General features: G+C 41.7%; 4 protein-coding genes and 2 pseudogenes across 7 annotated transcripts; 3 read left to right on the top strand and 3 right to left on the bottom strand.

Moving 5' to 3' along the window:
• Window positions 1-68371: 68371 nt before the first annotated feature.
• IGFBP7 (insulin like growth factor binding protein 7) lies at window positions 68372-146671 on the top strand (the record flags this gene model as incomplete). Of its 2 annotated transcripts, none has more annotated exons than XM_079699732.1 (5): window positions 68372-68846; window positions 135761-135870; window positions 144537-144653; window positions 145321-145447; window positions 146545-146671. In XM_079699732.1, the coding sequence occupies 5 exons, from the start codon at window positions 68372-68374 to the stop codon at window positions 146562-146564; spliced, it is 849 nt and encodes a 282-aa protein (XP_079555858.1). In that variant the 3' UTR covers window positions 146565-146671. The 2 variants fall into 2 exon arrangements, with proteins under 2 accessions (XP_079555858.1, XP_079555857.1); XM_079699731.1 differs by having other exon boundaries at window positions 68372-68906.
• Window positions 111716-112399, bottom strand: LOC307060133 (protein FAM3C-like; annotated as a pseudogene). Its single transcript has one exon. The product of its transcript is annotated as a protein FAM3C-like (transcript).
• Window positions 146672-146723: 52 nt separating the features above from the next.
• POLR2B (RNA polymerase II subunit B) lies at window positions 146724-201388 on the bottom strand. Its single transcript, XM_079699721.1, has 25 exons — window positions 201369-201388; window positions 198852-198924; window positions 195227-195377; window positions 190628-190740; window positions 190283-190502; window positions 189741-189899; window positions 185963-186127; window positions 183440-183636; window positions 183157-183276; window positions 181956-182142; window positions 178409-178552; window positions 178004-178143; window positions 177795-177906; window positions 173960-174114; window positions 172877-173075; window positions 172395-172563; window positions 162127-162223; window positions 160697-160791; window positions 159424-159674; window positions 159254-159343; window positions 158558-158665; window positions 157704-157817; window positions 157144-157304; window positions 147478-147673; window positions 146724-146972 (listed from the first exon to the last, which is right to left on the bottom strand). Exons 1-25 carry the CDS (start codon window positions 201385-201387, stop codon window positions 146883-146885), a joined length of 3525 nt encoding a protein of 1174 aa, XP_079555847.1. The 5' UTR covers window position 201388; the 3' UTR covers window positions 146724-146882.
• LOC307060266 (coatomer subunit zeta-1-like) lies at window positions 191231-191764 on the top strand (annotated as a pseudogene). The gene has a single exon. The product of its transcript is annotated as a coatomer subunit zeta-1-like (transcript).
• Window positions 201389-202350: 962 nt separating the features above from the next.
• On the top strand, window positions 202351-213988 carry LOC307048110 (nitric oxide-associated protein 1). Its single transcript, XM_079697021.1, has 7 exons — window positions 202351-203515; window positions 204654-204818; window positions 205452-205657; window positions 208842-208973; window positions 210003-210119; window positions 213128-213248; window positions 213695-213988. The coding sequence occupies exons 1-7, from the start codon at window positions 202366-202368 to the stop codon at window positions 213895-213897; spliced, it is 2094 nt and encodes a 697-aa protein (XP_079553147.1). The 5' UTR covers window positions 202351-202365; the 3' UTR covers window positions 213898-213988.
• Window positions 213989-227558: 13570 nt separating this feature from the next.
• Window positions 227559-243131, bottom strand: LOC307060908 (RE1-silencing transcription factor-like; the record flags this gene model as incomplete). Its single annotated transcript, XM_079715776.1, has 3 exons — window positions 242228-243131; window positions 237089-237172; window positions 227559-229513 (listed from the first exon to the last, which is right to left on the bottom strand). Exons 1-3 carry the CDS (start codon window positions 243120-243122, stop codon window positions 227559-227561), a joined length of 2934 nt encoding a protein of 977 aa, XP_079571902.1. The 5' UTR covers window positions 243123-243131.
• Window positions 243132-288358: the final 45227 nt, after the last annotated feature.

Genomic DNA, 288358 nt, shown 5'->3' with positions numbered 1-288358 from the left:
CTTGGATTTTAATCTCCTTCACCCTTATACCAAGGAGGTCACTGTTTAAATGTTTTTACTTAATAATGTAAACACCTGTCACATGCCGGGGGCAAAGCTATTAAGGAGAAGGATTATTTAAAGCAATGCTCCTGAATACAACATTGCTATTACTGTCTTACCCTTAACTGCCAGGGTCTGAGCAGGGCTTCTCTCTTAGGCTGAGAGGCAATAGCCAAGTAACCTAGTGCTCTGTTCCCCAGAGAGGTCTGCAGAGGTTCTTCTAACCTACACACACAATTGGCATCCGCTCACATGCTGTCATCTAAAGGACCCCAAGTATTCGACCTACCAAGACTCTTGCAGGCAAAGCATGTGTCTACCAAAGTTCCTTGTTAAAATGGAAAGCTGTTTCCATAAAGGAGTACCAGGCCATTATCCCGTAGCTACAAGGCACAGGAACTAAACTTTTTACAAGTATCATCTCTTTTATACCAGCAACAACCCTAAGATTTAGTGCTGTCATTATCCCCATAATCTGATGTACAGAATGGTTAAGTAACTTTCTCAAGCACACACAGTATTTAGCAGGAGTAAGACTAGAATCTAGGGCTGACTTCAAAGTGTGGTCTTTTAAGCACTATGTCATATTGTCTTTCTCAAGGACCCATTAGTTTACTACATAACCTAGATGAATGGTACAGAAGACGAAAGCCTAGAGGAATGGTACAGAAGAGAGTAGATGAGAAAGAGCTAGAACTTGGAGGGCTGCTGGGGAGAAAGGCCTGACGGTGTGCTGTGAGGCCTGAACTGAGGGCTTTGGAACAAAATATTGGCAGCAGGAGGCCAAGAGTTAAGACCAGAAGGCAAAGAATGCTAAGACATTTATTTGAGAAGATGCCAAAAGATGTAAGAGCAATACCTATAGCCTGCTCCTGACTCTGTTTCTTTACGCAAGCTGCCTCATCAAGGAAGCACACCTGAGGCCAAAGCACAAGCCCCTCCTCCCCATACCTGCCCATGTCTTCTGCAAGCTCATTGTAGCTGCTGGTTTTAGTAAAACCTAGGTCAGCCTGTGCCCTGCGATATGGTCAGGCCACTCAAGATGGCTGTTCTCTTGCTCTCTGTACATCCCCTGCTTGACCAGTGCCTGCTTCCCCTACATCCTACTCACATGCCTGACCTTCCTGCGTACTTGCTTCAGATCCCAGCTAGTGATTGTTCTTATCAAAGGGGCAGTGAGGGGCTGTCCCCTCCGCTCGTTTCCCTGGTAACCAGTGAGCCAACCCGACATCAGTTGAGCCACAAGTGGCAACCTCCCCCTCCGCCTGGAAGTGAAGGCTGCTGCCAGGTCCTGCCTGCTGTCTGCCGCAGACTGTGGGGTGTCGCTCCAGGACCTTGCTTCAGAAACGTAAGCTCCCCCGTCCATTAAACCATTGATGTCTCTGTCACTGACTCAGAACCCTTGGGACTCTTTCTTTGGTCTTGAAGCTGGGCAAGTACAAGCCTTGCAGGCCTGCGAGGTGCAGCCCAGCACCTGCCAACGGAACCCAAAGCCCTGAGGACATCTAACTGTAGGCTAGACACACTGGCCCCAAGGAGGAGGGCACACTCATGGGACAGCACAGGCCCCAACAATCACAGGTCTTTATCCAAGTTATTGAACAGATATTGGTGTGGTTTATCAAGACCTCTCCTTCCCAAACTCATTTTAGTGATGAAAGCCAATCTCTCTGGCTTAGTCTTAGCACCAGAATTCAACAGTGCTTTGGTGAACAAACCCTTTATACCAATGCAGAACAAGAAGAGAGAAAATGGTTCATTCATTCATTCAATAAATATTTATTGAACATCTTTTATAAACCAGGCACTGCCCTTGCTACTGTGGAGCTACAAAGCAGAGAATAGAGGCATCGTTCTCCACGTAGAATTTTCAGTTGTATAGGGGACAGAAAGCAAATCAGTAAAGGGGGAAAAAAGATAATGTTAAGTTTTGAGAGAAAATAATCAGAGTATTTTTTCTCCACGAGTGGTGCCCAAACCAGCAGCACCAGCAGCATCCAAGAACTTGTTAAAACACAAATCCTCACACCCCTCCCGAGACCTACTGAATCAAAAACTTTGGCATGAGCCCCAGCAATCCATGTTTTAACAAGCTTGCCAGGGGATTCTGATCTGTGCTTAATGGTTTAAGAACCACTGAGATTGAAAGTAAAGTGGGAAGGGGAGCATCTTTAGATAAGACGATCTGGAGAGGCCTTTCTGCCATTCAAACTGAGACCTGAGAGATTAAAAAAAAAGAAAGAAAAACCATGCAAAAGCCAAGAGACAAAAATGTTCCAGGCACAGGGAATAGCAAAGTCCCTGAAGCAAGGGAGAACTTGTTATGGTCGAAGAACAGAAAGAAGAAAAGTATCACCAAAGCATAATTATTGAAGGGAAGCTGGTGAGAACAGGGGCTTGCCTGGGCAAGGAATTAGAGACCTCAGTAAGGGCAGGAATTATAAACTGACATAAATGCTCTAGTGAAAGAAATATGCTCCTATGAGAGCATGTAACACGTGAATCTAACAGATTAAGGGTCAGAGAGGGATCCCCAGGGGTAATGATATTTGAGAGAAGATATTGACAGTAAGTACAAAATAACTGAGGAGGTGGGGGAACCATCATGTGCAAAGGCCCTGAGATGGGAGCAAGCATGACACTCCCAGGAGAAATGATAAAAAACTTGAAAATAGGCAAAAATGATTACTGGACGTTCTGTCTATCACACCCTTCCTGGTTATCTGTGCCTTTCATTATTGTTGGTCTCTTTTACAACTATTGCAAGTTGTAGAAAACTGATAGTGATGTCCATAGAAATGTAAACTAATTTTGCCCAAGGGAATGCAATTAATTATTGCTCTATGAATATGGCTAGTTTTGCATCTATTAAACATTTCATTTTAGCATTTCCTGATTGTGTGTGTGTGTGTGTGTGTGTGTATGTGTACTGAATTCTCTTTTGAGCCACTTGTGACATCTTACTGGTTTTCTCAGTAATCGATGAGTAAAAAAAATGTTTGACGTATGTTCATTTTATGCTTGTATAAGAGTTATGACTTTACCTTTTTTTTTTTTTTTTTTTGCGGTACGCGGGCCTCCCACCGCCGCGGCCCCTCCCGCCGTGGAGCACAGGCTCCGGACGCGCAGGCTCAGCGGCCATGGCTCACGGGCCCAGCCGCTCCGCAGCACGTGGGATCCCCCCAGACCAGGGCACGAACCCGCATCCCCTTCATCAGCAGGCGGACCCTCAGCCACTGCGCCACCAGGGAAGCCCCTGACTTTACCTTTTTAAAAATTATTTTTTAACAACAAATACAAGGAATCACAAAAAGCTAGTGTGGTAGTGGGTTGCGAGATAACATACATGACACACAGTTAAATTTGAATTCAGATAAACAAGAATTTTTTTGTTTGTTTAAATATGTCCCAAATATCACGTGGGACATATTCCTAGTAAAAGAAAAAAAATTCAATGTGTCGACTTTAAAAAAATGCACAACGTGAGAGTTGCGAGTTAAGTTTTATTTGGGGCAAAATGAGGACTGCAGCCCAAGAGGCAGCATTTCAGATAGCTCTGAGAAACTGCCCCAAAGGGGTAGGGGGGAAGGTTAGTATATGTGATTTTGGTGAAGGGGGAATACATGCCATCGAGCACGTTTTTTGTTTTTGTTTTTGTTTTTTTTTGTGGTACACGGATCTCTTACTGTTGTGGCCTCTCCCATTGCGGGGCTCCGGACGCGCAGGCTCAGCGGCCATGGCTCACGGGCCCAGCCGCTCCGTGGCATGCGGGATCTTCCCGGACCGGGGCACGAACCTATGTCCCCTGCATCGGCAGGCGGACTCCCAACCACTGCGCCACCAGGGAAGCCCTCGAGCACATATTTTTTTGCAGCAGGTTTCTGCTAGTCACAAGGAGCAGTTGTCACCATGAAGGGTTTTAGTGCTTTTCTAGATATGAGGAGATACAAGAATTGGGCTCATAAAATCGGCTCCTGAAAATATCTAACTATCTGAAGGCCTGTTCTGCCAGTTTTTTCCCAGAGCACAGAGCGCCTTGTTTCTGCTCTCCACCCTGAACTCCTTTCAGGGGGTGTTGAAAATCAGCAGCTGCAGCAGTGCATGATTTAATCCTTGTACAGGTAGACAGCGAGTGCCAATGGCAAGTGCCAATTTGTAGTTGACAAATGTTTATTGGAAATTCAAACTTAACTGGGCATCTGTATTTTTATTTGCTAAATCCTGCAGTCCACGGGTGGGAGGTTGGGGAGGGTGCTAACTGTGATCCCACCTCAGCCCCTATCTGCTCCCAGGGTCAGGAACAGAAAGAAGCACCTTTCACTCAGTCTTTGACTTCTGTTCAGTCACATCAGTGCATCTCCTCCTCAAATTCCAGAGCAAAATTTTACTTAGTAGTTTAAAAAAATATAGCTTAAATTGCCCCCTTATATAGGAGCAGGTGCCAGGGGCTTTTCCCAATGATACTGCTTCCACCCTGGGACTTACTGAGTTCCAGTACTCTTGGAAATGTTGCTGCCTTATTTCCCACCTGCTTGTAAAAGGCTTCCTTTCTGCCCCTCAAGAATGTGTGAGGTGCTGTATACTCTGAGGTTTGGAGATAAAAGAAGAAAAGAAGAAGGGCTAGTTCCTTCTTATCAATCCTGTAGGATTTGATAATGTCTCAGATCTCACACACCCTTGTCCCCATCCAAAATTGCCTGTCTCTTCCCTCATGAGGCTTCACAGCTTAAGGCTGAAGCTTTTCCATATTCAAAGCACCTATTAAAATGCAAATATCCCCCTTTGAGAATATCCTAACATCTTAACATCCGCTAACATTTTAGCAGGAATCAGCTGACAGGACGTGTTACACAAACGAAGCACTTGACAGGAGGTAGAATAGCAGCTTGGTAAGGGGTGCAGGGGACAGGCAGGAAGGAGACCCCAGGACAGGACATATTCCTAGTATGCTGGAGACCGACTGGGAGTCACATTTTAGCCCTCAGGCTTGCAGGGCTAATCTTGCAGGCAAAGTCGATAATACAAAATCTAGGAAAAGTCATTTTAAAGTTGGGGCCAAATGCTCTTGTTATTTTATCTGCCTTTCCCTGCAATGTGACATAAGATACCCTCAAAAGGAATATCTTCATGGTAATATATTTTTGACTCAGTGGGCATGCCCGCAGGCTTGCAATAAAAAGACAGCTGCAGGGCTCCCCTGGTGGCGCAGTTGTTGAGAATCCGCCTGCCAATGCAGGGGACACAGGTTCGAGCCCTGGTCTGGGAAGATCCCACATGCCGTGGAGCAGCTAAGCCCATGTACCACAACTACTGAAGTCCGCGTGCCTAGAGCCCGTGCTCCGCAACAAGAGAAGCCACCGCAGTGAGAAGCCCGCGCACTGCAACTAAGATTAGCCCCAGCTCGCCACAACTAGAGAAAGCCCGCGCGCAGCAATGAAGACCCAACGCAGCCAAAAATTTTTTTTAAAAAAGACACCTGCAAAATGTATAAATCGCCCGCCAAAGGCAGTTCCCATCACCAGCAGGACTTTGATCACATATTCCCAAGCCCTATGACATCTCAGAGGAATTATTATCACTTTCCAAACACAGAGGACAATGAATGGGCCTGGCTCTTCCTGGACTGTAGGAGTGGGAGCCTGGCAGACAGATTCTCTCCAGATTGAATAAATGCTGGGGTGTCCGGTGGGAGGATCATTGTCCCCAGGAAGCATCCATCCCTTTTTAAGCAATGGCTGTGCACACCAGCTTTGGCTCCCAACCTCTGTAATATTTCTCCCTTATAAGTTGGACAGCACAGCATGTGGTCAAGGAGCCATTACAAGCCCTCTCGAACGAGATTTTTTTTTCCTAGGGACTTAATTTCTTAAAATGTTGGAACGATCATTCTCTTGGAAAGTAGGACAGTTTCTCTTTGAGCCTGCCAGAAGAAAACAAAACTAAGCAAAACAAAAAAGCAAAGTCTCCGAAAAAATAACTGGCAAGCAGGCTTCCTTCTGAGCACCTGGAGGCCCCTCCCTCCCAAGCTAAGGCTGCTAGATCACTTTAATGAGAACAGATGGCGCCCGTTGGGAGATGGGCTCCATGTATATGCCTCCTGTGTCCTCCTTCTGAAACCAGATTTTAGAAGATCTTTTTTTACTGAGAATAGGAGCCAGTTGTTTAAGTGGTAGCCTAGATGTGTGCCAGGGAAGTGGGATGTTAAATCGCACTAATACATTTGCTGCTGACTTTTTTTTTTTTTTTTGCGGTACGCGGGCCTCTCACTGTCGTGGCCTCTCCCGTTGTGGAGCACAGGCTCCAGACGCGCAGACTCAGAGGTCATGGCTCACGGGCCTAGCCGCTCCGCGGCATGTGGGATCTTCCCGGACCGGGGCACGAACCCGTGTCCCCTGCATCGGCAGGAGGACTCTCAACCACTGCGCCACCAGGGAAGCCCTGCTGCTGACTTTTGGAGAGTTCAAACCACTTCCTAATGGAGGGGGTGAAGTCTTCAGAAGGCCCTGCTCCCAGGATGGAGAAAAAGGTTGCCATGAGCCTCCTCTAGGCATTAGCAGAGAAGAAATCGCACCCTCCCGAGCCCCGACTCTGGGATTTCAGCTACCTAATGCCACCCCAGGGCTGGAGCATGGGACAGTCCCAGGGCAGGGTGCAGGGTAGGAGGGCAGAGATTCCACGTGGGGGTTAGGAAGGTCATTCTAGGTAGAAGAGGCCGGGCTGAACTCGATCATTTTGACTGACTCCGCCCCCACCTCACCCCTCCAGGTGATAGAAGTCACCTGTGTGTGGTCACTGTTTCTCATCCTGTAGGGCTGGGCAGCCAGGCCTGGAGTGAACTCAGAGGCACCCCCCGCCAGTGTCATCCACAGAAGGAAGGCAAACAGAGAGTTAGGTTTCAACAGCAGGAAACTCCTGAATTTTCAACTCTGCTTTTCACAAAATGTTTCACTGTCGTCATAATTGCCAAATTTAAATTACCTCTATTTTCAGGTTTCAGGAACCCATAAAGAGAGAAAGGAGAGATTTTCACGGTGAGGAGAAACGATGAGGGGAACAGGGCAGGCTGTGGAGCAGACTTAAAGAGGAAAAATGTTTCTGGAGTCAGCTGCGGCTGAGGTGTCTGAAAAAGGAAGCAGAAACAGCACTAGGTGAGTGGACTGGGAAATGGGAAGGGCAGCGAGTTTGGATGGTGAGCTTTGAATCAGGTCAGAGGTAAGGCCCGAATGAAGTTCTAAGAAGGAATTTTTCAGTGGTGGTCTTTAAATACTAAAACGAATGTAGACACTGAAATCATGTTGCTTTGTATGCCTGTAAGCAGTGTTTGCAAGGGATGGGGATTCAACACTCAAAATTCTAGATTTTTTTCCCATCTTTAAAAAAAATCATAATAAATCATAATCATAACAAAAGCAAAAAACAGGAGTCCCGGAGAAACGACAGTGATAATCAACCAGTGAGCCCTCGCCACCTCCCCAGGGTACATTCATCAACAAAGGCTGAAATCCTTGTGCCCTTTATTGTTCCTGTATCAGCTAAGAGTGTGTGAGTGTGCATTTCTCAATAATTTTTAAAGGCTTTGTTTGTGTAGGGGTGGACATATACCTACTATAAATGTGATCAAACATAAACACACTGTTAACAATGGCTGTCTCTAGATGAAAGTTATGGGTGATCTTTAATTTCCTTTAGATTTTTCTTAATGTCTATACAACTGTATCTTTTCTAATCAAAGAGAAAGAAAATAGGATGTAATTTTTTTAATTTTTTTTTTTTTTTTTTTTTTTTTTTGCGGTACGCAGGCCTCTCACTGTTGTGGCCTCCCCCGTTGCAGAGCACAGGCTCCGGACGCGCAGGCTCAGCGGCCGTGGCTCACGGGCCCAGCCGCTCTGCGGCATGTGGGATCTTCCCAGACCGGGGCACGAACCCATGTCCCCTGCATCGGCAGGCGGACTCTCAACCACTGCGCCACCAGGGAAGCCCTAGAATGTAATTTTTAATTTACAATATTTGTACAGGAAAGCCTCCCCACTAATCATTTCTATGCAAAGGGACCCCAAAACACCCATTCACACCCATCCCCAAGCCTCAGATCTGTGTTAGAACTCTGGCCCTCATATGAATTATTATCATCATCACTCCCATCGTCCCTGAAAATTTAAGTCTTTTCAAGGACTCTTAAAATGTCTGTGGTGTCTTCAAAGGGTGGAATTATGTCTTAGTCATTTCCGTACCCCCAGCAAATCACAAGCATAGTGCCCAACACAAAGTATCTGCTCAATCAGTGTTCATTAACTAGATAAACAAATCACCAACCTTTTATTCCCCAAGTCAGATTATCACATTTATTCCTTAGCCCATGTTGTATTAATTAGACCAAGGGAAATACCATGGCAGCAATGCATAGCACTGCCTTGTTTCTCTTCCCATTTTTCTGGAGGTGCCCTTGGTCCCTGTGTCCTGTGAATCATCACATCCATACCTGCCACATTCATTCCCCCCATGTCACTCAGCAAAGACATGATGGCAAAAAAAAAGTCCCATGTCATCAAGCCCTTAGTGAAGCTGGACAGATTCAGGAGTGAAACCACACGTCCATTGTCTTGGCCACCTGGGCCATCTCAGCCTCAGTCTAACAATGGGCATGTGGGATCTGATCAAGGTTCTTGGCCAGGGTCATCTGTCCCCCGTGCACACTTAACATAAATTGACAATTCAGAATCCCCACCAGGATCACCAGGAAGCCATCCAGTCTAATGTGTGTTCACAAAGGGCCAGGCTCTGGGAAGACAAAGGGGACTGCTTGCTGCCATGTAACTCTGCCAACCATTGGCCTTGTGGAGGCCAAGATGATGGCACAAAGCCCAATAGCTGCTACTGGGTGAGCCGATGCGAGGGAACCAAGAGAAGCATGGTCAGGTGAAGCGCACCAGCTTATATCACTATTGGAAATGCCCATAACCTTTGACTCACTAATGCTATTCCAAGAAATTTATTCTAATTTATTCTACAGAAATACTTCCTCATGTGCACAAAAGTATTTGTAAAAGCATATTGATCACAACAGCATTTGCTTTAGCAAAAAAAAAAAAAAAAAAAAAAGAAATCACAATTTAAATGTCAAGTAATAGGAAACTGGACAAAATATGAAATGCTATCCAAGTATAAAGAGACCAGCTAGAGGGTGTGGAGGAAAGGGAACCCTCTTGCACTGTTGGTGGAAATGTAAATTGATACAGCCACTATGGAGAACAGTATGGAGCTTCCTTAAAAAGCTAAAAATAGAACTACCATACGACCCAGCAATCCCACTACTGGGCATATACCCTGAGAAAACCATAATTCAAAAAGGATCATGTACCACAATGTTCACTGCAGCTCTATTTACAATAGCCAGGACAGGGAAGCAACCTAAGTGTCCATTGACAGATGAATGGATAAAGAAGATGTGGCACATATATACAATGGAATATTACTCAGCCATAAAAAGAAACAAAATTGAGTTATTTGTAGTGAGGTGGATGGACCTAGAGTCTGTCATACAGAGTGAAGTAAGTCAGAAAGAGAAAAACAAATACCGTATGCTAACACATATATATGGAATCTAAAAAACAAAAAATGATTCTGAAGAACCTAGGGGCAGGACAGGAATAAAGACGCAGATGTAGAGAATGGACTTGAGGACATGGGGAAGGGGAACGGGAAGCTGGGACGAAGTGAGAGAGTGGCATGGACATATATACACTACCAAATATAAAATAGATAGCTAGTGGGAAGCAGCTGCATAGCACAGGGAGATCAGCTCGGTGCTTTGTGACCACGTAGAGGGGTGGGATAGGGAGGGTGGGAGGGAGATGCAAGAGGGAGGAGATATGATTATATATGTACATGTATAGCTGATTCACTTTGTTATAAAGTGGAAACTAACACACCATTGTAAAGCAATTGTACTCCAATAAAGATGATAAAAATAAGATAAAATAGAAAAAAATAAAAATAAACCAGCTAATCCTCACATGGCACTCATATGACATATATGCCAGGATCTAGGTATGTTACATGTGTTAATTCATTTAGTCTTCCAAGTATGCTATGAGAAAGGTTACTCTTATTAACCCCACTTTACAGGCAAAGAAACTGAGGCACAGAGCAGTTAAGTCTCCCAGGATTGCTCAGCTAATATGTGATGGATCCAGGATTCAGAAGGGAAATGGTATGGATCTAAAGTCCACACTATTAACAACATATCTGATAATACCAAAATGTGAGCAGGATCCAAAGTCGGCTACATGGCCAGTCCAACAGATGACCATCAGCAAGAAAGAGTGCAATTTTAATGTCTCAGGATAGAAAGATAAGTGCAATGTATTGTTAAGTGAAAAAAGCAAATTGCAGAACAATCTACACATTCCTATTTTTACTTTTTAAAAATCTAGACAAAAAATAAATGCATAGACAAAAACATCTGAATATGCTTACCAGATTGCCAGCAGTGGTTGCCTCTGGGAAAAGGAACTAGAAGGGAAGGTGGGGAGGCTGGGGAAACTGTCACAATCTATCTTAGACCCTTCCATGTTATTTGAATTTTGTGAGCATGTATTCCTTTGGTAATTTGGAAAAGGGAAGAAAATTAATAGAGGGAAAAGGGTTGCCCAGGGAGAGCCCATCAAGCAGACTGTCTGTGTGAGGAAGGCTGGTTTAGGGGATCTGCCCTCCAGTATAGGGGCTTCTTTCACAAAAAGTCAGAGTCACAAGGGCACGACCTAACTCCATGGGCCCCAAGATGTGCTATGGGTTGTGCACGCAATAGGTCACAGATTTGACTTCAGATCCAGTTCGCCCAGCAGTTGCCTGGCATATAGGACTGTGTGCTTTAGCAGGAAGAACTCTGGGCTTGGGGTCAGAGAGCCTGGGTTGGAATCCCAGCTCAGCTCTTTGGGCCTCAGTGCTGTCTTCTGTAAAATGTAGATAATAATATCCACTTCACAATGTTGTTCTGAGGTTACATGAGAAGACATGCTGGTGTCAGGCTCAGTGACAATGATTTCCTAGGCAGGCCGTTGATTGCCAGTTAAAGATGACTACATGGGTCACAGAACAAGAACCAGAACCCAGCCTCCTGACCTCTAATTCAATGTTCTTTCCATTAATCCCCATTGTCCTATTTGCCCGGATCTTTGCTTGGATTAGAAGAGTCACGATAAGACATGGTCAGCCCAGACACGGGGCCATGTTCAAAATGCCCTTGGGAGAAATACAGCTACACGTGGAACAACTCCTACAGAACACCTACTGAACGCTGGCAGAAGACCCCAGACCTCCCAAAAGGCAAGAAACTCCCCACATACCTGGGTAGGGCAAAGCGGAGAGATTCCCGCACAGAGGATCGGTGCCGAGCGGCACTCACCAGCCCGAGAGGCTTGTCTGCTCGCCCGCCGGGGCAGGCGGCGCTGGAAGCTGAGGCTCGGGCTTCGGTCAGAGCGCAGGGAGAGGACTGGGGCTGGCGGCGAGAACTCAGCCTGAAGGGGGCTAATGTGCCACAGCTAGCCGGGAGGGAGTCCGGGAAAACTCTGGAGCTGCCGAAGAGGCAAGAGACTTGTTCTTCCCTCTTGGTTTCCTGCTGCGCGAGGAGAGGGGATTAAGAGCGCTGCTTAAAGGGGCTCCACAGACGGGCGCGAGTCGCGACTGAAAGCGCGGAGCCCAGTGACGGGCGTGGGACGCTGGGGCTGCTGCTGCCGCCGCCAAGAAGCCCGTGTGCGAGCGCAGGTCACTGTCCACACCGCCCTTCCGGGAGCCTGAGCAGCCCGCCACTGCCGGGGTCCCGGGATCCAGGGGCGGCTTCCCTGGGAGAACGCACGGCGCGCCTCGGGCTGGTGCAACGTCACGCCGACCTCTGCCGCTGCAGGCTCGCCCCGCACTCCGTGCCCCTCCCTCCCGCCCCGCCTGAGTGAGCCAGAGTTCCCGAAGAGGCTGCTCCTTTAACCCTTTCCTGTCTGAGCGAAGAACAGACGCCCTCCGGCGACCTACACGCAGAGGCGGGGCCAAATCCAAAGCTGAGACCCGGGAGCTGTGAGAACAAAGAAGAGAAAGGGAAACCTCTCCCAGCAGCCTCAGAAGCAGCGGATTAAAGCTCCACAATCAACTTGATGTACCCTGCATCTGTGGAATACATGAATAGACAACAAATCATCCCAAATTGAGGAGCCAGGAGTCAGTACTGTGCCTCTGAGGTGGGAGAGCCAACTTCAGGACACTGGTCCACAAGAGACCTCCCAGCTCCACATAATATCAAACGGCGAAAATCTTCCAGAGATCTCCATCTCAACACCAGCACCCAGCTTCACTCAACGACCAGCAAGCTACAGTGCTGGACACCCTATGCCAAACAACTAGCAAGACAGGAACACAACGCCACCCATTAGCAGAGAGGTGGCCTAAAATCATAAAAAGTCTGCAGACACCCCAAAACACACCACCAGACGTGGACCTGCCCACCAGAAAGACAAGATCCAGCCTCATCCACCAGAACACAGGCACTAGTCCCCTCGACCAGGAAACCTACACAACCCACTAAACCAACCTTAGCCACTGGGGACAGACACCAAAAACAACAGGAACTACGAACCTGCAGCCGGCAAAAAGGAGACCCCAAACACAGTAACATAAGCAAAATGAGAAGACAGAAAAACACACAGCAGGAGAAGGAGCAAGATAAAAACCCACCAGACCTAACAAATGAAGAGGTAATAGGCAGTCTATCTGAAAAAGAATTCAGAATAATGATAGTAAAGATGATCCAAAATCTTGGAAATAGAATAGACAAAATGCAAGAAACAGTTAACAAGGACCTAGTAGAACTAAAGATGAATCAAGCATCGATTAAAAACACAATAAATGAAATGAAAAATACTCTAGATGGGATCAATAGCAGAATAACTGAGGCAGAAGAACGGATAAGTGAGGTGGAAGATAAAATAGTGGAAATAACTAATGCAGAGCAAAATAAAGAGAAAAGAATGAAAAGAACAGAGGACAATATCAGAGACCTCTGGGACAACATTAAACGCACCAACATTCGAATTATAGGGGTTCCAGAAGAAGAAGAGAAAAAGAAAGGGACTGAGAAAATATTTGAAGAGATTATAGTTGAAAACTTCCCTAATATGGGAAAGGAAATAGTTAATCAAGTCCAAGAAGCACAGAGAGTCCCATACAGAATAAATCCAAGGAGAAATACGCCAAGACACATATTAATCAAACTGTCAAAAATTAAACACAAAGAAATCATATTAAAAGCAGCAAGGCAAAAACAACAAATAACACACAAGGGAATCCCCATCAGGATAACAGCTGATCTCTCAGCAGAAACTCTACAAGCCAGAAGGGAGTGGCAGGACATAATTAAAGTGATGAAGGAGAGAAACCTGCAACCAAGATTACTCTACCCAGCAAGGATCTCATTCAGATTTGATGGAGAAATTAAAACGTTTACAGACAAGCAAAAGCTGAGAGAGTTCAGCACCACCAAACCAGCTTTACAACAAATGCTAAAGGAACTTCTCTAGGCAAGAAACACAACAGAAGGAAAAGACCTACAATAACGAACCCAAAACAATTAAGAAAATGGGAATAGGAACATACATATCGATAATTACCTTAAATGTAAATGGACTAAACGCTCCCACCAAAAGACACAGATTGGCTGAATGGATACAAAAACAAGACCCATATATATGCTGTCTACAAGAGACCCACTTCAGACCTAGAGACACATACAGACTGAAAGTAAGGGGATGGAAAAAGATATTCCATGCAAATGGAAACCAAAAGAAAGCTGGAGTAGCAATTCTCATATCAGACAAAATAGACTTTAAAATAAAGACTACTAGAAGAGACAAAGAAGGACACTACATAATGATCAAGGGATCGATCCAAGAAGAAGATATAACAATTGTAAATATTTATGCACCCAACATAGGAGCACCTCAATACATAAGGCAAACACTAACAGCCATAAAAGGAGAAATCGACAGTAACACAATCATAGTAGGGGACTTTAACACCCCACTTTCACCAATGGACAGATCATCCAAAATGAAAATAAATAAGGAAACACAAGCTTTAAATGATACATTAAACAAGATGGACTTAATTGATATTTATAGGACATTCCATCCAAAAACAACAGAATACACATTTTTCTCAAGTGCTCATGGAACATTCTCCAGGATAGATCATATCTTGGGTCACAAATCAAGCCTTGGTAAATTTAAGAAAATTGAAATTATATCAAGTATCTTTTCCGACCACAATGCTATGAGACTAGATATCAATTACAGGAAAAGAGCTATAAAAAATACAAACACATGGAGGCTAAACAATACATTACTTAATAACGAAGTGATCACTGAAGAAATCAAAGAGGAAATAAAAAAATACCTAGAAACAAATGACAATGGAGACACGACGACCCAAAACCTATGGGATGCAGCAAAAGCAGTTCTAAGAGGGAAGTTTATAGCAATACAATCCCACCTTAAGAAACAGGAAATATCTCGACTAAACAACCTAACCTTGTACCTAAAGCAATTAGAGAAAGAAGAACAAAAACATCCCAAAGTTAGCAGAAGGAAAGAAATCATAAAAATCAGATCAGAAATAAATGAAAAAGAAATGAAGGAAACAATAGCAAAGATCAATAAAACTAAAAGCTGGTTCTTTGAGAAGATAAACAAAATTGATAAACCATTAGCCAGACTCATCAAGAAAAAAAGGGAGAAGACTCAAATCAATAGAATTAGAAATGAAAAAGGAGAAGTAACAACTGACACTGCAGAAATACAAAAGATCGTGAGAGATTACTATAAGCAACTCTATGCCAATAAAATGGACAACCTGGAAGAAATGGACAAATTCTTAGAAATGCACAACCTGCCAAGACTGAATCAGGAAGAAATAGAACATATGAACAGACCAATCACAAGCACTGAAATTGAAACTGTGATAAAAAATCTTCCAACAAACAAAAGCCCAGGACCAGATGGCTTCACAGGCGAATTCTATCAGGCATTTAGAGAAGAGCTAACGCCTATCCTTCTCAAACTCTTCCAAAATATAGCAGAGGGAGGAACACTCCCAAACTCATTCTACGAGGCCACCATCACCTTGATACCAAAACCAGACAAGGATGTCACAAAGAAAGAAAACTACAGGCCAATATCACTGATGAACATAGATGCAAAAATCCTCAACAAAATACTAGCAAACAGAATCCAACAGCACATTAAAAGGATCATACACCATGATCAAGTGGGGTTTATCCCAGGAATGCAAGGATTCTTCAATATACGCAAATCAATCAACGTGATACACCATATTAACAAATTGAAGGAGAAAAACCATATGATCATCTCAATAGATGCAGAGAAAGCTTTCGACAAAATTCAACACCCATTCATGATAAAAACCCTGCAGAAAGTAGGCATAGAGGGAACTTTCCTCAACATAATAAAGGCCATATATGACAAACCCACAGCCAGCATCGTCCTCAATGGTGAAAAACTGAAACCATTTCCACTAAGATCAGGAACAAGACAAGGTTGCCCACTCTCACCACTCTTATTCAACATAGTTTTGGAAGTTTTAGCCACAGCAATCAGAGAAGAAAAGCAAATAAAAGGAATCCAAATTGGAAAAGAAGAAGTAAAGCTGTCACTGTTTGCAGATGACATGATACTATACATAGAGAATCCTAAAGATGCTACCAGAAAACTACTAGAGCTAATCAATGAATTTGGTAAAGTTGCAGGATACAAAATTAATGCACAGAAATCTCTGGCATTCCTATATACTAATGATGAAAAATCTGAAAGTGAAATCAAGGAAACACTCCCATTTACCATTGCAACAAAAAGAATAAAATATCTAGGAATAAACCTACCTAAGGAGACAAAAGACCTGTATGCAGAAAATTATAAGACACTGATGAAAGAAATTAAAGATGATACAAATAGATGGAGAGATGTACCATGTTCTTGGATTGGAAGAATCAACATTGTGAAAATGACTCTACTACCCAAAGCAATCTACAGATTCAATGCAATCCCTATCAAACTACCACTGGCATTTTTCACAGAACTAGAACAAAAAATTTCACAATTTGTATGGAAACACAAAAGACCCTGAATAGCCAAAGCAATCTTGAGAACGAAAAATGGAGCTGGAGGAATCAGGCTCCCTGACTTCAGACTATACTACAAAGCTGCAGTAATCAAGACAGTATGGTACTGGCACAGAAACAGAAAGATAGATCAATGGAACAGGATAGAAAGCCCAGAGATAAACCCACGGACATATGGTCACCTTATCTTTGATAAAGGAGGCAGGAATGTACAGTGGAGAAAGGACAGTCTCTTCAATAAGTGGTGTTGGGAAAACTGGACAGGGACATGTAAAAGTATGAGATTCGATCACTCCCTAACACCATACACAAAAATAAGCTCAAAATGGATTAAAGACCTAAATGTAAGGCCAGACACTATCAAACTCTTAGAGGACAACATAGGCAGAACACTCTATGACATAAATCACAGCAAGATCCTTTTTGACCCACCTCCTAGAGAAATGGAAATAAAGACAAAAATAAACACATGGGACCTAATGAAACTTAAAAGCTTTTGCACAGCAAAGGAAACCATAAACAAGACCAAAAGACAACCCTCAGAATGGGAGAAAATATTTGCAAATGAAGCAACTGACAAAGGATTAATCTCCAAAATTTATAAGCAGCTCATGCAGCTCAATAACAAAAAAACAAACAACCCAATCCAAAAATGGGCAGAAGACCTAAATAGACATTTCTCCACAGAAGATATACAGACTGCCAACAAACACATGAAAGGATGCTCAACATCTTTACTAATTAGAGAAATGCAAATCAAAACTACAATGAGATATCATCTCACACCAGTCAGAATGGCCATCATCAAAAAATCTAGAAACAATAAATGCTGGAGAGGGTGTGGAAAAAAGGGAACACTCTTGCACTGCTGGTGGGAATGTGAATTGGTACAGCCACTATGGAGAACGGTATGGAGGTTCCTTAAAAAACTACAAATAGAACTACCATATGACCCTGCAATCCCACTACTGGGCATATACCCTGAGAAAACCATAATTCAAAAAGAGACATGTACCAAAATGTTCATAGCAGCCCTATTTACAATAGCCCGGAGATGGAAACAACCTAAGTGTCCATCATCGGATGAATGGGTAAAGAAGATGTGGCACATACATACAATGGAATATTACTCAGCCATAAAAAGAAATGAAATTGAACTATTTGTAATGAGGTGGATGGACCTAGAGTCTGTCATACAGAGTGAAGTAAGTCAGAAAGAGAAAGACAAATACTGTATGCTGACACATATATATGGAATTTAAGAAAAAAAAATGTCATGAAGAACATAGGGGTAAGACAGGAATAAAGACACAGACCGGGGCTTCCCTGGTGGCGCAGTGGTTGAGAGTCCGCCTGCTGATGCAGGGGACGCGGGTTCGTGCCCCGGTCCGGGAAGATCCCGCATGCCGCGGAGCGGCTGGGCTCGTGAGCCATGGCCGCTGAGCCTGTGCGTCCGGAGCCTGTGCTCCACAACGGGAGAGGCCACAACAGTGAGAGGCCCACGTACCGCAAAAAAAACAAAAAAAAAAAAAAAAAAAAAAAAAAAAAGACACAGACCTACTAGAGAATGGACTTGAGGATATGGGGAGGGGGAAGGGTAAGCTGTGACAAAGTGAAAGAGCGGCATGGACATATATACACTACCAAACGTAAGGTAGATAGCTAGTGGGAAGAAGCCGCATAGCACAGGGAGATCAGCTCGGTGCTTTGTGACCGCCTGGAGGGGTGGGATAGGGAGGGTGGGAGGGAGACGCAAAAGGGAGGGGATATGGGAACATATGTATACATATAACTGATTAAATTTGTGATAAAGCAAAAAATAAAAAAAATAAAAAAAAAAATAATAATAAAAAAAAAAAAAAAAAAAAAAATGCCCTTGGACTTGTGTTCCTCGGGCTTCTAACTCAGGTTTACCTTGAAGATTTTTCTTGAAAGGCACTACATCACTGGGAACACTATTCCCAGGCTGAGGAATACGTTTTAGAAAACATAGTGATTAATAGTGTGCCCTACCAGGGCACCTCATGACCAAGGTTTTTGTGGCTGTCCTGCTATGCCATGAGGCATATATTGACCAAGTCTCTTAGTCTTTCTGTCTCATTTTCCTCATCTACGAACAGGAAGATAAATAATCTCTGCCTCCTTTCTAACAAGGTTGTTGAGAGATCCAAACGACATGATGGAGATTAACATCTGTGGCAGAGGCTGCCAATTACCCACCACTATCAATTCCTGCCTCTTTCCTCAGCAATAACACCTCAAATTCCAGCTAAACACATGCTGCCCAGCCAGAGACTACAGTTCCCAGGCTTCATTGCAGCTAGATGTGACCAAGCAACCAACTGCTTGCCAAGGCAATACAAAGAGAAAGGATACCATATCTGCAATTCTCAGGCCATGCCTTTAAAAAGGAGCTGTTTGCCCTACTTTCCTCTTTCTTTCTTCCTGCACATTGAAAGTTGGACGTGGTGTTGGTGGGTCATCTTTGACCTTAGAGGATAGTGGATGAGCAAAATAGAAGATGTCTGGGTCCTGCACAACCTCATGAAGCAGAGCTGCCTGCCACCCCTGGGCCACATACCAGCTCAGATTTCTATGGGAGAAAGAAATGGTCCTTTTATTTTATTAAATCCACTGTTATTTTGTTCTCTGATATAGCAACTGAACCAATATGTTAATTATTGCAATATCCTTTGAATATATAAACTGTTATGCCAAGACTTGATATTTTTCTTATTGTTAATTACACCTGCTGTCTTGATTTGACAACTCAAGTTGTCACAAAACAGTCACCATCGGGCTTCCCTGGTGGCACAGTGGTTGGGAGTCCACCTGCCGATGCAGGGAACACGGGTTCGTGCCCCGGTCTGGGAAGATCCCACATGCCCGGAGCGGCTAGGCCCGTGAGCCATGGCCTCTGAGCCTGCGCGTCCAGAGCCTGTGCTCCGCAACGGGAGAGGCCACAACAGTGAGAGGCCCATGTACAGCAAAAAAAAACAAAAAAAAAACCCCAAAAAAACAGTCACCATCTTATTCACAGGACTACAGTTTCTACTCCTGCAGGTCTCAAAGGCTGCACAACTAGACATTCAGATGTCTTGCATTCACATGTGAAAGTTACTCCTAACATCCCTCTGGCACAGTTCCTTCTGTTACTATACGAAGCATAACTTTTTTTCTTAAAAACTGAACATTCAGTTGAACATTTGCAAGGTTAGCAAATAGCCAGGTCACAGCCCTTGTGATAACTAGCCTCACATGTGGTCATTTTCCCCAACCTGACTTGGAGCAAGCAGAGCCCATCACTTTACTTCTAAGTAGCCTTCAACCAAGCAATTGAAAATGTTACTCAAGGGTTGGGTTTTGTTTTGGTTTTTTTTTTCTTTTTTGATTTTGGTTTGTTTTGCTTAATTCACACTCACAGAGGTATACCTGCCATGTCTGCTTTGGGGAAGGAGTGCAGGGAAAAACAACCAGAAGGCAATTTAATCCAGGACATCTACTTCTCCCATCTCATTTCTCATCATACCATCTTGCATTCTATGACCAGCTGTCCTGAAATATATGTAGTTTCCAAACTGACATGCTGTCCTACGCCTTGGGACTTATACACTTCACCATTCCCTCAAACTGACTTGCTATATCCTATACACCCTCTGGTCTCAGTTCGAACTTCCAACAAGCCTTTTCCGGTCCTCTAAGACTGGGTCAAAGCAGTCAGCATCACTCTGACTGCTCTGTTATTAGAATTGCCTCTTTACTTGTCGGTATCTCCACTTGGACTATAAGCATCTGTAAGGTAGGGACTGTGTCTTACCCACCTTTGTATCTCTGCATCTAGTGTGGTCTCTGGAACAAAGTAGACACTCAATAAATGTTGGCAGAATGGAGGTGTGCTTGCCCTGCTGGATGTGATGCTCAGGATCAGAAAAACTTGCCCAATTAGACTGAGGGACCCTGGATCCACATTTGCCTGTTAGCATAGTTTAAAAGGAGTTTCTCCCTTTAACACGAAGTGCATCTCACCTACTACTATGGTAGTAGTGGAATAGCAGGGTAGTGGCCCCCTTAGAGATTGACTCTGACATGTTTAAGTATCATTCTGTAGTTCTTGCTGACTGCACTGCAACTAGATGCTGGATGGTTAGGCATTTTTAACAAGAGCTATTTCAGTGAGTGGTGGGTTTGCAAATGTGCTACTTTAATGGCTATTCATATTAGCTCTGTGTTAAAGGTCCCAGATTATGTCTCCATCTAGTCTGGTGTTTATTTAGTGCTCAGTATTAGAATGAGTCATATGCCCCTTAGCTTTGTGACAGATCGTTCTTTAAACACCAGACCCACTGGCACGCTGCCCTTGAGTTTCCACTAAGCAGAGAATATTCCCAGGGAGTAACTCCTCAGCCCCACAGGAGTTTGTGAAATGTGAAATTGGAGGTCGATGACAGCATAAACAAATCTGAAAATAGCTCTTGTGAAAAATCTTCTGCTCTGCAGTGTAGAACCCATTTCTGCTAAAGCTGGTTGAGACTTTCCATGGGTCCTGGATCCCTCTCCCTGAGACTAGCAGAAGGTAGGAAGAGATGTGGATTTAGCACCTGCAGCCGACTTAGAAACACCAAATTTGGATACTAGTAATTTGTCATGGGCTTTTTTTTTTTTTTTGAAATCTCAGGGTATGTTTTTCTACACCTCTGAGATGACAGAAGTAGATAAGACACTCTCACCTTTGTTTTATTAATGGGGAAAGCAAAGCATAGAAAAGTTGACAACCTGATCCATGTGGGAGGTGCTCCCTGGTAAGTCAGTAACATCACTTAGGATTGTGGAGCCAAGAACATGTCTGACCACTTGCTCATGGGCCTGACACAGTGCCCAATACATGACGTGTAGACATACAATAAATGTTTATAGAGTGAATGAATGAATGAATGAATGAAATCAACTAAACCAACATATCCCAAATTTGAGCAATATGAGGGACCTCTTCTGGAGAAATAATAATCTCTTGACCCCAGAGATTGTCTATAAAACCCTAATTTAAATAACATATTTCACTCTTATTGTTTGAAAATGCCTCTCGGTAGCAAATTATCATTGCAAAAAATATAATTTCAATCCTTATAACTGATAGAAATATTTTTTATTATTGAAAGAAAGACAATTTTTTAAGGTTCTCATAGAATTCATGTACCTGAGATAATCCCAGCAAACCTCATTTGGAGAAAGACTGGACTAGACTGTGAGCCCTTGACAGAAGGCAGGCCTGAGTACTGTCCTTTATGAGTCCTTGACCTGGTAGGCTTTCTCCCACCATTTGAAAGTGATGATGGTGATATGACTGTGGCCAGCCTCCCACCCTAAACAGGAAGGACAGCTCAAGAGGCCAGCCAGTGAGGGTAAGCACCACAGGAGAGTTCTGGAGAATGATGGTTGAACGCACTGCAGCTAAGCAGAGCTCAAGTTCAGCTGGGGTTCAGAGAAGGTGCCACAGGGAAGGTGGAATGCAAGCTGGGCCTGGGAACATGAAGACGACTTGGTGTCACAGAGAGGAAGGAGGAGGGCTCTAGCCACGTAGAAAGGGGAGTCTTTTCCTTTCCTGCTGATTTGCTGCCTCCTCTTAAATTGGAATTGCTACCAAAGACAGGCCCTGAGGACATGCATCAGAGGTCTGCCCAAACCTCAAAGAACTGGATGGGTTTTAGTGATACTCAACCAAGCAGGACATACTAGAAAGATCATTAAAATCGAAAGAAATTCTATTCTTCAATGAAAATAGCATCCCAGAGAGCTGGAAGAAAATTATTCTTTTCTACCACTTTCTGTCTCCTTTCTCCCCACTTCTGAGTATGAAAACTACTTTAGGCTACTCAGATCTTGTTCTTCTCAGAATATGAAGTTTGTCTTCTAGGCTCTGAAACTTCCCTGTCTGTGTTTTCTTACATGTCTTAACCCACAGCCCTACACTCCTGCATGCCAGGTCCTTGAGGTCAACTATTGTGTCTTTTTCATGTTTGTTTCCATATCCTACTACCAAATCATAACCAGGTATTCCAATACATGTTGGCTTAAAGAATATTGTTTGCTCAAATAAATGACCAGAGTTCTCCTATTGCCCCAGCTCTTCTCCCGCATCAAAATTTACTCCTAGCAAAGAAGCTGATAAATTCAGGTACATTCAGATCTAATACCACTTAGTATGTTGCCCTGCCAGTGGCATTTGAAATCCCATATAAGTAGGATTTTTTTGTATATTCACAACAGGTCTGGGAGACAGTTCAAGGCTAAAGAGGAGGTATTTTTTGTTTCTAAGCAAACAGGTATATCTTCATAAGACTGGCTTTGAAGCCAGCTCTTATAGAAAAGGTGAAGTGAGATTTTGGCATATTTAGAGGAGTGTAAAGTTGGTCCTGTGATAACAGATATGAGCTACAAAGATCAGCCTTTAAAAAAGAAGAAGAAGAAGAAGAAACTACAGTCTACAGCCTAGCTATACTTATTAAGATGAGATTTAACCAAAGACTATAAAAATCTTAAATGGTAGATAATAAGGTCAAACCAAGTTACTATTTTCAGCTCAGAACAGATGACAAGACAGGAGGACATAAATGGAAATTAAAAGAAAAGGGATTCAGAACAGATCAGAAGGTTACCAAAAATAATCAATGGCTGAAATGACTTTCCGGACTCATTCACTTGTGCTGAAAATATTGGGTCATTGAAAAAGTAATGAGATGATATTCTTGGGAAATGGAATAGTTAAAATGAATGAGTCCAGATGGGCCTAAAGACTTTAATCATTCTGAAGAGAAACACTTGCTGGGACACTCTCTCCTAAACCAAGTTGAAATTTCATTCTAGGGAGACAACTAGGTAGAGGAGAGGAGGACTTCACTTTTCACATTCCATGGGTGTTTGCAGCTCCTTCACAGTTATAATGGTATTTGGTACCAAGGCATCTTTATGAGTAGTGTCTCCTATGGAATCTTAACAAGAGAAACAGGCAAGACAGCCACTAAAGACATGGAGACTTGGATTGATTTTCAGCCAGGCTCCCATCCTAAATTGAAATCTCCGTGTTCCCACCTGTCACATATCTTCCAATGCATGATTCCAGGACCAGGACAATTCAGGGGCAGTCTAATCTGCTATTGGGCAGCTCAAATTGTTAGACAGCTGGAATTGTTTTTGAGAGGGTCTGGCCTCCCTATAGTTTCCCCATTGGGTCTAGTTTGTCCTTTGGAGCTACACCACCATGTGTCTACATGGTAACCCAGCAAATATTTAAAGACAGAGCAAACTAAGCTTTCTCTTTTCTGAGCTAAATATCCCCATTTCCTTCATATGACATATTTTCCAGATTCTCTGCCTTCCTGACCACTATTCTTGGAAAAACTCCAAATATCTAGTCAGGTATGTGTATATACACACACTCACACACCCAAATTGAATGTGTCCCCAGATGAAGCTAAGAGTGTGTTAACTACCTCTTATGATCTAGAAACACCTACTCTGTTAATACAGCCAAATAATAGTAGTAGTAACTACTATTCATTGCAGCCCACCACGTCATACATTTTTTCTAATCAGAACTACAGCCAATGTTAGGATTCGCATTTTAAAAAATATTTATTTATTTTTGGCTGCATTGGGTCTTAGGTGCAGTGCACAGGCTTCTCTCTAGTTGTAGCGCATGGGTCCCAGAGCACGTAGGCCCTGTAGTTGCAGCATGCAGGTTTTCTAGTTGTGGTGGGCGGGCTTAGTTGCCCTGCAGCATGTAAGATCTTAGTTCCCCGACCAGCGATCAATCCCACGTCCCTGCATTGGAAGGCAGATGCCTAACCACTGGACCACCAGGGAAGTCCCAGCATTCCCTTTTTTTTTTTTTTTTTTTTTTTTGCGGTAGGCGGGCCTCTCACTGTTGTGGCCTCTCCCCTTGCGGAGCACAGGCTCCGGAGCACAGGCTCAGTGGCCATGGCTCACGGGCCTAGCCGCTCCGCGGCATGTGGGATCTTCCCAGACCGGGGCACGAACCCGTGTCCCCTGCATCGGCAGGCGGACTCTCAACCACTGCGCCACCAGGGAAGCCCCCCATTTTTTTTTAATTTTATTTTTTGGCTGCCTTGGGTCTTCGTTGCTGTGCGTGGGCTTTCTCTAGTTGCAGCAAGTGGGGGCTACTCTTCGTTGCGTTGCACGGGCTTCTTATTGTGGTGCCTTCTCTTGTTGCAGAGCACGGGCTCTAGGCAAGTGGACTTCAGTAGTTGTAGCACACAGTCTCAGTAGTTGTGGCTCGTTGGCTCAGTAGTTATGGTGCACGGGCTTAGTTGCTCCAAGGCATGTGGTATCTACCTGGACCAGGGCTCGAACCTGTGTCCCCTGCATTGGCAGGCGGATTCTTAACTACAACACCACCTGGGAAGTCCCAGGATTCCCATTTTAAAGATGAAAAAAATTGAAACTCAGAGAACAAATAACTCTCTCAAGTTCACAGAACTAGAAAATAGCTAAGCAACGACTCAAATTCAGCTCTGTTTGACTCCAATGCTGTTTGCTGTCCACTCTTTCTGTCACTGCCTAATATTTTCTTAATGACCACCTCCCTGTTCTTTCATTAGAATTTATAGTCAACTACAATCTCCAGACCTCTTTCACCTTCACCTATTCTAAGGATTTGCACCCAGCAGGAAGTAAGTTACTTTGCAAGGTAGTGGCATTCATTCCAAGGCATGCTGGGAGAAAGAGGCTGGGCCCAGCCTGGGAGGTGTACAGGGCAGTGTGGGCAGAGCTGTGGCCTCAGCCTAGGCCATCAATTGTCCAAACCCTAATCCAAGCAGATACATAGCCAATGCAGCCCATTTCCAGGGGTCTCAGAAAGAACTGTGGGGAGACCAGAGCAGGGACACAGCTTCAGGGCTGTAAAATACTATGAGAATGTCAAGCCAACCCAAGGTCCTACGCAGAATTCTGCCTCCAGCAGGGCCTCGGAAAACAATGTATAAAGCCACAAGGAGAATAAAGCAGGGCTTTGCCTGCCTGGCTCAGACCCCATGATCTAGAAAGGGGTCTAGAAAAACAGGAAAACCCCAAGATCCAAACAGAAGGGAGCTAGGCCCAAGCTTGTAGAGCCTGAATTTCTGCACAGGAAAGGCTTAATTCAGCAGGCATGGGGGCCCAAACTCTGCATATTCCAAAGGAAGAACTGGCCCTTGACCAGCTCCTGGGAGATAACCTACAAGCTATTGGAATATCCTGCCTGAGAAGAATATCGTATACCTGGGGCCTGGAGCCAGGGCAAATAGTTTATAAAAATAATGTGATATATGGCAAATGCCTATGTTTGTTTGCCTGGGGCACTGGGCCAGACTCTATCGTTTTGACCTCTGGGGAGTCTGGAGACTGAGTAGCTAAGACCAGTCACACAAACACTGCATGCCTACATGACTGACTGCTCATACAAACCCTGCACACCAAGGCTCAAGTTAGCAATCCTGCATGTGTGTTGTCAGGCATTATTGCTTGGGGAATTACATATTGTCGATGCAGCTCCACTGGGTGAAGCCACCTGAAAGCTCGTGCCTGGTTTCTCCTGGACTCCACTCCTTTTTCTTTTGCTAATTTTAATCTGCATCCTTTCACTGTAACAAACCATAACTGTGTAAACAGAAAACAGCTTCTCTGAGGTCTGTGAGTCCATCTAGCAAATCGGCAAGCCCGAGGGTAATCTTGGGGACCCGACACAGATACCCCGATGGCAGAATTTGTGAGGAGGTGGCTATGACCAGTAGCCTTGTTGGAAGGCTTAGAACTCACACGTAGAACCCAATACAAAGACAAATTCCAGACCTCCCTCTTTGTGATGATATGGGACTCATATAAGAGTCCCACTGGCTTCTCACTGGTAGTGGGGGAATATGCGAGATATGCCTGCAGAAAACAGGGTTGTCATTTGGAATAACTGGGGTGAATCTAGGACGGGGCAAAAATTCATACAGATATCACCATCTGGTATTCATCTATGTGACTGGGTTTTTTAATAAGTTTATTAGCAGAATCTATGGTTCGAATTGTGAAAGTAATACATATTCATTGTTGAAAATCTGGAAAACATAACAAAAAAAAAATAGTCCATTGGAATCCCACCACCCAGAGATTAGCATGGCTAATACTATGGTATAGCTCTTTCCAGTCAATTTCTTTTTCATGAATATGCAGCAGCATCCCTGATGAGACAGAATCTTTAAAATTTTTTGTTAGCAAGAAAACCTGCAAGTTAAAAGTTACCAGCCACTTCCATGTCTAACAAGTCATCTTGGGACACATTTGTATCTGGAAACAATCACATGGGCAGTTTCAGTTTTGCAGACATAAGGCAGAGGCTCCTACCATCCAGAGGCAAGAATGTCAGTCACAGGACAATGTTTTCCTTGACAAAGGCTGTCCATCTCGTCCTCCGTTACTAAGGCCAAATGTCACTGGGAAGTAGGTGAGCCAGTTTGAGAGAGCCCAGAAGCTTCCTAGGAGGGAAGGAATCAAGACCCCAACTACTTCCCCTGAGGTTCACTTGTTTTCAAACATCTCTGATGAGTTCAGTTGGTCTTATGCAGGAGCCTGGACTACTGAATTGTTGGTGTTGAAGGGAAGTGGTTTCCACAGAGCATGAGGCCAACACAGGAGCCTTCTACTGCAGCAACCCCTGAGGCACCAAGGGAAAGTTTGAGGAAAATGTGTTCAAGGGCCAGCTAAGAAGCTGAAACTTTGGGAGCCCAGGCCATTGTTCATATAGAACAATAAGACATATCCTATTCTCAGAACCACGAGAACAGTGCCCTGACCAGCGGTGATGGCACAGCCAGGCATGGCCCAAGGTGGTGGTCAACTGCTTCCACCAGACACCAGTGCTGGAAGCAGCAAATGCAGCCTGCAGTGGGCCAGATTCTCCAAGACTCTCTCCACAAGGCACATGGGAGTATCACTGATCCTTAATAAACTGGGACAGAGGAGCCTTAAATGTATCACAAGATGGGGACCACTGGGAAAGAGAAGGGAATTTTCATGCTAGGTGAGATGGGGCCTCTCCTCAGTTCACTGGAGACATGTGACCACATCTTCATTCATCTTATACCCCAAGCTGACAAAGCAGAAGATCTAAACTACAGACAAACACAAACTCACATAATGTGTAACAAAATGAGATTAAGCTGCATAAAGTAGACTTTTTTCCTCACTTAACATCATATACTGAGCATTTTCTAATGACTAAACATATTTGGAAATGTAATATTAATAGGTAATAATATAATGTAGTGCTTATGTAGCATTTACCATGTGAGATAGTATTAGTAACCCTGTACTCTAAATAAGGAAACGGAGGTACAAAGAGGCTTTGTAACTTGTTAATAATGGCTAGTAAATGGAGAAGCTAGCATCTGAACCCAATTTTGAATACACAGGATATCTGATCATTTTCCAGTAGTTGGATATTTCATTTTTCCTATTTTTTCACTATTACAAATGTGCAGTGATAAACATCCTTGTACATAAACCTTTGAAAGTCTATTTAAAATGTTAACCTAAATGTAGAACTTCACATTTACTGAATTCCATCACTTTAAATTTAGACCTGTGAGATTTTCTTGGATCTTGATTCTGCAATTCAAATTTTCCACTTTCCCCGACCTTTGTGTCATTCAGATGTAACTGACCTGTTCTCCTCAAACGAATACTTTATCTAAAGCTTGACCTGGACAAGACAAAGTCACATGGCTTGGTTCCTGCCTCTCTCACCGGCTCATCTCACACTCAGCCTTCCAGGTGGTCGGTCATACCCTGCTCTCTCGGCCAAAGGACCTCACCACCACATTCTGCTCCCTCAGCTGAAACCCCCTCCCTTCCCCTGGTGAACCCCCCGTAGTCCCTCAACATCTCAATTCTAGCTGAGCCAGGGTGAGTTCTTTGCTATATACTTTTCCTTCCATGTGGGAAATTCACACACTCACAAAATTAGCTGATTCATAGCAGTCTCCCCCACTCAACAAAGGATTCTGTGACAGCACTGGCCATGCCTGCTTTCTCATCATGGTATCTAATGCTGTACTTGGCCTAACGTGATATTCCATAAACATACGCTGAATGAAGGAAGGGAGGAAGGAATGAAAACAGCAACGGTGGCACAGCCATAGAACCCCTGCCCCTTGCGTGGATGGCAGCATGCATGGATTCATCAGCCTTCCTTGAGTATAGTGCTTCAATCAGTTACAATGTATGACCTGCCCACGTTCTATCTTAGCCCCAGGATATTGTTAGAGAGTTTGTCAGATACAGCTGAGGTCCGGCTGTGCTGTGACTGACCTCCTCTACCCTCTTCTCCCTCAAGGCATCCTCTATTCAGCCTCCAACTGTCCTTCCAAAGGCAGCTCTGATTACACGACTCCCTGATTAATAACCTCTGTGGCTGCACAGTGTCCTCAGGCTGAAGTCCAAGCTCCTAATAGTGACATTCAAGGTCCATCATGTTCTGGTCCTTGTCTGCTTTTCCTTGTCATCTGCTGCTCCTGGCACCCTCCCCCAACATACTGCAATACTACAAGTCTTCCCACAGAACATGTGCTCATGTGTCTTTGAGCCTTTGCTCTGTCTGCCTAGAATGCAAACTCCCACTCTGCCTGGCAAACTCCTACTCATCCTTCAAGGTCCAGGTCAAAAGTCATCTCCCCTTGGAAGGTCTCCTTGTCTCCTTCCTACTTCCATCAAAGGCAAAACTAGTGATTCCTTCACTTATATTCCTGTAGCATTTTGTACATACTTCTACTTTAGAATTTTCGCCCTGTATTATATGTAGGTATTTGTGTTCTCTGAAGGAATCTGAACTCCTTGAGGGCAGGGACCATATCTTACCTCTGTTTCCCCAGAAAGCAACTCAGTTCCTGACACAGAATAGGTAATTAACAAATGCTTCATGTCACTTTGTCTTTGGGTATTGTCCTGTTCCACAGGTCTCGTGACACTTTCAAAAAGCAGTAGAGGGCTTCCCTGGTGGTGCAGTGGTTGAGAGTCCACCTGCCGATGCAGGGGACACGGGTTCGTGCCCCAGTATGGGAAGATCCCACATGCCGCGGAGCGGCTGGGCCCATGAGCCATGGCCTCTGAGCCTGCGCGTCCGGAGCCTGTGCTCCGCAACGGGAGAGGCCACAACAGTGAGAGGCCCGCGTACCGCAAAAAAGAAAAAAAAAAGCAGTAGACTTTTGGAGCCATGGCTGACAAACTCCAAACTAAGGTCCAGTGATAGGTGAGGTGTGGAGATTCTCAGTAACAGAGGTGGCAAATCCCATGTGAGGGCCCTTGAGTCTCTGCTTGTCCTCCTCCTTCATCACCAGCCACTAACCTCCCCAGCTTCTGTCAGTCCAGCGGGGTGCCTGCTCAATGCTGCCAGTCCTCTCTGCTGCCTGTCTTTTCTTTCTTTGCTTTTACTGTCCTCCCCTTCTTCATGAAATAGCTATAATTCTGGACTGGCTCAAAATGAAAAGGCTACTGAAAGGATAGAAAAAACCGTCAGCAACCAAGGACACAGAGGACTGTTGGGTCTCTTGAGAAACTCGCAATGAAGACCTTCTGGGCTACCTAACCCTCCCCTCTTTTTTCTTCCTTCGACTCAGCTAGCTGCCTCACTTTACTCATCTTTCACATGCCCACCCCCAATTTATGTGACTTTTCAGCTCAGCTCTCCCTAGTTTGACTAGACCATTCTTGTCCCAGTCCCAAAATCTCAAAAGGAGACTCTGATCATCCCATTGCCACCCCAGTTTTGTAGCTTTGGGTCAGGCATCCTGCCCAGGTCCAATCATGCAGGGCTGGGATGGAGGCTCGGATCATGTGGCCTGATGTGCTTCCCTCAACAGGGGGTGGAGGAAGAAGGGATGGTTAGGTTCAGTGACTGCATCTCTAGTTAAGCTCGAGGTAAGGACATTTTTCAATCTTGGACAAGCCTTGAAAGAGAAGCACCAGCTGTTTGGAGGTAAAACATTGTTAATTTAAAGCATTGCTATACAGGAGACAAACGTTGCCCACCACGCTCAGTGTAATAGCCCAGAGACTACTTTCTAAACATTATTTCCATGCAGGCCCTGTTAGCCTGGCAAAAGTGAACAAATGGGTCTATAGCTCAAAAGAGAAACTTGGACTGGAGATAAAAAATGGTTGTCATCTGGGCTTCTCTGGTGGCGCAGTGGTTGAGAGTCCACCTGCCAATGCAGGGGATGCGGGTTCGTGCCCCGGTCCGGGAGGATCCCACATGCCACGGAGCGGCTGGGCCCGTGAGCCATGGCCGCTGAGCCTGCGCGTCCGGAGCCTGTGCTCCGCAACGGGAGAGACCACAACAGTGAGAGGCCCGCGTACTGCAAAAAAAAAATAATAATAAATAAAAAGGTTGTCATCAGGATTAGTGATCAACAAATGCTGGTGGTTGTTGAGAAGGTGGTGGTAGGTTGGCTCCAGGCACGTATACAGGTTCTCAGGGAAGGTGAGGAGAGTGAGAAGGGGGCCAAAGACAGAACGCCGGGACCATGGGTATTTAAAGGGTTGGCGAGGGAGCACATTTCTGAAGAATAGAGAAAGGAACAGCCAAAGCAGTGGAAATCTCAAAACCAAAATCTAGCCGAGGTGACATAGATCTTGGAGGAAAGGACAAGGTGCCAATTCTAGAGAGGTGGAAAAAGTAAGGATGTGCTTCTGAGAAGTGGAGGGGAGGGGGTGGAAGAGTGGTGAAGGGGATTGAGGAAGCTGGCCAGCTTGGTGGTGGGGGAGGGCGCCTTGAGAGACGCGGGTAGACAGCAGAGAGGAACTCAGTGTCACGGAGATCCACCGCTCTCACCCCCATGAGGTTTACCTGAAGATGTTTAAAAGCTGATGGGAAAGAGCCCATCTATTCAGAGAGATTGAGAAACAAGCAAGAAGGGGGAGGATGGGTGGAATGAGGTTCTGAGAATAAGGGACCCAACACCCCTGAAGGAGCCCACGGGAAGAGGGAATGCCCCCGCCACAGGCAGTTGCAGGTCCCAAGGTCAGGTCTAGGACGCTGACCGTGGGACCAGGCCGCCGCCTTCCCAGCCGGGCTCCTGGGCAGCATGTGACGTCGGTGCCCTCTAGTGGCGATAGTCGGAATCGTATGGCACGCGGAGTCTCCGTTGGCGGGAGAACCCGAGCAAGAGGCAGTGACTCGGGACCCTGAGCGGCTGGGGACACAGGGGTCGCTAAGGATAAAGCTCATGCCACAAAAGGAGTGGGAAAAGAAACCATTTGGATGGGGTACGTTTTTCAAACTTTCCTGCACTTCTCCTTTGCGGGGGGGCGGGGAGGGAGGGTACCGATCTGGGCCAATTAACCAAAGCAAAGGTTATGGCCGGAGCCACAAAAACACCCGAGCCTGAGTCAGATCCATGCTGTGGATTCCGACCTGTTGTGACCCGCCAGGCACAGATCGTCTGTAGATGGTGCAGCACGGCGGAAGTCGGGGAGTCAGGAGATGCTAATACCTTTGCCTCGTGGTCAAGCACAGGGAAGACGGAGAGGGGAGAAGTGGGGCTGGCGCAGGGAGAGGAGGCATCGGCTGTGCAATGCTGCCATCTACCGGCCTGCCCGGCGCTCGCCCCGGGGTGGGGGTGGGGCGGCACTTCAATGCAGAGGGAGCTACGTCCAGCTCAACTGTGGCACCGGATCTGGTCTTAGCGAGCGGTTTTCAGGCTTAGCGACACAAACTCACCGGCTCACATAGCAACTCGGGAAAATATACAGGTGTTTTGTGTTTGGGGGTCCTTGGTTTTGGATTTTCCGTCTTAAAACATCCACAAAAAAGCTTCTAGGCACAGAATCGCTCCCATGGCCAAATGGGATAAAATCTCCAATAAGTGTATAAAACAAAGAGCAGATCAGTCTCTGGGGTCTGGAATTGTGTGGGTGGCAGTCTTAGGGTCCAAGGTCATTCTCAGCCTTACAAATCTGTGAAGCGCATGGAAAGAGGGTTTGGGTCTTAAGTCTGTTTGTTTCTCTGGGCTCAGTTTCTTCATCTGTAACATGGCAATAAAGTTGCCCTCACAGGAATGCTTGGGGGATCAGATATACTGATCCTTGGGAACAGTGTGGAAAGTATAAAACTACATGTCATCACTAGCTGTGATCAAATGCAAACGTTTCTTCCAAATCAGAGGTGACTGAAGATGTCGCACATACAGCAGTTGCTGGTAGGGAGGAAAGGATTTGAGGATCTCTGTTCCATTTTCCCAGATATTGTTTTCTATAAAACCTGACTTTCCTGAATGGTTCTCCCATACCACCCCTAGGGATTTTGTAAGGAAGAATTAAATCACTTTAACAGAAAGCTTGTCTCTGTTCCTGGAGAGATAATGATGAGGTCATTAGGTTTTTGGAGTTGTATTTGTTAAGTCAAAATGTATGTCGGTCTTATTTTTCGTAGCTAAACAGAACAAATGCGAGACGTTTTTGCAGTGAGAATGATTTTCTCCATATTGCATAAGACAAACTGAGGTTCATAGAAGTTAATTTACCCAAGGACATAAAGCAAGTAAGTGATGGGTATAAAACTCACAGTTGGGGGAGAATTAATCAATAAACTTTGAACAAAGCCTTGGGCATAGGTAGGATATGGGGCCATCCATAACATCTTTCCAAATGCAATATGAGGACTTCCCTGCCTAAAAAAAAGCACTTTCCATACCTGCTTATAGAGAAAATGTTCCCATTAGACAATAATTCCTCAGGTTTAAGACATTTTTGTTCCCTTTTTTGAAAAGCAAATTCTCCCGAGAATGGTAATAACTTTAAGTTTTTTTAGTTATCTATACCTACGTAAGAAAAAGTTTATTATATTCTTCCCTAGCAAGCAGCTTTTGATAAAGAGATGGATGGAAAGCATGTAGAGAGTCTGAATGCTCACAGGGAATAAAAAGAAAAGGGATACAGAAAGGGAGGCAGGTTGCCCAAAGTTGTCTATTTCACTGTTTTACCTAGAGTTTTGGCTTTGTTGATGGGATGTGGTTTTGGTGCCAAAACATCACATACTGGAAAAGAACAAAGTTGGAGGGCTCACATTTCCTGATTTCAAACTGATTGCAAAGCTACAGTAATCATGGTATAAATTTCGTATGGGCAAAAGGATTGACATATAGATAAATGGAATAAAATTGAAGTCAGAAATAAACCTTAACATTATGGTCAACTGATTTTTGACCAAGATGCCAGGAAAATTAAATGGTGGGGTGGGGGGGAATAGTCTTTTCCATAAATGGTACTGGGAAAACTGGATATATACATGTAAAAGACTGAAGTTGGACCCTTTATTCCACTATATACAAAAATGAACCCAATATGGATTATAGACCTAAGTCAGAGCAAAAACATAAAACTCTTAGAAGAAAATATAGGAGTAAATCTTCATGAACTCAGATTAGGCAAAGACTGCTTCGGTACGACATCAAAAGCACAAGCAACGAAAGTAAAAATAGATAAATTGGACTTAAAATTTAAAACTTGTACTTCAAAGGACACTTCAAGAAAGTGAAAACATGCCCTACAGAATGGGAGAAACTATTTGCAAATCGAATATCTGATAAGGAAATTGTATCCAGAATATATAAAGAATTCATATACATCAATAATTTTAAAAGATAACCCATGTTAAAATGGGCAAAGAATTTGACTAGACATTTCTCCAAAGAAGGTATACAAATGTCAATAAGCATATGAAAAGATCATCAGCGTCATTAGCCATCAGAGAACCCACCTCACACCTAGCCAGATGTGTGTAAAGAAGACTGTAGATGATTCCAACCCCCAACCATTCAAATCTTCCCACTCAGACATGGTGGAGCAGACAAGTTATTCCTTCATGTGCCATCCAAATCCCTAACCCACAGGATCCATGCACATAACAAAACAACTGTTGTTTTATACCCTAAGTTAGGGGTAGTGTGTAATGCTGTCATAGATAACCAGAACATCGTTCCAACATTAAGTGTTCAGACTCTCCCTCTGTCAACCTGACCAACTAGGACAAAGGAACAAGAGAGGAACATGGAAGCCTCCCTATGAAAATTATCCACCATGGCAATAGAAACCATTAATTGGGCATCTATTGTATGCTAGAGTGGTGCTAGGTGCTTTCTGTACTATATCACTAATCCTTCTGGAAACCCAACTAGTATGCAGTGTGAGCCCCATCATACAGACAAGGAAGCTGAGGTCTGGCAACTCTGAATGACTTGCTCAGGGTCACATAGACAGTAGACAGCCGGGATTGACATCCATGCTAATCTGACCACACCACATCCAAAACCCACATGCTTCCACCCACAGAGTAGTACCCACCCCCTGCCCACCCCCAGGCTCTGCACCAGGAATGCAAAACTATTTCTAAAGCTGCAATCATGGTATTGAGGTATATAAAGAAGGATGACATTTTTTATTTCACTGTCAAAACATCATAAAACATGCAGAACGCCAGGTGGCAGAAGTGTTCAAGGTGTTCATTTTCATTAATTCATCTTATCAAAAGAACTTTAAATAATAAAAAGGAAATGAGGGGAACAGAAAAACAGAGCAGAGTTCCCCTGCCTGGAGTAGAGACTGGTAAAGTCACAGGAAGAGCCTTTCCACTCTGGACCAGACTTAAGGTAGAGACCTGGCTGGTCATGTCCTGCCCTGTGGGTGCAAGGAGGTGGTCAAATTGTGGGAGGTGAGCCAGTGGACCAGGGTGCTTTGGAAAAAGGCCAGAGACTAGGATAACCCTGAAGATGGTAGAATACATTCAGCCCCTAGATATTTCCATATCAGCTCACCACATACCACATCCCCAAGCAGTTATATAATTATTTAGTATGTAAATTGTTTGTTTAATGTCTGTATTAGTCAGGATTCTCCAGAGAGAGAGAGAGAGAGAGAGAGACAAAGAAATTTATTATAAGGAGTTGGCTCATGTGACTATGGAAGCTGAAAAATCTCAATATCCGCAGTCAGCAAGCTGAAGACCCAGGAGAGCTGCTGGTGTAAATTCCAGTACAAGCCCAAAGGAAGAACAGACTGCTTTCCATCTCAAGGAGCTGCCTCTGAAGTTCCTTCTTACTCAGCCTTTTTGTTCTATTCATATCTTCCACTGAATGGATGAGGCCCACCCACATTGGGGAGGGCAATCTGCTTTACTCAGCCGACTGATTAGAATGTTAACCTCATCCTAAAATACACAGAATAAAGTTAGACTAAATATCTGGGCATCCCATGGACCAGTCAAGGTGACACAGAAAGTTAACCATCATAATGTCCATTGCCCCTACCAGACTGTAAGCTCCCTGAGCCCAGTGACTATTTTTTCTTGTTCTCAGACATAATCCCAGAACCTGGCATAGTAGTTCATCATCACGAAGATGTTACATAAATATTTGTTGAGTGAATGACCCCAGGAGCCTTCTTCATTGATATTAAACTACCAAGACCCTGATGAACACCCGATTATAACTCATACCTGAGTATAAAATAACACCATGCTGTGAACTACCTCTTAAGTTTCAAGGTCCAAAGCAGAAGACCTACTTGGTCTCCACTAGTAACAGTGATGTCAAATGAAGAAGCAGAAGCTAAAAATAGAGTAAAGGCATTCAGGGATGTGGGTGAATATAGAGTAATCCAATAGAAATGTAATGTGAACCACTTGGGTATTTTAAATTTTCTAGTAGCAACAATTTTAAAAAGTAAGAAGAAGCAAGTGAAATTAATTGTAATAATATATTTTATATTCTTATAAATACAAAGTATAATTTTTAAATGTAATTATTGCACCCAATATATCCAAAATATCATTTCAGCATGTAATCCATCTAGTAATTGTGAATGAGGTAGTTTACCTTCTTCTTTGATACTAAGCTTTTAAAATTCACACAGCACGTCTCAGTATGGATGAGCCACATTTCAAGGGCTCAGCCGCCTCATGTGCTGGTGGCCAGCACAGTCCAGGGGCTGGCAGAAGATGTCTGACTACTTATAAATGAGGGTGAGAGCATCCTCTGAAGCCCTGGTTAGTCAGCCTGATTTGAGTGTCCACGGGATTAAATGTCTATGTCCCCATGTCTTCTCTGATTTGATCAAAATCAGAAGCAGGGTCACCATGGACCTGAAGTCCATGGAGCCAGATGGGGCCAGAACTCGGGACCTGCCCTACTGTTCACAGTCAGTGAGGCCTGGGGCAAGTCACTCAGCCTCTCCGGGTGCCAGTGTCCTCACAAATGAAATGGAGCATTGCTGTGACAGTCAAGTTTCAACACCACCAAACCTGATACTTCTCTTTTCCTGCACAAGGCACTCCAGGATTCCAGGCTTACCTCCCCAAACATGGAACTAAACTGGGGTCCTGCTATTGGCCTCTCCCATGGAATATCTGAGGCTTGACTCAAACCAGAAGAAAATTCTGCAATAAGCGACAGTATGCATAGATCTTGAGGACATTATGCTAAGTGACATAAGCCCAGACACAGAAAGGCAAGCACAGCATGTTTCCACTTATATGAGGTATCCAAAATAGTCACGTTCATAAATTCCAAGACTGGAACAATGGTTGCCAGGGGCAGGGGGGCAGGGATGGATGGAGAGTTATTAATCAACTGACATAAAGTTTCAGTTAAATATTGGCTTAGCCAAAAAGTTCATTCAGGTTTCTCCATAATACCTTGCGGTGGAACCCGAACGAACTTTTTGGCCAACCCAGTAAGATGCATAAGCTCTAAAGACCTGCTGAACACATTGTACCTGTAGTCAGCAGTAATATGTGCACTTCAAATTTGTTAAGGAGAGAGGTCTCATGTTAAGTATTTTTAGCAAAGTAAAATTAAAAAAAAAAAAAAGAGGGCTTCCTGGTGGTGCAGTGGTTGAGAGTCTGCTTGCCAATACAGGGGACACAGGTTCGTGCCCCGGTCCAGGAAGATCCCACATGCCCCGGAGCGGCTGGGCCCGTGAGCCACGGCCGCTGAGCCTGCACGTCCGGAGCCTGTGCTCCGCAACGGGAGAGACCACAACAGTGAGAGGCCCGCGTTCCGCAAAAAAAAAAAAAAAAAAAGAATGGCTGAGGCCTGAAATAGTGCCTGAAAGGGAGTTTCCACTTCCTTAGGACTCCCCTCTGTGGGACTCCTGAAGGAAGCTAGCGCATGAGGGGCCCCCGTAGGGTGGACTTCATGGTTGCCGTCCGTGGAGGGAGCTGGTGGTCTCTTCCAGCCCCTGACGTGGGCTTCTAGACCAGATGTAGGAGATTTCACATAGAGCAAATCAACGGCCAGAACACAGAATCAGTGGCCCTCTCTACAATGCAGCCAAATGATGCACATGCTCTCACTCTCTCTGCCATTTTTGGAACTATCCCAGGAGCTCAGAGAGATGTGGACCACAGGACTGCAGCTGCATAAAGTGACCCCAGGCAAAACCAACACGGGAACCACCCACCTGAGCCCAGCCTAATTTGCTGACACATAGAATCACAAGTAATTAAAACGGTGGTTGTTGTAAAAAAACAAACAAACAAACAAAAACACGCCAGCATCTCCAGGGAGTGATGCCAGGATCAGTCATATTAGGAAGACAATCACAAACCCATTGGGGGCCCTCACAGCTGTTTCCAACCCTCTGCCCATGATCTGGTTTCCCATGGCCCATGCACCTTCAAATTTCCCACAAGAGCAGCTTCTGAATGTCAAAGGCATTAGAAATGTATCATCTTCTCCTATTTTCTATTTTGTACATTGGCTTCCCAGCACCCTTGACATTAACCTCCTCCCAAATGTTATCAAATCCATGTTCCCATTCAGGATCTGTCAGCCTCTTTATCTTTTAGAAAGGTAACAGAGGGAAAAGAAACCAGCCCAAATGGCTTTTTTGGCTGCCCATGGTGTTCTTGGAAATCTGTAAGCAAGGCATCCAAGCCTTCTCCCCTATTGTTAGTACCAGCTGGCAGGCTGTGGACTGACAGTGCATTCACCAGCATCTGTGTTGTTCTATCCAGCAGAATAAAGCCTGGCTGTTTTTTCTCTCTACCAAAGTAAAAGAGGAGTCATGAGTAACTGACAAATTATCTGAATGAGACAACAAATTTTTAAGAAACTTCCTGCTTTCATAGAACTATACAGAAGACAGCTGAAGTGTGCACACTTCTAGGCCCCCTGCAGGGGAGCCGCAAGCTCTCAGGACTATGGGAAGGATGGGAGCTCCTGAAGGAGCAGGTGCTAGAGAAGCAGACAGATGGAGAATGGAAAGAAGATGGAGAAAAGCTAAAAAAGAGGATGGCTCTGGTGGCCGGGAGGAGGCATGTTTGTTGCATTCCTACCTGGTAGACGTGAAGATAAACCCACTGACCCAGTCTCCAGGGAAGCCTTGCTGCTTTGCTGCAGGACTGTGGCCAGCAGGCAGCCTCCCGATGTCAGCTCAGGGTTTGCCTCTGATGCAGGAGCTGCCTAACCAAAGAGTACGCCTTTCTCCAAGGCAGCCACATCTGGTGGTTGAGTGAGGCAGGGATGGAGAGGGCCGGCCATCTCGGCCCCTCGTGGGACCATGCAGATGGGCAGTACTCACTCCAGGGCTCTGGGGGCCTGCACTGCAGCCCAGCTCTCCCTCTGCCCAGGCATGCCTCTCCGCCTTGCTACTCACAGAGACAGGTCCCTAGAAAGGATTTGCACCCCAAACTCCATCTCAGCATCTGCTTCTGAAAAACCCAGCCTGCAGTGGCCTAGATTTCATAACATGTTGCCCCTCTTCATCTGCACTATTATGACTTGGATATAGATAGACATAGATATAGATATAGATGATATAGATGTAGATGTAGATGATACAGATATAAAGACAGATATAGATATAGATGGTATATAGATATAGATATAGATGATATAGATATAGATATAGATGATATAGATACAGATGATATAGACGTAGACATAGATGATATAGATAGATAGATATAGATATAGAATTTCCCTTTTACAACTGAGGACACCAAGGCTCTAGGAGGTTTAGTAACTTGCCCTTGGGTCACAGGGTGGCAGAACTGGGGTTGAACTCAGCCAATCCAGCACCAGTGTATGCTACCACCAGGAGCTTGCTGATTAGAAGACCCCCCAAATGAATTGCTGATGACCTAAAGTGCACCAGAAATTCTGGAATGAGTGAACCCCTTTAAGGGAAGAGCAGAGGCAGGAGAAAAACTGCAGACTCACCATTTGATGAGATTTCAAGGTTTCTCGGAAGGTCCCCTGCACCCAAAATACTCCTCCCACCTGACCAATTTTGGGGTTGACTACAGTCCCAAAACTGGAAGAAAAATTAATACATAATCCTGAGAGGAGTATCGAATTCACTTAATGTATTTGTAGGGTTAGGTCCGCAGGCCCCCAGGCACCACTTTCTGTGCTCCTTTCTATCATCCTCTGCTTTGCCTCCTGTTCCTATCCTATCATCAAGAAAGTGATCTGATAAACTAACTCCTTCAGAATGACATGCAGACAACACATGTACATTTTGCAAGATAACTCAGGAAGCGGTAAATGTTTAATGTAAGCACAGGGATTCCGGGTTGGGAAGATATTTTAAAGCAGGAGGATCATGATGTCACTTAATGGATTTGCATTTGCAAGTCCAACACTCCCACAGCTGTTTATTTCTTTCTAGTTATGTTGCCCGTAATTGAGATAAGGTAGATAATGGTCCTTTAGTAATTGTCTGGTGGTAAAAATCGCTATAATTTACACGGGCATTGTTAACTTAGATATTTTCTAAAAGTCAAAATAGAATTCTTCATTAAGCAACATCATTAAATACTAGTCTCTAAAATATAACACACAATTAAGGGTAGCTTTTTTAGTAAAAATAAATAAAATCATTTGAAATCTTAATCTAAGCATAGCTTCCCTCAGGCTGGATGACTATCACCCTGTCTCACCCTATAACACTGTGACACTGCTCTTGCAGAAGTCTGAGTTTCACCAGCCCTGATGTTGGCAAGTCTCTGAATCCAGTGAAGCCATCCAGAATATGCTAACCCCCAAATAAGCCACTTTGGTATAAAGATTATTTCTAGCTAAAGGTAATTGAGAGTCAACATATGCAGGAAATTCTCTGCCCTTCCTCTTATCTGCCTACAAGCAGGGCATATATCTCCCTTTGTGAAGGTATTTGCCTTCCCATTCCATACCAGGAAGAGAGGAGCATTCTTATCACACAGAGAAGGGTTTGCATAAACATACCTTACTAAGTAACCTGTATATTCCATATTAGTGCCCCCATATGTTTCCTAGTCACTTCCCCATGATTTATACCCCTTGAAGCCAAAATCCATTTTCCTTTGTTAAAATGGTATATAAGCCCCCTACTCTCATCACTTCTTTGAGTTTCACCTCTTTTCTGTGAACTTCTGTGTAAATAAAATATTGATAAAATTGTACTTTTTTCTCTTGCCAGTCTGTCTTTTGTTAGTTTAATTCGCATGCCCCCAGATACTGAACTTAACAGGGTAGAAGAAAGTTTTTCCTCCCCAACACCATATACAGTCTTTTATTCCAAGCCAGGGAGGCTTTCGACTGCTATTGAATTTCCCTGTTATGGGGCTCCGGCTTCTTTCTACCAAACAAGGCAGGTGCTCCTTGTTCTCTACTTTGAAGGGAAACACTTTCTGAATAATCTGGCTATTGAAAGAGCAAACCCATAATCCCCTGGTGCATTACTTCTCTAGGAGTAGAAATCTTTGAGACACAAGGAGAAAGGGCAAACTAAAAGTCACGAGGTTTGCGTTCTTTCCTAACTCTGCTCTATGACCTTGGCAATAATCAATCTGGGGCTCAGTTTCCTTACAGAGGGGAAGCAGGGGGAGAGAGAAGAGGGAGTTGATTCTAACCCCAAATTTTCTGCTTATTCTCAGAGTCACCTTGAGCCAGCCCCTCACCTCTCCAAGTTTTAATTTCCCCATCTATAAACTGAGAGAAAGGGAAGTTACCTTGATCAGTGCTTCTCAAGGCGTGGTCCTCCCATCCAACAGAGTCAGCACCTGCCTCACTGGGGAATTTACTAGAAATGCAAATATATGGGCCTTACCCAGAACTACTAAATCAGAATCTCAGGGATTCAGCCAATAAATCTGTTTTAACAAAATTTCCAGGTGATTCTCCCCCAAATTTAAGAACCACTGGCCCAAATAACCTCATAGGTCTCTTCCAGATTAAAAACCTCAAACTCAAGTCAGAAAGAGAAAGACAAATATTGTAGGATATCACTTATATGTGGAATCTAAAACATACAACAGGGCTTCCCTGGTGGCGCAGTGGTTGAGAATCTGCCTGCCAGTGCAGGGGACACGGGTTTGAGCCCTGGTCTCGGAAGATCCCATATGACGCGGAGCAACTAGGCCTGTGAGCCACAACTACTGAGCCTGTGCATCCGGAGCCTGTGCTCTGCAACGGGAGAAGCCACAACAGTGAGAGGTCCGCGTACCGCAAAAAAAAAAAAAAGAAAACCAACTCACAGGATGGAACACAATCTAAGCTCCTAAATCCAGATGAAAGTGTCTGTCTCCACAGTAGGACTCCATACACCTTTATTGATTTCACACTCTATCCATTGACCCTACTTCCAGAAAGAGCTGCCTACTCTAACTGTTGAGACACCCTGTCCCACTCTCAGACCAGGAAGTTCTAGTGCAGCTGAGTCCACACCCAGCTCTGGGTACTCTAACTGATTCAGAGATGGGCACATGACCCATCAAGGCCAAAGACACATTGATTAAAGCTTCTGGGATATAAACATGTGAAATTTCTCACTAGAGTGGAATTTGAAGTGATGAAGCCTAGAACTCCATAGCTGTTTTAATTGCATGAAGGGAAACTTGTCTGAGATGGAGCCACCAAAGAGGAAGAGGAGCTGAGAGGCCAGGAGAGAGAAACTGGAGCCAGATGACATCATTTCCGAGCCTGTATTGAACCATGCCTCAGAGTGGTTTGGTAGAAGGTCCATTAAGTGTTCCTTCTCCACTTTGGGTTGACTTTTCTATCACCTGACACCAAAACCATTTTAATGGGTACGGAGTATAAATCATTTCAGCTTTTGTTAGGCAACTTGTCAATATCTATAAAAAAATTTTTTCATGTGCAATAACTCTTGTCCTAGCAATTCTACTTCCAGAAAAATAATCTTCAGAAATGATCTCACAAGTATGGAAATATATATATGTACAGTCATGAAGTTCATTGAAGCATTGTTTGTCACAGCAAAGAGTTGGAAACAACCTACTTTCATTCACTAGAAACCTGCCTCGTTTTAGGCATTTATGATGTTAATGAAGAGTAAAACATAACCCCAATTATAGGGTCAAGGACTCTCAGAGCTAGAAAGCATCTTAAGTCAAGCATTCCACATCTGTCTCCTGATAGATGCAAAATCTGAAGCCCACAGAGGTAAAGTGACTTGGCTAGTGTCATTCAAGCTAATTCTTCAAAGAGCCAGGACAAGACCCTTTGTCTTCAGGCAGCCATTCATCCTCTATGTCATGCTGGGTCTGAAGTTCTAGTCGTGATGCTCATTGTTAGACAATGGCAGGTGTCTGGCTTTTCACCATAAAATCAATACCCCCAAATGCAAAAGTTAAATCAACATTACACTCAGTGTCAATGATAACAAATTAAGCTGCTTCAAGCTAACAAAAATAGCTTTTTCCCTAAGGACAACTTTTTCTTTCCCTTTCTTCCCCTTCTTTTCCCCCAAAACTCACACTTATCCTGGACAACCTAATACAAATGGCAGTTCAGAAAACTGCGGCAACTAAATGCCAGTCAGAGCAAAGCTCTATTCTCAGTCACAGTAATAAAAGCGGTTGAAAATGCTGTGCATTCAAGTCACAAAAGATATGATTTCTGCCTGAGATTGTCCGATAACAGAAATGAATGATGGTTCTTTGCCTGAAAATACATAATGATTGTTGGCTGTGTATTTCACCATGGATAATGCGGAAGTCACCATCCTTCAAATGTGTGTGGATTGAAGTTGCTGTTGCCTATTCCTTGCAGAATGATTTGCAGCAAGAGACAAGACAAGGCAGGAGAAATGTCTACATCCAGGTCAGGCTGGATGCTCTCCAGCCAATTTTCCACCATGAATTGTTTGATCTTCCCTTCTAAGGTCCTGGTTTATTGCATGCAAAGGGCAGATTGATTGCCTGCATTTGACTAAGATGAAGGCACCCTCATATTCTTTAAACTTTTGCAGAACTGAATTCCTCAGAAGTCACTCCATATTCCCAGGCCCGGCCACCATTTAACAACTTAAATCTCTGATGGCCTGACCTACCTAGTTTGTAAACACTTTCTGCTTGACTGAGAATGGGACCAAATGGAAACCAGCACATATACTGGGTGTCATCACCTCCCCCCAGGCCAGACCAAACTTCATTCTTGCTGCTCAAATGCACCAGTCGTTGTTTTTATCACTTTCTGATGAGTTAAGAATTACTGGCAGGCTTCGCTGGTGGCGCAGTGGTTGAGAGTCCGCCTGCTGATGCAGGGGACACGGGTTCGTGCCCCGGTCTGGGAAGATCCCACATGCCACAGAGTGGCTGGGCCCGTGAGCTATGGCCGCTGAGCCTGTGTGTCCGGAGCCTGTGCTCCGCAACGGGAGAGGCCACAACAGTGAGAGGCCCGTGTACCACAAAAAAAAAAATTACTGGCTAATTTGGCTACCAGAATACTATTAAAACCTGCGGAAGGTAGTTGGTTGGTCATTGTTGGCCGACAGAGGAAGAGAACAGTCTCTCTGAGCATCAGCCTCATGCTATTCACAACCCCAGGACATCAGAGTCCAGTGAGCTCAGGAATTTTAAGTATGAAGTTTTTCACAGGATAGAATTCAAGGGCTCCTAAGGTTTTCCTTAACCCCAAGCCCTTCCCCGGGAGCCTATTATACCTAAAATTTCACCATTAAAAATGTGTTTCATTAGAGTTCAGTCAAACTGAGGGTCTCTCAGTGGTCCCTGTGAAATTCTAGTACCACTGAGAGGGCTAAATATTATCTCCACCTTAGCAGAGATGTCCTCTAAATTGGCAGGCACTGAGCACAAGGTTTTATGACAATTTGAAGCATCCTGATGGGGGAGAGACAGGAGGAACAGGAAGAGAGTCACAGAAAGGAAATGCAAAAAGACACCACAGATACCTACTTTCCAATTTAGCCGAGGATCATCTCAAGTAAAATACCAATCCAGTTTATAAGAGAAATCAGTCCCAGTGAGATGCTCTATGGACAGAAGTAAAATTCCACAGGACGTTCCTGGAAACTCAGTTAAGTCCCGGAAGAGGTTTTTCATGCCTTTCCAGCTCTGTACCTCATTTCATTGGTTGTTTCCAGGTGCCTAATGAGGGAAACAGGACCAGGGGGGCAGACAGACTTGAGGCATGGAGGATGTGAAGAGGAGAAACATACTATTCAATATCATCGAGTGTCAGTAAAAAAGTTTTTAATGCTTTATACAGCAAGACAAATTAGTTGGCTTCACCTTCTTATTTTTTTATTTATTTGTTTGTTTGTTTATTTTTGGCTGCTTTGGGTCTTCATCGCTGCGCGCGGGCTTTTCTCTGGTTGTGGCGAGCAGGGGCCACTCTTCACTACGGTGTGCAGGCCTTTCATTGCGGTGGCCTCTTCCGTTGCAGAGCACGGGCTCCAGGCGTGTGGGCTTCAGTAGTTGTGGCACACAGGCTCAGCAGTCGTCGCCCACAGGCTCCAGAGCTCAGGCCCAGCAGTTGTGGCACACAGGCTTAGTTGCTCCGTGCACGTGGGATCCTCCCAGACCAGGGCTCGAACCGTGTCCCCTGCATAGGCAGGCTGATTCTTAACCACTGCGCCACCAGGGAAGTCCCCACCTGCTTTTTTAAAAGTGTAAAATATTTGTTAGAGCTTCACAAAAAAATCTCTTTAGCTATATCAATGCTTTATTATCGTTGTCAGCTCTTGATTTGTCTAATGACTTAATCATGTTTCTCCCTCTGGCTTAATCATCTTTCTCTTTCCCCCAAGTAAGAACGGAGTCAGTTCCCCCCACTCATTTGAGACTTAGACCATGTGCGTATTCAAGGCCTCTTTACCATCTCTTTTCAGCAAGGTCTCTACTGACTGAAACTCTTCTACTCTAAATGGATCCAAAAAAATTTAAAAACAAAACAAAACAAAAATGGATCCTATAATTGCCCCGAGCTCCAAAATTCACTAAGTTTCTTTTCTGGCTTGTTTTATGTGACCATTATAAATAGATAGAGGTGGTTCCTACACAGGCACTCCCATCCCACTTACTTCATGTGTATCTATTTTACTTCTCCAGTTTCTAATACTAATTGAAGCAGTTTACCTCTTGTGTTTTAGGACAACTAGACCCATCTGAGATTATCCAATGCAACCTTCATCATAGGACCCACTGGCCTCTGAGAAAACCTGCCTGGGGATAAATCCTCCAAACTCTCTCCTCTCAACCTTTGAATGTACTTATAATTCATCGTCCCTCCTTCAAACTCATCCCGGGATAAATGCACTTCCCTTCCCAAAAAAACACCTCAACTTTCTCTTAGTTTTGCCCATTTTTGCCTCCTGCTGTATCTTGAAATATTCATTTCTACCCCATCCAGCACCTCATCACAAATGCTCCCATCTCTCCACCTTCTCACTCCCAGCCTCTAAATATGCACCTATCTCCTCCAATTCAAAGACATCTCAATCCTCTCTCCATGGAGAAAGTGCAAAGACTAGACTTTATGTTCAATGACTAAACTTTATATCCTTTAAACTATATTTCTAGAGTGCCAGTCACATCGTGGATGCTCAAATGTGGTTCTCTTTCCCCCAATGTGCCAGTCACATCGTGGATGCTCAAATGTGGTTCTTTTTCCCCCAAATGGGGATTTGCTCCTCAGCCTTCCAGGCAAGCCCAGGGTGGTGCAGCATAATGGAAAGAGCGCAGACAGATCTTTATTTTTGTTGAAGTATAGTTGATGATTTACAATGCTGTGTTAATTTCTGCTGTACAGCAAAGCGATTCAGATATATACAATATATATATTCTTTTCCATTATAGTTTCTTACAGGATATTGAATATAGTTCCCTGTGCTATACAGTAGGACCTTGTTTTTTATCTATATTATTTATATTATGTTGTATCTGCTAATCCCAAACTGAAAATCCCTTTCCCCACCCCTTCCCCTTTGGTAATCATAAGTTTGTTTTCTATCAGACAGATCTTTAGGGTCAGGCAGATATAGGTGTCCTTCCCAGCTCTCCCACTTACCATCACATCTATGTAATGGTGGGGATTGTGCATAGAGATCAATGTGGAGGTTTTCCCTCTCCCACAATCAGGAGCAAGGACCACGACCTCAGTGATCTTTGTCTCTGTCTCCAGTCCCAAGAGGCACACCTGGCAGATAGAAGCTGTTTACTGGATGTTTGTTGAACTAACATGCAACAGAGATAATTGAAGATGGTATTAAAGGTATTAAATATCAGACACCATAGAGAAATGGTGGGGGAGAGGGGAGAGGAAACCCAAGGTTTTCAGAAGTGCCAAGAAATCCCTGGATTGCCCCTAAAGCATCGGTCACAAGTTCCAGCAGCCAAAAGCCCTTTATCAGAAAGAAACATTATAGCAGAGACCAAGTTAATGATGACACTAGCGTCCCATTATCAAAAGAAGACAGTGGCTAGTACGTTTCTGCCTACTTGAAAACAGCATGACTTATTTTCTGATGTGCTTGCTCTCCTCAGAGGAATGAAAGATAATAAATGTGAAATGCTATCTTTACCATGTTTTCAAAAAATCTAATAGATGCTAAAAGTGGAATTATACATTTTTAAAACGTTCTTACTTGTTTTTCCCTTTGTAAGCCAAATAAAACTGGGTATTCCATGGTTAGCTTCAACACAGTGTTGCATGCAAAAGAATCCAAAATCCAAAAAAAAAAAAAAACACACATTGAAAAGCAATTAAAATTTTTATGAAATTCTTTTGAAGAGCGTGGGAAAGGGGTATTAGATGGCATGACACTTGGGAAAATGTCTTTGTCTTTTTTTTTAATGTTTCTCCTTGGCAGCTCCACGCAAAACTCCATCTCTCTTCCTCCCACCCCAGCCACTTGCTCTGAGACCCTTTCTGCTCTCCCAGTAGCTCTGGGCTCTTCCCACTAAAAACCAGTCTAGGGCCTCCCTGGTGGCGCAGTGGTTGAGAGTCCGCCTGCCGATGCAGGGGATACGGGTTCGTGCCCCGGTCCGGGAGGATCCCATATGCTGCGGAGCGGCTGGGCCCGTGAGCCATGGCCACTGAGCCTGCGCATCCGGAGCCTGTGCTCCACAACGGGAGAGGCCACAACAGTGAGAGGCCCGCGTACTGCAAAAAAAAAAAAAAAAAAAAAAAAAAACAGTCTAGTCTCTCTCTTCTTTCCAGTTCTGCAGCCTCACATTTCCTCAATTAGCACAGCAAGATGTTAGAGCTGAGCCTTCTCAGAAAAGGAGGGAGTGGGGAAAGCTGTGATTACTTACCCGTTAATACTTTTTGTGTCACCAGTTCTATCATATCTTTATTTTCTAAATTTTCTAATAAACGTGTAACACTGTAATCAGAAAGAAAGACCTATTTCCTTTTTTTCCAATAAAACATAGAGCATCTTTAAAATGCACCTTAAGACAGTGGTGCCCAGATTTTAGAATTTTACAGACAAGTACAATTTTAATAAAAATTCTGAGAACTAACACAGGGCTAATAATTTTATATTTAGCCTCCCAAATGATTATTTATTTAATCTGCTATCCTCATTATTTCATAAAAGAAAGAACTTTTTAACAGACATACAGGTATGGTAGACATTATCCCATGATGAAAGAAAATGTTTTATATTGATTAACTTGGCTTTGCAAAAACTCCCTACAGGGTGCTTATGTTTTCTTTCACCACTCGCCGTGTATAGTATGAACTTTGTCAGGGGCCAGGGCTGCTCTGAGCACTGGCATCTGGGGACTACCAGCTGAGAGGTGGCGGAAAATACAAGAATGGAGTCAGTATGGACTGGTGAATGTAGAGAAAGAGATGAAGATTAGGAACCATCAGACAATGATTGAACAGAGTAGCTGCAGGGAAGGAGGAGAAGGTCAGCTGTGGGTCTCCTGGCTCCCACTTCAACCAGAGAGGCCTTACCCTCATTCAACATATATTACAATTCCGCCTAATCAGGCTAGTCGGGTGCATATGGGTTCTCTGGCCTGGCTAATGGTTACTGCCAATTCTTTAAACATCGAGTGAGCCTATATGGTGAGAGGAGAAAGAAATGAACTGACTTCTGTTGATAAAAATTATATACGTTTTTATCAGAACAACAGGCGATTCCATATACTTATCATTAACATAATACTTTAACTTATTTGCAGTTGTCTTTCGTTTCACTGATTTTTCCATTATTCTTAACTGCTAAGCACTGTGCACTCGTACCCCGCTCTTCAGACTCACTGGGATAGAAGGAGCCTACATGGCTTTTTCAATGTGCTTTTATCCTGTTTTGTTTTGTTGTTCTTGTTAACAGAACATTCTGTTTTCTGAAATCTTTGATCTTATTTAGTCTGTAAATCTGGGTGTAGCCAAACCAGATATATTTTAGGAGACATTAAAGGTCTTAAAATTTATGTGATAAAATAAATCATTTGTTCTCAGTAAGTGGGACGAAGTGAGTGCTGTTGGGTTTCAGAATTTTGGCTGGTTGCTGGCTGGCTGGCTAGGCTTGATTGGGGCCGACTGAACTTCACAGAGTCACAAAAACATTCAGACAAAATTGGCCGCCACCTTCAAAGAGTGTTTAGTGTTTTTGCTTTTCTTTCCACACGAAGGCTTCTGCTTCACTAGGATTAGGAACAGTGTACATTTTGACGCTTTTGAAGATAATAGCAGGTGGAAACCAGAGTTTAAAAGTACAATATTTCTGATTTATTCCAGAATCCCTTATAGTTGCCTCCCTAGGAAGTAGCTCAGCTGACCTGTTTCCTAATCCAGCTTTATAAAATTCACATGAATAAAGGGCTTGACTTTTAAGTAAAGTTTAAAAACCACAAAAGCATAGGCGTGCACATCAGGGTACACCAGAGGGTGACAATACATAGTGGTAAAATGAAGAGTATTTTTGAAGTCTCACATAGTTATTGACTACCAACCTATGTTTCCCTAATGAGAACCTCATCCAGCCCAAACTCATAACAATTGCTTTCCCTCTGAGGTCAGCTTTGATAGCTGCCAGATATGGAAAGGAAAGAGGAAATGAAGGGAAGACGACACCAGGTGATGGCTGACAGTGTATCCTCTTTCTTTTTTTTTTTTTTTTTTTTTTTTTTTTTTGCGGTACGCGGGCCTCTCACTGTTGTGGCCTCTCCCGTTGTGGAGCACAGGCTCCGGATGCGCAGGCTCAGCGGCCATGGCTCATGGGCCCAGCCGCTCCGCGGCATATGGGATCCTCCCAGACCGGGGCACGAACCCGTATCCCCTGCATCGGCAGGCGGACTCTCAACCACTGCGCCACCAGGGAGGCCCCGTATCCTCTTTCTTTTCTGAGGAAGTGAAGAGAAACGAGACTTCCGCCTACCTCCACCTTTCCCCACTTGTAATTGGCCAAAGTAGCCCCTGTGGAAAAGATGTGCAAAAACAACAGTCACTTCCCCTTCCCTCACAAATCTGCACCCATTTTTTGTGCTGATGCAGACAGTTCATTTGATGTGCAGAGAGGACCCCACACAGGAGGAAAGAATCCAGCCCAAATTCTTCTCCAACATCCTGAGGAGCAGCCTGGTTCCATCACGCCCACCTCCCCGCTGGCAGCATATCCACGTGGATGGGAGATATAGGCGGGTAGGACTTGGCAGTCATTGGAGCTGCCCTCTGAAGCTCATCCAATAATCCACCCACTGGAATCAGGAGGTGTGGAGATAATGACTATTTCCTGAATATTGTGCTGTTTAAGCAGCCCCGCTGTGGTGTTTGGAGAAATTCAGGATGTTTTTGCACCCCAGGTGCTGTTGGAGCTGCCTAGCTAAGCTAAACACGACACACAGACATTGAGAACATGTGTTGGCTGGGCAGACTGCTGGCAGTCAGGACGGTGGTGGTGGTTTTTCTTGTTCCAGCAGTTGGCAGAGGAATGCATGCTTCAGTATAATCAGAAGCTTTCCACTCTTGAAAAAGGAATGTTTTCCCTGACACCAGAGCATGAAGACAACGCTCTTCACTGCTCAAAAACCCTTTCAGAGACAAAGTCCAAAACTGCAGACGGCCATTCAGAATCTTCCTCCATTTATCCCTGTTCTTCGTTGAAGCGCTTTGGCTTGCAAGATGGGAGACCCATTCAAGCTAGCTCAAAAGAGGGTGTGTGTGTGTGTGTGTGTGTGTGTGTGTGTGTGTGTGTGTGTGTGTGTGTGTGTGTGTGTGTGTGTGTGTGTGTGTGTGTAGATATTATTGAAGGAATGCAAAGAGGCTCAAAACAACCAGGGGTCCACCAGGAATCACCTGTGGCCTCCCTAAACCCCTCAGGGACCTCATAGCCCCTCCCATCTCTGGTTCCCTCATGGACTCCTCCACCTGTCAACTATTTTCCTGTTTGTGGCCATGGTCTCCCGGCCCAACAGTGTTGTCACCTTCTTGGAAAGGCCTTCCTTGACCCCCCTATATGGTGCTATCTGTCTCACCCAGTTATACTCTATCAGATGACCCTGTTTTATCATACCATTGCCTTTATCACTGCAATGTATCAAATGTTTGTGTTGCCCTCACAATTCGTATGTTGAAACTGAACCCCCCATGTGATGTTATTTAGAAGTGGGGCCTTTGATATGTAATTAGGCCATGAGGGTGGAGCCATCATGAGTGGGATTAGTGCCCTTATAAGAAGAAGCCAAAGAGCTACCTAGCCCTCTTTCCACCATGTGAGGATACAACTAAAAGACAGCTGTCTGCAAACCAAGAAGCAGGTCCTCACCAGAGCGTGACCACTCTGGCACTCTAATCTCAGACTCCAAGCCTCTAGAACTGAGAAAAATAAATTTCTGTTGTTTATAAGCCACTCAATCTATGGTACTTTTTTATAGCAGCCCAAACTGACTAGGCCGTTTCCCTACTTTGACATCAGCTCGATGAGAATAGCACTTTCTCCTGTGCATCACTGTTGTCTTAGGCCCTAAAACAGCATGAGGCGGGTAACACTCTGTAAGTGCATGATCATTCACACCAGTGCCCTCTGCTGTGAAAATCTCTGTGATCATTGGTTCAAATTCCCAAGAGAGATCATCTGGTTGGTGCTCTGGACTTGTGTCTTTAGTTATGGCATCTGTCCTTGGTCCGATCAGCCAGGTCACAGGGGAGGAGTCATAGACAACCCTTTCCAAGAGAATGGGAGGTGCTGGGTCTCTGAAGGGCTCTATGGATGAAGAAGATACTGAAACCTGTCTCAGAGAGAGCTGGCCACTTTGCAGAGTTACCTCTCATTACCCACATGTGTGAACAACTGTGTGTGCAACCCATTCTCTATCCCATTCACGTGAGCCACTCACCATGCAGACACCTGGCTCAAATTAGGCACTCCAAAATTTTTGTTAGGTCACCCTGTATCCCCTGCTTCCAGATCTTGCCTCAAGCTGTTCCCTCTCTGCCAGAAAAGCCTGCCCCAACTAGCCCAGCCCCACTACCAGTCTATAGATGTTATAGCCTCACTTCAGAATTCAACTCAGATTTTACTCCTTTTCCAGATTCTGCAATTCTAAATTAGTCACTCCTTTCTCCCAAGGGGCCACCTTGTTTTAACTTCTATTAGGAACTTACTCCAGGCTTCTTTCTAAGAGAAAGGCAAGAATCAGGTAATAAAATGCCACACAAAGAACCCAAGCAGTGGTAACCCAAAGACTTATTCACAGTAAGATGGGGATAAAGCATGACATCCATGCCAGGTGGCCTCCTTCCTGAAGGAGGCCACTGGAGAATGCTGTGGCAGCACAAACTGACATGGAAAGAAGCAGCCAGGGATAACACTGTGCCCATTTAACAACCAGGATAAGCCCAGCCTTTACCCAAATACAGGTGTCTCTAGATTGCACCCCTGGACCAATGATTAACATCACCTGGAGTACTTTTGAAAACTACCAAAGTCCAGACCCCAATCTAGTGATTGTGACTTAACTGCTCTGAGGTAGGGTGTGGTCATGGAAAACTACTGGCCTGAAGCTGTATCAAAACACCTAGCATAAGAGAAAGACAAGGGCTTTGGTTCCAAAGCAGGCTGAGCATGAATTCCAACTCCACCATTTACCAGCTTTGCCATCTTCCACGAGTCACTTAAAATCTCTGAGCCTCCATGCAGGTGAGTTGGTGCTAATAATTCCTACCTCGTATGATGAACCTCATAAGGATTAGAGAAAACATGTTTACAATTCCTAGAGCATAGTGGACCCTCAAGGAAATGGTGGGTATAAGTATTATTAATGCCTTCCCCCAACCTGTTGCAGATTGATATTTAACACTGTATGGTTTAAAAATGTAAGGCAATGTTACCTGCATGAAAAAATATTAGTGCTTTACAGGTTGCTTTGTTTCTGTGTAGGCCACCTCAGTCCAGTCATACAGGAAAGTTATTTGTCAGGCCAGATGCATGCTTCTCTGAAAATTAACATGGTCCAGAATCTGACTTTTCATTAAGGCAATATGCCCTTATTAAATAACATTTGTGTCAGCAACTACAGACCAGGAGGCAGCTATTCTGCCACAAAGCAATTGACATAGAAGTCAGTAGCTGCTCGTGAATAAGAATGCTGTGCCCACAGAAAGCAACGGGCAGCAAAAGCACTATGGGAGCATCACATGAGCATGGGCCAGGCACCTATCACGTTTTACAGGCACATTTGTATGTGAGGGGAAATCCATCATCACGAACAAGAGGCAAGGAGAAATATCTTTCCTGTTTGTTATTAGCAAAATAACAGTATCCAGGGCCTCCCTGGTGGCGCAGTGGTTGAGAGTCCGCCTGCCGATGCAGGGGATACGGGTTCGTGCCCCGGTCTGGGAGGATCCCATATGCCGCGGAGCGGCTGGGCCCGTGAGCCATGGCTGCTGAGCCTGCGCATCCGGAGCCTGTGCTCCGCAACGGGAGAGGCCACAACAGTGAGAGGCCCGCGTACCACAAAAAAAAAAAAAAAAAAAAAAAAAAAAATAACAGTATCCAGTTCCCAAATTCCATTCAAGAAATGCTTCCTGGCTTCTTCTCTCTGCTTGACCCTCTTCCCACCCAAAACTGGCACTAAATCTAAAATACAGTCATATGAACTGAGACTTGCAAAGTCTGGCCTGACTTAAGCCAAGTTTGTGTGTAAGATAAATATGCTATCATTATAGTCTGAACCAACAGAGAAGAGAAATTTTTTTATTTATTTATTTTTTTTTGCTGGATGCGGGCCTCTCACTGTTGTGGCCTCTCCCGTTGCGGAGCACAGGCTCAGCGGCCATGGCTCATGGGCCCAGCTGCTCCACGGCATGTGGGATCCTCCCGGACCGGGGCATGAACCCGTGTCCCCTGCATCGGCAGGCGGGCTCTCAACCACTGAGCCACCAGGGAAGCCCGAGAAGAGAAATTTTTAATCAGGATAATTATTCATTGACTTAATTTAGATTTGTGGAAATGTCGATGAGCCTAGGTTCCCACTTTAAATACAAGATGGGGGGGGAATTCCAATGAGGGAATCAACAGATTAAATTAAGACAAACTATTGCAAGACAAGCAAAAAAAATCTATGATAAAAATTTGGACCCTAATCAAGACCCTAATCCATGAATTGACCTATTGATCATTCTCAGCTGTTTACATTAGCCAGTGCTTGGTCATTATCCTCGATAGTCAGGGTCAGCAAACTATAGCCCATGGGTCAAACCCGGGGCCCACCACCTGTTTTTTTCAATAAAGTTTTATTGGAACACAGCCACATTCATTTGTTTACCTATCATCTCTGGCTGCTTTCATGCTACAACAGCAGAGTTATATAGTTTCGAGATCATATTGTCCATAAAGTTGAAAATATTTCCTATGTGGCCCTTAACCAAAAAAAATCTTGCCAAGGCTGCTCTTCAGAAACATGGCGTAATGTCATTTCCCCACCAAAAATACTTAGGCTAGACATGATATCTTAAGTAAAAATATATTAAAATATGTGCTTGAAGATTTATGTTTTATGTGGAGTACATGAAAGAGCAATAATGTGTTTGTTGTTTGTTACATATCATCTGGGAAAAATTACTAAGTAAAATTACCTTATACCACTAAATATTTTTACATAGATAAGAGTATGCTAACAGTAAAGATTTCATTTCAGTCTTTATTAGTAACTACTAGGCGGTTAGTTATTTTCACCTATCAGTGCAACTTGGAAAAGAAATACAGTTCATATTATTTCTGTCTTGGCTTTTTCACAGAGTAAATGTAAAAGGAAATGGAACTGATGTGTTTAATTCAACTCAGCACTTTCTAACAAGGATGAAATAGTGTCAATTATAGGCACTGCAGTTGTTTCAAAGCAAACTGAAACATAAAATATACTCAATTTAATTAAAGCATAAAAATAAAATGAGGTACCAATAGGAAAAGAGTGAGAACAGCAGTATTGGTATGGTAATCTTATTTATGCATCTAGATTTACTGCATCCAAAATTGCGTGGGTTTTAAACAGTCATTAATAGGAATCCGGATAAAATAGAGCAACAAAGGGCGGGGGAGGGAACAATTTAATAAGTGACATTTTTCTTTTTTGCATTTAGCCATCTTCTAAAGAAGGGGCTATTAAAATTTTAAATCAGTTTTTAATCAAAGTTTAGTGGTACAATATTTAATTGAAAACAACACCAGATGTTCTTTACCAAAACATCTTTCATAATGGCTAAATCAAGGTCTGAGAAGTTATTTAATGAGATAATTGTTGGTCTGTGAATACAGCAGCAATTTCTTATTTCCTTGTAAAACTAAAAACGCTCAGGTTTGGAGGCTGGCCCTGGTTCTGTTGACTGCTATTTGCTTCTCATAGCTCTCCTTGGGTGGTCCAAGCAAAGATGGGTGCTTGGAACACCAAACCTCAAAGTCCAAAACCAATAGAGAACCCCAGGAATCAGTGCCCTGGGAGGTTGGCACCCTCTTTGAACCACATCGATAAGACAGGGAACAGGCAACAAACTGCAAGGTTCACAGACACATAAAAGAAAGAAAAGAAAGTCACAGAAGCTTGGCTTCAGTGAAGAGCTAATTTCAGAAAACAATACTTGACAACTGTGATAGACAGAATTCCAAACTGACCATCCAAGATTTCCCACCCTAATCTCCAGGACTGTAAATATGATGAGATATCATGCCCCTGATTACGTTATATTACCTGGCAAAAGAGATTTTGAAAATATAATTAAATTATTACTGATTAATTGACTTTGAATTAATCAAAAGGGAGATTGTCCAGATGAGCCTAGTCCAATCAAATGAACCCTTTAAAGGCAGAGAGTGTTCTGTGGCAGAAGAGGACGTCTGAGAGACTTGAATCACTAGAAGGATCTGACTATGCTATTACTGGCTTTGAAGATGGAGGGGGCCACAGGCAAGGACCAGAGAGCTGACCAGCCAACAACCAGCAAGAAAGTGGGGACTTCAGTCCTACAACCACAGGAACTGGGTTTTGCCAACAACCTGAATGATCTTGGAAGTGGATTCTTCCCCCAGCCCCTCTTATGGATTCCATACGAACCCAAACCAACGCACACTTTCATTTCAGTCTAGACAGAAGACCCAGTCAGTCCTACAAGCTGCTAAACTTGTGTTAATTTGTTAAGCAGCAATAGAAAACTAATACAACCACCACCCCCTCCATTATTCAGGCCAGAATGACAGGACATTTCCAAAGCATCTACTGGCTTTTCTTATGGAGGCTCTGCTTCATCAAATAGGTAAGACACCACCCCCTAACACTCACCATGAAATTAATATTTCCTCTCTCTGGAAAAGAGGATGGAATTGAGAATCCATGAATATTAAACAAGTTACACTGAGATCTGCAGGCACCTTTTCCAAAAAGACAAATACTGCAACAGGTAGAACATGTAATGCTTGTGTAATTCCTGGGAGACACCTGTCCCTAAAAGTTGTGCCAGTTCACTGTTCAATGCTGCTACTACAGAGCAGAGGTGGACTTAACTATGAACCTGCTTCAAATGGGGTGATTAAATTCAGATTGGATATTGACACTGATCATCATTTCTGCTACATGGGAGATAATAAAAAGAGGTAAAAACAGCCCTACCCCAACCCCTCTGAATCAACCCCTGTTTGTGAGCAGAACCCTCTGTGTTCACTTTGCCCTTAAAAGTGAAGGACTAGAGGGGCTTCCCTGGTGGTGCAGTGGTTGAGAGTCCGCCTGCCAATGCAGGGGACATAGGTTCGTGCCCTGGTCCGGGAAGATCCCACATGCTGCGGAGCGGCTGGGCCCGTGAGCCATGGCCGCTGAGCCTGCGCGTCCGGAGCCTGTGCTCCACGACGGGAGAGGCCACAACAGTGAGAGGCCCGCGTACCGCAAAAAAAAAAGTGAAGGACTAGAAATATTTAGCCTTCTGAAAAAAGTGTATCTAACCGGCAGGGGGTTGAAACCAGTGTGGGGGATATTTAAATGTCATTTCCAATTCTTTGAGATAGAGAATTAAAGAGCAATAGGAAAACCCTTTGATGCCTTGGAACCTCTGCCTTATTGCTTATTTGAAAAGAATGAGGAAGGAGAATCCACACACTTCTGTAGGTCCTAAGGCAACACCATAGACTGAAGAACTCCACGGGTGCAGAGGAGGCGGTGCTTTTCAAGAAGTATGGACTATTTTCCTAGAGATCTTCCCATCAGCACATGGTTCAGAGATCCAGCTTGTAAGTCTTGCAAGTTAGGCTAGAAACACTAGCCCTACACAAACAAGTTTTCATTTTGTCCCAGACACCATTTTAACTTTATCAGTGTTCACATAGGGCTTTTTTTTTAAAAAAAATACGGATGTCCTTGTAAAACTCTTGAAACATCTTCAAACTTAAGTCTCAAACCTTAGGTATCACTAATATCCTAAGTGTGGCCTGCAAAGTCATTTGGTCCCAAGGGCCACCAACAGAGCTACCCAGCCATCCCCGTCAGTACCCTGAGTCCTTCCAAAAAAGACAGGAGGAGTCAAATGCAGAAGCAAAGTGAAGGGAAAATAAAGCTATGTTACATAATTCCCGCCAACCTAGGGAGAGGAAAATGTCCACCAATATTTTATTCTATCAATTTTGACAAAATTGTTGCTTTAGTAATCCTGTGAAAACACCAGGAAATGATAGAAAAATAACATATATTGAGGGTTAATTAGGTCCCAGGTACTGTTCTAAGTGCTTAATATGCATTAGCTCATTTGATGCTCCTACAACATTGTGAGGTATGTACCACTCTTTTCCTCATGTTATAGATGAGAAAACTGAGGCACAGAGAGGTTAAGTTACTTACTCAAGGTCATACAGCTAGAAACTGCTGGAAACTGGAATAAGAAAAGAAAGGGACCTCCCCACAAAAAAAGAGTCTGAAGAATTTATGGTAACTGAGATGTCTTAGACAACAGAGAGCTAACTCGTGGAAGATATAGAGAGAAGACATTCATTCATGCATTCATTCATTCATGCATGCTCCTACTGGGCTGAGTGCTAGAGATACAACATTAGTAGTCAATCAGTTTTTAAAGCCTTCATCATCCTTGAGATTGCACAGTCTGTTGGTTGGATAGAGTGCAATGAAGCTAAGAGGGAGAACGTGCCCAGGAGGGGCCCCTCCGCCAGACCTGAGGGTTAGAGAATGTTCTTCCCATGGAGATCGATGTCTGAGCCGAGACTTGAAGGAGGAGCCAGGATGCTCTGGTGGTCAGAGCAGAATGCCTTAGTCTTGGGGAAAAGTTTTCATTCCTCCTGAGCCCTGAATGTTTTAAAAATAGACCCCCAAAGAAGAGAAGATGCTGACAGCCAAATCCCAAATGACTTCAGTCAGAGTTTACTTTTCCTCCTACCCTACAAGCCCCCAGGGAAAGAGACAGGGCTTGGTAAAGGCAGGATGGATGTGTTGGGAAAGGTTGGAAGCTGGGACGTGATGTGCTTACTGAAAGGAAGGAACCCCTGGCGGGCAAACCCAGCTACAGATGCTGTGGGAGAACACAGCCTGGAGTGTGGATGTGTACGTGGACGATACGACATATGCAGAGCAAAGGTAGTCCAGGTAAGAGCCCGCCCAGGACAGCCCAGCAAGAAGGAACTGAACTTCTGGAGCAGACGACACAGAGGTCTACATGGGCAGATGGGCATCAGACAGACCTGGCAACAAACTGCAGGAGTCCAGACATGGCTGGGGTTCAGAAGCACAGCTCCCAGAAGGGAAACAGGCAAAGGAGGCAGGGTTCCATCAAAGACAAAACTGGGTCTTGGGAAGAAGATGAATGCTCAGTTTCTCCAGGGAATTCCAGAAAGCAGAAACAGCACATGAGAAGTCTAGAGAAGATGGCACATCCAGAAAACTGGAAGCCTATCAGTTTGGTGGATCAGAGAGGTCAAAGGAAAAGGGTGGAGCGATGCAGCTGGAGGACAGGTTTTAAAGTGCCTTATAAAGAAAACTATAAGGGACTTCCCTGGCGGTCCAGTGGTTAGGACTCCATGCTTCCACTGCAAAGAGTGCAGGTTCAATCCCTGGCTGGGAAAAGAAAAAAGAAAGAAAAAGAAAATTGTAAGAAGTATGACATTCTTCTTATTAACTGGGGGTGATAAATCCATAGTATTTATTTGAATATAAACCCTCGACTGACCAGACCTGCCTCGAGAGGCCCAGATGAAGAATTTTATGTGTTCTGAATGGTTTGATGCAGTTATACATGAGAAAATCTCCAATTCGGTCCCCAGTGAGCTCTTCTTGTGAATGCTAGTGGTAGACAATTACACTAAGAATGTGACCCAAAAAGATTTAGCAAGATGGTTTCTGAGAGGCACATGAAGCTGTAATGTGTCACTTTCCCACAGTAAGCGAATTTCCCGGACTCTGGAATGTACATCACCTGACTGCCATGGTTAAAGAGGTGGAAGGTTTTTCCACACCTGCGTCATTGCCACCACAAAGCCCCTCCTGCCACTCACTGTGCACCTACCAGGACAATTCAGTGGGTCTGCTTCCCACTCTGAAGGCTGTTCAAGCCTCCACTAGAGTCCCCTGCTGTGTGTTAACCTGCCCCGTGGATTCCTGAGACCTGGGACTGCACAGGACCAAGGAGGCATTAGTTCCTTTCTCTTAAAGTTGTATCCTCTCTCCCCTTTCTTGACTACCTCATCCCCAAATCACTTTTTCTGCAGTAAGAAAGTCACTAGGGAACCTCCCCTGCCCCTGAAGGCCTTGACTTTCAAGCCAACAACGAGTGCATCTCATGGGCTTTCAGGACACTTTTGAGGACAAAATTTTCACCTTTGAACCTTGGGGAAAACCTAAAAATGTTACTTCTCAAGAAGGCATAGGAATATATTCAAATGACCTGAGAGAATTCCACTCAGCAAGAATTAAAAAGAAGAGTGACTTACACTTTTCCGGTATTCCCTCAGTTCTGGCACATCACCATTTCTCTTAAAAAGCAAGCATTTTGGGCTTCCCTGGTGGCGCAGTGGTTGAGAGTCCGCCTGCCAATGCAGGGAACACGGGTTCGTGCCCCGGTCCGGGAAGATCCCACATACCGCGGAGCGGCTGGGCCCGTGAGCCATGGCCGCTGAGCCTGAGCGTCCGGAGCCTGTGCTCCGCAATGGGAGAGGCCACAACAGTGAGAGGCCCGCGTACCGCAAAAAAAAAAAAAAAAAAAAAAAAAGCAAGCATTTTTTATTAAACATGAATGACATGAGGAGGCACTAATGAGGGAGGTGGCTTGGCATGAAGGGATTTTAATTTGAAGCCTGATAAGATATGGATTTTGACAATACTGGAATTAGCTTGTTATTCCCCTAAGAGGCTGACATCCCAGCTAGGTAGCTCCATTGCAGGAATAAAGGAACAATCATGTCCTTCGGGTATCAGCTTTTTAAAAAGTGAATTTTAAGCAGCATTGAAAGGAATGTTATTCTAATAACATTATTATTAGTGTTATTCTAATCCCTTAACAAGCTTTAAATAAATAAATAAATAAATAAATAAAACAGCATCAGTGAAAGAAAATTTGTTCCTCAACTTCTTAACATTGTAGCTGATCATCTGTTCAGAAGGGAAGGAATCGAGGCTCTCAGGATAAACACCCTCACAAACTATCAAAGACAGCCGTCCCCAACCCCCTTAGTGGTCCGTGGTCTGTTAGGAACCGGGCTGCCCATTAGGAGGTGAGTGGCGGATGAGTGAGTGAAGCGTCATCTGCCGCTCCCCATCGCTCCCCATCGCTCTCATTAACGCCCGGACTATCTCCCAACCCGCACTCCCACCACCCCCATCAGAGGAAAAATTTTCTTCCATGAAACCGGTCCCTGGTGCCAAAAAGGTTGGGTACTGTTGATCAAAGACACCCATGTAATCCCCTCATGAGCACAAAGTTTCACTCACAGTTAAGTTTGTGACTCAACCGCTTATTCCCTGAAAATATTTTTTTTCCTCCGGGTTTGATGTTCTCCCAGGCTTCTTACGATGAGGAGCCATTTTAAATTTTTTTATTTTTCTACTTTGCCAAGGTGAATTATGGAATCAGGCAACTGGAAGATTAATATAGGGGCACTGCATCATTTACCACCAAATGATCATATCATTTCCCCCATAACAAAAAAGGATGAAGCCTAATTATGGAATAACCCAAAGAGATTTCTTCCTACTTTTTGTCATAAGAAGCAATGCTCTCTAATTTATTTTATAGAGGAATGTAAATGTAAAAATCTATGTTAATTCAAAGTTAAGTTATAAAATAATGAATTTTAAGCCAGGAAATAAAGCTCCTAGAGGTTTAAAAGCCTCACATGACATATCTGCTATAGTAAGGATTAGAGCTTAAACCTACATTTTCTTTGCAACTGTATATATTTGGAAGTTGGCTAATTATTCAGTGACTTTCTGAAATCTTGAAAGACTGTCAAATAATAGAGCAGGATACAAACAAGACCATCTTCCTCGATGATCTCTAAGAGTTCTCAGTTATCTCTGTGCCCCTGAGTTCTCAGTTATCTCTTACAATCAGGGCTAATGGCACACTCCATTGTCAGCTAGCTTTAAATGACCTCTAGAGGGTTCTTCAAGTTCTGTCTCTAATATTGAATTTTATAGGCTATTAATGCCTTTTCAATTATATCATTAGCTATTTCCCTGCATAGCCATAGCTCTTTTAAGAGATCAGATACAGAATGCTGATAAGAAATCAGTTTCTGTCCTTTATTAAACAATAAGATTTAATCACTGAGGGACTTCACATATAGAGAGAACAAACATCAAGGGCTTACTCTAAGTCAGAGCCCTGCAGTGTCTCTACAGCAATGTCATTTGATTACTAGATAGTTTCCCCTGTTTCCCTTTCTAGAACTGTCCAAAAAGGATAGACCTGGTTTTGTAAAGAATCAGCATGTCCAAAATCAAGCTGGTTTCCTTCCCCCAACACAAACCTGCAGCAGCTTTCACCCCGTCTCCCATGCAAGAAATGTCAAGGTCTTTCTTGACTTCCTCTCACAAGTCAGTTGCTTCCTGAGGCCTGATATATTCTACCTCTTAAAGATCTCTCAACCATCCCTTCCCCTCTATTTAGGGTGACCATATGTCCCTGTTGTCCAAGGCAATCTTGATTTATGCCTATGGTCCAGTGTAATTATGAACACTGCCCCCTTTTGCTCACAAACTTATCCAGGAAGGGCCAGAAATGATACAGTCCATTCCCTCCAGCCCCATGGCCACGACTTACTCCAAGCTCTCATTGATTCCTGCCTGGATGTAGTGGGTGGTAGTAGCTGCCCAACTGATCTTCCCTTTCATCCATCTACCTTTCAAACTTTTTAATTGAGTGCTAATTCTGAACCACACAGTGTTGGCACCGGATTGGGTTTCCCTGTAAGGCTGTGCGGTTTGCACACTGTGCAGGGGTGCCCAGCCCAGGGCGCAAGTGAGGCCAAAGTTCAGCCCTCCCTCCACCTGCCAAGCCATGCACCTTGGTGGGGTGCAGGTCCTCTTCTCAGGAGAAAGAGGGTCCTTTTTCTTGGCACAAAGGCGCCAGCTGCTTGCCAAGTCTTGTACCCTCAGCGCCACATCTGCCTACAGTGCTTTTTTCTTTTTTTTTTTCAACTCTGTCATATTTAATTCTGCATGCTCTTGTAAGTCAGCAAAATATTCCATATATCATTTAAGTTGTCACTTACTTTTTTTAAACATCTTTATTGGAGTATAATTGCTTTACAATGGTGTGTTAGTTTCTGCTTTATAACAAAGTGAATCAGTTATACATATACATATGTTCCCATATCTCTTCCCTCTTGCGTCTCCCTCCCTCTCACCCTCCCTGTCCCACCCCTCTAGGTGGTCACAAAGGACCAAGCTGATCTCCCTGTGCTATGTGGCTGTTTCCCCCTAGTTATCTATTTTACGTTTGGTAGTGTATATATGTCCATGCCACTCTCTCACTTTGTCACAGCTTACCCTTCCCCCTTTCCATATCCTCAAGTCCATTCTCTAGTAGGTCTGTGTCTTTATTCCCGTCTTACCCCTAGGTTCTTCATGACCTTTTTTTTTTTTTCTTAGATTCCATATATATGTGTTAGCATACGGTATTTGTTTTTCTCTTTCTGACTGACTTCACTCTGTATGACAGACTCTAGGTCCATCCATCTCACTACAAACAACTCAACTTTGTTTCTTTTTATGGCTGAGTAATATTCCATTGTATATATGTGCCACATCTTCTTTATCCATTCATCCAATGATGGACACTTAGGTTGTTTCCATCTCCTGGCTATTGTAAATAGAGCTGCAATGAACATTTTGGTACATGACTCTTTTTGAATTATGGTTTTCTCAGGGTATATGCCCAGTAGTGGGATTGCTGGATCATATGTTAGTTCTATTTGTAGTTTTTTAAGGAACCTCCATACTGTTCTCCATAGTGGCTGTACCAATTCACATTCCCACCAGCAGTACAAGAGTGTTCCCTTTTCTCCACACCCTCTCCAGCATTTATTGTTTCTAGATTTTTTGATGATGGCCATTCTGACTGGTGTGAGATGATATCTCATTGTAGTTTTGATTTGCATTTCTCTAATGATTAATGATGTTGAGCATTCTTTCACGTGTTTGTTGGCAATCTGTATATAGTCTTTGGAGAAATGTCTATTTAGGTCTTCTGCCCATTTTTGGATTGGGTTGTTTGTTTTTTTTGTTATTGAGCTGCATGAGCTGCTTGTAAATTTTGGAGATTAATCCTTTGTCAGTTGCTTCATTTGCAAATATTTTCTCCCATTCTGAGGGTTGTCTTTTGGTCTTGTTTATGGTTTCCTTTGCTGTGCAAAAGCTTTGAAGTTTCATTAGGTCCCATTTGTTTATCTTTGTTTTTATTTCCATTTCTTTAGGAGGTGGGTCAAAAAGGATCTTGCTGTGATTTATGTCATAGAGTGTTCTGCCTATGTTTTCCTCTAAGAGTTTGATAGTTTCTCATATGAAGGCACTGCATAGGCTTCAGGTCGCTTCTGCACTGTGAAAATTACATTACTTCTCAAGTCCATTTCCATCTGAATGCATTTCTCTCCTCTGTATTGACCTGCCTACATTGAAAACCTGATCTTGCCTCTCCCCTGCATCCTTCAACAGCTCGCTGTCACCTATAAGTTCCAGTCCAAAGTCCTGGGCATGATCTGCAAAGCCCTTGGTCATCTGACATCTGCCCTCTCTCCAGACTCATTTCCCCCCATTTCCCCCCATCCACACCTTGCTTCAGCTGTACTGGACTTTTTCCGGTTGCTGGAATGTACCAAAATGGTTTCCACTGGCTTCATTCCTTTTTACATGCTGTTTATCTAGGCTTGGAGGGTCATCCACATCCCATCCCACCACCTGACCATCTACCTACTGGTGATGATGAAGGAGGAGGGAGAGGGGAAAAAACGAGACGATGATAAAGATGACAGATAATTACTGTAACAGACTATTGAATAGAACAACTTTTCCCTTGCCTGAAAATGGCACTAGCATCCATAACCCTAAACTACAAGTGCGATGTGTCCCCACATTCTGAAAAAGAGCCACCAAGAACTGGAGCAGAATGTTCCTCAAATTTTCCTAAGTGGCCCTACCTCAATCAACCCCTCCAGGCACACTAACCCCCTCTCTATATAAGGAGGTTGGGGATAAGAGCCTAGTGGAGGATGCATGGGGTTTCTCCTCCCCTTCCATGCCTGTCCCTCCAACCCAAAGAAGCCAAGTAAAGGGGGAGAAGCCAATATATTTGTGACGATTGCAATAAAGGGAGACAAACATTCCATTTTCCAGTTAGCCATCTGACTGCTGGGAAAGATGGGCACAGAGGGACACAGCAGTGTAGGCTGCATGGCACTATGGGTTTCCTACAAATGTCACTGAAGTTTGCTGGCCAGAGAATTCTTGAAGATGCCCCACCAAGAAGGATGCTTGCCAGGCACAAGGACCCATCAGTGAAGGTTATTGGAGTGTATATGGGTTCAGGCAGGAGAATTTTGAGCTGAAGTAGGATAGAAGAGAAGGAGCTGAAAGGAAATCTCTCATGTGTCATTGTCCTTCATCTAAAGACCTCCAGGAACATACCTGTAGTCAAATACGCTGGGTTTATTACCCATCTTAGCAAGAGAGAATGGACTCCATATGGAACTGTTGGGGGTCTCAGTAAGAGGAAGTTGTGAAATTATTATGGGATTTGGGCTTTGGTTGAGTAATTTTGGCAAAGGTCTAAGGAAGCAGGAGCTTGCTCTAGATGGGGAGAATTCTGTGATTGAGTATCTCAATAAATCTTATCTATAAGAAAGGCAGACTTGAGCAATGTAAAGCTATAACTGGTAAAGCAGCAGTCTTATCTAGTGAAGGGAGGAGGGTTCTTGGTATTTTGTGGGTGGCACCTTGTGGGGAGGATCTTGCCCTTATGACTCTCAGAGGAAAACAACCCTGCTGGCACCTTGATCTTGGACTTCCAGCCTCCAGAACTGTGAGAAAATAAATTTCTATTATTTAAGCCACACAGTCTGTGGTATTTTGTTATGGTAGCCCTAGCAAACTAATACAGACCTATAATAAGTAAAGAGATTGAGTTAATAGCCAGACACTTCCCATGAAGAAAAACCCAGGTCCAGATGGCTTCACTGAATTTTACTAAACATTTAAAGAAGAATTATACCAATTCTTCACAAACACTTCCAAAAAAGCAGAAGATACTTCTAACTCATCCTATGAACCCACTATTACCCTGATACCAAAATCAAAGACATCACAAGAAAATTACAATCCAATATCTCTTATGAATATAGATGCAAAAATCCTCAGCAAAATATTGGCAAATCACATCCAGAAACATATTTAAAAGGGTTATACATCACTATATAACAAGTGGGATTTAATCCAGGAATGCTAGCTTGGTTTAACATTCAAAAATCTATAAAATAAAATACAACTTTATTGATCATCTCAGTAGATGCAAAAAAGACATTTGACAAAATGCAATACTTCTTCATGATAAAAGCACTCAACAAACTGGAAATAGAAAGCAATTTCCTCAGTGTAATAAGACCATCTATGAAAAACCCACAGCTAAACATCTTAATGGTGAAAGACTGAAAGCTTTCCCTCTAAGGTCAGTAATAAGGCAATGAAGCTCACTCACTCTCACCACTCTATTCCATGCTATACTAGAGGTTCTAACCAGGGCAATTAGGCAAGAAAAAGAAATATAGGTCATCCAGCTTAAACAGGAAGAAGTAAAATGCTCTCTATTTGCAGATAACATATCCTGTCTCCATATCTAGGCTCTTCGTCTCACCAGAACTGAAGCTGAATGGGTGACAATATCTTCTTTCTTGGAAGGCAGGGGTTGTCAAGTTTCTTTGTAAAGGCCCCATTTTCCTGCCTTTTCTTCTTCTGAATAACCACATCTCTTCCTATTTTCAAGTCCTCCAGATTGGTGTCATCACACAAAGCCCAGGCACCGTCTTCAGTGATTAAAAACCCTACTTGTTCTTCTGCTTGCTGGGCAGTAAGGGTCTCCCCATGCCGCCAAAGGGATTCTACTGTGCCTCGTATTTGCCTTCTTACTGCTGGCTCCAACGCAGGGTTTGAAAAACACTGTGGTATACAGCCCTTAGTGGTGCAGTGTCTGCCCCCTACTCCCCCAACCCCCCCATACACAAAACTTTGCAGAGCCTGAGGAGGCTTCATCTGGCTACAGAGCCCACCCTGCCCAGAGCTGACTTGATAAGCATCTTTATTGGCTGTCTTCCCCTCTGGCTCACTCCCTACCGCCTCTGCCCCCACCCCCCAGGTTGGTATGTCCTGACATGGCCTCTCAGGTAAACTACTTGTACTGGAATCCTTGTCTCAGGTTCTGGAGATCCTAAAACTATAACAGTTATAACAGGTCATGAAACCAACTTAGTGGACCTTGACCAGCGAATTAATAAAATTGAGATAGAACAGGAAATATCAGAGTGCACTCTCTGCATTTGTTTTAGTTTGGGACTGTAGACTGGGTCATGTAAACTCTATTACTGAGAGACAAAGGCAAGAATACTTAGAAAAAGTCGCTCCAAAGACTTTTCATTGTTTTATAAACAATTGTCATGTCAACACATGACCTTTAAAAAAAAAGTGCCACTTTTCTAGAATATGCTAAGGAGAGGCCAAAGAATAGGTGCTAGGTTTTCTGGTTAAGAGGGTGCTTCGTTTTTTATTCTGAGTTTTGTGACTATTTAATTTTCAGAAAAGTTTACGATTATCCCAGGAAGACTGGTGAGAGTGACATCTATACATTGCTGGTGGCATAGTGAACCGCACACTTTGAGTTAGCAATCCTATACATCCTTGGATTTGTGCTAAGAAAAAAGAACTCAGATGTGACGTGCAGAATGACGCACACTGCAGTGTTGTATATTTAATAAACATGGAAACAAAAGTCTGGGTAAGAGGGATTTGAAGAGTCCTTTTTCTTGGAAAAAAAAGCTTTGAAGTTGAGTTTGCAGAGCACTTTTGAGAAAGCCTGAGGAGGAATTGTCAGTCGTTTATATCAAAAACCTCACGGAATGACTGGTGAAAACTGGGGTGCTTTAGGGGCCTCAGTGGCACCCCCAGCTGTGCTCAGTTCTCCGGAGAGGTTTGATGGAGGTCCAGCACCACATATTATAAGCTGAAGACATGAACTGTTCTCGCATGGGTTCCAGTACTCACACTTAAAACTTCGCATAAGGAAGCAGTTATGAGGTGCTGAGAACAGGAGTGGTTGGCAATGGTTTGTCCTTTTAGCTTGACACCCAAGACCACACCGGGCCTGTGGCCAACGGGGACACAGAATCCCCAAGCGGGGTTTGAAAAACTAATTATTCTTAAAAGAGCTTCCCAAACCTCAGAGCAATCAACACTCAGGTCTCCCAGACTCACGGAGAATATAATGGATTACACATGGGGTCATCTCAAAGCTGTTGTTAATAAGTGTGAATACCCGGGCTGCGAGAGTCGAGGGACCAGAGGGGAGGGAACTGTCTTCACTGCGGGAGAGCCCGAAAGGACGGGGTGCAGTCCTCGGGAGCAGGGGGCTGAGCAGCAGCCGGTGGGGTGCGCTCAGAGCCAAAACCAAAAGCGAAGAGGCGTGAGACGGAGCGTCCCCGGGCCCAGCGGATGCCCCGCCAGCAGGGGCGCGCTTGAGCCCCGCGGTCCCGGGAGGGGCGGTGCGGGCGAGGCGGCCAAGCTCTAGCCGCCCGGGGGGTGTGGTTCCCGCGGCCCGGCCGGGCGGGGCGCCGGATTTAAAGCGCTGGCCGGCGGGACGCGGCTCACTCGCGCTCCCACCGCCGCCAACGCTCCCCGCCATGGAGCGGCCGCCGCTGTCCGCCCTGCTCCTCGGCACAGCCGGGCTGCTGCTCCTGCTTCTGCCCCTCTCCTCTTCCTCCTCTTCGGACGCCTGCGGCCCCTGCGAGCCGGCCGCCTGCCCGCCCCTGCCCCCGCGGGGCTGCCAGCTGGGCGAGACCCGCGACGCGTGCGGCTGCTGCCCGGTGTGCGCCCGCGGCGAGGGCGAGCCGTGCGGGGGCAGCGGCGCCGGCAGGGGGCACTGCGCGCCGGGCATGGAGTGCGTGAAGAGCCGCAAGAGGCGGAAGGGTAAAGCCGGGGCAGCAGCCGGCGGCCCGGAGGTGAGCGGCGTGTGCGTGTGCAAGAGCCGCTACCCGGTGTGCGGCAGCAACGGCATCACCTACCCCAGCGGCTGCCAGCTGCGCACCGCCAGCCTGAAGGCCGAGAGCCGCGGGGAGAAGGCCATCACCCAGGTCAGCAAGGGCACCTGCGAGCAAGGTGGGCATGTGCGCTTTCCCCTCCGACTCCGACCCCGCCCCGCCGTGCGGGGAGAACCAGGTGCCCCCTTGCGGGGAAGAGCCGACCGGGCGTCCGCGGCCGGCGCACCTGGCTGGTTCCCGCGGCTCCTCCCGTGGGCATTCGGGCCCACTCGGGGAGGGGGGAGTTGGCAGCGGCGTGATGCTGGGAGGGATGGGCGACGCCTCCCCTTCTCTTTTTTTTGGTGGTTTTGAGAGTTTGGTGCGTGCGCCAAGAAAGTGAGGACTTGCAGGGCAAGTGTTATGTATAGAAAAGATTTCCAGATACCATAGATTCTCCCGTTCCCAAAGCTCACCCAGCTCATGCTAACAGCTGGCAAGTCGATTCGCAAAAGCTGCCCCCACTCTTCTAGGACCCCAAAAATGTCATTTTCTCTCCATTCTTTCTTGGCTTGAGTGTCTAGAGGTGAAGTCAAGAGATAGGAGAAAGGCGTTTGACGATGAAATACAGTATAAGGACTTTCAGAGAGAAGTTGTTTGTCCCATGTTTGATTGGCTAGATTGTAAGAATTTTAAAAATTGGATTTCATGGTTTCTTAAGGAAAATAATTCACTTACTGGAAGTTACAGATTCTCAAACAGTAATCTAACTAGCTAATTATTTGTGGGCGAAAAAATACAAACTCTTTGAAGGATGTTTTTATGATGTCGTTTGTGTTGTGAACCTTATGACCATTTTGTTTTTCTTTTTCCTTTCTTGTGTAATTTGTCCCCAGGATGCACTGTTCAGCAGGAATGCCTTTGAGGTTATGTTTGGTCGTTTATTTTATTCCAAACAAGTCCAAGCTTGCCATAAATGAAAGGGGAAAATAGAGTCTAGACTTACAAAAAAGAAAAAAAAAAAAGAGCTTTTAATTCTAATGTCTGTTTAGGCAGTAGTTTCAAGGGAAGGTTAGAAATCCAACCTTGGCGGTCTCTCTCCTGGTCCCAGCCAAGGTAGGAAAAAGGGAGAGAAGAGGCAGTTCTCCTGAAATGACAGAAGCAGTTGCTTCTTTAACACACCTCAGACTTTCTCCAAGCTTTCCAAGTAATTTTTTTTTTTTTTTAGTTTTTCCCAGAAGTCCACATGGCTAATAGGTCATCTGCCACTGATTTCGGAGTTCACTAATTGAAAGCCTTAAATAGTGAAACCAACTTACTGTTAACTATTTATATTATCATCACCTTAAACTTAAATCACAATCTAAAATAATCACACACTTTCGCAACAGAAACAGTCCTTTGGGTCTGATTTATCAGTCATACCATGAAAAGAGAAATGGGCATAGCTTAAGAATTCATTCCAAATATTGACATTTTTCTTACACATTCCAAGGGGACTTTTTCCCCACAGTCTTTCCAAATCACTGGAACTTGCCTTATCAGAGCAGAAGGATAGCTTGGTGATTATTTAAGTATTATCGTCACTTCTAGCCTGTATCTAGTTTTATCCATCTTCTCTCATGCTATTTACATCTCTAAACCCTCACACAGTGCAATTATAAAATATTGAGACTGATAGTCGTATAGAACTAGTCATATAACCTCATTATTATGAAAACCAGATCCTCAGCACCTCTCCAGACTGCAAACCTCAGGAGGGTACAGACCTAATTTTTCTTTATGTTTGGGGAAAATGTTAAGAGAAATAGCATCTAAAACTGGAAACCTTGTCATAAATTAACCTTTCTTCCCAACCTAAATTTAGAGATAAGGGGTCTAGTGCCTGGGGCCATTTATAGAAGAATGCCAGGGAGAGCAGAAAAGAATGTGAGGTCCACCAGAGTACTTTCCCACAGCAGAGATAAATGGGGCTAAAGCCAGATCTCCTAATATATTTCTCCTGGAAGTGTTTTAACAATTATAGAAGCAAACCCATCAGAGTGCCATTAACTTCTGTGCCATTTAGTACTGGGGCTTTTAGAATAGGAAGTGCATTTTCTAGGTTCTTCCAGCCTAGAAAGGGGTTCTTCTTCTACCCTCAGAAGAAACTTGTTATGCTTCCTCAAGTATTGAGAGGGAGGGGGCATCATTCCTTCTGGTGATTGGTCTCATTTAACCTGCATTTATTGAGTATCTGTCAGGTGTCAGCACTGTGCTAAGATGCTGTACAGCTGAGGATGCACAAAACAGGTCTGGTCTTGTTGATTTAACAAAGTATCCATGCAAGTTACAAACCTACCTCCCAGAGTGCTTGCCCTGGAGCCCTGGAGACACTCTGAATCTTTTCCCAGTCCCTTCTTTTCTGAGGTCAACACTTACCCACCTTCTGTGGAGAGACCTTGGTCTGCTTGTTTTCTATGCCTCTGTGATAAGAGGCAAAACCATCTTTCTAAAAAAAAAAAAATCTATCTGAAAGGTAGTGACGTAATAATCTCAAATCTAAAACTGTTATCATTAATTTAGTACCATTAGATCTTTGAGGTCCCTGAAGTCATGCGAAACTGGAAGAGGAGATTTGAAAATTCAGTTTAATAAAAAGTTAATAGAGACACCAAGATGTGTAATAAAATCTCACAGAAGAGAACATGGTGCTCCTTTATTCCGGTTCTTGGTTACTCCTTTTGTTCATGGTCCGTTATATCTGAGCTCCTTGGCAATCCCTTGTTTCCTTTGGGTCCCATCCCCTCTTCTTCCTTAGAATTAATTTTTATTTGTGGAATCAGAATTCACTCTTAAGGGTCTTCCTTGCTAGTACCTTTAGTAGCAAGTTAAAACTACCTAGCACTTCACAATAACTCTTATTTTGGCCTCTTCTGTCCAACCCCCTTTGTCGTCCGGCCACCGTAATTGTTTGCTCTTTGCTGTTGTTTATAATCACACCCTCACTTACCTTTCCACCCTTTGAACTCTTAGCCTTCAAGGAACAGCTGGTGTCACTTTCTTTGTGAAACCCCTTGTCTTTCCCCTCCCCACCCCCCATGATGATGTCTTTGTCCTTTTGCAGCTCTGTGTAGGCTTCCAGACTTTTTTTTTTATGTTCTGATTCTGTTTATACATTTTGTGGGGGGGGGGGGTGGAGGGTGTTACTTTTTAAAAATTTTTATTGGGGTAACGTTGGTTTATAACATTAGATAAGTTTCACGTGTACAATATTATGTTTCTACTTCTGTATACCCAACAGGGTGCTCAGCACCAAAAATTTCGTTTCCATCTGTCACCATACAGTTGACCCCCTTTACCCATTTTGCCATCTCCCCCACCCTACCCCTTCTGGTAACCACTTCTGTGTTCTCTATATCTACATGTTTATTTTTGTTTGGTTTGTTTATTTATTTTACGGTTTTATTTTTTTTAGATTTCACATATGAGTGAAGTCATACAATATTTATCCTTCTCCGTCTGACTTACTTCACTTAGCACAATACCCTCAAGGTCCATCCATGTTGTTGCCAATGACAAGATTTCACCTTTTTTATGGCTGAGTGGTATTCCATTGTGTATATGTACCACATCTTTATCCATTCATGCATGGATGGGCACTTAACATTGTTTCCATATCTTGGCTGTCGTAAATAATGCTGTGATGAACGTAAGGTGTGTATTTCTTTTCAAATTAGTGTTTTCTTATTCTTTAGGTAGCCAGGAGTGGGGTAGTAGGATCATATGGTAGTTCTATTCTTAATTTTTTGAAGAATATCCATACTGTTTTCCGTAGTGGTTGCACCAATATACATTCCCACCAACAGTGTACAAAGATTCCCTTTTCTCCACATCATCACCAACACTTGTTATTTCTTGCCTTTCTGATAATAGCCATTCTGACACAGGTGTGTGAGGTGATAGCTCATTGTGGTTTTGATTTGTGTTTCTCTAATAATTAGTGATGTTGAGCATCTTTTCATGTGCCTCTTGGCCATCTGTATGTCTTTGGAGAAATGTCTATTTAGGTTTTCTGCCCATTTTTCGACTGAGTTGTTTGTTTTTTTTGTTTGAGTTGTGTGAGCTGTTTGTATATTTTGGAAAATAAGCCCTTGTTGGTTGCATCATTTGCAAATATTTTCTCCTATTCCGTAGGTTGCCTTAAGATTCCTTTAAAGGTCTAGAGAATGGACTTGGGGATACGGGGAGGGGGAAGGGTAAACTGGGACAAAGTGAGAGTGGCATGGACATATATACACTACCAAACGTAAAATAGATAGCTAGTGGGAAGCAGCCACATAGCACAGGGAGATCAGCTTGGGTGCTTTGTGACCACCTAGAGGGGTGGGATAGGGAGGGTGGGAGGGAGACGCAAGAGGGAGGAGATATGGGGATATATGTATACATATAGCTGATTCACTTTGTTATAGAGCATAAACTAACACACCATTGTAAAGCAATTATACTCCAATAAAGATGTAAAAAAATAAAATAAAATACAAGAGTTTCAAACACACACACACACACACAAAAGATTCTTTTAAAGGAATGTAATCGAAAGAACAGGTTAATGTTTCTTCATGGTTTGGGAATTAAATGGAAGGTGCCTGACCTACTGTTCTACAGCTCTTCAGGAGAGGAATTAACAGGCTGGAATTAAATAGCCACAAGGCACATTTAAATTGCACACCAGGAAGAACTTGCAATAAAAGCTGTTGGATACTGTAAGTGCTATGTGAGAGTCCGGAGAATTCTGTTTCCAAGATTCCCTTTTAGGTTATCTCTCAGCTCCATAAGGGAGGAGGGGAAGTGTCTGGGAGAGGATGTTATAACTTTTAAGATCTTTTACACTCTAGACCTACGTTATGGAGTGATTGAGCTGAGAAGGCATTTATTTGATGCCCTTAGATACGATTTCCATCTTTCTCTAGAGCCTGCCCTCAGGGTTTATTACAGACTTGCCTTCTAGAAGAAACTGCCTTATAAGGCTCTCTTTTGGGTAGTTTAGTGACAGAACTCCCTTGGATAGGGTCCAAGGCCAGCCAGCCTTCCCTCATTCTAAATTCCTCCCCACAGTGGATAAGATTATGGTTCTTCCTTTACCTCAAGCTACCCCACAAATTATCTCACCTCATCTGTGTTTTTAATTGTAAGATAAATAACATCTTGTTTTTAGCAACTGTTTGAAAACAAAAAACAAAAAAACCCTGAATTATTGTCAAAAGAATTTTTAAGCCAGGGAACATATGTGTGTAACCTTTTTTGTAGTTTAGATCCAGGAGTGGCACTGTTAAAAAGCTTTGAGATGGAAGCAGATTTAGGAATATGTAAATGAATGAGTCTAGTTACTTTAGAAAATTTTAAAGATTTCCCGGTGAGTCCTTTACTCTTTACGAGGGGGGTAGGAGAGTGGGACGGACTATAGAAATATCTAAGGAAAGCTTTGCCAAGCCTGATTGGTGTGGATTTTTCAGGTTGATCATAGACCATCACCCCACCAGTATCCCACTCACTACCCCTATGAAGTCTCCAAGAGAAAGTGAGGAGGTCAGGAGAAAAAAAAAAAAACAAAAACAGGTTGATAATGGAGGGAGGGGTGTTTTATTCTTGACTTAAAATTAATGTGTAAAATGGTTGAATTCTGTTTGACCCCAAGCTGGTTTAATGGCAAATGATCTGGTGCCTTTGAAAATGCTAATCTGTTGAATTGACTTAACCATCCTAGGAGGAAAGCAGGGTGAGGTTAATTAGAAACAGCTGGAGCTAGCAAGAACCCCACCCCCTCAGGGCCTCCACCAAGCAGTGGGTTCCCAGGGAGAGGAGGCATCCATGAAATTGCCTGGGCCCAAAAGCAGGTCCAGGTTGCAAAGTTTGGTGTCTGAAAAATAAGAAAGGTTCAGACCAGGTTAGACAGACCTAGTAACCCACTGTTGACAAAGCCCCATTCACATGGTCTGAAGTTACTTACAGTAAGAGTGTTGGCAAGGCCAAGGACAAGCCAACATGCTCAAAGTAGAGTTTACCACTATGAAAAAGGAACCCCCAGGCTTCCCTGGTGTCGCAGTGGTTGAGAGTCCGCCTGCCGATGCAGGGGACATGGGTTCGTGCCCCGGTCTGGGAAGATCCCACATGCCGCAGAGCAGCTGGGCCCATGAGCCATGGCCGCTGAGCCTGCGCGTCCGGAGCCTGTGCTCCGCAACGGGAGAGGCCACGAGAGTGAGAGGCCCGCGTACCGTAAAAATAAAAACAAACAAACAAAAAAAGGAACCCCCTCCAAACCTCAGGATAACATATATAATAAATGAAGTCACAGTGTAGTCTACCTACTTCACAGGATCATTGAGAAGGTCAGATTATAGAATGGATATGAAGTCACTGTGTAAAACTGCAGCACCAAGTAAATGTAAAGAACCATTTTTGACTAGACTGTAAACTCCTTTGGGGTCAAAACTCTACATAGTGCCTTGTAGGGTGTGTTAATGATAACTGATGTTTGTGCAGTACTTAGGGTTTCTGTGGATGTTTCCTCCAAAATCTCACAACAGCCTTGGAAGATAAGGGGAATTATTATCCCAGTTTCCAAATAAGGAACTGAAGGTCAGCCATCACACAGCCAGTAACTAGCAGTTCTGGTACATAAATCTAGGAATTCTGCTACAGCCTTGCTGTCCACAGTGTGGCATGTAGACCAGTGGCATCGGCTCTGTGTACATACTGTCTTTCTCTTCTGTAAACCTAAAATTATTTCAAAATTAACAGCTTAAAACAAAAGGGATTCACAAAGTCAAACTCTTGGGTGTGAAAAAGCATTAGGAAGAGCTTAATGAATTTATCTTGCTTCTGTTTGCCTTTTGATGGATTGACAAGGGGGATATGTGATACATTCCCGTCTAAACTGCTCTAAAAGAGCTCTTTCAATAGCATAAAAGAGAAATTCTATATGATAACAGCGTTGATATCATAGTTTAATTGGCTTTTTGTGGTTATGTGGTACACCTTGTAAAAAATGTCATAATATATTTAGCAAAAGATGGTATGTCTTCAATGAATGAGTGTCTCTGAGGTGCCTTTGTACAGATCGCTGAGCCCAGAGTCTAGAGTCAGCCCTTCCAGGGCCAGATTGGAAATCGGAGAGCCATTGTCTTTAATTGCAACCAAGAGGCTCTTATAGATCCAGTATGCTGGGGGCAGCTGGCCTGGATATTTTCCCAAGCAGGACCTCTTGGGGTATAATGTTTGTGTGTGGTGTTTGATCACTGGCCAGGCCTTTCTGGTAACTCCAAGCAGGATATAGGAGAAAATCACTAAGATAACTGTGAACACACTCAAGTGTGTGCTTTCACCTGAGGTGTTAGCCCTGAGTGCTGACTGAGGCCTGCCCCCAGCATGGAGCCATCAATATTCCTAGTTGGGAAAATAACATTTACTCCACATCTGAGCTGTAGTTCACTGTAGGTCAGTACTCTCTTCAGGGAATTTGCATTTTTAGGGACTGAAGCATATTTTTTGTCAGTCAAGTGACAACTTGCAGAAGAAGAAAAAATGCATGTAGGAGTTTGAGAACTCAAGATAATCCATTGTGACTTTCTGAGAAAGAGGGAAAAAAGCACACTTTAATATTCTAACAGGCAGAAATGCAGCTGACTCCAATCACCCTCTTCTTTTATGTTATTTTTCTTGAAGAAGGGATGTCTCCAGCTTTTTTGGAATCTTGTCTTTTTCTGAGTGAGAAAAGCTCAAAGACATTTCATTTACATTAGGGCAGATTAGCAGGCCGGCGGTCAAGTGGTTGAATTGGGAGAGCTTCAGATCTAACATCTGTTCAGCTCTCTTCTGGCCCAGACCTCAAGCAAGGGAGAAAAAGTTATCAAGAAATAGATCTCCTGGAACCTTCAGAAGGTTTTGAAAGAGACCACACAGAAATGAGGCTTTAGGAATTTGTCAGGATAGCCCGAGCCTGCAGGATGCAAAGCCTGCTCCCTTCTCCCTGGGAGCTTTCAGAACTTTCTGCTCAGGGAATGGAAATCCAAAAGTGAATTTCAATAGCAGCTGCAGCAATTACACTGCAGCCCTGGCTTCCTGGGGACACCCCTCAGGAAGCCGTAGAGCGCGTGATCCAGAATGAAGTGCTCAGGAGGCAGCGCAGCTCTGAGTTAGAGGAGGTGAGGCCAGGGATCCGTGCAGCGAGACTGCTTATTAGAGATGCTCAGCCCAGCTGGAGAGGGCAGGCTGGGGCAGAAATGAAGATGCTGCCTGAGTTTTGACAGGTCAGGACTGTGGAGCCAGAGGCCGCTCTCTGCTCAGGTGTGTCTCAGATCAGAGCTGCAGAGCAGAAGACAGAAGCTGATCCAGCTTGGCTCTTTCTACACCACAGAGCCTTTGATTCACTAGAAGATAACTGTCAGGGCCAGGGCAGGCCTGTTCAGGACCCAGTCGTGATGTGGGCGGGTTGTCAGCCCCACCTCATCTGAAGCCTCTTTCTTTTCACCTGCTCTGCCTGGCCTGTCATTACACGCTGCCCCTTTTTCCTGTCTGACTGAGTGCAAAGAAATGTGGTGTTCTTTCTCCACCTCCCACCCCTTTCTTAGCTACAGAGCCTGGCCAGCAACTTTATAAATGGTGAACTCTGCTCAATCTGCTCCCTCAGCTCCATCCCCAGACTCATGAGCCATCTCCTGGCTTCTCCCACAAGACAGTGAAGACGCAGACACTTGGTGTGCCGCCCCTATAAGGCAGCCAGCTCGGTCCACATCAGCCAGGAGTTGGCTGTCCCTTCTCTTCTTGATACTCCTTTGGGATGCAGTTTTTCAGATGTCTTAGGAGCCTAATCCGTTCGGTGTTATCAGCCCCAAACCCTGTGACCCCTCTCAGGTCCAGTCCAGAGGGTTGGGGAGATGGCCACATCCCATGGTGACCATGGGCTTAACAGGTCCCCAAGGCTGACCCCAGGCCTGACCCTTGTCTTCAACTCTTGTGACTATGCTGGTCACCAGAAACCAAAACGTGGCTGGTATGCGAGGGGAAATACAGCAGAGGGGTGAGTATGTGAACTTTGGACTCAGACCACCTGAGTCAAATTCCTCTCCGCCACTTAACTGTTTGTGTAACTCTAACCTCCTTGATTCATAGTTTTCTTACTTGCAAATCAAGTATAATAATAATGGCCACTTAGGGTTGTTGGGAGCTTAAATGAGATACATGAAAAGCACTGGTACCTGGCATATAGTAAAGTCTCATTAAATGCTGTTTTCATTTCAGTTTTGTTATTAGCGTCATAAACCCTGGTATGAGTTAGTTTATAAGTGCCTTGACTGTGATGTGTTGATGTCTTAACTTTGACCAATCCAAACTATCTCTAGGTTAGATCTGAAACCTGTGTTTAGATCTATGCAAACAAAATAGCAGTATAATGTTCTTATAAACAAATCCCTGGAAACTTCCATCTAGCTCTTGTTCTTGCTCTTCAAGGATTCCAGGACAGGGAGTCTTACTCCATCTGGGAGAGATACCAGAGTCCAAATGCACACAGTCACATGGGAACCCCCCAGGATACCTGCCAGAGGGTTCACTTTGCTTTTACAGCATGGAATATTTCCATCTTCGAGCACAGGTCACACACAGTATTTTCTAATAACACCTTTTATGTATAGAGGACATTTTGGATTTTCAGGACACTCAAATTCAGTAATTACTGGTCTATTTCTTCCCTACATGTATAGGAAATGTTGTGGGGTTTTGCTGGTTGGTTCATTGAAAAAAAAAAAAAATGGAGTTATTGTTTCCAAAGAGGAATGTGAATCAAAACCACAGAGACTGGCAGAGGAAAAGTATGATTAGTATCCATTAAGTACATATTGGGTATTATCCTTGACTTTTAGAGACTTATTGATGGAAATAATAGTCTTTTGTTTGCAATTCATGTGTCTCTTCTTTGGCTTTCATATGTAGCCTTAGCTTAGCAGGAACTTATTTTAAAAAATCAAATGTTTAACTATGAACGGGCATATTTAGACTCAGGAAGGTACCCACTTAGGTTGGTTCTTTGCATCCATCTGAAAAGTGATAGCATCCACTTCCCAGTATAAGGGGGGAAAGCAGAAGAAATGAGGTTGTGGAGAAGAGATTTAAGAAGCTGGATAACTTTTCAGATTCCCCAGCGTCAGTAATTTTGAGTGAAGTTGACAGAACATTGGGACTACTGCCTCTCCATGCACTGTATACCCTACCACCTTCTAAAGCAGTAGTTCTTGACCTTGGCTGGACACCAAATCACCTAGGGGGTTTTATAAAATGCTGATGCCTGAGTGCCACTCCAAGATTCTGGTTTAATGGTTTGCTTGTGATCTGGGCAGCAGGACTTTTAAAAGCTCCCCAGATGATTTAATGTCCAGGCGAAGTTCAGACCATTGTTCTTAAAAGACTTCATGTGACCTAGGGGGTGCATCATTTCCTCAGGATAATTATAATAATGATGGGCCAATTTTTGCTCAGTTTATCCAGCTTCTAGTGTTTTACAGCAGGATGACTTTTCAGGCTATCTAGTACACCATAGGAAGCGGAAGCCCTAGAAAACATGATCACTCGATACGACACAAGCAGCGTGGTGGCTTGGCTGCTTCCTGTCCTCTTGACTATTCCAATGCTGTAATTTGAATCAGACGGAATGAAAATATTTCTACATCCATCGGTCTTGTTGGTATTAATAAAAGTTTGAGTACCACAGTACTTTAAGTATTCACCTAAATGCACACAATCCAACCTTTCAATCGCGTCACTAGAACATAAGTTCCATGAGCCCAGTGCTTTTTATCCTTTTTGTTCACTGTTGAATTCTCAGTGGCACTAAATAGACTGCAAGGTTACAGTGTGAGACTAGGAACAAGAAGGGGAGTGTCGCCTTGTTCGACCTCAGCTGGGCCTCACATTTTTTGCCACTCTGTGCATGTCCAAGGATGATTTGATTTGGGGGTTACAAATAAATTTTAGCAAGTAGGTGGATTCGCAAATACAGAACCCACAAATAATGATGATCAACACTGTTAGAAAAGGGTCAGATCAGTGACAAGCAATAGGTAACTAGCAGGGTTTCTGAAAGCAGAGCACACGTATGGGTTATGCCTCCTTTGCATAGTTCTGGTGCTTGGAGGTACTTGCTAAGCAGGTGCTTAGAAGATTATTCTTGGACTCTTGACCCAGTTTAACAAGCACATGTGCTATATCCCTGTGTTGACTGTCCCCATGATCAGTCTTTTTTTTTGCCCTGCACCCACCTGCAAGCAGGACTCCCATCCCAAAGGCATTCATGAGAAGTGTAGATTTTACTAAGTCTTTGTAGGGTGGCAGGAAGGTCCTCCCGTTTCTCTCTCCAGCCTTACCACAAGCTGGTCTCCTGGGTGCCCTTCCTTCCCTCACGCAGAGCCAGGCTCATGGTGCCATCCCTCACCTTGCCTGCAGCCGGGCCTCTCATCCCTCTCCAGGTTTACGCTTAGCAGTTAGGCTCTGTCCTGGCTCCTATGAGTTCACGTGTCACTTAACTAGGGAAACAATGGTTACCTGGTCCTCACTGTCATTAGAAGTGGAAAATGATAATGATTTCCCTGTCAGTCAAGTGCCTGCTTTTTGTAAATGCTGCGCAAGGTGCCATAATAAGGAAATTTGCAGTGGTGAGGAAGATAATGCCCCTTCTCTAAGAAGCCTACAAACCTGTGGTCCATCTGGTGGTTTGTAAAGTGTGGGAAGGCAGAAGTGGCAGTTAGACTAAAATAAAAGAGCCCTTTGTAAGTCAGGTTAATAAGAATGCATAGGAGCAAAGAATGCACACACACATATGTACTCACCTCAACTCTTTATCATTGGAAGCATTTATTTTCTGTGCAATTTATACTGGAAGGGAAAAGATGAACAAAAGTACATTCATGTTTGTGGCCTATGAATACATCATAATTTAATTATAGACTTATGAGCTTATAAATAATGTAACTATGGCTAGGTGTGTAGTATGTAAATGAATTAGCTATTACTTTGCCCAAAGTGCCATTCAGGAGAGGAGACGAGTGAATTTTGTTTTTGTTTGCTCAGAATTGAACTAAGGATAGAATAGTGACCCAAAAGAATCTTTAAGATTGTGTTTAAATACTTTGGTAACACTAAGAAAAAAAAAATACTCAGTAAATTCACTTTGCTCTACCTAATTCCCTGGCAATGTGTAAAAGCAAAATTTTAAACGGGCAATGCCCTACTGAGACCAGGAGGATATATTTTGCAGTTGCTAAACATCCATCAGCTGTTTAGCTTTTCGGACAAACCACAGTGGGTTTTAAATTCTAGACTTACATATCCTTGTTCATTTAATTTCAGCTGTGTGTTCTGGGAATGTTAATTCCCAGAATTAATTTCATTTTCAATAAAGATCTTTGTTATTGAAGAAAAATAAAGAAATCTGTAGAATTCATTGAAATCAATCATTAATATTTTTATTCTACCCAGTTCATATTTTATTATATTTTATTCTAGTGTTTTTTTGTTTTTGTTTTTTTTTTTTTTTATTTATTTATTTATTTTTGACTGTGTTGGGTCTTCGTTTCTGTGTGAGGGCTTTCTCTAGTTGTGGCAAGCGGGGGCCACTCTTCATCGCGGTGCGTGGGCCTCTCACTATCGCGGCCTCTCTTGTTGCCGAGCACAGGCTCCAGACACGCAGGCTCAGTAGTTGTGGCTCACGGGCCTAGTTGCTCTGTGGCATGTGGGATCTTCCCAGACCAGGGCTTGAACCCGTGTCCCCTGCATTAGCAGGCAGATTCTCAACCACTGCGCCACCAGGGAAGCCCCTATTCTAGTGTTTTTTAGGCATGTATTATACAACCATTTTTGATAGTGCTATCCATATATTTTTTACATCTTGTTTTTCATTTATTGTCCATGTGTTTAAAATCTTTTATAAATATTTACGATGTTGCATAAGCATTGTATGAGCCATAATTTACTCCAGTTTTCCTCTGTCAAAAACAAGCTTTAAATTTACACCTTTGGACATATAGATCTTCTTTCTTCTGCATTATTTCTTGAGAATAGATTGCAAATTAGAATTACTGATTCAAAGGTGTGAACATTTAAACATTTTTTATACATGTTGACATTGGTAGATTGCAGTTTAAAACTTAGCCTCTCCAAAATAATTTAAACAAAAGGCCAAAAGCAAAGCATTTCAATATGCTGTTGGAATTACTTTTTAATTATCTTCAGACTTGGGTTATACTTGTGACTGCCCCTCTCTGATGGCATAGAGACACTGAGAGTTGTTCCTTCAGCCCAGTTCCCATTTATGAAATTTGTAATGACTGGCCAAAAAACCAAGGGCCCTGCCAGTCATCTAGTTTGCATCCAAGACTGCCAGGCATCGGGAATAGTTCAGATCAGCTAGAACTCTGCTTACATCATTGAATTGGGGTTTATACAAAGCACATGCATCCCTGCTAGAGTAGCTTGAAAATGTCTGTTGGAGTGGCAGCCACCTATATGAGATGTAAACAGTAAAAACTTTGTGAAATTTGGAAGGTTTGTCTTTGGTATTTTTTTCACAGAAGAAAAAAAATAGCCTTCACAGCTTTATTTGACTACAGCCAAATATACGTGCAATTGATTCTCAGCATCTCTTTAAACACGAGTTGTGTGCATAATACCAAGACCATGGTTTGACCCCTGTTTCATCTGTTTGTGAGATGCACTGTTACTCTCCACCTTTCAGTGAGAGCCTGTGGCCTGCTCCACTTCATAAAACTGGAAAAGAATCTACTTCCAACATTTTACTGCACGTGTCCTTGGAGCTTTCCTTGGGTCCTTAAAGAGACCGGCAAAGCCTTGTTTCTTTTTTCCTTAAGTCCTTTAATCTCCAGCACATTCAGCAACAAAAGTCTTTTGTAAGGCAGTTATTCCAGCTAAGACAGTAACTAAACAGTGCTGAGAGTATATTTATAAAATGAAGACTCTGTATGTGATTGTTCTGGTGGAATTTTTCCCATATTTGACTGGGAGAGAGGAATACTAACAAGACCTTAAATCAACATAGCACAGTACAGTTTATAAGCATTTTCACATACACGCACACATATATCACCTTTTTAATCCCCACAAGAACCCTGTGGTGTGTTATCCCCACATTATAAATTAGGCAACCATGATTCAGTCTGAGTGCCCAAACAGAGCCCTAATTAAGGGGGAATCCAGTGAAGCTGGAGCAAGGATTTTGGGTGAGCTGTTGTGTAGATGGGTGCACATACACATACCCGTGTGCCCATATTTAAAGCCACAGGAAGCTAAAATTGAATTTCAGAGCCAGTTAAACATAAATGCTTCATTCCAGTTCTTGATCTGTGGATTTCAGTTGCCATTCCTAAACTTGTGTCTCCATTAAATTGACTGTATTGTGTTTTGTTTTGGGTTTTTTTTTGGGGGGGGTGCTGCGTTGGGTCTTGGTTGCTGTGCGAGCTTTCTCTAGTTAAGGTGAGCGGGGGCTACTCTTCATTGCGGTGCGCGGGCTTCTCTTTGCGGTGGCTTCTCTTGCGGAGCACGGGCTCTAGGCACGTAGGCTTCAGTAGTTGTGGCCCGTGGGCTTCAGTAGTTGTGGCTCACTGGCTCTGGAGTGCAGGCTCAGTAGTTGTGGCGCACGGGCTTAGTTGCTCCGCGGCATGTAGGATCTTCCTGGACCAGGGCTCGAACCTGTGTCCCCTGCATTGGCAGGCGGATTCTTAACCACTGCACCACTAGGGAAGTCCCGCCTGTATTGTTAAGTTACTCTGATTATTACTGAAGTATGGAAATGTATATACTTGTGCTTGTTTTGTTAAACCATGTATGTGTTTTTGAAGAAAGATGTCCAGGGAATCCAAAGCTGTTGTTTCAGCAAATAACCTAAATTCAAGGTTTTGGCAGTGGCAGTTGTCTAATACAGCATGAAATAATTATTCCCCAAGTGCTTGTGATTAACTTGGTTAATTAAGGTAGTCCAACTCCCAAAGCAAGCACACTGCCAGGATCTGTAAGCCTTGCTCAGTGAAATAACCAGTGTGCCATTCAGTGTTCTGAAGGAAGTGCAAAATAAGTTAGAAAAGGTAATGAGATAAATCGCTGCTTTCACATGTTTTCTAGAAAATAAAACCTATATCATTGAAGAGCCTAAGGAGAACTTTGTGAAGAACAAATTAAATTTTTAATCAATTTGAATAAAATTGAGTCTCAGGGAGATTTGGGGTTTTTTTTTCCTTGTGTCACATGAATTCATGTGAGTGTGCTTCATCTTTGTGGAATGAGAATGTGACCCACCGAGAGGTCCTTAAAACTAACAGAGTGTGTCATAAGAACTAGAAGGCCTTGACCTCAGATACTGCCAAAGAAAGCAGGAAATAGTAGGTTTCTCATGAAAGCGTGACATTTATCTCAGACTGAAGAAATCCTTAGTCAGAGGTGAAGGAACGTTTCTCAGCAATTTTCTGAATCATTCGTGTAATTTAGTGTGCATTATATTTTAGTTTGCAAATACTTTTTAGGTTATGTGAGCTTGTACCTGATGTGAAAGTGCCATTCTTATACCAGTTCCTTCAACATATAAGGGGATGTTTAGATTTGGGGAAGGGGAAAAGAAGAATGATCACCCAAAAGGGCAACAGCTGGTCTATCAGTAAGGCACATGTTCAGCTGCAAGTAATAGAAAACCTGGCTACAGTGGCTCCCTTAGAAGGGGGTTAGTTGCTTGCAGAACAGAGTCCAGGTGTAGACAGCTCTTGGTGTGGGTTTAACAGTTCAACAATAACAGCTTGGAGGACCCAGGTTTTTTCTTTGTGCTCTGCCGTCCTTTGTGTGTTGGCTTTTGACTTCATGCCTAATGGTCACAAGGAGGCTGCAGTACTTCCAATCATTGAGTCCTAATTCAAGGCTATTAGAAGGAACAAGGAAAAGGGCAGTGCCTGTCATATATCCCATTTTATCAGGTGAGCAAAAGTTTCCCATACACTCTTCAGCAAACGTCTATCTCATTGGCCAAAAATGAGTCACTTGGCTACCTCTAGCTGCAAGAAAGACTGAGAAGGAGGGTGGAGATTAGGGCAGAGTCTGCCTACCTACAGTGTCTGCTATAGCTGAGCAGCAGTTATCAGTTTTACACTTCAGAAACAGTTTCTGGAGGCAAATTTAAAGGATGACTGGAAGCTCAGTGTTTGAGAGTCCACAGACCCCCTCAGATTTCACTGAACAGTAATCAGTTACTTTTGAGAAGCAGGTGATAAAATAGATCATGGCTGGGAAAAAAAAAAAAAAGAGCTTTCTAGAAAAATATGTCATTCCCAAAATTCAGTGGGAAGAGGGAAGAAGTCCTATCTAAAAGGTGCCAAAGATGTTCATAGAGACCATTTTGAAAGAAACGATATTTCACTCCGTAACAGTTTCCTTAACAGAAATGATGGCTAACAGATGAGTGTTCATGCCTTATTTGCTTTAAATACGTGGAAAAGGATCATTTGAAATTAACTCAAGGAAAGTAGGGTTTTTAATTGTTTGTGGGTAAGAGCCGTAAAAATGCTTAGAAAACAAGCATACTTTGATTTTTCATAAATTGTATAAAGATGAACTTCAGTTCATCCTCAGGTCTAAGTATGGTGAATTTCTAATTGCTGTAATGTTTTTATGCTTATTTAAATCATACGTATTGCAGAGATTAATGTTTGAGAGCATGAGGTTCAAATTCCCACTCCCCCTCTTACTAAATGCATGATCTTGGGCAAGTTACTTAACTTCTCTGAGCCTCGGTTTTGTCATGTGTAAAGTGGGGACAATATTGCCTACTTTTCAGGGTTGTCTTCAAGCGTGGTACTCAGCACACACAGTTAGGGGCTCACAGTCTGGTCATTACCTCATATTAGATGTAGTGCCAGTGCTTCTGGAACAGCCCCCAAATGTCATCCTGGTACTTTTGCCCTTCTTCCCTCTTTTTTGGTCTTTTTCTGCCTTTTTCTGCAAGGATGCCTAGAGATGTGGTAATCAAGGATGGAGGCGGCAACTGAATGGTAGGAGTAATTTGGGGGGATTGTATGGAGAAGATGAAGGCTATTGCCCAAACTAGTCCAGAACCTCTTTGTCTTTACATATTTATAATTTGTACCCTGCCTTCTACCAAAATGGAATATGAGGTAGTCTATATCATCACACTCTTCAGGTATAACAATAGTGTTCTAAAATACTAATCTTGTATCAAATCACTATGTTGTGTACCTGGAATTAACATAGTGTTGTAGGTCAATTAGACTGCAGTTAAAAATAGGGCTTCCCTGGTGGCGCAGTGGTTGAGAGTCCGCCTGCCGATGCAGGGGACACTGGTTTGTGCCCTGGTCCGGGAAGATCCCACATGCCGCAGAGCGGCTGGGCCAGTGAGCCATGGCTGCTGGGCCTGCGCGTCTGGAGCCTGTGCTCCGCAACGGGAGAGGCCACAACAGCGAGAGGCCTGCGTACCAGAAAAAAAATAATAATAATAATAAAAATAATAATAATAATTAAATTTAAATAAAGGGTATGAACATATGGTATTAGGAATGAAAAGGGTGGGTATAACCTATAAATACAATAAAATTATTAAAAAATTTTAAAACCACTAATCTTAGAAGAGTCAGAGTCCTGATTATACATTGACCAAATGTGTGATTGTGAGCACATTACTTAATCTCCCAGTCCTGTCCATTTCCTCACCTGTAAAATGGAGCTACCAAGACCTGTATTAAAGGGTTAAGGTTATGGGAAAGAAATGAGGTAATGGATTTGAAGGCTCTTTGTAACTGTAAAGCCCTGTATGAATGCAAGATTTTATTCCCTGTGATTTCACCCGTTGCTATAGCAACAACTCTCAAATATGCCCAATTAGTTAACTACCTTGTGTACACCTGTGTCAAATGTTTACTTTTTAATAGGCCACCCCATGTACGCCTTCCCTTCAAATCCCTACCAGCAAATAGTGCCCAGGAACTGCTTATATTATAATGTTAGCCTGAACCAAACATAATTAGTAAGGAAATCTGCCCCAACAAATTCATACACAGCAAAAATATAAAGTAGTTTAAAATCAGCATCCATTTGAGTTAGTCTTTTCTTCTCCTGCCCTCCACTTGTTGAGTAATCAAGAGTTGGCAGTGCTCTCCCATCTAGAAGCTCGTGTTGCATATTGACCTGGAAAGGTATTAGTCCAGGTAAGGATGGCAACTTTTATGTTAACCATCAATCACTTTAATGAGTACAAGAAAGCATCCTATCACCCTGCCAAAAGGAACAGGAATTAAGAATGACTCCTTTGTCAGTTAACTATGTGCATGTTTTCTATGTGTCAGGTGCTACACTGGCACTGTGGGCATGGAACAGGCTCCAGTCTCCAGGAGTTACAGTTTAATAATGGGACCGTGGCAGCAGCAGAGTTTGTTGATCTCCCTGAATTCAATCCCCTCATAAAAACAGAGCCACTGGAAGGATGGTTGCCAGGACCTGGGGGAAAGGAAGAGTAGGGAGTTTTTGAGTGGCTATAGAGTTTCAGTTTTGCAAGATGAAAAGAGATCTGGAGCTCTGTTGCCCCAAAATGTGAATATGCTTAACACTACTGAACTATACACTTAAAAATTGCTAAGATGGTAAATTTTATGTTGCATATTTTACTACAGTTTTTAAAAAAGTAAAAAATAAAGCCACTAGATACCAAAATCAAAACCCCCATGGACAACATTTACCACACAAAAGTGTCAAGCTAGCCCTGTGAATCCCAAAATATAAGTGGCTTTAAACAAGCCCCCCTGTGCTGGGAGGCCTGCATGATGTCAGCAGCTCTGTGGAAGGAAGCAGAGGGAAGTAATGAGGTGAAGACAGACCTGATAATAGAAAAATTCCAACATAGCCAACAGGTGTTCACTCACTGGAAAGTGTGGTGCACCCAGTCCATTAGTGGGTGAGTGCAAGCACCCATGGGAGGGTCTATGGAGCTGGAGCATCCTGAGCCCCGTGAATTCTCACAACTGACTAGCTAGGACTCCCTTCCAGGACAGGGTCCTTCACCAAGAAGAAACTTCTAGAAGTAGAATCAAAATTGAGCAGGAAAGAGACAACAGAGATGAAGGAAAGACAAAGGCAGTTGGGGAGAGATTTAGGTCCTTGTGATTTCGAGACAGCTCAACAAGAACCGGAGAAAAGAGGATCCTATCTTCTTATGCATTCCACATTGCTATCAGAGAAAACCTTTCCAAGAAATGCTCCAGTAGATTTATTCGTGAGTCTCATCAGCCAGAATTGGAGCACACACCCATGCCTGAACCAATCACTGCCAAGGGGAATGAGACACCATGATGGGCTGACACCAGTTGTAATTCACCACTTAAGAATTAACCTTCTTCTGTCGCATGAGAGACTGAAGACCCAAACAAAAGCCTGGTTTGCCATCAAGGAAGAAGGGGCCTGTCTACTGGGTATATAATCAACAGTATTTGCAACAATTTGCTATCTTCTACCTTGCCATCATGCCCAATTATGTTGTGGCCTCTGATCTTCAAATAGTGCAGTCACACTAAGTCTATGGGAATTCTTCTGTTTATTGCAGTTGGTAGATATGTTATCACACATGCAAAATGAGTCTTCAAGGGTGACATATGCAGTTGTTTGAGCCTCTTTTCAAAATATCCTCAGTTCCCTTGGGTAAGTTAAATGCATGCTCTACTACCACAGTATTAATTTAAATAAGTATTATTGACTGCTTAATATATCAAAATAATCTTTGAATTATGGCAGGATGTAGAATGAATAAGGTATGATTTCTATCTTTAAGGTTCCTAGACTATAATATAAAGTGTAATCAACCACATTCAAGCCCGTGACATAATTTTATTGTCTAAGCAGAATAAGTCTCAAGAAGCACCTGGGTCTCTTATCAAGTAATTCTCCTAGGGAGCAGCTCAGCACCAATTACATAAAAATTAAAAAAATTTTCTAGTGGGGAGGTAAAAAAAAAAAAATGGGGAGGGAAACAGAACAAGGAAATCACAAAAAGCAAGTTACCATCTTTATTTTTGAATAATTAATTTTAGATATTTTAATAGCACATAAAATGGTTGGTAGGGTGTACTTCTATTTTAATGTATAGAACACATAAAATGCAAGTTCTTTTTAGAACTTATTTTAATGTAATGCTTTTTATACAAAGTAGTGGCCAAAGCAGGGTCAAACAGTTTACCCTGCTTCCTACTGCATGCAAAACAAATTCAAGATGGATTAGCACTCCAAATAGGAAAAAAAAAAAATTTTTAACAAAAAATTAAAGATGGATTAAAAGATTAAATGCAGAAAAGTAAAAGTAATAAAAATAGAGCTATTCTGATAACCCAGAAATCATAAAGAAGGTTGACAGCTACATACAAGTTTTAAGCTTGTATTCAGTTAGTCAGGCATTATTTTTATTGGGAGCGAACTATGTGCCAGGCACTGTTCTTGATGCTGAAGATACAGCAGTGTGCTAAAGAGCCAGCATCGCTGCTCTCAAAGAGCTTACATGCTATATGGCAACCAGTACCACAAATAAATGTCTGTAAAAACAAAAACAAAAACAAACAAACTTGAAAGACAGTCATAGCATGGAGAAATTATTCGCAAAATATAAAGAGTAAATATCTGTAATAAACAAGAGCTCATATAAATTGATAAATGACCCAAAGGCAAATAAACAAATTATAGTGAATTAAAGTGAGAACAAATGCTAATGGCCAATAAACCTGTGAAGAGTTGCTCTGAAAAGTTGCTCAACCACACAAGCAGTCCTGAAAATGCAATTAGAACAGCAATGACATACAGCGTTTCCTCCTTCAACTGGGGCTAATTTTTTAAAATTCCTAACTCCCATTGCTGGGAAATGTGTGAGGAAATGAGCACCCTCATACACTATCACTAAGTGCAAGAATTCCTAACAAATTTTTGAAAGTGATCTAAGAATGTCTATTAAAATTACACATTCTCATACCCTTGACCCAGAAAGCACATTTCTTGGAACCTATCCCACAGAAACAAAAGCACTAAGAATATGTGTAAGAATATTTATTGTATCATAGTTTGCATATAGAAAAAAGTTGAAACATCCTGAATATTATTAAAGAGGTACACCCGTGTTATGGAACATTTTGCTGTTATTGAAAAGAATGAAGTTGATTTATGTGTATTGACCTAATAAATCAATATATGATATATTGATCACTGATAACAGGCAAATTTGTAGGGTGATAGTTATAAAATTTTTAATTTAAAAAATAAAATGAAAAAGTATATGGATGTATAAACTTTACAGGTTATTGGGAGGTTAGGATTATCATGAGATTAAAAGTGGACAATTTACTGTCTCTATATACTTGTATATTTTTTAATTGTTACAATGAGCATGTACTTTTTTTTTAATCATCTTGAAAAACAGTTTAACTTATTCAATGATGTTTTGGAGGGTGGAACTGTAATCAAAGGTGGAAGTTGCAGGAAGGCTGATTTTAGTTCACCTAAGGAAGAACCTTATAACAACAACAGTTATTCAGCAATGGATTTGGGAACCTTGGGTGAGGGTCTCTGGAAGTTTTCAGGCAGAGCATAAGCTGTTGGAGAGCAGACTTTTGTATCCAGTTTGAGGGTTGGACTAGATGACTCTTAAGGTTCTTTTCAACCCCAATAGTTTTATAATGGCTTAATGTTATACAGTGAGACTTGTGATTATTTTTTATTAAAGGTTTTTTCATTGAGACATAATGGACATACATTATATTAGTTTCAGGTGTACAACATAATGATTCAATATTTGTATACTTTATTGTGAAATGGCTACCACAATAAGTCTAGTTAACATTCATCATCACACATAGTTATAATTTTTTTCTTGTGACGAGAACTTTTAAGGTATACTCTCTTAGCAACTTTCAAATATAGTATTATTAACTGTAGTCACCATGCTGTACATTAAATCCCTATGACTTATTTTATGACTAGAAATTTGTACCTTTTGCCCCCTTCACCAACCCCCTACCTCTGGCAACCACAGTATCTATAAGTATAGTTCTCTGTATCTATGAGTTCCATTGTTGGTTTGTTTTAGATTCTACATATGAGATCATAATGGTATTTGTCTTTCTTTGTCTGACTTATTTCACCTTTCATAATGCCTTCAAGATCCATCCATGTTATTGCAAATGACAAGTTTTCCTTTTTTATGGCTGAATATTATTCCATTGTATATATATACAGCACGTCTTCTTTATTCATCCATCAGTGGATACTTAGGTTACTTCCATGTCTTGGTTAGTGAAAATAATGCTGCAGTGAACATAGAGGTGCATATATTTACGGGTTAGTGTTTTTGTTTCCTTCAGATAAATACTCAGAAGTGGAATTGCTGAATCATAATGGTAGTACTATCTTTAATTTTTTTAGGAGCCTTCATACTTTTTTCCATAGTGGCTGCACCAATTTACATTCCCACCAGCAGTGCACAAGGGTTCCCTTTTCTCCACATCCTCCCCATCACTTGTTATTTCTTCTTTTTTGATAGTAGTCATTCTAACAGATGTGAAGTGTTATTGTGGTTTTGATTTGCACTTCCCTGATGATTAGTGACATTGAGCACCTTTTCATGTACCTGTTGGCCATCAGTATGTCGTCTCTGAAAAAAGTGTCTATCCAGATCCTCTCCCTATTTTTTAATCAGATTGTTTGGTTTTGGGCTGTTGAATTGTATGAATTCTTCATATGTTTTGGATATTAACCCCTTATCAGATAATATGATTTGCAAATATTTTCTCCCACTAGTTGGTTACCTTTTCATTTTGTTGATGGTTTCCTTTGCTGTACAGAAGCTTTTTAATTTGAGGTGGTTCCACTTGTTTATTTTTCATTTTGGTGTCAGATTTGAAAAATTATTGCCAAGACCAATGTCAAGGAGCTTACCCCCTATGTTTTGTTCTAGGAGTTTTATGGTTTCAGGTCTTACATTCAAGTCTTTAATTCATTTTGAGTTAATTTTTGTGTATGGTGTAAGATGGTGGTCCAGATTCATTCTTTTGCATGTGGCTGTCCAGTTTTACAAACACAGCTGTTGAAGTGACTCTTCTTTTCCCTTTGTATGTTCTTGGCTCCTTTGTTGTAAATTAATTGGTCATAAGTGTGTGAATTTATTTCTGGACTCTCTATTCTGTTCCATTGATCTATGTGTCTGTTTTTATGCCAAAACCATCCTGTTTGGATTACTACAGCTTTGTAATATAGTTTGAAATCAGGACACATTATGCCTCCAGCTTTCTTCTTCTTTGTCAAGATTGCTTTGGCTATTCAGGCTCTTTTGTGGTTCCATACAACTTTTAGGTTTGTTTTCTCTACTTCTATGAGAAACACCATTTTGATAGGGATTACCTTGAATCTGTACATTGTTTAGGGTAGTATGGACATTTTAACAATATTAATTCTTCCAATCCATGAGCAAGGGATATCTTTCTATTTATTTGTATTTTCTTCAGTTCCTTTCATCAGTGTCTTACAGTTTTTTTGTTTGTTTGTTTTTGTTTTTTAAAGAAGATGTTGGGGGTAGGAGTTTATTAATTAATTTATTTATTTTTGCTGTGTTGGGTCTTCGTTTCTGTATGAGGGCTTTCTCTAGTTGTGGCAAGCGGGGGCCACTCTTCATTGTGGTGTGAGAGCCTCTCACTATCGCAGCCTCTCTTGTTGTGGAGCACAGGCTCCAGACACGCAGGCTCAGTAGTTGTGGCTCACGGGCCCAGCCTCTCCGCGGCATGTGGGATCCTCCCAGGCCAGGGCTCGAACCCGTGTCCCCTGCATTAGCAGGCAGATTCTCAACCACTGCGCCACCAGGGAAGCCCAGTGTCTTATAGTTTTTAGTGTACAGATCTTTCACCTCCTTGGTTAAATATATTCCTAAGAATTTTGTTCTTTTCGATGCTGTTGTAAATGAGACTGCTTTTCTTAGTTTCTCTTTCTGATAGTTCACTGTTGGTATATAGAAATGCAACTGATTTTTGTATATTTATTTTGTATCCTGCAACTTTACTGAATTTGTCTATTCTAACAGTTTTTTGGTGGAGTCTTTAGGTTTTCTATATATAACAGTATGTCATCTGCAAATAATGACAGCTTTACTTCCTCCTTTCTGATTTGGATGGTTGCCTAATTGCTCTGGCTAGGACTACGAATACTGTGTTCAGTAAAAGTGGCAAGTGTGGGCATTTTCATCTGGTTTATCATCTTAGAGGAAAAGCTTTCAGCTTTTCACTGTTGAGTATGTTAGCTGTGGGCTTATCGTATATGGCCTTTATTATGTTGAGGTATGTTCCCTCTATACCCACTTTGAGAGTTTTTATCATAAATGATGTTGATGAGCATGCACTTTTGTATTTTTTTTAAATACCAACAAAATTTTTTAAAAAAATACTGTACCATTACAGCATTGGTGATCCCTGTGTAACATGATAAAAGCTGCTAAATTTGTGAAGGGAAATTTTCTTTCCCTTCTTTTAATTACCAAAAAACTTAATTAGATTTCAAGTGTAGACTCATAGATCTAGAATGATTCTCAAGTGATATTTTAGTTCACCATAACCATCCAATGCCCACATCCTGTATCATCCCAGTCTATGAGATTTCAAACTTGACAGCTCCAAAACACCAGTCCTGGAAGAGTTTTCTTGGACCACAGTTTAAGACCCACACTGGTCTAGAAGGGAAAATTCCAGAGTGTCCTTTGCAAACTCAGGGTTACTCTCAGGAAAGTCTTTCTTATTGTGACTCATGTCCTTTGGGCTGAAGCTTATGCCTATTTCCTCAGCTTCAGATATTAGAGACAAAAATATCAGAAATTATTGTTGGCCCCCAAAGGACCTCCTAGATGATTGCTTCAAACTTCCCATTTTAAAGATGAAAAAGCTGAGGACGAGTGGAATGTGTAACCTGCATGTGGTGAGAGTGGTACCAAAACCCAGTTATCCTACCTGCCAGACCTCACACTTTCTATTGCCTTAGTCATACCTTCCTCTCAGACACACACCAGCATCACCTAGTCGAGTCTACATACAGTGCCTTTCACGCATTGATACAAGGTCTGTTAGATACGTACTACTTACAGAACTTCTGAAGCATAAACTAATTTATCAATATCAAAGGCCCAAGAAGGCAAAACAATTTTTCCTGCTCCAAAGTAGGAGTGTTTTGGAGCAAGGATAAAACTCTGAATGACCCTCATTTTGTGCTGAAGACCTAGAACCTCCATTGGTTCCAGGCTCCATGCTAGAGCTTTGTTTTAAAATCAAGACCCCACAGGACCCACAGAGCTAAGAGGATTTTTTTTTTCCTGTACCTATTCAAAACTGAAGCCCTGCAGCCATCAGGAAGCTCAAGTTCTTTGCTCTGCTTCTGCCTGTGTTTGGGCTAAGTGAAAATCCCTGGGTGGTAGTGGATGCCTCTAGCACCAAATGGTTTCTGTACAAAGTCCAGGCATTCCTCCTGGCCTGATTGGAGGGTTACCCCACACACAGAGAAGGATGTGACTAATACTGAATGTGACTTCAGACTCTGCAAGTCCAGACAACTTCTGATAAACATTTAAACAGAGGTCAAGAATGTTTTCCTTTCTGAGGGGAAACTATGCAGTCTGTGGTGTGAGTGGGAGGGAGTAGAGGGGAATAAATCTAAACATCAGCTTCCTCCTTCCATAATTCTTATGCATTTTAGCAGCAACCATTTTTAATACTCTGACAGGCTTTCATACTTAGGACCCATAGCTGGGTGCTTGCCAAAAGAGAAGAGAGATGGAAAAGGTGAAGAAGATCCAGCAATTCCAAAGTGATTACCAAGCAAGTTTAGAGCTAAGCAGGGCAATTAGGGCTGGTTTCCCTGTTTCCCACCCTCAGGCCACGAGTGCTCCAAAATGTATGCCCTCAAGGCACAATTCAAGTACCCGGTTGGGATGCTCCCTTCCTATGCTGACAAAAAGGGGAAGCTCTGTAGAGGAAATGGGCGTTGACTTCTGGGGGAGGAAAGGTGAGTTGGTCCAGATGGCACTTCTCAGCATCCTCAGCCCACCCAAGGAATTCTGGGGCGTTGGCCCAGGACAAGGAGCAGAGATTGAAGAGCAGAGAGCCAGCATAGATGTCCCCTTCACAGGGGAAAAGAAAGCAGCATAGTTTCTGTGACCCAAAGCGCTTTCACTGGTAGTGCGGATACAATGTCTTGAGCGCTTCCCTGCCCATGGGCTGTTTGGTTTGTCTCCTTACGTTTCCTGGATGCGTGTGTGTTGAGGGAAGGAGATGTGGGTAAAGACTGGCATTCTGTCTCCCCAGTACTAAATAAAAAGCAAGAAGAATAAATGTCACTCAGCAAGCTCCCTCTAAATGGGAGGAGGGGGATTCAGTATTGGAAGAAGAGACGTTGATGTCAACTTTAGTGAAACCCTACATGTATCTGAAATCAAAGTTCTTTTGAATATGTCAGCTTCAGTTATTTCAGCCATTACCTCTGTGGCCGGGAGCACTGAGGACCAATGTAGGTAGAATGCAATTGTGTCAGTTACTCCCTGTTGAGTTTTAAGCAGGTGGAGAAAAGATCTCATTTTGAAGTCATGACTATGGAGTCATGGAGTATTCCCATACTCCATTTTAGACATGAGAGAGAACTTTACTTTAAAAAGCTAGTCTTCAGAAAGCACATCCACTTGTTTGTTGATTTGTTTCTTCATGTAGTCATTCATTAATTCATACATTCAAGTGCCCTCCAAGCCCTATGGTGGGCTCTGGGGGGGTGGAATGGGCCATGTCAATGGGCCATTACTCAGAAAACTGGGAATCATGTTCAGGATGAAAGTTCTGGAGTTAAACGTACTGTAGAATCCTGGCCCTGCTACGGATACGCTCTGTGCAAGGTACTTAACCTCTCAGAGCCTGTGATTTCTCACCTGAAAATGGGGCTAATAAGCATAAACACCTCATTGGATTCCTGTGAGAGTTACCTGAAATAACATGAGAGAACCTGTGCCGTGCCTGGAATATAATAAGCTCATACGTGGTGGTAGAGGCAGTATTAGAGGTTATGGTAAGGATAGTAGTAATTTCTATTATTAACAATTACTACTATTTATTTATTTATTTATTTAAATTTTATTTATTTATTTATTTATTTAGGGCTGTATTGGGTCTTCGTTTCTGTGCGAGGGCTTTCTCTAGTTGCGGTGAGCGGGGGCCACTCTTCATCGCGGTGCGCGGGCCTCTCACTGTCGCGGCCTCTCCCGTTGCGGAGCACAGGCTCCAGACGCGCAGGCTCAGCGGCCATGGCTCACGGGCCTAGTTGCTCCGCGGCATGTGGGATCTTCCCAGACCAGGGCTTGAACCCATGTCCCCTGCATTGGCAGGCAGATTCTCAACCACTCTGCCACCAGGGAAGCCCAGCAATTACTATTATTAATGAGACCAACAGCACAAGAGTGAGAGAGCAAAGCAAAAGTGATAGGTTTCAGCAGGCGAGAGATTGCTGGATAGGAGATGACTTGTGGACTTTCTTTCCCTTGAGCTCTATTATTTTTTTCAATGACATCTTAGTGGAGAAATTTGGAAATTCCTTTCCCTTTGCATTCCATTTTCGATTACATTCCTGAAGACCAAAGCTTTGGTACAGAATTCAGCTGGAGGCTACATCCCAGCATTTGCATTGACCTTAGAGTGCTTAAGGTAATTATTCTGTCAATTATTTGACTTTTTAAAGTGTGCTTACCTTGAAGAACCGCTGCAAAGGAGGACCATGTTAATGTGTAACATGGAGATAAGCAGGGTGCTGCTCATTTTTATTTCTTTTTTCTTTTTCCTGGCTGTTCAACTGGAAAACTGAAATGGTTCTATTTGCATCTCATAGAGCAGTGTTGAAAGGTGGGGATGAAAGAGCTTTTACTAATGAAGTACAGCAGAATGTGAATTTTTGCAACACGAATTGCAAGGAATCATCTGCAATTTGTTTTGGTTTTAAGAGAAAAAAGGAAATTACAAGGCAATGTAATACCTTGCTTGAAAAAGTGACAAGACATTTGGTAGTGTATATATGTCCATGACACTCTCTCGCTTTCTCACAGCTTACCCTTCCCCCTCCCCATATCCTCAAGTCCATTCTCTAGTAGGTCTGTGTCTTTATTCCCGTCTTACCCTTAGGTTCTTCATGACATTTTTTTTTCTTAAATTCCATATATATGTGTTAACATGCAGTATTTGTCTTTCTCTTTCTGACTTGAGATCAGCTCGGTGCTTTGTGACCACCTAGAGGGGTGGGATAGGAAGGGTGGGAGGGAGGGAGACGCAAGAGGGAAGAGATATGGGAACATATGTATGTGTATAACTGATTCACTTTGTTATAAAGCAGAAACTAACACACCATTGTAAAGTAATTATACTCCAATAAAGATGTAAAAAAAAAAAAAAAGAAAAGAAAAAGTGACAAGATAGCAGAGAGGATACTCTTGAGTTGAACCAAGTAGCTGTGTGCATCTCTTGTAGATGGAATGAGTGGTCCCTACTTGCATGGACAGCAAGGTCATTTTTCTCACCCTAAAGAGAGGGCATTAACCATCGGTGCTAGAGGAAACGTGGAACAGGAAGGAATGAGAAACTGCAGCAGGAGGCCTGAGTTGAGCCCAGGAGGGTTGGGGACCCTGTGGGCGGGAGCCAGCTCCACCCAGGTGGCAGCTCCTGGGCCAGCAGGCGTTGGTGGTGGAGCTGGGCCTCTCAAGTCCTAACAGCTTTTTCAGGAACTTTCTGTTGTTAGAGAAACCACCTCCGCATCATCCGAGTGCATTTCTGAAATGCCTGACTGTGCTCAGGGCTCTGTAAGCTCAGGATTAGCCAGCCCTCCAGGGACCTGGTCTGCATCACCAGCAAAGATCAGAGGAACTTGGTAGAGCCATTTTTTTGAAGGAAAAAAACAACCCTAAACCCACAAGTGAATGGAAATGCATATTTATATCACTGGCTCATCAAGGGTCAGGGTGTTTTGTGGGGAGGGAGAGAAATTGGTGATTAGGAATGAAGCTCTGGAATGTAAAGCTAGAAGATCTGTGGCGAAGACAGAAGAGGAGACTGAAGGCAAACACTGGATCTTGTACCACTTTTTCATCAGCTGCAGCAAGTAGTTGACTGCACATTGGCTAGCTGATATGTCGAGGCAGAATTTTAGGTTACCTGGAAGGTCATATGGGACAGTGGTTAGGAGCCTGGGCTCTAGAACCAAATTGCCTGGTTTTGAATCCCAGCTCTACCATTTATAAGCCTCGTGACTTTAGGCAAATCACTTAGCTTTCCTGTGCCTCAGGTGTCTCCTCTTGTGAAATGGGAGGCGGCCCCAACCTCACAGAGTGGTTGACAGGGTTAGATTAGTTACACACCTGAATGCCCATGGTGAACAGTCAATGAATAGGCGTAGCTGTTGTTGTGAATGGCCATTGGTGGGGAGGTGAGGGGCAGGACTGAGTTGAGGGGAAACAATTAGCATGAAATAGGATAACAGAGTATATGGTGGTGAGAAACTATGAAAGTCATTGGGTCCAGCTTCCTCCTTAACCAGGAAAACAAATCCTACTCCACTTTAAAATAATCAATTTGAAATCATAAATAACGGTGACCGTTCATTGAGTACTCACTGTGTGCCAGACAGCATGGGAAGCCCTGTGTATGCATCCTAACAACCCCATGGGGCCCTGGTACTTATTATTACCCCATTTTTATCAATGAGAAAACTGAGGCTCAAAATGTTAGGTAACTTACCCAACATCACCTAGATCTGTCTGAATCCAAAGATTATGTTCACAACACAGCAGTTCTGTTCCCCTTGCTTTCCATTTTCTATCACATTCCTGAAGACTAAAGCTTCAGGACAGATTTCGGCTGAAGGCTGCATCCCAGCACGTGCGTTGGACCTGGAGTGCCAGGGTCATTGTTCTGTCAGTTATTTGACTTTTTTTTTATAAATTGATTTATTACTTTATGTTTATTTTTGGTTGTATTGGGTCTTTGTTGCTGCACGCTGGCTTTCTCTAGTTGCGGCGAGTGGGGGCTACTCTTGGTTGCAGTGTGCGGGCTTCTCATTGCAGTGGCTTCTCTTGTTGCGGAGCATGGGCTCTAGGCACGCAGGCTTCAGTAGTTGTGGCACATAGGCTCAGTAGTTGTGGCTTGCGGGCTCCAGAGTACAGGCTCAGTAGTTGTGGCGCACAGGCTTAGTTGCTCCGCAGCATGTGGGATCTTCCTGGACCAGGACTCGAACCCGTATCCCCTGCATTGGCAGGCGGATTCTTAACCACTGCGCCACCAGGGAAGTCCCTATTTGACTTTTTAAACTGTGCTTTCCTTGGAGAACCTCTGCAAAGAGAGGACTGATTTATTGTGTTCTATGGTCCCATTGAAGCAAATATTTAATACCCATGAATACATGCCTTATTTTGTTTTGTTCTGTATAAATCCAGGCACCATATTTTGAAAAATACTTTAATTCTATTCATCTTGAGTAAATCATTTCCCGGTTCTTGGTTAGCTATTTAAAAGAAATGATAATATTAAGTAATAAAAAATTTTCCTTTGGAATCAATCCATCGTTTGATTGGATTTGATTGTAATTGTGAATAAAATGAAGAATTCATCCCTGACAACTCTCAGCCATTGCTCATCCATGCATGAATGCATTTAAAATTGTTAGACATCTTTAACTGCTGACGAACACTTTGTTACCTTGACTTTAAATATGTGATGTGTCTTTGATCTTAGTGCTTCCTTTGGGAGTAAGTAAAATCAAGACTTCTCATTCCCTGACATGGCATCCCTTCAGATGTTAGAAGATATTTAACAGGTAGTCCCCCACCCCAGGCATCTCTTCTTTAAACTAAACACCCACATCACCTTCTATGTTGGTTTTCAGACCCCACACCAGTCTTTGATGGGTGGTTTCCACCCTTAAGAGTTTGAACAAGATCCAGGACTGCAGGACTGACCGGATCAATACAGAACACACTGCAGCCACAGGGTCACACAAATGCAGACCCAGACAGATGGCCTCCAGCCTCCTAGCCTCACTGATGTCATGGTAGACTCCATGGTTAAATAATAAAGGCAGGGTGATAAGCAGAAGCCAACAGAAGGATTTCCCCAAACCGTTTCAGAGTGGTCCATGGTAGAGGCTTCATGTCATTGCTATTGTTTGTATTTCAAGTGAGAGTTCCTCGTGTTGGTTCTAACAAAAAGATCCTTGATATTCAAGATTTGTGTGGACTGTTCCTAAATTCTCAGGCACAAGTTCTAAAAATGAAAAGCTGTTTCTTCTTTTCATAAGAGGGGGCATTTGTAGCTATGTTTATCACAGATCCATGTTACAAATAGACAAGGGTGCATGGAAAGGGAGATGTTTAAAGTCATGTATTGAGATCATCAGGTGGCTCCTTTTGATCTAACTCCTACATTGCTCTGCTTTGTGTCCACCCTTTTTTCTCAGATGTGAAATTGTTGGGCTTTATTTTTCCACTTGTCAAATTCTCTTCAGCTTTTTAGCTGCTGTGTTGAACTCTTCTTTTCCTTAAAGGCATTTGGTTATTTTTTTTAATGTTTTTGCTTTACTGAAGGTTAATGTGCTTTTTATTATGGTTTTATAGTTACCTTGCAGAAATCTCATTAGAAAAGCACTTTAATATATTACTTGGCAACCAGACATCTGACAGTGTTCTAGTTCATTAGTTAGGAAACCTCCCCAGGCTTGGAGGAATGGACATTCCTCTGTGAATTGGGAAGCTTTGATCACTCCAGCAGGGGCCAGGGTTTATTTTAATGCATTTGAGGGGGAAGGGGAAGAGGTACTCTAAATCTGGCAAAATAAAAATAACACTGATTAAGAAAACAATGAAACATTCTTGAAAAAGAATTGCACTTCATTTAATATTATTCTGTGGTATCTCCTGATCCTTTGAAGACAGGACTTATTTTAGAAAATGGGTCTCTTTCTGTGGCAAGAGCCTAGTTAAACAGACTCACTCCAGGTCACAGATCACATTGAAATGATCCTAATGAGGGTAGACTTTTCAAAGCTATATTCATTTTACCATGAATAAATGGATTCAAGTCTTATTCGTGGGTTTTTAATTTTCAACTTTGAATTTGCAAACTATCAAATTCCTTCAAAGCTGTGGTGTGCAGAGAAGGATCTGACTAATAGGATTGCTTTATTTTTAAAGAAAGATGCCCTTTGGCACAGCACTGGACTTTGAAATGTGATCAGTCAAGGGTCCAACAGGCAAGGATTTCCCACATGACACTGTTTCTTGTTGAGTTTCAACCAGATTTAATGTCTCTCATACAAAAAAGCTACCGGGAGGGCTTCTAGTGCATTCAAAGTAGATAATGCTAGGGCTTCCCTGGTGGCGCAGTGGTTGAGAGTCCGCCTGCCGATGCAGGGGATACGGGTTCGTGCCCCGGTCCGGGAAGATCCCACGTGCTGCGGAGCGGCCGCTGAGCCTGCACGTCCGGAGCCTGTGCTCCGCAACGGGAGTGGCCACAACAGTGAGAGGCCCGCATACCACAAAAAAAAAAAAAAAAAAAAAAAAAAAGATAATGCTATATTGTTTCAACACAGAGTATACCAAATGAAGTAAAAGTTCCTGAAGCACGGCAATACTTGGGTGCTGGTGACTTTTTTTTAATTTTTTTTAAGGAGCTGTATCTTTTTTAATTGAAAGACTTGAAGCAAGCTGTCTGAAAAGGTGTTTTTTGTTGTTGTTTGTTTGTTTGTTTGTTTTTTGCACGATACGCAGGCCTCTCACTGTTGTGGCCTCTCCCGTCGCGGAGCACAGGCTCCGGACGCACAGGCTCAGTGGCCATGGCTCACGGGCCCGGCCGCTCCGCGGCACGTGGGATCTTCCCGGACCCGGGCACGAACCCGTGTCCCCTGCATCGGCAGGCGGACTCTCAACCACTGCGCCACCAGGGAAAACCTGAAAAGGTGTTTTTTTTTAAAAAAAAAAAAAGGGGGGGGGTGCTCAGTTATTAGAATGGTATAAATAGGGCAGCAAGCAAATGGTCGTATGAAAGGAGGGCCTCCTCCTTTATCAAGAGATAAAGGGAAAGGAATGGAGCATTCTGGCAAGAGTGACATTAAGCCGCTGAAGTAAGGTTGGAGAGGTAACTGGAGCATCCTGCGTAGTGACAGAAATAAATGAAAGAAGCATGTAGTGCTTTTCGGCTTGCCTGATTGACAAGCAGAACCCAGTTGCCAATGATGGCTGACTTTCACCTTTTAATACCTTCCAAGGCAGGTAGGAGAGAGGGAGGGATGGGCAGAAACAATAAATGGTTTAGTTCTGTGTTAGAGGTGCATTTTCCAAAGAAAATGCAATTTGGAGATCTGTGTGCTCAGACCAGGACCCGCTGTGTGAGTCGCTGGCCTCAGGCAGGTTACTAAGTACCCCCCCGACACACACACTGTGTTTCCTCATCTCTGTGCATTAGGGATCACAGAGGCTCTCAACCAGCTCCACAGCTCTGTGCTGTGGGTCAGGTAAGATAACACACTTTAGAAAGTTCTCCACAAATGGGCAGTGATGGTGGAGCAAGCTGGAGGTGGTGATGATGACTGTGATGTCTTATCCTGACTGACTCCAAGCCTGGCCAGTTCCTTCGCAGCCGTGCAGGCTCATGGGGCTACTCAGAAGGCCCATCTTATTGTCCCTTCTGATCCAGAGACCCTAGTTCTCAGGCAGTTCTGGCTTTCTTTATAACCACCTCCCTTCCCGCAGCAAGGGTTCACAATCCACAGAGAAAAGCTGTTCGAGACAAGACCTCTTAAGCAGGCTCAAAGTTTTGAAAGCCACTGTGGACCTGCCTTCCTGAGTCCCCAGATATTCCCCCACATCAAGTACAGTCGGCCCTCCGAATCCATGGGTTTTGCGTCCTCAGTATACCGACAGCCGACTGTATTCATCACACTGCACCATTCTATATAAGGAACTTGAGCATCTGTGGATTTTGGTATCTGTGAGTACACCTGGATCCAAACCCCTGCAGATATTGAGAGAGGACAGTATGCACAACACCAGTGTGGCTCCCTTAGACCTGTCATGATATTGACCCAGCCCAGCCCCCTCTGCTGGGCTGGGAGCCAGGACTGTGGGCCGGGGTGATGGCCCAGCGTGTGCTGTTAAAGGATCGTGACCACCCAGGAAAAACCAAGGGAAGCTGTCTTACCTTGTGTGTGTTAGAACCCGCCAGTGTTGGAATCTGGGGTTGCTTAGTCTAAGCCTGAATGATCAAGAACGGGGGACAGTGCCAGAATGAAAGCGAACATTTGTTTGTCTGCACAGATAGAGGAAGGAAATAGGCCTGCTAAATGTAACAGCCTCAGTAGGCCTCCTACTGACTGGTCCTTCTCTCCTTACCCACGCAGAACTCACCTGATTTGATGAGACATATGTACTCAATAGCAGCATGGAACATAGTGTTTGACTAGAAGAGGCTTTCCAAAGGCTAGAGCAAGAAAGAGGAACATTCTTTGTAAGTTCCAAGTTAGTGTTTCATACCCCAGAGATATAAGAAATGGTGCCTTCAGTAGGACCTAGAGTTGTGCATTGATCAGCATCGCTTTTGGCCAAAATATACTCCTGATGCAGCTTGTACTGATTCACACACTTCCTCGAGCTAGGTTTCACCACTGCCACATGCACAAGAACCGAGGGGCTTCCTTAACTAGGTGAGCCTGGTGTGTTTAGAGCAGAAGAAATAGCATGTAGTGAAAAAAGAGCACATGCAGGGAGAGCCCATCTGCAGAAAAATTGGCCTTTTTTTTGTTTTGTTTTGCGGTACGCGGGCCTCTCACCGTTGTGGCCTCTCCCGTTGCGGAGCACAGGCTCCGGACGCACAGGCTCAGCGGCCGTGGCTCACAGGCCCAGCCACTCCGCGGCATGTGGGATCTTCCCGGACCAGTGCACGAACCTGTGTTCCCTGCACCGGCAGGTGGACTCTCAACCACTGCGCCACCAGGGAAGCCCAAATTGGCCTTTTTAATTAGCAGTTTTGTTTCAATACATTCTTTAATACATTGTGTTGTACTGTTCAGCATTGATCTTCAAGATCGATCACATTTGTTTTTCAGGAGGAATCAATCTTAACCAAATAGAAAAATGCACTGAGGCCCCCCTGTGTTTGTTGCTCATTACTCCTCCCCAAAATCTGTGAGCCGGCTCAAGGGGTCTGAGGCATTCAGAAGAGAAGCATTCTTATTTAAACTTCTGGTGGTTCATTTTGCATGTTTTTGAGACCGATTATGGTCTCATAGAGGTTCAGGCCCACAGTCAGAGATTGAGAAACTTCCATCATTATAAATGTGGCCTGTGGCGCCCACCTCATTTTAACTAGCTTGATGCAAAGGAGTGATTGGGGCCTGACTTCTGCCTCCTACAAACTAGTCTTTTTCAATGGTGTGCACTTCTTTCTGTCCCCCAAAGGGATTTGTTAAATGTGATTTTCAGCAGGAAATGTGCTTTTTTAATTTGTTAGCCATAATGGAAATGCATAGATAAACAGAATCTGTGTGAATATAGTCAGATTTGGGAGTGGGGGACAGGATAGGGGAAACAAAGATAGAAAAAGCTCTGTCAAACACGAAATGAGGGGCAGCACAGGAATAAAGAAGCAGACGTAGAGAATGGACTTGAGGACACAGGGAGGGGGAAGGGTGAGCTGGGACGAAGTGAGAGAGTGGCATGGACATATATACACTACCCAATGCAAAATAGCTAGCTAGTGGGAAGCAGCCACATAGCACAGGGAGATCAGGTCGGTGCTTTGCGACCACCTAGAGGGGTGGGTTAGGGAGGGTGGGAGGGAGATGCAAGAGGGAAGGGATGTGGGGACATACGTATATGTATAGCTGATTCACTCTGTTATACAGCAGAAACTAACACACCATTGTAAAGCAATTAACCTCCAATAAAGATGTTAAAAAAACAAACAAACATGAAATGAGTATGTACTTGATTTTCATTTTTGTTTAAACCAGCCTTTTTATAAAATTTATTTCTTAATAAGACAACATTTTACAATGAGTATGATCAGCGTTTTGAAGAGAAAACATCTTACTGTGGAAGGACTTCTAGAAGAAAGAAAGACTCACCTAAGATTCCTGCAGGAAATCTAAAGAGAACTCCTGGTGGCGGGCCTCCCATCTGTGTTTTGTGGTGAGGGACCATAAACAACCCAGAGAAGGGCTTCCCTGGTGGCGCAGTTGTTGAGAGTCCGCTTGCCAATGCAGGGGACGCGGGTTCATGCCCCGGTCCGGGAGGATCCCACATGCCACGGAGCGGCTGGGCACGTGGGCCATGGCCGCTGAGCCTGCGCGTCAGGAGCCTGTGCTCCGCAACGGGAGAGGCAACAGTGAGAGGCCCGCGTACCACCAAAAAAAAAAAAAAAAAAAAAAAACAACCCAGAGAGAGAGAGAGAGATCCCAGTAACTGGAAGTTCCCCGGTGGCCCGGCCTCTGCTTCCTGCCCAGCTTCTGCTCATTTGCCATCTTTATTCTTCTGCTCCGTCCAGCCCCACAGATGGTCCAAGAGACTCAGAGGGGCCTTCAGGCTTCTACACCAATTTGAGTTTCATGGATGGTCCAAGAGACTCAGAGGGGCCTTCAGGCTTCTACACCAATTTGAGTTTCCCTCCTGGGCAAGTCAGTGTGTCTCATGGTAATATTCTGTCCTGAAACCATACAAGGAGAGGATGTAACAGTCTCTGACACTCCTGGGAGCACACCTGGAGGAAAGCCTGAGAGTGGTGGCCTGGAGGAAGCCCCCCGCCCTGGACCCTACTGTATGTCTGGGCAAGAGGCTCAGAACATTTCTCTAGTCTTGGCTAGAAAGGCTTCCTTAGAGCTTTGGCTTTTCTCTCGTCCTTCAGATGGATTCTGCATACCAGAATGGCAAATTGAAAAGCTTCACAGAATTAGCTTTTAATGTTAAAAATAAACAAAAAAGCAAGTTGAGGAATGACTGAAGAGAAAGCACACTCCAGCTGTCAGACAACTTTGAGAGCATTAGTGGATGTTCTAAATTTAAATATAATTTGTCCCTTTCTCCTTATCCCTGTAACACCCGAAGTTTCCTTTCACTTCCCTCCCTGCCTTCCACTAACCCCATTCCTGGTTTACTACCTGGCGATGATAATTATGTATATGCATCCTGAAAATTTAACCCTTCATGTGCCATTTCCTCTCTTTCGCTATTTTCTTTCCTTTTTTGTGGAAAATTATATAACAGAAACTTGCCATCTGCATGTTCTTCACTTTTAAAAAAAAATAAATTTTGGGGGCTTCCCTAGTGGCGCAGTGGTTGAGAGTCCGCCTGCCGATGCAGGGGACACAGGTTCGTGCCCCGGTCCGGGAAGATCCCGCATGCCGCGGAGTGGCTGGGCCCGTGAGCCATGGCCGCTGAGCCTGCGCGTCCGGAGCCTGTGCTCCGCAACGGGAGAGGCCAAAGCAGTGGGAGGCCCGCGTACCGCAAAAAATAAATAAATAAATAAATAAATAAATTATTTATTTATTTATTTATTTTTGGCTGCGTTGGGTCTTCGTTGCTGCACACGGGCTTTCTCTAGTTGTGGTAAGCGGGGGCTACTCTTAGTTGCGGTGCGCGGGCTTCTTGTTTTGAAAGAACAGTGATAAACTTTAATCAAATTAAAGTCAGGAATATAAAGATTCTGCCTCAATTTTTCTTTAATTTCCCACATATCACTTATTTTCCTACTGTCTGCTGAATTTTAACAGTCTGGGACAGCCTCTATGATTACAAATTTAAAAATACACATCCATAAGTCCTTAAACACAATTTTAAAAAACCAGAGTGTCAATGCCAAATTTCTGATTTTAATGAAAATTCTGAACATTAAATGAGCATTGCTGCATTTACAATGCTGACTTTTAAAAGCTATCTGAAAATAAAATATAGTAAAATTATTGCTTCCCAAAGTTATGTTGACATAATCTATACAAGGCAGAATTGAAACAATAGCAAACTGCATGAAAAGAGTTACATAACCAATCTTTATCCCTTCTTTTGGCATTTTATACAGCTCTACAAAGCTATCACGTTATAGTCCTTATCTTGAAAGGGATGTCCTGCCATCTAGATACTTAAATTCTATCCATGTTAAGATATATCCTGAGGATATTAGTGTGTTTACCCATAGGAATGACTTTAATTTTGCATGTTAAGCAGTACAGTACACGCTTGACAAATCTCAGTGTGAAGTTCTACAGGCATATTACTTTGCCAGATAATACAAAAAAATTCACAATGCAAAACCAAGAGTAGTTATTCTCATTATTTAAAAAAAAAAAAAAAAAGCAACACTTATTTCACAATCCCTGGACCTGTAAAATAGCCATTCTTTTAATTTACAGAATCGAGGGAAGTATTTCATTTTATTTTATTTTATTTTATTTATTAAATATGTTTCCTGCTCATACACAATGTTGATATCATTACCATGATTTTTTTTTGAAGATGTTGTGGGTAGGAGTTTATTAATTTGTTTATTTTTGCTGTGTTGGGTCTTCGTTCCTGTGCGAGGGCTTTCTCTAGTTACGGTGAGCGGGGGCCACTCTTCATCGTGGTACATGGGCCTCTCACTGTCGCGGCCTCTCTTGTTGTGGAGCACAGGCTCCAGACGCGCAGGCTCGGTAGTTGTGACTCACGGGCCTAGCCGCTCCACGGCATGTGGTATCCTCCCAGACCAGGGCTCGAACTCGTGTCCCCTGCACTAGCAGGCAGATTCTCAACCACTGCGCCACCAGGGAAGCCCGAGGGAAGTATTTTAAATGTCAGAACACACATGCTGAATGTGATTTAGTGTATCAGCACCAAAAATCTGAAAAGTCTACAAAAATTGTTTAGATGTGTAAGGTGCATACATGAATTATATTCAGTTTGAGGGAAGAAACGGTACCCCCAGATGCACTGATATTTAAGAAATAGCTGAATAACTTTCACCTTGGTTTATAACAAAATAAAAAAATACTGCTTTTAATTTTTCTTATATTTCATCTAAAATTTAGATCCAAAATTGAAGTGCTGCCTTTTACTGTGAATAGCAGTTTGATCGTTACATTTTTTTTACAACTTTATTGGAGTATAATTGCTTCACAATGGTGTATTAGTTTCTGTTTTATAACAAAGTGAATCAGTCATACATATACATCTGTTCCCATATCCCTTCCCTCTTGCGTCTCCCTCCCTCCCAGCCTCCCTATCCCACCCCTCCAGTTGGTCACAAGGCACCGAGCTGATCTCCCCGTGCTATGCGGCTGCTTCTCACTAGCTATCTACCTTACGTTTGGTAGTGTATATATGTCCATGCCTCTCTCTCGCTTTGTCACAGCTTACCCTTCCCCCTCCCCATATCCTCAAGTCCATTCTCAAGTAGGTCTGTGTCTTTATTCCTGTTTTACCCCTAGGTTCTTTTTTTTTGTTTTTTTTTTTAGTTTCTGCTTTATAACTACCCCTAGGTTCTTCATGACATTTTTTTTTCTTAGATTCCATATATATGTGTTAGCATACGGTATTTGTTTTTCTCTTTCTGACTTACTTCACTCTGTATGACAGACTCTAGGTCTATCCACCTCATTACAAATAGCTCAATTTCGTTTCTTTTTATGGCTGAGTAATATTCCATTGTATATATGTGCCACATCTTCTTTATCCATTCATCCAATGATGGACACTTAGGTTGTTTCCATCTCCGGGCTATTGTAAACAGAGCTGCAATGAACATTTTGGTACATGACTCTTTTTGAATTATGGTTTTCTCAGGGTATATGCCCAGTAGTGGGATTGCTGGATCATATGGTAGTTCTATTTGTAGTTTTTTAAGGAACCTCCATACTGTTCTCCATAGTGGCTGTACCAATTCACATTCCCACCAGCAGTGCAAGAGTGTTCCCTTTTCTCCACACCCTCTCCAGCATTTATTGTTTCTAGATTTTTTGATGATGGCCATTCTGACTGGTGTGAGATGATATCTCATTGTAGTTTTGATTTGCATTTCTCTAATGATTAATGATGTTGAGCATTCTTTCATGTGTTTGTTGGCAATCTGTATATCTTCTTTGGAGAAATGTCTATTTAGGTCTTCTGCCCATTTTGGATTGGGTTGTTTGTTTTCTTGCTATTGAGCTGCATGAGCTGCTTATAAATTTTGGAGATTAATCCTTTGTCAGTTGCTCCATTTGCAAATATTTTCTCCCATTCTGAGGGTTGTCTTTTGGTCTTGTTTATGGTTTCCTTTGCTGTGCAAAAGCTTTGAAGTTTCATTAGGTCCCATGTGTTTATTTTCGTTTTTATTTCCATTACTCTAGGAGGTGGGTCAAAAAGGATCTTGCTGTGATTTATGTCATAGAGTGTTCTGCCTATGTTTTCCTCTAAGAGTTTGATAGTTTCTGGCCTTACATTTAGGTCTTTAATCCATTTTGAGCTTATTTTTGTGTATGGTGTTAGGGAGTGATCTAATCTCATACTTTTACATGTCCCTGTCCAGTTTTCCCAGCACCACTTATTGAAGAGGCTGTCCTTTCTCCACTGTACATTCCTGCCTCCTTTATCAAAGATAAGGTGACCATATGTGCGTGGGTTTATCTCTGGGCTTTCTATCCTGTTCCATTGATCTATCTTTCTGTTTTTGTGCCAGTACCACGCTGCCTTGATTACTGTAGCTTTGTAGTATAGTCTGAAGTCAGGGAGCCTGATTCCTCCAGCTCCATTTTTCGTTCTCAAGATTGCTTTTCGGGATCTTTTGTGTTTCCATACAAATTGTGAAAATTTTTTTTCTAGTTCTGTGAAAAGTGCCAGTGGTAGTTTGTTAGGGATTGCATTGAATCTGTAGATTGCTTTGGGTAGTAGAGTCATTTTGACAATGTTGATTTTTCCAATCCAGGAACATGGTATATCTCTCCATCTATTTGTATCATCTTTAATTTCTTTCATCAGTGTCTTATAATTTTCTGCATACAGGTCTTTTGCCTCCTTAGGTAGGTTTATTCCTAGATATTTTATTCTTTTTGTTGCAATGGTAAATGGGAGTGTTTTCTTGATTTCATTTTCAGATTTTTCATCATTAGTGTACAGGAATGCCAGAGGTTTCTGTACATTAATTCTTTATCCTGCTACTTTACCAAATTCATTGATTAGCTCTAGTAGTTTTCTGGTAGCATCTTTAGGATTCTCTATGTATAGTATCATGTCATCTGCAAACAGTGACAGCTTTACTTCTTCTTTTCCGATTTGGATTCCTTTTATTTCCTTTTCTTCTCTGATTGCTGTGACTAAAACTTCCAAAACTATGTTGAATAAGAGTGGTGAGAGTGGGCAATCTCGTCTTGTTCCTGATCTTAGTGGAAATGGTTTCAGTTTTTCACCATTGAGGACGATGTTGGCTGTGGGTTTGTCATATACGGCCTTTATTATGTTGAGGAAAGTTCCCTCTATGCCTACTTTCTGCAGGGTTTTTATCATAAATAGGTGTTGAATTTTGTCGAAAGCTTTCTCTGCATCTATTGAGATAATCATATGGTTTTTCTCCTTCAATTTATTAATATGGTGTATCACGTTGATTGATTTGCGTATATTGAAGAATCCTTGCATTCCTGGAATAAACCCCACTTGATCATGGTGTATGATCCTTTTAATGTGCTGTTGGATTCTGTTTGCTAGTATTTTGTTGAGGATATGTTCCAGTTTAAGACACTTCACACAACAGATATTTAATGCCCTAAAAATTTTTTTAAACTTGAGTCATTTTGTGAACATCTGAAGTTAGATCTCTTATATTGTTATGTAGAGTTGGGTATAAAGTCATTGTGTGTCAAATAAAAATTATTTTTAGATGTTATCAGTCCCAATCAGTAATTAGGACTTTTCTAAATATGTCGTCATCTTTTCAGGCAAAAATTACTATCATGAAGTTAGATGAAAGTAAATACAGAATTTCTTGGTTTTCAATCCAAAATTACTGTGGCATTAAAGCATGCCTCTTTCCAAACCATTTGATCAATGCTGATGACACTTAAATAAGGAAAACTTAGGCCAGTATTGCTCTAACTGTACTGACATGCTGTCCTGAATGACCTACCAAGGCTGGGGAAGGGACCTGGCCTGGTTCCCCAGCTCTGTGAAGTTGCCCCCTCCTGTCTTACTCTAAATAACTTATACAAAATCAACTTATGCACACTGTTAACACAAAATCCAGCAAGCTACAGCCCTGATGCCACCTACATGTATATATTTACTTTTTACTGTGTACATTAAACAAAGAATTCTGTTGTGCTCTTCACATATTGGATATAAGTACTCATATTTTATTTCTAGGTTTCTTGGGAAGGGAAGAGAAAGACTAAGAAAAGAAATAGAACAGGGGAGTCAGACTGTAAAGTAACAACACAACTAGCCCAATATCTTTTTAATTTAAAAGATACTACCATCAAAAGGTTATATATATTTTTATATATATTTATATATATATATTTATATATAAAAGAAAAGTCTCCTTCCTAAAATCCATATTATCCCATGATAGATTTTCACAGTGACTAGTATATATATCGATATAGTTTTCAAATCTCTTCAGTTGTCCATTGGGTAATGGTTTTGGAATTAAAAGATGCCATTATCATCGTAGTCTGAACATTGTACCATTAGAGAGATGTGCTTAGAAATGGTTCAGTGATTTGCTCATTATGATGACTATTTACAAAGATGTCTATTTAGCTTAGCAATAAATAATCCTGATACCAAAAGAGATAATGGTTATGCACACACCGAGATGGCTGCATGCTCTTAAAATATTTACATGTAGTTTTTCCATTAGGGCTTTCCCATTAGCAAGTGAAAGTGAGCTCTCTTCAATTTTCTCCACATCAGTCTTGCTTCTGGGGAATGCATCCTTCCATTTCTACAGCTTCGGGCCATCCTTCATATTTGTTTGTGTCCTTATTGTTCTTTATGTGCTGTTCAAAAGGGATTTTTGTCATAATGCCTTTTCCACCACAGAAGACCCAGTTGTCTCTAAAACCAAGATGAGTAATAGATGTACTCCCCAATTCAGCAATGGGCTGCCAGGCCTCATCATTGAGTTTGGTTGGTCCATCATCATATGTTCCCATTAAGACTATTGTTCCATCTTGTATGGCCTTCAGAAACTCAATAAATGAGGCCACATTTCCTCCCCACATGTCAAAATATCTGGTGTCTATTAGATCTCCTGTTTTTCCATTTACCTAGGCAACATTGATTCCTCTTCCAACATTATTCTCAACACCACTCATTAAAACATTATCCTCCAGGCAGATTTTGGGTCCTACCACACTGGCTGCTCCACTTGCCATTTTAAAAGCAAAGTGCTTCTCAGGGCAAGCTTTTGAGATCCCACATTTATATCTGGGAGGTTTTGTGGAACGTGCAACTGCGTCCATTGCTGACCTTGCAAATAGATTTCCTAAACTCGCATCCATTTTTATTTCAAATGCTTGAGAAATAACATAGAATGTCAGTAAAAATACTGCCACAGCTACCACCAACTTTGCAGCACCTGCTACCCTCATGTTTGGTTTTTCAGTCTGTGGCACTTTTCATTAAATAAGCTCTGGCCTCCCGCCTGCCTCTCTGCCTTGCGCGCCCGCTCGCTCCTCCAGCGCCTCCCCGGTGCGCAGGCTTCTCCTTGCAGTAGCTTCTCTTGTTGCGGAGCACGGGCTCTAGGCGCGTGGGCTTCAGTAGTTGTGGCACGTGGGCTCAGTAGTTGTGGCATGCAGGCTCAGTAGTTGTGGCGCACAGGCTTAGCTGCTGCGTGGCATGTGGGATCTTCCCAGACCACGGCTCGAACCCATGTCCCCTGCATTGGCAGGCGGATTCTTAACTACTGCGCCACCAGGGAAGCCCTGTTCTTCACTTTTGACCCCAATCATGTATTAATGGATAGAAAGTATTTCAGTCTCCTTATTTTTCTCTGCCATTGCTGATGCATTACTAGGCTCCTCTTATCTGGGCATTAGCTCATTGCTTATCTGAGTCTTCACTGGCTTCTGTTTTGCCTTGATCTCTTGGTTATGATGTCTATAGGTCTTGTCTCTATGGAGAATTAGATAGTAAACTGGCGACAGCAGTCCTTTGATTGGAGCTTAGCTTTTTCAAATGCTCAGAATTTTTTTTTATTACTTATTTGTACTTTTTTATGGCTAACATTTTTCTGATTCTTTGCCTGAAAGTTTTTTTTTAATTATTTAGTTTTGGCTGCATTGCGTCTTCATTGCTGCGCGCGGGCTTTCTCTAGTTGTGGCGAGCTGGGGCTACTCTTCGTTGCGGTGCACAGACTTCTCATTGCGGTGGCTTCTCTTGCTGGGGAGCACGGGCTCTAGGCACATGTCAGATGTTTTTTCAAGCATGCTTCTTCTGAAACCTCAACATATCTCCAGATCAATGATTCCCAAACTTCTGGGAATTGTAACAACCTATCCTTACGTTTGGTTTGTATGAGATCCTACCTCCCTTTTCACCCTATCAATCCTCCAGGAAGAAGAGAGCAACATTTTTTGGTTTTTAATGTAAAAACATGTAAAAAATTTTTTAGTTTTGAGGGGGCTTGGGGATGACATGACACTCAGTGGTATATTGGAAAAGACGTTGCAAAAAAGGAATCACTGCTGTGAATCTTGGAATAAGGTCATTTTAATCTCACTATTTCCTTTTTTTTTAATTGAGGTAGAAAATGCATAACATGAAATCTACCCTGTTAACAAATTAAGTGTACATACAGTATTATTAAATATATGCACATTGGTATACAGAAAATTTCTAGAACTTTCTCATCTTGCAGAAACATTGAACAGCAACTCTGCATCCCCCCTACCTCTAGCCCCTGGCAACCACCATTCTACTTTCTGCTTTTATGAGTTTGACAACTTTAGATCCTTCATGTGAGTGAAATCATGCAACATTTGTTTTTCTGGCTTATTTCACTTAGGTTAGTGTCCTCAAGTTTCATCCATGTTGTAGTATATGGCAGATTAATCTCACTATTTCCTGAAGTGTGAATATAAGACCCTTAAGGAAAAAAAAAAAGTCTTTTATAGTTTCTATGGGCTGTTTAAGGTTACAAATGCTTACAGTTAAGGCTTATGTTTGGGGGATCCTGGGGGGATATAAGGTCCAATTCTTTTTTATATAATGATGAAGTAACATAAAAGATTCTAGGAGAGCATGTACAAAGAAGAGTCCTTGAAAATGCATATTATCATTATTGCAGTTATCTCCTTGAGACTTAGCCATAATGACCCCAAATCAATAAATGTCCATCCATGAGGACTGTACAAATGTGGGAGGTTTTGCTGTAACCCTTGAGGAAAGAACTGTATGACAAAAACAAAAAACCCTCCTTCTCCAAAAAGAGATTATGATTAATTAAGAGACAACTCTAGTTGACGGTAGAGAAAGCTCAAAGATGTTGTATTAGTTATTTACTGCTACACAATAAATTAGTCCAAAATTTGCAGGCTAAATAAAACAACAATGAATATCTATTATCTCATACAGTTTCCGTGGGTCAGAAATTTGGGACTGGCTTATCTAGATAGTCCTTGGCTTGGGGGTCTCTGATGAGGTTGCAGTCAAGATGTCAGTGGGGGCCAGTCATCTGAAAGTTTGAGGTTGGAGAATCTGTTTCCAAATTGGCTCACTCACATGCCTATTGTCATGAGGACTTAGTTCCTCATCACATGGACATCTCCATTGCACTGCTTGAGCATCCTAACAACATGGCAACTGGCTTCTCCCAGACCAAGTGATCTAAGAAAAAGCAAGAAGGAAGCTGCAGTGCCTTTAATGACCTAGTCTTAGAATTCACATATTGTCACTTCCACCACATTCTTTTCATTAGAATGGAGTCACTAAGTCTAGCCCACATTCAAGGGGAGCAGAATTCGGCTCCACCTAAAAAGGGAGTATTTGATAAGGGGATGGGAGACCCATGAAGCAGAAGGGAAGAACAGGATCTGGACCAGATACTCTAGTGATACCTGGAGACAAAGAGAAAGAGAATGTGGACACAAACTCCAGTCTGTGGCTGGCATGGGGGCTAGTAGTGGGGGAGGGAACTGGGGGAACAACTGGACAGCCAAACCAGAGAAATGATACAGGTAAGAGTAGTGCCTTTGACCATGAGCAAGGGTGGATGCCCCAGGCCAGCCCAGGAGCTTGGCACTGCTGGAGGGGGAAGTACTTTTCGCCGATATGACTTTCCTGTTGCTATCAGGCCTTCTTCACTAGAGATTCTTCTTCAGCTCAGCAAGGAGCTGGCTCAGAACCCAGACTCCACATGGGAGGAGGGCTAACGTCTTGGTGCTGTTTGCCTCTGGAGCTGCCCCTTTGAACATGTCCACCTGTTGGCATGTTCAGAACTCCATGCCTTAAGAGTGAGCCCTGGGCTTCCCTGGTGGCGCAGTGGTTGAGAGTCCGCCTGCCGATGCAGGGGACCACGGGTTCGTGCCCCGGTCCGGGAAGACCCCACATGCCGTGGAGCGGCTGGGCCCGTGAGCCATGGCCGCTGAGCCTGCGCGTCTGGAGCCTGTGCTCCGCAACGGGAGAGGCCACAACAGTGAGAGGCCCGCGTACTGGAAAGAAAAAAAAATAGTGAGCCCTTTTCTGTTTTCACTATGGAGTTTGATTCCAGGGATGGCCTCTGTGTTTCCTCCAAAGCCTCTTTCTTTTTTTTTTTTTTTTTTTGCGTTATGTGGGCCTCTCACTGTTGTGGCCTCTCCCGTTGCGGAGCACAGGCTCCGGACGCACAGGCCCAGCGGCCATGGCTCACGGGCCCAGCCGCTCCACGGCATGTGGGGTCTTCCCGGACCGGGGCACGAACCCGTGTCCCCTGCATCGGCAGGCGGACTCAACCACTGTGCCACCAGGGAAGCCCCAAAGCCTCTTTCTGAAACTGAACTTTTGTTTACCTCCTAAATTGCCCTTCTAGCCTCCTTAGACTGAGTTGATTTGTCTTGATGGATGAATCCGATTCTTGAACTCATCCTCTTTGGCTCCACTTTTCTTGGCAGAGAACACAGGAAGATAGTTTTTCTTATGTGCGTGTTCGGGGAGCATTTTTTTTCTTTGTTTTTCTGTCTCAGCCACAACCCGTGGGCGAGCCCAGCACCTGGGACCTTGACAAGCCTCTGTGTGTTCATGGGTTGAGGTCATCTAGGGAGTTCCTCCCAGTGTCGTTCGTCATGTCCCCGAATTCCAGAGCAGACCGCAGTTTCCCAAATCCCAGGCTCATGGAAATTGGGGGAATTACTTTTCTGGAGCCAGCTTTATCTTACTTGTCCGTGTTCCATTCATGCAAATTGGAAATCCTCCCGCAACTAAACTGTGTGCCGCCCTTCTGCCTGGGAAATGCAGCTGTTCATGCTTAATGCTTTTGCTCAACGCCTTTCTAATCTCTCAGCTTTACACTGTTTAAATGGCAGCCAGCTGATTGAGAACAGATAATGTTTTTTCTGATTATTAATAAAGTACAAGGAAATGAATTCATACGGTTCTAGTTCCGCTTCTGCCAGCCTCCTGGAATGAGTGTAGGCAAATGTTGAACCAGCGCCCGTCCCAAACCTCATCTGTAAAATGAGAATTTGGACAAGATGGATCTTAGGGTCCTTCTACATCTAAAGGTCACTGGCTATATGATAATTTAAGAACATGGAAGTATTAATAGGGTAGGATTTATTTACCACAAGAGGAGAATCTCAGTACTATCTCCTGTGAAGCATCCCACCAGAAAGGGCCTGTCTGTCAGCCGGTGCTTTTCCTCTGCACGTGGAATCAGCAATTCTTCTTTCATGTTTGGAAACAGACTTTAAAGTGGACCTTTTTCACTTAAAACCTCACATAAATGTTGGGTTTTTTTGTTTTGTTTTGTTTTGTTTTTTGCGGTACGCGGGCCTCTCACTGTTGTGGCCTCTCCCGTTGTGGAGCACAGGCTCCGGACGCGCAGGCTCAGCGGCCATGGCTCACGGGCCCAGCTGCTCCATGGCATGTGGGATCTTCCTGGACCGGGGCACGAACCCGTGTCCCTTGCATCGGCAGGCAGATTCTCAACCACTGCGCCACCAGGGAAGTCCACATAAATGTTTTTAACATGTTTTAGGGAACTGGGGTTTATGCTTTGCTGATTGTTTCTTTTAAATCCATCTTTTCTAATATAACATTATTGCTTGTCAACATAGACTTGCCCTTTTGCACTTTTAAATAATTGCCCCAAACTTCACTCTGGTTTCTCCCACTAAAAGTCTGACCAGTGACCCCCAATTTTTAAATCTCATAAACTGACTAATAAGACAGCATTTTGCTATAGAGTCAGCCTTTATCTTTTGTCTCCTGGGTTTTATCTAAATTTTTTAATGAAATTGCTACTTTTGTATAGATTTTTACCATATGGTCTATGTTAATGTAAGCATAAGAATACAGCATCAGCAACTCTGGCCATTTTATTGCTCTAGTTGAGTAGCTGGGTCAGGAACATAAACAGAGCATCTCTAAACATTGGCCTGTTTGTACCTATGAACAGCTGAGGACAAATTTTTAAAAAGCCACAGTAATCAAAATTTCTGCCCAAATGGTAAAACATGCCCTTGTACAAACTCTGGAATAAAAGTAGTTATAACTAGCTAGCCCCCCAAAATCTTTTTAATGACAAAGGAAGCCAGTCTCTTGGAATGGTTCCTAAAGTCTTGCTACTTAAACCTTTACATGAAAGCACAAAACCTGGTGTATATTTTGGTAACAGCATCAGTACACTCAGCTACTCAGGTTTGTTGATCATTTACTCAGTGCCAGGCACTGGGATACAGAATAGAACTTGAGAGAAGTTGGCCTGTCCTTACCAGCACTGAGCCCACAGTCTAATGGGGTGCGAAGACACAGTTAAAGCCCTGAGAAATTGCTGTGATGAGGGTAAATAGAACCATACAAGAACGAGGAAGGAGGCCCTCGTTCTATTTATTGAAATATAATTGATTTACAATGTTGGTTAATTTCTGCTGTACAGCAAAGTGACTCAGTTATACATTATATATACATTCTTTTTTATATTCTTTTCATTATGGCTTATCTCAGGATACTGAATATTGTTCCCTGTGCTATAGAGTAGGACCTTGTTTTTTCTATACGTAATAGTTTGCATCAACTAACCCCAAACTCCCGGTCCATCCCTCCCCTCCCCCAACCTTGGCAACCACAAGTCTGTTCTCTGTCTGTGAGTCTGTTTCATAGATAGGTTCATTTGTGTCATATTTTAGATTCCACATATAGGTGGTATCATGTGGTATTTGTCTTTCTCTTTCTGACTTACTTTGCTTAGCATGGTAATCTCTGGGTCCATTCATGTAGCTGCAAATGGCATTATTTCATTCTCTTTTATGGCTGAGTAATATTCCATTGTGTGTGTGTTTATGTATATATTTATACACCACATCTTCTTTATCTATTCATATGTTGATGGACATTTAGATTGTTTCCATGTCTTGGCTGTTGTAAATAGTGCTGCAGTGAACATTGGGGTGCATCTATCTTTTCAAATTATAGTTTTCTCCAGATATATGCCCAGTTGTAGGATTGCTGGATCATATGGCAACTCTATGTTTAGTCTTTTGTGGAACCTCCATACTGTTCTCCAGAGTGGCTGCACCAATTTACATTCCCACCAGCAGTGTAGGGAGGGTTCCCTTTTCTCCACACCCTCTCCAGCATTTGTTATTTATAGACTTTTTTTAATGATGGCCCTTCTGACCAGTGTGAGGTGGTACCTTATTGTAGTTTTGATTTGCATTTCTCTAATAATTAACAACGTTGAACATCTTTTCATGTGCCTTTTGGCCATTTCTATGTCTTCTTTAGAGAAATGTCTATTTAGGTCTTCTGCCCATTTTTCAATTTGGTTATTTGGTTTTTTAAAATTTTATTTATATTTATTTATTTATTTTTGGCTGTGTTGGGTCTTCGTTTCTGTGCGTGGGCTTTCTCTAGTTGTGGCGAGCGGGGGCCACTCTTCATCGCGGTGCGCGGGCCTCTCACTGTCGTGGCCTCTCTTGTTGCGGAGCACAAGCTCTAGACACGCAGGCTCAGTAGTTGTGGCTCACAGGCCTAGTTGCTCCGTGGCATGTGGGATCTTCCCAGACCAGGGCTCGAACCCGTGTCCCCTGCATTGGCAGGCAGATTCTCAACCACTGCGCCACTGGGAAAGCCCATGTTATTTGTTTTTTTGTTATTGAGTTGTATGAGCTGTTCATATATTTTGGAAATTAAACCCTTGTTGGTTGCATCATTTGCAAATATTTTCTCCCAGTTCATAGGTTGTCTTTTTGTTTTGTTTATGGTTTCCTTTGCTGTGCAAAGGCTTATACGTTTGATTAGGTCCCATTTGTTTACTTTTGCTTTTATTTCTATTGCCTTGGGATACTGACCTAAGAAAACATTGGTACAATTTAGATCAGAGAATGTTTTGCCTATGTTCTCTTTTAGGAGTTTTATGGTATCGTGCCTTATGTTTAAGTCTTTAAGCCATTTTGAGTTTATTTTTGTGTATGGTGTGAGGGTTTCTTATAACTTCATTGATTTACATGTGGCTGTCCAACTTACCCAACACCACTTGCTGAAGAGACTGTCCTCCCCATTGTATATTCTTGAGGAGGCCCCCATTCTAAATAGGGGGAAGGGGGATGAGGAAAGACGTCAAGGGAGGTTTGTCAAACAAAAAGATAACTGAGATCTAAAGGATATCTAGGGGTTAACCAGGCAAAGATGGGGAGGAATGGGAAATGGGGAGAATGTTCCAGGAAAAGGAATGACATGACCAAAGGCTAGGGGCCAGGGAGAGCAGGACACATTTGAGGAGCACTGAAGTTCATTATGGCTGGAGCTCAGAGTTCAGGAGGGACGAGGCAAGAAAGGAGGCTGGGAACATACTCAGGGCCAGATCTTATTTATTCTGGATTTTATAGTTTAAATAAATGTAGTCATTTTGAACCCTTCTCCCCTTTCTGGCAGTTAAATATTTTCTCAAGATGAAGATGTAAATCTGAAGCATATCTAAGCCCAAAGAGGAGACATTTTCAGTAATAGAAGGATTGTTTGGCTCTGCCCAGGAATGTTTACTAACTGTTAACATTGACTTTTAAAGTTTTCTATTAAAAAAAAAAAAAAAAAGGGCTTCCGTGGTGGCTCAGTGGTTAAGAATCCGCCTGCCAATGCAGGGGACACAGGTTCAAGCCCTGGTCCGTGAAGATCCCATGCGCTGTGGAACAAATAAGCCCGTGCACCACAACTACTGAGCCTGCACTCTAGAGCCCGCGAGCCACAACTACTGAGCCCACACACCACAACTACTAAAGCCCACACGCCTAGAGCCCGTGCTCTGCAATAAGAGAAGCCACCACAATGAGAAGCCTGCGCACCACAACGAAGAGTAGCCCCCGCTCACCGCAACTAGAGAAAGCCCACGTGCAGCAACAAAGACCCAACACAGCCAAAAATAAATAAATAAATACATTTATAAAAATAAAAAAATAAAGTTTTCATAGGATTCCTGCCTATATAAGGTACTTTCTAAGAAGATGACATCTTCTTAATGATTTGCAAAACAAAACACGAAGCATATTTTCAAATACTGATTTTCCCATTAAACATTCATTGAAACCATTCAAATCTAATGAAAAGGACTGGCGTTCTCAGACTGTTTTATTCTAAGATGTGGTAGGACTCTAACTATGTGGTCGTGGTAGAGTTAACATCTGCTGAGCATTCAGCATGAGCAGGATAATTCTGACCTGTTTGGGGTTACAAGTCCAAACTGCTTACCCAGAGCCTCTCAGAAAATACCCCTGAAACATTTCAGGCCGGAGTGTGAATGGTGAGCCGTGACCACTGTTTAGGATTCTCACAGTTGTGTAATCTTTTCTCCAAAAGACATTAATGTTTTCATTATCTTGTTTTTCTTTTCTTCTTGATAACTTGTAGACATACCTAATCTCCTTGCCTTGACACTGAAAACCGCTGCAAACTAGTCTGGCCTCCAGTTCTCAAGATATCTTTTCCTTCTCTCCAAACCCCTCACCCTCCAACAAAACAAAGCAAGAAGGGACACTTCAGCAATACTGGGTTGTGTAGAGAGGCACCACAGGAGCCTAGGGAAAGCTCTGGGTTTGGACTCGGAAAACGTAGATTCATGTCCTGGACACACCACTCCCAGGCTTGGGGACTTTGCACAAGACACTGAACGTTAGTGAACCTCAATATCTTTATCTGTAAAATGACTCGCTTAGCTGATTGTTGGGAAAGTCAAAATGAAATAATAGGTATAAAAACTCTTTGTGGGCTGTAAACCCTAACGCCAACATACAGCGACATCTCACCTCTTCGAGCAGGCTGACCCCCTCGCTTGGAATTTCCTTACCAACCCCACCCACTGCCTTTAACTTTGAAAGCCCTTTTCCTCTTCCATGAATTCAGTTCTAACCTACTCAGTCAGAATGCTTTTTATATTTATATCATAGGGCCAGTCATACTCCTTCCATATTATAATTGATTCTATACTTGTATTCTAGTCTACACTTTGTGGATTCTAAATCCATATCAGATAGGAGTCCAACCCCATCATCTTTCCATTCCTCCTGTCACCCAGCACAGCACTTAGTTTGTGGAGGACCTGAATGAATTAATCCACTCCTTGTTTTTACCTGCTTAGTGCCATACAATGCTAAAATTTGTTTTAGTTTCATTGTGAGTCTTTCTCAACTTTTATACCTTTTTCCATAGGGATTTTTCCTTAAGGAGTAACTTCATCTAGGCAACAGTAGAAGTTAGTGCTCTCATTACAGGAAATGAATATTAATGATGACTAGATGACATTTTTCTTTTGATAACCCCTAACTAATAGGAATTAAACCACTGGCCAGTCAAGTTTTTTTTTTTTTAATTTATTCGTTTGTTTGGCTGTGCCAGGTCTTAGTTGCAGCATGTCGGATCTTTAGTTGCGGCATGTGGGCTCTTAGTTGCGGCATGCGGGATCTAGTTCCCTGACCAGGCATGGAACCCGGGGCCCCTGCACTGGGAGCGAGCGCAGAGTCTTAACCACTGGACCACCAGGGAAGTCCCTGGCCAGCCCAGTTTTACATCTGTTGATCAGTATGTTCCAAAAATATCCGTTCTTTAATTGTCTGAGCATGTTATGACATTGGGAAAGCTATCTAGTGCTGACACTGGAGTATTTGTGGATCTGTTATTCCTCATTATTGCTGTGTAGGTTAAAATGCTGCTGTTATTTTCCAAAGCATTATTCAGAGCTGTCTGTGAGTGAGGTTAAGCTCTCTCAGCTGCAGAGATCATGACTGTGTTTTCACAGAGGCCCGTGGATGTGTGGGTGGAAGCAGGTTTCGTGATTACCAGTGTCATGCTTGTCCCGGGGGTCTTGTCTCAGTTTATCTATTTGAGTCTACTTTCTTCTCTTCAAGTGTCAGTTTAACTGATTTACAGGCTCTGAGACCATAATCCTTTCCCATGGACTAGGTAAGTCTGGGCTGCTTTCCACCCCTTGTTCACAGGCAGAGCAGGCATCATCCCCTTGTGAACCAGCCTCATCTTTGAAGCCCCCAGCTTGCTAAAGGGGTCACACGTTTGCTAGAGAGATCCCCTGAGAATGTACCCAAAAGGCAAGGACTAAGGAGGCATAAAGTTCAGGTTCTATGTCAATTTTGGGAAAATCGTGGACATTTTCTTCCCCAAGTTTGTAAAGAACGAGTTTCCTGCTTTTATGCATGGCTGCTCTAAAGAGGTGCCCAGGCTGAAATCCCAGCTACTGCTCTGGAAGGAAATTACTTTCCTTTACTTAAACAGAAAAATAGAATCTCCAAGCCTGGAGCTGGTGGCTGCCCTAGAAGAAACACCTGCAGAGGGAAAGGTTGTTTCGATGACAGGCCCCATAGCACACTTCACATGCAGTTGTTCCAAGTCCTTGTAAAGATGCGGTATCTTAAACTTTCAAACCCAGTTTACTATTGAAACCACAAGAGCCCCTTTTTTCCCTGCATTGTAAAAGGAATTAACAACTCAAGGAAAACAAAACTCAAAAAAAAAAAGAAAAAAGAAGAAAAGAAAAAGAACCACTAATTATAGAAAAATAATCACTGTCTGAAAATAATCAAGATGCCAAAGTAAAGCTGTCTGGTCCTATAAATACCAGTAAGAGCAGCAAAGAGCATTTTTATGCCCTCAGAGACCCTCCTTCTGGGGTAACTACTCGCCCATGAGGTAGCATAGCTTTCCTTTACCTGGTTCCCACTTTTCTTTTTTTTTGTTTTTAATTGATTTATTAATTTATTTTTGGCTGCGTTGGATCTTCGTTGCTGCGCGTGCGCTTTCTTTAGTTGCGGTGAGCAGGGGCTACTCTTCGTTGCGGAGCACAGGCTCCAGGCGCGTGGCTTCAGTAGTTGTGGCTCACAGGCTCTAGAGCACAGGCTCAGTAGTTGTGGCGCACGGGCTTAGTTGCTCCGCGGCATGTGGGATATTCCCAGACCAGGGATCGAACGTGTGTCCCCTGCGTTGGCAGGCGGATTCTTAACCACTGCGCCACCGGGGAAGTCTGGTTCCCACTGCTCGTAGCTTACACCCAGCAGGGTGGGCTCCAGGTCAACCTCCACCCAACAAGAGCAAGCAAGACTTGCCTCACTAATGAAAAATACAAAACCCTTATTCAAAGTCCCCCAGTTCCTCTTAGAGAGGTCTTCCTCCCCCGTGATCAGAGACCTGCCCATTTCCCTGATTTTCAGAGCAGTGTTACTTGGCACTTCTGAGCCTCTTTGAACAATCTAGCTCTTCCAAGCTCAGATGGTCCACTGCACCCACATCTAGCACCTTCTGTAATGTGAATTTCCTTTCAGCACTCAGAAAGAATGTCTTGTTATACTGGGAACACACAGTATGTCCACAAAGCAAGTACACAGTAGCAAATGTAGTAAGTACTCAGGACGCACATGAGAAGAATTAGCCCATGGGTAAGAGGAATGTTCTGTTCCAGTTTGAGCCTGGAGGACAGTGCTAGAAAAGTGCAGAACATGGGGGAAGGAACCTAAATCCTACTAGGAAGTGGGGAGGAAATCTGAGAACACTCAGCAAAGCAGAGATAAACAAAGGATGAAACTTGGGGTAAATAGCTGAGAGCTTTCAAGTCTGTGGAGATCACAGAGGAGTACAGAAAATAACCAGAGGGCACAAGTGAAGGAGGGGAAAACACTGAGAAAGAACAGGGGGAGCCGTTATGCGCGGCTGATTAATGTCTGGGGTTTTGGGCCAAGGAGGCAACTGTAACCATGAGAGCTGTAGAGACTGGGGCCTGATGGGCAAAGACATCACCGGGTAAAAATGCCAGCCAGGCACAGGCACGGCATGCCCCGCACTGTGTTCATGGTTGGGGGGGGACGGAGGGGGCCGTGCCTCACACAGATCCCTTGTGTTTAATGCGGCTCCAGGCCCTCGCAAAGCCGAGCTGAACGCGTATTAGCAGAGAGGTGATCTGACTCTAAATGAGCAAAGGCAAAGGGTCCGGATTTAGTGGGCTCTTAAATGAGACCCACAGACTCCAGACGGACGCAGAGCCCCATCTCTGGCACTGCCATCAAGGGTAGGAATTCTGAGGGCAGGAGAGGGGCAGGGGTGGGGCTGGGGATGTGAACCAAGTGCTTTATTTTAGGAAAATGGAAAACAGCATAGAAGGAGAACTACTGAGACTCTGAGAGCAGGCAATGCAAAGCTTGTGACAAACGGGGGGGAGGTCAGACATGGCCCACCATACCCCCCATGGAGCTAGAGCGATAATAGTAACAATAAGAAGGTTATCGGGTATCTATACCCTTCACTCCAGCTCCTGGAACTTTCCTCTCTTCTCCTTAAATGCTTGCACCTCCCAGTGTCCTCGGCCTCTCCCTGCAAAGACCTGGGAGCAGTGTTTCTCCAGATCTGTCCCCCTCTTCTCCTCTCTTACTTTCCACCTTGGTGTTGTCTTCGTCATCTGAGCATCTCCTGCTCTGAAGCCGTGTTTTTTGTTTTGTTTTGTTTTGTTTTTTACATTATTGGAGAAAAATTGCTTCACAATGGTGTGTTAGTTTCTGCTTTATAACAAAGTGAATCAGCTATACATATACATCTATTCCCATATCCCTTCCCTCTTGCGTCTCCCTCCCTCCCACCCTCCCTATCCCACCCCTCTAGGTGGTCACAAAGCACCGAGCTGATCTCCCTGTGCTATGCGGCTGCTTCCCACTATCTATCTACCTTACGTTTGGTAGTGTATATATGTCCATGCCTCTCTTTCGCTTTGTCACAGCTTACCCTTCCCCCTCCCCATATCCTCAAGTCCATTCTTTAGTAGGTCTGTGTCTTTATTCCTGTTTTACCCCTTGGTGCTTCATGACATTTTTTTTTCTTAAATTCCATATATATGTGTTAGCATACGGTATTTGTCTTTCTCTTTCTGACTTACTTCACTCTGTTTTAATTGAGTGGTTCTACCTGGGGAGTTGAAAAAAAATAATTCCAGTGCCAGACCCCACACCCAGACCAACGACCAGACCAACGCAAAACTCTGGGAATGCAGCCCAGGCCTGCGTACTAGTTAACCGCTCCCAGAGGAGCCCAGTGTGCAGCCAGGATTGGCAGCCACTGCAAGACAGCATCCTTCTTAGAGGCCGGTTCCCGGGTGGCTGGAGCTTGCCCTGTTGGCTGTGTGTCTGGTGCCTATTATTCCTGCAGATGCCCCTCTGCGAGCTCCCTTCCAACCTGCATAATCTTCCAGAAACTGAACAAATCTCCTCTTTTTGATAATTCCTAATCTAAAAGAGTGACCTGGTACTGCACTGTCAACCCCCACAGTTTGCTTCCAGAGTGGTCAGCCTGGCCTGAGGGATTTACTGGGCCTCCTACAATGTAAATCTCTTCCTTGGATGAAGTGGAATTGAGGACTTATCTAGTTCTCAGGGAGCTGAAGAACTTTAGTCTTCTACTAAAGACCCCAGGTAGGAAGCTCCCTGGAGCCCGGGCTGTCTAGTGGACGGGGAACAGCAGAAGTGTCATCACGGTAGCATCCTCCCAGGTCCTCCTGGTAGCTCAGGCCTCAGCCTTCTTCAGCTTTCCAAAATGTTCTAGGCACTAGGCTTAGCAAGTCCAACCCTCCTGAAGTTGAAGGCCACTTGGCAGCCCCTCGTATCCTTCCCCCTAGGGGCAGGGTTCAAGAGCATCTCTTTCTTTGGACTACATCCCTTGTTAGTCAGCTCAGGGCCTATGGACAGAGACTAAGCTTTGAGGGTGAGTGAGCCTCCAGGTTCTGGAGGAGTTTCCCTTACAGCTCACAGCTCAGCTCAGGAAACACTTCTGATGCCTGACGACACCAGGCACTGGGGGTGTGTAGGGAAGGCAAGGACTCAAAGATGAAGTGTCCTGGGGGAACTTGCGCTCTGGGTTTCTAGGAAGCTCAGAATCAGCTGGCAATAAGTGCCCTCCTGTGGAAACTTCCCCACCCAGTTCTGTGCTTGCAGAATAGGAAAAAGTGACCCAAAATTTTAACGTGTTGGATTTAAGGTGAGTCATAGTCCAGATAGGACAGGCCCATGAAATGTGGGGAAAAAAAGTATTTCCAAGGCTCCATTAGCATGAATAAGATACACCCACATTAGTAGGGAGTTTCCCTTCATAAAGGTACTGTGTATGAAGTCAGTTCTTCCATATGCTCAAAACACATAAAAATGTAGCCCGCTAATTTAACTTGTGTGGACGTCAGTTATGCCGGTGTTGTGATGGTACTTTAGATATTCCAGCTTCGTGGGAGCTTTGCCGGATACATGAGCTCATCCCTTGGCGATGTTGCTGACACAGCCCCAGGTTAGCTCAGCCACCACATGGCCACCAGAGTGATCTCTCCACCTTACACATCTGAACTTGGCTTTAAATCCTTCATGGATTTATTTTACCTAGTGCAGTGTTGCTCCAAGGATGACCCCAGACCACATGTACCAGAATCACCTGTGGGTGGGAACCTCAGCCTGGAGTCAGACCCTTGGTTATTATTCTATCATTTTGTGCTGGGTCCATACTTGTTAGGGGAAAAGAATAAGAAGACATCATCAAATAAGAGATTGGTTTGCAAGCAACAAATTATAAGAAACAGCAACTTTCTTTTTATGTTCCATGGTCAGTTCAAACTTACGATACTTCTGAGACATTGCAAGAGTCACAGTCATAGAAAGACATTCTGAATACTATGATATCTACTACAGAAAAAAAAAAGATTAATACACTCTAGGAAGATTTTCAGTATCAAAGATTGGAGCCAAAATGGGGTGTCCCATTAACCCAGAGATAACTAGCTGTCAGCCAGGAAGTGTAATTCACAAGATCTGTGTACGCTGTTACCAGGGTTGCATCATACTGGACAGTCTACTTTCAGATGAACTGCCCCTGCAGGTAAGTGGCTGGTTGCTAAGCAGTGTCTTAGCTGTCTACTTCCCTGCTTTACCTGGGATGGGGTGGGGTGAGAATGGGCTGGGTGTCAGCAGCGAGCTGATGGAATTCCCTCCAGAGTAGCTGTGCATGGGAAAGCGAGCCAAAGCTGTCTTCCTTCCATACCCAGGAACCCCCCACCCAGCCTGCCAGGGCTAAAGTGTAAACTTGACAGTGTTTACCTTGGTACCACTTGTCCCCCAGTCTGTTTCCTTTCTCTCTGTGGGGTTCGGCACCTCCTCATTGCCCAAATCCACAAATCTAAGCCCAACCTCATCCTTTCCCCCTTCTCCGATCCAAGGCCTTCCTCAGACAGACACCCTGGCTTCTCTCCATGGTGTCGCAGCCTCCTCTTACCCAGCCCACAACTTTTGACTCATTCCCTCTTCCCCACATCCAGTCAGTTCCCAGGTAGTGTTGGTTCTTCCTGAATAATCTCTTAAGTCTGCCTCTTTCCTTTCTGTTCCCATTGCTACCACCTTGATTTAGGCTTCTAATCCCCACCCTGTCGCAGTCCTGCTGCAAAGGCCTCCAAAGTCATCTCCTGAAATGTCACTTGAATCACATCTCTCCAACATTCAGAGACGCAATGGACCACAAAGTGTCCCCCCCAACCTTCCACTGTGCTCCACACCCGAATTTCAGCTATGCTCTCCCTGAGCGGACTAGGGTGCTTGCTGTTCCACCAGCCAGCTGGTGTTTTCCTGCCTCCACACGTCTGCTCAGACAGGTCTCTGAAGTTGAAAACCCTCCTTGAGAGAAAGTTTACTTCTGAACTTCAGGGCCTGCTCAGATACCAGCTCCTTTCGCCAGCCACCCCAGCTCCAAATGATGTGTCATCTCCATTCTCTGAAGAAGCAATTTGTATTAGCTCCAGTCATAAGGATTTACTTTGAAATAAAAGCAGTAACCAATACTTACTGAGTGTTTACCCCATGCCAGGTACTGTGCTAACTGCTGTACCTTGTTTGATCTTTCTGAAAATCTAATGACTTAGGTATTATCCCATTTCACAGATGAATAAACTGAGAAAAGTTAAATAACTTGTTCGGTGTCACATAACTCAGAAGTGGTAGAGCAGTCTATTACCTTCCTAGCATTTTAATCTCAGTCTATATGTGTTAAACCTCCCCATCCCACCTCAATATATTGTATCCGAAAAAGAGGAAGCATTTCTTACATACTTTTACCCCCAGCAGTGTTTGGGAGAACCCCATCATTATAAACTTTTGGGTCTTCACTCACACTAAAATGTAAATGACCAACAGTAGCAACAACAACGAGATGACTTTGCCTTAAACAAAAACCCTGAAGTTAAATCTGGCCTATGGTGCTTAAGATTTAGTACTTTTTTCTCCTGCCCTTACTGTCCTCAACTGATACCCATGAGACTGTGTACCAGATTCTCATACCTAGGGTCAGTTGCTGTATCACCGCACCTCTAGAAGTTCCCAAAATGACCTGCCTTGGCAGATGGCTCTGCCCTTTAATTAGCCATACAGTTCCTGCTTCCGCTTATTTAATATCAGGAAGTTTCCACATATTTCATCCCCTTCCCCCTCTTGGCCATAGTGCCTTCCTACTATTCTTTTCCCATTTTGTACTTTTGTTTGGTGCTTTTCCCTTCAATGTGTTATCGGAATCCAATCTGGGGATTTTTGCCAAGTTGTCTGAACTCTTTATCTCCATATGTGGTGTCTCACTTCGTTCTTAAACCCTCCTTTTTTGGTATGAATGCACATACTGTCTGTGAGCTATTTTAGGACCCAGCATCATTAAGAGACAAGATGAGTGTGGTTTGCAAATCTACCATAACTTGGAGAAGTCTTTATACTCGACTCTCTTAGCCATGTTAATAAGTACTCAGTGAGAGCTATAATGTGAATAATATAACCCAGCATATTGCAGAAACCCTGTTTTTTTTTATAGTGTTTATTTATTTTTACTTGTTGACAGTTTGCTTATTTATTTATTTATTTATGGCTGTGTTGGGTCTTCGTTTCTGTGCGAGGGTTTTCTCTAGTTGTGGCAAGCGGGGGCCACTCTTCATCGCGGTGCTCGGGCCTCTCACTATCGCGGCCTCTCTTGTTGCGGAGCACAGGCTCCAGACATGCAGGCTCAGTAATTGTGGCTCACGGGCCCAGTTGCTCCGCGGCATGTGGGATCTTCCCAGACCAGGGCTCGAACTGGTGTCCCCTGCGTTGGCAGGCGGACTCTCAACCACTGAGCCACCAGGGAAGCCCCAGAAACCCTGTTTTTGATGTGAGGTTGATTGATGACCGTTTCCCCACAGCAGATCTACCCTTCTCACTGGAACTTTCTTGGCTAATATATATTTAAATTACTTTACATCCCTGATTGTATACAAATTGGTTGTTGAGTGGGCAGAAGCCAAGAAACCTTGTTTATGGCAAGAGGAAGTCAAGTGGAAGATTAAAGAAAGTCACAGTGAATAATCTTCCAGTTGATAAATAAGAAGTGACTATAGCACCACTTTGGTTAGGTACCTTGGCAAATGTGTACACTGGTATATTTTCAAGGTTGTGGCTATCTTCTTAGTTCCGTATGACTAGTCATGTTATGTTCTGAATTTACTGCTGCCCTTTTTCCACTACATACAATCTGGTCTGTCCCTCCTCCCAATGAACACGAAGTACATCTGATTCCAGAGTTTCTGGCTCAGTTATGACTCTATCAGGACACTGGCATCTTCAATTAGCCCTGCTAAGGAAAGCACTAGAGAATAATGATGCACTAAGCTATGTAACACTAACTCTGAACTCAACAAAATTTCAGAGAAGAAATAAGTGCAAACTGGAGCTGTAAAAAAAAAAAAAAAAAAAAAAAAAAAGTCAAAAAGGAGATGAAACTTCAGCCTTAGAGCTCCAAATAAAAGGGTAGGGCATAGATAATAGATGAGAGGAAGGAGGACATCCCAAGTAGGCAAGTGCATCAACATAAGCAAAGGTTCTAGAAGTGGTAATAAGCATGTAATGAGAGAGTGAGCATGAATGCTAGGAGCAGAGAATTTGGTAGAAATAAGAAAGAAGAGTGAACTTATAGGGTAAACATGGGAGAGATCATGGGGAAAATGAAGGCAACAATGAAAAAAATGCGGTGGAATAGGATATCAACAAAATTGAACAAAAATTGACTGTTAAGGAGAATTTGACTTTTGACCATTTCCCAGGTTCAATCGAGTATGTATATTTAGCTCCAAAACATGACCTCTCCTAACATCTTCTGTGCAGCTTTTCCAGATTAAAAAATTGGCTAACTAGGTAACCACTGATACCTTTATAATAAAGCTCTGTTTTTTTCATCACTGGGAAAATGAACTTTGTTATGAGTCATGTACAGTGCATTTAGGTAGATGAGGTGGTGCATTGGACTGATTTGTAGGGAATGAGAGCTCGCAGAACCAGGCAGTGGAGCCTCAAAACTTCATGGATGTCAAAGATGCCATATGACTGTGCTCTAGGACACATTCATGATGGGTACATTCACTTCCAACCCAAAAAGAAAATTCTTAGACCTGCCCTGGTTTCTTCTGTATAAATGGGTAAGTGACTTGTCCAAGGTCTCTTGGCTATAAGCAGTAGACAAGGATCCAGAGCCAAGTGTTCTCTTCCCAAAAGTGCTTTGGGTATTTTTGTTTGTTTGTTTGTTTTAATGGTAACGTGGTGAGGGCATCTCAGGTCATGTCTGGGGAGTGTTTTGTGCTCTGTAAGAGACTAGGGAATTGTTCACATATTTCTTTTATATTATTCCCATGCTTTTTATCAGTAACAAATTTTAACTCTGTCCTCTCCTACAATTTTATGTAAGATCAGTTTGAATCAATTTCTTGTCAAGTTCAAAATTAATTCTATTTCAGGGTCTTTTTCTCATGACATTTGTGTGTTTTGTGAGAACTGCCCTTCTTTACCTCTTCAGAATCAAATTGAAATATTCCAAATTTAAATCCATCGACAGTTCTTCCTTTTCTATATCTTTAGTGATTTTTCAGACCATAGCTAATTTTAGGTTATAATTGAATAAGCAATCTGTGGTCTGTGGGTCATTTGTCTAGAATTTAATTAAGAGTGTCTGAGGGGGAGGATGTAGACTTAGGTGGGCATTCCATAGGAGAATCTGACTCCTTCCAGGTAGTTTTAAGGTGACACTGGTTCCTTAAATTGAATTTTAGTTTTCTTCCAAACTTAAAACTTTCTTCTTCCTTACACAGTTTCATTCAGGACCTGGTTCTCTTTATTTTACTTTCTCTTTCTTCTCCTTCTCCTTTACCTCCTCCCTCCCTCCCTTCTTTTTCTTCCTCTTTCTCTTCAAGGATTGATTAAAAGGAAGGGACCACCTAAGTTTACCAGGCAAGACTTATAAAAAATAAGGGAGCAAGAAAACAAACTTAGAGAGCTGAGAAAGATCAAATGAAATTGAATGAGAATTGAGTTGAGAAAGGTAAGAATGGAACATGGAGTAGCCTGGTTTGGGGACATTCATGTGAAACAGAAAGATAGGGTGAGTTGGAGGTGGGGAAAGTCTTGGGATGGACTCTCCTCACATCAGCCACCAGACATCACTGTGACAGCTTGGTTGCTGCCTGGAGTTGTCCACAGTGGGGAAGGAGAGGAGAGAGGCAGTGGGCAGTTAATCTGTACAGGATGTCTGCTAGACAGATGTTTGTGGAGCCTGAAGTCCTTACTGGAACAAAAGCAAGGATAAATAAATAATTGAACCTATTCTGGTGTTCGTCCCTATACATTTAAATACTCTGTGACTTGTTTTAAGTGGAATCCAAACACTGTGCATGATTTAGATGGCAATGTTGTTACCCTTGGCTTGGCCTCAAGGGCTGATTTTGAGCTTTCTGCCCAAAAATGAGCTCAGAATGAACTAAAAAGTTATTTTATCCTTAAAAACAGAAATAATTCTGGATCTGCTTTGGCCTCCTTGGAAAAAAGGCAATGTGGAAAGATTTAGAAATTATTTTGGTAAAGAGTCATTTTGTCAACTGCTCTCCTGAGGTAGAACAGAACCTTCAGGAATTGAATTGCATGGTACACATGCAATTTGAGGTGATTTTGGCAGTGAAATTCCTTGTCAATGGAGTATGTGGGATGGTGGTTCTTTAGAGTGGGGATGGGGTGCAGTGCTATTGGATCTGCCATCATATCAGCCCCACATATTTTCACCATCCTTCACTTCCATACAGAACGTGTCCACTTGGTGTCTCTGTGGGTCAACATTTGTTCAAGGACATCTGAAGTAGCAAGGGGTTTTGTAAATGTTGTGCAGCAAACTGGTCCTGATGGCCCTTCCTTTGCCTCTCCACCCCATCAACTCAACAGGGGTCAGTGAGTAATACAGATTTTTGTGGATGCAAATCTTGTTGAATTCTAGGCGTTGCCTGGTAGCAGAATTGACAAAATTATCTATGTTCTCGGGATGGTCCAAATATTGACTCAGCCCATCTACCCGAGGTTTTATATGTATTTCAAGAGTTGGGAGAGAGAAAGAGGAACTCACAGCATGATTCGTCCTAATCTTGAATGCCCTGGGGATGGCTCTCATTCAGAGTATTCCTGGGTAGGTTCAGATGTTTTTAAAGAATTTTTGCTCCTCCTGAAATGTTCTGCTTCATGGAATAAGGAGAGGATTGCAGGGAGATAAAACAGATCTGTTCTCCATTCAGTGCTTCAGTTTTATTACATTTAATTCTAAATCATACCATGTTTGTTGGTACAAGATAGACACATAGACCAATGGAACAGAATAGCAAATCCAGAAGAAGACTCACACATATATGATCAATGGATCTACCACAAAGGCACCACTTTCAGTAGGAAAAGGACGGTCTTTTCAACAAATGATGCCAAAACAGTCGGTTGTCCTTTGGGGAGAGAGTGATGAACTTTGACCTCTACTTCATAGCATACACAAAAATTAATTCAAGATGGACCACAAACCTAAATGTGAAAGGTAAAACCATAAAGCTTGTAGAAGAAAACAGGAGATCTTTAGGGCCATGGGCTACGCAAAAAAAATTTAACAGGACACAAAAAGCACTAATCATAAAAGAAAATTTTGATAAATCAGACTATATTAAAACTATGAATATCTTAGTTTTGGACTTCCCTGGTGGCCTAGTGGTTAGGATTCCAGGCTTTCACTGTGGTGGCCCAGGTTCAATCCCTGGTCAGGGAAGATCCTGCAAGCCACGCAGTGTGGCCAAAAATAAATAAATAAGATAAATAAAGAATATCTTAGTTTGGGATTTCCTGGGTGGTCCAGTGGTTAAGAATCCATCTTCCAATGCAAGGGACGCCAGTTCGATCCCTGGCTGGGGAACTAAGATTCCACATGCCGTGGGGCAACTAAGCCCGCATGCTCTGGAGCCCGTGCACCACAACTAGAGAGAAGCCGTATGCCGCAACAAAAGATCCCGTGTGCCGCAACTAAGACCCGTCGCAGCTAAATAAATAAATAAAAATAAATAAATAAAATTTTAAAAAAGAATATCTTAGTTTTAAAATTAGGCTGTCGGGGCTTCCCTGGTGGCACAGTGGTTAAGAGTCCGCCTGCCGATGCAGGGGACACGGGTTCGTGCCCCGGTCCGGGAGGATCCCACATGCCGCGGAGCAGCTGGGCCCGTGAGCCATGGCCGCTGAGCCTGCGCGTCCGGAGCCTGTGCTCCGCAACGGGAGAGGCCACAACGGTGAGAGGCCCGTGTACCGCAAAAAATAACAAACAAACAAAAAATTAGGCTGTCAGAGGAATCCATAGCATGTCTTCAAGATGTGTGACAGAAAATTAGGCTGGAGTTCTGCCATGTGCTCTCCAGAATCTGCCCCTGGCAAAGATGGATAACTCTACTTCCTGCTCTGCCTATAGAGAGATGGCTGCGAGTTGAAATAAGTGGTTTGTCACAAGGCTGAGGCACTCAGATCTCACAGGAATCTTGCATTCCTCCTGTGGTTTTGCTACGTGAGAGGCAGCTTTGTTCCCGAGCCCCTCCAATCTCTGAACACTGGTGTATTTTTCTCAACACTCCCTTGAGAACCCCCAAGATTTGAGGTCATCCCACCAAGTCCGTGTGTGGGAAGGAGGACAGTCTCTCGGGGCCCTCAGAGGTGAGCCAGATCCGGTTCTGTGGTGTCCAAGCTCTTGGGGTTCCAGAGCCCTGGAGGAAGCCCGGGATGCAGTGAGGCCCAGCCCTGCCCTGCCCTTTGTGGGGCCTTGTGTTGGTGAGGACAGACGAGGAAGCATCGGAGACAGAGCCAGCAACACACATAAAGACAGCACCGCTGTGCTTACCACATCCACGTTTGCCACAGAAGAGCCAAGACCCCTGGCCAAGATAGACGCTTCCTTTCAGACCTAGGGTTTAGAGGGAAGGAAACACGAAATATATTTAGAGCTTTCAAAACTTTGTTTTGCACATTCTTACAAAGGGGAAAAATAAAACTACCCTGAGGGATTTTTTAAAAATCAGCTTCCAATACTTTAGATGAGTGGGAAAAATCTTACATGCTGTTATCATTTCCTTTCTGTTTCAAGAAGTTAATCGTGGGCTGGAAATAGCCTGTTGCAAAAGGGGAGACTTCATGCCCTTTGAATGCTGCTTATGCCAGAAAACTTTCCAGGCCCCAAGGGAAGGTTGTCCCTTTCCCAGGACTGTGATGCAAGATGACCCTAAAGTTAGATATTTTATTCAGCTGGAAGACTCAAGACAGTGGAGAGCTGAAATTCAGAGGGAATAATTAACTTATTCTTTGAAGCAATGGCGTCGAGCTTTGGGTTCAGGCCAGGTTCGGTTCTGGAAGTAGTGCGCTGTCACCCCAGGCTCCTGGCTCTCCTTCCCTCTAATGCAGACTTTCTGAAGGCCCCTGGTGCCTGAAACCAGGCACTGTGAATTAGCAGTGGATGTGCTGAGTGTCCAGCACATTAACCAAGGAGTGGTTGTTTGTTGCCCCTCCCCTCCAAACAGAAATACTGGTATATAAAAAAGAGAAACATTAACTATTTGGGGAGTAAAATTTCACTGTATTAATTGGAAAGTCGCAGATAAGCAAAACAGCTGGTAAATTAAAACTCATTTAAGCATGATTCGTGGGAGAAGAAAATTTTGTAAGCAATATGTTTTTCTTCCTAATTGTCTTTTGACTGTCAAGATGTATGCGTCACCAAAGAATAGCCTAAACTCCCGCTGGTGGCTGGGGTAAGCTAGTCTGGTCTTTGAATTTGGCTTCAAGTAATCAACAGAGGGGATAGCCTCCTAAGTATAATGAGGTAGTTACTTCCTAGTAATACTTACAGATTACTAGCACGCTGACGGATGTTAAAGACTGCTTAAAAGGATGGTTTGACTTTGTGCCCTCTCACAGGTCCCTCCATCGTGACGCCCCCCAAGGATATCTGGAATGTCACTGGTGCCCAGGTGTACTTGAGCTGTGAGGTCATCGGAATCCCAACCCCTGTCCTCATCTGGAACAAGGTCAGTGGCCCAGATTTCAGAAGATACCCTAGATTGACCGGCTCCTCTTATGCTGCACAGGGTAGTAATAGCCTAAAGTCCTCAGCCAGTCCAGTGCCTGCGGCTCCTTAAACTCAAGGCCTTCTGACAGTCTTCCAGACACCTGTTCTGGATCTATCAAACAATTTTACTGACCTCCAGAATAGTCCCTGCCCTGCTTTTGTTAGCAGTCCCTGAGCAGGGAGCCTTAGGAGCTGGAAGAACTATGATGCTAAACACCCATCCCACCCTCTGAGTGTGTGTGTGTGTGCATATGTGAGTGTGTGTGTGTGTGCATGTGTGTCACAGTGTAACACTGTTACAAGTTAAGATTGTGAGTTCCTTGGGCGGGTTGGCTGGGTTGTCTCTGAGCCAGGATTTCTCAGCGTCAGCACTGTTGACATTTTGATCCAGATGGTTCTTTGTTGTGGCAGCTGCCCTGTGCACAGTAAGTAGTTTTGCAGCATCCCTGGCTTCTACCCACCTGATGCCAGTAGCAGTTGCGCATGTGCGCGCGCACACACACACACACACACACACACACACACACACCCCACTGTGATGGTTAAAAATGCCTGCAGACATTATCAGATGTTCCCTGGGGGAAAAGCCACCCTAGATTGAAAAACAATGCTCTAAGTCTCAGTTTTTCCTCCACATGAACATGGCATAGAATTCTTGTAAAGATTACATAAAGTAACCCAGCTACATCACTTGGCCCGTTGTCAGGTAAGTAATTAGCACTCAGGAGATGTTAGCTCTTGTTCCTGAACATGTTTCCCTTTGAGGAGCGGTTATCTTGTATAGCTATCTTCATATTTGAAAGACAACATATTCTTAGTGTGTCTGTAGAAGGGAAGAGAAAACACTCGTTTGCCAGATCAAGTAATACTTCACAGTCATACTGTACATTATTTTACATTATTGCCCTTATACCTTTTGACTTAAGTCTCACAACAGTCTGTGGGGTAAATATCATCAAACTCATGCTAACAAAAGGGAAATCTAGTTTCAGTTAAAAGGCATGACAAGAAGCCCCTTTTCAGGTGCTTTTCTTCTCCAGCAAGCTCTAAGGTGGATGATGGTCTCTCCTGATTATCTTGTTTGCTTGGTGTCTGACCAGAGGAGCAACTTCTAGAACTCCAGGAGGGATTTTGGCTCCCATTGTCAGAACTCTTTCTGTTGCAAGTTGTAGAAACTCACTTCACGCTAGTTTAGGCAAAAGAGAAAAAAAAAAAAAAGGGAGGGGGGTACGTTTCTAGCCTCAAGGGCAGCTGGATCCAGGTGCACAGTGGGGTCAGAAGTCTAACTCTTGGCTCTTTGCTTTCAATGTAAGGGTATCATTTTTTCCTTCTGCTTCAGAAAGATTCCTCCACGCTGTAGGCCATAGTGTCACTGGCAGCTCCAAGGTCACATTATAATGTTTAAAGACCCCAGAGGAAAGAAAGCGCCTCCTCTCCCTGCTGCTTTGTAGAATTCCCACTTAAGGGCTCTGACCCAGGCTAGGTCACCTGCTAACCTCCGGGTCCCCCATGTGGCCGTCTGGCAGGAGTGGTGTCAGGGTGACTCTGGAACCTCCCTGGGGCTGGGGGGTGGGCAGAGATGACACCAGCTGTGCTATTACTGTCCTTTACAGCCAGAACGTCTGTTAAAGGGAGGGATGAAATTTTACCTCCGTAAACTATTTTTTTTTAAAAGGGGAGGCAGGAGCAGTGAAAAGCAAAAATGCAGCCGGGGGATATGTTCCTCCTGGCCTTCAGCAAAAGCTGCTTATGCTCCTCATTGCTTATTTGGAGGTTGCTGGTTTGATCCAGGGGGTGGAGAGGTGAGGAACAACTTTTCCAAAGGATATCCATAAAAAGCTCTGTGCAGTTCTCTAGGGATACACAGTGAGAAGCCAGGGTGACCCAAGCGTCCCAGGGCATGTGACCTTCAGGACCGATCTTGACAGAGAGTAATTTCTTCAGTCCTTGCTCTGCCTATCCCTCCAGCTAACGTACGCACATACCAGGGAATAAATTAGCCTCAGGAATCTTTTCCTTTAAACTTTAGGATCCTATGGGGGCAGATTCCATGGGCTTCCCTGAGGGCTTGTCAACTGGGGGAGTTCGGGGGGAGGGTGGGAATGGATGGAGTGGGAGTGGGGAGAGAGAAACAGAAAAAAAAATGTCTACAGACTTGCCAAAACAAAAACCCAACTGCCAGGCTCTGCTGATTTTCTTCCACCTTCATAATGTACTTTGCCACATGCATGATCTAAAGCAGTGTTTTTCAAACTGCAGACCATGACCCATCAGTGAGTCTTGAATTTAATGTAGGGATCACAACGAGTATTTTCTTAAAAAATAAAAAATAGAACATAAAGTGTCTTAGGTAAAGGTACATTTAGTAAAGGTATTTCATAAGACTTTTCCTTTGTATATTCCAGATTGCAATGCAAGATATATTTCTTACTATGGACCACGTCAAAGCACTTTGAGAGTCACTGACCTAAAGAATTAAAACAGGCCATTTGTTTTCCACCCTACTCTCCTTGTAACCAAACTGTTAAGAACAGATTTATATTTAAGATCACCTGTCAAAGCCAATTTAAGCACAGGACTGCTTTTTGGACATAAATGAATCTTAGAATCCTCACTTGTTAAACCAAGGTTCAGAGAAGGTAGCATGTCTTTCTTGCTCAAGGGTTCTTAGCAACAGCAGAACTGACAGGATGAGCCTTCTCTCCGAGACACTTCAGGCTACAGTGACAGTTCTATGGCAGGCCCAGCCTAGTGAGTGGTCTGTGCTATCCTGACCAGGATTTATCATTTGACCTTAACAAGTCCCATAGTTTTTTTCAGAAAATCCCTAGCCTATAAAGATTCCAAGGGAAATATTTTGAAATGGGGAAATGAACTGAAATAGCTGAATTTACCTTAACCCTGGTAAGTCAGAGGGATGCTTACAGGGAAGGTAAAACACCAGAATTCCTTCCAAACATTTAGATGTTTCTGAGATTGAGGCTTCCTATTCTTTTCCTACCTGAACATTTCTTCAGATTAGGGCTTTCATGACCTCTAAGAATATTCTTTTTTTAGTAAAAAAAAAAAAAAAATATATATATATATATATGTATGTATGTATGTATGTATATGTGTGTGTGTGTGTGTGTGATTGTGGTAAAAAGGAGAAACTATCCAAAGATGTATAAAGAAAGAGTTCATAATATCCTCCCACCTCCTTCCACTCCTTGAAATAACCAATGTGAACTTCCCAGGTTTTTATCTTTCTATACCCTTATTCATGCCCAAATGTATACAAACACATATTCCCAGTGTGTGGGGTGAGGTGAGGATGTAGTGCACAATTACTCTGAAATTGCTTTTCTCAAGAAATATTTCATGGGCATCCCTCCAGGTCTGCTTCTCAAGAACTACATAATATTCCAAGTGTGGATGTACCATAATAAATACAGTTTCTGTATTTCCAACTTTTCATCACCTTAGATAATGCTGCCTTAAATATCTGAGTATACATATCCTACATGCAACTACCTTTTTTTCCCCTATAGGATAGATTCCCTCAAAAGGTACATGACTAAGTCAAAAGATTTATTTAATTTTAGTCTTAATAGACATTGTCAGATTACTTTTTTTTTAATTCTTTACCACCTCATTTAATAATTATGAAAATGTTAAAAAATCTGACAAGTTGGAGGCAGTGTACCTCTTAGAGTACTCTTTAGTACCCTCAATACAGTAAACATTTATTTCTTATCTACAGTGTGTTATGCACTCTGCTAATCTCATTTGTTCCTGTTTTCAACGAATTCTCTGGTTTCTTTTCTAATTGAACTATAGTTGATTTATAATGTATTAATTTCTGCTGTGCAGCAAAGTGATTCAGTTATATATCTGAGTATAGCCTACATCTGCTAATCCCAACCTCCCACTCCATCCCTCCACCAACCCCCTCCCCCTTGGCAACCACAAGTCTGTCTTCTATGTCCGTGAGTCTGTTCCTGTTTTGTAGATAGGTTCATTTGTGTCGTATTTTAGATTCCACATATAAGTGATATTATATGGTATTTGTCTTTCTCTTTCTGACTTACTTCACTTAGTATGATAATCTCTAGATCCATCCGTGTTGCTGCAAATGGCATTGTTTTGTTCTTTTTATGGCTGAGTAGTATTCCATTGTATATATGAACCAGATCTACTTTATCCATTCAAATGTCCATCATGTCTTGGCTATTGTGAATAGTGCTGCTATGAACACAGGGGTGCACGTATCTTTTTGAATTACAGTTTTCTCTGGCTATATGCCCAGTAATGGGACTGCTGGATCATATGGTAATTCTATTTTTAGTTTTTTAAGGAACCTCCATACTGTTTTCCATAGTATCTGTATCAATTTACATTCCTACCAACAGTGTAGGAGGGTTCCCTTTTCTCCACACCCTCTCCAGCATGTTATTTGTAGACTTTTTAATGATGGCCATTCTGACTGGTGTGAGGTGGTACTTCATTGTAGTTTTGATTTGCATTTCTCTAATAATTAGCAACGTTGAGCATCTTTTCATGTGCCTATTGGCCATTTGTATTTGTTCTTCAGAGAAATGTTTATTTAGGACTTCTGACCATTTTTCGATTGAGTCATTTTTTTTGTTGTTGGGTTGTATGAGCTGTTTGTATATTTTGGAAATTAAGCCCTTGTGGGTCACATTGTTTGCAAACATTTTCTCCCATTCTGTAGGGTGTCTTTTCAGGTTTTTTTTATAGTTTCCCTTGCTGTGCAAAAGCCTGTAAGTTTGATTAGGTCCCATTTGTTTATTTTTATTTCTATTGCCTTGGGAGACTGACTTAAGAAAACATTGGTACGATTTATGTCAGAGAATGTTTTGCCTATGATCTCTTCTAGGAGTTTTATGGTTTGTTTTATGCTTAAGTCTTTAAGCCATTTTGAGTTTATTTTCGTGTATGGTGAGAGGGTGTGTTCTAACTTCATTGATTTACATGTGGCTGTCCAATTTTCCCAACACCACTTGAAGAGACTGTTTTTCCCATTGTATATTCTTGCCTTTGTCAAAGATTAATTGACCGTAGGTGTTTGGGTCTATTTCTGGGCTATTCTGTTCCACTGATCCATATGTCTCTTTTCATGCCAGCACCACAGTTTTGACTACTATAGCTTTGCAGTATTGCCTGAAGTCTGGGAGGGTTATGCCTCCTGCTTTGTTCTTTTTCTTCAGGATTGCTTTGGCAATTCTGGGTCTTTTATGGTTCCATGTAGACCTGAGGATTATTTTTTCTAGTTCTGTGAAAAATCTCGGGTAATTTGATAGGGATCGCATTAAATCTGTAGATTGCTTTGGGTCATATGGCCATTTTAACAATATTAATTCTTCCAATCCAAGAGCATGGAATATCTTTCCATTTCTTTGAATCATCTTCAGTTTCCTTTATTAATGGTTTATAGTTCTCAGCGTATGTCTTCCACCTTCCTGGTCAGGTTTATGTCTAAATATTTTACTTTTGGGGGTGCAATTTTGAAAGGTATTGTTTTCTTACATTCCCTTTCTGATACTTCATTGTTAGTGTAAAGAAATGCAACCGACTTCTGTATGGTATTTTTGTACCCTGCTGTCTTGCTGAATTCGTTTATCAGTTCTAGTAGTTTTTGTGTGGACAGTTAGGGTTTTCTATATACAGAATCATGTCATCTGAGTATGACAATTTTACCTCTTCCCTTTCAATCTGGATACCTTTTTCTTGTCTGATTGCTGTGGTGTCAGATCATTTTCTAAATGGATTGTAGCAGTTCACACTCTCCCCAGCAATGTTTGGATGTCATTTCCCTGCATCCTCACCAGCACTGAATATTACCACTCTTTTTAGTTTTTGTTAATGATGGGTAGAAGTATCATCTCATTAATGCTTTAATTTCCTTGACTACATTGAGAATATTTTTATATTTGAATTTTCTTTTATATGAATTACCTGTTCATAGCCTTAGTCATTTTTCTATTGAGTTGATTCTTGTTATTATCAGTTTGTGGCTTTTTGTACATTAGAGACACTGACCCTTTATCATGTATTACAAATATTTTTTCCTAGCCAACCATTCTTTTATTTGTTTACAGTGGCTGAGGAGCTTAAAATTTTAAGTTGTGTATTCTATTTCATCATAGAATTCTGAAACTTCACCAAAAAGGCACAGCAAATATGTTCTAAGCTGCATAAATTACCCCTGCAATTCAGTGAATGCTTAAGGTTTATCAACCTGTAGCAATCAGACTAATGCATCCTGTTTCTGTAGTCATTGGCACCTTTTTCTTAGTTATTGCTTGCTGCAGCTAAAACACAACCAGAGAGGGCTGAGATGATCCTGGGTCTCCCTCCCTCACCTAGTTGAGGCTCTATGGTGAGCAGTGACTTCTAGGCAGTTTTTTCCACCCTATAAACTTCCAGCCCATTGCACATCTGTAGAATTGTTATTAGAAATCACTTTTCTCAGCTCAGCCTGCATCTTTTTTTCTCAAACCAAAAATGTATTTATCAACAAACTCCCCTTACGTAAGTAAGGCAGTAGTTTGCCGTATAAAAATTTGCCACGTAAAAATTCTTTGCACTTCTTTCTGTATGTTTTCTACATGATATAAAACTTTTTACAATATGTTCATTAAAATGAGTTCTGTTGAATATAAGCATTCATTTCCAATCAGATACTTAACAAGAACAGTTTCTTGGCACACAGTGGGTCAGGTTAATTGGTACAGAATGCTCTTTACTGAGAGCTACATGAGCTGAGGAGCAACAGTTCAGCTGCTAAGATTCACTATTTCAACGCAGTAGTGTTTTTCTGCTTTGGTCACATACAAAACCCTTAAAGAATTCTGAAATTCAATATATAAAGACCAGAAACATATTACTTTAGCCACTGAATCAAATTAATACTTAAAACCATTATTTAAAAAAAAAGAGAAATACCAAAACCATTATTTAATACTGTTTTTAAGTAAGTGTTTCAAGATCTGCACTAGTATAAACCATTTCTTCCAGCTTGGAACTTGGGAACTGAAGGAAAAAGATGCCTATTGAGTTTATCTGTTTTGTCTTTATAACATTCATATGAGAAAAACACTGAGATACCTGGTTTTTTCTCACTAATAGTGGCAATATGGGGAAATCTCAGGGAAAAAAAGAAAAGCAAACAGGCGAAAACCAGGCATTCCAAATCAGTAATGTTAGGTATTTTTTATAGAGTACGAGTTGGCCTAGATTCCATATGGTCTGCAGAGTGCCAATCCTGGTGTCATGAAGCAGAAAAAATAAAGGGTGGGTTTGATGCTGAGACAACAGCTTAGTAACAGCACGTGGTAGCAGTGGGCTCACAAGAGAAGCAACTCTGATGTAAAGTGTCAAAAAAAAAATTGGATACTATGATCTAACTCAAGATTTGCTTAATTATGAAAGAAAATGAAAACTACCTATTTGAGACTGTAAATCCTTTTTTCTAATTACAATGGTAATATCAATAAACATCAACCTAACCCTTGAAGGCTGGGATGGAATAAACAAACATTGCTTCATGTATTCTTTGATATATATTTTTAAACCCATCATTATCACAAGCCTTAAAATATTTATACTGTGACTCAGCAATTCCACTTCTAGAAATTTATGCTAAATGTATATGTATGGAGGGGTTACAGGTAAATTTTATTCTTCTGTGAATTTTTATACATTTTCCAAAGTTTATATAAGGAACACAGTTTACCTTTTTATGGTTGTTTTTTTTTTTTTTTTGCGGTACGCGGGCCTCTCACCGCTGCAGCCTCTCCCGTTGCAGAGCACAGGCTCCGGACACACAGGCTCAGCGGCCATGGCCCACAGGCCCAGACTGGGGCACGAACCCGTGTCCCCTGCATCAGCAGGTGTACTCCCAACCACTGCACCACCAGGGAAGCCCAGTTTACCTTTAAGTAGGACAGTATTCTCTAGTGGCCTCAAGCCAAGGGAACCCAGTTTCTTCTTACTTCATCTTTCTGAATCTCATCATGATATGCACAGGGATAGCAAGTTTTGTCATAAGAGAACAACGACAGCAGCTTGTACTTGACAGGCGTTTTTGCTCTCAGGTCTTTAGTAAATCATGTGATGAACCCTTAGCCCTCAGAACAAAGTAATGGTATTGGCTTTGGACTCAACCTTTTATTTTCCATTGATGAGGCTGTTGCAGGAAGAGTCCCAAGAGTTGAGCTCTTACACAAGGTCCCAAGTATCAAACCTAGGACTCGGTGACAGTTTATCAAAATGGCATATGGCAAATAAGACCCAACATTGAGAAGCAGAACTTACAAGGGCATGTGTTAATGATGGTAGCCAGTGGCAGGAAAGTGTGACAGTCTGTATTCCCCAAACATGCAGAAAAATACATTAATTCAAAATATACAAGCTTAGAGGGAAACTGACAGGAAGAAGTAAAAAAAAAGAATGTATATTTTACATAAGTATTCAGGAAAGGGTAATATGGAAATTGCTGGGTTTAATCCAGTTAGGAAGTCTGATGTATACCCTGTGTAATTCTAGGAATGTTGACCACTTTCAAGTTGATTCAGCGCAGAGAACTCAGACTATATCCCACCCCCCCCTTTTTTTTTGCAGGTTAAAAGGGGTCACTATGGAGTTCAAAGAACAGAACTCTTGCCTGGTGACCGAGACAACCTGGCCATTCAGACCCGGGGTGGCCCAGAAAAGCATGAAGTAACTGGCTGGGTGCTGGTGAGTACCAAGAGCTAGCAAGGATTTCACTCTTAGGAATAGACACAGCAAACCAAAGGTGCCTGATGTACTGCCAGGCTCAAAGTATTCATCTGCCCTTCCACATCTCTGTAGAACAGCCTTACCACGAGCTGCTGTTTCTCTTTCAAAGGAAACTAAAAAAAAAAACAAAAACAAACAGCTGGGGTTTATTAGGATGTTTTGGAAACCACCAAAAAATAAGTGAGAACCAACTTTTTTTTCCCCCTTGGAGTTCAAAGCAAAATCCTCAAAGGGAACTAATGACCCAAGCATTATTTTAATCAATTATTATTTTACTTGACCTCTGACAGCCATGGACATGCATGGATAGTACTTAGATCACATACCCTACACCAAGATCTCCCTCAAACGAGGATATGTGCACCTATCCTGTTTTTAACCTACGCAATGTGACCTAAAGTTGTCCATGACAACTTTACCTCATAGTAGGAATCCTCCTGACAGACCAAATATGATAGCTATATAATTACTCCTAACACAAGACTTGCACTGTTTCTAGCAGTAGAAATACTTTGCTATGAAACCCCTGGTCATGTTAGGAAACTTATGAAATAATGACCTAATTGAAGCCACAGGAAAAAAGTTCACTGCCATAGAGAAACTAAAGATCCTTTTTCTTTCACAGGTATCTCCTCTTAGTAAGGAAGATGCCGGAGAATATGAGTGCCATGCATCCAATTCCCAAGGACAGGCTTCGGCATCAGCAAAAATTACAGTGGTTGACGCCTTACATGAAATACCAGTGAAAAAAGGTAGGTAATAAATCTCATAACCATTTAAAAATGACTAGTGCTTTTGTTTAATAAAGGACAGAACCAAGTATGAAAGTATCAGACATAGCTCTTAATGAAATTCTGTGATGTTAGGAACCCACAAGGGAAGGGCATTAAGTATGTAATCAAAATGTAGAGTGCATGGCTCCAAAAGAACATTCAGTGGTTGATGGAATGCTATTATTATGACTCAGATGCTTTCACTTTATCTTACACATAAGTCAAACCTGATTGGAATGGTTTATATTTCCCATAACTTTCTATCTATCTTCACAGCATTTTCCTTGGTGTTGTGACTATTATATTAAATTCCCATTTAAAAGGAAATGATTGTAGACAATTCTGGTCCTTCACTTTGAGCTTTTCTAAGAAAAAAACCAGAAAGAGTATATTGGCAAGTACTCAATTCTGTTCTGCCTCTATCCACTTCACTGTCAAAAGCTTCCTCTTAAGCATCCATCCTGGCGGTATGAGAGTAATGCTACTTTACATTTATATAGTTCTATTAGACTGATGTCTGAATTGGTTTTTCCTTAAGCCAAAAATAACGAAATTTACTGTCAGCATTTGTCAAAACCATTCCACTGTGTGGATCACTCAGCTGTGGTACGAAAGGAAGACATATCAAGTAAAGATGTGTTTGGTCAGAGTCTCTTTAGCCAAGATGTGTAAAGTCAAGTGATGAAACAGAGCAGTAGCTAAGAGTCATGTGTTTGAGTCTCAGCTCTGCCACTAATTATTCCATTTTAAATTCTGAATGAGAACTGGATGACAAAGGAAAGTTCCTTGGCCTCTCTGGATCTCACCTTGCTCATCTGTGAAACATGCTTCTCCCAGTTCTATAGTACGGTCTGTCGCTTACAGATAGACAAGTACAACAAAATCACCTTCCACATCTAAAATCATATGGCTCAAATTCCAAAAAGCACTCCCACCATATCATTTATAGTTACTCACACATCCTTTATCCCACATTTTAACATCTTCGTTTATTTGGAAACACTAAACTGCCTCAAAATTAGAAAGTCAACCATGTCCATATATGTAACTAATTTTTATCTTTTCTTTTTAAACAGGTGAAGGTGCTGAGCTGTAAACCTGCAGAATATATTAATCTGCATAGCTAAAAGTAGTCTGGGTAACTACAACCCCTGTTCTTGCCTAATAACCAGTTTCTTTTCATCCAGTCCACTAACACTTTAGTTATATTCACTGGTTTTACACCATGAAATACAAAATAAAGATAACACATCAAGACTGTCTACAAAAATTGTCTATTTACAGAAGAAAAGCATGCATATCATTAAACAAAACAAATAAAATGCTTTTTTTCATAGTACAAGTACATTTTTGTTGTTTTAAAATTTTTTTAAAGCTATATCATAGAAACAAGACACAAAGATTTTTAAAAGAGCTAAACACTCATCATTCGAGGTGCAATACTCATAGACATGAGTTCCTGAAACAACAGCTTGCATGCATAAGGCATTCGCACCAAAGAGATCTGGGAGAGAGGGGAAAAAAAAAGGTAATTAGCAAAGCTGTATTGAAGGGACCCCACTTCCCTACCCCAGAAAAAGCTAAAGACTTGGTACTGGAGGTGATGAACAAATGAGGCTGATAACACTCATCCTACCTTGGCCTTTGGTGGCTCTTCTCCTAAAAGGCTTTGATATTCTGCCCTTTCTGCCAGATATAATTTATATTCACCCTTCTCAATTAAAAGGTTTAACAAAACTCATTGTTTAAAATTCCTTGTACAAGGCCTTATTATTTCCAAAAGATGAACAGCTTAGCTTAGAGAAATTACCACACTAAAACTTAAACTAGTTTTTAGAAAAACAGAATTGTTACCTTTTTCCTCATTTAAAACTAGGAATCTTATAGAAGCATGCTATCAAAATTGTGAAAATGCCAATCTGTTCCACCACACTAAATCTGCCTGGATGATTAGGCCAACGTGGTTATATCCTAAACAGATATCAACTGTCAGTAAGGTTTGCACCTACCTGGGTTTTATTTCGGCAGCCCCTGCATTCATATGTATGGGTCCTGGTGTTAGCGATCGCCATTATTCCACAAAGATTGCAAACATGAACCTGATATGGATCTGATGCCTCAAACAATCTTTCCCTTAAAAACTGGGCTGCTCCGTGGGCAATCTGACAATCTCGTTCCATTTCTCCAAAACGCAGGCCACCATCACTGTCATGGAAAAAACAACAGACTATTTTGTACTGATTTCCTATTATCATAAAGAATATTAGAAAGAAAGAGAACTAGACTCCGATTTTTCTACTCTTGCATTCTCTCTACATGGTGGGGAGGTTGAGAAGTCTACCAACTATTTGGTGTGCATTAGAAGGTCCCCAGAGTAAACACATAAGATTCTCAAGTATAGCATATACTTTTCCAAATAAAATACAATGAAGTACAAAATAAAATCTCATCAGACTATCATTTAACTTACTAGAATTCACCTCTATACTAAAAAATGAATAATAAAAAAGTCAATCTAAATAAAGCAGCTTCTCCATGAAAGAGACTCCCAGGCAATCAAACCTGAAATGATAAATGCATGTTGGCAAAAGTGATGGAAAGAACAGGTGACTAGTCACAGGTTTCCCCACATGTAAGTGAAATGCACTGTTCTGATGGCCAGGCAAGTGGATGGTGATGGCTTCCTTAACATTCTTAATATACAAAATACATAAGATCAATGAGCTTCTAATGATATTACCAAAAACAAAACATTTGGTCAGCTTTGGAGGATTCTAGGCAACCAATGCATCATTTTGAAAACTGGTAAATAAAAGGAAAGAATTAAGCATTTATTTTGCCTTTTAGTATATGAACCATGTCACCAGGTTAGCAGCTGAGGAAACAAAGTTTCTCTCTATGAAAGTATTCCAGCTAATAAATGAAGGAATGATAAATTAGAATCTCATCAGTTTGCAAACCTTTAAATAATTAAAGGTTTTGCGTAATGATCATTAATAGCTGCTAAAGTCATAAAAGAGACAACCAGATATTGAAAGTATTTGCCTTTGAAGTATTACTGTGAGAGAACACAAACCCTTCACCTCATCAAGGCTCTAGATCCGATTAGCTATTTACAAGAAAAATAGGAACAGAGCCCAGGAATGCAATCAACAAAAATCCAGACTGTGAGAGGGAATTCCTTGGCAGTCCAGTGGTTAGGACTCAGCGATTTCACTGCTGAGCGAAAATATTTTCCAAATGACCAAATATGATACTACAAAATTACATAAGTATAAAAGATACAAAGTGTAAGGCCAATGGATTTTAATATAATAAACATAAAAGATTCACTTAAGTGGTTTCAAATTCTGCATCACCAGTAACCTTTAAGAAAGGACAACTTGGACTTCCCTGGTGGTGCAGTAGTTAAGAATCCACCTACCAATGCAGAGGACACGAGTTCGAGCCCTTGTCTGGGAAGATCCCACATGCCGCGGACCAACTAAACCTGTGCGCCACAACTACTGAGCCCACTTGCCTAGAGCCTGTGCTATGCAATAAAGAGAAGCCACCGCAATGAGAAGCCCGCACACCACAACAAAGAGCAGCCCCCGCTCGGAGCAACTAGAGAAAGTCCGCACGAAGCAACGAAGACCCAACGCAGCCAAAAATAAATAAATTTATTTTTAAAAAAAGGACAACTTGTTTTGATGTAGCATCAAAAAAAAAAAAAAAAAAAAAAAAAGAATCCACAATCACCAGACAATTATTAAAATATTCTTCCCTTTCCAACCACACATCTGTGTGAGGTCAGATTTTCCTCATATAGCAATACTTAATTATAAAAAATAAAATCCTGCAATGGGAAGAATGCAGAAGCAGACACAATAATCCAGCTGTCTTCTCACAAACCAGTTCATTAAAAAAGGTTTGCAAAAAGGTAAACCAAAGTCACTCATCACTAAATTTATTTGGAAAATATTTTTCACCTAAAAGGTTACTTATGTTAATGTGTAATGGATTTGTTACTGTTATTTTTTAAATAAAGTTATAAATATTTTAAACCTTTCTCAGTTTTAATTTCTAACGGGATAAATATCAAAAGATACAGGGACTTCCCTGGTGGCGCAGTGGTTAAGACTCTGTGCTCCCACGCCGGAGGAAGATGGCGGAAGAGTAAGACGCGGAGATCACCTTCCTCCCCACAGATACATCAGAAATTCATCTACACGTGGAACAACTCCAACAGAACACCTACTGAACGCTGACAGAAGACCTCAGACCCCCCAAAAGGCAAGAAACTCCCCACATACCTGGGTAGGTCAAAAGAAAAAAAGAATAAACAGAGACAATAGGATATGGACGGGACCTGCACCAGTGGGAGGGAGCCGTGAAGGAGGGAAGGTTTCTACACACTACAAGCCCCTTCGAGGGCGGAGACTGCAGGTGGCGGAGGGGGAAAGCTTCGGAGTAGCGGAGGAGAGCACAGCAACAGGGGTGTGGAGGGCAAAGCAGAGAGATTTTGGCACAGAGGATCGGTGCCCTCAGGCACACACCAGCCCGAGAGACTTGTCTGCTCGGCCGCCAGGGCGGGCGGGGCTGGGAGCTGAGGCTCGGGTATCGGCTTTCAGTCGGAGCGCAGGGAGAGGTCTGGGGCTGGCGGCAGGAAGAGACCCTGAAGGGGGTTAGTGCTAGCCCGGAGGGAGTCCGGGGAAAGGGTCTGGAGCTACCGGAGAGGCAAGAGGCTTTTTTCCCTTTTGTTGCCTGGTGCGCGAGGAGAGGGCATTCCCCTCCCTCCCCTCTGCCTGAGTGAGCCAGAGCCCCCGAATCAGCGGCTCCTTTAAACCCGTCCTGTCTGAGCGAAGAACGGACGCCCTCCGGCGACCTACGCGCAGAGGCGGGGCCAGGTCCAAGGCTGAGACCCGGGAGCTGTGAGAGCAGAGACAGGGAAATCTCTCTGTGCAGCCTCCGAGGCAGCGGATTAAAGCTCCACGGCCCACTTGATGTGCCCTGCGTCTGTGGAGGGCATGAATGGACAGCGAATCATCCCAAATTGAGGAAGTGGACTTTGAGGACAAGATTTAAGACTTTCCCCCCCCCTTTTTTTTCCTCTTTTTACAACGAATTATCTCAAATTAAGGAGGTGGACTTAGCAAGATTTCAGACTTTTCGCCCTTTTCCTCTTTTTACAACGAATTATCCCAAATCGAGGAGGTGGACTTGGAGAGCAAGATTTTTGATTTTTCCCCCTGCTCTCTTTTTGTGAATGTGTATGTGTAATCTTCTGTGTAAGATTCTCTCTGTATAGCTTTGCTTCCACCATATGTCCCAGGGTTCTTTCGGTCCGTGTTTTTTTTCAATAATTACTTTTTAATTTTAATAACGCTACTATATTTCATACTTTATTCTATTTTACTTTACCTGCTCTTTCTTTTTTTCCTCCCTTCCCTTCCTCCCTCCCTCCCTCCGCTCCTCCTTTCCTTCTTTCTTTTTCTTTCCTCCATCCCTCCCTCCCTCCCACCCTTCTTCTTTCCACTTTCTTTTTCTTTCCTTCCTCCCTCCCTCCCTCCCTCCTGTCTTTCTTTCTTTCTTTCCTTCCTCCCTCCCTCCCTCTCTTCTTCCATTCACTCTTCCTTTTGCTTTCATTCCTCCCTCCCTCCCTCCTTTCTTTCCTTTCTTTCCATCCTTCCTCCCTCCCTCCTTTCTTTCTTTCTTCCTTCCTTCCTTCCTTACTTCCCTTCTTCCTTTCTTTCAATCTCTCTTTCTTTCTTCTACTAATTATTTCTTTCTACTTTTTCTCACTGTTATTCTGAGCCGGGTGGATGAAAGGCTCTTGGTGCTGCAGCCAGGAGTTAGTGCTGTGCCTCTGAAGTGGGAGAGCCAACTTCAGGACACGGGTCCACAAGAGACCTCCCAGCTCCACATAATATCAAGCAGCGAAAATCTCCCAGGGATCTCCATCTCAACACCAGCACCCAGCTTCAGTCAACGACCAGCAAGCTACAGTGCTGGTCACCCTATGCCAAGCAACTAGCAAGGCAGGAACACAACCCCACCCATTAGCAGAGAGGATACCTAAAAACATAATAAGGCCACAGGCACCCCAAAACACACCACCAGACGTGGACCTGTCCACCAGAAAGACAAGATCGAGCTTCAACCACCAGAACACAGGCATTAGTCCCCCCCACCAGGAAGCCTACACAACCTACTGAAACAACCTTAGCCACGGGGGACAGACACCAAAAACAACGGGAACTACGAATCTGTAGCCTGCAAAAAGGAGACCCCAAACACAGTAACATAAGCAAAATGAGAAAGCAGAAAAACACACAGCAGGTGAAGGAGCAAGATAAAAACCTACCAGATCTAACAAATGAAGAGGTAATAGGCAGTCTACCTGAAAAAGAATTCAGAATAATGATAGTAAAGCTGATCCAAGATTCTATTTCCCAGATCCAAAATCTTGGAAATAGAATAGACAATATGCAAGAAACAGTTAACAAGGACCTAGAAGAACTAAAGATGAATCAAGCATCGATTAAAAACACAATAAATGAAATGAAAAATACTCTAGATGGGATCAATAGCAGAATAACTGAGGCAGAAGAACGGATAAGTGAGGTGGAAGATAAAATAGTGGAAATAACTGATGCAGAGCAAAATAAAGAAAAAAGAATGAAAAGAACAGAGGACAGTCTCAGAGACCTCTGGGACAACATTAAACGCACCAACATTCGAATTATAGGGGTTCCAGAAGAAGAAGAGAAAAAGAAAGGGACTGAGAAAATATTTAAACAGATTATAGTTGAAAACTTCCCTAATATGGGAAAGGAAATAGTTAATCAAGTCCAGGAGGCACAGAGAGTCCCATACAGAATAAATCCAAGGAGAAATACACCAAGACACATATTAATCAAACTGTCAAAAATTAAACACAAAGAAATCATATTAAAAGCAGCAAGGGAAAAACAACAAATAACACACAAGGGAATCCCCATCAGGTTAACAGCTGATCTCTCAGCAGAAACTCTACAAGCCAGAAGGGAGTGGCAGGACATAATTAAAGTGATGAAGGAGAGAAACCTGCAACCAAGATTACTCTACCCAGCAAGGATCTCATTCAGATTTGATGGAGAAATTAAAACGTTTACAGACAAGCAAAAGCTGAGAGAGTTCAGCACCACCAAACCAGCTTTACAACAAATGCTAAAGGAACTTCTCTAGGCAAGAAACACAACAGAAGGACTATACCTACAATAACGAACCCAAAGCCATTAAGGAAATGGGAATAGGAACATACATATCAATAATTACCTTAAATGTAAATGGACTAAATGCTCCCACCAAAAGACACAGAGTGGCTGAATGGATACAAAAACAAGACCCATATATATGCTGTCTACAAGAGACCCACTTCAGACCTAGAGACACATACAGATTGAAAGTAAGGGGATGGAAAAAGATATTCCATGCAAATGGAAACCAAAAGAAAGCTGGAGTAGCAATTCTTATATCAGACAAAATAGACTTTAAAATAAAGACTATTAGAAGAGACAAAGAAGGACACTACATAACGATAAAGGGATCGATCCAAGAAGAAGATATAACAATTGTAAATATTTATGCACCCAACATAGGAGCACCTCAATACATAAGGCAAATACTAACAGCCATAAAAGGGGAAATCGACAGTAACACAATCATAGTAGGGGACTTTAACACCCCACTTTCACCAATGGACAGATCATCCAAAATGAAAATAAATAAGGAAACACAAGCTTTAAATGATACATTAAACAAGATGGACTTAGTTGATATTTATAGGACATTCCATCCAAAAACAACAGAATACACATTTTTCTCAAGTGCTCATGGAACATTCTCCAGGATAGATCATATCTTGGGTCACAAATCAAGCCTTGGTAAATTTAAGAAAATTGAAATTGTATCAAGTATCTTTTCCGACCACAATGCTATGAGACTAGACATCAATTACAGGAAAAGATCTGTAAAAAATACAAACACATGGAGGCTAAACAATACACTACTCAATAATGAAGTGATCACTGAAGAAATCAAAGAGGAAATTAAGAAATACTTAGAAACAAATGACAATGGAGACACGACGACCCAAAACCTATGGGACGCAGCAAAAGCAGTTCTAAGGGGGAAGTTTATAGCAATACAATCCCACCTTAAGAAACAGGAAACATTTCGAGTAAACAACCTGACCCTGCACCTAAAGCAATTAGAGAAAGAAGAACAAAAAACCCCCAAAGTTAGCAGAAGGAAAGAAATCATAAAGATCAGATCAGAAATAAATGAAAAAGAAATGAAGGAAACGATAGCAAAGATCAACCAAACTAAAAGCTGGTTCTTTGAGAAGATAAACAAAATTGACAAACCATTAGCCAGACTCATCAAGAAAAGAAGGGAGAAGACTCAAATCAGTAGAATTAGAAATGAAAAAGGAGAAGTAACAACTGACACTGAAGAAATACAAAAGATCATGAGAGATTACTATAAGCAACTCTATGCCAATAAAATGGACAACCTGGAAGAAATGGACAAATTCTTAGAAATGCACAACCTACCAAGACTGACTCAGGAAGAAATAGAAAATATGAATAGACCAATCACAAGCACTGAAATTGAAACTGTGATTAAAAATCTTCCATCAAACAAAAGCCCAGGACCAGATGGCTTCACAGGCGAATTCTATCAAACATTTAGAGAAGAGCTAACACCCATCCTTCTCAAACTCTTCCAAACAATATCAGAGGAAGGAACACTCCCAAACTCATTCTACGAGGCCACCATCACCTTGATACCAAAACCAGGCAAGGATGTCACAAAGAAAGAAAACTACAGGCCAATATCACTGATGAACATAGATGCAAAAATCCTCAACAAAATACTAGCAAACAGAATCCAACAGCACATTAAAAGGATCATACACCATGATCAAGTGGGGTTTATTCCAGGAATGCAAGGATTCTTCAATATACGCAAATCAATCAATGTGATACACCATATTAACAAGTTGAAGGAGAAAAACCATATGATCATCTCAATAGATGCAGAGAAAGCTTTCGACAAAATTCAACACCCATTTATGATAAAAACCCTGCAGAAAGTAGGCATAGAGGGAACTTTCCTCAACATAAGAAAGGCCATATATGACAAACCCACAGCCAACATTGTCCTCAATGGTGAAAAACTGAAACCATTTCCACTAAGATCAGGAACAAGACAAGGCTGCCCACTCTCACCACTCTTATTCAACATAGTTTTGGAAGTTTTAGCCACAGCAATCAGAGAAGAAAAGGAAATAAAAGGAATCCAAATTGGAAAAGAAGAAGTAAAGCTGTCACTGTTTGCAGATGACATGATACTATACATAGAGAATCCTAAAGATGCTACCGAAAAACTACTAGAGCTAATCAATGAATTTGGTAAAGTAGCAGGATACAAAATTAATGCACAGAAATCTCTGGCATTCCTGTACACTAATGATGAAAAATCTGAAAATGAAATCAAGAAAACACTCCCATTTACCATTGCAACAAAAAGAATAAAATATCTAGGAATAAACCTACCTAAGGAGACAAAAGACCTGTATGCAGAAAATTATAAGACACTGATGAAAGAAATTAAAGATGATATAAATAGATGGAGAGATATACCATGCTCCTGGATTGGAAGAATCAATATTGTGAAAATGACTCTACTACCCAAAGCAATCTACAGATTCAATGCAATCCCTATCAAACTACCACTGGCATTTTTCACAGAACTAGAACAAAAAATTTCAAAATTTGTTTGGAAAAACAAAAGACCCCGAATAGCCAAAGCAATCTTGAGAACGAAAAACGGAGCTGGAGGAATCAGGCTGCCTGACTTCAGACTATACTACAAAGCTACAGTAATTAAGACAGTGTGGTACTGGCATAAAAACAGAAAGATAGATCAGTGGAACAGGATAGAAAGCCCAGAGATAAACCCACGCACATATGGCCAACTTATCTTTGATAAAGGAGGCAGGAATGTACAGTGGAGAAAGGACAGCCTCTTCAATAAGTGGTGCTGGGAAAACTGGACAGGGACATGTAAAAGTATGAGATTAGATCATTCCCTAACACCATACACAAAAATAAGCTCAAAATGGATTAAAGACCTAAATGTAAGGCCAGAAACTATTAAACTCTTAGAGGAAAACATAGGTAGAACACTCTATGACATAAATCACAGCAAGATCCTTTTGGACCCACCTCCTAGAGAAATGGAAATAAAAACAAAGATAAACAAATGGGACCTAATGAAACTTCAAAGCTTTTGCACAGCAAAGGAAACCATAAACAAGACCAAAAGACAACCCTCAGAATGGGAGAAAATATTTGCAAATGAAGCAACTGACAAAGGATTAATCTCCAAAATTTATAAACAGCTCATGCAGCTCAATAGCAAAAAAAACAAACAACCCAATCCAAAAATGGGCAGAAGACTTAAATAGACATTTCTCCAAAGAAGATATACAGACTGCCAACAAACACATGAAAGAATGCTCAACATCATTAATCATTAGAGAAATGCAAATCAAAACTACAATGAGATATCATCTCACACCAGTCAGAATGGCCATCATCAAGAAATCTAGAAACAATAAATGCTGGAGAGGGTGTGGAGAAAAGGGAACACTCTTGCACTGCTGGTGGGAATGTGAATTGGTACAGCCACTATGGAGAACAGTATGGAGGTTCCTTAAAAAACTAAAAATAGAACTACCATATGACCCAGCAATCCCACTACTAGGCATATACCCTGAGAAAACCATAATTCAAAAAGAGACATGTACCAAAATGTTCATTGCAGCTCTATTCACAATAGCCCGGAGCTGGAAACCTAAGTGTCCATCATCGGATGAAAGGATAAAGAAGATGTGGCACATATATACAATGGAATATTACTCAGCCATAAAAAGAAACGAAACTGAGCTATTTGTAATGAGGTGGATAGACCTAGAGTCTGTCATACAGAGTGAAGTAAGTCAGAAAGAGAAAGACAAATACCGTATGCTAACACATATATATGGAATTTAAAAAAAAAAAAAAATGTCATGAAGAACCTGGGGGTAAAACGGGAATAAAGACACAGACCTACTTGAGAATGGACTTGAGGATATGGGGAAGGGGAAGGGTAAGCTGTGACAAAGGGAAAGAGAGGCATGGACATATATACACTACCAAAAGTAAGGTAGATAGATAGTGGGAAGCAGCCGCAGAGCACAGGGAGATCAGCTCGGTGCTTTGTGACCGCCTGGAGGGGTGGGATGGGGAGGGTGGGAGGGAGGGAGATGCATGAGGGAGGGGATGTGGGAACAGATGTATATGTATGACTGATTCACTTTGTTATAAAGCAGAAACTAATAAAAAAAAAAAAAAAAATAGAAAAAAAAAAAAGACTCTGTGCTCCCAATGCAGGGGGCCCAGGTCCAATCCCTGGCCAGGGAACTAGATCCCACAACTAAGGAGCCCACGTGCCACAGCTAAGGAGCCTGCCTACTGCAACTAAGACCCAGTGCAACAACAAAAAAAGATACAACTCCCAGACAAAAGCCTTTGGGGTCCTGGAATCAAGAAATTTGAGAACCATTCCTTTATATAACAATGATGATGATGCAGCTCTCTTACCGAGATCTACCCTCCATGGGCTGCCTATTAAGGATCTGAATAGGTCCCCGAGCACGAGAATGAATCTTGTCATCCACCATGTGCTTCAAACGCTGGTAGTAAGTGGGGCCAATAAAAATTTGTGATGTGATTTTTCGACCAGTGAATCCATTGTATAGGACCTGAAACAGACAGATTTTGAAGCACAGACTTAAAAGTAAACAAGTTCAAAAAATATATGTGCATATACTATATAATTCCATTTCTATAAAAATCAAAACAAAACAATAGTGTAAAGAGAGTAGTCACCTTGGGGGGGGGGGTATGATGGTAGTGACTGGAAGGGGACACAAGGGGGGCATCTAGGCATAAAAGGGTTCTGGTAATTTTCAAGATCTGGGTGCCAGTCACACAGCTGTGTTCACTTTGTGAAAATTCATCAACCTGTACATTTACGGTTTTGCATGCAATTTGAAGTATGTGGTATACTTTAATGAAAAATTTAATTTTTTAAAAAATGAAATTACAAACATACAAAAAAGAATACTCATAACAAGTTACCAATGTAAGAGCAAACATACCTCATTTCCTCTGAGATGGTAGCCATAATCAGATAAAAGATTAGAAATCTTCTGTACATTAACAGCATCATTGAATGGAGTGGCATCACCAATTTCACCCTTGTTAGCTGATACCTTTAAAACGAAAAGTCATCTCTAAAAGGCTGCTTCCTTCTGTCACCCTTTAGAAGTCTATGTCAATACAAATATATTCAAAAAAAAAAAAATCCTTTCTGGAAAGGAAGATTTTGAACTTAAGATTAAGGATTAACTTAAATATCTATATTATGGAAAGCTGTAATACAGTAAGGTTCATTTTATTAGCATTTTACATAAAATATAACAAACTAATTTACCTAAAAAATAAAAACTCAATTATAAGCCTTCAAGTAGGAAACTCTCTGTGAGACCAGATACAAAAAGAGTGAGACTCCCAAGTACTTCCTACGACTCAAGGAAAATGACATTTTAATGCCCTAAAACCAAGCCATCCATGTGTTAGGCTGTAGCCATTCTGCCTTAATAAGATACTTAAAAATAGAAAAACCTCCACTGAAAGATGCATGCATAGCTAATAGTATAGCCATAAAACCATTAGGTTCACACTGAACTAACTACCATTTATAGAAAAGAACCAGTCAAAAGAATAACCATATATACAAGTAAAGACTGGATGTAGTAAATTTTGCAAAACTTCTCAGTCATAACTTTGCAAAGTTTGGCAAAAAAAGACATAATCAAACCAATTTAAAAGCAGGAAAGTTAAGTGTCATATTGGCTTTTTCCAAAGTACCCTGGCTCAAATGAAAGAAATGACCTAACATTTCGGAAGAAACATCAATTTTGAACCTATATTTTTAAAGAAAATCTCTTACCTTCCCTTGAAGACATTCAATCAAGTGACCAATAGTCATACGAGAGGGAATGGCATGGGGATTTATGATGATATCGGGGGTGATACCTTCGCAGGTGAAAGGCATATCCTATAAAGGAATTTTTTAAAAGACTTAAAAAAACTTAAATCTCTTAGCTAGAGAACTAGAACTCCCGCTCATCTAAACTTTTCTATGTCCTAAATTCTGTTCAACATAGTGTGTTCACCTACTTATTCAACACTAAAATTAGGGCTTCCCTGGTGGCACAGTGGTTAAGAATCCGCCTGTCAATGCAGGGGACATGGGTTCGAGCCCTGGTCCGGGAAGATCCCACATGCCGTGGAGCAACTAAGCCCATGCACCACAACTACTGAGCCTGCACTCTAGAGCCCATGAACCACAACTACGGAGCCCACGAGCCACGACTACTGAAGCCTGCATGCCTAGAGCCCATGCACCACAACGAAGAGCAGCCCCCGCTCACAACTAGAGAAAGCCCACACACAGCAATGAAGACCCAATGCAGCCATAAATAAATAAATAAATAAATAAAATCTAAAAACAAAAACAACAAAAAAAAAACACTAAAATTAAAAGTCAAGCCTTTACTGCCTCTGGGCTCTTAAGTTAAAGAACATTTTGATTTAATAAAATGTTCAACAAAACTTTGGGCTAGAGGTGATAAAAGATACCTACCTCTTGTCTATACTGAATACCACAAGTACCCTTTTGACCATGTCGACTAGCAAATTTGTCTCCAATCTGTGGAATTCTAACAGAGCGTACCTGAATTCACACAAAAATAGGTTAGTTAAGTCATTCTGGTTTACTTTCTATAAATAGCAATATGACAAAGCTATACTCACCCTTATTTTACAAAATTTATATCCTTCTTGGTTGAGAGTTACCATAACCTGATCCACAATGCCCGTCTCACTAGTCCTGAGAAAAGTGCTACAGTCTCTCTTAGTATAGCGTCTATTAGTGCCCTCCAATTCATCTTCATTTTCAGGCAACGTGACTGTTTTGCCTATAATAACATCATCTCCTGATACACGAACCCCAGGAGCTATCAAACCATCATCATCCAGCTTGTCATAAATAGCGTGCCTCATACCTGAGAAGAGACAGAATTTTCTGAAATGGTAATACCATAAAGAAAAGTATTTAAAATGTCCCATAATCCCCCTCCCCAAAAGATTAAAAACCAAATATATAAATCAGTTTAAAGTCAGAGAGAAGTTCATAGGAATCTCTAACATGTGTAGTAATGTGCCCTTATTCCAAATACTACAAACTTCTGAACTCGGTAAAAAAGCATTGGACTGATTCAGATTCTCCATTTGCTAAGTGACTTTGGATAAGTGTGTTGCCATCTTCTGATCTCTATATTGCATAAGGAAGAGTATCTATGTCTTCTACATATAATTTCCAACAGAAAGTTTGAATTTAATCTTCTATAATCTTAACTCCACTGAACATCAATTCACTACCACAGAGAACCACCCACAGGAAATGGAGTAATAGGAAGATACCTAAGGAAAAAAAAAACATTTTACTTCATGCAATACTATTAAAAGCCAAAACTGTAGGAGAGATAACCCTTTTCCCTGGGATATCCCATCCATCCCACTTTATACGGCTTTTAAATGTCTGTAAAAATAATAACTAGAAAATAAGTTTTGAGTTTTCCAGAAGAAACAGAAAGTTCTAGGTATCCTCTCATTAGTTATTTGTTAAATACATACAAATATTGTGGCTAGACAAACACTATGGTCACACCACAATGTGAAGAGGAGAGGAAGTTCCCATGCAAATAGATAAACTGAGGGACAGGACACAGTACAAGTGAGAATGGGGCTGAGGCGTGTCCCATGAAATTACATGACCTCTCTGATTTCCTAAATCCCCTCCTCAATGCAAGACCTAGCAGAATGGAAGGACTATAGCAAGCCCACTCCTAGGTGCAAAGACTTCTGGCAAATATACCTATTTCCTTAATATAAGCTCTAAGAATAATAAGAAAACATACTCCCACATGGCAAAAAGAAAGGGGGGCGGCCAAAACCAAAAAATTAATCAGGAAAACCATGGTAAGCTAACTTTGAATTCCATAATTTCAATGTCAGTATTGCTTACCCTGGCAAGTTTCACGTGTAGGCTTCTCAAAAACTTCTTCTTGATCAAACCCTTTTTTAGACTCCTGTTCTTTGTATGATCGATAGAAAACAGACCTAAAAACACATGGTTCTAAAGTTAACTTCTATTTTCCTTTAATAATAGGGCTTAGAACATACCAATAAATTTTACTTAATTGATATGTGGTACTTTAAACCATGGCAATTTAAACCATGAATCTGGGACAAGAGTTAACTGTATTAAGGGTCAAAGTTAAGTCTTAAGAGATATTACACAGGCCACACATTTAGCATTTGACCCATAACCTTAACACAGCTGGAATTATATGTGAGACCAGGAAGGACTAATGTCACTGAGTCCAACCTCCTACCCAAAATAAGAATCCCTCCCATAATAACCCTCAGAGATGGTCACCCAGGATCTGTCCCAATATTTCTAGTGAGAAGTTTATGATATTAAGCTATAACGTCCACCTCTGGTCTTAGTGCCTATCCTCTGAAAACTATACAGAAAAAAAAAATCCATCCTCTCTTATTAACTCCCAGTTTTTTAACCAACTTTCACATATCATGGATTTGAGATTAATGTTTGACAATAAAATAATCAAACTGAATAGAAAATAAGATTGAAAAAGAAAATATACTATAATTTTAACAGTAGTTATTGGGTTGGCCAAAAAGTTCATTTGGGTTTTTCCATAACATCTTACAGAAAAACCCAAACGAACTTTTTAGCCAACCCAATATTCATGAGTCCTAAAACTCTAGGTTTATTTTTACTTTAGACATTTCTATATTATCTAAACACAAACATTTATTTGCTTACAAATAAAGGGGGGCTCAAAATATTAGTAACTGAAAATCCTCAGATACAAGAAGCAGTGTCTTCAGTTGTTCGTGACCATCACCCAGGCCTTCTGCTTTCTGGAATAGGGCACTGATTTTACCACACTAACCCCTATATAGGAAACCATACAAGGACATGTGCCTGGCAGATATCCACAACGTTTCATGAATGGAGGCATAAGATTAAATATCCTAACAGAAAAATTTCTCTGCTGTCAGATCAAAATTTCTTCTGGACTGACATTCAAAACCCCCAAAAGTGGGCTTCCCTGGTGGCGCAGTGGTTGGGAGTCCGCCTGCCGATGCAGGGGACGCGGGTTCGTGCCCCGGTCCGGGAGGATCCCACATGCCGCGGAGCGGCTGGGCCCGTGAGCCATGGCCGCTGAGCCTGCGCGTCCGGAGCCTGTGCTCCGCAACGGGGGGGGCCGCAGCGGTGGGAGGCCCGCGTACCACAAAAAAAAAAAAAAAAAAAACCCAAAAGTTTGGAAACACACAATTCGCACCTATTTTTAAAGAACTTTTTAAAAATAAAATATTAATATTTCCACCATATGTGTATTTTGACAACTTTTATAAATAGCTGACCTGAAAAAGCCTCGGTCTACAGCTGAACGATTCATGATAACAGAGTCTTCTTGATTATATCCAGTGTATGATGCAATGGCCACAATTGAGTTGATACCTGCAGTGCATTTAAGAGAAAACATTAAAGCACAATACGAGAAACAAAGAAAAATTACCCCTTTCTTTTAAATCAATTTTATTTAATCATATTTGCCTCAAATGTTTTCACCATGGTAAATGTCAAAGTCTACTCCTCCTGGAATAGCAATCTGTGAGACAGCTACTCTGATGGCTAAATGTTTGATATAAGCAAGTTTTTAATATAAACAATCTTATTTAGTTGCTGCTGCCAAAACTTTTTTTTTTTTTTTAAGTCATAGTTAAGGCAGGTGTGTTGGGTTTTTTTTTGCGGTACGCGGGCCTCTCACCGCTGTGGCCTCTCCTGTTGCAGAGCACAGGCTCCGGACACGCAGGCCCAGCGGCCACGGCCCAGGGGCCCAGCCACTCCGCGGCACGCGGGATCCTCCCGCCGCGTCCCATGCACCGGCAGGCGGACTCTCAACCACTGCGCCACCAGGGAAGCCCCTGCCAAAACTATTTTTGATGGGACCATAAAGATTTAAAGTATCAAGTACTGATAAACAAAATTGATAAACCTTTAGCCAGACTCATCAAGAAAAAAAGGGAGAGGGCTCAAATCAACAAAATCAGAAATGAAACAGAAGTTACAACTGACACCACAGAAATACAAAGGATCATAAGAGACTACTACAAACAACTATATGCCAATAAAATGGACAACCTAGAAGAAATGGACAAATTCTTGGAAAAGTACAATCTCCCAAGACTGAACCAGGAAGGAATAGAAAATATGAACAGGCCAATCACAAGCACTGAAATTGAAACTGTGAATTTAAAAACTTCCAACAAAAGTCCAGGACCAGATGGCTTCACGGCCAAATTCTATCAAACATTGAGAGAATTAACACCTATCCTTCTGAAACTATTCCAAAAAACTGCAGAGGAAGGAACATTCCTAAACTCATTCTATGAGGCCACCATCACCCTGATACCAAAACCAGACAAAGATACCACAAAAAAAAGGATCACACACCATGATCAAATGGTATTTATCCCAGGGATGCAAGGATTTTTCAATAGCCACAAATCAATCAGTGTGATACACCACATTAACAAACTGAAGAATAAAAACCATATGGTCAACTCGATAAATTCAGAAAAAGCTTTTGACAAAATTCAACACCCATTTATGACAAAACATCTCCAGAAAGTGGGCATAGAGGGAACCTACCTCAACATAAAGGTCATTTATGACAAACCCACAGCTCGCATCATACTCAACAGTAAAAAGCTGAAAGCATTTCCTCTAAGATCAGGAACAAGACAAGGATGTCCACTCTCACCACTTTTATTCAACATAGTTCTGGAAGTCCTAGCCATTGGCACTCAGAAAAGAAAAAGAAAGAAAAGGAATCCAAATCGGTAAAGAAGTAAAGCTGTCACTGTTTGCAGATGACGTGATACTATACACAGAAAATCCTGAAGATGCTACCAGAAAACTTACTAGAGCTCATGAATGAATTCAGTATAGTTGCAGGATACAAAATTAATACACAGAAATCTCTTGCTTTTCTATACACTAACAACAAAAGATCAGAAAGAGAAATTAAGGAAACAATCCCAATAACCATCGCATCAAAAAGAATAAAATACCTAGGAATAAACCTACCTAAGGAGGCAAGAGACCTGTAGTCTGAAAACTATATGACACTGATGAAAGAAATCAAAAATGACACAAACAGATGGAAAGATATACCATGTTCTTGGATTGGAAGAATCAATTATTGTCAAAATGACTATACCACCCAAGGCAATCTACAGATTCAATGCAACCCCTATCAAATTACCAATGGCATTTTTCACAGAACTAGAACGAAAAATTTTTAAATTTGTAATGGAAATTCAAAAGACCCCAAAGCAATCCTGAGAAAGAAAAACAGAGCTGGAGGAATCAGGTTCCCTGGCTTCAGACTATACTACAAAGCTACAGTCATAAAAAGAGTATGGTACTGGCACAAAAACAGAAATATAGATTAATGGAACAGGATAGAAAGCCCAGAAATAAACCCACACACCTACGGTCAATTAATCTACGAAGGAGGCAAGAATATACAGTGGAGAAAAGACAGTCTCTTCAATAAGTGGTGCTGGGAAAACTGGACAGCTATATGTTGAACAATGAAATTAGAACATTCTCTAACACCATACACAAAAATAAACTCAAAATGGATTAAAGACCTAAACATAAGACTGGACACTATAAAACTCTTAGAGGAAAACATAGGCAGAACACTCTGACATAAATCGAAGCAATATCTTTTTGGATCCACCTCCTAGAATAATGGAAATAGAAACAAATAAATGGGATCTAATTAAACTTAAAAGCTTTTGCACAGAAAAGGAAACCATAGGCAAAATGAAAAGACAATCCACAGCATGGGAGAAAATGTTTGCAAACCAAGTGACTGACAAGGGATAAATTTCCAAAATATACAAACAGCTCATGCAGCTCAACATCAAAAAACAACCCAATCAAAAAATGGGTAGAAGATCTAAACAGACATTTCTCCAAAGAGGACATACAGATGGTCAACAAACACATGAAAAGATGCTCAACATCACTAATTATCAGAGAAATGCAAATTAAAACTACAATGAGGTATCACCTCACACCGATCAGAATGGCCATCATCAAAAAATCTACAAACAATAAATGCTGAAGAGGGCATGGAGGAAAGGGAACCCTCATGCCTTGTTGGTGGGAATGTAAATTGATACAGCCACTGTGGAGAACAGTATGGAGATTCCTTAAAAAATGAAAAACAGAACTACCATATGACCCACCAATCCCACTACTGGGCATATACCCAGAGAAAACCATAATTCAAAAAGACACATGCACCCCAACGTTCATTGCAGCACTATTTACAATAGCCAGGCATGGAAGCAACCTAAATGTCCATTGATAGAGGAATGGATAAAGAAGATGTGGTACATATATACAATGGAATATTACTCGGCCATAAAAAAGAATGAAATAATGCCATTTGCAGCAACATGGATGGACCTAGAGATTATCATACTAAGTGAAGTAAGAAAGAGGAAGACACATATTATATGATATTTGGAATATATGTGGAATCTAAAAAAAATGATACAAATGAACTTTTTTACAAATCAGAAACAGATTCACAGACTTCGAAAACAAACTTATGGTTAACCAAAGGGGAAGGGTTGGGGGGGAGGGATAAATTAGGAGTTTGGGATCAACAAGGACCTACTGTATAGCACAGGGAACTCTACTCAATATTCTGTAATAACCTATATGGGAAAAGAATCTGAAAAAGAACAGATATGTATATATGTATAACTGAATCACTTTGCTGTACCCCTGAAACTAACATAATATTGTAAATCAACTACAATATAAAATTAAAATTATATTTAAATAAAGTAACAAGTATTAAAGAAGAAAAAAAGTTGAAAACTCTATAAAGTAGTAGATTGCAATATAAGAAATGACTGTTGAATGTGAGTGGGGTTTCTTTTTTTTTTAAGATTTATTATTTTTTTATTTTATTTTTGGCTACATCAGGTCTTAGTTGCGGCATGCGGGATCTTCCGTTGCGGCGCGCGGGCTTCTCTAGTTGTGGCATGGTTTTCTCTTCTCTAGTTGTGGCGCACAGGCTCCAGGGTGCGTGGGCGCTATAGTTGTGGCGCACGGGCTCCAGAACACGTGGGCTCTGTAGTTTTGCAGCACGTGGGCTCTAGTTGAGGCGTGCGAGTTCAGTAGATATGGCACGCAGGCTTAGTTGCCCCGCGGCATGTGGGATCTTAGTTCCCTGACCAGGGAGTCCCCTGCATTGTAGGGCGGTTTCTTTACCACTGGACCACCAGGGAAGTCCCTGAGTGGGGTTTGAATGAACATAATTCATATATACATGAATCATCAGATTTTCCAAAAATTGAAACACACTCAACTCTAAAGCTACAGTAACATAATATTTTGACCTAAGTATTTCAAATGTGGAGTAAAAACTATGACTACGGAATACAAAGGAACCAAAATCTGGATGACTGACTGTTTTGGTTATCTAAGTTCTGAATAAACTGTTTATATTTGCTTCTTTAAAGCTAAATTCAACTTTCAAAACACAACCCACCCTTCAAGAGGAGACACACCATTCATTCACACTTTTATGTGTACAGCAGGGATGCAAAAGTTTTCATAAGCGGAGCGCAAGTAAGTGGTGGCAGCACTGCTGGTCTGAATCTGGGTCACTAAAGATACACTCCTCTCCAAGTCTCTGATTCTCAGTAATTCCCAACCCAAGGTAGGAATAGATTTGTAGAAAGAGATACACACAAACAGCAGGCCCTCCTCCCTACCACATTTGCTCCTCAACAACTACATTTCTATGGCCCGCTGTGCCATAGAAAGCTTTCCACTAGCTATTTTAAATGCACTGATCAAAACATTTTAAAAAATAAATTCACACTAAAGCTTAGATTTCAAGCTTTTCTTGAAAAATCAGGTCTGGCATCACTGGGTCTGCACGTACACATCACAACCACAGCTGAAGCTGAATAGGGCTAACCTCAGCAAAAAGGCAAACCTCTCTTCAGCTCCACCTACTCACCAATCTTGCCTAAGCCTGTATGAATCTGAGACTGCAAGCTCTGTTGAAGAGATAACACGAAACACTTTGTGCTAAATATAACCTTGACTGCTCTCTAAAGAAGGATCATAGTAACAAGAGGGCATTTGTTGTTCTGGGCACCCTGATGGGTTTGTGTACCTGTATTTGGAGCAGGAAAAACTAAAATGCTCTGCTGGGAGAGGAAGGGGAGTAAGAAATACTCCAAGGGAAAGGCAGTGTCAAGGAAGCCGAGTCCTTCCTGGGAAGGACCAGAGATAAAGCACCCAATAGCAGGGAGCCAAGAAGAGTTTTCAGAGATCAGAAAAGTCAAATAGTCTCTCCTCAGGTGTGCAATGAAAACTCCTGAAATCTAAATTATTTCCTCTAAGGAATCTTTAGTAATATCCACACTAGTCACCACTCTTTTGTGTGGATTGTCTGAGAAAACTAGAAGAATTTTAATTTTCACACATAGTCAAGCTGCATAACGCAGAAAAAGTACATAAAGATGCAGGATCCTGGGCTTCCCTGGTGGCGCAGTGGTTGAGAGTCCACCTGCCGATGCAGGGGACACGGTTCGTGCCCCGGTCCGGGAAGATCCCACATGCCGTGGAGTGGCTGGGCCCGTGAGCCATGCCCGCTGAGCCTGCGCATCTGGAGCCTGTGCTCTGCAACAGGAGAGGCGACAACAGTAAGAGGCCCGTGTACCGCAAAAAAAAAAAAAAAAAAAAAGATGCAGGATCCTGATGGCAGGGGGGGATCTGAAAAGAGTCGAGAATTTGCAGAAATCCCAGGGTCTTGGGAGATGTGATATGATCCTACTACTAGGGAGCCAGGAGCAGGACATATGTGACATCTGTGATACATGGAATGGGCAAGACTTCCCTAGCACGTCCTCATGTTTCTGTGCAGCGCTATCTATGCCCTTCCTCTTCTCCAGGTGACAGCCTATAGGTGCTCAACTGTCTTGGCCTTTGTGGGGCTTTCCTCCTCTCGGGTGACAATCCCTGGATCGCCCACACTTGCTATATCAACTACAGCCCAGGAGGCAACACCCTCCATCCTACAACCTTTATCCAAGGTATCTGGGCAAGTCTGAAAGATCAGCTAAATTTAACTAAAAACAGTAAACTTCTGAATTATATGTCTAATATTTTCTTCTTAGCTTAAAAGCCCCAAATCAAGAAACAATGTAGTGAAGAGGAAACAGCACAAGAAAGTGAAATGGGGGGAAGGTGTACATCTGGTCTAAAAGGGAAAAAAAAGGACCAGAGTTTACATTCTGGATTTTCAAATTAAGTTGTATAAACTTTGAGCAAATAACCTTTCTGATCCTGTCACCACATCTGTAAAACAGAGATGATACAACCACCACTATCACTAATCAGCTAACATTTATTTCTCCCTTATTAACTGCTAGGCACTAAGCCATGAGTTTTAAGTGGATTTAACCATTTAATCATCACAAAAGTCTTATGAGGCAGGTATTATTATTATTCTCATTTTGTAGGTGAAAAAACATCACAAAGCTTTTATGATGCTTAGAAATAACGTGTAAGGTGCCTTGGGTGGTGGTTCACACAAACTGCTCAATAAATATTAGTAACTTCAAAAAAGTATCTGTGATCTCAAAGACTATAAAATCTAGGATTATAACCCACCTGTCAGCCAGGCTCAAACCCTTTCAGCCATTCTGTCCCCACCTACTTCAAACCTCAGCTCAGCAGTAAGGAGGCTCTAAGTATCTTGACCCACTTTAAGTCAAGGTGAACTTTTGTCACAAGGATCTTTGCTCCCAGAAGATGTCAACCAAAGAAACAGTACTCTATAGAAATAGGAATGATACTAATCCAAAGACATTCCTTAAGATAACCCTATTAGCCCCTTCCCCTTAGGGCTCAGAATTTGGCCAATGCAGCTGGCAGGTTAGGCAGGGCCAGAGCTAATAATTCAGCCACGATGGTCAGGAGATTGGTTACATCAATAGATTGAGCAAATAACTAAATATACTGAGGACAACAGGAGCCAGGTTTCTCACTGTCAGAGAATGGAATTCTAAAATAAACACTATGGTGTTGTACTGGGATGGGAGATATGGTATTGATATGAACTCATGGTTCTTTAGTATATAGAGATATAAAAATAGATAAAGGTGGGGAGGGGTATACGCATACATATATTTTCCTAGTTCCAACAGCCGAGAGGACCTAGAAATGATGATATTATAATAGCAAAGAGCACACCTACCACCCAGATTTTGGTTTCTACACACTATTCTTTTATCCTAAAAGGAGAAATGACCAAGTCCAAGTTTAGGGGAAGAAAAGCACAAGATGAGGCAAAATGTAAGGAAGTGCTTGAAGAACAATGAGGACCTATCAGGAGTCATCTTGAAGATACTCCCATTGGAAAATCTGGGACAATTTCAACATCAAACACGGAGGAATGATAAAATTAGAAAATCACCATTTGGCAATAATCACCTGCTAAATTAATGACTGAAAGTGTGACAAGGAATAGCTATTCACATCATCTCAAAGTATCTTTTCACAAAAACTTATTACTTATCTAATAAGTACAAAATGATTATAATTAATAAAAAGTGGAGAAACCTGACAACACCATCTTAATTACATGACAGAAGTTAAAATTACTAATAATGGGACAGAGATAGCATGTGCTTCCTGATATCATGCCCTGAGAATACAGCACTGCTTCTATGCTAGTACTGCCAAAAATTCATAACCTGAATATAAATCATGGGGAAAGAATAGTCAAACCCAAATTGAGAGATAATGTATAAAGTAACTTGACTGGACTCTTCAAAAATGTGGAGGTCACAGAGACAAGGAAAAACTAAAGAACTGTTCCAGATTAAAGAGACTAAAGAGACATGTACTATCCTGGATTAGACCCTAGACCCATAACGGACATTATGAGGACAACTGGCAAAGTCTGAATTGGGGGCTGCTGGCTAGATGGGTATCAGTGTTAACCCCCTGATGTTGACGGTTGTACTGTGGATAATGTCTTTTTTAGGAAACATACACTGAAGAATTAAAGAGTGATGTGGGACTTCCCTGGTGGCACAGTGGTTAAGAATCCACCTGCCAATGCAGGGGACATGGGTTCAAGCCTTGGTCCAGGAAGATCCCACATGCCACGGAGCAGAGAAGCCCGTGCGCCACAATTACTGAGCCTGCACTCTAGAGCCCACGTGCCACAACTACTGAGCCCGCGTGCCACAACTACTGAAGCCTGCGTGCCTAGAACCTGTGCTCCGCAACAAGGGAAGCCACCACAATGAGAATCCCACACACCACAACTAGAGAAAGCCCGTGCACAGTAACAAAGACCCAACGCAGCCAAAATAAATAAATTAATTAATTAATTAATTAATGGTTCAAGAAGAAAGAGAAAGGGAAAGAATAAGGCAAATGTGGCAAAATGTGAACTAGGAAATCTGGATGAATAGTATATAGGAGTTCTTTGTAACAGTCTTACAACTTTTCTGTAAGCTTGAAATTATCTCAAAATAAAGTTTTTTAAAATATAGATAGATAACAATATTAAGGCATGAAGCAATAACAGAACTGAAAGGCTTGTAGTCCCTACCAGCCATGCCCTCACCACTTCGTATCAGTGCCAAAGGAACATTCTATTTCAAATCCAATCCTTCACCTGTTTCTTTTCTTCTCTAGCCATAAAAAAATTATTATCTAAATGCTGAAGAAAAACACAGCACTGCAAGTATAGCCCAAAGATACCAGCACATTGTAGACAACGTAACAGATTTTGTTTTTCTAGACAATAGTAACCCCTTGTGGAAGACTTTGAAAATAAATCATTCTAACCTCTGAGAATTTGCTATCAAAATGTTAGATCCCCTATTACAGTAAATAATTTAAAGCCACTATTTACAAGGCAAACTTTACTAAACAATGTTATCCACTGTCAAAGCCAAAATTCCGCTAATAATACGGTAAGACAACAACTCTGCCAAAGAACTAAGCTGTCTCCTTTATATTCAACACTGATACCCTTCAGACTTCTCTGCACCATTTTACCCGTTGTCCAGTCTCCTTGAGAATCTCTTCCTGCAACTTCCTGATTCTTCTCCTTATCAGCTACATCTCAAATCTCCTCTCTGGATTTCTTTTCCTGGTGCCTGAAGTTCTGACGGTTTCTGGCTTTATTCTCACTCTGAATTTTCCCTCAGCAATTTCACAGTAATCTATAATTATCATTAATATATCAAAAACTTCACAGCTCTTGATTTGACCTTCTTTCTAACCACATTTGCAACTCACTGTTGGAGGATCATTCCTGAGATGTTTTGGCAGCAACTCAAGATCAGCATGTTGAAAACTGAACTTATTATCTTACATCTAAAACCTCTTCTTTCAATCTAAAAAAGAGTAGATATATGTATAACTGACTCACTTTGCTGTACAGCAGAAACTAACACAACATTGTAAATCAACTATACTCCAATAAAAATTGATTTTAAAAAATAAATAAAGAAAACCTCTTCTTTCTTCTAACATCCTCCCAATATTATTAATAGTATCTCTCTCTTGATCACCCAAGCCAGGAACACCAACAATATTTCTAATTCCTTTCTACCCTCTCTTCATCATTCTACATCCAGTAAGTAATCAAGTGTTAATCTTAACAAGTGTATTCCAACAGGTGTCTCAGGCCCTTACACTTTTTCATGTCTTAATAAGGACCTTACCATTTCTCACTTAGACCACTACAAGAACCTCTAAGTTACCTCCCTACTTAATACCGTATCTGACTCTAATCGATCCTTTACGTGACTGCCAGAATTATACTGTAAAATGAATTTGTAACTGTATTACTTCCTTGTTCAAAAGGCTGGATAGGGCTTCCCTGGTGGCGCAGTGGTTAAGAATCTGCCTACCAACGCAGGGGACACAGGTTCGAGCCCCGGTCCGGGAGGATCCCACATGCCGCGGAGCGGCTAGGCCCGTGAGTCATGGCCGCTGACCCTGCGCATCCGGAGCCTGTGCTCCGCAACGGGAGAGGCCACAGCAGTGAGAGGCCCGCGTACCACAAAAAAAAAAAAAAAAAAAGGCTGGATAGTTCTTCATTCTCCAAATAAAATTCAACCTGCTGTCTCCACACTATGAGACCAAGTATCACTCCCATGCATTTCCACTCAGGCCATATTAAACTGACATAAATACTGACAGTTGCCTTCATGCACCCAGGACCTTGTTCAAACCATCTCTCAAATTCAAATACCCTTTCATCAACTTTACTCTAGTCCAAAATGCTACCTCCCCTATGAAATTGGCTCTAGACTCCAACAGGAATCAATCATTTCTTTCACTCTGTGCTTCCAAAGGAATCTATACCTCCATCGTAACACTTTACACATATCTACCTTTTTATTAAATTGTGCTCATGTTTTCCCACCACATTATAAATTCTAAGAGAATAGAGAGTGTGTCATATGCATTTATTAACCCTCCAAAGAACCCACAAAAGTGTCTTAAGCATGGCAGGATCTTAAAAAATGTAGAACAAAACTCAACATACCTGCTGGCAACTCTCTAAATCGTAGGTATTCCATTGACCGTGTAGTCACAAGTGGTTTTTGAGGATAATAGAGAACATGGGCCAATGTATCCATACGAACATGAAAGTTGGTAATATAAACCCCCATAGCCTGCTTACCCATAGCAGACTGGTATGTGTTTCTAGGGGACTGAAGGTAGAAATGAAAAGTGGAATTGGTGAAAATTTAATTACTTCTAAATAAATAGACTTTACAGGGTACTTCATAAATCAGAAATATGGTTGGTAAAGTTCCTATTCTTTCCGAAACATAAGTGATAGCCATTTGGAATAATCAATTATGGCTCTTAAGAGTCAAACACAAGAATAAGCATATTAAATGCTGTAGTTCATCATCTTTACACTAAAAGGCTTTTCTTTCAGAAAAAACTACAGACTAATCTCTAATTTTTATTCTGCTTCCCCCAATTCCTCACAAAGCATGGTCAAAAACTGCTACCAACCTGGTTATGATCAGGAAAAGGAATAATAGATGCACAGACACCAAGAATCATTGATGGATGAATCTCACAGTGCGTATATGTGGAACAATAAGCTACTTCTTTCTCCTGTAAATCATCTGGGGTCATTGCGAGCATCACTGTTTCTTCTTCTAGAGTATCAATATATTCTACTACCCCACTGGCCACAAGATCCTGCCAACTAAAAAAGAATTCATTTAATTTCCTTACTTCCTGAACTATTTTAATTAACTAGGCTTCCTACTTAATAAAGAATATTCCTATATCTGTATGCATTCACATAGAAAGAGTCCCAAAATAAGCATATTATTGTTAACAGTGAAAGAAACAAGTTACTGAACAATACACATAAAGTATGGCTCTGTAACTACTGTTAGTTTGTTTTGCTCTGCTCTGATCTAAAGAACCTACTTGTGGGGCTAGGGTGAGTATATAAAAACAAAAATAAGGTCTGGAAGAACAAATACCCCAACTGGTAACAGTATTTACTTCTGAAAAGGAGAGTGTGAATTGGGGGCTTTTATATATTTTTATTACACCTATTTTTTGAATTTTTAACAATAAAAACATATGCATTCATATATTGCTAATAATAAATTGTAGAAGATTCTTTTTATTAAATTAATTATTATATTGTTCATATTATGTTATACATTATTTATATCACATCGGTTATTTCTTTTTCTTTTTTTTGGCCGCACCATGCGGCATGCAGGATCCTAACTCCCCAACCAGGGATCGAACCCATGCCCCATACAGTGAAAGCACAGAGGTTATTTCTTATTAGTAGCAGAGGTAGTCTTTACCATGTCACAAAGACTTTTACGCTTAAATAAAACCCTAAAAGTCTCTTACTTGATAACAAAAATTAAGAAAAAGGAAATGTGACTGCTAATAAGTACAAAGTTTCTTTCCGGGTCAATGAAAATATTCTGGAATTAGATAGTGGTAATGGTTGCACAATCTTGTGACTATACTAAAAACCACCGAACTACATAGCTTAAAATGCTTAATTTTAGGGCATGTGAATTATATCTAACTTTTTTTCTAACTGCATGTTCTTACCTGTAGTTGTTATATTCTCTCTCTTTCAATTGATCAATGTGCCTCTTCTTCAAAAGTAGCTTTTGTTTTTCCACAATAAGAAGTGGTCTACAAATACGGCCTGCATCTGTATAGATCCGAATCTCCCTCTCTCGAATATCTCTTATCATAGAAACCTATACATAAAAAGACAAAACAGTCTCATGAACTTTTATTTTCTCTGTATCATTAAGGCTTAGCTAAAGATACAATAGGATTGATAAATTATCAAATAAAATTAATAGATCTTAGTTTATCATTGTTCAATATACTAAAAACCTAGGTATAATTTAAAATTTTATATAGGATAAATATCTAACCTTGGTAATTATAAAGCTGAACAACATGTGGTAATAATGTCATGCAAAATAAATTAAAATGAAGAACATATATGTTTGATATCACAAATACTAGTATATTTCTTATTTTCTTGCTTTCCCTCTTTGGTAATTACATGTACTTCACACGTGTAACCTTTCAATATCCAGCCCTATATCACTCTGCCTTGATCAGGCTTTCCCAGTAATAAGCCTGACTTCTCACAATCACCTATAAGACAAATGGTTTATAGTCTAGCTCTCTGACAGAGCAGTCACTAGCCACACGTCACTACTGAGCACTTGAAATGTGGCCATTCTGAAAGGAGATATGCTGTAAGTATAAACTACTCACTGGATTTCAAAGATAGTATAAAAAAATAAAATAAAATTTATCATTAATAATTTTCCATTGATTATATGTTGAAATTGTAATATTTTTGATATATCAGGTCAAATAAAATATATTTAAATTATTTTCATCTATTTCTGTTTTTGGGGGGGCCACGCCGCATGGCTCATGGGATCTTACTTCCCCGACGAGGAACTGAACCCGCGTCCTTGGCAGTGAAAGTGCAGAGTCCTAACCACTGGACCACCAGGGAATTCCCTTTTTTTTTTTTACTTTTTTAACATGACTACTAGAAAAACATAAATTGCATATGTAACTTGCATTATATTTCTACTGGATAGTGCTAGAAAATATATTCCTGGAAAACATCAAAAATATTTTGGGAAAACTTACAATAAAGAACATAATATTAAAAGCACTACAGGGCTTCCCTGGTAGCGCAGTGGTTGGGAGTCCACCTGCCGATGCAGGGAACGCGGGTTCGTGTCCCGGTCCGGGAAGATCCCACATGCTGCGGAGCAGCTGGGCCCATGAGCCATGCCCGCTGAGCCTGCGCGTCCGGAGCCTGTGCTCCGCAACGGGAGAGGCCACAACAGTGAGAGGCCCACGTAACGTAAAAAAATAAAAAATAAAAAATAAAAGCACTACAGAATCTGAAGTGCCAATATAAAAAGAAATAAGTCAGTAAGTAAACAAATAAGAATCTTCAGTAAATTATCTAGATCTAATATATAATCTTAAAAGTCAACTAAGAAATGAATTGCCAATGAGTTGGGAAATGGAAAAACAGATTGGTATTTCTACACAAAAGTACTTCAAAAAAGTGAAATCACATCTGGATACTTTTATTAAAGAAAAGATTGGGTGGGGAATTCCTTCGTGGTCCAGTGGTTAGGACTCCGCGCTTTCACTGCCGGGGTCCAGGTTCGATCCCTGGTGGGGGAACTAAAACCATGCAAGCAACTCAATGCAGCCAAAAAAAAGAAAGAAAGAAAAGATTGGGTTTATTTAAGAAAGGAAAGGTTTGGATTACTCAGTTTTAAAATGATAGTAAATCATAAAAGCTTGATCAAAAACACCAAGTTCTCCCAAAGTAAAGAGTCAAAAGCCAAGAAAAAGATAAGTCCCACATTCCTAGCCCACTTCCTGTCCTTAGAAAATAATCTGAGATGAAACACTGTGTTTATGAGCAAAAACACCATGAGTAGCATTCTCAAATGCTTACCTTGAATCCTTAGAGAATTCCTAATAGAATATAGAATATTACAATACAGTTAATAGAATATAGCTCTTGTCTTAACAGGAAGACATAAACTGAGCTGTGTCACCTCAAAGGCCAAACAGTATCTTGTGTTCCAAAGGAAATAGGTGTTCTTGAGAGGACTATTGACAGGAAAGCCTAACAGGTCCAACACAAGGCTAAAGTTAGAAATGGGTAAAATGAGGACCTCTGATTATCAGAAAATATGAAGGAAAAGAAAAAGTACTAGACTGCTGAAAAATATACACAATTTTCCCACTAAGAAGCTCCCAACAACACTCTCCAATAGGAGATTAAAGAGCCTAGTCCAAGGACACAGGGTCCGTTTATAGTTTCAACACTCACTCACTCAGTGTGAGACACTACATGTCAGGCACCATGCTCAGAACTGAAAATACAAAGTCATATTAAGACATGTTCCCTGCCTCTGAGAAGTTAATAGTTTAGTAAGTGAGGTAGGCAAATAAATCAACAGTTACTATCTGGTATAAACATTCTGTCAGAAGTTATTTAAGGAAAATATGCCACATATAGTCACAGAGATAGATCTAAATCAGGGGCTCAGCAAACAGCCTGCAGGCCAAATCTGCCCTCACCTGCCATCTATTTTTTTTAAATAAAGTTTTACTGATTTATGTATTGTCTATGGCTACTTTTTACTACAACAGCAGTGCTGAATACACAACAGACACTGTAAGGTAAACCAAGACTAAAATATTTAATATCTGGTCCTTTAAAGAAAAGAAAATGTTTGCCAACCTCTGGTCTAAATCAAACTGGGTGGTCAGGTGAAATATCCTGAAGGATACGAGAGTTAACACTAGAGTTTTGCAGAATTGGTGAGATTTACCTTAAAAAAAGTAATAAGAACCCTTCTCCCTATTACCCATGTTTGAGGAGGCATGGGTGACAAGGAGCACAAGCATTCCAGGTTGAGGGAATGGGCCCATGGAAAGGTAAAGAGGCCTAAAACAGCATGAAGAATTTAATTTTATCCTAGAGAAGACAGAAAACCTAAAGGTAGCTCTCAGCAGAAACACCTGGCATTAACAAAGTTCTCAATCACAAAAAACACAACCAATTTTGGTTCTTAGGCTTTCTCTTAGCCTTGCCCGCCACACTCAAGTGAAGCATGCTGTTCCTGACTTCTTCAAGCCATGAATACGCCTGGGTCAAAATCCAGGGTTTGCCTGTTAGAGGAAGGCCTGGAGCAGCCAAACCTCGATTCTCTGCTTTGCTACATAGACAGGAGGTCAGCCTAAGTGTGTTACAGTTTCTCTCCAAACCCACTTTCTCCAAGACAGACCCAAAGGTGTAGATTTGAGGAAATCAAATGCCTGAGCCCAGCCCTCAATACAGTACACTAAAAGCAAAAGCCCTATTTTGGGGAGGAATAAAGCTCATACAGTATTTTGATAACTAAAAAAAAAAAAAAAAAAATCCATCCTAATCCCAGAGCACTTCAACATCCACCTAAACATAAAGGAGTCTAATAGAGGTGTATCACATTTCATGAATGAATCTCTGGATTCCGACAAAGGAGAAATCAGAGATATTCACTCGCTTTTTAAAAGCACTGTAGTCAGCTTTACAAAAAGATTCTCAAAAGAATTTTTTACTTCAAAATGTAATTTGAATTCCAAAATATAATTTAATACCAAATTACATGTCAAAATTTTAGATGCGTGTATCTAAGGCATTAAAGCAAACAATACCTTATAATTAAATCTAGCTCAAAACATCATCTAGACTTTTGAAAATGTGCTTTACAATTCAAAGGAAACCAGTTCAAGAAAGATACCAACGCAAAGATAACTTTCACTAGTCTTTATGCCTCGTTTGGAAATCCCAGAGATCATGTCCTCTTAAGTAATTAAGGACTCTTACTTCAGACACAATGATGTCCATCTGACGCCTCAATTTCCGTAGAGTGTTCATAAGTTGTTCAGGATCTTTATGTATTCCAACCCAGCAGCCATTAACAAAAATCTTGGTTGCACTAAAATGCAAAACCAAAAGCATTCTGTACTTAGTAACCCTATAATAAGCTATAACCAAAGATTAACAAGTTTTTTTAAAATTGTATTTATACACACTCAGCAATAGCTGCAGGAGAAATTTCTTCTAAATTTTCCATACTCCATTCTTCTAAAAATTCGAGAATTGGAGAAGGTTGAGATCCAACTGAAATATAAGCCATCAGAGCTAAATTCTTCACAAGTCCTACAGCATGGCCCTTGGAATAAATAAAGTACATATTACTCATACTGATTTAACATGCCTATCCAAATTCTTTTCCACAAACATTTTCCTCCAATTTGATTTCAGAATGTACTCTTACTTCCTAAGAACAAAATTATAATATCTTAGTTCTAAACTATACTACAGTTAAATAAAATTAAAAGTAATTATAAGTAACAAAAAATTACTTATAAAAGTAATTATACCCTACATGATTACTGTTGGACTTTCTGTCTTGAACATAAATTCTAATGCATTACCTCTGGAGTCTCAGCAGGACACACCATTCCCCACAACGTATTATGCAACTGTCTTGGTTTTGCTAGCTTGCCATCTCTACCAATGGGAGAATTTAAACGACGCAGGTGAGAAAGAGTAGATGCAAAAGTTAGGCGGTTTAATACCTAGAAAACAATAGTAAATCTTTAAAGCTTGGGCATTTCGGTTACTCACACTATCACGTTTTTGGCAAATATTAGAATGAGGCAAAGTCATATTTTTACATATAATCCACTCAGTGTCCAAGTGTCCCCATCCCTCCTTTCTCCATCCTGCCCTGGATAATCTTATTCACCCCTGTAACTTAACTGACCCTTACAGCAGGGATGGCAAATATATGACATACAGTTCTAACATGCCACATAAATGTTTTGTTTACTGTCTATCTCCAACCACTAGGATGTTAGTTCCACAAGGGTGGGGAATTTTTATTTGTTTTGTTCTCTGTTGTATCCCTGTACCTAGAACAGTACACTTGGCATACATTAGGCACTCAGTAAGTCTTATACGCTACCAACTCACATTTCTTTGACCACAGCAGACACCACTAATCCATCCCAGAACTTTTCCCAGGCTGAGGCCTCTAAATCCAACACAGAGATTCAGTACTTACAGAACACTAAGCAAGGTAATACTTGTGAGTAAGATAATATTTAGAGGGATATAAAGCAAGCAACACAAGCTCAATGTACCTAATAACAAAATCACCATGTTCCCCAGCCCTACAACAACCCATCCTCCTTCTTATTCCTAAGTCTATCATTGTTAATGGCATCACCCTTCCCTTTATCTCCCAATCTAGAAATCTCAAGATATTTCTGTCTCTGACTTCCTCCTTTCACATATAATAAACAATAAACATATCCTGTCAACTCTATTTTCAAACTTTCTCAAAAAACCATTCCCAATGTCACAGCAATAAACCAGCCCTTTACCTCTTACCTATACTATTGCCATCAGCTCGTAAGTTCCTGTAATGTCCTCTCCAATCTACTCTCCTCAGTTACCAGAATTATTAAAACACAGATATAGATAAGTTCACATCACTCACTGAATTAAAAAATATTAAATAGTTCCCCTCCAACTAGAGCGGCATGACTCTGAAGCTCTTCTCAATGAAGCCCCAAATGACCTTCCCCTACCAGTAGTCTCCAGAACTCCTGTACTCCATCCACATTGCCAAACACCCTCTCACCTCCACAACTCTGACCACGCTACTGCCACAGAATGGAATGTACTTTCCCATTCTGCTCTGCCTGGTGAAATGTTACCACTTCCATAGAAGACATACGACCCACCACCAGGAAGAACTGTTCTCTTCTCTCTACTCTGTGGAGTTTTCCATCATTCAACTAATCAGTCACAAAGTCTTACAAAACTTACTTCTTAAATATTTCTCAAATTTGACTCCACTCTCCACCTCTACAAAACTGCTCTAGTGCAGGCCCTAATTATTTCTCACTAAGGCTGTTGCAACAATCTTTCTGCCACCAACTCTGCCCTTCTCAAATCTTTCTCCACACTGCCAATTACTGTGAAGCTACCTAAAAAGCAAAAAAGAACATGTCACTCCCCTCTATGAGGTGTTCCAGCTCTCCACTCCAACCCCATCTTCCTAACTCTCCCACTTTGATTTGAAAACCCAAGAATGTTCTAGTTCCTTCCACATACACATGCTCTTTCCTCCCTGTCCCTTTGTTCAGGATATTAATTTTCTCCAGTTTTCCTATGAGCTACTGGTTCTACCCTCCTCCAAGACTTGGGCTATTTCCCAACTACCCTTCAAGATTCAGCTCAAGTGTCACCTCCTAAAGAAAACGCTTCTTTTCACCCTTTCAGACAGTGCTAAATGCCTTTCTCCAGCATTCCCACAGAGCAGGTGTGAACAGCTCTCATTTAATACTCACTGTATCATGTTGTAATATCTGTTTACATCTATGAGTATAGACTGTGAACTACTGAAGATCAAGGATCATGTTTTATTCATTTTTGTATCTCTAATGTGTGACAGACTGCCTGGCACATCTTAGGTCCCAGTACACACACTGAACTGAATTGGCAGGATGGCATTTATCATAATTCAGCTCAAGGCAGAATGAGCTGTACACGGACGAATGTTTCCTTTAATAGATGGTAAGCTCGAGGGCTAGAAGAGCATCTCATTCAACCCTGTGAACCCAGCATCACAAACACCAAGTAGACTCAACAAATCCTTACTAAACTAAAAGGAACTAGAAATTTAACTGGGCTATAAGCATCCTTCCAGAATTTCTTAAGGCATCTAGGTTTCTGGGAATCAGGAGCTTAAAGTTGGTGTCTGAATGCCAAACTAATCAGGTGGTGCTGGTATAGGCTAGTTTTTAAAAAAAAAAAGAGGGGGAGATTCCCTCCATAAAGCTAGACATATACACTATAAAATTTCAATCTTATATGAAAATAAAAAATTAATAAAAATACCTAGTGAGACATTTTTGTAAAAGGTTTCCCCCATTACCCCTCCTGAGAGTAGCTATTGCAATCACTGTACATAACAACAGGCCAACATAGAGAAATCACTGTTAGAAGTATTACATTTTGCAAAAAAGGAAGTAGATGCCCATTTATTCTCTGGGTATCAGCTTCTAATACAGAGCTTTTAAGAAAGAAAAACTGGGACTTCCCTGGTGGCGTAGTGGTTGGGAGTCCACCTGCCAATGCAGGGGACATGGGTTCAATCCCTGGTCTGGGAGGATCCCACATGCCATGGAGCAACTAAGCCCGTGCACCACAACTACTGAGCCTGTGCTCTACAGCTTGTGAGCCACAACTACTGAGCCTGTGTGCCACAACTACTGAAGCCAATGCACCTAGAGCCTGTGCTCCGCAACAAGAGAAGCCACTGCAACGTGAAGCCCACGCGTCACATGAAGACTAGCCCCCGCTCACAGCAACTAAAGAGAAAAGCCCGCGCACAGCAACAAAGACCCAATGTAGCCAAAAATAAATAAATAAATTAATTAATTAATTAAAAAAGAATATTTACAGCATTAAAAAAAAAAGACAGGGCTTCCCTGGTGGTGCAGTGGTTGAGAGTCTGCCTGCCAATGCAGGGGACACGGGTTCGTGCCCCGGTCCGCGAAGATCCCACATGCCGCGGAGCGGCTGGGCCTGTGAGCCATGGCCGCTGAGCCTGCGCGTCCAGAGCCTGTGCTCCGCAACGGGAGAGGCCACAGGAGTGAGAGGCCCGCGAACCACCAAAAAAAAAAAAAAAAAGACAAAAATTTCACAAACATGGACTGTCTCACCTCCCAAGAAGCTACTCGAATTCATTAAATATCTTGATGCAAGTCAAAACTTTTAAATCTCTCTTAGTAATGCTAACAGCTAATTTAAGAAAAATTTCACTTTCATAATTCAAAAGCCCCCAAGTACTTTTATATCTGACCAAGGAAAAAAAAAAGGCAAAACAATTTACATTTAGTGAATGAAAGATTCTATTAGTCCCATAACATTTTTTATCAAACCTGTAGTCACAGTTAACATCCTTACCTGAGATACTCCAGCTCTGGCTTGATGAGCTTTCTTTTGGTCACCCCAGTTCCCAGTAGCTAAAGAATATTTTAGGCCATCAGATATAATCCTTGTTTTAATTGCCAACTCCAAGTTAAAATCCTTTCCTCGATCAATGAACTTCTGGGCATAGATCCGTACTTCTTTAAGCAAATTCTTAAACATTCTGCCCAATAAAATGTTTTAAACATGTAAAGGTCTACAATATGCATGCTTAACAAGGACAATATTGCCCACAAGGGGGCGACAAGTGGTTGAGGTAGAGGGAGGGAAGTGTTATTACATTTTATATAAAAAGCACAGACGTACATATGGTACATAAACATATACAAGCAAAGCAATTAGAGAAAAATAGTCAAAAGAGGCCCCTTAGTGGGGCGATAACAAAATGAGGTTGAAAAACACTAATATACAACATAATAAATAACCGAACACGTACAAAACATTGCTAATATTATTTCTGTATTAAATTGCCCACATTATTTTTACAAATAAGTTCTTCTAATTATAGAAGTATTATATGTTCATTATAGAAAATATGAAAAATATAAAAATGTATCAAGAATAAGATAAAAATCACATATAACCCCAATACTGAGACAACCACTGCTAATATCTTGATAGACTTCCTTCCAGCTTTTGTGTTTTTATAAACTGCAAAGCAGAACTAATAAAAATTCCAGGGCTTCCCTAGTGGCACAGTGGTTGAGAGTCCACCTGCTGATGCAGGGGACACGGGTTCATGCCCCGGTCCAGGAAGATCCCACATGCCGTGGAGCGGCTGGGCCCGTGAGCCATGGCCATTGAGCCTGCGCGTCCGGAGCCTGTGCTCCTCAACAGGAGAGGCCACAACAGTGAGAGGCCCGTGTACCGCAAAAAAAACACAAAAAAACAAAAAATTCAAAAAATTCCAGTATCAGCACTTAGAAGATCAAGGCAATAATTCAGCTTTCTCAAATGCTTTGTACAGAAAATGTAAACAAGTTATAAATTTCCTCACAATCTTGAAATTCTCAAATATGAAGTATCAATAGAACTAAACTGAGCCAAGTGGCAAAGAATGTAGCTAACTTCATGTGTACCCAATATGGATGCCAAGATAGTTTAGCATCTCAAGTGCAATAAACAATCTGAAGTGAAATCTCTCTACTTTTAACAGTATCATTCTGTAATTCCTTACCCTCTAAATAAGAATGCAAGTAGTGGTCCAGCAAGGTCCAATCTTTTGTTTCCATAGTGATCTCTGTCATCTAATTCTCTTCTACCCAAAGCTGCTAGCAGCAACCTATGAACCATGTACCTTTAAAAAAAGAAAAGAAAGAAGTAAAAAAGAAAGCATATGGTTTGGGATTTTTTTAAAACTTATACATTAAAAACATCAATTTTGACATTTTTAGCTTTAAGAAAAATTTTATCTCAACCACAGCTTGGCAAAGAACTTAAAACAATGAAATTTGACATACCCTAAGAAATAAGCTTTCTTGGTCTCACAAAAATCACTGACGCCAACATGAGGGAGCATTTCTTTCTGTAATACTTCCTTTGCATATTTAATTCTTTTCTCTTTGGTGACACCAGGCTTTGCCCCTCTTGAACCAATGAAATTTAGTGCGACATTCTGTTCTTGGATGACAAAAGCTTCATCGAGAGAAGGTTTAACCTATCAGTTAATTTAAATAAAAATTATTTTCAAATTCATATCTTTACTTTAAAATAAGGCAACTGTCACTTAATTTATGTTAAATATCCCTATGAACCTAACTGAATCTGCAAACATTTTTAGAAATTCAAGCAATCACAAAATCTTAGAACTTGAAGACACCTTAGAGATCTAGGGACCTCTGAAAAAAACCCACTCATCAGCACAATTATACTTTCCAGAAAAATACAAATAATTCCATTATAACAGAGCACAGTGAGTCTTGGGGATGTTTTGTTTGTTTTTTACATTTTAATGAACAGTGGCTTTAAAAAGTTCCTTTCAAATATCTAAAATCAATTTAGAGAAGTTTAACACTCAAATTAAAATTTACTAAGTCTCAAATGAATAAATGTGTCATACTGTTTTCAGCCTTGGTTTAAAAGGTTATCTTTTAAGTATCTAAATACTTATTATCTTTAAGTTTTTTTTTAAAAAAAAGCATATGACTATTGCCAAAAACTTAAAGTAAAAATCTAACCAGAATCCATTTTTGTCATGTAACCATATCAATAAATACTCTAATAACTATACTCCCCTTTCTTTGTGACCGATGTTTAGCCTGTATTTTACCTTATTTGTCTGTAGTCTTAAAGATTCTGAATGATTCAGGACAACTTTAAGAATATCAACTACTCCTTAGCCAAGGATCATCAATGGAAAAGATTGGTAAGGAAATGCATATTTCTCTAGACTCAACAATCCTTCCCACAAAAATAAATAACTTTACAGTGGCGGAACCTAACAGACGGCACTGTGAAATTAACATTACCAATAATGGGACAAAATAAAATCATGTGACTCCTGATGTGATGCCCTGGAAAGCACACAATATGATCTCTGTATTTGTCCTGCCAGAAAATGCATAAATTGAATCTAATCATGAGGAAATATCAGAAAAACCCAAATTGAAGGATATTCTACAAAATAAATGGCGTATCCTCTCCAAAAACTTCAGTGTTATGAAACACTAAGGAAAAAGACAAAGGAAGATTAAAAGAGACTAAGGAGACATAAAAACAACATGCAATACATTATCCTGGATTGGATTTTGAACCAGGAAAAAAAAGAAATGCCATTAGGACATGATCAGGACCACTGACATAAACCTAAATAAGATCTCCAAGTTAACAGTATGTACTGCACTGAAGTACCAATTTTAAAAATTGTAATACTATGATTATGTGAGTAAATATCCTGATTCTTAGGAAATATACACTGAAGTATTTAGGAGTAAAAGGGCATGATGCCTAAAACTTACTCTCAAATGATCCAGAAAAAAACAATGTGTATATATAGATAAAGAGAATCCTAAAGCAAATGCGGCAAAGGTAACAACTGCTGAAAATAGGTGGAGTATACAGGGGTTATTTGCAACTTTTCTATAAGTTTGAAATGATTTCAAAATAAAAAGTTATTTAAAAAAAGATATCGGGCTTCCCTGGTGGCGCAGTGGTTGAGTCCGCCTGCCGATGCAGGGGACACGGGTTCGTGCCCCGGTCCGGGAAGATCCCACATGCCGCGGAGCGGCTGGGCCCGTGAGCCACGGCCGCTGAGCCTGCGCGTCCAGAGCCTGTGCTCCGCAGCGGGAGAGGCCACAACAGTGAGAGGCCCGCGTACCGCAAAAAAAAAAAAAAAAAAAAAAAAAGATATCAACTACATTTTCCCTTTTTACTAAACTGCATCAGATTAGTATGCTTTTACGATTTTCCTTACTACTGTTTCTTCTTGCTGCTGTCAATGAACTCTGACTGCCTCTAGTTTTCATGTCGATTTTACAGAGAATTGTCAAGAAAGAAGCCAAATGGACACATATACACTACCAAATGTAAAATAGAGAGCTAGTGGGAAGCAGCCGCATAGCACAGGGAGATCAGCTCGGTGCTTTGTGCCCACCTAGAGGGGTGGGATAGGGAGGGTCAGAGGGAGGGAGGTGCAAGAGGGAAGAGATATGGGGATGTATGTATATGTATAACTGATTCACTTTGTTATAAAGCAGAAACTAACACATCATTATAAAGCAATTATACTCCAATAAAGGTGTTAAAAAAAAAAGGTAAAACAGAAAATTAATTCATTAAATTCTGGTATTTATATGCCTTTAAAAAAAATAAATAAGAAAGAAGCCAAGGCAGGGCTGAAGGCTTTCACTACACATTAAACAGCATGGGGTTTGCAACAGCTAAACTGATCTTCAGAGCAGCTTTCTACTGTTTTTGGATTAGCAACAGTCAGTAACTTTAAACCTCTTGAAAAATACTATGAATATATTTTGCTTGCACATTACCATTTCCATCATCTCTGGATCTTCAAAATCATAAATAATATGCTCTAAAATATCTCTGTCAGACACAAAACCTAATGCTCTGAACACAATAATGATGGGAACTTCTTGCTTGATATATGGTAGGGTTGCCACAATGCGCTGACCAATAGCACTCTTTTTTGCACCCTAGAAAAATAAAAAATCATTAGAATATGAGAATACAGACGTTATAGCCATACATGAACATCACAAGAACCATTTTATATACATGTTCATTGTAGGTATTTCAAAAGAGGCATGCCTTTCATATTCTAAGGAACGTCCTATGGCTGCTTTTCAAAAACCACTGCAAGAGGTTTACTTATTTGATGGATAGACTGGTCATCTGAACCTGAGAGAACTTCCATTCTCTACTCTCTGTCTGCCAAGATCCTCTAGAACTGCTCCAGACTGTATTTGGAAATGACCTTTGGCTGCAGGTATGAACACAGACACCCCCCGTCCTTTCCCTCAACCAAAACAATTAAAAATTTTGGAAGAAAGAAATAGATGAGGGGAAAATAAGAGAGAATATAGCTAGACAAATGTGGAAAAAAGCTCAGAATGAAAAATAAGTACTAACTCAGAGTTGGTCTGTGACATATCTCCAAATATGAATAATATTTCAAAATCAACAAACAGCCTCTCTCACATAAGATTCTCTTCCAATTTCTCCCTCTTTAATTGCAACACAGAAGTGAAAAAAGTTACTACACTGGCATACAAACACCTGATTTCTCAATTTTAATCAAATTTCTTTCTTTCAATATCAAACTCTATCTTTTCTTGGCCTCATAACCCTACATTATCATGGTCCATCTAATAAGTTTCTGTTGTCTTCCTCCTCCTACTTCAGGCCTCCTTCCTTAGAAACCTTAACCCATCTCACGGATGTTCAGTAACAACTTTACATAAAGGACAGGCAAATCTTCATCTTGACCTTTTTCCTGTACTCTCAACCCTCCCATCCCAAGTGCCATTTGGCTGTTTCAACTTAGTTTTCAATTATTCCATTAGTTTCATCATAGACCTTTTTCAGAATACACAAAACATTAAAAAAGAATGCCTACACCATGCACCACGCCCCCTCCAAACATTTTGTCTAAAACTGAACTCACTAGGTTCTTTCTAAAAATCAATTCTTGGACGTTCTCTATTTTATCTAGAACCTCAGGAGAGAACGATAGAATTTTTTTCGCGGCTGCCCACGTGCTGCTGATACTTATAATCACAATGTTGGCAGCTCAGGCAGACTAGTCATCTTTTTGGGTGCACACACTTTAGGAGCCTAATAAAATACAGGAAATTCAGTGGCTGAGAATCCTAATTTCACTCCATTGCCAGAAAGCCTCAAGGCCCAAGGCAAGTAATTTGTAAAGTTGGAAAGGTGAGGGAAGGTTTCAGATTGTTTTAAAATAGCTACTGGGGGCACTAATGGGCGTAATGAAGCCCTTCGCAATGATTACACAAAGCCTGGTGGATACAAGGAGTTGTGAGATACCAACTGTCCCATACTTAGCCAGGGTTGACTACAAAGCACCCCGAAAGCACACAGAGTATGGGAATGGGCAGTTGGCTACATCTTTTAGCCACAACGTCCAAGTCAACAGAATCATTATGAACAATTGTCTGTGAATTAAAAAAAATTAAAAAGACTACACAGAGGGAGTTCCCTGGTGGTACAGTGGTTAGGACTCAACACTTTCACTGCCGAGGCCTGGGTTCAATCCCTGGTCGTGGAGCTAAGATCCCGCAAGCCAAGTGGCAAGGTCAAAACAAAAAACCTACACAGAAATATACGTGTATACTGAATTTCAACAAAATAAAGACCATACACCTTGATCGTTCACTTCATTCCCTTTAAAATATCATCCTTTTAATTTTATTTCCCATGATTATAAGACAAAGACTTTGTGTTTTTGCTCAGTGATTTTCAACTCTGGCTTTGCATTAGAGTACTCTGGGGAATTAAAAACAACAGCAACATGGACACCCAGGCCCGATTCTTAAATTGATTAAATGAAAATTTTGGAAAGAACCGAAGAATCTTAACTGATTCATCCTCATATCAAACTTATCACTAAATCTAGACGATTTTCTTTTCTTTTGCCCTCCATAATCCAGGCCAATGCTTATCAACAAAGAATGCACATCACAATAACCTGGGGATCTTTTCCAAACATTTGTACTTGGGCCCCATTCTACCCCCATTCACAGGTAAAAACCATTTTAATTCTTTAAAACACCTATTCCACACAGGATTTTAACTTCAGGCACTTAAACCTCTCTAATGTTCAAGTTCTTCTTCTTTATAAAACTTATTAAAGTGACATTAGACTCTGCAGAACTGTTATAAGAGCACAAAACTAGAAACCTAAACATCCATCACAAGGGAAATGGCTCAATAAATTATGCTATATCTATGCATGGAATATCACAGCTTAGAAACAATGATCAACTGCTGATCTAAACCTGTTTTTAAAAGATATCAGCAATGTTCAAACAGTGTGTATAGCATGCTCCCATTTTTTTTTAAATTTTTTAATTTATTTTTGGCTGCATTGGGTCTTCGTTGCTTCGAGTGGGCTTTCTCTAGTTGTGGCGAGCGGGGGCTACTCTTCGTTGCGGTGCACGGGCTTCTCATTGCGGTGGCTTCTCTTGTTGCAGAGCACGGGCTCTAGGCATGCAGGGTTCAGTAACTGCAGCATGCAGGCTCAGTAGTTGCGGCGTGTGGGCTCAGTAGTTGTGGCATATGGGCTTAGTTGCTCTGCGGCATGTGGGATCTTCCCAGACCAGGGATCGAACCTGTGTCCCCTGCACTGGCAGGCGTAATCTTAACCACTGTACAACCAGGAAAGCCCCCATTTGCATTTTTTAATTAAGACTATTTCTGGATGGATTCATGAGAAATTATCAAAACCAGCTGCTTCTTAGAGAAGAGATCTGGGGGTCAAAGGAAGACTAATTTTTATAGTGTATGCTTTTTTGTACTTTTTTGAACTATTTAATGTGTACACATGACTTATTTTTAAAATTTTTACAAACAAAAATGTACATGAAATTAAATAGTTAATTACAACAAATTTCCAGTATAGTTGCAAAGATTAAATCAAGCAATCTGAGTAACATAATTGGCACATAGCAAACAGTCAAGAAATGCTATTATTAGATTACGTTATTGTAAGTAACATGCCTATGGTAGGTGGCTTCTAAGATGGTGCCTAGTGATCCCTGCCTACTAATACTGCCTTGTGTAGTCCCCCCTTTAGTATAGACTAGATGTACTGACCTGTATCTAACAAAAAGAACATGGCAAAAATGATAGGATGTTGCTTCCAAGATTAAGGTATAAAAGATGGTGATTTCCACCTTGCTCATATGCTCTATGGCTCTGCTTAATTACTCTCTCTGACAAGTGAGCTGCCATATTGTCAGGGGCTGTATGGAGGGGAGCCGTGCAGCAAGGAACTGGATCTTGCCGACAGTCATGCAAATAAGCCTTATGATGATGACTGCAGCCCAAACACTTTGTTTGCAGCCCTGTGACCAGAGGACCCAGCTAATCCACATCCAGACACTGTGAGATGATAAATGTTGCTACTGGAGTGATTTATTACACAGTAATAAGTAAATAATAAAATGCCTACCATACAACACTGATAATATGCTCCAGAAAAACTTTTTGACTAAACATGCAGCCTGGTAACTTACAAAACTAGACCAAAAGGAATAAACCCAAATAGCATATAATAGTCCATACCTGTCCTCCTCTTGCCAGCATGCTAACCCAGATAGTACTGGTGGGTCGAGAAGAATTCTCCAGACATGATCTACACTCTCCTGTGTAGGCATATTTAGAATCCTTTTTGGCAAACACATAGACTGTGTTTGTTGCCATTTTCTCTTGAGCAATCAGAACCTATATGGACAATAAAATTACAGCCATAAAACCGACAAGGTCTTTGAATTAGAAAGAACAGTGAAAGCTGCATCTTTATTCAGTCTGACTGTATAGGCTCACTGAAACATCAATTCTTGAACTTTACACACTCCATTTTGCATAAACGCTTCACCAAAACATATAAGCTCAAACTGACCAAATTTCTAGTGTATATTATTGGGTTGACCAACCCAATATTTACAACTGAACAAAGTTTTGGCTTAATATAAATTCGGCTGTCACCTTCTTAAGAATTCAACTGCTACTTCCAGATTATACAAAAGTTTACTTTTTGATTTCAACGTTCATGATTTAAATCTTAATCATCATTTGGTAATTAAAAAAAAATAATGCTACTAGACCTTTTCGGATCCATTAATAATGAAGTATCCACCAGGATCCAAGGGGCATTCATTTAACTCACAAAGATCACGATCTGTTAAGCCATTCAATAGGCAGTAAGTTGAACGCAACATGATTGGAATTTTTCCTATAAACGTCTTCTGATGCTGCGTCTGAAGCTGCTCTTCGCCCTCTTTGATGACTGTCTTTGTTATATCAACATAGAGTGGAGCAGAGTACCTTTGAAAATAACAGCAGATCACAAGTGAGTAGTAAGGGGATGACGAAAACTCTCCACTGGCTAAAATGTTATTTTCTGAATCTTATTTCAATATCAGCTGCTGGAAAAGAAATATCTTTCTTACGTGAGATTTCTTAATCTGGCCTCATTTGGCATCATCGGTGATGGAGCACCATCTCTTTCCCAATGGGTAGGCTTGGAGAGGTAAATTTGTTCGAACTTCAGCAAGTATCTTGGCTAAAATGAAAACAAAAACAATGGAAAAGGGTAAATAATTTTTTTCCACAAACGATTTAATGATTCCATTTTAATCAACATTAACATTTTAGGTAGAAACAGCTCTAGAAAATGCCAAAGTTAATCCACTTTACTAAAATGGTGACTCTCCCAAGGCAACATCCATACTCCATAGATGTCAAGTTTTATACTTCATCACTTTCTTAAGGTGGAAGACAAAAGGAGATTTAATATATCACAAGTAAATAAAGACTAAGCTCTGAGTTCCTATCAAACAACTGAAATGGATTTGCATTAATGATCTGTATAGCTGTTTCATGTGCCCTCTCCTTAGTTTAGGTCAGGTTAACAAAGTTATTAGAAAACAAAGAAAAGATAAATTCATACAATTAGAAGCGTGTTCTAAACTAATCAACAGAAGACAGAAAAAAAGTAAACCTATCTCTTCAATTAAACGTACAGAAGACATCGGTACCAGCTATGGGGCAAGATGGATGCACTGATTTTGGACCCCTCCTTGTACACCGTCAAAGCCATTCTGACTCTGGACAATGATGGAGATACTTTTTGCCAACTACTGTGACGACAGCTACCCCAGTGTCAAGGAGCAAAAGGCCTTTGAAAAGAACACTTTCAACAAAACCTGTCAGACTGACACTGAAACTGCCCTCTTGGGAGGCCTGACAGTGGTATGCAAAAGCAGTATCGATCTCTATTTCTATACGATTGGCAGCTCATACGAAAATGAGATGATGCTCATGGCTATTCTGAACTGCCTCTTCTTCAACTCACTGAGCCAGATGCTGAGGAAAAATGTAGAAAAGCGAGCTCTGCTGGAGAACACAAGAGGGGTTCTTCTTCGTGGTGGATGAAATCGTAGATTGAGGGGTGATCCTAAAGAGCAATCCCCAGCAAGGGGTACAGCGGGTGGCACTAAGGGAGAGATGTCCCCCTTACAGAGCAGACCGAGTCTCAGGTGCTGCAGTCAGCCAAAGAACAGATCAAGTGGTCACTCCTTCGGTGAAGACCTCACTGTTCCTGGCTCCTTACCCCCTTAAAAAATCCACGTCTGCTGTGACTTCTCATCCAGTCCCCCAACTAATGCTCTCAGGGTCATCTCGGGGATCACAGGGATCCTTAGATCTCCATCCTGTCTGTGGCTGCCTCCCCCACAAACCTGTATACATTTCCCGTTCCTTCGCACTCTTTTTTGCAGTTTTGGGACTAAAGCTCTCAGCAGATTTTTGGACACAGGGCAGTGGAAGAACCCTCTTCCTTTCTCAACTGGATTATGCTCCCATGCTCTCCTATCCCCTATATTTTCTCCCCCACTTCTGTGCTCTTTGGCTGCAGCTACACTTCAGATCAAAGCAGGAGAAAGAATGTGCTGAGTGTTTTCCTCCCTTTGTCTTTACCCTGCCTTCATCCCAACAGCCCATCAAGGGGAGGGAGAGCAAATTCTTTTCTACAGAATGAGTGGGGGTGGAGACAGGCATATCAAGTCTCAGCCGCAGCCCTACATGCTGGCCTCAATATTTTCTCCCATTCCTTCTTACTGTCCAGGACTCCAGCCTTGGAAAAAAGCTTGGGAACAGCTCATAGGCAGGGGACAGAGTGGAATAGGCAGTGATTTAAATTTTATTGGAGAGGGCCTATAACATTCTGTATTTCAGCCACAGCTGCATGTTTTACACTGATCCTAGCTTATAGTTTCAAAACTGCTGTGGTCTGTGCGTACTCATTGTGGGAGTGTCCATCTTTTTGTCCGATACCTTAACTCTCCACTTTCACTACCTGTGAGATCTCTGCCTGGCTTGTCCTCTCTGTGCCCTGGAGCAAAGCCAGTCCCTGAACTAAAACTCCATCGTAGTCTTGGGAAGAAGAGTTTCTGCTCAGAACTGGAGACAGGGTGGAATTTATGACTTGGGCCTCTGGGATCTCTCAGTCCCCTTCTCCCCACCTCATGCATTTCATTCGTCTGTCTTGGGTCTGAGATATCTGCTTAACCCTGTCCTCTCTGTGCCTCAGCCTTACATCCAGGCAGTAGGTCTGGTCATCTGGTCACCTCCCCTCCCTAGGTCACTGAGAGAGGTGCCTCTCTTCAGAAAACTTTTGGGATTTGGATTTCCCCAGGAAGGTAGAGGATGGAACACCCACTGTTGGATCTCATCTCTCCCCTTGACCCAAAACTTCCCACAAAAATGTCTCAAGAAACCTTCCTGAGACTTAGCGTTTTGCCCCACCTGCTAATTCTCCAAAACTGAAGTGGGGTGGATAACTGGGCATCCTTGGGGGGCATTTTTGTGTAAGAGATGTACAGAGTCAGGATGACAGCCACCTTCATATACTGCTCTGTGCAAAGAGGAATTTAAAAACACACAGAAAATCCTAATTACTATTCTACATAAAGGAATGAGAATTTCCAACCCTGGCTGACTTTAGCTCAGTCCATAGTTAAGAAAGAAAGAAAGGAACAAAGGAGAAAGAGAAGTTTTCAATTAAATATCTGCTACCCAATAAAACAAGATCCATGAGAACTTTCTAGAGCTAAATGGATAGTGGATTTCTCTCTAAATCAAATATCAGAAACAGAAAAGATGGGACTAAGCAGACCACTAAAGGAAAATTATTAATACCCAAGTTTCCCAAACTGGAGTAGGTAAAGAGCAAAGAGAACTAGTGGTGATAATGAACCAAAAGGAATTCAGCCATCCAACTACTCATTTCCACTATTACCCTAATCTAGGACATTATTATCTGAAACTTCAGCTATTCCAAGATTTTAATCTGACTCCAGCCTCTTCCCACTCCAAGTGAACACTATTTTCCAAAGTAACCTTTTAAAAATAACGCTTCATGTACATTCTTTGACAATCTTTCCACAATGCCCCATGACATCCAATGACATCCAAAGCATGTGACAATCTGGTTCCATCTTATTTTCCACAAACACCTATCAAAAACAGATCAAACCAAAAACAATATACTGACTACTGTGGTCCCTCTATTCCAGCCATAAGCCAAAAACACAAAGTATTTTTGCTGAAATGATTAAATATCTTTTCCCTACTAAGACAAACACCCTTCACAGTCAGCTTAAGTCCCTCCCATCTTTTCCACTAAGCGATAGCCAAGCTTGAGAGATCTCTTTGGTAGTACTTATTCTGGCACTATGAAGCTGCTATGTTATATTGTTATCTCTCTTGTTTTGAAAAGACCATGAAGAGAAAACGCCATAAGAACAGGAAAGGCATTTTACACCCATTTTTCCAACACAGTGCCAGAAGAGCCAATTATTTTTGTTCTTAACAGCAAAAGTCTGTGCAGCACCTCCAACCAGAATAAGAATAATACATCAGCCCTTACAAGATAAGCTACAGAAAAGAGGGACTGAACTGGCAGGAAATAATAATCTCTCCCTCTGTCTAATTCTACTTCCTCTCTACCTCATTTTTTTTTTAGCTTTCCCTGTCCCTCAAGGCCCATCATGCTGCCTCTCTACTCAAAAACTACGGACATGGGAGTTCCCTGTTGGCCTAGTGGTTAGGATTCTGGGCTTTCACTGCCGTGGTCCAGGTTCAATCCGTGGTCAGGGAACTGAGGTCCCACAAGCCAGGTGGCACGGCCAATAAATAAATAAGTAATGTTTAAAAAAAAAAAAAAACTAGGGACAGTCATTTTTTGGACTACACACTTATTTACAATCACTCATGTAAAACTAGATTCTAAAATGATAGCCTTGCTATGATTTAACAATGCTGAAAACATGCATGTGTGTAAAAAAAAAAAGACTACAATGAACTTAGAAAAATTAAAAGAGCTAATGTATTTGGGTGATTTTCCCTTATTATCTCTTATATTGATATAATAATGTATTTCATGCAACAAATAATCAAGGGAAAAAGGTCCTTCACCTATTTTTCTTTTGATTCCTTACTCTGTGAAAGAAAAAAGTGGGATTTTCTGAGGCAACATGAGTATTTCTGGCTTGCTTCTCTTTGTAGTTCATCATACCTCTGAGTTTCCTCTTCCTGGCTATTAAACACACACTATCTGAATAAGAATTAGGGTTTTGCATTACTTGCAAAAATGCATCTCTCCATTAGTAAGAATAAATCAGGAGCTGATGGAAACGTTATAAGTACACTAATAAAAACACCTCCTGGGGCTTCCCTGGTGGCGCAGTGGTTTAGAGTCCGCCTGCTGATGCAGGGGACATGGGTTCGTGCCCCGGTCTGGGAGGATCCCACCTGCCGCGGAGCGGCTAGGCCCTTGAGCCATGGCCGCTGAGCCTGTGTGTCCGGAGCCTGTGCTCCGCAATGGGAGAGGCCACAACAGTGAGAGGCCCACGTACCGCAAAAAAACAACAACAACAACAAAAAAACAACTCCTAACTTTTTTTTTTTTAACCTTTAAGCCAGGTGAGAGAAGGACCAAAATTTCAAATCAATACCCTTATTTATATTACTTTATTGAACCATCTTACCGGTTCTTCAACTTCTCCACTAGCATGCTGAGCTTCGGCTTGTAGGTCTATAGGTGGAGCATCTTCCACAATTCTTTGAACAGACATCTGAATAAACTCATCAAAAGAATCCAGCTGTTGTCTGACCAAGCCTTTCTCATCAAAATAGGAACTGGGAAAATATTTGAGTTCATAATCAGTTACAACTAGTGATGTTTTCTAGCATATTTCCCCATTTTCATTATCATCAAATTTGACAAATACTAATCATTAAATACCAACACTCTGCACCCATCACTACATAAAATACTATGAGGTATCCAAAAAAGAGGTGAGATTAGGAACACTTTCTTTGTAGAACTTATTGTTAAGTTTGGGGAAATGAGACATACTTGTGGGTAAAATTATTAAAGCACAACATAAGAACTATAAGGAAGCCCTAATTTATAAATGTCCTTTATAGATAAAATTTCATCCAACCTCTTGAAACATTTCTCAAAATTAATGAAATGCATAGTCAAAGAGAAAAATAAATGACAACATGGACAGACCAAGAGAATATTATGCTAAGTGAAAAAAGTCAGAGAAAAACAAATACCACATGATTTCACTCATATGTGGAATCTTAAAAAAAAAAACCCAAACCAAAACCAACCGACAAACAAAAGAAAACAAAAGCTCACAAACACAGAGAACAGATTAGTGGTTACCAGAGAGGAGGGGGTTAGTGTGTGGGTGAAATGGGTCAAATGTATGGTGATGGATGGTAACTAGACCGTGGTGGTGATCCCTCTGTAGTGTATTCAGATGTTGAACTGTAACGCTGTCCACCTAAAACTTATATAACAAAAAAAAGCATGGAAAAAAAGATAAAAAGAAGAACTTTAATTTGAATAAGAGGGAAGAAAATGATATCAATGACTAAAATATAGCATGTGTAAGAACTTCTATTTTAGGTTAAAGATTATTCTACTTTGAATATGTTAAAGGTAAGATGAGACTAAGTCATTCAAGTGAAAATACTCAGCAAATGACTGATTAAAAATGGAGCAAGGGTGAGAGATCAAAGCTATTAGTACAGACACAGAAATCAAATACTGAAGCCCTAAAGAAGGACAGAGACTCGAAAAGAGTAGACACACTGCAAGAGGAATCTCTCCCCTCACCACCACACAGGAAGAGCTGCATAGCTGGAATTAGCTCCTTGCCCTCTCTGCCTAGTAACTAACTCCCCCCATCCTCACATCAATTTTCTGAGACAACATTCGTAGCCCAACTAATCATCAGCCTTCCATTTTGGCATCATCAGATCACCTCACATGTCACTGGCCAGCCTACAGATTGGCTGGCTTTGGGTCAAGGTTCCACCCTGATTCAATCAACCATGGCCACCAATATTAGAAGCTCTCTATGGCAGAGAACACAGTACACATTCATCCCTGTATACGGCACAGACTCAAGAAGAGTGGAGGCAACTTCCTTCAGTAGAGACTGTGAGCTGACAGCAAAGAAATTTCTCACAACCATTTGGGTCAGCCATTGGTACATAAGCACATGGAAAGCACAATCTGTAAGGTAAACAGCAATGGTTTTTATGGACAATTTACAATGAAAAATCTTTAAAAAACTATGGACAAGTTTCATCCTCCCAGGAAGCTGAACCATAGTTACTCTCCCCAAAATCATTAGGACAGTACTTCATTAGAATGCCACCCCTTAAACACCTAAACTATTTGAATAGTTCTTATTTATGGTATCTACTACCATGACTATTGTCCAAGAGACATCTTACTGAAGTCACTATATATTAAGTAATATCACATTCACAATGCTTGGGAAAGATCACTTGATATTAAATAGTGAAAAAACAAAGTCATATCACAAATAACTAAAGCACCTATAATCAATTAAAATATAAAAATCAAACGGCATTTTATTCTGTAACAAATGTTAAATGCAAGGACTTGTCAAATAGCATATATAATCCTTGAGCAATTTGTCACATAAGTTGAAAACAATTTTTTTTTTGGCTAAGATCAAAATATTCTTTCTCTCTGGCAATCACAGAATATAGGCATACATACTCCAAATATCTGGCTATTGTTTCCTAGTAAAATGTCTCTTCGTGATTAATACTCAAAATCATAGAAGATACAAATGTCTCAATACAAAGTGTTTATAGCCCATGTTTAATAGGAAAAATAAATACATACTTACATCCCCAAAACTCATATTTTTAACAAAACAACGTTCAGCAAAAGGTTCAGTTTTATTCCATATACAACTGGTAGAATGTCAGAAGCTTGTGCTCTTTGAAAAGGGAGAGTGTCAACTGAGAGGATGTGCATCTTGGAGATGGTGGGGCTCAAACAGGCATCAAAATGTTACTATATACAAAGCACCTGTCAGTTTGGTAAGTGAGAAGACTTGTAGCATTTTATATCCTAACATAGCAGGATGTTACTTTATTACTTAAAAGTTACTTCTCTTACCTATATGTAAGGCTTGCTGCTGAGTTTTATTACAGTTTAATTACACTTAGAATTGGATGGGAATGTGGGTCGAAATACCACCTGTTATAACTTTATCCATTTAAAACAAGGCGAAAACCAAGAGGAATCAAATTAACAGCACCAGTAATGTAACAAATAGGCGTCATGTGCCTCCTGATAAAATGGACTGAGAGCAGAACATCACTGTTGCCAAAAGTAATCATCTGAATCTAATGATGAGGAAACAGACAAACCCAAACTGAGGGGCAGTCTAAAAAGTAATTTGCCTATATTCTTCAAAAATGTCAAGGTCAAAAAAAAAAAAGTGAGGCCATGGGAAGCTGTAGAGAGATGGTGAGTTTGAGAAACAGAAAAAAAAAAAGAAAAGAGGAAGATTGAGGAACTGTTCTAGATTATAGGAGACAAAAGAATAAGTCATGAAAACAAGATGTAATATATGATCTTATGTTGGATCCAGGATAAGAAAATTTTATTTTGCTATGAACATTACTGGGACACTGGCAAAATCTGCATAAGGTCTCTAGATTAAGTAAGATTACTGTATTAATTTCCTTATTTTAATAAGATTATGATTCTGTAAAAGAATATTCCTAGGTAAACAACTGACTCAAATATTTCAGAAAAAAAATATGTAGACAGAGAAAGAATAAGGCAAAGAAAACATAGCATAAGGTTAACATTTAGGGAATCTGGGTGAAGTGTACATGAATTCTTTTTTTTTTTTTTTTTTTTTTTTTTTTTTTTTTTGCATTACGTGGGCTTCTCACTGCTGTGGCCTCTCCCGTTGCGGAGCACAGGCTCTGGACGCGCAGGCCCAGCAGCCATGGCTCACGGGCCTAGCCGCTCCGCGGCATGTGGGATCTTCCCAGACCGGGGCACGAACCCGTGTCCCCTGCATCGGCAGGCGGACTCTCAACCACTGCGCCACCAGGGAAGCCCTACATGAATTCTTTGTGTAACTTTTCTGCATATCAAAATACTTTAAAAGTTAAATAAATAAATAAAATGACAAACCAGCTCTCATGCAGCATATTCACATAGAACATCTAATTTTAAAACACAGAATAAGCAGGAAATCCCTGTATAGTTTACAGTGCCTTTTAAAACTTATTCAGTTTGGTCTAAAAAGTTACCTAATTACAATCCAGCATGCCTCTTGCCACAAATCTGGTGTGATTTCATCATCATCCTCATCATATTGCATATCTGCAAAAAAAAAAAAAATCATTCTCACTTGCAATAAATACTACTAGCTCACATCTTACTATGATGTGAAGTAGCAAAAACACATTTACTTTACTAAATAAAAAACAATCGCTTTACCCCACTTCTTTAAAATTTCAGTCATCCCATTACTTGAACTATAATGAAACAATATACATAGGTATATATGTACACATACATAGGTTTACGTCACATAGGTATTCTACCAATACACAAAGAGGCCTCATGAGAAAGGTTCAGTGCAAGTCGTGTGAATCTGTAACTGTTCCATCGTCTCCAAGAAGCCCATATAATTCTCATTAATAACTAACTAGAATGATAACTAGGAGCAAGCTCATAATCCTCTGATCAATAGGCTCCTCAGAGACCAGAGATCAGGTTAAGAGGGAGGAGTCAGCAAAGGACTCCAATAGCTGGGCAATACCTTAAGGTGGGCTGCCTATTACAGCAACATTTCACACATGGACAGGGATGACAGGCTGTATTTTCCAAAGATGGCCACAACTATCTTCCATTTCACATGCTCTTTTATAAAGTGATCCTGACACTCCTACCATCAAGATACAGGGGGTCTATGCTTCCTCCCCTTGAATCTGGGTGGGTTTTTGACTCTCCCATAACTAAGAGAATACAGCTAAATCAATGCTACATGATTTTAGAAGCTAGGTCAGGAAAAACAATGCAATTCCACCTTCTTTATTGAAACACTTACTTCTGGAGCCCTGAGCTGCCATTAAGAACTCCTACTACTTAGGTGAGAAAATCTAAAGGGAGGGCCCACTTACGAGATGCTGCAATCAGCAATCCTAGTCCTTGAGTTCTCCTAGGCTAGATGCCAGACACATGAGTAAACACTCCAGATCCCCCAGCCCCCAGCAATTAACACTCAGCCTTTGCGTCTTCCCAGTTCAACCACTGACAGACATCAGGCAACAGACAAGCCATTCCTACTATGCCTGTCCAAATTCCTGACTCATTTAATCCATGAACATATTAAATAATTTTTAAGCAGCAAAACTTTGGGGAGTTTGTGCAGCAACAGTAATTTATAAAATGGGGCATTTGAAAAATCAGTGTGCACTGGTGCTAGTATTAGTCTCATCTTCTTATGCAAAAGAATAAATGTGCTGTATTTTTGTTTTTCTATTCTGACCTATATATATAGTCTGTAAAAGTTAACAACTTTGATTCAAAATTTGATACATATCCAAAATAAATTATTAATAAGTGCTTCTTGAATGCTCTGGAATTACTGACTCCTACACATGGGGGGAGAGGTAAAATAGACAAAGGTATCTAAAATGGCTTGGAGATTATTAGCTTTGATGGCACACTAGATGTTATTATCACAGCCACCCAGGAGAAGTAGGAAGGTTGGAAAAGGAGAGGTAATAATGAAGTCAGTTTTAGTTATACTTGTAGATCATTTATCCTTTTTAACATTTTTATGTTTTCTAGCCTCTGAGAAATGAGACTATTACCTACTCAAAAAATTAAGCTGAAAAAAATTTTTTCGAATTTTTTTCTCAGGAGTTAAGAAAAAGAATACAATGATGCTAATAAATTTCTAGACGCAAGATAAAAATGAGACAGAAGTTTAAACAGTAGAGTTTAAGTTTTTGCTTCTATTTTCTCCATGAAGTAGCTGAGGGAATAAAGAGAAACGTAAGCGGTGGCCAGGAGATTGGGAGCTAGAAGAAAACGAACTTTGAAATAGCAGCTTTGGAGAACGGAAGAGGGAGCATTAAAAATATACAATGAAAATACACTATAAGTGACTACGAACTCTACATGTAAAAAGAAAAAAAAGACATACTGTCCCTGTTCGTTAAAATACATACCATCTAGAAATGTGTCATCACGCGGAAAGAGGAAATGTAAAGGTCATCTTTTAAGATAATTTACTTAGGCATATGACAGCATGAGGGAACGCCAAACTAAACCAAACCCTGACCCCGCGCCGCACACACACACACACAAACTATATTCCTTGTCCCCGGAGTTCTTCCAGAGCCTAACACAATGCCTGGCACAGGCTGACGCTCAAAAATCCAACTATTCATAAATTCATTAACTCTGGCCTAAGGGAAATCAAGAAAGGAGTCCTTTGCTTCAAAGTCGGAACAACGGAACCTGTCGCATGGCTCTGCGCGCTATTTTCAACACGGGAAGGGAGTGTCAGACTCACCCAGGGGCAGACAGAGGAGAGAAAAAGAGTCACCCTGACCGAGATGATAAAGGCTACGTTCCCTGCACCCTCCACCTCTCAAAATCCCGGATTCGTTCCCGGCCTCGGGAGTGTGGGGAAACGACTGGGGCCATGGTGCGGCGGACCGAGGAGGAGGCCGCAAATCCTCAATTCGTCCAGCTACCCACGTTTCCCCCCCTTAATGGGTCGCCGCGGAGTGTTCTGAGTGGTCACCTACCCTCGTCCGCGTCATACATATTGGCAAACAGTTCCCGAGCTCCTAACTCTAGAAATCACACACGGAAAGGCGCGCAGCAGCTCCCACGTCCGCAGCGTGAGGCGAAATAATTTCCGTCTCCGGCGTTCCCAGAATACTCTGCGTCCCACACGAAGCTCCGCCCACAAAGACGCCAATTAAGGTCTGCGCCTGCGCGAAGGGTAGGTTAAGCTGTGTTAAGGGGTAGTATTGTGCATGCGCGATTTGTGGGCTGAAGTTTCCCCGTGCCTGACAGTGAGGACTGTTCCTTACATTTTGAGTCGGATCCAGACAATGAAACTTTGTTTTTCAGTGTTGTTGCACAAATAATGGCACCTAAAAAGAAAAGTCACAAAGATTTAATAATAAAGGGTTTAGTTGTAGCCATGCTTTATTTTTTTCGGTTCCAAAGATTTAAAAACACGAAGCTTTAAAAAATGATTTCTGTGTACATAAACCATAGTCAAATTTTTAAAAAATGTTTAAGAAATATTATTTTTAATGTTGTTGCACAAATAATGACACCCCCCAAAAAATAATAACGCCAGGAAGACGTATTAATAAAAGGTTTTAATTGTGGCCATAAGTCTGAGGCATTAGATTTTCTATTTTCCAGTCCGAAAAACAAAACAAGACGAAGCTTTAAAAAATGTGATTTCTTAACGGCAGGCAGTGCCAGCGGCGGCGCGTTGAAGAAGCCTGAAAGTGGATAAACCCTCACTCACTAGCCTATTCGGCCAACCCACCCCAGTTTAGGTGCCCGGAGCATTTATCTCCGCTTTAAGTGGGCTCTCTGACCACAGAGAGTTCATCGCGAGAACTCACGAGATTAGACGCAGGAGGAGGAGCTGAAGTGCGACGCTGAAAAATGACAGCTCTCAGGTAGTCCCGGGCTGTCGCTTCTGTTTTACGCACGTCTGGGGCCACAGAGCACGTGCGAAAAGGTGGCTCAGCCCCTTTGCCCACGCCCGCGTTTCTCATGCTGCCCGCAGGCCTCACTCGTAGGCTGCTGTGCAGCTTTCTGCGGGGATCCACTCCCACGATAGCGCGCCATGGCCCCTGGGAGACGCTCCTCGAGAAGAGATGTGCGGCCAACTCCACCTCCCGGCACCCATCCGGCCAGGGATGTGGGCTTCCCCGTGGCGCGACAGCGACTAGGGATAACCAAGGAAGGGCTGACATGGAGGAGAGTTTTCTCTTCCCCGAGTACGTCCCGGATTCGGAGCCCGCAGTGACCCTCCAGGACCAGCTGCGGGAGCTGCAGCAGCGGCAGGAGGAGGAGGAGCGACGGGTGCTGCAGCGGCGGGAGGAGCGGCGGCAGCAGAAACTACGCATCGGCCGGTGGGTGCACCCGGTCGTGGGGCACCCGGACGCGACGGTGCCACCCAGCGGCCTGAACTGTTCGGGTTGCGGGGCGGAGCTGCACTGCCAGGACCCGGGAGTGCCCGGTTACCTGCCCAGCGAGAAGTTCCTCAGCGCGGCGGCGCAGGAGGACGGCGGGCTGGCGCAGACCGTGTGCCAGCGCTGCTGGCTGCTGGTGCATCACCGGCGCGCCCTGCATATGCAGGTGAGTCGCGAGCAGTACCTGGAGCTGGTGACCGCCGCGCTGCGGCGGCCCGAGCCCGCGCTGGTGCTGTACATGGTGGACCTGCTTGATCTGCCCGACGCCCTTCTGCCCCACCTGCCCGCGCTGGTGGGCCCCAAGCAGCTGATCGTGCTGGGAAACAAGGTGGACCTGCTGCCCCAGGATACTCCCGGCTACCGACAGCGGCTCCGGGAGCGACTGTGGGACGACTGTGCCCGCGCCGGGCTCCTGCCGCCCCCTGGCTACCGAAGGCCACAACACCCCAGCGGGGACCGGCCACGGGACGGGGAAGAGAATGTGAATCTTTCGCCCAGGTCCCGCACGGTGCTCAGAGACGTGCGGCTCATCAGCGCCAAGACTGGCTATGGAGTCGAAGAGTTGATCTCCGCGCTCCAGCGTTCCTGGCGCTACCGCGGCGACGTCTACCTGGTTGGCGCCACCAACGCTGGCAAGTCCACTCTCTTCAACACGCTCCTGGAGTCCGATTACTGCATTTCCAAGGGCGCTGAGGCTATCGACAGAGCCACCATCTCCTCTTGGCCTGGTGAGCCTTAGGACGCCCGTCCCCTTCGTATTTTTTTTTTTAATATTTATTTGGTTGTGCCTGGCCTTAATTGAGGCAGGCAGGCTCCTTAGTTGCAGTACTTGGGCTCCTTAGTTGCGGCAGGCTGGCTTCTTAGTTGTGGCATGCATGTGGGATCTAGTTCCCTGACCAGGGATCAAACTCAGGCCTCCTGCATTGAGAGCGTGGAGTCTTACCCACTGCACCACCAGGGAAGTACCCTCCTTCGTCTTCTGAGAAGCTGGAAGTCTGATCGTAGTTCAGGCACCTAGTCCTATATCCTTCCTTAATGTACACCAGGGGCTGGCTGGAGGCTTCCTTTAAAAATTCTCTACCTCCTTCGGTCACATTTCTCTTTTGTGTCAGTTTAATGCTTGGAAATTCAGTACATGTTTTAGTAACTTTCCAATAGAAATAATTAGAGTACTTCTAGGTACCAGTCACTGTTCTAGGCACTGTAGATGAACCAGGGGACAAAGCAGTGTCTGCTCTCTTGGAAGTTCCCCTCGTAACTTTAGTTCCTCGTACGTTTCTCCAGAAAGTCCTTTTACTTTCTAAACCTCCCACCACCCTTCAGTCTCACTCTTCATATCTTGAGTTTAGTCAGGAGAGTACTATACAGATTTAACATTTGAATAATTCACTAATGCAATATATGTGGCTTTGTTGTAAAGAAATATCAACTTTGAGATTTTAAGAAACGTCTGTAGTAATTGCAAAATGGGTCCTTCTGTGACCTGTTTGTATCTAACAGTTGGCAAAGCGAACTACTTCATTTGATCCTTTGAAACCAGTGTTGAACATTGCTTGATAAGCTGTACTTCTCTGTCAGGGACGTTGGTTGACTTATACACAGAAGTGCTTTTATACCGGTTAGGAGTATGCAGAAGATGGAAAAAGATCAGGCCTATAGATTTGGCATTCAAATCCTGGTTGAGCTTGTGGGCCGATCTCTGAACCTATTGCCTCATCTGTAAAGTAAGAATAATTTTGTGGAGGGTTGTCATGAAAGTTAAGAGAAATAATCACAGTTTCCAAGACAGAGTAGATCCTCATAAATGTTTTATTCCATTTTCTTGTACAATGTTTATAACAACGTATGTATTCTTTGGTATTTCAGGTACTACATTAAACCTTCTGAAGTTTCCTATTTGTAACCCAACTCCTTACAGAATGTTCCAAAGGCAAAAAAGGCTTAAAAGAGATGCAACTGAAGCAGAAGAAGATCTTAGTCAGCAAGAACAAAATAAACTTAATCTCTTGAAAAAGCATGGTTATGTAGTAGGTAAGGATCTTCTGTAGGAAAACTCTTCCTTAGGTCTATGCTAAAACTTTCTGTAGAACAACCTGAAATAGAGCTCTCTGGGGCTAGCCAGTTTTTGTGGGGAGAGACACTTCCTCTTTCTGGAACGTAGAGGCCTTTTAGAGGCAAGGCTACTGTTTGGAAACCTAGAATTCATTGTGTTGGGAAAACTGAGACAGTAGATACTTGGAGAAATCCAGGAAAGGAAATGCAAATAACTGCCTATCTGGCCATTGTCAGCAACAGAAGCATTTTCACTAAGATACCAGCCCCCTCCTTACACACCAGTACAAGTTGTTGACCTGTAGCAGGTTTAAATTGGATTGTCCCCCTTTCCTTGGTATCTCTTTACAACCTTTCTTTACTAAAAACAGTTTGATTCCCAACACTCTCCCCCTTCGCCCAGTGTGCACAGCCAGCCACACATACTTGATCAATGCAAGAGTCTGACTCCCACTGCATTTAGAAATAAAGCAAAAGTATCATTGTGGTCTCACTTCCTTCCAAACACCATTGTTAGTCCTAGTAACTTCTTCGAGGCAAACATAAGAACTACCTGTCTCGAGTCAAAAGCTTTAAAGGAGTGACTACTAACTTCAGTATAACTTGTTCTAGGAAGAGTTGGAAGAACATTCTTGTATTCAGAAGAACAGAAGGATAAAGCTGCCTTTGAGTTTGATGCCGATTCACTTGCCTTTGACATGGGAAGTGAACCTGTTATGGTTGCAGATAAATCCACCAAACGAGTAGAATTGACCCCACAAGATGTGAAAGATGCCCACTGGTTTTATGACACCCCTGGAATTACAAAAGAAAATTGTGTAGGTATTTAATGTCTTTTAGAAACATTAACTTTCAGTTGCAAGAGTACTGTCTTAATTGGCAGAAAAAGAGGTATCCTTTCATTTTAGACTCAGTTCTGATTCATGCATAGAAGTGTTTCAGGGATGAATCTATATGTCATCAAGTACTGTATGCCATTTGGTAGACGTCACTGCTAACAATCTACTTCTATCCTTGTGGTTGTTACCTTAGTTAGGGAGACATTTACAGAATCCTAGATTCTGCGGTTGGAAGAAATCATAAATATCACTGCAGTCCAGCCACCTGTTCCATGCTTGAGTTCCCTCTATAACATATTCACCAGGAGGTGCATCCACCTTGAAGTAAGGAGTGACTCACCATCAGCTGAAGCAGTGTCACATCACCTCCCAAGGTCACCCTGCTCTTTATATTGAGCCGAGCAGTGTCCCTGTAATTTGTACCTATTGTTCCCCAAAGGTGTATGGAACAAATATAATGTATAGTTCCCTTTGCCAGACATTAAAATGTTTTAGAGTATAATATCCTCTCTCTTCCTCACTCTACCCTTTTCTTCTCTTTCATTAGTTCAGCCAACAAACATGGAGCACTTACTGTGCTGACATAATCCAGACGGTTTGTCTTCATTTCCCATAGCTATTATGAGAATAGGCTATGAACAAAGGACCCTTTCCAGAATGAATTCTAATTTGTTTTTGTTCCTGAAAGTATGACACAAAGAACTAACTTTCTTATGTAAGTGCCCTCAGATGAACCTAATTTAGAATAGGATCAACTCTACCTATCTTGCCCTTGTATATCTTTTCAGTCCAGTTGCAGGATCTCCCGGGCAACTTTGATTTTATCTTAAATTCAGCCTATATCCTACATATTTGTTATATCTCAGAACCTTTTATTCATTTGCAGTTTTTGTTGTTGTTTTTTTAAATTTATTTATTTAATTTATTTATTTTTGGTTGGGTTGGGTCTTCATTGCTGCGTGTGGGCTATCTCTAGTTGCGGCGAGCGGGGGCTACTCTTTGTTGCGGTGTGTGGGCTTCTCATTGCGGTGGCTTCTCTTGCTGCGGAGCACAGGCTGTAGGCACACGGGCTTCAATAGTTGTGGCACACGGGCTCAGTAGTTGTGACACACAGGCTTAGTTGCTCCGCAGCATGTGGGATCTTCCCAGACCAGGACTTGAATCCGTGTCCCCTGCGTTGGCAGGCGGATTCTTAACCACTGTGCCACCAGGGAAGCCCTCATTTGCAGTTTTGATCATTATCCAAGTCATTGACTGAATCAAGTGTGTATCCAGGATACTGCCTTTCAACAGATCCACTAATCAGCTTCCTTTGAATCTGGTTAGTGACCAGGTTCTAATTCACCTAGTTATCTCTGTATATCCCTGTGAAACAACATTAGATTCTTAGATACTTTTCCTTCCTTTGCCTCATCAGAATCACTTATAGTTTCATTCTCAGAATTTGATGTACCTATATAGATCTTTTAACTTTTTTTTTTCTCTCCTAGAATAATTGTGTCCAGTCTTTACTTCCTTAGCAATCCAGAACTTCAGAGTAACTGTACTGCTTCCTAGTAATGTTCTATCGCTTTAACTTCACCAACTCATTCTTCAGTTTTAGGCTCAGTTAGGTCAGGGATAGCAGTTACTTCAGTCATGTATATCCTCTTATCAATTAGTCAGAAAGGCAAGACTTTGCTAACTCGCAAATTCAGATGTGCTGATTTGCAGTGAGAGCCTCAAGTTTTTAGATATAAGAGTTCTCTCAGGGGCTTCCCTGGTGGCGCAGTGGTTGAGAGTCCGCCTGCCGATGCAGGAGACACGGGTTTGTGCCCCGGTCCGGGAGGATCCCACATGTCGTGGAGCGGCTGGGCTCGTGGGCCATGGCCGCTGAGCCTGCGTGTCCGGAGCCTGCGCTCCACAACGGGAGAGGCCACAACAGTGAGAGGCCCGCGTACCGAAAAAAAAAAAAAAAAAAGAGTTCTCTCAGGCAGTTTGATTTTCTGTCAGTTTATTGACATATTTATTTAATGCCTTGAACCAGTGTTTCCCAAACTGAACCAAGGAACTCTATTGTGAAGTATTAGGGTCTCTGCTAAAAGGGTTAAAATATTTCTTTACTGCACGTGGCTTTTAATGTGCTTTTTCAAGCACAAATACTGAAGAAAACTACGCACAGCCCCCTTACATATTCTCTTGTGAGCCTCCCTAGGTATCACATATTTTGTTATCTTCTTGTTATTTTTCTTAAGAAGTTCACAAAAGATTTTTAGCCATTTTTTTACTTTCTCAATTTTTTTTTTTTTTTTTTTTTTTTTTTTTTTTGCGGTACGTGGGCCTCTCACTGTTGTGGCCTCTCCCGTTGCGGAGCACAGGCTCCGGACGCGCAGGCTCAGCGGCCATGGCTCACGGGCCCAGCCGCTCCGCGGCATGTGGGATCTTCCCGGACCGGGGCACGAACACGTGTCCCCTGCATTGGCAGGCGGACTCTCAACCACTGCGCCACCAGGGAAGCCCTCTCAAAATTTTTTAAATCAGATTTTGATTCCCTAAGTCTTATCAGAATCTTGTACTGCCTGGCTTTTCTTTTCCATTTTCTCTAGTCTATTTAAGAACTCTTCATCCTTAGAAGCCACAGGATTTATAACTTTCTCTCATTTTTTTTTGCTGAGTATTTGGAAGAAATAAGGAAACCAAAGACTGGAATTTAGAAAAGCTTCTTCAAGCTGTTTACCTGCTCCAAGAATGGGGTGATCATTTTCCTTTAACGCATGCATAGCTGCCACTAGGACAGAATATAGCACGTTACCTTACCTTTATCTGAAAACTACTGCTCCCTAGAAGGCTTGACGAGAGAACATATTTTCTCTCCTGGGATTGAATCATCAGTGTTTTCAATTCACAGCAAATTTGACAGAATTCGGAGGATGCTACTGTTTCATATTCCTATAAAGTTATTTTGCCATTACTCAAGATTAAGTTGTGAAACAAGAGTAAAGCCATCTATAAATTGATTCATTTAGAAAGAATATATGAATTTTATGTGCAGCAAATTCTAAAATATATACTTTGATTTATTGTGAAGCCTGGAATATATAACTTTTTATCTTACAGGTAAAGCACGATATATCAGACGTTCATCGAAAGTAATTCTCTAAAAAATCTGCCCTCTGCTTTACAGATTTTAAGTCTTCTAACAGAAAAAGAAGTAAATATTGTTTTGCCAACACATTCCATTGTTCCAAGAACTTTCGTGCTTAAACCAGGAATGGTTCTATTTTTGGGTGCCATAGGCCGCATAGATTTTCTGAAGGTAAGGAAAGTCCGTACCATTGAAAAATAACTTTAGTATTGGGATTTACTTTAAGGAAGCAGATATACGATCAAGACTAGCAAAATGTTGATAACTAGGTCATGACTATGTCGGGGTTGGTATACTATTCTTTTGTGTGTGTTTGAAAATGTCTATAATAAAAACCTGGGATAATGAAATGGGGGGAAAAAAAGTAATAGGTCTTAAAAAACTATATCTTCAATAGGCAGTTGAGTGCCCCATACAGCTTGGCATTAAGCAAAGATACTTTCCCTCTCCTGTGGTATTGTCTTATGTGGAAATCAGAGATCGTACCTTTAAGTGCAGGGTTAATATGCATTAAATAAATTCCATGCTCTTTATATTCCATGATGTGTATACTTTTATAGATGTGTTTTTGGGTTTGGTATTCATTTACATAGCATCACTCAGAGATTTTAGAGCATCTATAGAATTGATCCCCGTTTTACCAAAGTGAGGAGAAAAATGGAAAATGAAACACTGATATGTCCAACAACACTAAATGCAACCTGCAAGCCATTGCCTTAGCACACTTCTTGGTTTTGTGTTTGTTCATAATTTGTTGGAAATTTAGGCTTACACACTTAAAACCTTATGTATTTCCATAGAGACCACAGAACATTAACATTTTAAACCAAACTTTACACAGGGACACTTAAAGCAGACAGTATTTTCTTTTGTTTTTTATAATAGATGTTTGTTTGGTTTTTTTAAGTATCAACAAACCTATGGAAGGAATCATAGTTTTATATAAATGGGTGAAATGCAGTGCTTCTGCCATATTTTGTCCCCACACACCTTGTTTCTTTTGGCTGCACTGCACGGCATGCAGGATCTTAGTTCCCCAACCAGGGATCGAACCCGTGCCCCCTGCGGTAGAAGTGCAGAGCCCTAACCACTGAACCACCAGGGAATTCCCCCAATTTTTTTTTTTTAATCATACCTTGTAATGTGCTGGTTTTGCAAGTTTTTCATTATATAAAATAAGTTCCTTCTTCCTTTCTTAAGGGAAATCAGTCAGCTTGGTTTACAGTTGTGGCTTCCAACTTCCTTCCCGTTCACATTACTTCGTTGGACAAGGCGGACACTGTATATCAGAAGCATGGGGGTCATACGTTACTCAAGGTGAGGCAATACGCTTTGATGGTTGCATAGTTAGGTTAACACACCCTGTGATAGTCCCACGGCCCTGCTAAAAAAGCCTTTGTTGGACAGAACCATCTTTGTTACACCCTCAGCTAGCTCTCCCCTGACCTTGTTCACCTTGAAGATTTTGACTATAATGTGAGGTAGGCTCCTATAGAAAAGGGATGTTGGATTGGACTGATCCTAGAATAGTGACACACCTAGGTTTTCTCTAGGTCATACTGTCCAATACGGTAGGCCTGTGTGCCTATTTAAATAAGTTAATTAAAATGAAATAAACTTTAAAATTCAGTTCTTCACTTGTACTAGCCACTTTTCAACTGCCCAGCGGTCACATCATTGCAGAAAGTTGTGCTGTATACTGTGAGTGAAGTTACAGATTTTCTCACAACTGGGTGATGCTACTGGCATCTAGTGGGTGGAAGCCAGAGATGATGCTAAACATAATGCAATGCACAAGACAGCACCTCACAACACAGAATTACCTGTTCCAAAACGTGCGTAGTGCTGAGTTGAGAAGCTCTTGTATGAGTGGAAAAGCTCTCCTCCCAGGTTCTTAATCCCAGGCACTTGGAGGTTATCGTACCTCCTCTCTCCTGCTTTACTTGCTCCTTCCATTGACCTGTTAAGCAGTGTGTTAAAATTTCTCTGATCTTTATTTTTTTTAATATTTATTTATTAATTTATTTATTTATTTGGCTGCGCCGGGTCTTAGTTGTGGCACTTGGGATCTTCATTGCAGCATGTGTGTGGGATCCAGTCCCCTGACCAGGGATCAGACTTGGGCCCCCTGCATTGGGAGCACAGAGTCTTAACCATTGGACCACCAGGGAAGTCCCTCTCTAATCTTTAAAAAAACAAAACAAGACTCAGTGTCCCGCTCGTTCCTCCTCTTTACAATCAAGCTTACTCCTCACGTCCCATCCTCTGCAGTCCCTGTTGTGCCCTTTCTATGCCACCGAAATTGTTCCAAGTTCACCAGAGACTGAATGGGGCCTGTTTACAGATCTTTAACCAGACATGGGTACACACTGTTGGCTGGTGTGTAGTGTACGATAGTTAAGATCTCTGGAGCCAGGCTGGGTCCAAATCCTGCTCTGCTCCACCACTTAACGAAGCTGTGTGACTTCAGGTAAGTTTCCTTTACCTCTCTCTGTTGTACCTACACCACGAGGTTGTGGAGAAGATCAAGTGCAAAGGGACTGTTGTCACTGCTACGTAAGTGTTTGTGATGATGAAGATTATGGGACATACCTACTGCAAAAATAGCAGGTACGTCCAATGCAGAGGTGATTTACCATTAATTAATGCTCAAACAACTGAAAATAAGTCAAAACACAAAAATACACACCCGCCCTTCAACAAGGATAAAACCAACCTGACTTGAGAAGTAAATGCTTCTTTCTCTCTGGATTTCCTAAGAAAGCCAGAGTGAAATTAAAACTCCATCGAAATAACTGCCCTAAAGTTAATACTCCAGAGACATGTAGGATTTGCAGGGTAAGGCTCCACCCCCATGCATCTGTGTAGTCTTCAGAGTGGACTCACTGATACTTCTCAGAACAACACTGAGGCTTCTCTCCCGGTGTAATACAAATGGTTCCTTGGGCTGCTCTGTGGCTCATCCTTGCCTTCTGGTTTTCTTACTCACCTCCCAAGTCAAAGTCACTCCTGCCTCCTAATTATCACTGAGACCAGCCTCATAGTCCAAACTGTAATCTACTTTCTTTAGGCTGTTTTGAGATCCTTAGGTATTTTCCCAGCTCCCAGTTTTACTGCCTTCTGCCCACCCTCACCCCACCACAGCTGTAGTTCTCAACCAGGGTTGACTCTTACCTCAAGGGAACACTTGACAAAGACTGGAGGCGTTTTTGGTTTTCACAACTTGGTGGATGCTGAGTAGAGGCTGCTAAAAATTGTGCAATGCACAGGACAGCCTCCCGAGACAAAGAATTCTTTGGCCCCAAAGGTCAATAGTGCTGAGGTTGTGAAACCCTGCACTATGCAGATTTTTCCAAAATACAAAGCAGGCCACAGTATTCTTTTTTGACTCTTTTCTCTTTCCTGCTTATAATTCCTTGGTAGTTCCACATTACTGAGAGAAGTCTAAACTGATAGCCTCATCACTAATGCACACACACACATAACATACTCTGCACAGTTAAACTACAGTTCTCTGAACTCATTATCCTTTTTCCAATTTCTGTGTCTGTACATAATACTAACCCAGGATACCTTTCCACTGAGTAACTTTAAGCTATTTTTCAAATTCTGCTCTTCATTAATGTTTTCCTTGACCAAACCTCGTTCATTACTTCCTTCACAATCACAGTACTTAGTAGATGCCTCTCATCACGTTTCTTACCTTGTAATTTATTTACTTGCTGTTTCTACCGTCTGATCTCCTTGGGGGTAGGGACCATATAGAACATATTGTAGTAGCTATCTTTGTGTCCTCAGTGCTAAACACAGAGAGATCTGTTAATAAACAGGTAAATTATTATCCAGTTACTTCCAATTCATGGAAACACCTGTAAACATAGAAGCTGAATCTTACCCATTATTCATGTACCCTTGAGAGGTGATGAGGCAGGGATTAATCTCTGTGTCCATCCAGGCCTGTAAGAACTAAGGTATTTGGAAGGATGTTGCTTTAATTGCCCAAAATTATTGTGTCTAAAGCTTTATGGAGGACTGTAAAAACTGTAAGCTAATAAAGCAAGATTCTGCTGTCTGGAGGTTATCACCAGATGGATGCCCGCATGGGGCCCTTGTCACTGGGATCTATAGGCTTCATCCCATCACAGAGCTCCCGGGTTTTTCATTTGACCTAGAAGTGATTTGAGGTTTTTTCAACAGTTGAATGTTTAAAAGGTTTTTATTCTTGATACCTGTACAGTATTATCTTATCAGTGCCTTACTTAATATTAGAGTTATCAGGAGTTTAATTTAAACCTCCAAATATCTTCATCTCCTCCCAATGGAAGGTTCCAATGGGTGGAGAAGAAAGAATGGCAGGATTTCCTCCTCTTGTTGCTGAAGACATCACATTAGATGAAGGACTTGGGGAATCTGAAGCAGTGGCTGACATCAAGTTCTCCTCTGCAGGTAATTTTACACCAAGCACTTTTTTATTTTTTAATTTGGCCACACAGCATGGCATGTGGGATCTTAGCCCCCTGACCAGGGATCGAACCCGCACCCCCTGTAATAGAAGCATGGAGTCTTATCAACTAGACCGCCAGGGAGGTCCCTACACCAAGCACTTTTGAAAAGGTGAATAAAGTAGCCTTACTGACTTTTAGTATATTTCTATACAGATGTGCCTTAACTGACATAAGCTGAATATTTTAAGAAATACATACTAGATTATTCATAAGATGTAACCTACTCTGAAAATAAATCTGTACCTTTTCACAAATGCATTGTATGCTTTTAAAAAATAGAGTGAAAGACAGCAGTAGCCTCCCTTGGGTTTCCATTTTGAGCTGTGTTTGGTGTTTTTAATAAGATAGTTGCTAATACCGTCTGTGTTCTGCCGTGTTCTTGCATAGGCTGGGTAGCAGTAACGCCGCAGTTTAAGGACAAACTGCACCTCCGAGGCTACACACCTCAAGGAACACTTCTGACGGTCCGGCGCCCACTCTTGCCACATGTAGTTAACATCAAAGGAGAGCGCATCCAGAGAAGCGTGGCCTATAAAACCAAAAAGCCTCCTGCCCTTGTGCACAATCTGCAGAAAAAGAAAAAAAGATAAATATATGAAGCTGACCTGTTCACATTGAAGATTAACAATACAGAACATACTGTATACATTACATTGCATTAAATATTGCTATAATAAAACCTTCCACCACCCTTTTTAAGCTACCAAGGACCATGCTTCTTTTTAATGAATTGAGTTTGTAAACAGAAGTTATTTTTTGCTGGGTACGTATATGTGTGTATCTGTGATTCAGATATACCTAAAAAGGAGTTCTGTTGAATTCAGGTTTCTCCCACTATATTTTTAATGAAACCAGATGGCATTTCTAATTTGGAGGCTAGTTGAGAGAGCAGCTTAGCAGTTGGCCTATGAAAAAATGGCAGAACATCAATGCCTTCAAAATACATGGGCTGAAATGAGATAGAAGCGAGTAAGTGGCTTTGCTCCACAGTCATCCAGGGACCCAACCAGGGGAACATGCCGCAGCTTCCATCTCTGGGTCTAAGGTGGTTGCTCAAGTTGTCATCCTTTCGCAATGGGAAAAAGAGAAGAGAGTGAAGAGCATGCAGCTCCTCTACTGAAAACGGGGAAGTGCTGGAAGTTCCCCACTCACAGCGTCCATTGGTCAACACTTACATGGCCACACCCCCCTTGGGGAAGCTGGAGGATGTAGAGGGAAATGGGGTTTCAGACTTGTATGACTTAAGGGAAGAAGGGGAGAATGGAAACTGGAAAACAAGTAGAAGTTTCCCTTACATAATCTAAAAGGGCCTGAAAATCTTAGAACTCATGTTATGTCTTTCTGGCATTCAGAGTTTCTTCTGCAAGGATCAGAGCACTTTAACCATTTCATCAACATTTGCCTGTAAACACTGTATAATATTACATCAGTCAGAAGTCTTCACCTTTATATATTCCTAAATGAGTAAGTGGCACTAGAGCTGTGGACAATGAACTGGCCAGTCAAGTCCCAGATCCCAATGTTGAGATAAAAGCTCGTGGAGTAAGCTGGCCTGAAACACAGATCCATGAGCTTCCCATGGACTCAGGTTTAGCATGAACTTCTCAATAGTCCCATGTTCTCTGTCAATGTGTACACTCTAGCTCCCTTCTCACTAAGTAAGTCATTGTAGGATAAACGGTCAGTGTTTTAAAATGAAACTCTGTAGTCAAAACTCTGTAGATTTCACTTTCATTGAGTTTCAAAGTGAATACTATTGACATCTTGGGTAAGGTAGTTCTTTATGTGCATCCTTCATCCCCAGATATGAAAGGCCAGGAGCAACACTCCAGCCCCATACCTCATCGTGATAGTTGAGAAGTACCCCTAACTTTCCAGACCCACCCTCTAGAGGGCAGTAACTTCCCAAGTTGAGAAAATGATTGGTAGTCGATTTCTAGTTGATTTTGGAGAGAATGAAATACTGTTAATTTTACAAGTTAAAATTGTGACCATTATATTTCTATGTACTGTTCATAGTTTGGAGCTTAGGCCTGAGTCTTTAGACTAAATGAAGAAAATATGGTAAATTTGGCATTTGTGTAAATATACAGAACCCCAAAAATGATGCTGTATTTACCCTGAAAACTTATAATGTATTTTAGAGAGCAGAACATTTCTCCCTCCTAATCTTCTCTCTAGGCTTTTACACCTCTCTACTAGCAAAGATTCCATTTTTAAATGTTCATAACTTATATTCTCAGGTTTCTCTTACCTCTAAAATTCAATGGTTACGTTTTGACCGAGGCATATCTAAAAATGTTCCAATGTACCTTGCTAGCAGTTTCAAACAGTGCAATTTACTAAGTAAGTTTCAGTTTCCCTGGTTATATTAGTCTCTTTGGGTCATCATTTTCTCATCTATAAATGAGGGAATTACACTATATATTTCTCAGTCCTAACCTTTTATGATTCTCAGCAAAAACAGGCAGGAAAGCCAGGAAAGGGTGGTTACAATACCTCAGACAAAAAAAAAAAGGCCCTCCGAGCATAAGACAGTGGAGAACTGCTGCTAGAATCTGCTATTAATTTACATTCTGCCAACCTAATGCAGCCCAGGATCACTGCCGGTCGATCCAACTGATTCACAGTGGATTTGCTATAAGAAAGTTCTCTGTGTTGGTTTCTAAGTCAGCTTACTGATACTTTTTTTTTTTTTTTTTTTTTTTTTGTGGTACGCGGGACTCTCACTGTTGCGGCCTCTCGCGCTGAGGACCACAGACTCTGGATGCGCAGGCTCAGCGGCCATGGCTCATGGGCCCAGCCGCTCCGCGGCATGTGGGATCTTCCCGGACCAGGGCACGAACCCGTGTCCCCTGCATCGGCAGGCGGACTCTCAACCACTGCGCCACCAGGGAAGCCCAGCTTACTGATACTTCTTAATCCATTGATCTAAGGAAGACTGCCCTTCCATCACTAATCATTTACACTGTGGCAGCATGCAGGAATTAGTAGAGTAGAAATTAATGGCAAGGTGTCAGGACAGCCCCCTCCTGTCCACAGGACAGAGGTTGAAGTACCCCCATCTCTCCCCACCACCCCTGCCGTCACCTTTAAAACAGCAGCATTTTCTTCAAAGTTACAAATTGAAGCTTAACACATTTTGTATTTTTCATTACCATAAACAGCAAGCCCTACCAATCATCAGGGCTTTACTGTGTAGTTCCCCAGAGTCTAAATGTGTTTATGATACTTGGGACACTTCCCATGACAACCAAGGAAAAGCGGAGCACAGATGCAATCCTGTGTGCTTGTGTTTCCTGACCACTCAGACACTTTTTGCAACATGGAAATCAAGGCTAGTTTCCTGCAGATGACTAACTTGGAGCTCCAGCTATGCCAGACATGGCAGAGCTGTTATTCACTGAGTAGGCACCCAGCACTGAAGCTGAGGCGAGCTGTTTTGTAGATGGCCTCTGATCATTTACCCTGGCTTCCCTCCCACTTGGCTCTGTCTTGTGGAGCAATAGAATCATTTCCATTCTTTCTCAGAATGTTCCATTTTCTCTTGGCTGCTCTCCTCCTCCCCGGGGGATTGTTTTCTGTCAACCGTCAAAGAGTAGAGCTTAAACAATAAAAACAAAACTTCAGACTCATGTGAATCCAATAGATAGCACCTCTGCCTGCTCTTAACGTCTCTGTCATGTTGTCTGCCCCACTGATGCCCTGTAGTGGGTGGGAATGGCTAAAGATTAACATTTTAACATCATATAGGAATGATGCCTCACTTTTCCCCTTCAGGTCAAAGACCATCGATAGTCTCTCATTTAGTACAGGAGTTTCATGATCTGAATATACCTAAGAGCATACTTAATATACCCATGGCTTGGAGCCCCAGGTTCCTGTTTTGCAGAAGCTTCCTTTTGCTTCTCAAACAATTCTCAGAATTTACCTTCTGGCTAATCAACCTAGTGGAAGAATTGGGACATAATATTCTCACTGGTAGGTGCAACAGGTATGATGCTTAATCACAGACAGTCAGTACCTCTGGCCAGGAGCATTGGTAAATCTAAGAAAACTGAGGCCACACACACACAGACACATGTGCTAGAGAACACATCATCAGGTAATTTTGGACATGAGAGACTGCCAAGATCCTTTCTAACTTTTCAGTAAGTCCCTGGAAAATAGCCAGCATTCAGTGCAGGAATGAGTGAATTAGGAGAACGAAAGGACTTTTCTATTTGGGGTGTTGTTTTTTGCCTTCCCTGAAAAATAGTAATAGAGCAGACTTAAATTTGCTTAGTAGCACTGACACTTTTCTAGGGTTTCTTCCCATCCTGCCTAAATGCAATACCTTAAGATAGTTGTATGTGAGACTATTCCTAGCTGCTATGATCACATGATAGCCCATATAGCTTATTTTAATTCCTTACATTCTTATAATAATACTAGCGGCTAGCCCTTATTTAGCACATACAACGAGCCAGGCACTGTTTTAAGCATTTTATATATTTTAACTGTATCCTTAGAACAACCCCATGTAGGAGGTATATACTATTATTACCTGTATTTAGAGATGAAGCTGAGGTAAAAGTAATTGCCCAGGGTCACACAACTAATGAGTGACAGAGCTGTGATTCAAATAAACACAAGCTCCAGTACCCTGTGGGCTTGTTTAATTATACAGTAAAAATGACTTTTTTTTCCCTTTCAATGTACAGTTCTATGGATTTTTAATATACGTATAGGTTCATTTAACGACCATCATAATCAGGACAGAAAAGTTCCAACAGCACCCAGGTTTGTGTGTGTGTGGTGTGCTGCACCCTTGCTGTGTTACTTCAGCAATGCTGCCCAAACCTAAACAAGTGTCCCACTGTGATTTCCATGCTGTCTTACCATCTCAGGCAGCTTTAAAACGAAAGTGCTTTCATAGCTGGCTGGGAATCTTTTCACATTGCTAGTGAGCTTTGCCAAGTACCACGGACAGATCACAGCATGAGTGGAGATCCTAACCCACAATCCTGATTAAGAAAATAGGAAATTACATACACGGGAAATTTGGAATGCAAACATCCAAAGAATTAGATCACTAAACTATCCTAAAATAGAAACCTACTTAAAATCCTGATCCTATTAGTGACATAGGAGAATTGGTGGTCCGTATTTATTCACAAAACCAATAGCTTCAAAAACAAAATTTGGCCCTGAACTTGTTTAAGTGGCCTTGTCTTTTGTACTTGTGTAGCACTCATCCTGTTTCCTGTTCCTTTTCACATCTTACTTTCACTAAAAGGGGATCCCAGTTGCCCACTTAAAGACTTTTTATTAATCTCCAGTTTTCCTCAGCATTTAACATCTGGCCTAAAAAGATTTTTTTCCTGTCTTTGACTTTAAACTATGGTTAAATATTCAACAGGAAGGAAAATTAGAAAAATGGGGACGACTGTCCCTTAAAGTATCGGATGAAGGATGTATTTTATTGAAGCACTAGGTAAAGAAAATGTTTTTCACTGGACAACTAAGGCTATTACATAAAGTAATTCTGAGGAATGTGTTGAAGATCTGCAACACGGGGACTTGGCTAAGACTGTTCAATAAAAGAAAACAATGCTTAGCAGTCCCACTAACCCACCAACTCTACCATTCAGTGTGGCTTCAGTAACTTCTAGGTACAGTTACTCATTTGTCAATTGGAAATGCTTCTTTTTTAACCAGATTGAGGACATAATTAGGTTTGTATCCACATCTGTTGCTGAGCAGCTAACCACCCCAAAACTTAGTGACTTGAAACAGCTTCTATTTGCTCTTTAGTTGGGCAGTTTAATCTGGGCTCAGCTCAGTGGTTCTTCTGCTCTATGGGGACATGCATTTACAGATCTCAGTCCATGTCAGAAGCTTCAGCTGGGATGGCTGTAATAGGTGAGAAACCTGGACCTTTTTCAATGGGTCCCTCTCTCTACCTAGAATATCATCCTAAAGTAGGCCAGTTCAGGCTTGTTCACAAGGTCATCGTGTTCAGACAAAGCATGAGAGTAGAAGCTGCAGGGCCTCTGGAGGCTGAAGTTCAGAAATCACGCAATGTCACTCTGCTGCATTCTATTGGTCAAAGCAAGTCGCAATGGCAGCAGACTCAAGCTGATTGGAAGGGCTGCAAAGAATCTGTGGCCACTTTCATCCACCACAAGGTTTCAGCATGTTCATAACCTTGAGGAAAATGCAGTATAATATGCTATATATTCTGACTTACGTGAAGAGAATCCACTGTACTGTAAATTTATCAAATAAGAAATTTGGCGCTAACTTAAATTTACCTCAGGAGTCAGATACATAGAGCAGCTATGTGACTGAGAAAAGGACGGAACACAAGGCTGTAGGATTTTGATTTCATCACAAATCTTTTAGGAATAGTTTGGGTTTTTTTTAACTGTGGGTGTATTACTTTCCTAAATTTAAGATGACCAAAAATTATTCAGATGCAAATCTAGGCTATCTCTACTCCCTTACCACATCAATGCTGAATGTTAAATGAACACGTTATCCATCATTTTGTTATTATAAGCAACACTAAATTAAACATCCCGAATATATACATCTGTGTTAAAAAAAAACTTGAACATAAAGAGTGCAAGACATGATTACTATTAGCAAATTTGAAATAAGTTCTACCTTTTTTTTTTTAATTTATTTTTGGCTGCGTTGGTTCTTCGTTGCTGCATCCAGGCTTTTTAGTTGTAGCGAGTGGACATTATTCTTCGTTGCAGTGCACAGGCCTCTCACTGCAGTGGCTTCTCTTGTTGCGGAGCATGGGCTCTAGGTGTGTGGGCTTCAGTAGTTGTGGCTCACGGGCTCTAGAACGCAGGCTCAGTAGCTGTGGCGCATGGGCTTAGTTGCTCCGCGGCATGTGGGATCTTCCTGGACCAGGGCTCGAACCCGTGTCCCCTGCATTGGCAGGCGGATTCTTAACCACTGCGCCACCAGGGAAGCCCTGAAAGAAGTTCTATCTTAAGAACACAAGCATAAACATAACTTGTAAGGCTGTACGATATTATGGGTTCCCTGAATCACTCACTTCACATGGCGTCCACTCTCAAAGTACTTCGAGTGTCAACCAATTTTGGCAATAATTAAAGTGATAAAACCAGATATATCCATACAATAAAACATGACACGATAGTTGTAAAGAATGAAAATAGTCCTAAATACTGACTAAAGATCTCCATATTCTACTCACTGCAGAGTATCAATAACCTCAGTTATGTAAAGTGCATAGAAATCAAGCATTTAACATGCATACACATATGGAGGTAAAGAGTTAATATTAACCATTAATAGTAGTTAATTCTGAAGAAACAAATGAGAGTAAGAAGACTAGTAGGAAGAGAGCTAGTCAAGATAGATTTTAACGTGTTTGAGTTTTGTAAGTATGCAGTTGTACGTGCATTATGTGATCTTTAAAAAGTAGAGCACACAATAAAAAAGAAATGAAAGGTGTGGTATTTCAAAATCAATATAAGAATTAGGATTCTGTTCTCTAAAATTGCCCCTTCTGGTGGTAGAATCTTGACCACTGGTAAATTTCCACAACTTAATCCTTAAGGCATTCCATCAAGCTTTCATAAATTTTATAGCACTGTTACAAGATAAGCAGAGAGAAATGTGATAAATCTGAGTTTCAGTCGTTCAGTGTAATAGTCTCACAAGAGTCTCATTTAGGGAGCCTGAAAGGACACCCTCCCCCAACCCCACAGGATGAATGGGGGTAAACAAATGACTGTGAGATAACACAGAAACAAGAACCTGCATCTATGGGGAAAGGGGAAAGAAAGCTCTTTTTCATAGAGAATATCAGTTACCATAAAAGATATAAATGACTCAAGCAAAAAATCAATATACACTAAAATCAATGGGTTTGTTGAAGGGTAAGATAATTTCGCTATATCATCCCACAGAATATTAATTACAAAGGGAAATAAATAATAACTTAGTGGAGAAATCTGGTAGACAACACATTAACCAAATAGTAAAAATTAACACAACCAATAATGGCATCATGTATCTTCTGATGTAATGCACCAGTACTTACTATTCCTGCCAAGATGCATAACCTGAATTGAGGCATGAAGAAGCAATTAGAATAATCCAAATTAAGGAGGATGCTTTAAACAGCTTCCAACTCTTCATGTTGTGAAGGACGAACGCTAAGGAGTTATTCCAAATTAAAGGAAACTGAAGAGATGTGACAACTAAATACAATGAGGGATTAGGAACAGGGAGATTGTTAAAGATTAGTATTAAGCGATTTGGCGCAATCTGAACTACACCAATCTTTAAAGTCCTGAATTTGATTTTTACAGTATGACTGTACAAGAGAATGCCCTTATCCTTAGGAGATACAAACTGAAGTATTCAGAGATGAAGGGGTATGCCTACAACTTAATTTCTGGGGGTCTACCACATAAGACACACATAATATACAGAAGGTAAATGTGAGTGGTGGATCCAAATAAGGGGTACACAAGATTTCAGGGTACCATTCCTCCAACTTCTCTGTAAGTTTACACATTTCTGTTTCTTACAGTCGCTTTCTCAAGACTTGCTATTTCCTGCTACTTGAGTGAACTCTCCTCCTTGCCTTGTTAATGCATCCAGACAATACCGAAGTCTATGAACCAAGATTTCTGTATTACCAGAATTTTTAAATTACAGTAAAACGACCATTGTATATTAATTAGTTGAAATCAAGGAGAAGCACACACACAGAAAAACACCACACACACAATCCTTGGCCTGGGCAATCAACTATTTGCCCTTCTAAGGGCCAGATATTGTTTTAGGTACTTGAGTAAAGCAGTGAATACAAAAGCATTCTGACTCTAGTGGAGATTACAATATCATCTGACACAAAAGCCCACATACTACTTTAACATTAAAAGCTATTTTGCAAGACATGGAAGAGAAGCAGGTGGCTTATACAACTTAATCAATGCCAAATAGAGGAAGCACTTTATATATTTAAGGATACTTACTTGCTTTGTTATCTAGTGCAAAAGGTCTTAATACTAAAACTACATGCCAAGCACTAGGCTAAGTGCTTAATAAGCACTTAATACTCGGGAATTCCCTGGCGGTCCAGTGGTTCGCACTCGGTGCTTCCAATGCCATTGCCCAGGTTCAATCCCTGATCTGGGAACTAAGATCCCATAAGCCATGCAGCACAGCCAAAAAAAATATTTTAAAAACCAACAAAAGCATTTAACACTCAAAAGCCACTCTATGGATAGAAGTACCATATGCCCCCATTTTCTGGATGAAGAAACAGGTTCAGTAAAGTTAAAAATGATTTGCCCAATTACAGCAGTAAGAGGCCCATCGTGAACCAGCTCTAATTGCAAGGTCAACCAAGCACTTAGTACAGCAAGCATCAAAATCCTTTAAAAAGGCATTTTGTGACACTGAAACTTCCCGATTACCAGAGATCAGTACATTATCCTTAGCATCTTCACCAACCTGCCCTTATGGAGCTGAGGATGAGACCTCTGAAGTACTCTTGGAGGGGAGCTCATACTACCGTACCGTTAACTCTGCCTACAAACTAGGGTCAAGCCCTTAGTGAGACATGAGCAGAATACAAGCATGGCCAAAGGGTAAATGTAAAATGGATGACTGAGAAAGGAGTAGCAAAGGACTGGAGAAACATACTTGTAACCAAACACACTTGTAACTTGAAGGTAACAAACCAAGTCACACATCAATAACATTTATATATTCGTGATAAATTCCCCATATATCCTTAGTCAGGCAGAAATTTTCATACTTCTTGTTATCGATTCCACCATGCCAATAAAATAAATGCTTGGAAATTCATTTTGCTTTTCGCTGATAAAGAGTCTTGCAAGAGGGGAAAAAGGGTGAATCACTCATCAATTCAAGAAATATGCATTCTTTCCTGACTCACGATCTTCTAGGTCACTTGCTGCATCAGGACAGAGTGCAATCCAGTTGTTCTGATGTTTCTCCAGCTCACTCTCCCTTTTCTCTCAAGTCCACAAATACCTAAGCCTTCAACATATAGCACAACTGTTTATTTCCATTAACAAAGGAAGCAGAACCTTACTACAATATGGCTTATCACCTTCCCTTGGACTTCATTTTCATCTCAGACTTCCATTAGTAGAGTAAAATCCTTAAAATACTGCCCTAGCATTCAGTGAACATTCAATGTAACTTAATCTTATTTTCCCTTCGACGCATCTTTTTCCAATTATGCGTGAAAATTTACTGATACCAGGCCTGCTACTGAGAATGGACATGTATATTACAAATGTTAAGGGGACCTGTGGTTTGGAAAATATTACCACATAAAACTTCCTATAAAATTGTCTTCAGGTTGTTTCTCCCCTACCTCCACATCCACTTCCCAGAATGCAGATTATAGGAAGAGAGGATTTGGACTACTACCCACTGGATTGTTTACCCCAAATAAAGACTTCCACAACCTTTCTACTTACCTAGGTTATCGGGGGGAAAATATTTTGAGAATTATTAATACACTTGCAGTTCTGGCCAAATAAATTTGGCTTCCTTGACATCTGATGTACCAAAAATAAACAAAGGCATAAAAATGCTTTTTAAAACTTTATTTCAACATAACTATGCATACAGAAATACACTCATATGGGTTAATAGAATGCAATTTAACTTATCCTACACAATTTGGACCAAATACCTGGTACGTGGTTTGCTTCAAAAAAAAAAAAAGGATTTGAAATCTGGTTTATTTTTTATCTATTACAAATGTATATATATATATATATATATATAAAAAGATACTCCATCAAATGCTGCTAAAGCAAACAGCAAGATCCTTGAGAAATTAACCTTTGGTTTGTCTCTGAAAAGTAACAGGTATTGCACTGTAAAACTTTACAAAACTGGTGCAACAAAACATTGTTGTAATGTTTCAATGCCAGTTCACAAAGTTCAATAACTAATGGATGTTGATGAGGGTAAGGAAAGCCTACGTATACATGTGAAAATATAAAAGGTATCCGATCTAGTTAATATTGCATGTAGATCCCGAATCAACTCAAACCAAGATTCAGATAATTTCTTAAATCTGAATTAACACTATCAGTCCAGTTCATCTGCTGAGGTCAAAAGGAAACTCTGCACAGTAGCTGTTTTCCTGATTTGTGCAAAAAAGAAAATTAAGTTTCTTCCCCAGCATTTTAGTCCAGAACTACAGCAAAGTATTTCATCCATTGTCAACATTCATGGGGTGAGAGGCAATGAGGTTACTTAGGCTTAAATCTGAATTAGCACTCAGATGCAAGAGTCCCCAAAGTTAAGGACCACATGACTTTAGAAGTGACTCTAAAAAATAAAATGGCCCTTCCTGGAAGACTACAGCAAAACATCTAGCAATAGTTATAAGAAGTCTTATCAAAAAAATGTAGCCCTTTGTGAATTACACCTCAATTAAAAAAAAAAAGAGCCCCAAAGAAGCAGCTCTGAAAAGAGGAAAAAAATATAACTTAAAATATCTTGAAAAGCAATGTGAATATAGGCGCAGAAGATAGTTAAAAGAGATCTATTTTTACAAGGCTACCTAGCATTAGGCTTATAATGTATTCTAAGTATTTCAACTTTCACTCTAATACTAAACATCAATTTACAAACAAGATGTTCACTTTTTATTCTGTTATCAAAAGGGAAAAGTCTAGCTTCAATCCTATCCAGTGGAGGGGAAACTGAGAAAACAAAAAGATTCAAACAGTCTCATGCAAATAGCACATTTTTCAAATGGAAAAACTCCCAACTAGACCAGAAGTTCATATTACTAATATACTTTTCAATGAAACAATTTTTAATAAGAACAAATACATGGCATTAAAGTTCAGAACCTAATATAGGCCTGACAATCAAGTCCTTGTTTTCTGAAGGAAAGGCCTCAAGTTCATTCAATTTCCAGTAACAATGTTTTCACAGATCACTTTAATAATAAGGGGTTTTAATTTCCTTCACATTTTTGTTTTTGGAATTCTAGTTTTAAATCTAAATAAGAAAATTAGTCCAATTCCCCAGAAGTCTATTTTTTTCTTTTGAAATGTCAAAGAATCCACAAAACCTCTTCCCCAAACGGATTCCCAATCTCTAATTTGAACTTAACATGAATATTTTCACATGTACTGTAAAAGGTAATTTTTTAACATAAAATGTATCCATGAATATTAAATCTAGTTGTTAGAAAGGTTTAACTAGCTTTATAATTTAAGTTTTAAAACATAAATATTTGCAGATTGATCTGTTTGACAATGATTGTCAGAGCTGAGAATTCACCTAGAATTCAACATCATTTACAAATCCCCATCATGCACACAAAACACACACCAGTAACAAACAACTTACTCATGTCTTGAGAAAATCTTCTGCTTCTTTAAATCTTTGGCCTCCCAGCCAATTCCAAGGTTCAAATGTCTTTTACCTTAAATTTCATTCTCAGGTTAATAAGTTTTCTACCCACACTTTAATACTTTTCCTAATCTTTCATGTTGCATTGCCAAACTCTGAAACCTGCCTCAGAGATCACCAGACAAAAGAAAATAAATGAAATATAAAGTGGTTATTTCAGAATAGAACATGGGAGGATCAGAATCAAAGTTCCCTACTGGGATCATATTTTATTTTACTGTAATGAATAATTTATCAGCAAGGAAAAACACCTATGTTAGAGTCTTTCATATTCTTTGGTGACTGGCCAAAGAACCTACTAACAAATATGGGGTACATACTCTTTTCCATACGAAGTGGTCCTGTAGGAACACCAGAATAGGTTCTATTCATTTGAGGCCTCACCTGTAGAAAAAGGCTGTCCTGGGAACAGCCAGGACATCCCTGAGAAAGTATGATTTTTTAATCTGGACTGAACTTAACTTTCACCAGGCCTTTTTCATTGAATTCACAGGAAGTAGCAGCTGGTCTACCAGCACTCATACTACCTTTCTCATCCTAGGTTTTCCACATAATTGCTATGGCTTTGGAATCTCACAAACTGATATCCTGTATAACTTGAAGGAGTAATTATGCCTCCTAATTCCAGATTTGCAGCTTCCAAATAAAAATTACAGTTCTTTATTCAGCGGAGTAGCCATAAAAACACCAACCATCTATAAGAAGAGGTTTTCCTCTAAGATACGATTTAACACCATACATTTAGGAAGTAAATCTACTAAAACAGACCAAAAGTTTACTTACGGTTGGTACTTGACATAAAAATTCATTCAGTATAGAGCCTAGTGGTTTATTTATTGTAAAGTTCAAACTGAGAGCTGTGATTCACCACATCAATTTAAAATAAATAACTTATATGAAATACAGATTCTGGCATAGATATAAGATGTTAAAATCAAAATCAATGGACTGAACCTGCATCTTTCATTTGCTCACAAATTTGAACAGACTAATATTCTGCAAAAAAGACAATTGCAGGAGGGGAAAAGAAAACTGCTCTTTTGCCAACAAGACTTAAGCATCCCTCCAAAGAGGTCAAAATAAACATGCATATATAAAGTGTTACAACACAAATGCTATTTCTAGAAAAAATTTAACTGCATAGGTTAAAAACAACAATGTGCAACATCTTAAGGCATTAAAGCACCAAAAGAAAAAAAAACAACCCACCAAAATCACTTTTTATGACGATTGACATACACAAAACACATACACTGATCAAAACTCAGGAAGTAAATACTTGGACTGATATAACGTCCATTGTTGGGAGAATTTCTCTTCAATTTAAATGTCTCTTCTTATCTCTAAAACAATTTTAAAGTGCTAACTTTATGTAAAGCAGGCAAATTCTTCAAGTAATTTGCTATTTAAGTATGCTAATTTTTACAGAGCTAAACAAGGAACTAAGGATAAACTAACGTGAAACAGGAAGATAGACATGAGGAAAAAACTCACAAGTTATAGCTGAACAAATCGATAGAATGCTCTAATACCACCTTGGCTTTCTGGGTTCAATTAAAAGCAAAAGCTAATAGATTTAGATGTCTGCTGGTTTATTACACTAACTCCCTTGGATTTGCTAAAATGTGTACATCAATAGGTACACGGATTCCTAAGGAAAAGAATGCCACTTAAAAATCAAGATTGGATACTAATTAAAGCAATGTTAAAAACAAAAGGTTGTCTATTACTACAAATGAATACAAAATGTCACAGACCTTACAAACTAAGAACTGAAGCCTTGCCCAAAGTTTATTTACTCCTGCCCTTGAGCTGCCTCTTCAAGGAAGTATACATTAACCAAATGGCGATTGAGGTGTTTGCTGTAATCTTTTTCCTTTCTAAAAGAACGATCACAGAAGATACAAACAAAATCTCCCTCGGCCACCTTGACTGCCAAGGCTTCCTTTCCATTTTTTCTACTAGTCTCTTGTGGAACTGGCCGAGCCCCATTCAATCCAGAGTCATCACTATCCTCTGACATGTTGTCACTTAGGTCACTTCCATCATGACTGTGGATGCCTTCATCTTCATCCATTTCCTGAGACTCATTTACTGCCACGGTGACAGGAGGTGATGCCACAGTAGCTGTGGACGCTGCTTCACATTTTTCTAGCAGTAGAGGAAGAAGTGGTGAAGTTGGTTCTTCAACCGCCGAGTCTCTGCCAGGGGGATTCTCTGTTTTCTTCTCATCAGTGTCCATCTTCATTTCACAAAGCATAGTGTCAGCCTGATGTTTACCATCTAAAGTTTCACCCTCTGGCATATTCAAGTTTTGTTCAGGGGATGAAATATTGGCAGATGCCTTGGTAACAGCAGCAAGACCAGCTAGACTCTTATCTGCCTCTTCTGCTTCCACTTTTTGAAGAGGAGCTTCTTTATGTCCTTCGTCTGAAGGGACTAATTTTTGGTCTTCTGACTCTTCCCCTTTTAAGTTTTCCTTTGGCAGAGGTGGTGATGGTGCTAAGAGATCCTGTGCACCGGCACTTTCCTTTAGAAGCTGCCTGTCTTTAACAGGCACTAAGCCAACTTCAATAAGGACTTGCTCCTTCTGTGCCATTTCACTCTGCATGTTGGACTGTTCCTTGCCATTATCTTTTTGAGGAGACCTTTTGGGGATCGGCTCCATGGGAGGAGCAGGAGGCTCCGCATGAACAGGCCCCTTCTGAACGACCTCGACCTCAGCATGCCGCACGGGGGGAAGAGGTGGAGGAGGAGATGGGGGGGGAGGAGGGGGAGGAGGAGGCGGCGGCTCCGTCTGAACAACCTCGACCTCAGCATGCCGCTCGGGGGGAAGGGGAGGAGGAGGAGATGGGGGGGCAGCGGGAGGAGGCTCCGTCTGAACTGGCCCCCCCTCAGCAGACTCCATGGGAGGAGGAGGCTCTATCTGAGCGGGCCTCCTCTGAGCAGGCTTGCCGCTTTTTTTACATGATTTACTTCTCAGAGTTTTCTTCTTTGCACTGTTTTTCATGCAAATACTTTGCTTTTTATTCTCCTCTACTTTGCTGTCACCCTTTGGCACCTCCTGACTATTTCTGGATTTGCTTTCTGCCTTCTTTTTCTTTTTTGTCATAGGTTCCTCATCATTAACAGGTTCTTGTAAGGAACGGGCTTCAGCTTCTGTCTTCCTTTTGCTTTTCTTGCTTTTACAGCTTTTTTCGGCATTATTTCCTGGGTGCACATCCATTTCTTTAGCTTCCAGTGCCGATTTGCGAGTTCTGGTAGTCACTTGGCTTGAGGCATTACTACAAGGCTTTTTCTCTTTTGAAACATTATCTTTTTTCTCCACTTTTACAGACCTCTCGTTTTTCTTCCCAGTCACATCCCCCTTCATTTTTGTCTGCTCTGTTTCTGTTTTCTCATTGGTGATTTTGTTATCAGGCAAGTCAGCCTCTCGCTTTTTGGTTTTCTTCAGTTTCACTTTTGAGACATCCATGGTCTTATTAGGACAAGTAGGATGCTTAGATTTGAAATGATACTGCAGATTACACTTCTTGGAAGCTGCGTAGTCGCATACAGGGCAGTTGAACTGCCGTGGATTAACATGTAGCTCCACGTGTTTTTTGAAGTTACTTCTATCTGCTGTTTTGTAGTCACAGTGTGGGCAGTTAAGAGGTTTAGGCCCATTGTGAACCTGTCTTGCGTGACGGGTTACTTCATGTTGATTAGAGGCCACATAACTGCACTGATCACACTTAAATGGCTTCTCACCTGAAGGTAAACAAGAGATGTTGCAGAAGGCATACATTAAGAAATGAATTCAAGATTTACTCAAGCATACTTATAAGGAATTGGATATATGTAAAAAAACAAACAAAAAACCACCAAAACTATTTCTTGAAGACTTTATCATGCAAATTACATTTACCATATTTATTTGTATATCCTTTCTCTATCTCTTGACGTTGATTCTCATAACAAATGGGAGAATAATTATCTCAGTTAATCACCATCTTCTAAAAAGTTCATCAAGCTGGGGCTCTCAAGCACTAATAAAGGACACAGATTCATCAAGAAATACACAATTACTGGAAAAGTGACTTGGGCTCTTGATGTTAATTTTGGGGCAAGGGCACTCAAAGAGATGAGATAATTTTAAAGTTTTTATGTTTAGTTAAAACAAATGTATAATGGAACAGAACATAAAAATCCCATACATTTCAGATAAACCTTGAGACTTCAAAAGAAATATTATACACTCTAGGCTACACTCCCAGACCTTCCGTGTGAAAGTTTTAAAAGAATGCTTTGGCTTCAGGGAGCAAAAGGATTTTTCTTTAAATTTAACCCTTTTGTGCATCGTGGCAAGAGCTGAGTCAAGTTTCACTTAGCAAACTTTTTCACTGCTGGAGTTTCTATTCTGCAGCAAAAATATAACAAGTCAGAAATCTTTACTTGATTTTCTCCCACCTTCTTCTAAATAATGGGCAAAGAAACTAGGTAAGTGAAAAGGGGCATACAAATATATATGGTATATAAAATTAGGAAAGGAAGTAATCACACATACATACAAGACTAGAAGCCCACCCCCAACCCCCAAATTAAAGGCATTAAGATTAACTCATTCTACCTGAATACATACCCATCTAGATCACACTCTAGCAAATATTACCAAATGGTATCCATACCCCACTGGTCCAATGGAATGCATAGCAGAAAAATGGAAATTGACATTTATGAAAATTCATCTCTCAAACATTCTCAAATTCACATCAAATCTTATTTAATTTTTTCATAAAGCAAAACTACTCAGACATGAAGTAAAACCATGTAGATGGTAAGCTTTACATGATTAAAAAATGTCTGATGATAGAATACTCAATCACAAAAACAAAAACTTATCCACCTATGTCAGATTGTAAATGCAGCTAACTGGACAACTCTTTTCCATATTAGTCCACTAACAGATTCATAAATAGAGGTTTCTAACAACATGCTACATTACTCTATACTTCGCCCTATCTTGTCCTCTCCATTGAATGACTTTAATGGAGACAAACGTTTACTTAACATATATAGATACAGAATGGGGAAAAGGTATGCGACATAACGGTTAAGAACTTGTTCTACAGTAAAAATACATGGGGAGATCTAATATGGGCTCTGCAACTTACTGTGAAGTCTTGAGCAAGGTACTGAAAACTCTCTAAGGCTCAATTTCCTCATCTGTAAAGTATTCTTAAGTGTTGTGAGCTATAAATAATCTAATCCACATAGAGCTCTTAGCATAGTACAGATAGCCAAGCAGTCAATACACATTACCTGTAAGTCATCACTTTTGGAATGAACTGGTAAGTTTTAGAATAGGTAAACAAAAGGGAAGATTTCATGTGCCTATCCTGCCTTAGTACATAAATCCTACTTTTGAGTAAACAAACAGCTGATAAATGCAGTTTATCTCTTCAGGAAAATAGCTGTGCTCTTAAAAGAATTATAAAGAAAATGTCATCATTTTATAAGCCCTAATGAATGAGAGTATTTTCGCAGCCAGCATCAAACAAGATGCAAGCCTCCACCTGTGAAACGGTCAGAGAATGGGAGTTCCTAGGACTCTGTATAAAACTGTGACATCATTTATTTGATTCATTCACCCCACCCCCATTTTTGCTTTACTGCCATCAAATCTTTCTTGTATTGGAAAATCAATTCATCAAGTTTAGCTTATTAATACCTAGCTGAATGAAAATTCTTTTGCCCTGTACCAACAGTTTTAACTTAATTCCCGTTTCCAGTTCTAGTAAAATTTTACCTGCTTTTCATCTTTATAAATGTCAGATGTCTGTTTAATTCTTCCCAAATTAATTTATAGATGTACAGCAAATTCAAAAAGGGAGTTTTATAAGCTTTACACATTCTTATCAAGAAGAGCCCAGGGGCTTCCTTGGTGGCGCAGTGGTTGAGAGTCCGCCTGCCGATGCAGGGGACACGGGTTCGTGCCCCGGTCTGGGAAGATCCCACATGCCGTGGAGCGGCTGGGCCCGTGAGCCATGGCCGCTGAGCCCGCGCGTCCGGAGCCTGTGCTCCGCAGCGGGAGAGGCCACAACAGTGAGAGGCCCGCGTACCACACACAAAAAAAAAAAAAAAAAAAAGAAGAGCCCAGAAAGAGTAACAAGGGAAATTTTAATTAGTGAGTAACAGGGGCATACTACTCAGCAATAAATATAGAGTTCTGAAAACGCAGCATGAAATCAATCTCAAAAATATTTTACAGAAAGATGTTACATTTTTTAACATAAGTCAGAGTATCAGTTGAGGGGGGACTATGGGAGTACTGACTAGAAAGGGTAAGGAGGGAACTTTTCTGAAGGTGGTAAAACATTTCATGTCTCCACCTAGATGGCAGACAAACAAGAGAAAACATACATAAAGTCACTGCCCCGTATACCTAAGATGTGTGCATTTTCGTATGTGTAAATTAAACCTTAGTAAAAATTATTAAAAAATTATTCTAGGGACTTCCCTGGCAGTCCAGTGGTTAAGACTCTGAGCTCCCAATGCAAGGGGCATGGGTTCAATCACTGGTGGGGGAACTAAGATCTTACATGCTGCCTGGTGTGGCCAAAAAAATCTAAAATTCATAAAAAGGGCTTCCCTGGTGGCGCAGTGGTTGAGAGTCCGCCTGCCGATGCAGGGGATACAGGTTCATGCCCCGGTCCGGGAAGATCCCACATGCTGCGAAGCAGCTGGGCCTGTGAGCCCTGGCCGCTGAGCCTGCGCATCCGGAGCCTGTGCTCTGCGGCGGGAGAGGCCACAACAGTGAGGCCCGCGTACCGCAAAAAAAAATAATAAATAAATAAAATTCATAAAAAGACTCTCAAACCATAAAATGTGTCAAATGACCCAGCTATTAAATAGTGCCACCACGGAATTCCCTGGTGGTCCAGCAGTTAGGGCTCTGTGTTTCCACTGCACGGGGTACAGGTTCAATCCCTGGTCAGGGAACTAAGATCCTGAAAGCTGCGCAGCCAAAAAAAAAGTGCCTCCATAGTAACCATCAAGTATTCGGTGAGAGGAAAATAATTTTTGCTGAATAAAATATTTTTTTCATCTTAAAAAGAGTAGTCCTGAGAAGATAAACAAAACTGATAAACCATTAGCCAGACTGATCAAGAAAAAAAGGGAAAAGAATCAAATCAACAGAATTAGAAATGAAAAAGGAGAAGTAACAACTGACACTGCAGAAATACAAAGGATCATGAGAGATTACTACAAGCAACTATATGCCAATAAAATGGACCACCTGGAAGAAATGGACAAATTCTTAGAAAACCACAAGCTTCCGAGACTGAACCAGGAACAAATAAAAAAATATAAACAGATCAATCACAAGCACTGAAATTGAGACTGGAATTAAAAATCTTCCAACAAACAAAAGCCCAGGACCAGATGGCTTCACAGGCAAATTCTGTCAAACACTTAGAGAAGAGCTAACACCTATCCTTCTCAAACCCTTCCAAAATATAGCAGAGGGAGGAACACTCCTAAACTCATTCTACGAGGCCACCATCACCCTGATACCAAAACCAGACAAAGATGTCAAAAAGAAAGAAAACTACAGGACAATAACACTGATGAACAGAGTTGCAAAAATCCTCAACAAAATACTAGCAAACAGAATCCAACAGCGTATTAAAAGGATCATACACCATGATCAAGTGGGGTTTATCCCAGGAATGCAAGGATTCTTCAATATACCCAAATCAATCAATGTGATACACCATATTAACAAACTGAAGGAGAAAAACCATATGATCATCTCAATAGATGCAGAAAAACCTTTCGACAAAATTCAACACCCATTTATGATAAAAACCCTGTAGAAAGTAGGCATAGAGGGAACTTACCTCAACATAATAAAGGCTATATATGACAAACCCACAGCCAACATCATTCTCAATGGTGAAAAACTGAAACCATTTCCTCTAACATCAGGAAAAAGACAAGGTTCTCCACTCTCACCAGTATTATTCAACATAGCTTTGGAAGTTTTAGCCACAGCAATCAGAGAAGAAAAGGAAATAAAAGGAATCCAAATCGGAAAAGAAGAAGTAAAGCTGTCACTGTTTGCAGATGACATGATACTATACATAGAGAATCCTAAAGATGCTAGCAGAAAACTACTAGAGCTAATCAATGAATTTGGTAAAGTAGCAGGATACAAAGTTAATGCACAGAAATCTCTTGCATTCCTATACACTAATGATGAAAAATCTGAAAGAGAAATGAAGAAAACACTCCATTTACCATTACAACAAAAAAAATATAATACCTAGGAATAAACCTACCTAAGGAGACAAAAGACCTGTATGTAGAAAACTATAAGACACTGATGAAAGAAATTAAAGAGGATCCAAACAGATGGAGAGATATACGATGTTCTTGGATTGGAGGAATCAACATTGTGAAAATGACTGTACTACCCAAAGCAATCTACAGATTCAATGCAATCCCTATCAAACTACCAATGGTATTTTTCACAGAACTAGAACGAAAATTTCACAATTTGTATGGAAACACAAAAGACCCCGAATAGTCAAAGCAATCTTGAAAGCGAAAAACGGAGCTGGAGGAATCAGGCTCCCTGACTTCAGACTATACTACAAAGCTACAGTAATCAAGATAGTATGGTACTGGCACAAAAACAGAAATATAGATCAATGGAACAGGATAGAAAGCCCAGAGATAAACCCAAACACATATGGTCACCTTATTTTTGATAAAGGAGGCAAGAATATACAATGGAGAAAAGACAGCCTCTTCAATAAGAGGTGCTGGGAAAACTGACAGCTACATGTAAAAGAATGAAATTAGAACACTCCCTAACACCATACTCAAAAATAAACTCAAAATGGATTAAAGACCTAAATGTAAGACCAGACACTATAAAACTCTTAGAGGAAAACATAGGCAGAACACTCTATGACATAAATCACAGCAAGATCCTTTTTGACCCACCTCCTAGAGAAACGGAAATAAAGACAAAAATAAACACATGGGACCTAATGAAACTTCAAAGCTTTTGCACAGCAAAGGAAACCATAAACAAGACGAAAAGACAACCCTCAGAATGGGAGAAAATATTTGCAAATGAAGCAACTGACAAAGGATTAATCTCCAAAATTTACAAGCAGCTCATGCAACTCAACATCAAAAAATAAACACCCCAAACCAAAAATGGACAGTAGACCTAAATAGACATTTCTCCAAAGAAGATATACAGATCACCAACAAACACATGAAATGATGCTCAAGATCACTAATCATTAGACAAATGCAAATCAAAACTACAATGAGGTATCACCTCACAGAATGGCCATCATCAAAAAATCTACAAACAATAAGTGCTGGAGAGGGTTTGGAGAAAAGGGAACCCTCCTGCACTGTTGGTGGGAATGTAAATTGATACAGCCACTATGGAGAACAGTATGGAGAATCCTTAAAAAACTAAAAATAGGGCTTCCCTGGTGGTGCAGTGGTTAAGAATCCACCTGCCAATGCAGGGGACAAGGGTTCGAGTCCTGGGCTGGGAAGATCCCACATGCCGCAGAGCAACTAAGTGTGTGCTCCAGAACTACTAAGCCTGTGCTCTAAAGCCCGTGAGCCACAACTGCTGAAGCCCATGTGCCTAGAGCCCATGCTCCACAACAAGAGAAGCCACCGCAATGAGAAGCCTGCTCACTGCAACGAAGAGTAACCCCCGCTCACTGCAACTAGAGAAAGCCCGTGTGCAGCAACAAAGACCCAATGCAGCCAAAAATAAATAAATAAAACAAATAAAATTTTTTAAAAAGTTAAAGAAAAAAAACTAAAAATAGAACTACCATACGACCCAGCAATCCCACTACCGGGCATATACCATGAGAAAACCATAATTCAAAAAGAGTCATGTACCACAATGTTCATTGCAGCTCTATTTACAACAGACAGGACATGGAAGCGACCTAAGTGTCTATCAACAGATTAATGGATAGAGAAGATGTGGCACATACATACAATGGAATATTATTCAGCCATAGAAAGAAATGAAATTGAGTTATTTGTAGTGAGGTGGATGGACCTAGAGTCTGTCATACAGTGAAATAAGTCAGAAAGAGAATAACAAATACCGTACGCTAACACATATATATGGAATCTAAAAAAAAAAAAAAGTTCTGAAGAACCTAGGGGCAGGACAGGAATAAAGACACAGACGTAGAGAATGGACTTGAGGACACAGGGAGGGGGAAGGGTAAGCTGGGACGAAGTGAGAGAGTGGCATGGACATATATAGACTACCAAATGTAAAATCAACAGCTAGTGGGAAGCAGCCACATAGCATAGAGAAATCAGCTTGGTGCTTTGTGACCACCTAGTTGGGTAAGATAGGGAGGGTGGGAGGGAGACACAAGGCGGAGGAGATATGGGGATATATGTATATGTATGGCTGACTCACTTTGTTATAAAGCAGAAACTAACACACTGTTGTAGAGCAATTACACTCCAATAAAGATGTTTAAAAAAAAGAGTAGTTCGTGAAAAAACTTAGTAAGATGTCAATTCCCTTTAACACACATTCACTGTGCTTACAATGGGAAATGAATTCCTATGTTAGCAGGATGGGGGAACTATCCAGTGTGATACCTACAAAAATATTACAAAGGCAAAAAAAAATAATAATAATAATAAAAAAAAAAATATTACAAAGGCAAATACCAACTGGATGTATTTCCTCCAGTACGAAATATTTCATCCAAGATGAAATGGTAACTTATCTACTGAGAAAAGGAAAGGAAGAGTTGTGGACCATGTCAATATCTCTAGGACCACCCAAGGGTCAGTGTGGCCAAAATGAAATAATTATCCATTCAAGACCACCTATGCTAATATTGACTTTTTAACTTTGCCATCTAGATACCTTCATAAAGGGGACCAATTCTGGATGGTGACAATGATTATTTCAGTTCTAGAGTGGATAAATCTCTCACTTGTTATAGTCCTGTATTTTATTTATTACAGGTTAATAAATTGGGATCCTGGATTATCAATCATTCGTTAAAGTTTGGCTTTTGTTAATCAATCCTCAGAAACCTTATCAACTCTCAAGAGAACAAACCCAAATTTCAGGAAAGCAGCTCAGTAGGAATCCCTGGAACCCAGCAGCCACACACTGAAATTATTAAAAGTATATAAATATCCACATTATATTAAAAATAAATCATAAATAATGACCCAGTTCCAGGTCTAGAAGAACTTCCTTATAATGGTAGTTTACTAAAAATGATAGAAAAATTCCGATTTCTTACCAACCTGAATGAGTACGCATATGTCTGGTTAGATGAGTTTTCTGAGAACTTGAGTAAGGACAAAGCTCACATTTGTATGGACGTTCTCCTACAAAAATATAATGATTAATGTTCAAATAATAAAATAAGGCAAATACAATTCTCACTAACAATACATACATTATTCAATACTGAGCATAAATTTTTTACCAAGAATTTTTTCTCCCTATTCCTGGCAAAATGGCCAATTTTTATCATTTATTGGAACAGTAAATGATTTAATTCAGAACACACATAACTACATTATTTCTGCTTTGCTGAAGAAAAAGTATCATTGGCTTTCTGAATTACAGCCCTTTTAATTTTCACAGTAATGCTACATGTGTAATAGCAAATATTAAGAACTGAAAAATTATCTTGATCAGGTATCAATCAACTTCTGAAAATCAGAATTATCCTTAAAAAAAACATGTACCCAAATTTTCTGATGCTATGGCTTGGGTAATTTTTTGGATCCTTGTAAATGATAAATCTACCATTTTAAATTGTTAGCTTAAAGCAATAACATTTTTGAGTGGGGAGGCTATTGTTTTAAGCTAAAAATTTCAAGCGGTAAATAGAAGTTTTATAGAAGACTCAGGTCAGTTTTTTTTTTTCTTTTTTAAATTTATGTATTTTTTGGCTGCGTTGGGTCTTCGTTGCTGCGTGCGGGCTTTCTCTAGTTGCGGCGAGCAGGGACTACTCTTTGTTGTGGTGCACAGGCTTCTCATTACGGTGGCTTCTCTTGTTGCAGAACACTGGCTCTAGGCACGCAGGCTTCAGTAGTTCTGGCTCACGGGCTCTAGCACACAGGCTCAGCAGTTGTGGCACATGGGCTTAGTTGCTCTGCGGCATGTGGGATCTTCCCAGACCAGGGCTCATACCCATGTCCCCTGTATTGGCAGGTGGATTCTTAACCACTGTGCCACCAGGGAAGTCCCAGACTCAGGTCAGTTTTAAATTATATTCATAAAGCCACAGGGACAACAACCAGCTGACAATAACAGACCAGTGATTTACTACTAAAGAATTTAAGATTCAAAGGCAGAAAATGTGTGTTTTTTGGACATGGGTTGTCGACCACAAAATATACTGAAAAAAACACCTTGACAATTTGTTTTTGTCTATTTTTTGGCCACAAGATAATAAGTATGACTTCAGGCAAGCCTCCTCATCTATAACAGTAACACTACCTTCATTTTCTAGAATTGTGAGAATTTAAGATAATACATGTAGCGCATTCAACCCCTGTACCTGGCACATAAAGCCCTCAGTAAACACCAGTTGTCATTTTGTCTATATTATACATTACAGCAACAGATGTATTTAATAACATGGGAAAAGGAAAGGAATAGACAGAGTGAAAAATAAAAAGTGAATGTGGTGATAAGTGTGAAATGTGTTCCTAATAACTGTTCAGCTGTTATTAGCTGGTACTATAGATTAGACATAAATAGCTCATGGTAACAGAATGCCTACTTTAGCCTGGATGAATTTTAAGATAGCTTAAAAAATGCTGAATGTGGGCTTTCCCTGGTGGCGCAGTGGTTGAGAGTCCGCCTGCCGATGCAGGGGACACAGGCTCGTGCCCCAGTCCGGGAAGATCCCACATGCCCGGAGCAGCTAGGCCCATGAGCCATGGCTGCTGGGCCTGCACGTCCAGAGGCTGTGCTCCACAACGGGAGAGGCCACAACAGTGAGAGGCCCGCGTACTGTAAAAAAAAAAATGTTGAATGTATTTTTGTAAAAAAAGATACATAACTGGCCAATAAGCACATGAAAAGATGCACAGTATCATTAGCCACGAGAGAAATTAAATCAAAACCACAGTGAGATGAAGATTTCACACCCACCAAGATGGCTATATCAAAATAACATACGTTAACGTTTATTTGTTAGGTTGTGGAGAATTTGGAACCCTGATACAGTGCTTGTGGGACTGTAAAACAGTACAGCCACTCTGGAAAACAGTTTGCCGATCCCTCAAATGATTAAACATAATTACCATATGGCCTAGCAATTCCACTCCTAGGTGTATATTTACCCAAGAGAAATAAAAACATATGTCTACACAAAAACTTGTATAAGAATGGTCACAGCAGCATTACTCATAATATCCAAAAAGTGGAAATAATCCAAAAATCCATTAACTGATGAATAGATAAACAAAATGTTGCTTACCCATACAAGAGAGAATTATTTGGCAGTAAAAGGAAAACAAGTACTGTACATAGGACATGGATGAACCTTGAAGACATTATATTAAGTGAAAGAAGGTAGCCACTGAGGGCCACATATTATATGATTCCATTGATATGAAATGTTCAGAACAGGCCAATCTACAGTGAATTGTATGGTACATCAATTGTGTATCAGTCAAGCTGTTACCAAAAAAAGTTAACGGAAGAAAAATTTGATACCCTTACAGATTAACATGAAGGATCAACTAAGGATAATTTACTTTTAAATTCTTCGTAACGAAACAAATTGCTTCTGCCTGTGCAACTAACCAAAATAGGCATAAATACTCTAGAAGCGCTAGTAATTTTTCAGTCACACATATAGGCAAAAACGTCATCTTTTAAAGTAGAATTTGTGAGGACTTCCCTGGTGGTGCAGTGGTTAAGAATCCGGCTGCCAATGCAGGGGATACAGGTTCGATTCCTGGTCCAGGAAGATCCCATATGCCATGGAGCAACTAAGCCCGTGCGCCACAAATACTGAGTCTGCACTCTAGAGCCCGCAAGCCACAACTACTGAGCCCGCATGCTGCAACTACTGAAGTCCGCGCGCCTAGAGCCTGTGCTCCGCAACAAGAGAAACCACTGCAATGAGAAGCCCGCGCACCTCAGTGAAAAGTAGCCCCCACTCACCACGACTAAAGAAAGCCCGTGTGCAGCAACCAAGACCCAACGCAGCCAAAAATTTTTTTAATTAATTTAAAAGACACATAAATAAAAAAAATTTTTTAAATAAAAAATGTATTAAGACCAAATAAGTTTAATACTAAAATGAAATGAGATATGTACAACCAATGTCAGGTATGTAAGTCATAACCTTATTGTGGAAATAGCAACTTTAATGTGGAGAAAAAGTTAAGTAATGAATGATGACGTATATAAAATACAGCCATTAAAATTAGTCACCTAGACTGTAATTAAGTGAAAAGAAACCACTATAAGAAAAAAAATTAAGAAATGGCAAAAAGTAGAGATCCTATTTAAAAAAAAGTATACATAAAAAATTGGAAATATACAACAAAACTGAAATTTTCCCAGTTCTCTCCATTTTCCTTTTTTTTTTGCGATACGCGGGCCTCTCACTGTTGTGGCCTCTCCCGTTGCGGAGCACAGGCTCTGGACGCGCAGGCTCAGCGGCCATGGCTCACGGGCCCAGCCGCTCCGCGGCATGTGGGATCTTCCCGGACCGGGGCACGAACCCGTGTCCCCTGCATCGGCAGGCGGACTCTCAACCACTGCGCCACCAGGGAAGCTCTCCTTTTTTTTTAATTCTAAAAATTTCTTAAATCAACTAATTTAGACTTATTGTTGAAAACATTTTTAGATTTTGGGGAAAATTTTTAAACTGTTCAGTGACTCAACAATTTTGAAAGTATCAAAATACAACTGACACCAGAAAATCAAAATTTAATAAGACAAAGACACTGGTCATATTCTTTTTTTTTTAATACTTTTTAAAAATATATTTATTTATTTATTCAGTTGGCTGCGCTGGGTCTTAGTTGCGGCATGCGGGAATCTTTTAGCTACGGCATGCAGGATCCAGTTCCCTGACCAGAGATCGAACTCAGGTTCCCTGCATTGGGATCACAGAGTCTTAACCACTGAACCACTAGGGAAGTCCCAACACTGGTAATATTCTTTATGTTGACTTGCATGGTGGCTATGAGTATATATATTTGTAAAACTTCATCATTGTCAATAATACCTCAATTTTAAAAAATTCATAAAGGTGTACACATAAAAGTCATGCACTTTTACCATATGTCACAGTTACTACCTGAAAGTTCTACAGATTATGGCCAATTCTAAATTAGGCCCCAAGGTTTTCACAAAACTGTGAAAGGACATAAAGTACTTACGGCTAAAGAATATATGGTATCTGGGATTTGTTTTATGATACTGCAGGTGAGGTTAGTTTAGTCTAACAGTTTGTTTAATTAAAACTGTTAAGTGATTAATGGTGTAGGATTCACAGGTAACTCTCATTTCCTATGCCATGTAATTGTGAAGTGTTTGTACTTTTTTACTTTTGAAATAAAATGGTGTTGAAGCCTGGAGACAATCAATCACAGATTATAACAAATTCCAAAGAGACTGCAAATTCTTTTACATAACTAGATTTTAAAGCTTTAAATTACACAGAAGCCATCTACTAGAGCTTAGGAATCTTGCTACACATGGTCTTTCTTATAATGGAATTTCATCTGCAAGTTTTCGTTTATGTCTACCACTTAAGCAAAGCAACATCAATTCCTCTCCTCAGTATGACTCACTTCAGCACGGGGTTCAGTCCTGCAGAGTGACAACTACTGCAAAAGGGATCTGATGCAAACAGCATTCCACAGCCCCTTCTCACTTCTGATGCAGAGTACTAGGTTACCCTATCCATTTTGTTCAGACCAGTAATCAGTCCTCAAAGGTACCAATTCATATCAGGAAAATGTTAACGTAACTATCAGTAGTTACAAACATTGCTTTTAAAAAATGAGACCCCTTAATGAAAGTCAATTTAAAAGTGAATAATTAAGGGGTGTTGGGGAGAAATGGGGAGCAACCACTGAGAGGGGTTTCCTTTTGAGGTGAAGATGTCCTAAAATTGACTGTGGTGTTGGCTGCACAAGTCTGTGAACACACGAAAACCAATGCATTCTAACTTTCAATGATGAATTGTGTGCGAGTGGAGTACATCTCAATAAAGCTGTTATTTAAAAAAATGAATTGCCAAATATGACAAAATATTAATAACTCTTGAGTATAGGTGATGGGGACCCATGGGTGCAGCGGGGCATTCTCTTTACTTCTGAGATATTTGAAATTTTTCATTCTTAAAGTGTTTCATTTGTGGGGTAGCGTACACTTATAAACGAGAAAGGTCCTCTTACCTGTATGAGTTCGAACATGCTGAACATAATTGTTTTTTCTGTCTGAAAAATAGTTGCATTTTCCACATGTGTATACTTTCCTTGGAAAATGGTTTCTCAAGTGTTTCCTCCAGTGATATTCGCTTACTGTGGTGTACGTGCAAATGATGCACTTGTAGACTCGCTCATTGTCCCCGGCTCGGGTGTGGTGTTTCAGGTGAGCAGTATAGTGATCATAGCGATTGGTATTGTAGCCACAGCGGTCACAGCGAATGGGGCCCTTGGAGAAATCTCCCTCTTCCCCAGTGGAAGAGCCGCATTCCCTGGCTTTGGCTTGCTTCTCTGCACTTTCCTCCACAAAAAATTTCTTGGCACTATGAACTCGGATGTGATGCACAAACTGTTCTTCAGATTCTGCTTCATACTGGCATGGTTTACAGCGAAAGGGCTTGGTCTTCAAGTTCTTGCATTTGTCCTCTGCTACAGGTGTTTCCCGAGGAAGATCTTTATTTGCGCTGTACGGTTCTGAGGCAGCTGACACCTCAAACACAGGCCGTGGTTGGACAACACTGAGTTCCAAACTCTCCAGTTCCACGTTTTCCAGACCACTGGGCTCGCCTTTTACCTCAGGAGACTCCTCAAGTCCTTCTCCATCACTATCGGAAAAGTTGTTATCCCCAACAGGCATCAATTCTGCCATCTGTCTTTCTTCGCCAACCAGGTAATCACAGCAGCCGCCGTTTACTTCCCCAGTTAAGGCCACATTTGCCAACATGATGAGCTGAGGCGCAGCCAGTTCAGCTCTGGAGAGATCAGGCAAGTCATACATGTCGTTAGGCAAGGCCATGCCCATGGTGCCACTGCCGGTGAACAGACCTCCTCCTCCGGAAGACTGCCCCATTACCTGGGTGGCCATAACGGTGTTCTGCATTCAAAACAAAACAAATAACACGAAAGCACCAGTGTAAACACAACTTTTACTGGTCTAAAACAACATCACTGTAATTCTTCGTAACTTAAAAAAATACATTTTCCCATATAATCTTTAAACTCAATCGGCCTCATTAACTACTGAAAATAAGCCTTTACAATATTTTTGTAATTCCAAATTCTCTTTACTGCAGTCATCAAAAAAATTTGTATGACCCCCTACAAAAAAATTCTATCAAGTGTTTGACACAACTCATCCATCAACTAGGTCTACCACTGGCTTGCCTTCCCTCAAGCAGTTTTACTTTTTCTAGTGGAAAAATATAAGTAACCTTCATTTTTAGTGCTAATTAAAATTTTATTTTAAATTCCATATATGAACAGTAAACTGCTGTCCTCTCAACTCCCCCTTCAAAAGTTTACTGGTCTGAATTAGAAAGGGGAAAAATCCAAAAGCTACCTGTGCATTTATTAAGTACAAACAGCCTGAAAAGCAGAAGCCTATAGTTAGTGAATTGAAGTTCATATGAACTCAACTAGCTCCAAAAGAATAATCTACAGTTGACCCTTGAACAAGCGGGTTAGGGGCACCAACCCCCAGTGCAGTTAAAAATCTGCATGTAACTTTGGGGTCCATAAAAACTAGAATACCAATAGCCTACTGTTAACCAGAAGCCTTATGGATAACATTAACAATCAGTTAACATATTTTGCATGTTATGTGCATTATATAATAGTGTACAAGATGAATTGTGCTTGTCAGTATCTTTATCAATATTGTATTATATGATGCAAAATACTGTAGATGTTATAGGTATTACTAACACTAGGCATCAAAAGAGAAAAGATAATGTGAAAAAGAAATTCATACTTATTTACAGGTATAACGATTAATGCACTGATAAAGAAGCAGCAGCAATATGATTGCTTTATGGTAGTCTATTGTAATCAATAGGACTGCTTCACAGTAGCCTAGCCTATATGCAAATGAATGAATCACAAAATTTTTAAGCATATAGTATAAGACATATTCATAATATAGTATTAGAAATACTGTTTGGTTTTAAAAAACTGCATACATGTGATGATAGGCTGATACACTTCCTCAAATTATGAGGTATACTGTATTTTAATGTAAGTATTTAAAAGCAAAGTTATACAGCAGTAGAAAAACTAATACATTATTAACTTCATATTAAATATCACCTTATACCTCTGTACAAGTCTTGCACATAATGAATACTTAGGTAATGACAATGATGACACAATGTCTCCCAGCTCTTGCTTTACGATTACTAGATTTTCACAAGACACACACCCACATACCCAACAGATAAGTTTATTAACTGAATGGCATGATTATTTACTATTCATTAAGTGGAAGTGGATCATCATAAAGGTCTTCATCCTTCTGGCTTCAGTTGAGTAGGGTGAGGAGGGCGGGGAAGAGGAGGGGTTGGTCTTGCTGAGTCAGGAGTCACAGAGTGGAAAGAGGTAGAGGAAGTGGAAGGGAAGGCAAAAAGAGGTGCAGAGGCAGAAGAGGTGGAGGAAGTGGAAAGAGGCAGGCACTCTGTGTAACTTGAGGGAAATACATCTTAATTTCTGTCTGACTTTTTTGCTTTTCCACTTCTCTAAAAATGTTTCTATAGGGTACTAATCCTTCTTCAACCACTGGGTTTAGTTTTAGTGTCTGTATCACACAAGGGTCCAAGTCATAAAAGAAGTCAAAAGTAGTCTTCAACAAAAGGAACCCTGCTGCCAGACAGTCTAATGTCAATTTGTTTTCTGGCACTGCTTCTTCCATGTCTTTTTCCTCATCATCTGGCACCGACCGGCTCAGAAGCACTTAACTCCAAATCGACTTCCGTTAATTCCTCTGGTATGGTGTCTATTAGCTCTTGAATATTCCCAAGATCTGTATCTTGAAGCCCTTCACCACCACCCCCCACCTTTTTGCCATACCCACAATCTCTTTCATGACTTCCTTGATTGGCTGTCATAAATCCTGTGAAGTCATGCACAACATCTGGACACAGTTTTCTCCAGCAGGAATTTATTGTTTTAGGCTTGATGACTTTCACAGCTTTTTCTATCACAATGATGTGATCCTTCCAGACTTTCATGATGTTCTATCGGGGTTGTCTTTCATAGCATTGACAATCCTTTCATAGAGTACCACATGTAATGAGCCTTCAAGGTCCTTACAACACCTCGATACAGGCTTCATTCAAAGACGTTGTGCTGGGGGACAAGTATACTACTTTGACACCTTCAATGTTGAACTCATGGTTCTAGGTGGCCAGGGGCATTGTCCAATACCAAAGAACTTTAAAATGCAGTCCCTTACTGCAAGGTACTTCGTGATCAGGGACAAAGCACTGATGGAACCAATCCAGAAAAGTGTTCTCATTCATTGCCCAGGGCTTCTTGTCGTACAACCAAAAGAATAGCAACTGGTGTTTATCTTTTTTCCCTTTAAGGATAGTGGGCTTCAGGAGTTCCTTGGCGGCCTAGTGGTTAGGATTCCAGGCTTTTGCCGTGGCGCAGGTTCAATCCCTAGTCAGGGAACTGAGATCACGCAAACCGTATGGCGTGGACAAAAAAAAAAAAAAGGATAATGGGCTTAGCAGCTTTATAGATAAGAGCAGATCTGATCAAAAAATCAATTTGCTGGGCTTCCCTGGTGGCGCAGTGGTTGAGAGTCCGCCTGCCGATGCAGGGGACACAGGTTCGTGCCCCGGTCCTGGAAGATCCCACATGCCGCGGAGCGGCTGGGCCCGTGAGCCATGGCCGCTGAGCCTGCGCGTCCGGAGCCTGTGCTCCGCAGCGGGAGAGACCACAACAGTGAGAGGCCCGCGTACCGCAAAAAAAAAAAAAAAAAAAAAAAAAAAAATCAATTTGCACAAAACATGTTAGTCTTCAATCAGCCTCAAATCCTGATGCTCGCTTCTTTCTTACTAATGAATGATCTTTTTGGCAATTTTTTCCAGAGTAGGGCACATTTCTCTGTGTTAAAAACCTGGTTTAGGCAGACAGCCTTTCTCTTCAATAATTGTGTTCACGGCATCTGGGAACTCAAAGCCGGTTCTGGTATCTTGATATTTTTTTCTAAAATTACCAAACTATCCTCTGCTGGCATTAAATTCTCCAGATTTAGAAACTTCACCTTCCTTTTGCTTTAAGTCGTCATATAACTTCTCTTTTCCTCGAATCATATTAGACTCTATAGGTATGCCTTTCTTATAGTAATACTATACCCACGTAAAAGATGCATTTTCAATACGACATAGAGAGGCATTTCGCAAAAAGTGCAAGTCTTTCATGTCTGCTGGCAAAAATGCAGAGACAGTTTCCAAGTTTCCTTTTCTGTTTTTACAACAATCCTTACACTGGACTCATTGATCTTGAAATGGCGGGTAACAGAAACTACAGAACTCAGTTTATGGTACATATCAAGCAATTCAACTTTTTCTTCTAATGTCATGACTTTACTTCTTGGGAGCATTTCCAGCATCACTAGAGCACTTCATATAGGCCCCACGGTGTTATTCAAGGTTTCTGGTATCACACTAAACACAATGAAAAACACTCAGGAACTGCGAGGGGTGACTTTTTTTTTTTTTTTTTTTTTTTTTACTGCAAACACAATTTACTGGAGAGACCAACTGCTCACCCGGAAATGATTTAGACTCACAAGACGTTTTGAGTGGATACCTGCAACACTTGCACTCACCAAAATAGCAAAAAGAGGTAGCTATGAAATTATTACAGTACTACAGTACGGGCTACAGTTAATATTATGCAGTAATGAGTTATACTGCATCTTTACATTTGTTTACATTTCTCTGGACTGGAATGGTGCCATGGGTGGTCTGTGTTTATGTAATTTTTGATAAATTTAAACTTTTTATTAGATTTGTATATATTTTATGGTAGCAAATGATAAAATACACTATTATCTACATATATTTTATGCACTCAGGTACCTTTTTCTAAATTTTTTCGATACTTCTACGCTATGTGTATCATCTGTAAATTTTTTCAAAATGTTGCAAATCTCTAAGAAACTTTCCAATATATTTCTTGAAAAAAAATCCACATATAAGTGGACCCACACAGTTCAAACTCCTGTTGTTCAAGGGTCCAATGTACTCTGAAAACGTACTTAGTACCATTGAAGTACCACTTAGTTTCTTTTTTTTGATGATGACCTGGTTCAAAGTAAACAAAAGTTATGGACCTGTCTTCCTGTGAAAAGGGAAGTTTGGTGTATTCAAAAATACACAAATGAAAATACAGAAACTTTCAAACCCCTTAAAAAAATAACTGGACAACTCATCTCCAAATCAGCAACTTTCTTGCATTGCGCTTGACTTGGCCCACTTGCCTGGCGGAGCCATAACAAGATCACCTCGAAAACATGTTGGGCTTTTTTATAAACTGTCTTAACCACGCTACTTTCAAATCTAAACGGTGTAATTCTCAAATTAGGTGTTCTCCTGAAAATTAGAAAAAGCAAAATAGGTGGCAAAGGCTTAAAAAAATGTTAAACCCAAAATACAAAAAGCAATCCTGTCTCACCCAAGTGCATAAACACAAACCGGTTGAGTCATAGGTACCAACAAAAGTTGGAATCAAATGCCATCACACAAAGCAAACGCTGTCCAAGGGTTTAACATAACAGCCCAGACTACTCGGTCATTTCTAATTCTTCCCAAACCCTAACTACCATCCCCGAAGGGATTTTAACGTTGGTCGGGAAGACTGTCCAAGCACAGTCCGAAAGCCCAACGTGCTGCGCGAATTCCTACGTGCTGCTGCCACCAGCGCCTGCCTCGGCGGCGGCATTCCTAACTGAAATAGGCATTCGGCCATTTTCTCAAAATACGTACCAAACACAAAGCAGCTCTTTGCAAACTCGGGAGCTCTCGCTTCCTCTCGGCTCGGCCCGCTCACTGCACCACTGACACACCAGTTGCCGCCACACTCGTCCTGAACCTTTCCCTGGGCTCCCCAACACTCAAGACTGCAAGACGGGCAAACTCGGGGTGCCGCTGGGCCAGGCCAAGTCTTTCCCAGTCCAGGCTGCCCCCTCCTGGCCCGCGCGCCCGAGTCCGGGAAGAGGGAGGAAAGTTACCGCGTCGCCGCCGTCCCGGCTGCTCGCCGGCCCCAGGCTCGCCCTCCGCAGGGGGCCGAGGAGCCGCCGCGAGCGCCCTCCCGAGGCGCCGGGCCCCGAGCGCGGGAGGGGGGCCCCCCTGCGCCCCGGAAGCTTGCGGGTTCACTCCCCCACGGCGCCCCGCGGGACGCGCGCCCCGGCCCCGCCGACGGCGGCGGCTAGGTGGCCCCGCGCAGAGGGCCCCGGCGGCGGGGCGGCCCCAGCGCAGAAATCGCTGTCCAGCCCCATTGGCAGAACCGCCCGAGCCCCAGGCTGACTCAACCCTCCCGGCCGCACTCAACGGCGCCTTCCGGCGAAAGGGAAAGGTCGCCGAGGGGGGCGGGAGGGCCGCCGGCAGGCAAGGAGCTGCGGCGGGACCTGGAGCAGGAGCACGAGAGGAAGTTTCAGAACTAGGGCCCCAAGCAGCTCCGCTCCTGGCCTCAGGACAAGACTGCCAGGGACGCCCAGGCCCGCGCGGAGGCGACGGCCCGGCCTCAACTGAGGAGGGGGTCCCGGCGCCGCGCCGCTCCCCACCAACGCCCCCGGCCCAGCCCCCGGACCGCGACGATGTAACCCGATCCCGCTCAGCCGCCAGTCCCCGCCCGACGCGGCCGCCACCGCCGGAGCCACAGTATCTGCAAATCAGCCCTGGACAGCGCCTCGCTCCGCGTCCTTCCGCGCCCTCCCCCTCCCGCGGCCACCGCCGCCACGACCGCCCGGCCGGCCCGCCGCCCCCACCCGACCCTCTCCCAGACCGCGCCACGCTTACCGGCCTTCCTGGCGAGGAGGGGCGACGACCCGCGTCGCCGCTCCTTCTCGGACTACTTTTCTTTGTTGCTGGAGTTTCGGGGGAGGGGAGGGAGAGGGCGGAAAAGTTGGACGCTGGGGCAGTCGAGGCCCGCGAAGACCCAGGAGAGGGACTGCAGAGAGTGTTCAGGCCTCCAGCTCTCGCCCTGCCGTCCCGGCCGCCGCCGCCGCCGTCGCCTGGGGCCCCGGGCCTCGGCGGCGCTTGCTCTGCTCCTGCGCCGTGAGCTCTCGGGAGCCGCACATTCCAGCACAGAAGGCTGCGCCGCGCACCCGGCCCGCGGCGCCACCGCCGCCGCCGCCGCCGCCGCCACTCCCGGGACACGCCCCTTCTGCCTCCCGCGCGCGCCCGCGGGACACGCCCCCTCCACCGCCCCCGCGCGTGGCCGCCTGGCGCGCCCCGCCCCTGGGTGAAGGAGGTTGCTCTGGGCCCCGGCCGTGCTGGGGGCGCGCCCACGGATAGCGGACCCTAACTTCCTCAGACCCCCAACTCTGACCCTTATGTCTAAAGAGAAGCGAGCCCGCCTCCCTTTCTTGATTCCCATCATAAACATCAGAAAAGTTAACTCCCAGCCCTGGCGTGCATGCATGAGAACAGCACTGTTAAAAGAAAAATGTATAAGCTTTGTCACCCTCCCTTTCAAGTCTAAAGTGCTTGAAAATACCTTTCAGAATCTCTTCAAGTCGTCACCCTTAACTAATTAAGCTTCGTTTTAAGCTTCTACGTAAAAAATGCCTTCCAAATTTTAAACTGTAAGCCACAAAAACGCAATCAGTTAGTGAGTTGTGAAAAGAAAATGTTTCAGGAAGGTCGTGGATTCAAAATTGTGAGAATGAGGACAGAGGGGACAAGTCCCTAGACGTGGAAGGTCATTGCTGAGCCTTCAAAGCACTATTTCAGTGTAGCAATTACCCTTAGATTACAGAGGGTATAGAGGGTGGTGAGCACGTGGAGGCTGCTTCCTGAGCAAGTTTTGGAGAGTAACCTGCTTCCACGTTTATAAAGTGGGGTAACCCATGCATGCTACCTGCTACATAGTAATATGCTAGAGAGAGAGGGAGAGAGAGAGAGAGTAGTTTCATGCCCCCTTCCCTTCTTTTTGTACCAGAAATGCCTTAGGTGTCTTAAATAACAGCTGTCCTCAGAAATTGAATGGCTCCCTTAAACCCCTTAGTGTGGCATTCGAGGTCCTCACTACCCAGATCTAGATAAGTTGGACTATCAGTTTTATAAAAGAGGTAGCAGCAAGTGCTTTAGGGGTTTAGAGGAGGGAGATAGTTTCTAACTAAGAGGATCTAGAAACGTCACAGTAGATGATTATCTGATCTGGCCTTGAGAACTGGGAGAATTTCAACAGGTAGAAAATAAGGGAAGGAACATTATACACAGCGAAAACAGCAAGCTCAAAAACCTACCTGAGACTTCCCTACCTCCTTCTCAGGCTCCCCCAGTTCCTTCTCTTTAAAGTTCCTTCACTTTTTTCTCTTATGAGAGAGCTTCCAGACTCTGGTCTACTCCTCAGTAGACTTCTTTTCCTAACTGTTGACAATGTTATTAATTAATGCAATGTCAGATGCAAAATGGAATGAAGGTCCTATGGTGCTTAACCACCAAAGGTTTTGATACTTAATATCAAATGCAAACTCTCCCCATGAATCAAGAAGTATTCACCTTCACTGATCCCAAAAGAAAAAGAAAAATGCAGAAGGGAACAGTAAAAAAAAAAGAGAGAGAATGGGGGGTGGGGGGAGTATAGAAGGAATGAAAGGAAGGAAGAAAGGAAAGAAGGAAGAAAACCTTTGTAGGCCTGGTAACAAACTTTTTTTTTTTTTTTGGCCACACCACATGGCTTGCAGGAATCAGAGTTCCCTGACCAGGGATGGAACCCAGGCCCCTGGCAGTGAAAATGCCAGGTCCTAAACATTGCACCACCAGGGAATCCCCCAAATGTTTCTACATTTATTCAGTTAAAAATAAATTTTTTTAACTAAAATCTAATTTGAGGTTGCATGGGTTTTTTAGATGCTGTAGCCCAGGGAACAATTCTGTCCTCTATCAAAGCCCTCAAAAATGTTAACATTCTTTCCCTTTTTCATGTCCAAAAAGGCAACATCTCTTTTTAAACTTACTAGATAAATGTCCTTCATTCCTCAGTCTGACTGCTTACTGGAAATGTTTTATTAATTGGGAATTTATTCCCACATATTGTGATGCAAATAGATGAATGGCAAATCAGCAGCTGCATTCATTTAAAATTAGCAGAGGCCCTTGTTCAAGAGATGGCATATTCAGGGTGACCCAAATTATCATGACATGAAGGCCACAGGTCAAATTCAAAGCCAAGTTACAAATCAATAGAAACTTTCCATGGAGAAGCTGGTTCTATAAACTAATTATTACTTGTTTTCAAGAAGCTCTGTATTACTTTGCTGCATCCAAAATTTAAGATCTTCTGCAAAATAAAGACTTTAAACTGTCACTGATTTCTGGTTTTTAAAATCTGAGCCCATGGATTCTTTCCCAGCAATTTAATTCATCATTTAAAAATTTTTAATTATCATATGTTCTTAGTGATATTTTTCTCTAGAGATTCACTTCATAAGTTTGGTTAAATATTGTTTTTGAGCTTCTATGCTTTTTATTCCTGACCATGATTCGCTTTTTCTTCAGGAAGAGCTTAATTTGACTGAGCTCTTTTTAATGTTACACTGAAGTTCAATAATCCACTTTAAATGTTACATCTTACTCAAGGTTTGTGTTGATTAAAAATTAGGGTACAACATCTCCATCCTGATATTGAAATGTTATGGTTCCACTATCACTATCACCAGCCAAAGAGGTAACATTGGACGAATACCTGGGGTCTTTCTCCCATTTTCCCTACATTTCCAGCTTGCACCTCCAGGAGTCTCCTCCAGTTATAACTGATCCTGTAAGGATTAAAATCTGGCTCTGAAATGTGTGTTCTCTGAGTCAGCACAATTTCCATTTCTCATTTAGTTCACAGTGACTTACAATAACTTAACAATAACTTATAATAACTTACAATAACTTAACAATAACTTACAGTAACTTAAAATATTGCTTTGTGCTCTCTACAATCTTATTCTGAAACTTTTGGGGACAGTAACAAAAGTTGTGATCGATTTGAGACAGAAAAGGAAGGGGGCAGGGCACAACAAATAAAAGAATGATATAACCATTAAGAAGATCAGGATATGACAGAAATGGGTTAGAACCTACTAGGCCAAAGACGGCAGAAGATTAGATTTCCAGTAGACTTTGAGCCTCATTATATGCTCATTGTAATACATTAGCATGCTAAATGAAACACACACAGGTGCCATCACAGTTCCAAGGCTGACCATAAATGGCCAAAAAGTGGGTGCTGCCCCAATTCCTGGAAATCCCTGCCCCTTCTCCAAGATAGTTAGAATATTCCTCCCACTTGTTAGCCTTTGAAATTACCCAGTCCATAAAAAGTAAACACCTGCACACCCCAGGGCCTCTAGCCTTCTGAGACAGCCCCAATCTGTCTATGGAATGTGTATCTCTCTAAACATATTTGCTTTCACTTTACTCACTCTTGAATTCTTTCCTGCGAGAAGCCAAGGACCCTCACTTGGCGCCCGTCCCAGGAACTCACCGGAGACCTGGGACATGACCATCCTCTCCTGCCCCATTTTTCCGGCAACAGATTAGACAGTGCACTGGCCAGATAGGCTAGAGAATGGTTTCTCCTTCCCTATGCTGCTTTGAGAAATCACTGCTCTTGACTTTCTTCTGTAAAATGAAGAGGTTGCACTATTGATGGCTAAAATTCTCAGCAGCTTAGTAGTCTAAGGTGCGCTTTTTTTTCAATTAGTTTTTTATTGGAATATAGTTGACTTACAATGTTGTGTTAGTTTCTGCTGTACAGCAATAAGGTGCATTTTATTCTGTTAAAATTTGAATCTTGGGCTTCCCTGGTGGTGCAGTGGTTAAGAATCCGCCTGCCAATGCAGGGGACACGTGTTCAAGCCCTGGTCCGGGAAGATCCAACATGCCGCGGAGCAACTAAGCCCGGGCACCACAATTACTGCGCCTGTGCTCTAGAGCCCGCGAGCCACAACTACTGAGCCCACGCACCACAACTACTGAAGCTCGCCCGCCTAGAGCCTGTGCTCCTCAACAACAGAAGCCACTGCAATGAGAAGCCGGTGCACCGCAAGGAAGAGTAGCCCCGCTCGCCACAGCTAGAGAAAGCCCGCATGCAGCAACGAAGACCCAACGCAGCCATAAATAAATAAATGAATTTATTTTAAAAAAATTGAATCTTGTGCAGGTATTTCCTAGAACACATATATATTATATATAATATATATATTATATATATATTAGTTCAATATACCTGGCAGTCCTAGTTTCTTCTCTGTAGCTTCTTTTGCCCTCTGTGGGGAGACCCACCAGTAGGCCTTGAGTCACACTGCCTTCAAGACTGATGGTGTCTGAAGACAGGGATTTAAGGCCTGATCTAGTGCTGTTGATGGCAGCTTCATCTACCCTCGCTGCCAGTTGAGTCCCGACCTTCTGTTCTGGTTCTGGTAACTGGAACACAGTGTCTTATCCATGACAGTATCTGCAGCTTGAGCCACAGAGGTGTTCCCTAAATGCTGAGGGACGGGAAGGAGGTGAGCAAGGGAGCTCCAGAATGAGCCGGGACCCTTCCTGCCTCCTCATGGAGCCCAGACCACATTTTGAACTACTCTCCCCTCGTTCCTCTTCCCTTCACCTCACTGGCCTCCTTGAACTCTGGCTACTCTCCCAACTTGCTGTTCTTTTTCTGAAAGACTATCCAGTTCCTCTCTGTCCATGCTGCTTACTCCCTCCCCTCCTGGGTCCGATGTTATCTTCTCAGTGGCCACACTCTTTAGTAGAATTACAGCCCCATTCCCTTTACACCCAATCCTACTGTCCTTCCCTGCTTTGTTTTTCTTATTAGCATTTATCACTAACAAACATGCCATGTATTTTATTTATTTATTTTATTTATCATTTTATTGTTTATCTTTCCTTACTAGAACCAAGGTGCAGAAGAGCAGAGAAATTAGTCTTTATCTCCAGTGCCTATAACATGGTAGTTGCTCAACAAGTGTTTGTTAAATTTACAGGATCCTAGCTTGGTGTCACAGTCTCAAAATGGGGCCCCTCATATCCCCATTGGTACCCCTAGCTCAATACCCATCACAGACTTCCCTCATGCTAAATGCTGGCCTGCCTCTTTGAATGGCCCCTAAAATATCCCCTTTTCAATAGCTATTTGTTGAATGGATAAATAAATGCTCTCAGATCACCGGCCCCTATGTGCTGCCTTCCTGTTGAAAATCTCCCTTCCTGCTCTTCTGCATATTGTATTCCTAGCACACTCCTAGTTCCACACACCAGTCTTTCCTTGGATTTTCCTTGGTGAAATTTAAGAGTCTGTTTGGGCCTCAAGGGTCCCTCCATTTGCCCCTGTTTTTTTGTTTTTTGCCTCTATTTTTTTTGGCCATACCACATGGCATGTGGGACTTTCCATGACCAGGGATCACACCTGTGCCCCCTGCAGGGAAAGGGCAGAGTCTTACTCACTGGACCGCCAGGGAAGCCCCTTGTTTTTCGTTTTGGGCCACGCCACCACACGGCTTGTGGGACCTTAGTTCCCCGACCAGGGATTGAACCCAGGCCCTCAGCAGTGAAAGCAAGGAGTCTTAACCACTGGACTGCCAGGGAATTCCCTGCCCCTGTTTAAATACAAGCCACACCCCTCTCCCTGCACAGCCCTGCCCCTCCCCTGCATTCCGTCTCTTTGTTCTGGCCTCCCCTATTGTCCTTCTTCCCAGAATCCTTCCTCCATGTCATATGCTGACCACAAAATGTCGCAACTGGAAGAGATCTTAGGAGTCCAAGCTCTTGTTTTATAGATGAAAAGAGACAGGCCTGCAAGCATTTGGCTTGTCCAGATTTGCACAACTAGTTAGGCCACGGCCAGAACTTGGATCCAGGGACACAGATTCCCAACCAGTCCAGTGCCCTTCCCACGTGCCTTAAATTCTCTTCACTGGCAGCAGTCTGCCCTTACCTAAAACATCTTTTACTCTTTTGGGCCTGGTGAATTACTTTGTTCAATGGCTATACAGATAGTGTATATCTGAGGTAAGAAGTCTCTTCAGATCCACATTTCCTTAACTCTTAAGCCTATTTTAAGGTTAAGATTACCTTCTGGCAAGGGAAACCCTTATTGTCCTCCATTGCTTTTAAAACACTCATGCCCCAGCATTGACATTTTAACCTACAAAGCTCATTGTCAATTTAGGGGAAATGGGACTTGATTCAAAAGGCGACTTCTGGCTGTCTTTCCCTTCCTCCCAAAAAGAGGCAAAATCTTCCAGAGTACCATGAGAGGTATACTATTGTACATACTTTTTACACCCTTTCTGACCTGACCATGAGGACCTGAAGAGATAAAGAATTGTGTTGTGTGTTCTCCACATGATCTTATTTCTGACACCGTCAATAAAATCAAACAAAGTATTTATATCAACCCAGCCAAAGCTAAAACCAGGTGGTGGTTTTATAAATAAATGTTTCTTCAATGGACATTTCCTTATTTGTCTTCAAATAATCACTTAACCTACCAGAATGGCTAAAAATAACATAGCTAACCATATAAGGTGCTGATGAGGAAGCTGAGCAACTAGAGCTCTCATCTATTGATAATGGAAATGAAAACTGGTACAACTGATAGGGTAGGGGGTCCCCAGAGAAAGAGAACCAGGCATGGCTTTCCCAACATAAGAGAAACTAATTTGGCCTAAGCTTTCTGCATCTAAGCCTGGCACCATGCTTGCCTCAGTAATTAATGATCTTAAGGGAAATTAGGAAAGAAAGGAACAAAGGAAAAGCAGTCAGGAAACAATAGTTCAGAGATAAGACGAGTTTAGTTCCTCCTCAAGGGATATAAATAACAATCTGTTACATATCTTTGAGCTCTGCAGGAACCAAGGCCCCTACCCAGGTGGAGGATGCAATGATGATATTGACCTTTTCTGACTTCTATCAACTAAAGCTTGGACTCAGTCAACCTATGTCCCAGTTCTGTGTTGAATTCTCTGCTCTAGCTCCTTCAAGAATATGTATGTACCCTTAGCTTAAAAGTTCCCCAATTTTGCTGTTTGGGAGACACTGCTTTAGGAAACATCCCAAGTGTTCTCCTTATTTGCTGCAAGTAATAAATCCTCACTTCTCCCAATCTTTGGCTTGCTTCTGTCTTTTGGTTCAACATCTCCCATAACAACCATTCTGGAAAATAGTCTTAAAGTTTCTTATAGAGACACAAAGAATACAATCTAGATATGCCATTCCAGGTATCAACTGAGGAGAACTGAAAACTTATGCCATGCAAAAAACCCTATAGATTAGTGTCCAAGAACTGAAACAATCCTAAAGCCCAGCTAGCGAATGAATAAACAAATTTTAATATACTCATACAAAAGTGTCTAGGAGTTAAAACTTTTCCCATAGAACTCTCCTACACTATTGGTGAGAATGTTAGTTGGTGCAGCCACTATGGAAAACAGTATAGAGGTTCCTCAGAAAACGAAGAATAATAAAATTACCATATGATCCAGCAATCCCACTCCTGGGCATATATACTAACAAAACTATAACTCGGCTTCCCTGGTGGCGCAGTGATTGAGAGTCCGCCTGCCGATGCAGGGGACACGGATTTGTGCCCCGGTCCGGGAAGATCCCACATGCCGTGGAGCGGCTAGGCCCGTGAGCCATGGCCACTGAGCCTGCGCGTCTGGAGCCTGTGCTCCGCAACGGGAGAGGCCACAACAGTGAGAGGCCCGCGTACCGCAAAAAATAAATAAATAAAATAAAACAAAACAAAACTATAACTCAAAAAGATACATGCACCCCTACGCTCATAGCAGCACTATTCACAATAGCCAAGACAAGGCAGCAACCTAAACGTCCATTGATAGATGAATGGATAAAGAAGATATGGTACATATATACAATGGAATACCACTCAGCCCTAAAAAAGAATGAAATAATGCCATTGCAGCAATTTGGATGGAGATAGAGATTATCATAGTAAATGAAGTAAGTCAGAAAGAAAAATACCATATGATATCACTTATATGTGGAATCTAAAACATGACACAGGGACTTCCCTGGTGGCACAGTGGTTAAGAATCTGCCTGCCAATGCAGGGCACACGGGTTCGATCCCTGGTCCAGGAAGATCCCACACCCCACGGAGCGACTAAACCCATGCGCCACAACTACTGAGCCTGCGCTCTAGAGCCCGCGAGGCACAACTACTGAAGTCCACGCACCTAGAGCCCGTGCTCCACAATGAGAAGCCTGCACACTGAAATGAAGGGTAGCCCCACCTCGCTGCAAAAAGAGAAAGCCCGCGCGCAGCAATGAAGATCCAACACAGCCAAAAATAAATAAATAAATTTCTTTAAAAAATAAAATAAAATATGACACAAATGAACCTATTTAAGAAACAGTAACAGACTCATGGATATAGAGAACAGACTTGTGTTTGCCAAGGGTGGGCGGGTGTTGGGGGAGGGATGGAGTGGGAGGTTGGAGTTAGCAGATGTAAGTTATTATATATAGAATTGATAGACAACAAATTTCTACTGTATAGCACAGGGAACTTTATTCAATATCCTAAGATAAACCATAATGGAAAAGAATATTTAAAAAAGAATGTATATATATGTATAAGTGAATCATTTTGCTGTACAACAAAAATTAACACATTGTATATCAACTATACTTTAATAAAAAAAGAAAAGAACAACAACAACAAAAACTTTTCCTGTACTCATTCTTTCTTGATTCAGGTCTTTTGAATTCAACTGACAAAAGACAGATTAACAAAAGATAACATTCAATCACCATATTTTCGTTAAGGTATGTAGAGGGTGCGCAGAAAAATGTGACTCAAGGGGCAGTTAGAACTTAGGGCTTATTATATACCATCTTAATTGGGAAGGGGAGGGAGAGAAAGACACTTATGGGGAAACAAATGAGTTCTCAATAAGGGAAAGGGAGGGAGAAAGGGCATTCATGGGGAAACAAATGACTTTCTGGAAAGATAAATTGGCCTCAGGAGAACAGATGGGAGATAGGATAGTTGTGTGACAATGTCTGTTTACATGTGGTGTGGAGACTTCTCATGGCTCTTTTTTTTTTTTTTTTTTTTTTTTTTTTTTTTTTTTTTTTGTGGTATGCGGGCCTCTCACTGTTGTGGCCTCTCCCGTTGCGGAGCACAGGCTCCGGATGCGCAGGCTCAGCAGCCATGGCTCACGGGCCCAGCCGCTCCGCGGCATATGGGATCCTCCCAGACCGGGGCACGAACCCGTATCCCCTGCATCGGCAGGCGGACTCTCAACCACTGCGCCACCAGGGAGGCCCCTTCTCATGGCTCTTGATAAGAGTCAATCATCCCTGGTGGATCCCAGGGATGGCCTCTAGGGTAGGGGATTTATGACAATTGAGTTCTTAATTCTGCTTTTAGGAAGATAAGAGATTTCACAAACTCAAATGCCTTCTGATAAAATAATTTTTATGCCACAGTGAGTGGGTATTACTGACCCTTTCAATAGTGAAACCAAGCAGGACCCTGTGGGGCTTCTGGGCAAGGAAGCCTTTCCGTGTCCCTTGATTCTTGTTTGTAGGGAATAGGTTTCGGCCTCCATGACTTTCACTGAGTTCCAAAGGGCAGGTTCAAACAGTTGCTAATCAGGGAGGGGAGGGGATGCAGAGACAAAGGAGGAGCAACCAAGAAACAGTAGTGCAGCCTTGGAGCAGGGTCCTGGTTCCCTCTCAAGGAATAGCATAACAATGTCTTTAAGCTCTTTATAGAATTAAAACCCCCAAAATGGATTATGTCAGCATTCCTCATACCAGAGAAGATTACCTGAGGCCAGATTAAAGGAAGCAGAGAGGCTCATCAAGATTACCTGAGGGGCTTCCCTGGTGGCACAGTAGTAAAGAATCCACCTGCCAATGCTAGAGGACATGGGTTCCAGCCCTGGTCCGGGAAGATCCCACACACCGTGGAGCAACTAAGCCCATGTGCCACAACAACTAAGCCTGCGCTCTAGAGCCCATGAGCCACAACTACTGCAGCCCACGCTCCTAGAGCCCATGCTCCACAACAAGGGAAGGCACCATGGTGAGAAGCCAGTGCACCAAAACAAAGAGTAGCCCCTGCTCGCCCCAACTAGAGAAAGCCTGCAAGCAGCAACAAAGACCCAATGCAGCCAAAATAAATAAATAAAATAAACAAATTAGGGCTTCCCTAGTGGTGCAGTGGTTAAGAATCCACGAGTTCGAGCCCTGATCTGGGAAGATCCCACATGCTGTGGAGCAACTAAGCCCGTGCACCACAACTACTGAGCTTGCACTCTTGAGCCCGCAAGCCATAACTACTGAGCCCACGTGCCACAACTATTGAAGCCTGCATGCCTAGAACCCGTGCTCTGCAACAGGAGAAGCCACCGCAATGAGAAGCCCGCACGCCACAACTAAGAGAAACCCGGCGTGCAGCAACGAAGACCCAACACAGCCAAAAATAATAAATAAATAAAAATAAATAATTTTTAAATTAATTATTTATTTATTTATTAAAAAAAAAATATTACCTGAGACCACATTAGAGGAGTGCAGGCCCTGCACACACCCTAATTTTGTCAGCAAGTCCACCCTTGAACTACTGCTATAAAACATCTCACTAAATCCTCCTGGGTTGGGACACATAGTTTTCTTTTTTTTTTTTAATATATTTATTATTTATTTATTTTGACTGCATTGGGTCTTCGTTGCTGTGCACAGGCTTTCTCTAGTTGCGGTAAGTGGGGGCTACTCTTCATTGCGGTGTGCGGGCTTCTCATTGCGATGGTTTCTCTTGTTGCGGAGCACAGGCTCTAGGCACGTGGGCTTCAGTAGTTGTGGCACGCGGGCTCAGCAGTTGTGGCTCATGGGCTCTAGAGTGCAGGCTCAGTAGTTGTGGCACACGGGCTTAGTTGCTCCACGGCATGTGGGATCTTCCCAGAGCAGGGCTCGAACCCATGTCCCCTGCATTGGCAGGCGGATTCTTAAACACTGCGCCACCAGGAAAGCCCAGGGGACACATAGTTTTCAAGGGCAGAATCCTGCTGTGTCCCCCTTTGCCTGGCAAAGCAATAAAGCTCTTCTTTTCTACTTCACCCAAAACTCTTTCTCCAAGATTCAATTGAGCACCGGTGCACAGAGGCCGAGCTTTCGGCATCAACACCGTGAAACCTTAACTGAATCAAGTGTATTGATTTGGATGAAAATGAAATCTAAATTCCGATGTTGTGCTCAGAAGATAGAATGTTTCCATAAGAAGCTAGTCTGCATGTAATCTAGAAAAGAGGAAAATGAAGGGGGAAATATTGGCACTGTTTACCTAACACTGTCCGCAGAGCACTGAGACACTGAATCTGACAGAGATGCATAATCTAGGTTTAGGACAAGCATAGTTCACTTGGATTTTTTGGCTCAGAATAGATGTGAAGATTATCTTTCCTGACATTAAGTCCATGCTCACGAAGTCACTTAATAGCTAATAACATATACCGTCCATACTTTGATTTCAAGCAACAATTAAGTCATTAAACAACTAGTATTCTAATTTTTGCATCTCCTCCTGCTATTCTCCCCCTAACATCTCCTACTATATTTCTTTCCTTGTTTTTCACTCTCACTCACTGGGCTCCAGCCACACATGCCTAGCATAGTGCTGTCATAAAACCTTTGCACATGTACTTAAATGAAGGATCTTGAAATAAGGAGATCACCCCGGATTATCTGGGTGTGTCCTAAATCCAAAGACAGGTGTCCTTATAAGAGATACACAGAGAAGAAAACAGAGAAGGCAGTGTGAAGACTGAAGCAGAGATTGGAGTGATGTGGCCACAAGCCAAGGAAGCTGGCAACCACCAGAATTTAGAAGAGGCATGGAATGGATCCTCCCCTAGAGGCCATTCAGAGGCAGCATGGCTCTGCTGACCTTGATTTTGGACTTCCAGCCTCCAGAACTGTGAGAGAATAAATTTCTCTTTTTAAACCCCCAGTTTGTGGCAATTTGTTACAGCAGCCCTAGGAAACTAATACAGCGCATGATACCATGTAGGTAATGTTCTCAAACTGACAAAATTATAGATATGGAGAATAGATTAGATGTGACCAGGTATTAAGAATGGAGAGGGGGGTGTGTTTGTGGGGTTGGGGGGATGGGGTGGTGGCTTGTGATTGATTATACAGGGACACCACAAAGGAGACTGTTGTGGTGATGGAATAGCTCTATATGCATGTAAATGTGATAAATCCGAATAGGGTCTGTGGACTGTACCTGTATCAATTTTCCTGTTTTGATATTATACCATAATCATATAAGATGTTATAATTGGAGGAAAGTGGACGAAGGAGGACATCAAATCCCTCTGTACTATTTTTGCAACTTCTGTGAATCTATAATTACTTTAAATTGAAAAATTTAAAGAATTAATTTCACTTGTTTCTTTTCACTATTTTCAGTTATGACTGCTAGAAAATTTTCAATTACATATGTGGCTTGCACTATATTTCAATTTCATCAGTGCTGCCCTAGAATGTGATTTTCTCCTTTGGGGTTCTTATATAAGGAGCTGAGTGGCCTCCTGCCCTGAACTCTCAGCCTGACCTTCCACAACTGCAATGAAAACTCTACAAGCCTGGGAAGTAAAGTAGTAATAGGAGGGAAAGTACAAGCTGAGTCAGAGACCTGGATGGAATCCTGGCTTTGCTACTTAGACCTCAGGCAAATCCTTTAACCTCTCTCAGTCTCCATCTCTTAGTCTGGAAAATCAGAATAATAATGCCATCTTGCCAAGTCTAATGTGAGAACAAAGTGAGGTCATAAATGGAGAACTCCCAGCAGGGTGCCTAGCATAGCGTTGTCTCAAGTGCTCAGTAACTGTCAGTTCTTTGCCATTCTCTTCTAAGTTTCTCAGGCCACATTAGGCCTGGACAGTTCAAGAAAGAGGAAGAGGAGGGAAGTGATAATTGGGCACCATCTTAGGCACTGTCTGCTGTGCATTGGAAAGTACATTACTGTTTAGAGATGCTTTCAGGACTTGATTTCATTCACTGCTCATGACAATCCTGTGATGTAGATTATTGCTGTCAATCATTAACCTCCCATAAAACCACCGAAAAACATGTTGACTAAGCAAAGCTAAGTTTAATACTGCAGAAAGAAGGAACAGCACCTTGACAGACTCTTAATAATAAGAGGAGGATATTTATAGGGTTTCAGGCCCAGGTCAGATGACTTTAAGCTGCTCTGGTAAGGCAGGGAACTGGTCGGGAATGGGCAGAGTTTATAATATAATAGTATAGCATTGGTGAGCATAGCAAGGTGAGGGTCTTGAAACAAGTATTAATGAGCAAGTTGTTAATTTTGATAAGTCCACTTCCCTGGTGTTCCAGTGGTTAAGAATATGCCTGCCGATACAGGGGACACAGGTTCGATCCCTGGTCCGGGAGGATCCCACATGCTGTGGAGCAACTAAGCCTGTGCACCACAGCTACTGAGCCCGTGCTCTGGAGCCTGCATGCCACAATTACTGAGCCCACGTGCCGCAACTACTGAAGCCTGCATGCCTAGAGCCCGTGGTCCGCAATAAAAGAAGCCACTGCAAGGAGAAGCCCATGCACGTTAACGAAGAGTAGCCCCTGCTTGTTGCAACTAGAGAAAGCCCAAGCACAGCAATGAAGACCCAGTGGAGCCATAAATAAATAAGTAAATAAATAAATAAATAAATTTAAAATAAATAACATATCTATTTGCTCGTGTTTACATTGCTTTTTCAGTTCCAGTGGGGTAAAAATGTAAAGTAAATAAATTAGTAACCCTCGTAAAGAAATCTCTAAGCAGTCTCATACATGGTTGAGTTGCCATGTAAATTGGTATCACCTCTTGGGAGGCTAATTCGGCTTGGGAGGGTAGACTCTTGAAGACTTCATTGTGCATACACTTTGTCTTATCAACTCTATTTCTAAGAATTTACTCTACAGAAATATTTGGGGGAAAAAATATATATATACATATATGTGTGTGTATGTGTATATATATACACACACACACACACACACATACAGAGAAAGAGAGAGAGAGATGGTTATTGCAGCACTATTTGCAATCGCAAAAAACTGGAAACAGTCCAAATGTTCATCAGTAGGAATTGGTTTTGGATGTAATCATAGACATATAGTTTCTAAAAGGGAAAAAATGGGGGGAGGGATAAATTGGGAGATTGGAATTGACATATACACACTACTATATATAAAATAGATAACTAATAAGGACCTACTATATAGCACAGGGAACTCCACTCAATACTCTGTAATAACCTATATGGTAAATGAATTTAAAAAAGAATGTATATATGTATATATATAACTGATTCACTGTGCTGTACAGCAGAAAGTAACACAACACTGTAAATCAACTATACTCCAATAAAAACTTTTTTAAAAATAAATGTTTCATATAGATAAATACAGCTTAAATAGTACTGTATATTTGTATAAAAAGATATCTAAGTCACATTGTACAATTTTTAAAAAGCAGATTTCAGAACAGATCATATAGTATGAACCAGTTTTTAATTTTTTAAAAAGAGTATATGGGAATTCCCTGGCAGTCTAGTGGTTAGGACTCTGCACTTTCACTGCCATGGGCCTGGGTTCAATCCCTAGTCAGGGAACTTGGAATAACGTTTCAAACTATTTGTGGTGATTTGGGAAGTAGGGTGACAGGAGATTTCTGCTTTCAAATAATAATTTTCTTGCTATTTGAATTTTTTATTATAACAAGAATTATTCTTTCAAAAACTGAAATGTAAATATATGGTCAATCCAGCAAATGCCTCATGTATCAGTTAGCCTAGGTCAGAGTTTCTCAACTTCAGCAGTGACATCTTGGGCTGGATAATTCTTCATTTAGGGTCACTGTCCTTGCAGTCTAGGATGTTACCAGCATTCTGGCCTCTACATTCTGGGTGCTAGTAGCACACCTTCCTGCCCAGCTGTGACTCCAGACATTGGAAATGTCTCCTAGTGACATGGTTGCCTTACGTAAAAACCCAGTTAAATTTGAATTTCATATAAATAGCAACTAATTTTTATAAGGTTGTCACATGTAATATTTCTATGTTGCATCCTATAATTTTATTTGATAAATCTGGCAACCTACCTGGGGCACTAGTTGTTCTGGTTGAGACCCACTGGCCTTAAGTGTTACACTGCTTTGTTGCCTTGACTTTTCTGAAGATCAATCTTGGTACAGAAAACTCCGCTTCTTTGTCCCTCTCTGCACCTTGATATAGCCATGGGCTGTAGGCTGATTGGAAGCCTGCAAAAAGCCAAGTCATTTTCCTGTTACATCTCTTGCACTGTCTGCCACCAAACAATCAATAGTATCTCCAGAAAATTCCCTCATTCAGACTAAGCTCCACGGTATTTTTCTGAAGAATTGCTGGGCCAGATAGTTTTGTGTAGAAAGTATAAATCCTGTCCTTCTGCTCTGGTATGATTCTTGCTAAGCTAGATCAGCCACCTCTACAAGGTTTATGCTCTAAGCTTTGAAAAAGGAATTGTAAGACAAGTTGACAAAGGTTTAATGAAAGATTACAAATACATTATGTCAACTTAATTCATAAATTTAGCATTTACTAAATGTCACTATATATTTTTAAAAACTTACAGACTACATTTTCTCACTTCTCAAGAAATCCTGAGTATGCAGAACAGTTATTGAGAAATCATAATGATAAATTAAATGTTACTTACACCCAAGTATTTTTAAGAGAAAAATATTAAATTATTACCATTTTGTATGGGTATATATATATATGTATAATATTTGATGTGGCTGCATTTGAAGTTGATTGGTAGGATGTAAGGTAGGGCCTTGAAAAGCAAGAGTGCCTGAGGTCTCAGAGGCCTAGGCAGGTCTCTCCCAGAATTTCTTAGGAGTGACATAGGTTGTTTACATATGCTGGGGGGAAAAAGAAAAAAATGATAAACTAAAATTGATTTTGAGAGATTAATATATTGACCATATCATCGTCTCATTCTAAAATAACCCCCAAAATTGGATGGAGGGTAGGAAATACTATGATTTTCTAATTTGTATGCTCCCAAATTGTTCTAACTCTTCTCAAAAGGATGTGTACTTTTATAATATAGAAAATAAGAATTTTTAAAGTAAAATAAAATAATCTTGGAACATCTTATAAGAGTATGTTTGGGGGAGTGAAAAATGTTACAACTTTTTTGGAGAATAAGTTGGCACTGCCAAAATAAACACACACACATACATAAACACACAAGGCTCTTGACCCAACAAAATCTCCTTGTATATATAGATATACAAGTATATTCAGTCCAGTGTTTTCAATAAAACTAGTGGTTAAAATATTAACCAGGTTTATTTTGTGGAATGGGCTTATACGAGGGTACTTTCACTTTCTACAATATGCATTTCTATATTATGCAGCTTATAATGTTATATTTAAATTATAGGCCTCAAATTTGCTTATAAATTGCTTCATTCATTCAACAATCATTCAGTACTTACAATGTGTCAGGTTTACTCTTTTGAATCTTCCCTCACCAATGCAAATAAGGAGATGACTAACTGAATGTTTTCTGGGTATCAAGGAATCTACATGGTGCAGAATGACTGGGTAGAAGATAAAATAGAGGGTGCTGGGGCTTCCCTGGTGATGCAGGGGTTAGGAATCCGCCTGCCAATGCAGGGGACATGGGTTCAGGCCCTGGTCCGGGAGGATCTCACATGCCATGGAGCAACTGGGCCCTTGTGCCACAACTGCTGAGCCTGTGCTCTGGAGCCCGCGAGCCACAGCTACTGAGCCCGTGTGCCTAGAGCCCACGCTCTGCAACAAGAGAGGCCACCGCGGTGAAAAGCCCATGCACTGCAACGAGGGGTGGCCCCTGCTTGCCGCAACTAGAGAAAACCCATGAGCAGCAACGAAGACCCAATGCAGCCAGAAATAAACAAATAAATAAAATTTTTTTAATTAAAAAAAAATAGAGGGCGCTATTTGAAGAGTTCCTTGATCACAATCCTAAGGAACACCTGCCACACCAGCCACTTTGGAAAAGAAATTAATAGCTAAAGTTAATTCCTTTAACTGTCAACCACCACCTTCCAAGATCCAGAGATTTCAGACTGAAAGTCAATAGAATTACCTCACTACTCACTCACCTTCCATATAATTGTTTTAGTGAATATAAACTATTATCTTTGCTTTCTATATTCGGAAGCTATTAAATGAGTAACAGTCCCCAGCTTAAATAAAACAAACCCGGAACTTCTTCAAGTTTATTTTTAACACGTAATATAACTCAAAAATAGACAACTATGTGGTCACTCTTGGTGGTTTATGCAGACAGCTGTGGTGACATTGATTACTCAATGTCAAGGAACAGTTAAGAAAAAATGACGTTCAGTGATTAGGGAATGTGGGACCAACACAGACTCACTTTGTTCTCACAATATCCCCTGTATAAAAAGTATGGATAAAGATAATTCATGTATGGGGACCCAGAAAATGGAGGCCGCCCCAGCAGCCCAGCCCACGACACAAATCTAAACCTGAGTCAGCCTATACTTCCAGGAAATGCCGCACTCTCAAGGAAACCTAACACACACAGATCACAATCCTCTAGCTGAGCTTTAGCTAGCTCACCTTACCCTGGAAAACAGGACCTACTAGTCTTATAAGGAAATCACGCCCTGTTTCCTGTTGCCTCTTCTAAGTGCTATAAAACTCAATCTGGCCTAAAATCCCTCAGGAAGAGGCCTCCATCCACTCTCTGTGAGCAGCATCCCCAATTCATGGATGGTTTTCCCTTCAATACAGTTCATTGAACGCATTACTAAATTGTATTATCTTTGTCATTTGATAGTATGGACTCCCATCTTACAGAAGATTCAAAGAGAGGTTCCATGTCTTGCCCCAGGGAAGTGCCATGGAGTACAGCAATCTGGCACTATCTATGACTATGGCAATCAGTCCAAATACTACCCAGCTGAGTCTACCAGTCTGGGGCCCAGAGGGTACCATGTGAGTACGGGAGCCCCAGGAAACTCTGGAATTGTTTCCATTGCTAAACTGACTCAAAGGCCTTGAATTTGTACCTATGCCCCAACAGTTTTAAAGCACTGCTTTATATAGAACTGTTTATTATAACATTTTCAAACATATCAAAGTAGAGAGACTAGTGTAATGAAGTTCATATATCCATCATTTAGTAAAGCACTGGTTTTTTTTAAAATTCAAAAACTTGCTGAGTCATATGAGGAGGTCCATAAAAAAAGGTAGCAAGAGAAAAACGCACAGTTGGTTTGTAGTTCTATCTCTACTATGAATAAGCTATGTAGCATTGGATAATTCATGGTGCCTTGTTAATTGAGACATAAAACCTGGAACCTGGAAGGGATTTGTGGGGACTTTCCAGACCTTATATCCTATACTTTTATTCAAAAGTTCTGTCATTCACTCTATCTACAAGCATTAAGCCACCATTATCTCTTGCCTTGATTAATGTCCCTTTGCCCATTCCTGCTCCTCTACATTCCATTCTTCATCTAGAGGCCTTAAAAAGTCAACTTTTAAAAATGCAAATCAGATCATCTGACCACATCACTCCTGGGATAAAATCCCCTCAGTGCCTTCACATTTCTTTTAGGGCAATGTTTGAACTGCTTAACAAGTCCAGTAAGAAGCTGCCTGACCTGGGCTGCTACCTCTCCTTTCACCAGCTCCACCACATTGGCCATTTCCAGTCTCAGACTATCTCCACGTGCTGTTCCAACTACCTAAATGGTTATTCTGGGCCTCAGTACTTACCCCCATTGCAACACAGACCCACTCTGCTTGGGCAGCTTGTTCTCATTTCAGGAATCTGCTTAGATGTCACATCTTCCAGGAAGCCTCCACCTGAACTACATCAAGTCCTGCTAAGCCTCTATGTGCTCTGTTAGTACCTGGTACTTGGATGTCGTGGCCCTAAACACTATTTATTTAATTATGCATGGCAGCCAATCCATGCACCTAACCCAGTCTGGGCCAGGACAGGTTTACTGGAGGAGACATTGACTTTGTAAGCAGGTAGGGTAGGGGGTCCCCAGAGAAAGAGAACCAGGCATGGCTTTCTTGACATAAGAGAAGCCATTTTTGGCCTAAGCCATTTTGTGATCTAAGCCTGGCCACAGTGATTGCCCTTGAATGGGTCTCAGTAATTAATGATCTTAAGGGAAGTGAGGGAATGGAGGAACAAAAGAAAAGCAGTCAGGAAACAATAGTTCAGCAATAAAACAGAGTCCTAGTTCCCCCTCAAGGGGTATACATCACAATCTGATACATATTCTGAGTTCTGCAGGAACTGAAGGCCCCACTCAGGTGGAGGATTGAATGATGATGTTGACCTTTTCTGACTTCCATCAACTAAAGCTTGGACTCTGTCGACTTTTGCACCAATTCCAGCCTGAATTCTCCCTTGCTCAAGCCCCTTCATGAATATGCATATACCACCCAAGCCCCTTCATGAATATGCATGTACCCTTAGCTTAAAACTTCCAAATTTTGCTGTTTGGAGAGACACTGCTTTGGGAAAGATCTCTGGTGTTCTCCTTACTTGCTGCAAGTAATAAATCTGTTGATGAAAAATTAATCAGTCGATCTAAGAAAGAAATGGAAAATTTTATTCAAACCAAATTTGAGGATTATAACCCAGGAAGAGCATGTCAGAAAGCTCTGAGAACTGTTCAACCCTTTAGAAGTCAAGGCACAGTTATATAAGCTTTTTTGAAACAGAAGGCTGGACATCAAATGAGTCATTGTGGTAGGTCATGTGACCTCTTACAAGATCAAGAAGTAATGCTATCTTTTAAGGAGTTGTCTTGTTGATGCTAGAAGTTCCTCTTTAAGGTTGAGCAGGTATTCCTCCCTCTCCCAGGGGAAGGTTGGTGATGCATAATGCAGATATACAATGCACAGTGTGGGGAGAGAGAAGTCCAAAGGGCTGAGAAGATTTTTTGTTTAAACTTCTCTTGTCTTGCCATAAAAATATGACTTTTATTTCACAAATCATTACTTCTTCCAATCTTTGGCTTGGATGTATCTTTTGCCCTGACACCCACCAAGAAGCAAACCCAGTTTTTGGGTAACAACTTTGTGGAGGAAATCCATCCAACAAGCCTCCAATAGTCTTATATGTGGTAAGTGGTTCACTGAGGGAGGGGAACTCTTTCAGGGATCTTTTAGGAATACTCAGTTACTGACATTCCAGCATGATATTCTGCCAAACTAACTTAGCCTGTGGTCAGGTACCATCCATCTTTTCCCATTCACAGTGAGCAGAGCAACTATTGGTCAGTACCAAGATGGGCTGGGTTAGTAAATCAGCAGGAACTGGGTAAGCCCCCCCCCTTTTCTTTTAAAGACGGAAGTGGGAATTATAATAAGGGGGTAGACTTTTCCTTAATATAAGCCACAAAACTGAAGCATAACTTTTTTTTTTAAGAATAATCACTGATAATTTGTCAGCAAGTATAGATCATCTTAATCTGGAAGTCCAAATAAAATGGGTCATTTACACCTAGAGAGAAGTTTTAGTCCAATCATTGACTATCATTATTTTACAATAGTCATAATTTAGTTCTATTTTATTAGTTTCTATAAATATGAATTTAAACACTAAAGTATTATATACTTTATAAGTATTAGATTCTGGAATTTTTTGTGATTCATAATTAATTAGAAACAAACTTGTAAAAAATATCAAACATTCCAGAAGTGTACGATTTGAAAACTAAAATTTTATATATCACTCGTACTCAAGAATAAGTAATGTCAATAGTTACATGGTTAAGGCTTTTTTTCTAACCATATATGACATACATATAAAATACATTCTCAAACTAAAATTATTACATACTGTCCTGAACTTTTTTACTTTAATAATATATCTTGAACCTGTCATTATATGCAGATTTGTCTAGTTCTTTTTAATAAATTCCCAGAATCCCATGTATTAAAATTTTAAAGCATTCCAAAAACAAAATTAAATATTTGTATACTGAAATTTTCTTTATGTTGCACAAATGAAATTCATTTATTCATCGTTTTTACTGGGTGTGTCTCCTAGAAATATTCTGGTAAAGTGTGCTCAGACCTGAAACCCACCAAATCCATTTATATATAAAAAGATCAAATTGAATTTCTTGGAGGAATCTCCCCAAAGTAGAGTTGTAGGAGGATAGATAAAGTCAGTATAGAAGAAATAAAGAGGATGTTTCACATACATGTTTATTTGGTGCATTTGTGACATGCAGTTTCAGGAATACAAAGAAAATTATTTTCCCATTTACAGGAGTGAGGTCTTTAACTGAAGACAAGGTTTTGATAGAATAGATAAACTAAAGGACATTGGTTTGCATATGCAGATCACTTCAGAGTAACCTCCAACATTCCTCTGGAATTGGTTTAGTCTGGAGAGGAACTCTACCGCTGACCCCTGCTTTAAATACTATAGAATAGTATTAAATACTGTAAAAACCTGTTAGAAAATAATCAGATTTTCTTTTCAGATTGCCATATTTTGCTGAAATTTTTTTAGAGTTTAGTTTCTTTAAGTATTTTAGGAGTTTGGATTCTTGTCTCTCTGCAAGGAGAAACAACAGGGGAGGAGAATGACCGGGTCTGTTTGCAAAAGGTCACTTTGGCTAATCTGAGGGAATGGATTATAGGGAAAAGTAGCAGCCTGACTGAGGTTTTATAAATAATGCACAAAGTTTAAGTCATTCCTTGGCTCAAAAGCCTTCATCTCGTAGTAAAACCAAAGGCCCTTCAGTGCTCAATCTCTCCAGCCCCCGCCACCGATTTTGGGGGTGTTGGGCTGCACCCAGCCGGCCTACAAAACCTATACTTGCCCAGCTTCAAGACGTTAAGAAAGAGCCTGGAGTCAGCAACAGAGACATCAATGGTTTAATGGATGGGGGTGAATTTAACATGTCTGAAGCAATGTCCTGAAGCGACACCCCACTGTTTGCTGCAGACAGCGGGTGGGATGTGGGAGCAGTCTTTTCTCCTGGGGGGAGGGGAAGATTGCCAGTTATAGGGGGAATTGACATCATGTTGGTTCATGGATTACCAGGAAAACTAGCCCCTCACCCAATCACTAGCTTGGGCCTGGAGCAAGTAGGTAGGAAGGTCAGTCATGTGAGTAGGGTACAGGTGAAGCAGACACTGGTCGAGCAGGGTATGTACAGAGAGCAAGAGAACAGCCATCTTGAATGGCCTGACCAAGCAGGGAGTCTCCTAGGGCAGGGGTTTTATTGTTTTGTTCACTGATATAGGGCCAGTGCTTAGCAGAGCTTCACATAGGCATGCTGATAATACTGGTTATTGAGTAAATGGTTCTTTCATTTTAGGATAAATTAAAAAATTCTTAACCTGGTATCCAAGGCCTATCTGGGGCAGTCACAGCCTCATCTTATCATCTTTGCCCAGGGCTCTTGCTGTGGTCACACTGCACTTGCTTTAACTTTCTCAGTCTTAGAATTCCCTGCCTAGAAGGATCTTAATGTCCTCTTTTCTTGTCCAACTCCTTTTCAAACTTCAGGTTTCCGCTTTTATGTGATTTCTCAGGAAGCCTTTTCTTGCCACTTTTAGAGACTCTAACAACAAACACCAGTTTTTTGCCTTCTTAGTGTTTATCATAAATAATTTTTCTTTTTAGTTATAGAACAAGCATTTTGAAAATTTCTAGACTTTATTTTTTTAGAATAGTTTTAGATTTATAGAAGAATACAGCAGATAGTACAGAATTCCCATACACTTTCATTCGCAACATAGTTTGCCCTATTATCTTATTTTTAAAACGGCACATTTGTTATAGTTAATGAACCAGTATGTGTTCATTTCTTTCAACACATTATTAGTATTAATTAAAGTCCATAGTTATTCAGATTTCCTTAGTTTTTACCTAATGTCCTTATTCTGTTCCAGAATCCCATCCAGGATACCATACTATGTTTATTCATTGTCATGTCTCCATAGGCTATGACAGTTTCTCAGACTTTCCTTATTTGTGTGTGTGTGTGTGTGTGTGTATTTAATATTTATTTATTTATTTATTTGGCTGCAGCGGGTCTTAGTTGTGGCATGTGGGCTCTTAGTTGCGGCATGTGGGATCTAGTTCCCTGACCAGGGATTGAACCCAGCCCCCCTGCATTGGAAGCACAGAGTCTTAACCACTGGACCACCAGGGAAGTCCCAGACTTTATTTTTGATGACATTCACAGTTTGAGGAGCACTGGTCAGGTACATTGTCAGATGTTATTTTTTTAAGGAAACTTTTTATTTAAGAATAATTTTTTTTAAGAATAATTTCTTAATAGTAATTTAATTCTCTTTGAAAAATTAGTATTAGTTTTTCCCAGTACACTATAAGCTCCATGAAGTTGGGCCATGTCTGACTTACTCACAGCTGTATCCCAGTGGCTAATACATAGCAGACACTCAATATAAATTGCTAAATGAATAAATTATTGCTCATGAAACAGCATTCCTCCAGGAGGTATCATTGGAAATTCCTACTCTTAGGAATTCTCCTCAGGGCTAAGTATGGCCTTCTTAGTATATCATTACAAATCTTTCTTCGTATATCAGTACAAATCCATTCTCTCTTCTAGTTGAAATTCAGATTCCTTCTGTCCATTATGTTTTTCATATTATTTTACTTTACAATATGTCTCCTTTAACTCAACTTCTTTAGCGTTCATTTTCATGTATATATGGGTTCATTATAGCTAATCCTTACTGAACATTGTAGAGCATATCCAAGGAGCTGTAATTACAGCAATGTATTTAGAAGGAAAAATTCCTTTTGAGAGGCTTACAGTCTCCTTGAGAAGACTAGATATGTACATAGAAATAAATATCAAAAAATGAAACATTGGGTAACCTGGGAAATGAATGATATAAACCTGAAGGGCTTCCCTGGTGGCGCAGTGGTTAAGAATCTGCCTGCCAATGCAGGGGACACAGGTTCGAGCCCTGGTCTGGGAAGATCCCACATGCCGCGGAGCAACTAAGCCCGTGAGCCACAACTACTGAGCCTGCGCGTCTGGAGCCAGTGCTCCACAACGGGAGAGGCCGTGACAGTGAGAGGTCCGCGCACCGCGATGAAGAGTGGCCTCCGCTCGCTGCAACTGGAGAAAGCCCTCGCACAGAAACGAAGACCCAACACAGCCAAAAATAAATAAATAAATTTATAAACCTGAAATACTTACTAGGTCTCTGGGAACAGAAAACTCAATGGGACCCAAGAGAGTAGGCTTGAAAAAAATCCATAAACAATGCTCAGCTTTCTGAGAGCACTTGGTTCTGGTAATGAATATTCAGTTGTCAGCCCTAGAACCTGAAAATCTTTATAGCATCTAAATAAAAGGTATGTGTCAAAGGAATATGGTAGAAGGAATATAAGCTTTAGAATCAAAATGCCAGCTCTAACCATTATAAACTGTGTGCTTAAGAAATAGTGTGTAAAGATTCTGATACTTCTTTAAAAAAACATCCAAAACATGGAAATAAGGCAAAAAGAAGCATGTGTACCTTTTCAATGTCATGTTTGAGTCCTATCTTAACAGGTCTGCTCAAGGATGATTTAAATCTCTAGGGAAATGACCACTTTTGCTATGCTATTTACTATTAATCAGGCACAGACTTTGTGAAGTTAATGTTAACTTGTAGATTTTTGTCTGATAGAGAGGAAAATGATTTCTCTCCAGCAGAAAAGATATCCCCAAAGGCTATAGTTTTATTGCCCTGTAGGACGTTAACTAGTTGTGTCTCTCATCTAGCAAATTTTTTTTAGCATGTCTTTCCTGGAAGACTTTGTAAGTCTCTGTTTTTCAAATGGTGAGCTTTACCATCTGTCTGTTCCCTTACTGATAAGTTCAACAAATCTTTCACGCACGCACACGCACACACACACACACACACACACACATACATTTCTCTGAGAGCCAGCCATATTTTAACTTTGGACAAGTAACTAATAATATCCTCTTTGTGTTCAGTGTTGTATGGGAAAAGACCTTTTCTTTGGCAAAAGATCTGCCTAGTCTCCACAGGTTATAGGGCTTAGTTTTTCTGCTTATACCTTACAAGCAAATTTAGTTTTGAACATGAGAGGTTTAAGATGCCCATAAAATATGCCAGTGGAGAAGTCAAGGAAGTTCTAAACTTAGAGTTCAGGGAAGAAGCCTGGGCTGACAATGTAAGTTTGAGAGTCATTTACATCATCAAGAAGGTATTTACAGTCATGAGGATAAACAGAGAGGGATGAAAGAGTGGGAAAAAGAATGAGAGAAGGAATAAAGACTGACACAGAATTGTTGACATGATACAATACCACATTGGAACTACAATATGTAGAGACCCACAGAGGATGAAGCAGTAGCAAAGGAGACTGGAGAGGGAACAGAGACACCAGAGAATAAAACAGTCTACTGTCAGAGAAAACAGAGGGCTGGGTCAAATGCTGCTGAGAGGCTGTGTCAGATAAGGAGTAGAATGCATGTATTAGATATGGCAACAAGGAAGACAGCAGGATTTTAAAAAGGTCACTTAGTGTGGAGTGATGAGGACAGATGCCCGGCTGGATGTGAATGGGTTGAAGGGTAAATGGAAGCTGAAGATGTGGAGAAAGGGCTTCCCTGGTGGTACAGTGGTTAAGAATCCACCTGCCAATGCAAGGGACACAGGTTCGAGCCCTGGTCCAGGAAGATCCCATATGCCGCAGAGCAACTAAACCTGTGCACCACAACTACTGAGCCTGTGCTCTAGAGCCCACGAGCCACAACTACTGAGCCTGTGCTCTAGAGCCCACAAGCCACAACTACTGAGCCCGTGTGCCACAATTACTGAAGCCCAAGCGCCTAGAGCCCGTGCACTGCAATGAAGAGTAGCCCCCGCTCACCACAACTAGAGAAAGCACGCGCGTAGCAACAAAGATCCAACGCAGCCAAAAATAAATAAATAAAATAAATAAATTTATTTTTTAAAAAAAAGATGTAAAGATAGTACAAGTAGAAAACTTATACTACAGACGTACCTGAGACTTCTGGAAGAGATTTAGACTCTACAAACATTAATTACGTTCCTAGCAGGATCCTGATGATCTCACCAAAGTGAAATCCAACAAGATTAGATGCCTGGTACACACCACACTGTGCTATGTTATAGAATTCTTGAGAGCAATACTCGAGGAAGCTTCTACTGAAGTGGAATGTGGGTTCTAGACCCTGACTGCCTGGGCTCAAATCCCAGCTGTCTCATTAACTAGCTCAATGACCTTGGGCAATTACTACAACTCTGAATCTCAGTTTCTTCATCTGTAAAATAGGGATAGTTAGTAGCACCTGCTTCATAAGCCTGCTGTAGAGATAATATCTCAAATAAAGACTGTGTCTGTGGGACTTCCCTGGTGGTCCAGTGGTAGAAAATCTGCCTTCCAATGCAGGGGATGTGGGTTTGATCCCTGGTCAGGGAACTAAGATCCCACATGCCGCGGGGCAACTAAGCCCGCACGCCACAACTACTGAGCTTGCCCACCACAACTAGAGAGCCCACGTGCCGCAAACTACAGAGCCCACAAGCTCTGGAGCCTGCACACCACAACTAGAGTGAGAAAACCCACACACCACAACTAGAGAGAAGCCCGCGCCACAACTAGAGAGAAGCCCCCGTGCCACAGCGAAGAGCCTGCGTGCCGCAACAAAGATCCCAGGTGCCGCAACTAAGATATAACACAGCCAAAAAAAAAAGACTGTGTCTGTCATCTATGCTTGAAATTTCTCAGCTTGCACTTAACTGCCATGAGGGAGAGAGGGAGGTCGAGACAGAGATAAAGACTTGGCTAGGGCCCTGGTGGTCTGGGGGTTAAGACTCCACACCTCCACTTCAGGGGGCGCCGGTTGGAGAACTAAGATCCCCTATGCCTCATGGCCAAAAAAAAGAAAAAGAAAAAAGAAAAAAAGACTTGGCTAGGGGATTGTTGCAAATATCTAGGCACTTTCCCCAGTGGTGGCTTGTGTGTTGTTCTTAGCAAGAAAGGAGTGATAGTAAAGCAATCTGACCAACTTCCTCCTTGTTTTAAACCTGTCAGTGTTTCTCCACAGTAAAGCCCTCAAGTCCTGGTTTAAGATAGTTTTTATTCATATTCTTTTTTTTTTTTTTTTTTGAGGTACGCGGGCCTCTCACTGTTGTGGCCTCTCCCGCTGCGGAGCACAGGCTCCGGACGCGCAGGCTCAGCGGCCATGGCTCACGGGCCCAGCCACTCCGCGGCATGTGGGATCTTCCCAGACCGGGGCACGAACCCGTGTCCCCTGCATCGGCAGGCGGACTCTCAACCACTGCGCCACCAGGGAAGCCCTATTCATATTCTTTTCATTCTTAAATGTTGCCTTATAAAAAGTTTTCCTCTATTAATCCATTTAGTCCCTGCTTTTGAGATCTCATTCCACTGAGTTTTAAGAATTCTGTAATCTAAAGTCTTGCTTCACAGAGTGTAGTCCATCAACCAGCAGCACTGTCATCACCTGAGAGCTTAGTAAAAATGCAGAATCTGAGGCCCGACCCAAATCTACTAATCAGAAATAACATTTTGACAAGCTGTCCATGCATATTAAAATTTAAGAGTCACTGTTACAAAAGAAGTAAAAGGAACTTGGGAAGACTTCAGGGATCCAAGAATTTTTGCACTGAAGTAGGACAAATTAAAACTAAATCTACCATGGAAATGTTTTCCAAAATCAGATGTATAAGTTCAAAATAAAATTTGTGACATTTTGTACACTCATTAAAGTGACTTGCTACAGCTGAATATTTAAACTGTTTTTTAAGTATTCAACTTTTTTCAGAGAGCTGGCCTTTCATACTGATAAGTAGGACTTAAATAATGACAATGGAAAGGACACATTCTTTATTTTAGACTCAGCCCTGGGACAAAGTCATCTCCAAGAACATGTGTCAGAGAGAAGAGGTCAAATGGTTTCTTTTGCCATATTTTTTTTTTCCTTCCAGAATCAATGGTAGACATTTTTTAAAATATTCTTTTCCTTTTTTTTTTTTTTTTTTGCGGTACGCGGGCCTCTCACTGTTGTGGCCTCTCCCGTTGTGCAGCACAGGCTCCGGACGCGCAGGCTCAGCGGCCATGGCTCACGGGGCCAGCCGCTCCGCGGCATGTAGGATCTTCCCGGACCAGGGCACGAACCCGTGTCCCCTGCATCGGCAGGCGGACTCTCAAACACAGCGCCACCAGGGAAGCCCTTCTTTTCCTATTTCTAAAGAACTCATCTTTCACTGCTTGTAGACAACTTAGTATTCTCTATGACAATTTGTTCTTGTATTGTTCCACACAAGAATTTGATAATTTTTAAATGCCCTTGGAAACTTCTTGGTTTCAAGGAATTTTTTGTAACCACATCTACCTACAACTCTATTCATCAGGTTTGCATGTACATTTTATATCATTTATCGGAAACAGTTTATCAGTTTTAAGTAGTTAGAAGTGGGCACAAAAAGATATTAATAAGTTCATGATGATGAGCATAGCATATACTACTTGGACCTATTTGAAATGTGATTAATTATGGAAGGCATTGGGAGCCCAAAGTACAGCTTTATCCAGTATGGCTGGCATCTTCCTTTATCTTACAGGAAATGGCCAACAGTGGAAACCTGGAGAGTTAGGATCTGAACAAGAAGCCCCTGGTCCTTGACTAATTGTTGAGGTGTGATGGGCTGGGGATCAGGACACCTATTAAACTGTTAAAACGTTTATAGGGCCTCCCTGGTGGCGCAGTGGTTGAGAGTCCGCCTGCCGATGCAGGGGATACGGGTTCGTGCCCCGGTCTGGGAGGATCCCATATGCCGCGGAGCGGCTGGGCCCGTGAGCCATGGCCGCTGAGCCTGCGCATCCGGAGCCTGTGCTCCGCAACGGGAGAGGCCACAACAGTGAGAGGCCCGCGTACCGCAAAAAAAAAAAAAAAAAAAAAAAAAACGTTTATAATTAGGTACTTTTAATAGTCTTAAAATTTCAGTTATTTCCCCCAAATCAGGATGTATTAAAAGTGATTGTTTTGTTCCAATGTAACTAAAGTAATATATTGGATTAGACTATTTTATGCCCATCCCTGTGAATGCCACTGTCCTGGTATCATTTACTGAGCATACTGCCCCAAACAAGCCAGTAATCTTGAATGCCATTTCCCCATTCTCTCAAGGCTCCTTGTAGTAGAAAGAACATGATTTTAGAGTCTAGAGATCTGAGTTTAGATCCCAAGAGAGCTTCATTTTTTTCTCATCTATAAATTGGGACTCTTAAATGTTCTAGGATTAAGATGGATTTGTACAACTTGTGCCCCGTAATCATGAACCAATAAATGTTAGTTCCTTTCTCTGGCACTGTCTAAAATGTCTTAATCCTTCAAGAAATATTGCTGGGTGTAGAAGGCAGAAATGGTTTCTGGAAGACAGCCCCTAGGGCACTGTTATCACCCTAGCAAGGATCTCCTCTTTTCTCTACCTGCCCTTGGAATGCCCCAGCTACAGCTTTGCAATGTTAAGAATCACTTTGCCCACAGCAGAGGCAGCTTGTGAATCCAGTGGAGATCTGAGATGAAAATGCCGCCCCAAGCCATGTGACGATGGTCATACATTTTAGAAAGGAACATTATATAAGCAAACCCTTGGAAGTTCCCTTTGCTCTCAGTATAGCCTTTAGCAGTGCCTGCAGCCTCTGGCACCATGGATACTGCCTTTACTGAGGCAATAGTCTCCATTGTTGTGGGCAGCCTCCCAGAGTAATTGACAGTGGCAGGGGTTAGGAGAAGGAGGAAGGCCACAGAACAAACATCAAAGGCAATTATCGCAAAACCCAGCTTGTTGTGAATGGAAGCAGTCACTAAGAATGTCATTTTGGAAATAAATTCCTTGGATAGATTAAAAATTTTGATAGTCACCAAAGTAAAAATGTTACCCCAGAGTTTTGACCAAAAGCATACTAGCATCTGCTTCCTGGGGTTGAGTGTTTCCTGATTTGCAAATACACTCCTTCCTGGTACCTAAAAAGTTGTTTGATTATATTTCCAAAGTACTGACATCTGTTTTCCATTCCACAGTAAGTTCCTATATTCCTTCCTGCCAGCTTGCAGTAAATAGTCATGCAGTACCTACTACGAGCAAAGCTTTGCTTTAAGGTAATTTGAAAATTTGATAGAGGTGGGCAGGGGAGCACATTAATTCAAACCAGAGATCTTACACAAATCATCACCCTGTCAATTATTTTTGTCAGTAATGGCTCCAGGCCACTAGGAAAAATTCTTCTTCAGGTAGACATAAAATCTGATAGATCTGATGTTTTGAAGGCCCCAGAGAATTCAGCTCCCCTTATTTTCCTTGCTCTTAATATTGGGAAATAGATCTGAAATTCAAATGGTCTTGATTTTAGTATTTTATATGCTTATATTTTAGTGTGTATACTTCTACATATGCCGAAAATTGAGACCCCCCTACACCTTATTATTTTGCAACTCCCATTTTTTATTTAACAACATATTCTAAATATCTTTTCATATCAATAAAATTTGTATTTTTTCTTTATATCACATGTCACTAGCTAAAATTAAACTTACTGTTATATTCCTATCTATCCTCTCCTTATTTCTATTGATTGTCATGTTCTCCCACCATAATTTAAGCTCCAGAATGCAGAGAATTTGTTTTCTGTGTTCTCCATGTCTGAAACAATGCCTGGCACATAGTCTGAACTTCACAGTTGTTGTTAAATGAATGATTGAATAAATAACAAAAATATCTTACTTTAAACGTTAAGATATAACTACTATTTTGGGACTTTCCTGGTGGTGCAGTGGTTAAGAATCTGCCTGCCAATGCAGGAGACACGAGTTCGAGGCCTGGTCCAGGAAGATCCCACATGCTGTGGAGCAACCAAGCCTGTGCACCACAACTAAGGCTCACTACTGAGGCTGCGCTCTAGAGCCTGCAAGCCAAAACTACTGAGCCTGCGTGCCACAACTAATGAATCCTGTGTGCCTAGAGCCTGTGTTCTTCAACAAGAGAAGCCCTCGCTCACCACAACTAGAGAAAGCCCATGCACAGAAACAAAGACCCAGTGCGGCCAAAAATAAATAAATAAATAAATTTATTTATTAAAAAAAACACACATAAGTACTATTTTACTTTCCTGAACCTGTGGTTTACTCAATTTTAAAATAACTGTAGGGACTTCCCTGGTGGTCCAGTGGTTAAGACTCCACACTCCCAATTCAGGGGGCCCAGGTTCGATTCCTGGTTGGGGAACTAAGATCCCACATACTGCAGCTGAGCCTGCACACCACAACTAGAGAGCCCTCACACTGCAACTATTGAGCCCATGTACTGTAGAGCCCACATGCCACAACTAGAGAAGCCCATGCGCCACAACAGAGACCCTGTGAAGCCAAAAAAAACAAAACAAAACAACCCCTTAAAAAAAAAACATAGAAGAGAAACCATTGAAAAAATGAAAAGACAACCTACTGAATGAGAGAAATATTTGCAAATGACATGACCAATAAGAGATTAATATCCAAAATATATAAACAGCTCATATAACTTAATATTAAAAAAAACGGATCAAAAATGGACAGAAGACCTAAATAGATATTTTTCCAAAGAAGATATACACAGGGCCTTCCCTGGTGGTGCAGTGGTTAAGAATCCACCTGCCAATGCAGGTGACACAGGTTCGAGCCCCGGTCTGGGAAGATCCCACATGCCGCGGCGCAACTAAGCCCATGCGCCACAACTACTGAACCTGCACTCTAGACCCCTTGTGCCACAACTACTGAAGCCCGTATGCCTACAGTCCATGCTCTGAAACAAGAGAAGCCACCACAATGAGAAGCCCGTGCACCGCAAGGAGTAGCCCCTGCTCACTACAACTAGAGGAAGCCCGCGTGCAGCAACAAAAACCCAACACAGCCAAAAATAAATAAATAAATAAATAAATAAAATTTTTAAAAAAGAAGATATACACAAACATGATAATAATCACAATTGCAGAAGTTCTCCACAAGTAGTAAAGGGTCTGATCCCCACATTGGGCTCCCAATGTGGGGATCAGACCACGGTCCTGTGTTACAGGACCCCAGTCTAAGTGTCCTATACCAGAAGATGAGCCCCCAGAATACCTCGCTTTGAAGACCTCACAGCTAGCCATACATATTCAAAGTGGTGAAAGGAAAAAAACCCACAACCAAGAATATTCAACTCACAAAGGCTATAATTCAGATCTGAAGGAGCTATAAAGAATTACAGACAAGCAAAAGCTAAAAGAGTTCAGTGCCACTAAACTGGCTTTACAAGAAATGTTAAAGGGATTTTCTAAGTGGAAAAGAAAAGACCACAGCTATAAAAATTAAAACTATGAAAGGGAAAAGGCAAATACACAGTAAAGGTAGTAGATCAACCACCTACAAAGATAGTAGGAAGGTTAAAAGACAAAAATAGTAAAGTCATGCATATCCCCAATAACTAGCTAAGGGATAAACAAAACAAAAAGAGGTAAAATATGAAGTCAAAAATATCAAATGTGTGTTGTGGGGGGAGTAAAAATGCAGCATTGTTAGAATGCATCTGAACATAAGAGATCATCGATTTTTATTTATTTATTTATTTATTTTTTGCCACACCACGCAGCTTGCGGGATCTTATTTCTTATTTCCCCAACCAGGGATCAAACCCAGGGCCCTGGCAGTGAGAGCAACAAGTCCTAACCACTGGACTGTCAGGGAATTCCGGAGATCATCAACTTTAAATATATGTATATTTAAAATATAATATTACCACAAACCAAAAATTTATAATAGATACACACAAAAAGATAAAGGAATCCAAAACAACACTGAAGATAGTCATCAAAACATAAGAGAAGACAGCAAAAGAAGAGGAAAAAAAACAGGAAGATTGGTTCAAGATGGCAGAGTAGAAGGACATGCTCTCACTCCCTCTTTCGAGAACACCGGAATCACAACTAACTGCTGAACAATCATCGACAGGAAGACACTGGAACTCACCAAAAAAGATACCCCACATGCAAAGACAAAGGAGAAGCTGCAATGAGATGGTAGGAGGGGCGCTATCACAATAAAATCAAATCCCATAACCGCTGGGTGGGTGACTCACAAATTGGAGAACACTTATACCACAGAAGCCCACCAACTGGAGTGAAGGTTCTGAGCTACACATCAGGCTTCACAACCTGGGGATCTGGCAAGGGGAGGAGGAACTCCTAGAGAATCAGACTTTGAAGGCTAGTGGGATTTGATTGCAGGACTTCAGCAGCACTGGGGGAAACAGAGACTCCACCCTTGGAGGGCACACACAAAGTACTGTGCGCATAGGAACACAGAGGAAGGAGCAGTGAACCCATAGGAGACTGAACCAGACCTACCTGCTAGTGTTGGAGGGTCTCCTGCAGAGGCGGGGGGCAGCTGTGGCTCACCAAGGGACAAGGACACTGGTAGCAGAAGTTCTGGGAAGTACTTCTAGGTGTGCGCCCTCCCAGAGTCCACCATTAGCCCCACCAAAGAGCCTGGGTAGGCTCCAGTGTTGGGTTGCCTCAGGCCAAACAACCAACAGGGAGGGAACCCAGCCCCACTCATCAGCAGAAAAGCACATTAAAGTTTTACTGAGCTCTGCCCACCAGAGCAACACCCAGCTCTACCCACCACCAGTCCCTCCCATCAGTAAACTTGCACAAGCCTCTTAGATAGCCTCATCCACAAGAGGGCAGACAGCAAAAGCAAGAATAACTACAATCCTGCAGCCTGTGGAATGAAACCACATTCACAGAAAGATAGACAAGATGAAAAGGCAGAGGGCTAGGTATCAGATGAAGGAACAAGATAAAACCCCACAAAAACAACTACATGAAATGGAGATAGGCAATCTTCCAGAAAAAGAATTCAGAATAATGACAGTGAAGATGTTACAGGACCTCAGAAAAAGAATGGAGGAAAAGATCGAGAAGATGCAAGAAATGTTTAAGAAAGATCTAGAAGAATTAAAGAACAAACAGAGATGAATGATACAATAACAAATGAAAAATATGCTAGAAGGAATCAAGAGCAGAATAACTGAGGCAGAAGAACAGATAAGTGACCTGGAACACAGAATGGTGGAATTCACTGCTACAGAACAGAATAAATAAAAAAGAATGAAAAGAAATGAAGACAGCCTAAGAGACTTCTGGGACAACATTAAATGCAACAACTGTTCGCATTATAGGGGTCCCAGAAGGAGAAGAGAGACAGAAAGGATCCGAGAAAATATTTGAAGAGATTATAGTCAGAAACTTCCCTAACATGGGAAAGGAAATAGCCACCCAAGTCCAGGAAGCGCAGAGAGTCCCATACAGGATAAACCCAAGGAGAAACATGCCGAGACACACAGTAATCAAATTGGCAAAAATTAAAGACAAAGAAAAATTATTGAAAGCAGCAAGGGAAAAACGACAAATAACATACAAGGGAACTCCCATAAGGTTAACAGCTGATTTCTCAGCAGAAACTCTACAAGGCAGAAGGGAGTGGCATGATATACTTAAAGTGATGAAAGGGAAGAAACTACAACCAAGATTACTCTACCTGGCAAGGATCTCATTCAGATTTGATGGAGAAATCAAAAGCTTTCCAGACAAGCAAAAGCTAAGAGAATTCAGCACCACCAAACCAGCTCTACAACAAATGCTAAAGGAACGTCTCTAAGTAGGAAACACAAGAGAAGAAAAGGACCTACAAAAACAAACCCAAAACAATTAAGAAAATGGTAACAGGAACATACATATCAATAATTACCTTAAAAGTGAATGGATTAAATGCTCCAACCAAAAGACACAGGCTTGCTGAATGGATACAAAAACAAGACCCATATATATGCTGTCTACAAGAGATCCATTTCAGACGTAGGGACACATACAGACCAAAAGTGAGAGGTTGGAAAAAGATATTCCATGGAAATGGAAATCAAAAGAAAGCTGGAGTAGCAATACTCATATCACATAAAATAGACTTTAAAATTAATAAAGAATGTTACAAGAGACAAGGAAGGACACTACATAATGATCAAGGGATCAATCCAAGAAGAAGATATAACAATTATAAATATATATGCACCCAACATAGGAGCACCTCAATACATAAGGCAACTGCTAACAGCTCTAAAAGAGGAAATTGACAGTAACACAATAATAGTGGGGGACTTTAACACCTCACTTACACCAATGGACAGATCATCCAAACAGAAGATTAATAAGGAAACACAAGCTTCAAATGACACAATAGAACAGATAGATTTAATTGATATTTATAGGACATTCCATCCCAAAATAGCAGATTACACTTTCTTCTCAGGTGTGCACAGAACATTCTCCAGGATAGATCACATCTTGGGTCACAAATCAAGCCTCAGTAAATTTAAGAAAACTGAAATCATATCAAGCATCATTTCTGACAACAACACTATGAGATTAGAAATCAATTACAGGGAAAAAAACGTAAAATACACACACACATGGAGGCTAAACAATACGTTACTAAATAACCAAGAGATCACTGAAGAAATCAAAGAGGAAATCAAAAAATACCTAGACACAAATGACAATGAAAACACGACGATCCAAAACTATGGGATGCAGCAAAAGCAGTTCTAAGAGGGAAGTTTATAGCTATACAAGCCTACCTCAAGAAACAAGAAAAATCTCAAATAAACAGTGTAACCTTACACCTACAGGAACTAGAGGAAGAAGAACAAACAAAACCCAAAATTAGTAGAAGGAAAGAAATCATAAAGATCAGAGCAGAAATAAATGAAATAGAAACAAAGAAAACAAAAGCAAAGATCAATAAAACTAAAAGCTGGTTCTTTGAGAAGATAAACAAAACTGATAAACCATTAGCCAGACTCATAAAGAAAAAGAGGGAGAGGGAGCGGACTCAAATCAATAAAATTAGAAATGAAAAAGGAAAAGTTACAACAGACACCACCGAAATACAGAGCATCCTAAGAGACTACTACAAGCAACTCTATGCCAGTAAAATGGACAACCTGGAAGAAATGGACAAACTCTTAGAAAGGTATAACCTTACAAGACTGAACCAGGAAGAAATAGAAGACATGAACAGACCAATCACAGCTAATGAAATTGAAACTGTGAATAAAAATCTTCCAACAGGGCTTCCCTGGTGGTGCACTGGTTGGGAGTCCACCTGCCATTGCAGGGAACGCAGGTTCGTAACAGGGCTTCCCTGCTGGTGCAGTGGTTGGGAGGCCGCCTGCCAGTGCAGGGGACATGGGTTCGTGCCCTGGTCCGGGAGGATCCCACGTGCCACGGAGCAGCTGGGCCCGTGGGCCATGGCCGCTGGGCCTGTGCATCCAGAGCCTGTGCTCTGTGACAGGGGAGGCCACGGCAGTGAGAGGCCTGCGTACCACACACACAAAAAAATCTTCCAACAAACAAAAGTCCAGGACCAGATGGCTTCACAGGTGCATTCTATCAAACATTTAGAGAAGAGTTAACACCCATCCTTCTCAAACTCTTCCAAAAAATTGCAAAGGGGGCTTCCCTGGTGGCACAGTGGTTGAGAGTCCGCCTGCCAGTGCAGGGGACGCAGGTTCGTAACAGGGCTTCCCTGGTGGTGCAGTGGTTGGGAGTCCGCCTGCCAGTGCAGGGGACGTGGGTTCGTGCCCAGGTCTGGGAAGATCCCACATGCCATGGAGTGGCTGGGCCCGTGAGCCATGGCTGCTGAGCCTGCGCGTCTGGAGCCTGTGCTCTGCAATGGGAGAGGCCGCAACAGTGAGAGGCCCGCGTACCGCAAAAAAAAAAAAAAAAAAAAAAAAAAAAAAACAATTGTAAAGGAAGGAACACTCCCAAACTCATTCTATGAGGCCACCATCACCCCGACAGCAAAATCAGACAAAGATACTACACAAAAAGAAAATGACAGACCAATATCACTGATGAATATAGATGCAAAAATCCTCAACAAAATACTAGCAAACAGAATCCAACAACACATTAATAGGATCATACACATGATCAAGTGGGATTTATCCCAGAGATGCAAGGATTCTTCAATATATGGAAATCAATCAATGTGATACACCATATTAACAAACTGAAGAAGAAAAACCATATGATCATCTCAATAGATGCAGAAAAAGCTTTTGACAAAATTCAACACCCATTTATGATAAAAACTCTCCAGAAGGTGGGCATAGAGGGAGCCTACTTCAACATAATAAAGGCCATATACGACAAACCCACAGCAAACATCATTCTCAATGGTGAAAAACTGAAAGCATTTCCATTAAAATCAGGAAAAGACAAGGATGTCCACTCTCGCCACTATTATTCAACATAGTTTTGGAAGTCCTAGCCACAGCAATCAGAGAAGAAAAAGAAATAAAAGGAATACAAATTGGAAAAGAAGAAGTAAAACTGTCACTGTTTGCAGATGACATGATACTATACATAGAGAATCCTAAAGATGCCACCAGAAAACTACTAGAGTTAATCAATGAATTTGGTAATTTTGCAGGATACAAAATTAATGTACAGAAATCTCTTGCATTCCTATACACTAATGATGAAAAATCTGAAAGAGAAAGTAAGGAAACACTCCCATTTACCACTGCAACAAAAAGAATAAAATACCTAGGAATAAACCTAACTAGGGAGACGAAAGGCCTGTATGCAGAAAACTATGAGACACTGATGAAAGAAATTAAAGATGATACCAACAGATGGAGAGATTATACCATGTTCTTGGATTGGAAGAATCAATATTGTGAAAATGATTATACTACCCAAAGCAATCTACAGATTCAATGCAATCCTTATCAAATTACCAATGGCATTTTTTACAGAACTAGAACAAAAAGTCTTAAAATTTGTATGGAGGCACAAAAGACCCCAAATAGCCAAAGCAGTCTTGAGGGAAAAAAAACGGAGCTGGAAGGATCAGACTCCCTGACTTCAGATTATCCTACAAATCTACAGTAATCAAGACAATATGGTACTAGCACAAAAACAGAAATATAGACCAATGGAACAGGACAGAAAGGCCAGAGATAAACCCACGCACCTTTGGTCAACTAATTTATGACAAAGGAGGCAAGGATACACAATGGAGAAAAGACAGTCTGTTCAATAAGTGGTGCTGGGAAAATTGGACAGCTACATGTAAAAGAATGAAATTAGAACACTCCCTAACACCATACACAAAAATAAACTCAAAATGGATTCGAGACCTAAATGTAAGACCGGGCACTATAATACTCTTAGAGGAAAACATAGGAAGAATACTCTTTGACATAAATCACAGCAAGATCTTTTTTCAGCCGCCTCCTAGAGTAATGGAAATAAAAACAAAAATAAACAAATGGGACCTAATGAAACTTAAAAGCTTTTGAACAGCAAAGGACACCATAAACAAGATGAAAAGACAACCCTCAGATGGGAGAAAATATTTGCAATGAATCATCGGACAAAGGATTAATCTCCAAAATATATAAACAGCTCATGCAGCTCAATATTAAAAAAACAAACAACCCAATCCCAAAATGGGCAGAAGACCCAAGAGACATTTCTCCAAAGAAGACATACAGATAGCCAAGAAGCCCATGAAAAGCAGCTTAACGTCATTAATTATTAGAGAAACGCAAATCAAAACTACAATGCGGTATCACCTTACACCAGTCAGAATGGGCATCATCAGAAAATCTACAAACAACAAATCCTGGAGAGGGTGTGGAGAAAAGGGAACCCTCTTGCACTGTTGGTGGGTATGTAAATTGATACAGCCACTATGGAGAACAGTATGGAGATTCCTTAAATAACTAAAAATAGAATTACCATATGACTCAGCAATCCCACTACTGGGCATATACCCAGAGAAAACCATAATTCAAAAAGACACATGCACCCCAATGTTCATTGCAGCACCATTTACAATAGCCAGGTCATGGAAGCAACCTAAG

This window comes from Hyperoodon ampullatus (assembly GCF_949752795.1).
Source record: "Hyperoodon ampullatus genome assembly, chromosome: 1".
Taxonomy (NCBI): Eukaryota; Metazoa; Chordata; class Mammalia; order Artiodactyla; family Ziphiidae; genus Hyperoodon; species Hyperoodon ampullatus.
This window is presented reverse-complemented; position numbering and strand designations above follow the sequence as displayed.

What these genes read in the sequence shown, in the direction of transcription:
- POLR2B (XM_079699721.1), bottom strand. An exon ending in TACACGTGAAACTTGCCAGG is followed by an intron (nt 159,675 to 160,696) that starts GTAAGCAATACT and finishes GTCTCTTCTCAG; the next exon opens with GTATGAGGCACGCTATTTAT. An exon ending in GTATTCAGTATAGACAAGAG is followed by an intron (nt 158,666 to 159,253) that starts GTAGGTATCTTT and finishes ATTCCTTTATAG; the next exon opens with GATATGCCTTTCACCTGCGA.
- LOC307048110 (XM_079697021.1), top strand. Translation starts at nt 202,366, where the DNA reads ATGCTGCCCGCAGGCCTCACTCGTAGGCTGCTGTGCAGCTTTCTGCGG. An exon ending in GGGGTCATACGTTACTCAAG is followed by an intron (nt 210,120 to 213,127) that starts GTGAGGCAATAC and finishes TCCCAATGGAAG; the next exon opens with GTTCCAATGGGTGGAGAAGA. An exon ending in CATCAAGTTCTCCTCTGCAG is followed by an intron (nt 213,249 to 213,694) that starts GTAATTTTACAC and finishes GTTCTTGCATAG; the next exon opens with GCTGGGTAGCAGTAACGCCG.